At 54.4% G+C, this 283,692-nt stretch overlaps 1 protein-coding gene across 7 annotated transcripts; it reads left to right on the top strand.

Moving 5' to 3' along the window:
* The first annotated feature begins 117,248 nt into the window (after positions 1–117,248).
* On the top strand, positions 117,249–264,703 carry Myt1l (myelin transcription factor 1 like). 7 transcript variants are annotated; one of them, XM_076832546.2, is made up of 20 exons: positions 117,249–117,303; positions 117,466–117,499; positions 117,725–117,787; positions 144,728–145,134; positions 159,929–160,900; positions 165,214–165,348; positions 171,820–171,910; positions 173,440–173,547; positions 177,880–178,094; positions 185,754–186,004; positions 188,035–188,271; positions 189,804–189,925; positions 190,767–190,835; positions 220,376–220,438; positions 222,153–222,236; positions 222,947–223,168; positions 253,093–253,184; positions 256,254–256,357; positions 262,819–262,962; positions 263,966–264,703. In XM_076832546.2, exons 1-20 carry the CDS (start codon positions 117,249–117,251, stop codon positions 263,990–263,992), a joined length of 3,495 nt encoding a protein of 1,164 aa, XP_076688661.1. In that variant the 3' UTR covers positions 263,993–264,703. The 7 variants fall into 7 exon arrangements, with proteins under 7 accessions (XP_076688661.1, XP_076688662.1, XP_076688658.1 ...); XM_076832547.2 differs by having other exon boundaries at positions 256,254–256,363; XM_076832543.2 differs by having other exon boundaries at positions 159,932–160,900; positions 263,244–264,016.
* The last annotated feature ends 18,989 nt before the right edge of the window (positions 264,704–283,692 follow it).

Raw genomic sequence — 283,692 nt, 5'->3', positions numbered from 1 at the left:
AAGAGAGGGATCAGAAGCAAATAAAACTAAATAACAATGAACTCCCTTCAGGAGCCGGCACTATGTGTGCTATTTCATTGGTAAAGTGCATTGCTTGAAACCTGTGTATGACTTCACACTGTCTCCATCAAACCCTGGTGTGCAGAGAGGCAGAATTCGCTTTTGAAGGGAGCATTTCAATCTCCTTGGCCTTGGTATTTGGACATGAAGGAGCTGCCCCCAGGTGGGAGAAGTGTTCAGGATCACAAAGCAGAACAGTCAAAGCTCAGCAGGCATCCTCCAGATGCTTCAGCGGGAGGAGTGACAAGAACACCCACACCAACAACTCGTGAATGTGCTGGAATGCAGCTCTATGGGGCAGAGGGGTCCGCATGCTCAACCTCATTTCATACCAGGGCGTGGAGGAGGGTCAGGGCGGCTCACACTAATGCAGAAAGGAGACCAAGCTCCAGATCCCACTCAGAGAGACTGACATCAGGGACTGCAGGAAGCTGTCTGCAGATGGGGCCACTCCTTAGCTGTCTTCTTCCACTTTGCCATCCCCCAAGAATCGTGTCCAGCACCGTGAGCAGCAGGCACCCATTACAGATGCACCAGAGGTGTGGGCTCGCCGGGTCACTGTTGCAGATCTTATCCACCAATTTCTGCATGTCTGGTATTGTGCACACAGTGTGGCTTCCAAAGGTGGTGGAGAGCACAGCAGAGCACTGGACCTACAAGTAGGGGGCAGGGGAATCCGAAAGCCAGGTTGGCCCTCTGTCCATGGTCCTGACCAGACAAATGGATCAATGTGCGCACAGAACAATCAATGTATTGTGAATCACTCGGTTTTGAGTAGGGATATTAAACACAAGGAAGTAACATAGGCAGTGTAATGAATGGCTAGAATGTTTTAATTGTGGAATATGTAGCTGTTAACAGAATCAATGTGCTAAAGATGCCCCTGACCCACTGACCGTAGGGTCTTCTTGATATGCTCAAGGTTGGGTGTGCATTAGGGGTGTGGGGAGCATCAGGTGCTTATGAGCATACACTGGGCCCTGGTGGTGGGTGTCTGTGGATCTGGGCTGGTCGTGGCAAAGCCTGCAGTGGGCAGGGCCTCCGGAACACTCAGGTTGTGTCTGACCACCTTGGACAGTGGTCTCACTCCTTCTGAGCTCTGGGGCCAGGTTGTGCATCTCTTTACCTCCTGTCTTTCTAGCTTGTCTCGGTTCCTATCACTAGGCCAAGCTGGCATTGCCCTGTTCTTCAGCTGAGTTTTGGTGGGGAACCACTGTTCCCTCCCCAGACCCAAAGGGACAAGCAGTGGCCAAACAAAAGCAGAGTTGGCATCCCTAGCCTGCTGAAAACTGCTGAGAGTGCCACCACAGTGTCCTTTGGCAAGTCCAGGCCATGTATTACCCACACCCCATGCCTAGCCTTGTCACCATGAGGAAGGAGACTGATGCGGTCTGGCTCACCCTCTCCAGCCATCTTCCCAGCTGTGTGGACAACTGGTATCTTTAGAATCATTGGTGACTCACAACGTTGGCCATTCCAGGATGAAGGTCACTGTATGAAGCAAATTCCTTAGAATGTGATGCTCAGGGGTGGATCTCTGCTGCAGGGCCTCAGGGGTCTCTGTGGGTCCTGGTTTTAACCTTCTGGAGGGCAATTGTCCCTAAACACCTCCTAGGGATTCTACAGGAATGGGACCTTGGCTGTGGCTCCTGCGGCACAAGTAGAGTCAAGTCTGGGGTGCAGTGAGCTCTTGTCCTAGAGGCTGTTGCTCAGGGTGCCTGGGAGCTGGCTGCCAGGTGGAACTGTGGAAATACCCAGCCAGGTGTTTCAGACCCAGAGCACCCCAGATCTACTCCCAGCTCTAGGATCTTGGGAAATTACCTTCCTGAAAATCAGCGCTTTCTAAAATAGAGCTAATCTCTCTCTTGCCCTAGTCTCAGGATTGCTTGAAGATCAAATGAAGGAATTTCGCATGCAAATGCTATAACTCAGAAGTCCTTTGCCACTGGGGGAAGCTTCCAGGGGGACATATTTGTACAGAGGAGTCTCATTTCTGTGTGCAGCTCCTGCTATTTCTTTGTACAGAAAATGGCTAAGAGGTCAGAGAGCCACCCCATGCTCGGCCCTCATCTCAGGACGGAGCATTCCTGGGCAGCAGAGTTGTGGGAGACAAGCCTCTGTTGGCAGGACTTTTACTTGAAGGCACAACCTTCATTTAGGTTAGACTAGTAACACGTTTAAGCCACAGTTTCGATCATGGCCCTTGACAGAGTAATTTAATATTCTCAGAGAGGCCTTGCAGCTACAAGGCTTTTATACCAAAGGATTCCTTGAAATTCTGTGGAGTTCAGTAAGCAATTGATAACACCATCCCGCAAGCTGCCATGTCTCAGAAACAAAGCTAGCACCCTCTTGTGAGCACACACACACCGCACACTTGAGCATACATTCCTTCCCGCGTGCCCAGAGCCCACCTGCATCCAGGTATTTCACTGCATCCACATGCACACCCAGGACACCTGGCCAGTCCCAAGTCCTGGGTGACACCTCTGACTTTCCTGGTGCGGGTGGCTGACTTGTGTCTCTCCTGTTGGTCAGCCAACATCTACGAGAAGGCGCTGTGTGTGAGAGGCTGTGCTAGACAGCATGAGAAGCCCAGAGCAGTAACGTCCACAGTGTTACAGAACTCAGAGCCCACTGATCAACATTATTTCATTGAGTCACTTAACACAGCCCCCACCTCTGGTCCCTGGTGATGTGAAGACGGGCAGATGTGATTCCATCCTTGTCTCCAAGGACTGGCCGTGGCCATGGTTGATAACAATGGCAGTGGCAGAGATGTGACCCCTGGAGAAGCTGGTGGGCCCTCCCCTCTAGATGGGGAGACACTCCCTGGGTAGACCAACCAGCTCACAGTCCTGGGTGGGCAATGTGGTTGGAAGACAGCGCACTCTCCTAACTCAGAGGACCTGGCCCACTAGGCTGGAGAGATCTGGAAGCCTGGGGCAGACAGGCCGTGGGATGCCTTAAAAGTTGAAGCTCTCAGGGAAGCTGGTGAGGCCCCTGCTGAGAAAGGCTGGTCTGCTCTCCAGGGCCTGGGGAACATGCCTATCCTCACCCAAGGCAGCCACCAGCAAGACAGTGAAGGGGTGCCACACAGCCACATCAGCAGGCCGCGGAGCCCAGCAGCAGGGCCAGTTCCCCTTCTGGCTCCAACTCGCTCTAACCCTCCTCTGCCTGCTGGGCTTGTTTCTCAGCTGTGCTCTGGGCATGATCCTGCCGCTCCACAGTTTGCCCTTTACCTCTGATCCGTGATGCAGGGTAGGGGAGTGATGACAGTAGAGTCACCCTGACAGGGGAGCCGCAAGGCCGGGGACTCCTCACCATGGGCAGGAGGGACAGGCCTGGGGAAGCAGGGGGGAAGGGGCCCTGAGCTCAGCGAGGGCCCGAGGGGCTCCAAGCAGAGAGAGCCACGTACTGCAGGAAGCACTGGGGCAGTGACAGGCAGAGCCCCAGCTCTCCATGAGGAGTGGCACCCGCAATCCTGACAGCTCAGGGGCAGAGGAAGTGCCAGCTCCAGGCTGGGGGGTGGTTGAAGTCTCATTCCCAGTCCTCTAACTCATACCAGGGCTCCCACACCAGGAACTGCCGTCAGACATGAGCAGAGGAACCCAGAGTTCTGATCTGTGGCTGATGCCCATCTTCACGTGTTAAGCCACTCGAAGAGTCGCTCATATGGGCCCACTGCCGGGGCTGTGCCTCCACAGGGACAGGTTGCAGGACATGGCCCACCTGGCGTTTGGCACACCCCCCAGCCCTGCGCACCAAGTGCAGGACACATGCAGCCACCGGCATCTCTGTGCGTGGTCTTGATGCCAAAATGGCGCTGCCTTCCTGTGTCAGCTTGCTCAGGAGGGAGGCTGTTTCAGGGAGCTGGAGCGAGAATCTCTCATTGCACTGGGGTTGGTGGGGTTGGTGTGGCGGCCGCAAGAGGGTCCCAGCCTCACTCTTCACCTGCTGTGAGCCACTAGCCTCTCATTACCCCAAGATTTTGGAAGTGTAAAATTTTAACCTAAATGTATTAGTCATTCTGAACAGTGATTGATACATTACTTTTGAGCACAGTGATAGATGTGTTTAATTATCATTTTTCTTTTTATTTTGTTACATAACTGCTACGTGAATTTGCTTTGGTGATAAAATGTTAAACAACTGAAAGTATTAAGGAAAAAGGGAAAGCCCTCCTCAGTCCAGTGGCCTGCTCTTCCTCCAAGATGATCTGTGGTGGCCGGGGTCTGTACCCTCTGGGCCTACCCTTGCACCTGTGTAGACCCAGGAGTGCTCCCGGTTCATCTTCCTGCTCTACCTAAAGGGTCGTATGCTGGGAGTTGCTCTGCCCTGGCCTTTAACGATGCTGACATAGGTCTTGACTGTCTTGTCCTGATTCCCATTGGTGACTGAATGAGCGCAGCACGTCTGGGCTTTAGTTTTCTATTCTATATGATGCTATTGGAAGGGCCTCACAGCGTCTGTGTGTGACTGGGGCCGTTTGGAAGATGCCAGACCCAGAGCTCTCCGTGGCATGTGCACGCAACACTCCCCTCCACAGGCCAGATTCTTGACAAGGCTGCCCCAGGGACATCCACTATACCTCGGTGGGCGGTCACTTGCCTCACCATCACCAAACCAGCAGACAGCGCCCCCATCAGGGGGAGCACCACTCACCTGCCCAGGTGCCTTGCCCTGAGGACCCGAGTTTCCTTTCCAGTGTTGATTTTGAGAACCTGCAAACTGGTAGCTGCAGACACAGGTCTAAGCTTAGCAGCACCTCGTAAGTAGACGTCAGATAAAGCAAGTGCTGTTTTCAGCTACAAATAGCTCTGCACTGCAGACCACAGGTGCTCTGTTTCCTCACGCTGTCGGTTGACATGCTGAAATCCTCATCCTGGATTAGATCAGGTTCTATTCTGAGTACCAGTACTGCCACGTGGTCCAGGACTCCTGAGATCTGTCCCAGCATGGGAGGGACGCTCATCCCTTCTGGATTGCCCAAATCCATCCCCACACCCCAACAACAAAAGTCATGGGCAAAGACGTAACTGATTTCGACTTTAAACTCATTAAAGAGGTGAAGGAGCATTTAAACATGAACAGAAGGGTGATTTAAATATTTTCCTGCATTATTCTTTTGATTCCTGTTGTTTCATTTTTTATCCGTCCCTATAATAATAGTTATCATCCTTATGATTCCTTAAGCCCAAATTACAATTTAAAGTCAAAGTAGTTTCATACACAAACTTCAAAGCAGGTAGAATCATGTTCAATTCACAGGTGAGGAAACAAGTCAGGGGCAGAGGACGGGCTAGGAACAGGCAGAGCTGGAAGGAAAATGCCCTGAGCCAGGCTTCCGGGGCCTTCTGAAGCCTGCGCGTGACAGTCCTTCATTCACATTTACCTCTGCTCTAGTCGTCCTCTTCCTGGCCTGGGTGTCACCATTACTCTCTGAACATGATCATTCCTTCTTTCTTGAGAGCCTGGAAGGGGGTGCCTTGCTTTCTGTAGACCACTGGGAATGTGTGTCCTCCCAGGAGCAAGTCCTACCCAGGAATGACCCCGTGGAAGGGCGACTGCTGACATTACTAAGACTTGGCACCGAAGGAAACACAACCCTTCACTCAAGCAGGGAAGAGCAGCTCAGGTACCACAGACCCAAGGCCGCACCATGTGTCCCTCTCCACCACACCCTGAGCAACCTTCTTTGTCCATATATGAGTTAGAAGCAGCAGCCCCAGAGTTGGGGACTTGCGTGCCAGCCAGGAGGACATGTGGTGGCTGGCCGCCAGCACCCGCTGCTCAGACACTCTGCTCCCTCCTGACGTAAGGATCACAGGTTGAATCTCTTAGGTGTGCAGAAGATGTTTTAAAAAGCAGATTTCCTGTGCAGACTACAGGAGGCAAGAGTCTAGGAAAGCCATAGCAGGGCGTGGAGTCCTTGGGTAGGTTCCAGAGGTTCGTGGGGCTGCGTCTCTGCACTGACAAGCCCCCCTGCTCGCTGGGCCGCACAGGCCAGACTGCAGCAGTTGTCTGGCTCTTACTGTTCAGTGTTGCAAGCCTGAGGAAGAGGCACTGTCAAAACACATCCCTCATCTCTAACCAACCCCCTGCAGAACTTCTAGGGAGAAAACATAAAAGGCAAAACCATTTCCACTGGAGGTTAATCCTTCAGCATTGATTCACATCACCAAATGGGCACACGTATGTGTCATTTCAGCAAAACATCAAAGCAAAGGGTCTTTCTGCAACAAAAATGTCAGGAGAGCCAGATGGCAGGTTGGTGGGCACAAAGTGAGGTACTGCTTCCGCCCAGAGTCCTGGTAGCACCTCCTCTCTGCTCCAGGGCCATGGGGACACCTCCTCGCCAGTCTCTTTGTCCTGTGGCCAGCAGTGCCAGCTTTATAGGTGCTTTGGGGGTAGAAAAGTCCTGTGTACAGAATCCCTGATGCCACTTAGCCAGTTTTCAGGGCCACAAAGTGCCCGCACTGTGCAAACAGAGGCCATCTGCGTGGAACGAGAGTGACACTTCCTGTACAGATGGCCCCTGGCTAGAACTCTTGGCAGAGCACTCGTGCTAAAGGATGTGTCTTGCATTTAGCCCACTCATGTGGTTGTCGGGTGGATCTGTGGATTCAGAGTGCTTCTTCAGAGAGTGTCAGAGAGCCTGGCTGAGTGGGTCTCCCAGACCCAGGAGGAGCAGCCAGCCGTGAGTCAAGAGCAATTACTTGAAAGAGCCCTGGTATTATTCAAAATCAATAATGAATGTCAAGTTCCTATGCTAATTGCTTTCGTGTATTCTGAATGAGAAAGTGTGGGCCAGTTTCTGAAAGTCAAAGAGGCTGGACTGCAGTAGATGCCCACTGACTTCAGGCTGGTCCTCGTGGGGCTTGGTGCTGACACTCAGTAGCAGCCAGGGAAATGCACAGGTGCCTCCCTCATCACCTTCCCGCTCTAACCCGCAACTGAGGGGGGAAGTCATGGTTTGCCCTAGATAAATCCCCCAGGATCCAGGTGGCTGTTAGGGGGAATGACTTCATCAAGAAAAAGTTCAGTGCACAAGTCAACTGCAAATAAAGGACCAATTAGAGTTGAAAACATTGTAGAATTTCCTGCATTTATGCTGTGTGTGTGTGTGTGTGTGTATGTGTGTGTGTGTGGTTTATGTTTGTGTGTGTGGACATGTGGTTTATGTTTGTATGTGTAGACACGTGGTTTATAGTGTGTGTGTGTGTGTGTGGACATGTGGTTTGTGTGTGTGTGTGTGTGTGTGTGTAAACACATAGTATATATATGTATGTGTGTGAGTGGACACATGGTTTAGGTGTGTGTGTGGACACGTGGTTTATCGGTGTGTGTGTGTGCACATGTGGTTTATGTGTGTGGACACCTGGTATGTGTGTGTAAGTGTGTGAGTGGACATGTGTGGCTTATGTGTGAGTGTGGACACATGGTATATGTGAGTATGTGTGTGAATGAACACGTGGTTTGTGTGTCTGTATGTGTGAGAGAGAGAGAGAGAGATGACTGGGTACTGATAGACTAGAGAAGGCCACAAAACAGACGTTTTTCTGCAAAGATTTTCTCATGTAGATAGCTCTAAACTGCCATAAAGAAAACCCCAAATCATAATTTATATTAATACCTTAATAGATCTTAAAATGTTACAAAATAACCAATGCTTCTAGACTTCGACACAAGCTAGTACACTAACTCTCCCTGAGTTGTCAACCTTGGTTTTTCAGGATCTCTCACCCCTAGCTCCAGGCACATTTCTGGGTGTCTGCGCTTTACTTTGGTCTTGGCACATAGTCCTTAGGGAGAACAATAGGTCGCCTGGTGTGCGTCCCACTCCTGGGTATGGTCCTTGCTCCCTGCCTCAGCCCCTTGCCGGGCTCCCTGGATGTTGTGTCTGTTTCGGGGCCACCCATGGAAAGTGTTGCAGTGTCTTTTAGAGGGTTTATGGTAATGCCACTGCGTGGAGCAGGCAGCCAGCCCCAGGGTCTCCTCCTTCCCGACACACTTGGCTGCTGCCCATTAACACCTCGTCTCTCAGTGCCAGAGACTGGATTTAATGAGCAGCTCTGAATTTGGAGGTTTGCACCAGAAACAATGGCTTCTACTCTGACACACTGCACCCTCACTTTCTGATATTTTAGTTCATCTATTTTTTTGAATTCTTTCTTTGGCAGTATTCTTTGAAATAATATGGGTATTTTATTTTAGACATAATAACAGTCAATATCATCTAATACTGAGATGATATTGCAGAAAATCTTGACAGAGGGTTAATAAATAAATTTTAAATTTTCCCTAATGAAGATGATTCCTTTGGTTGTGGTTCTGCCGACATAAAGCTGAAGACATTCGGGAGTGCCCTTGGCAACAGCAGACTGCATTTTTTTATGAACAAAAGCACATTATTTCCAAAGAAAAGTTAATATCTAAAATATATCTCTTATTACAGTGTTTCCTAATTGCATCCAAGTTTTTAAAGAAGGTGATATGGCACAAATTGGCTGATAATTGGTCAATCTAAACATCAACTGTGTTCATTTTCTTCCAACTCAGACATGCATTTAAAGAGTTAAATATCTCAGATTTCAAAGTGAGTTAGGCGAGTGTTTAAGAGTGGTCTCTCCTTATCCAGTGTGAGTATCCTCCCTGCTGAGCAGCTGCCTCCCAGGGAATAGCTCAGTGCCCCAGCATGAGAGTGCGGAGGTGAGACTCGGTCCCCTGTTCAGCTAGTTATCATCCACTCTTCTTCTCTCCTTTAGAAATGAACGCGAAGGAGGACTGGTGAACCCCGTCGTCCTGCAGGCGTCTCCGCATTCTGTGGAGGAGGGAGAGCCCACACACTCAGGTATGCCCTGCCTTCGGCGCTCCGGGGCCCAGGCTGGCACTTTGAGGAGTGCTCCTGGCTGCATGGTGCTCCCTGGCCTCTGGGAGGCAGTCCACAGTCTGCTGCACACCCTCTCCCCAGGACAGTTCAGGCTAAGAAGGGCCATTCGCAGTTGAATTAGAGGATGCATACGTTGTTCTCGCTATTGAAGTTACATGGGGCAGGAATGATGGGTGCTTGCCTTGGGTTGCTCAGCAGAGTCCTTGGGGTGGCCAATGGCAAGGAAATGGGACCAGTAACCCCAAAAGAAGGGTCCCCTCAGAGTCATTGGAAAGAGACCCCACTCACAGCTGATGCTGAAGCTCACTAATTCCAACAGGAGGTGGGTGGGGTGCTGGTCAGCAGACCCCAGGGGACTGCTGCTGGTCATCCACGTGACTGCAACATGGCCCAGACTGCAGATCCTACTAGGCCTCCACATCTGAATGCATCCCTGGGGGTGACTTCCAAGGCTTGACTTTACCTCCCAGGGCCCACGTTCGGTGCATATTTTACACATGCTGGAGAAAAGTAAGAGAATCCTGGTAAAGGGGTGATTTTTTAGAATTCTGGCCTGTGCTCTAAGGTTTGCTGAACAATCTGACATGTCTGTCTGCTGAATCCCCATTCGCTTGTCTGACAGTAGAAATCCGTCCTCCCCGCAGAAAAGAGGCTTTACCCTCTCCCAGATGCTCAGCCTGGTGGGCGCCGCTGCTATAAGAGGTCCGGGGCCGCCGTAATGGATGGCAGTTGTTCTCATTTCCTGTCTGTGCCCTACTCCTTTCCTGGAAGACGCCCTGCACTCTGGTGCTGCCGGGGGAAGGCCTTGGGTTTACTTGTGCATTCCCAGGTGTCACAAAGCAGCACAACAGAAACAAAAGGAGCTGTTTGTGTCACCTTACACTCAGCTCTGAAATCTGTCCGTTTCTGATTGCAGCTGCTCCAGGCATGTGGGATATCTGTGTTTGGACTAATTTCTCCCAGTTTTAGTAATAAGAACATTTAATGGAATATTTCATGATTCTAATTTTTAAACATGGCTTGACAGAATTGACACTTCCAACATTGGGTTAAATGTTCATGTTTAAATGAGGGTTATCAGTGCAGTTCAATATAAAACATTTAAGCACAAATTAGGCAAAGTGATAACAAAGAAGAATAAGCTAGTTCTGAAAGAGAACTGTGTCCATGCTCAGTAGGCCGACCTGGACAGGCTCCGGGGGCTGCACGGAGCACAGAGGTGCACAGGTTCTAGGTGGAAGACACATGGATTTGTAAGGCAGGAGCACTTCCTCAAGGCTGCTGCAGGCTCTAGTCTTTCTTTGCCTTGAGCTCATGACCTCCAGACTGCCTGGCGCCCTCCGTGCATCTGTCCACCTCCTGTGATCATGCTGGCAGGTCAGGGTCAGGGTTTCTCCTGGGGGTGAGATGAGCGGGGTTACCTAGTCTCCGGGGGCCTGTGGGTCCAGTCTGAAGGCAGGAGCAGCAAGGAGAGCTCCACATGGTGGCTCTGTCCCAGGGACACTGGCCTCTGCTCCCCATCGGGCAATACTGAGTGCTCAAGGCCAACGCGAGGCCTGCACAAGCTGCAGAGGCACCTGGGCTCATCCTGTGACTTCTGTGACTGGCATCCTGTCTCTGGTGCCTTAAGGAGTAGCGTTGGGACATCAGGTTGTGGTAGGCACTTCTTTCCTGAATGTGTGCCATGAGTCTCATCCCTGGGTTCCCTCTCACCACTGGGAGCCAAGCAGAATCTTCCCATAATTGTCTATAAAGCTGCAGTTTTGAGCCACCCCAGCGCACGACTCAGGCTGGCCTTCATGGAGGCCCAGCGCTGTGGCTCAGGTCCCGAGCATCCCCAGGCCTGTGCCTTAGGGGCTTGGTCCCATGGTGGCGCTGTGGGGTGGGAGGGACCTTCAAGGGGCGGGGCCTCATGGGAGGTGTTTAGGCCACTGGGGGCGTGTCTTGGAAGGGGACAGTGGGACCCTAGCTACCTCTCCTTCCTCTTGCCTGTCCAGGCTGTAAGGTGGACGGGCTTTCTCTGGCACACCATCCTGCCATGACGGGCTGCCACAGACCCACAGCCAGGGGCCCAACACCCGACCACAGACTGACACTTCCAGAACGTGAGTCTCCATGGGCTGACGACTCAGACAGCTGCAGCCCTGGTGGGACTCTGAGGGCCATGAGCAGGTTGTATCTAGACCGTTGCACAGAGGGACTCTGTAGCAAGATTCCCCTGCCGGCATTGAGTGAGTGAGCCACCATTCAATCCAACTTTGTTCACAAAGTGGATAGAATGGACGTGGTCCACCTGCCTCTGCTGATACATGGTGGAGATGTGAATTCATAGTCCACCACAGCCACAGTGACTTCTTAAAGAAGGACTATCACTCTTCCCCGCTCTTAGAACTTTAGTACTTGCAGAGGCATGGGATACAGTCTGAGGTGACAGCGGGGACGTGGGATACAGTCTAAGGTGACAGCAGGGACATGGGATACATCTAAGGTGACAGAAGGGACATGGGATACAGTCTGAGGTGACAGCAGGGACATGGGATACATCTAAGGTGACAACAGGGACATGGGATACAGTCTGAGTTGAAGCAGGGACATGGGATACAGTCTGAGGTGACAGCAGGGACAGGCATGGTCTTGTGTGAGGCAGGGAATGAGGACCCAGCCCAGGCAGCGGCTGCTACAGAGCCTGTAGGGATAGAGAGACAGTTTTGTGATGTTGGAGGAAGTCCAGGAAACCCATAAGAGCAGAAGGCCCCAATGTTTCCATGGCCTTGTCACACTGGCCACCAAGGAGAACCTTCCCAACACCATCCTGCATGTTGAATGCAGTCAAAACCAGGTTGCAGACACTCCCCGGGGGCTGCCCTCCTGGACGTCCAGGGCGTGGGGGGCCCGGACAATACCTGCCCAAGGAGGACAGTGAGCACTGACCAGGCCCTTGACCCTACGACAGTGCAGGAGCCTGGCTACCTCACAGGGCCACGCAGCAGGTCTTGCCTACATGTGGCTCAGCCTGCTTTCCCAACACTGTGTAACAACAACACGAACATGCAAGAGCTCAGGGGATAAAGTACAAGGCACAAAGGAGAACTGCTTCAAATTGCCATAGCCAATGTCTCAGAAGCTGCATAAAGGGATGGATTTTGGAAAATTGATGCTGCGGATTTTCTTTCTTTCTTTGTACTGGGTGTGGAGCTGAAAGGCACTCTACCATGAGCCACATTCCCAGTTCTTACTTTTTGAGAAAGAACCTTGCTAAGTTGCTTAGGGCCTCACTAAGTTGCTGAGGCTTGCTTGGAACTGGCAACCCTCCTGCCTCTGCCTCTTGAGCCTCTGAGATTACAAGTATGTGTCATTCTGCCCGGTGTGGAGTGACTTCTTCCATGGAGATGGTTGGCCAAGATGCTTGTGAGTTTAAAGATTGCTCCACCTGATTGTAGGCAGAGCCAGAATCAGTCCCTTAGGAAGGTAGCTGGGAGAAAACCTTCAGGGGGCTCCAGCCAGTCCAGAGGGAAGAGGCTGGCCAGCCCCACCGCAGTGTGGTATCCAGCAGAAACCTGGGTGAAAGCTCCGAGCAGGCACCTAGGACCACTGCCTAGCTCTGTCGACCCTCCGTGGCCTTGGAGAAGTCACAGGGCTCCTCAGTCTGCATCCCATTGGCTGAATGGCTGTACAATAGCAGAACTTCTACAAGGAGTACATGCGTTAAATGCAGGAAGCACTAAGCCTGGTCCCTGACACGTGGGAGGAGTAGAATCTGGAGCTGTTGCCTTTAAAACAGGGAGCTGTGGCGGGGGGAGCCCCTTCCCTTTGGAGTTGCTGCTGCCCTCGTCACTCCCAGGGTCACGTCAGGCCCTCAGGGAGGACGGCCTTGAGGGAGCCAGCGGCACGGCCACCACAGCAGCAGTAGGTCCCCTCCATCTCTTGCACCCTCAGGTGGGTCATCTGTGGGGGTGGACATCCTCCAGGTCTCAGACCTACTGAGGACTCCATGAAGTGTCAGTTGATATGCCACTTAGTCTCCAGCACACAGGGTCAGCTCTTCCCACCCCTCACCCACTACCTGTCCCCTGGCACCTCCAGAAAGCCGAAGGGCGTCAGCGACACCCCTTAGTGGCTCTGCAGGAGGTCTGCTGCCTGGCCTCAGTCACAGGAAGCAAATACAAGGAAGACCAAAGTGGTTGCTGGGCCACTCGGAAAGGAGACGTGGCAGGCTCTGCCGTCAGCAGCCCCAGGCAGCCTGCGTGCTCAGTGACGGGAGGCGGCGATGCCCAGGTCTCGTTGCTGGAGTTCAAGCCACATTCACCCACAAGATGAGAAGGGCTGTGCTAAGAAAAGGAAACAGGGTCCTGAAAAATGACGGGTAGGGGGATGGTGAGAGCCAAGCCACAGGAGCAAGGAGAAAGGAGGGCCCAGGGGAAATGACCAGCCCCTGTGCAGCTGTGTGCACCAGCGCCTGAGGACCAGGGAGTGTCACCGCATGGCCGCCCAGGGTCACTGCTCAGTGTCAATATCCACAAGAGGATGGTCCTGTGTGTGTTTAGCCACAACAGCCTGTCCTGTGCAGGGGTGGCATTGAGAGCATGCTGCTACAGTGGATACCACCCCACCTGAGCAGTACAGGAGGGAAGCAATCTTACTTCTCTCCTCCGTGACGCCACAGACCTTCCAACCAAGCCCTGGTGGCCTGGGAGACGAACGGCTTTCATAGTTTAGGGGGAGTTTTTAACATTTTTTCTACTACAAACAAGTCATATAAATTCCATTTCGGTTGTAGATCTTTGACACAAATTCACTACTGATGATTTTCTCTTAGGGATGTGAATAAATGTCACGAGTAGATAGGATGAGCGCTGGCCTCAGCAGATGGGAAGGAGGTGCTCACTCCCAGCCCCACAAGCTCAGGAAGGTGCGAAAGCAAATTGCCCAAGCATCTGTGAAGGTAGAAGTGAGTGGGAAGGATCCCAATATGTAAAACTCACTGGCTTCTGAACTGGCCTGGAGAGAGCAGGCTCTTCAGAAATGAACTCAGAAAGCACCCATTTCGATGCACATGAGGTGAGCCCCACAGCCCAGGCGACTCTGCCCGTAGGTGCAGATTAGATTGGAGAGCTGTGACCTGGTCCATGTGACCGGTTTGAGGGTACAGAAGCTGAAAGCACTTCCGTGCCCGGTGCCAATGGCAGGCGGCGGGGCCTGGCTGCAGGAAGTCAGGCACTGGGCCTGCTGGGGCTCACACTGGCCTTTCCCTCTGCTTCCCGTTACCATGAGCTGAGCTCCTCTCCTCCACGATGTTCTGCCTCCCCTTAGGTCCGAGGAAGGGAGTCGGCCAACCAAGGAGTGAAACTCTGAAACTATGAGCCACAGTCAATGTCCCCTCAGTTGTCCTGGCCAGGTGTCTTGGTCACAGCGATGGACACCTGACCGACACGCGATGACGACATTATGTCTTGCTCATATTGCAGACTGAGGCCAGGAAGGCGACCTCTTTTATCTTGTGGCTCTGCCATCTAGAATCTATGGCCTTCTAGAAATAGAGGCCCTGTGGGCACTGTGCAGGGTGCCTGGGCTGGTGACAGCAGCCCTTCCTCACAGGATCTAGGGCAGATTCCAATCCCTCTGCAAGGCTGTAAGGACACAGGACTTCCATGTCCCCAGGAAGAGGCACCGTGAGACAGCATTACCTGATGCCCACCACAGCAACTTGGCCACGTGCCGTTCCCCGGGCCACAGCACCCTCTCCCACCAGCTTCCCTTCTGCTTCCCTTGGCTCCACATGGAGGTCACTGATACAACCTGGTGGCCCTGCTGACCTGCTCCCCTGAAGGACCTGGTGAGCCTGCCCATCAAGCTTCAGGTCCAAAGGTCACCAGTGTTTCCTTCAGAGGTGTGCAGACTACCTTCTGTCCCCTGGGTCCTGGTCAATGCTCATCTGTTCTGAGACTGAACTCATCTAGTGCCTGTTCTCCAAGGCGAGCAGGGGCAGCTGGCCCAGGGCACTTTCCAGAAAGGCTCTGGGCGCAGCGCAGGAGAATCTCCAGAGCCTACTGAGCAATAGGTTCCTCATCCCCCCGCCTAGGCCCAGGGCAAGGCACTGGGCCAAGCTTCTCAATAAGCACCTACACATTCTCCCACCTGTGAACAAAGAGCAACCCCGGGAGCCAGGCCAGGACCCCTCCGCCAGGACCCTGCCAGCTGCCCTGTCCTGTGCTGTCACTTGGCTGCTCAGCTCAATGGTTGAATTCCACCTACCCAGTCACTCACACAGAACTCCTCCTTCCCTTTTTAATACTTTTTACTTTTTATTTTTAAAATACTTTAAACATTTATTTTGAACAGATATTTGGAAATTTTTAAATTGTGCATATTACGGGTGCCCTGTGACTTTTGGATGTGCTCACGCTCTGTAAGGAACAAGCACAGGAAACAGCCCTGCAGACATTCTCAGTTTCCTTAGGTAAAACCCTCAGCTCCTCCTGCCAGCTCTGGGGACCTTTTGACTTTGTGCTCTCCTGTTATAGAAAGAGTTGACATTTGCCCCAGTGGACAGGAGTGTGGCTTGCTGTATCTACCCCAACTTTCCCCCAACACAGATCACTTCAAAACAAATCCAAGTTAGTATAAAATTTACCTAGAAATACTTCAGTGTAAGGTTTTGAAATTTAGTTCATTTTATTAAAAAAAACAGCCACATATCAAACCTTGAAAAGGTCTTAATTGTCATCCAGCTTCCGGCTGGCTGAGACCCCCATATTGCCTCTGGCACCTCTTTGTGAGTTGCTCTGGAAACGGATTCTCAGGTGCGACCGCAAGACTCTCCCTTCTGCTCCCTCCTGCCTCTGCGCCTGACCTGTGGGTAGCTGCCACCTTCCTGAAGAGGTCCCACCCTGCTCCTGCCTGGGTGCTCCTGTGTGTCACAGCGGACCTTGAGCTACCTTCCTGGTGCCTCACGACCAGAGGCAGTGGCTCGGGCAGGCTCACGCCCATCACCAGCCACCTGCCACTTCAGGGGATCCCCAGCAGCCTTCCCACCTGGCCAGGGCACAGGGCTACTCCTGGGTTTCACTGTTCTCTCCTCATTACTATCTGGAATGTTTTCCTTAATAATTTCCCTTATTAACTATTTGATCTGTAACTGAAGAAGCAAGGTGGAGCCTGTCTCACTTTCCCACTGTTTCAAATAGTAACATCCCTTCTCTTTCCCTGGAAATACAAACCCGCTGGGTGAAAGGGTGTTTGTCAGAAAAACATGGTGGTATCCTGAGGCTCTGCGTTCCTCTGCGGTCTTGGGTCGTCTTGGTGACCTGCGTGGGCTTGCGGTGGGGAAACGAGAGCTGACACTTGGAGGAGCACTGTGGCCTCAGAGACGGCACTGTGGCAGGGGCTGCACCAAGCTTGAGACTGGTGGACACTGAGGTTCCAGGCTTCCTCATGCCAGTGGCTTGCATATGGCGGACAACAGGTAGCCATTCATTGCTCCAAGGGAAACACAAGTCACCATCCCCTGGAGCGCAGATGCTCAGGGAGACAGCAGAGGCCTTGCACGGTCATCCCACCATTATCGAGTTGGAGGTTTCGGGATACCTTGCTGGCCAGAGGTTGCTAAGAGCATTTCTGTCCTCCCATCAGAAGATCCCTAGTGCCTCAGGGACATGGGGAATGAAGGCATCAATGGCTGCTATCTTGGTGCCTGGACACCAGCAGGAAGAAGGCAGGTGCTGGCCTCAGTGCTGACACCCCTCCTTCCTGTGGCTGGCTGACACTCCCAGAGGGTCCGTGAGCAGGCAGGGCAGCAGGAGGATCCCAGGCACAATCTTGTGTGATAATTAGGGGCTTCCATGGATACCTTTCCCCAGTGCTTGGCTCCCATCTGTGCACCTCATTAAACACGAGCTTGCAGCATGCAGAGCACCTACCGCCTGGAGCCTCTGGGCTCAGTGGCTCCTGTGGGAACCAGGATGACTGCATCTGAGCCTGTCTGTAAGCCTGCTGTCCCCAGGGAACTCCACAAGGCCTTCCTGCTCACCTCCCCCAGGGACCACTCCTCATCTCTGGCTCACCCAGCATCTCCCTGGCAGAACCACTGGCTCTGAGGGGCTTCTATTGCAGAAGTCTCAGGTCTGGCTCTAACCCTGCGCTGGTCAATTGCCACAGCGGTCTGTCAGGCAGTCTCAGCCGCCAGGTCAGCAGCCTTGACTCTAGTCCCAGGACAAGGGTTCACGGCAGAATGCCCTACAGGTAGGGGTAGAGATGGGGTTCGCCTGGAGTCCTTCAGCACTAACCACCAGATTCGCCTGGCCCCAGAGACCCCTCCCAGGGACAGAGCCCCTGCACCCACCTGCTGTGTCTGCCTCCCAGGAACACCTGCTCTCCTGGGCTGTTGCCACTATTGTTCTAACCCTCTGTGTTGCCACAGATGCTGTGTCGTCTCAGGTGTGCGTGTTGTTTCTGTGCATCCATATGTGACCATGTGTACCCATGAGCTCTTGTGTGTGTATTTGAGTGTGTGCACACATGTACATGTGTGTGTGGACAGTGGGATGAGATGGGAAAGCGGAGCGGATAGCAGTGGGCTGACACGAGCTCCACTTTGATCCAGGATGGGGACCTGAACCCGCTCAAGGCTCCTGCCTTTGACTGCTAAGCACGGAGAAGAAGGAGTGATCACGCGGTGCAGCTCCTGATAGGCCCGGCAGGTCTTGTCAGGCGCAGCCCAGCGATGACAGCCTGGAGCATGCACATTACTGCCAAGGTGACTTCATGCCAGACACGCGGCTCCACAGCTCCCTGTGAATCTGACAAACCTCTCCGTGCAGATTTTTTTATGCAGGAAACAACAGCAGGGAGTCAGGAGGATTTTTCCCTTTTCAGTTTGCCTGGCAGGGGCCAAGGCATATTTAAGGTGTTTTCTGCTGACGCCCAGAAGCCGCTCACCCTGGGCAGGGTGGTCTGGGTGCACCACCTACTGCCTCTGGCTGGCAGGGTGATAGGTTGGGGAGGGCAGTAGGTGAGGGGCGAGTGGCCCACCCAGAAAGAGCCGAGTCTGCAGTTTTGGGAGTGAGCAGACAGGAAGGGGGAGCCCTGGGGGAGAGGCGGGAGCCAGGCCAAGTGCTCTGGACAGCTGTGTGGGCCATGATGCCCTGTGATGGTCAGCCTCTGCAGAGTCTGGCCTGTGGACCCGTCGTCAGCTACGAAAATCTAGGGAAACCAACCCAGAACTACTGGTTAGCATGACTTTGGCTGCTGCTTACAAAACCCAAAGATCAGGCACATGATAGCAATGTCTACATAAGAAACATTTCTATAACAGTAGATGTTTCTTTTAAGTTAAGTGAGACAACAAAAGGTGCCCACATCCTGTGAGGGAGAAGACAGAGGTCTCCAGCGGGGCCCATGGCGTGTGGCTCCTGGGATTTCAGGAAGGTGTTTATATTCTCCCTTCTCCTCTGTCCTTACTCATGTGCTCAACACATGGATGGCCTGAATTTCTCATAGGCCTCTGATGTTGTCAATGACAAAATAGAATAAGATTTCTGTTCTCTGCGAACAGCAGAATGAAGTTAAAACAGTGACCACTGACCCAGTATTTGCTGTGGTTTCTCCCACATGGCTGGTCCCCTGCAAGGGAGAGCAAACCTCTTCAAAGCAATAAAGATATTATGCACTAAATGGCTGTTTTACTGAGATCTGATCTTTGGACATATGAAGTCTGCCTAATTACTAGGAAAAATTATGAAATGCCTGATATGTTCTTGTTAAACTAATGAAGCAGCATTAGAAGAACCATAATGCCTGATTATCTATGGATACCATTCTTCCTTTCTATGGCGCTTTCCCATACGTTATCTGATTTCATGATATATTTTTAAAGGCTGAGAGAAAACTTGAAAACAAAGTTAATAATTATTTTTGCAGCTTTAGGCAGTGGGTCCACTGATGTTCTTGGCTACTTTATAAAAATGCTTCTGTGTTCTGTGCTTCTCAATGAACAAGAAGCCAGTTATGTACATTGAACCGCTACCTCAGCAGAACACATATTTTGCCAAACCAATGTTAATTTGATCAAAATTCTATTGTGCTTAAGTGAAATCTCAGAATTTTGTCCCAAATTGATAGAAACAAATACGAAAGGAAAACAGTTCTGTTTTCTGTAGAAACCTCAACAAGACCCAATTAAAACACGTTGGTTCTCTCTCAGCGTCCTCAAGGTCTCTTGAGGGACCCCTGTCTCATCAGGGTCCTCCCAAGAGCCTTGCTGCCCAGGCCTGGGCTCTGTCCCTCTGGTGGCTCAGAGAAACTTAAGCAGTCCCAGCCCAGGGCCCAGGAGTTGTGCCTGGAGATGGCCTGGTCTGAGGCTGAGACTGCCGCCTCCTCTCTCCCCCAGATTTGCCCCTCCAAGGACGGTGGAAAAGAGGGAAAGCAGGCAGCACTTTAGTGGCTCCAGTGAGCTGAGCACAATGGGCTCTAATCTGCATTAACTTAACTAAAGTTGGACGCTGACTTCTCATTGCTCAGGAGAAAGGAGCAGGGCTGAGTTTCCCTAGAGACATTCTTGTGGTTTGGCAATCCAGGGTTCTGTGTCCCTTGCTGCCTGAGGCTCAGCAGGTATCTCACTGACATAAGCCTCACCATCCCTCACCACCCCAAGCCCCCAGGGGAGGGCCCGGCTGCTAAGTCAGTCCCTCTGGATCAGAGCTGGGAATATAGGAAGTCTCTAAAATATAAACAGGCCCCAGACCACCGTCCCTCAGTCCAGGAGCCCAGATGCATCCTTGGCCCCTAGGCCAGCATCCCTGGCTGTTCCAGAATGTTGCTACTTAACATCACTATGCATTTTCAAAAGTCCACTTTACACTAGGGAGGAGCCCACTTGAAGTAGTAATAGTGGCTGTTCACCACCTGCCCCACCTGCCCCAGACACTCCAGAGTGAGCACACTGTTGTGCTTCTTCCTTCACTGTGAGGACCCAGGAGACGGGTTCCAGGTCCCTTCCCATGTGAGCTGAGTGGGACAGAGCATAGGTACACAGGCAATAAGCAAAGGAACCAAGCGTCGGACACCATTTGCCTGAAGCCAGCCCCTGGCGGGAGAGAGAAGTGCCATCCAGGGCTCCATGGGAGAGGGCATGAGGAAGTAAGCAGTGCAGGTGGGTGCCAAGGGCCGGGGGACTCCATGCCACCAGTGCAAGTCACATTGTGCCAGCAGCACCTGCTCGTGTGTACTCAAGGTCAGCAGTGGAAGGCAGCCCAGTGTGGTGGTTTGGGATTCAGGCAGCCTGGTTCAAAGCCTGACCCTGGGCACACTAGTTTGGGTGAGTCTGACTTCAGGGATAGTGCAGGGGTTGTCCTGGGTATGAATGTGATACATACACAGTTCTCCTGCTTGGGGTCCGGCACAGAGTGGACCCCCGTGAGTGACGGGCATTTATACATAGAGCATGGGACGAGGCTCGCATCCCACACAGGGCTTTACAGGCTGATGTCCAAGGGCTTTCTCTGCTGATAATGGCTATGTCTAAGCTCTCCCAAGGCAGACTTCACCTTCACGGCCAACAGGTCCCTCGCACTGCCCAGGAGCTTGGGCCCGGCAGGCAGCAAGCTTCCTCCAGGAGAGACACAGGCTTCCCTAGATGCTGGAGATGTCTGTGGTTATAATGCTAATGGATTTTTAAAACTTTTTGATGATAGAAATGCACTTGATCCTCTCTGGAGAAACGCTACCCTGTGGTACAGCTCTGATTCGGCCAGTACTTCCTCTTTAGGTCTGTGATCGATGCCTCGTTAATTTCAGGTGCCACCACCAATTACTTTTAATTTTCTTAACTATTGAATTAGTAAATCTTGATTAATCTAAGTATTATTCAGCAAAGCAGTTCTCCCAACAGGTGGCAAATGGACTTCAAACCCCGGGGTTAGGAACCTAGGGATCAGGAAGAGCCCCCTTTCTCCTTTCTGCCAGGCGTAGTATCAGGACAAAAGTGAGCAGAGCCCTCAGGGTGTCCACGCCTCTGCTGAGGCCCTCACCAGAGCAGTGGGCCCTCTGCCTCCTGGCACTCGCCTCTTCCCTACCCACACCCCATCTGGCCTGTCCTTTCTCAGCATTTCCACAAGCCTCGCTCCCTTGTCTCTCTGGCTGCCTCCCTCGCCCCTTCTCCCTCCCGCCTTTTCTCCAGGCCCAAGTCTGATGTGGCTCTTTGCGGATCTGTCTCTCTTTGCCACCCAAATCCGTCCAGAACGTAGTCCAGAGCTCAGCCCTGGCTCTCCCACCCCCATGACCCATGGAGGACTGAGGCACTCCGTGAGTTTCTAGGGTCGAATCCTGTTGACAGTCGTCAGCTGGTCTCCAAGGGCCTCCAGACTGCACCGCCCGCTACTGGCCATGTTTCCACCTCCTCCTTTTCCATTTCCCTTCTTCCTCTGTCCACCTTTTGCTCCTTGGTGGCTGGGTGTGAGCATGCAGGTCCCCTCTGTATCCTGTCCACTCTGGCTGACTAGACCACTGCCCGGCACCCGGGACTCTGCCCTGAGTAGCAGCTCTGCCAGCTCCAGTCCCGGGCCACCCGTGCCCTCCACACCTTCCCCCCATCTTACTGACCCCTGGGACTCACTGAGCTTGGCCGTGGCCTGCCTCCACGGGCTGCTACAGCCTCAGCTCCCACATCTGGGCTCTGGGAGGGTCTGTCCCCCTTCAGTGGACCCCTGGACCTCCTGCTGTCAACTCCAAAATGCTTCTGCTCACCCAGCCTCACCCTTCCTGCCGCTTACACCTGGACGTCATCATCTCCCAGCAGCACCCCTCCAGGGGTCTCACAGCAGCTCCCCTGGATTTCAGCTCTCAGTGCCCTGGGGTCCAGATTTCCTCCCCCCAAAAATCCATTCTCTGCCCTTTTTTTATAATAGTCTGCATAACTCAAATGCACGCCATGCTTCTGCTCAGAACAGGTGGAGGCCCCCCTGCACCTGAGAGAAAGCTCTTCATGCACATCCACTAGGTCCCCCGCTGGGCTTGACCCAGGAGCCTGCACCTCAGGCCACTGCCTGCAAGGCCCCACAGACCCTGACCTGGTACCTGTGGCTGCTTTGCCTGCTGTCTCCAGCTGGGGTGGCCGCTCTCCCCGTGCTTTTCACTGTGTAACAGGTCACTCGCTGGTCCAGGCCCCACGCTCCTCTGTAGAGGAGTGAGCCATCTTCTGATTGGTATGTATCCCTCATTCCATACAGCACCCCAGTGGTACGGCCGCTTCTGTTTAGCACCAGTCTGTGGGCTTCTCTGGGACAGGAGTGCACCCAGTTTCAGCTTGGCCCTGTAGTCCACAGGGCCAGTCGTGGGTTCTCCTGGTATAGAAAGGACTCCAAGTATGGACCCACAGGGAACCTCCCCACCTGGCTCTTCTCTTCCAGAGCAGGTGTCCTCAGGCGGGTTGAGGTGGAGGGACTATTCTCCTGTGCTCCACCCAGGCACCATCTTTGGGGGTCCAACATGCATAACAGCAAAGCCCACTTGCTTACACTGGTCCACAACAGAAGCTCAGTACCACTCACCACGGCAGTTCAGGCGCTGGGCTTCATATAAGCTCCCAGTGGTAATTCCTACCCTTATGTCTGCAAGGGAGGTTTCCACGAGGTATCTTGGTGCAGACTAGAAGTTATTACTCTCAATTCATCTACCTTGTGAGCAAGTGCCCAGGGCCCCTACCCGTGCTTGCTTAGCATGCTCTTCCTCTAGAACCCCACCTTCCTGCATGAGGGTCCTCCTTTCTGGCTTCTTCCTTGAGTCCAGGGCAGTTTGTCCAGCCACAAGCCTTGCTGTGTCTGTGGAATCTTTGAAGAGCTTGGCCATCAGGATGATAATGTCCAACGTGTGAGGCAACACCTTGATGCTGTGTGTTAATATCCAAGGAAATTCTCATCCTCAGGACCTGCAATGTGACCTTAAAAAAAATGTTGGTTGTGTCAGAGCTGGCAGTACTGGAGGTTCTTTTGCAAAAGAGACCCATGAAGACATGTGTTCCTGCTAATGATAGTAGTGCCAGGAGGCTTGGAGGTACATCAGAAGGTTGAGATGGGGTGAGCTCTGCATGTGTGGAGGATGCAGGCCTCCCTCTTACTGGAGAGTTGACGGAGGGCTAGAGCAGGACACAGGTGTGCTGTGGGCCCTCTCCTGAGCTCCTTTGAGAACAGCTGAGTGGCCCCGTCCAGAAGGCATTCTTGGGGCCTCTGTTCATCTTCTGTGAGCAGGAACAGCAGCCTCTCCCCCAGGACTGGTAAAGGGATGGAGCTCCATGCTGTGTGAAGACCCCTCAGCGCCTGGCAGGGTGTGAGTGGTGGTGCAGTGAGGGGATGGGCCTGGGAATCCCAGGATGCCCGTGGCTCTACAGGGTACGTGGGCGTCTGAGCACCTGGCCTGGGCCTCAAGCAGGCCCTTCCCTCCACCATTCCTGGGGGCCTGGTTTCACTTTGCTGGCCACAGGGCGGTGCTCGGTAAACGCTAGGGCCCAACTCCGCCCCAGGTCTGGGCTTTGGGTAGCCATGGCAGTGCTGCAGTGGCACTCACTGTCCCTGGGCCTGTTTAGGAGACGCTTCCTCAAGCCCTTAGAGCCTACCAGCACCTCCAGAGGCCATGCTACCAGACTTTCTCTATTCAGGAACTTAATTGGGAAACAGGGAGAAAAAAAGAAGGAAATGAAGAAAGGATGGAGAAAAGGAGGGAAGGCGGCGGGAGGACGGAGGGAGAGGGTGGGGGGCGCCAGCTGGCACGAGGGACGTGAGAGAGCTGCCTTCTGTGGCCCTTTCCCTCCTGGCCTTGGTGACCCCAGGACCTGCTGCGTCACTGCCTGCTCTGCCTGCAAGTGGGTCTTGCCCTGCTGACCCCTCTCTCTGGACCCGGGGTGGGAGTGTCCTCCTCGGCAGGTTGTAATGTGGCAAGGTGGTTCTTGGAAGTCCCCACACGTGAGGGATTCACGGTGGAGTTCTCTGCTGTGAGAGACGGTGGGCAGCCGCGGGGGGCATTCCGCACCTCAGCTCTGAAGCTCCTCCAGACCCAGAAGCCTGCTCTGGGAAGCCTGCCTGGGCTTGCAGCCCCTGTGCTTCGCCCTGTCCACCAGAACGTTCTGTGGACTGCCTGGGGCCGTGCTCTGCGGATCCAGCCGCACTGCCCTAGAGGCTGTCCTGGCCTCTCATTCTGGGCCTCTCAGCCCTAGCGTCTCATGGGGGTGTCACCTGGGAACACAAGCAGGCCCCGACACACCCAAGCCTCTTCACCCCTCAGGGAGGAAACCCTCACTGGCTGTCTGTGCCACACTCCTTGCCATCCAGAAGACCTCTTCAGGCGCCAGGCAAGGTGGCTTTGTGGCCCTGGGTGGTCAGAGGTGTGTGTGTGCTCCTCCAGGCCCGCCGCCTGCCTCAGACAGCATTCTCTGTCTGGCTCTTGAAGCTGCAGATTCAGCTGGAGTTTAAGTCTGGGAAAGTGAAAGCAAAGTATTAACATTCAAAAATGGAAACCCTGGTACCCGGGAGACAGGAGCCAGATGGACCAGTATCTTGGAGTGACAGTTAGCTGCTGTCTGGTGTGGGGCCTCCCAGGTGGACGGAGCGCGCGCCATGCGCCCCAGCTGTCCTGGTCTGCAGCAGACGCCTGCCTTTCTGGCTTGGGCTGTCGCCTGGCGCTTCCAAAAGGTCGGCAGCTTGTGGGCACGCTGTCAGCCTCCGAGCCCGCCGCCCCGCCTGCAGCACAAGGACTCAGGCCTCGGAGTTGGAGTCACTCTTAAGGCCAGAGACTGACATTTCAACTGCAGACTCCATGGCTAGGACCCAAGCAGAGGGTCTGATTGAGGTTCCTGCGACACATTTGCCCCTTGGATCCCAGAAGGGCAAGCCAAGCTGGGGACACAGTGGCCTCTAACGTGAACCACAGCCCTCTTCCCAGTCCTCCATCCTCCTTGACTGCGCCGTGGACCCCCGACCCATCTGCCCAGGCTCTGGAGCCTGAGTCCGCCTCTGCGAGGGTAGCCGAGTGGGAGTGCCCCATGCAAGGAGCTTGTTCCTGACTGCATCCCCAGCCCTCCAGCGTCTGTGGGCCCAGCTTGAACGCGCCCAAGGGCCAGAGCACCAGCCTCATCACTGGAAGTGAGCTTCGTCCTGAGGGTGTTTGGCCATGGGGGGCTAGTCTCCAGAACACCTCTGTGAGGGCTGGACGGCAGGGGTCTCTCCAAGGCTGCCTGCAGCCCGGCCAAAGCTCGTGGTGGCTTGAATTCTGATAACCGCAGCAGCCCAGGCCTGGGAGCCTCAGTGCTGAGAAACGCCCTTCCCAAGTCACCACCAACGAGGGGGCAATTTTCAATGAGAAGCACCATCAGTTCCAGGCCTCTCCTTATGCTAAGTGACACAGTGACAGACCTAGATCCAGAGCTGGCGGCTGCAGAGGACATTCAAGGTCACGTTGGGCACTGTCCAGAGTGCTGCAGCACAAGGACCAAAGCCAGTGCATTATCAAGTGGCCGCAGGCCTGACCTGGTCCACCCCCAGGGGCACCTCACAGCAGTTAGCCCCGGGAGGGCATAGCAGGGACACCTGTGAACTCTGGAGTGACCATTTTTCTTCCTGAATCCCAGCAGTAGCCCCCAAACCACCAAATTTCCCGTGGACACAGAGGACAGCTCTCTGGCATTTTCTGTTTGTGGCCAGAGGTAGCTGAGAAGTAGACACAGGAACTAGGACGGGTGGTGTGTTCTAGCCAACACCACTCTGCCCAGCAGCACATCACAGGGGTCTGTGTGCCCACGTGAGAGGCCACGTGAGAGGCCACGTGTCCCACTCGGTGCCAACAAATCCCACACAGCTCTTGCCTTTGTTCTCAAAGGAGAAAGGTGCATTTATTCCTAAGCAAATTGTGTAACACCTCATAAAGGTATTTGGAAACAGAGGCCCCAACCTCATCTGCTCAGCTTGTGGTGTACTGAAGCACTTCCCATGAGCACACAGTGGTGTGGGGACCAGTCTTGGATGATGCCAAGTCCTAGACAATGGTGCCCAATCTAGTTCCATTAAGATGGGAAAACACACAGATGGTGCAGATCATCAGCATCTGCACAGGACCCCGCGTGCCACCTGGCTTCCTGCCTTCCAAAGGGAAAGAAGGGGACTCACCTGGTCCCATGCCATGGTGCCAAATCCTCGCATGGGCATTCTGTGCCTGTGTGAACTGCCCCCCCCAACGTAGAGCCACATGTACTCGTGTAACAACACGTTTGCCAAAACCCTGTATTAAGTTCTGTGTATTTGTAACAAATTACCTCATTTTAAACAAATCTGCCCGAAACTGCCATGTTAGGTCTGCCTTTCTAGAAGTGCATAAGCGTGTGTGTTTGAGTGTGTGAGAAAGTGTATGTCGATGTGTGTATGTGTGCTTGTGTGAGAACAGATGAGCATGTGTGTGTGAGAACATATGGGTGACAACACACGTGTCAGTGAGCGTGCATGTGAGCATGTGCGTGATGGTGCATGTGGGTGAGTGTGTGGGCCTGTGTGTGTGAGCATGCCTGTGAGTGTGTGCTTGTTTCTTTCCTCCTCTCCTAGTCACCTCTGCCCTTTGCATATTGATGCAGTGCCAAACTCCCTGCCCTGACTGGCCCCCTGGAGAACCTTCCCCTCCCTTCTCGTGTCAGGGCCAGCAGCTGCACAACCACAAGGTGGCGGCAGAGAGAACAGAGCTCTGTCCAGTGTCTGGGGCTGCCAGGTCTCTCTCTTGGACCTGGGAGGGCTGAGCAGCGTTGGGAGGGGCTGCTGAGAAGAGCTGGGAATGTGTGGCGCTGCCTCCGGGTCACAGACAGGCACTTCAATGGCCCACGTGGCCACTGGGTGCTGGTTTCATTTATATGTGATAATCTCCCCACAGGCCATTTGTGCAGGACGGGGCTGTGGGGCCACCTCCCGAGTCATGAGCATGGCAGTCCCAGGGAGGGAGTGGGGGAGCGTCCTGGTCAACAGCCTGGCCGACTCCACACAAACACGCTTGTACAGTGTGGCTGGAAACTCAGGGGTTTGAGGTGCAGGTCAGCCTCCCTTAGAGCTGGAACATGGGCTCTGGCTCCCCACCAACCTGCATTTCACTCTCCCCTGTGCTTCTGCTGGGGGACCACCCCACAGAGGCTCAGGGCCGTGTTTTCAGCTCGATCTCACTCGTGGATTCCATCTAATGACTGACCACAGAAGTGGTCACACAAGGACCAACAGCATGTGGTAAATGAGTTGACCCCTCTGGGGTTGTGCACAATGTGGAGATGCACCCCTGACCCCATGCAGATTTGCAAGCTTGCCCGGCCAACAGGTGGACAGCAAGACAGGAGGCAGACCAAAAAGCCAGCTGACAGCTGCTTCCACAGGACAGCCCCATGTGGGCAGTGGGAGCGAGGACCCAGGTGGCTGGGACTTTGGGTGAGGGAAGAAGAAGGACAAAGCCACTTCTCCATGATGTCTCTGTCTCAGGCCACAGCAGACCCACAAGCATGCGTGCCCTGGGTGGAGATCCAGCTGGCACAGAGTCAGACCCAACTGCCCAGAAAGGCTCTGGCTGGGCACCTCCCAGGCAGACGTGCTGCGCACACCAGGCCTACCTATCTGCTTGGGCTCCATGTCCTATGCCGTCCTAACAGTCCCACATGTGCTAGGAGGAGACAGTGTCTCAAAGGTGCCTGGTGGAGTGATGAGGCTGCCAGCCCTCTGAGAGGGCTCCAGATCTCCAGGAGAAGCATCGGGTCCAGGGAGCCCACCAAGGCTGAAGGGAGAGGGCAGGAGAAGGGACAGGCGAGGCAGAGGTGCTGGAAAAGAGCCCCTCGGCTGCTCCAGGGTGCTCCCCTGGCCTCACGGCCGTTCTGGAAGATGGCAGGGTTTCCTTCTGCTGGTTCATGTGTGCTGGCTCTCCTGGAGGGGGGCAGGCACCCTGGGTTTCTAAGTTCACTGCCCTCGAGGCAGTGCTGGACCTTTCGCATGCCCTACAAGGAGTGGGCTCCCCTTCGGTCCCTCGTGCTCCCCTGCGTGGCCTTCTGATGCCCTGCTCATGTTTGGAGACAGCCCTGAGTAGAGACTGCTAGAGTTTCCTGTGGTCCATGATCAAGTGGCCACTGTTGGAGCAAACGTGTCCTGTTGCGACATCTGCATAGTTTTAATGCTGCATGTGAGGTATGTGGAAAATTAGAAATTGTGAGAATGAAGTCACATTGAAAGATGGCAGGAAGTGCCATGTGCAGTGGCAGTCACCTGTCATCCCAGTGGCTCTGGAGGCTTAGGCAGGAGGATGGCAAGTTCCGGGTCAGCCTTGGCAACTTAGGCCCTGTCTCAATGTAGAAAATTAAAAGGGCTGGTGATGTGCTCAGTGGCAGAGTACCCCTAGGTTCAGTTCCAGTACCCCCAAAAGAGAAAGATGTCCTGGGAGGAATACGGGTGAGGCAGGCAGCCCTGTAGGTGGTCGCGTGTCAGTGACTCCTGAGGAGCTCAGGGCTGTGGTTCTTTAGGACAGCTGATCACAGCACTGGCAGAAGGCTATTCTAGGAAGGGCCCCTCTGCACTCCAAAATAACGTGCAAGTAGCCAGAAACAGGCTCAATGACGTCACTTTGTGTCGTGTGCAAAGAAAGCTTAAGCTTGATATTAATTTTGATCCTTCATAAAAAGTAGACCAAAATATCCTTTCTTAAAGGGAAAATGGTATTTTCTTAATTGACTAGAAAGAAAATGTGAAGCCGTGGGGAACATGGGCAGAATCTCAGAAGATCCAGTGAGATATGCCTGAGGCTGTCATTATCACCTTCTAAGTCCTCAAACTTGAGCCCTGAGGTAAACCTTCTTGCCTAGAACATCCTCGGAGTCTAGAGCTTCTCTGTCCTCAGGAGGAGGCCCTGGGGGACGTGCCTGGCTCACGGGCCCCTCCTCACCAGCTCCCCCAAATGACTTGGCCGCTCGAGTGTTCAACACACCTCACAGTACACATCTGTGACACGCCAGGGATTGTGATGGGCCAGGAGAGTGTTCAAAGAGGGTCTGGGGTGGGCTTAGTCTCCTCCTGAGGTGGAGTTTCACTGCACCCCTCTCCTGATGGGGAGCTTGGCAGGGCAGGCCGACAGGGAGGACAGGGAGGGAGGAGAACCCGGCAGGACACCCGACTTCTGAAATGATCCCTCTACCTGTGGCAATCAAAGACGGAAAACGTGTGTGCATCCTCCATGTTGGTTTGGAAAGGGAGGAACCAGGTTCCTAGAATCTTATAAAACAGTTCACTACAGCCACAGCAGCTACCAAGCAGACAATGACCGTTAATGAACAAAAATTCATACACACGAAAAATATCCACGATTTTGAGCAGAAAGACAAGGTATAGAGAGCTTATTTACATGTGTGATTCCATTTATACCCAAATATGTATTTTGATGTCTACGCATATGTCTCTGTGTGTGTGATATAGAGAGGAGTGAGAGGCTGTTTATGTTCCCCTGGCTTTTGTATCATTCCCTATTCTTCTCATGGTGTTTGAGTATCAGGAGAAAAGGTGTCATACTCACACTGGAAACAGGTGCTATTGGAATTAGCATAGGTTTTTCTGAGATATTTTGAAAGAAACCAAAAGTTCTATAAATATATAAATTTTTATTTTAAAAATTTATTTGTTAATCAATTCCAACATGAAATTGTCTAGTTCTGAACAATGAAAAAAAAAAATGGATCCATCACCTTTCTTTAAACTAAGCTAAAAAGAGCAATGTCCCCAAAGAATACCACGAGTGTATTGTTTAATGGCATTTTTGCAACCAAATTAATCTGCCTTTCAAAAATTCTTATAAGCTCCTGACTTTCAGCTTTCATTAAATTTTAAGATTTCTGATGGCACATTGTTGTACATTTATTTAACCTAAGTTTAAACATTTTACACTTAGCAGTACTGATCGTCAACCTGTGTGGAGCAGGTTTTTGGTTTTTGGTTTTTTTTTTTTTAAGTTTTACAGAATTCTCTTGAATTAGGAATTGCCAGCTCTGGATATGTATGCTCAACGTCAGGTGGCTGGAAACTAGGAAGACGCAAGGAATGGACTTCATCTCTGCAGTAAGAGGTCACTTCTTTATTTAGTTTGTAGCATATTTCATGTTGGACGTTACGATCTGTACTATGTGGAAAAAAGTTACTCTTAAAAATGGAACCAGCCAAAACAAAAATAAGCCAACAACTTGAAGAAATCCAAACACGTTTTTCTTTCTTAAGAATATAAGTGACTCTAACGGAGGAAAGACAGTGTCCTGTGCCAGACAATGGGCGGACGAGCAGCATCTTTCCTTCTGTTCTGCTCGGCCTTCAGCAGGGCGTTGGAGTGAGGGTCCTCTCCTGTGAGGACATGGGTCCTTCCCCTCAGACTGGCCTGTCCTCGCGGCTTGCCTGGAGTCCTGGCATCAGTAGGCTGCAGCTTCCATGCCAGGGTGGACTTCCAGGGTTGAGGCCAGGCCTCCGTCCCAGGGAGCAGTGCACACACGGTCACATGGCCAGGAGCTGCCCTGAGAAGAGTGTGCACCTCTGCATACCCTGCAGGGAGTCCCCAGAGCCCTGTGCCTCTGAAGACCACCACTCGGTGCCCACCTGGCTCTGGTGCCTCATGCGATTGCTGTCTCAAGGGAATCCCAACTGCTCCTGCTCCTCGGCATGAAGAAGAGGATTAGTTTGCATGTGCTCTTAAAGGTGCAGCGGCCGCACAGTGGGAAAGGAGCAAGTCCCCTGCTGCCCAGGTGCATCTGCAGGGGGCGCTGAAGAGGAGGCCCTAAGGCTAGCCACCCTCAAGTGGCCTGGTGACACATTAGTGATTCCCTTGGTTCCTGAAGAACATCTAAACAGGGAAAATTATATAGATTTACTGAAATTGAAGACTTTAAAATCAAAATGAATAGAGAAAGAGACGTATTGATTTTAAACCAAAAAAGAAATTGGGTTTCGCTAGCAGGCTGAGACTCTCCTGACTGATTTGCTGGGTCCTCTCGAGGGAGGGAAGGGAGAGAGTAATCCCTCGTCTCTGCATCTCAGCAACTGCTGCTTAGAGCTGGGAAATGCATCACCATCCAGAGGTGCTGAGCCTAGGCTGGGAGAACGTTCTGCAGTTTCCTGGGTATCAGCCGACCCTGGTGGGCAGAACTGAAAATCCTCACTCCAGCAACAGGGTCACTCTTCTAACCATGAGGGTCCTGCAGCCAGGAGCAGCTTCTGAAAGCGTCCCCACAGACACAGAGCAGGGAACCAGGAGACTCCTCCCTCTTGTTCAATAATCTCTTTCCCAGCAGAATTACAGGTTGGAGACCATGAAAAATGAGAGACAGCGACGAGCTCAGAGAGAGCTGGGCCTTCCTGCCTCCCTGTGGGAAGTGCCTCTGAGGGGCAGACTGGAGGAGACAGCAGCAGTGTGGGTGGCTGTGGGGTGCTGGCTGGGGTAGTAAGGATATGTTAGAGCGGCCCTCTAGTGGGTGGTCTGATGGGGGCTGGGGAGGAGTGAGCCAGCTGACCCAGAAGGCCAGCACAGGGTGGCCAGCACATCAGGGTGCTCTCGGCTGTGTGGAGGGAGCATTAGAGAGGGCACCAGGCAGACGGGGGAGGAAAGGGGCACTTTCTAAAGAAAACTGACGTTTCATTATAGAGCACACACGCAAATGTTGTGCTGTGAAATTTTAAGAGATTGTTCGTGTGAACTTTACTTATTTATTCTTGATTCTAAAGCATTGGCTCTGTTTGTAGGACCAGGGCCTTTGGATGTGTCCCTGAGGACCCTGCATAGTCAGAGTCAGGAGAGGCACTGGAAAACGAGGAAGCCTGTGCACGGGGCCTCCTCCAGCTGGCGATGACCAGCTGTCCCCGCGTCAGGGGCTTCAGTGGCTCTCAGGAAGTGGAAGCCTGTTGTGGTTTGCTGGCTGTGAAGAAGTCCGTCAGCTTGCTCCCTTTAAAGGTTGAATGTCGGGATGTGAATAAAAGGCCTCTGCCTCTGTCGGCTTGGAGCCTGCTCCTGTGTGCACGTGGGGCTGCTGGGAGCAGATTAACTTCTGTGGGATTTGACCCCCCGCCCCCCTCGACGATGCAAAATGACTAGAGCTGAGCCACATAGGAAAGCGCCCTGGGAAGCTGCGAAGGGGAGACTGGGGAGTCTCAGTTGCGTCTGTTTCCTCTCCATGCGGCTCACTGCCTGGCGATGTGCCTGATGCCCTGAGTCCCCTCCTGCCAGCTCTGGGTGCCCCTGGCTGGACGGCAAGACCCTGAGTGGGAGCATCCTGCCCTGGCTCAGTGCTCTCCCATAGTCGCCGCCTGCTCCACTGTGTGGAGGTCCACCTAAATGTCACAATCATGCGTAGAGACAAGGACAAGTCACTACAGTCCCTGACCATTCAAGACACACCATCCCCTGGGCGTGACTTCTGTCCCCAGAAAGGAGGACGCTGAGCACAGGGAGGGCTTCTGCTTGTTGTGTCATTTTTCAGAAATTAGCAATGGACAGTGAGCACAAAGAGAGGGAGTCCCCACTTAGAAGAGGGGTGGAGAAGAGGGGTGGGGCCTTGCTAAGCACAGGCAGGTGGGCTGGTCTGGACTGAGTTTCCAAGAAGCCCACTGGGTCTCCAGCAGGCAGCAGAGAGCCTCTCTGATCATGCAGGTGCCTGAGAGGCCTGCCCTTCGGTTCCCGTAGCTCTGGGGACTGGGCAGACCATGTCTCTGCCAACTCTCTGAAGAGCTGGCTGCACGGTGGGCACCTTCTGCGGAGTGTGTGGTGTCTGGAGGGTCTTCTCAGGGCAGGACTCCTGGGTACCTGGGGCGGTCCTTGTTCAGGAAGAGCTGTTGGAAGTGCCACCTTGCAGTTAGCTTTACAAGCTCTCCCATGGCCCCGTTAGGGGTGTGGCAGCCAGTGTTGCTGACACTGTCCGTCCTCCACCTCCCCCAGATACGAGCCAGACTTCTAGCTCCCATTAGTAATGAGTGTGCTATGTCATCTCTGTATCCAGGTGCCCAAAGGCCAGGGGTGGGCACCACATTTGTAAACCTAAACAGTGAGTGAGTGTCCATGTAGACCTGTCACCAATAAAAACCATCTTTCATAAAATCAGCTCTATAAAGATAAAAGAGCATCTGCCCTGAGCTGTGGCTGCCCGTGCTATTCTGCATGCCAGGAGCCAGGAGCCAGTCATGCTGTGGCTACCTCAACATGGGCTGCTCCATCTATAAGCCCCTGGGCACTGTGGCCATCTCCTCCTCCACTGGGTGGCCTTGGAGGACTGACCTCTGCAAGTCTCCCCTGGGCCACTGTGAAGTGCTGTGTGCAGGATGGACCATCGCTGTCTGGTTTTGGTGTCGGCCTTCCTGTGAGTTTCTAAAGCTTTTTGTTTGGGGGGAGAGGAGGACAGAGAGTAGCTGCACCCAGTAACCGGCTGTTAGTAACCCTCTCATCTCTGCCTACCTAAGGCCGCCACAGCACAATCAGACCTCTGGAAGCTTCAGAAAACACTTAGAGATAATGATTCCTTTTCACAAGTACTGACCACTCCCTTTCCACACGTCTGAGGTTGAAACTCCCGATTGGTACATAAGCACATTCATGAAAGAGATGTGAGTTTGAGCTCCATGCCTGGATTTCTTTCTGAAACTTCTGAAACAGAACTGTGAGCAGGCAAGCGAGCCCAGAGAGCTCACGTGACCCGCTCGTTCTGTCCAAAGGTTCCAGGCTGCTTTATCCGCCCACCAGGGCATCTATATGCCCGCAGAACATTTCTTCTTGTCAAAAGGAGACTGCGCTGTGCAGTTTTGCTCTGCAACTTCCTTCTCTCCTCGTGCACAGGGTGGGCTCTCCGGGTCACAGTGGATGATCTGCCTCATGTTGTAAGTAGCGGCAGGATGGTGCGTGGCGGCTCTAGGTGTGCTCTCTTCTTCCCCGTTAGACTTTAGGTTGATCCCAGGATGCTCTTTTCCACCAGCGGCTGTGGCAGACCTGTGAGCCTGGGGGCCTGGACCCCTGGGCCTTCCTTCTCCTGGGAGGGTCCCTGGGCCTCACGTGGGACACCATTCAGAGGCTCAGGCAGTAAGTCAGGTGTCTGAAAACAGCAGTTCAGTCTCTAGCAGCAGCTGTGCATGCGGTCAGTGCTTTAAACTTTTGCCACTTTTGTTGGTGATGTTGTTGTTTTTTTTAATATGAATTTCTCTGACTCCTAGTAACCCTGGGTCTCTTTTATGAGACTCCAACTGTTTTACCTCTACTTCCAGAACCTGCTGCTATTCTTGACCCCTGCTCTCCTGGGCTGTATTTTTATTGTCAGATTTCAGAATCTCTTTATATTTGGAGAATGTCGATTTTTTTCCTGTCGTATGTTTCAAATATTTTCTCTGCATCTATTCTTCTGCTGCTTTCTTGGGTATGAGCATCTCTAGTGCCTTCTAGCAACATGGAGATTTTTAATTTATGTTGTCAAACCCATCGACTCTGTGCTCTATTGATTTCTTGTGTTATATAAGAAGTTCTTTCCTGTCTTAATATAATAATTCAATAAAGTTTTTCTAGTATATTTGCAGTTCTCTAAGAAGTCGGGCTCTTACTCGACATGCTGTTCTGTTTTGGTGTGACCCTTCCCTGGGCCTCTGCCTCTGCAGCATCCCTGATGAGAAGAGCACGGATGCCCAGAGGACCAGGCCCTGTCACATGTCTGGGCGACGTCTGTGTCGGGTGCTGCTTCTGAGCTGTCTGTCCTCGGCCTGGTCCTGCCCTACCTTCCCTGTGCTATAGCCACACTGAGTGCTGACGTCACATTACAAGCCCCATGTCAGATTCACAGGACCTGTGTCCACCTCAGCACCAAGCACCCATAGTCCTTCCCAGGGGCCTTTGGGGTGAGTCCATCAGTCAGCCCAAGTTAACCTGCTTGGGACAGTGGGGGCTCACTGAGATGTGCTCAGGATTTGGGCATCTTCAGCCTCCTCCCAGATGAAGCCCGACTCTGCTCCTGCTCCGGTGGGCTCATGTCTGCCTTCGCCGGGAACTAGCCTTGGGCCATTTCTGTCGACCAGGCGATGGCTGATACCAAGAGGAAGAGTAATGTTGGAGTGTTTCCTCAACGCCACCTCCCTGCTGGGGACTTCAGTGTTCCTCAGAAGGCTCTCCTCGGTCTCCTTGGTAGGAATCATCCATGGGCACAAAGCACTCGCTCTTCTCCTAGCCGCGCAGACGTAGACGCTCCGAGGCTGTTTGCTCACCCTGCTCCCTGGCCTTGTGGGAGCCTTCCCTGGAAGTCGGGCTGAAGGGAGTTGATGAAGAGGCGTCTCTTGGTCCCAAGGGAATGCAGGAGTTGATCTTCTACCATTTGGTATGGCCATGCTGCTGGATTGTGGTGACGTAGGTCTACTCCACTTGCAATCGCTGTAGGACGTGGTCCTCTCTGCCTTGCCCATCTGCCCGCACTCTCTTAAGTCATCATGTGATGACTGAGGCTGGACAGGAGCCTGCTGTGGGGCGGCACTAGACCACGTCGCCACCCACAGCCTTCAAGGTGGGCCCTTGGCTCACGCCTGCCCTGACTCACAGCCAGTTACAACGTTGGGACGTGGGCATCACCTTCCCCTTGTGAGGTCACAGGTCTGAGAGCAGAGCAGCAGTCCTGGAGTGTCGTGAGCCTCAGATCTGGGGGTCTCTCTGGTTGCCTCACTCTCTTCTTAACATCAGGAAAAAAATTTATGGCACTTTTCAGAAAAATAATGTTACATACTTATTTCATTCTATCATCCAGGTGGATGGACGTGCCAGGTAGCATCACTAACACATTCGTTTTGCATAGACTTAGCCTGGATTAGGGATTTATTAATTTCATGGAGCTAGTGATTGACAAACTGAATTTAATTGTTTCTTGACTCGGAAGTCCATAACCTCCCCTTACACCTCTGAGCCAGCCTGAGCTGTCCTGCGGCTGCGAAGCAGGTAGCTCGTGATGGAGCTTCCGGCCAGGGACATCTGCAGGGGCGTGTCCCCAAGATGGCACCCACCTTGCCTTGGCTGGGTGGCCTATTTGTTCAGTGGACACCACATGAACAGAGTGGCCAGGACTCTCAGAAACCATGCGCAATGGGAGACACCAGACAGAGGTGTGCACATAGCACAACCCCGCACACACTGTCCCCGCACTCACCAGTGGGGGCGTGGAAGGTGGGGTCAGGGCTCCTCCATGGGGGAGGACCAGGACAGGGGGAAGCTTCTGGAGTCCGGGGTTGACCTTGAGCAGCAGTCTGTTGTACTAGCTGGCGACAGGATGTGGATGCGTAGGACTTTAGAGCTGTAAGGGACACCCTGTCTGTCTCTGCGCCTTGAGCTTGCCACTGTGCCTGGGCAGAAGCACATCCCAGTAGCTCTCTTTGTATGTAAATGGAGAGTTGTCCTCAGGACCTGCTGGGTCTAGCCGTGACCCGTGTGTCTGTGCGTGTGCACACTCCTGTGTAGCGAAGTCTAACCCTAGAATACAAAGCATTTAAAGGCAACTTACCAGTTAGGGTTTTTTTTATTTTCTTCATTTTTTTTGTGGGGGGAGTGGCATTGGGAATTGAACCCAGGGGCATTTTACCACTGAGTTACACCCCCAGCCTTTTTTATGTTTTATTTTTGAGACAGGATCTCACTAAGTTACTTAGGGCCTCGCTAAATTGCTGAGGCTGGTCTTGAACTTGCGATTCTCCTACCTCAATCTCCCCAGCTGCTGGGATTGCAGGTGTGTGCCACTGCCCCCAGCTCCAGGTTGGCTTCTGTTAAATGGCAACTTAGCTCTTCAGAAATGCTTCAGCCTAGAGAATTGTCAAGGTGGAGAAGCCTGGGAGGTTTCCATTTTGAATAGGTAGTGCTGGCCTAGAATACAGGTAGACATGTTTGGCTGCATGTCGTGAAGGGGACAGTGAGTTTGTTTGCAAGTCATGAAAAGGGCGGTGTGTCTGGTTCCCCTGAAACTCAAAGGCAGACAACTCTAGTAGAAAAAAGAGCAGTGTTCACCTGCAGGGCCACACTCTGAGAAACCTGCACAGGAATCAGTCTGTCCAAGGCCAAGAGAAGACTTGTCCCCAGGATGCTCACAGCAGCAGTGCAGCCCATGCCTTGCAGATGGCTCTATCTAGCAATGAGAGGGCCAGCTCCAGAGAGAAGCCCAGCAGACTGAGAAATCCCAGTACTGCTCTTTGTCCTTCCTGGGCTCAGAGGAGGTCAGGAACCTGCACCTCACTCAGACAACCACCCTGCTCCTCCTTCAGCCTACACACCCCTCGTCAGTCCAAGCTCAGGTGAGGTTGTCCTGCTGGGCACCATCCACTCAGGGAGTACTCCTGTGTTGGGACTCAGGCCCAAAGCTGCTGACCATGACCAGTAGGAAGGGGGTCTCTCTTAGGGGAAGCGAATGCCTACTCCAGAGGGCGACTCTTGACAGTGAACTACAGGGTCGCTTTAACTACAGGACAGATCTAGGGGGAACATTCAATGTGCTTTGTAGATAACAAGCGTCCCTGTTCATGGTACTCTGGCGTCCTAGTGCCCACTCTCAGAGCCACCCTCCACAGTGCATGGCCTTAGGGATCCCATCAGAACAGCAGGCTGGGCATCCCTCATGTGCATGGGGTGCATGGAGGCTGCTGGAGCCCATGGGGCTGGGCCCAGGGAGAGCGTGCTGGGAGCCCTTACTGCCCTCTCACCGGGGCCTCCCAGCCTGGGTCACCCAGCATCACGGGGTGCCCCCAGGTGGCAGGAGAAGTGGGCCATTCACTCCATCTGGAGGGACCCTGTGGCTGCCCACACTGTCATTCTAGAGTGATGGTGTTGCTGCTGAACACCGCCTCTCCTCATGTCTGGGAAAGTCCACGGCAACACCGCCAGACTCCTCCCTGGGCCTGCTGGAGGCTGTTTAGGAAAGTCTGCAATAGAGAAGGCTCTGAGAGCTCCTGCTCCTCCTCCTCCCTTCCAGTCTTCTCTTGTAGCCAATGCTGGCTCAATGATGTGCCAGAGGAGAACGTGTTTACAACACTCATGAGTGCTCATCCCAAACCTGGGGGCTCCGTTTCTCATGGTTTCCCAGCGCCTCCTCTTTGTTGAGCTTGGTGCTCATTCAGCAGGGCTTCAGACCCCTCAGCAGTCTGCGTTTTGGATGCTCAGTGTTTACCCATCCCACAGGTATTTGCCACATGCGTTTCAGGCGCTGGCCCAACACCTAACACCAGGACACACAGCTGGGCCAGCATGCCCGTTTCTTGCTCAGGGGAGCTCACAGTTCAGTACAGGTGGTATACTTAAATGATCATATGTTTTTTAGAAAGAATTACAAGAAACTCTTTGTTGAAGGTTTAAGAGATTTCAGAGAACTCGTCTTCTGCAGGGCAGTAACCTGGACGCAGGGTGGGAGGACAGTGGGAGTCTCAGGCCCTGGGAGGCTGCACTCTAGGCCTGGGCACTGCAGTGAGAGGCAGGTGAGCTGTCAGCATCGCTGACAGTGCAGAGGTGGCGAGTGGACGGCAGGAGGACCAGCCAGGGTGGCAAGATGAGTGAAAGGGTTATTTCAGATTGTTTCTTTGTATCTCTAATGATGTCAGTTTGATGATCCAGTTAAAAACTTCATGGAGTATGGATAAAGTTTGCTTCTTGGAATTTAAATTCTATGAAAATTCAGACAGAAAGAATGAGAAAAATCATCTGTATTTGTCAAGCAAAATACTGGAGGCCGTAGCAAGCAGTGTGGCCGTGTAGGGGTGTGGTCGGTGTGGGGGGATGCCTGAAACAGAACCCTCAGGTCCTGGGGGGCCAACAGGTGTGGCAAATCCAGAATTCTCCTGCATGGGGACAGGAAGAGGAACAGACTGAACTCTTGAGCACAGGAGAGTGTTGTCCACGTCCCAAGACAACACAAGATCAATGCTCAACTGATTTGCATTTGCTTTAAGCATTCCGTTTCCCTCAGTGGATTTGTGCTCTTCATGACCGAAGGCCCTGGGTGTGGGTGACTCTGTGAAGGGCAGTCATCTTTGCAGAGGCTGTGACTTGCTCCAGCGCCTACAGAGAGGGCTGTGGACTTTCTCAGTCCCTCTTCAGCAACATGCCAGATGCAGGCGCACATCCTGGGTTGACAGTGGCCCCCTGAGTGACCCCTCTGTGTGTGCTGGGGTCTGCTGGGGGAGCCTGTCTGTCGATGTCCGTGAAGGAGGACCTGAGCTCTCCCACACTGCAGGAGTAGGCCCTGGCAGGGAGGCCCCAGGGGCACAGGGAGGGGGAGAAAGAGCCCAGGTTCACTCCGGTGAGGCTGGGCCTGGGCCACCTCGCTGTCTGCAGAGGAGACTTGTGGCCTGACCACAAGAGTAGGAAAGCAACACGCTGACCAGAGGCAGGTCCAGAGAACCTGTGCCAGGGGAAGGCATCAGCCAAGGCCAGAGGACCCCGAGCACAGGGAAGACGTCTGGCTGGGCGGCCGCGGGGGCGGCTCCGCTGAGCAGACCTTCCCTCCCTGAGCTCTCTTGTGGACTAGGAAAGAGGCTGTGGAGGTGGCGGCCACCACCTTCCCCCCTTGGCCAGCATGGCCATGCAAGAAGGTGAGGGCTGAGTCTGCTGGGGGAAGAAGGACAGGAAGGAACAGGACAGACTCACCAGAGAGAAATGTTTCCATCTCTATGTGTCAAACAGGGAGAGCTGATAAAAAGGACCATTAGGCACAACTATCTCTATATGACATGATTTTAAGGAAGGAAGTTATAAAATAGTAAAACTTGATTCTTAAATTGGTCAGACAAGCTGGAAGGCCACACCCCTACTTCCCCAGGGAAGAGCCCCTGGGCGGGAGCTGGCCTGATGTGGGACTGTCGCCACCTGGTGGCCATGGAGCTGAGACTCGGTGGCCCAGAACCTGTCAGGCGGAAGCTTCCAGCAACAGGGCTAGTGCCCACATCACATTCAGCTCAGGCTCCAGGCAGAGGCCACTGTGGTGCACACCAGTGCTTTCCAGAGCTGGCCATTCACGTGTGTGTGTGTGTGTAAAAATGCACACTCCTACCCATGGCAGGACTGAGTAGCACAGTGTGACCTTTGGGAATTCACAACTGCTCTGTGTGAATGGGTAACACCACCTTCACACTTTGCAGTTAGGTGTTTAAGAGTCTATGGGTTTCTCCTGCACACTTGAAATAGTAATTCTGGATTGCACTAAAGAAGGTTTTGCTGCAGCACGGAAAGTGACCGTGTAAGCCTCGAAACATGTTTGAAAATTCAGAAGCTGATTCCAGCGCCCTGTATTGAGATGAAATTTTAATGTATTAATTACATGAAAATGGACTCTAGCTTCCTTGATTGCTTAGTGGTGATGACTCCAGGTGGAACGAGCCCTCTGTGGTTTTCACCTGGTCCGCTTCTTCTAAGATCACTGGGGCGGAGGTCACACAGATCCGAGGGCCTGCAGCCACTGTGTGCCTTCGCGCCAAAGGGACCAGCCGGGAAGGGAGCTCTGAGGAGCACAGAGGGGCTCTGGAGCTGGGAGGAGCTCTGGCGCTGGGGCACTGGCGCCTGGCAGTAGATGCCACATCTAAGGAGAGTAAGCTAAGGGGGGTGTTCAGGCAGGACGAGAGGAGAGACATGGGCTTCGCTGCGCCTGAGGACCCTGACCCTGAAAACCCTGCCCTGGCATTCCTGTGCAGCTCCTGGGCCTGGGTGCCATGTCCTGGACTCCTTCACCTGACCTGCCCTCCATTGTCCCTCACTCACTCGGTGGTCACTCATGAGGCTCTTTCAGTTTGGAGCCGAGGTGTGAGAGTGGGCTGCAGGCCTGGCTCTGCTCTTAGCACCAGGTACCCTCATGGGGCACAGCACCAGGTACCCTCCTGGGCACCCGTGGACACCTCACACCCCGGGGAGGGAAGGAGGGGGGCCCAGCAGAACCCCAGGACCCACTTCAAACCCTGGAGCATGAAGGGTCTCTGTTGCCTGTCATCTTAACCTGATGTCCAGGAAAGAGAACATCATTTCCACGTCTTGCAGTTGCCAATACAGGATGGACTTCCAAAGAAACTCTGACCCTAGCCTTCCTGGTGACCTTGGGACTTCTTCCTGGTCAGGGAGGTGGAGGGCCCTGTAGGGAAAGCACTTTCATTCCAAGTGGAATCATGGGTTTTCTATTTCTGATCTACATCAAGAAATAGCAACGAAATGGGAGGGTCCAGTGATCCTCTTCCCACCAGCCAGACCCAGGTGACAGAACAGAGCCCCTCCAAGCCCGCTTCCCTTTCTTGTCCTTGGTCCTGGCCTGGAGAGTCCCACATTTATGTCCCCCACCTGCATGAGGCACACAGTAGTGTCTTCCCCGCTCTGTGAAGGTCAGAAGGAGCAATGTCCGTGGGATGGCCAGAGCTGCAAGGGGCAGTTAGCGTAGAGCCCTGAGCATGCTTCCACATCAGCCTGGCCCTGCTGCCATGAGCACAGACAACCAAGGGTGGTGGGGTGTGGAGGCAAAGTCAGGGGACCTGTGTCCTCCTGCTGTGGCCAAGAGGGGCTTCCTTCCAGAACACCTCTCCAGGAGAGCCAGCCTGGCGGCCTGAGAAGCTGGGGGGGCGGGGGGGGGCAGTGCCCGGGCGACCTCCATGTTTGGACACCCCTGGTCCTGGGCAGATCTTGCTATCGACAGAGGCAGACGAGTGGGGGGCCAGGTTTTCATTCCTAGGGTCCTGGGAAGCCACGCTGAGAGGAGCCCTGGTCACCTCCAGCTCTACTTTAACAACGTGAGCCTCTGGCTGGTCTTCACCCCTTCACTGCATCTGCTTTCCCTTCAGCTCCACGCCTGGGGGGCAAGAGGTCAGGCTGCAGCACACATCACCTGGCCTCCGCATCCTCCTCAGCACCACCGAGGGGCAGTGGGAGCGTGTACTAATGGCTGATGTGAAGGTGGAAGGTCGGACCTCGCCCTCCAGGAGCAGCTGGGGTCAGTGCAGCCGAGCTGAGCTGTGGCTGCTGAGGCCTCCATTCAGCCCAGGGTGGGTTGGACCTTTGTTCAGATTTGCCTTCTTGGCTTCCTGGTGGACTTTCAACACGAGTGTTTTTATGTCCCCTTCCCCAGCTGTCCTCCTCAGGGTCAATTCAAAGGAGCTCAGTGTGAAGGTCAGAGAAATGTCGAGACGGGAATGGAGAGACAGAAGGGAGGAGCTGCTGAGGAGCCTGGAACACATGGATGGGAGTCAGAGCAAGGAAGAGAGGGAGGCCGGGACAGAGGAGGCTGGAGAGCAGAAAATGGAGGCTGGGACAGAGGAGGCTGGAGAGGAGAGAACGGAGGCGGGCGAGAACAGAGAGGAACCACAGTCTGCCGATGCTGGCCAGTGGGAGTTTGGCCCCGTGGATCTCATGGAAGTGGAAAGAACAGGAGCTGGCAGACTGAAGGGAGAGAGGGGCAGCCAGAGGACTGCAGGACCTCGTCCATGGTTCCAGGGTTTTCTGTCGAGGGGGACAGACAAACAGAGCTAGAGTCAATGATGAGCTCAAAGGAGGGTTTTCTTATGGTAAAGACACTGGAGCTGATTGCCTGCTTAGGGGGGTAAGCCACCGCCTGGGGTCACATGAAATCTGCTTCTCTGCTGACCAGCAGGTTCTGTTCACAGGTGGCCAGTCAGAGCAGGGCCGTAGGTGACCCCTGGACCAAAGACAGAAAGCTGACCTATAGATTCAGACCCCTGGACTTGGCACCACCAGGAGACGTGTAACCGGTGCGCACAGAGGCCATCCTCTGGGGCACCACAGCTAGGGAACCGGACAACACGTGTGACTTAGAACCCTTTGTCCGCATGTGTTCTGAAAGGTCACGAATATCAGCACTTTGGGAATCTTCCTTCCTGAAGCTGCATTTCTGCACATGCCTGGTTTGTTTCCTGTGTGTGCACATGTGTGTGTGACAGAGAGACAGGGCGAGGACATAACACCAAACTCGTCACTGACATCAAGTTCACCTAGTAAATCCTCAGTCAGAAACCTTGAATGAAGTCTCGACAGTTGTTCAAGCATCTCTCTAATGTCCTGGGCTCCCCCGCCCCATCCTCTGAAAAACTCCCAAGTACTGTGAGAGATTGTATTGACTGGGAATTGATTTTAAATCGCTTCATGTATTTTCTTTACTAGTTTTTCTTGGAAAGTTAGGAAAGCTAAAGGAAGGGTACCTTGGACGACCTTGCATGCCCTTCAGGTTTAAGGCTGCTCTAGCCAGACTCGTTGTAATGCCCCACCATTCCCCCTCCACCAAGCTCAGTCCTGCACCCCACCATGGACCCTGCCTGTGCCCAGCTCCTCTCCTCCTGGGAACCCCAGCAGGTCTCTGGGTCTCTGCAGGCAGCCATAGCACTCGGAGTCAAACTGAGTCTGAAATAGTTCACTTGTCAGGGAAGAAACTTCCCAGCAAGCACGGTAGAACTTTGTGGGCAATTCCTGGGACGTGTGTATGTACCTCTTGCAGTGTGCACTGGAGGAGTGTGAAACAGGACCATACCCATGGGACAGTGGGCAAAGACTGCCTCTGAAAGTCATCTGCAGCCACTGGGGACCAAATCCTCATGGTCAGGACTTCTACCACCAGGGCCATTGAGATCATCACAGGGGGCAGTTCAGCCTCAGCAAAGTGAAATCCACCAACGTTGAGTATTTGGGAAGCAACCACCTTGAGTTCTGTCCCTTTGCCCTTGTGATGACCACACTAATGTGTTGACAGGAACAACCAGGCTGCTGTCAGGACAGAGAGGAGGGAGCCGCAGGCCATAGGAGGAAAGCCAGTGCAGGCAGCAGGCGGAAGTCCCAGTGGCAGCAATCTGTCCAGGCAGTAGGAGATTGCAAGGAGAGTTGGTGAAGAAACACATTCCACAAATAATAAAATAGGTATTCAGCATCTAAAAAGAAAATTCAGAAAGGTTGAATGGTTTATCATTCTGCAAACAAGCAAAATAAAATAATGACAAGAGTAAGTGAGAATCAGGAAGAAACAATTCGCCTGGATTTCACCCTAGACCTCAGGGCTGCTTCCAGCAGGTGCTCAGCAAATGCCTCGCCTGGGCCACAGCGGCTTCTGCTGGCCTGGACATCAGCTACTGGGAAGGCAGCAGCGTTCAGAGGCACCTACAGGTCTGGACGCCCTGCCCTGGGACGCCTGCCCTTGGAGGGAGGGAGATGGTCCTGCTGAAGGGCACCAGAGTCAGCCGTCAGGAGGGCAGCAGGGGGTGAGGCCGAAGGAGGAGCTCAGGTGCTGGAGGCGTCTGGAGGGTGGCGGCTGTGGGAGCCTGGTGCTGAGGCTGCTCCTGAGAACCAGAGGTCCGGGAAAGGCTGCAGCAACCATAGGCACTGCCCTCCCCCGCCCTGTTTCCTGCCATGCGAGGGTATCAGAAAGGACTTGAGGGATGCTAGCGACTGGTCCCTTTCAAAGTCTACCCATCGGCAAGCCATTTATAGCACGAGGATCCTCTGAGTAGTGTAGCCTTGACCTGCTGCCACTCCTCCTGCTGAACATGGTCCAAACTCACTGCATCTACCCCACGTCAGAAAGACGAGCCAGTGTGTTCGCTCCCCTGGGTAGGAAGGAGTCGCGGTGTCACGCTGGGAAGCTCAGTGCCTTGCTGTAGCGGACACAGCCTGTGGGCAGTCTGAGCTCCCACCTGTTCCTGTGCTGTTCTCCGTCCAGGGCTGCTGCTTCCTGTGCCCTCCCCTCACAGCTGCCCAGGATGGCCAGTCTATTTGGAGAACCCCCTTCCCTCCAAACTAGCCACAGATTGCACACAGCCGTCTCCTCTCCACAGACTCTGCCACCGATCGTGAGGGCAAGCAGGGAGGTTCACAGCCAGGTGCCGGACCCCACAGGTCCTCTCCCTGAGCCTCGGCGGGCTCCCATTGCTGCCTTTCCTGGACGAGGACTCTGCAAGCTGGTCCTGAGTGACGGTAGCCACAGGCTGTGAGCTCTCTGCAGTGGCCCAGAGGGCACAGACTGGGGGCCTTGACAGCAGATGGTCTCTGGTGCGGTGGCTCAGCTCGGTGGCCCTGGCACTAGAGCAGTCACAGTCAGTCTGGGGATGGATAGGTGTGGCAGCGCCCCAGGAACACTGTTCTCACATGAGCAGACTGGGGGCTGGGTTTGAGCCCTGGCCATGATCAGTGGGACCCTGTGGGACCTCACATGAGGGGCTGCATCTGACGTCCCTGGTAGGCTTCTGGGCAGAGCCTGAATCCTGGCCTTAGGCTCCGTACATTTTACTATAAACTGTGTTCTTTGTTGCACTCTTATCGTTCCTTACCTGTGTGCCAGGCTACAAAGGTGGTTACACGTGACAGAGTTCTGGCATCGGTGTGTGAGGCAGGCAGATCTCTGCTTTCCAGATGCCGGACCCCACCCACAAAGATCACAGAGGGTGCAGGTGGGCTGAGCCTCAGGCCCATTGGTCTGCCAGCACAGCTGGGCACGGCAGCTTGAGGACACAGTCCAAGCCCCATGCATTGAACTCACAGCCTCTAATGTGTCTGATGCAGCCAATGCTGACATTTGTTTTGGCAATCTAGGGACTAAACCCAGGGCCCTGCACACACTGGGCAAGTTCTAACACTGAGCTACATCCCCAGTCCTTTTTATTCTTTACCTTGAGACTGCTTCACCACCTTGCTGAAACTGGCCTTTACCTTTCCATCCTCCTGTCTCAGCTTCCCAAGCAGCTGGGATGACAGGTGTGTACCACTGAACCCAGAAAATGCTTCCATGTTCTGGGTTTTGTTTTGTTTTTTAAGAAAAAGAGGGGCTGTGTCCTGGATGCTTGGGTGTTTCTGCTTAAGTCATGAAGTTATGAACGCGATAGGCATCGGTCATGGAGACCAGTCTCATTTTGGCCAGGGTCCTATTTATAGAGGTCTACTCTGAGCACAGACAAGTGTAAAGAGAAGGGTGCCACCACCGCAGCAGACACTGCTCCACCTGCTCCAGATCCTCCTCCCTGCTCAAGACAGCAGGTGCAGGGCCGCCCTCCGCGAGGCTGGTGCACGCCTGTCAGGGGCAGGCCTTCTTCCTCCCGGGCCGGCCCTGTGGTGCTCCACGCTGGCTGGGGGATTCCTCTAGCTGGTCAACTATGACACAAATCAGAGTTGGCTCCTAATTTGAAGGTGTTTAACTTTGGCTTCAAGCATGAATTACTTTAAAGAAATACTCAGTCTCTCGCTCTCCCAGAGAATCATCTGTCCTTGATGTGAAGATGCATCACACATAATTAGCCTACTATTTGTTTATTGGATTTATTAAAATTCATTAAGTTCCTTCTCTCCTAAATGAGCCCCGGAGGACGTGCACATGCATTCCAATTTTAGTCCATGTTATTTCATTTTCGGGGAGCTCAGATCCGGCAAGGACCTGGGGAAGATCTGCCTCCCCAGCACCTACTCACTTTGCAAACATGGAAAAGAACAAAAGTGGCCTGCGAGACACAATGTGAGTGTATCACACCTTCTTCTTAAAATGCTTGAAAAATCTGTGAGGAAAAGGCTGTCTCCAGTGTCCACCCAAGTCCACACTGAGGCACATTTGTTTAGAAAGTTGCATTTGTTATTTTAAATTTTCAAAATTAAGGACATTGAACGCAAAAAGAAAACAATTGCTCGGATGTCACGGGCAGAAACGAGAGCACAGGGCAGAGGGAGTTTTGTCACCCCCGTTACCGCTGCTGGGGGAGGGCGGGGAGGGCGGGGAGGGCAGGCCTCAGGACCGGGAGCTTTCTGGAGTCATCACTAGCCCTTCTCAGGTCTAAGGCAGCCACAGCAGTTCCTGGGATGGAAAGCAACTCCCCCTGCCCGGCCTGCAGTCTCCCAAAGTGCATCCCTATGGACCGCGGTGCAGAGAGGTGCCCCTGGTGCCACAAATCTGTCACACTCCAGGTCAAAATACTTACATACCTCAGCTGATAGTGCAGAGGAGCTTTTGTAAAACTGCTCTGCTGTATTACATTTTTAAAGATTGAGTCATTCTTGTCTTAGATGTGAAATAAAATCAGCAATAAATAAAAGTAGGTGGCATTACAGAATATGAGAAAATAAGTAGCTCATTTTCCAATAATAAAAAGGGTTACAACCGCCATCCGATCTATTATCTCCAACATAATGGTAATGTCTCCAGTGAAGTATTTTATAATTGGGCTGAATGACCCAGGATTCTACTCTGGGGTGGCAAGATTTCTCCTTCAGGAGAATAACGGCTGCTAATGAGCAGCGCTTTGGAGGACCAGCAAGGCCTCTGTGGCAAAGGCCTGGCACAGCGTTGGTGCCTTGCTGCGCCAACCACTCGTGCCCAGGAGGACCCTCGAAGGTCCAGGGCTTAGCTGCCTAGGAGGGAGCATGGCGGAAGGGTGGGGCCTGCGGCGAGTGCCTCTCCCATTAACCTTCGGGGTTTATGGCCATGGCTGCAGAAGGGTGCCCTGCACATGGGCGGAGGCCTTCCCATGAAGCTCCCAGCTGATCCAAAGGTGGCCACCTGGCCCTGCGCTCCCAGGGGCCACTCGGCCACGCAGCTGGCTCCCCTGCTCAGCAGCCCGCGCCGGCTTCCCTCCGAGCTGGGTCTGGAACCCGTGCCTCACTAGCTAACATTTAACTTTCTGATTCCGCCTTCGAGATAGTGGTTGAGTGTAGCTGATTGTCATCAGAAGGGAGTTCTTTCATCTTTGACGAATTCAAATAATCGTGTGAAGTCAAGACTCCACATTTCCCCTGGGAAACGCTTTGCAGCACCGTTGGGTGGATCTGGTTTGTTGAGCCTTTTTCCTGCTGTTTCCTGTGTTCGGAGCGAGTCAGTCATTTGTCCCAGCATTCGGTGCACCAGAGGGAGTCCTGTCCTCTCACTGGCTGATGACCACACCCTCACCCAGAGGCCTCTGCTCCGTGCGGCTGCCTGGCACCGGCCCTAACTTCTGCACCCGGGCAAGGCAGCGGGGGACGCAGAGCTGCTCCCCTTGTGCAGAATCTCACAGCAGCCCTGCCTCCGGATCCCAGGATGGGCGCCAGGGTTCGGGCTGACAGAGGCAGATGGCCTCCTCAGTGGTGAGGGGTGCTTCATTCTTCAAACGTGGTCCTTGTAGGGCCTCTGTGGCTCTATCTGTTATGTATGAGGAGTGTCGCAGTGCGGGTCGTTTTCACCCGCCCACACTCAGGGATTTCTTTGAGAACTGAGGGGAACCGTGCAGCTTCTGTGCTGTGCGTGCTCTGGAGGTGCCTGACCCTCAGGGCGGTGTCCATGGCAACGAGGCTGCTGTGAAGGCATCCTGAGCACCAGACACGTGGCAGCTTGCAGCGTGGTCTCTGCCCTTGTCACCTTCACAGAGATTCATGGTATTTCTCTGCTTCGTAACACTGTACGATATTAACATGATCTACTTTTAAACTGTTCACACTTGTCATGCAGAGGGCATTCACTCAGATCAGTATTCTGCTGGAGAACCACCTTGAGTATTGGGACCAGGAACAGCAGCAACTGGAGGCAGCGTGAGGATGAGGGACCTTGTGAGATGCAGGAGGCCTGGGTTCCATCATGACCCGCGACGTGGACTTCCCTGGTCGGGACTCAGTGATATAGGATGCATTGGCTAGGTCTCTGTGAAGTTGCTATGTGATAGAAAGAGCTGATTGACTGCACATGTGTATTCCAGAGACACAGAGCAGCTGAAGGGCACAGGTAGCAGAGCAGCTCCAGGTTGCCTTCCGGATCTGCCCATTCAGAAAGTCTCCAGAAAAATCTCTGAGAAACAAAGAGCAAGGCTTGCATGTTCATGAGGGCGGAGAGCTAGGAGATGAGGTCAGAAAGGAAAAAGACTCTGTCTAGATCTAAACCATGCCAACAACTAGTCTATAAAAACTTAATTTAGCAAAAAAAAATACACATGCTTTATCAATGCCTCTCAAAGTAATGATTAAATCGAAATTCCCACACAGCTTTAAAGTGTCATTCAAACATTGATTGAGCACCAACTTTGTACGTGACTCTTGGCCAGTGTCTTGCAAAAATGTGCAAATTACATTTGAGGGAGTCCTTTATACAACTAAACACACCAACAGAGTGTGTTCACACTATGGTGTGAGCACAGGGCTGTGGGCATTTGGACGAGGCCAGAGGCAGCTACTATGGGAGGAGGGCTTATAGATAATGTGACCCGAGAAAGGGCACACCAGCAGGATGAAAAGTGTGTGCTTAATTTGCTCAGCAATCAAGAACCACTGGAGTGTTTGGAATGGAGAAGCTTAATCTCAGATCCTGCCTTCAGGAAGGTCATGGCTAGTGATGCTTTTCTCCTAAGGCTCCACAGCAATAGCTGCCAGTTGGCAATCAACAGAGCAGATGCATGAGGTGCTTTAACTGTATTGTCGTTCCCTCATCCTTGGAACTCCCCAGTGGATGGGAGGAGGGATGCAAAGATGGATGGTGGATGATGATGGACGGGTGAACTTACTGCCAGCAGAGCTCAGGGATGTTGTATTATTAAAATCTTATTTTACATTTGTTCAAATGGGGCTTAGACAGGCTCGGTGACTGGCACACTATAGAGGAGGGATTGATCCGTGACCCCCAGCTTGCATGCTGACCCTTGATGATCGCAAGCTGGGGTACCTGCCAGTGGGTGAGGGCTGATATGAATGAAGAGTAGATTTTAAAAGACCATAGACCTGAAATTCTTTCAAAGACTACTGAGAAGAAGGTACACAATATACAAAATACCAAGCACTCTTAATCAGAAATTCTTCTTAAGATTGCCATGATTCCGTCAAATTCTGTCGAAGGGCACTGGGTAAGTTAACCAGGGCAGTGAGGGCTCTGCCCGGGTGGTGGCCCCTGAGTGCTGCTGGCTCTTCCTGGTGTCCCTGTGCTTTGTGTTCCCTTCTCGATCAGCCACCCTGTGGCAAGCACACTGCCGTAGGACTCCGCAAGCCGCCCAGGTTCCACAGGAGGTGAGCTAATACCTTATTGGTGCATCTCAGCCATGAGTCTGTTCTCATGGACTGGACTGGTGGCCAGAAAGCAAGAGCAACTTTAAAGGACAGAGAGTTCCAGTGAAGGTGTGGGCATCGGGAACGTTGGGCTGGGCCCTGGAGAGATAACCAAGGTGGGACTCACTGCTGTTTTAAGTGGGCAGGTTTTCTGACATTTTCCCCCTAAAACTTATCTCCATCGTTTTCAGGAGCGCCCACCCAGTGGTGCCCCTTCCCCCTGCAGACCCGCTAGGCTCCCGGGGCTCACACACTTCTGACATGTGGTGGCAGGCCAAGAGGGCTACGCTCCCTGAGTCCCGTGGAGCTGCCTGCTGCCGACAGTGTACCCTGTGGCCCCGGAGAGGCGGCTCCATGGGTACCCTGCTCTTCAGGGTTCTCCTCGTATTTGTCAGTGTGTAAACTCTCCCACATCCTCCTTAACGGCCTCCCCAAAGAACCCTTTCCTGCTTTCCTGAGGCGAGAGCCGCAGCCTGGTGTCCAGGGCCACAGTTAGGATGCCGGCTGACCTAGGTTACCCCAAGCCCACTCAGCACACCCCAGTCTCTTTGGTTTGCCGGGGCTCTCGGGTCCTCCTCAGACCTGCGCTGAGGCCTCTGGGCTGGCACTGCCTGGCGACCCGGGGCTGTGACAGATGGCAGCTGTGCTTCTTCTGCCCTGTGGTTGGATATTCTAACCCGAGGGGGTTTAGAGAGTAAGCAGCAGCATCTCCATTGTCTGACCGCGTGGAACAGCATCTGGTCACACCCAGGGTGCCTGCGGGGCTCCTTGACATTGCACAGACATGACCATGAAGGTGAGCACGGAGTCTTCCCAGCGGCCTGCTTTTCTGGGGGACCCTTCAGGAGTTTATAGGATTAGCCAGTTGTTCCCTGCGCTCTATCTCCCCCACTGTTTTCATTTATTTTTCACAATAAGCAAAGTGAGCGGGTTCAGTGGAAGCGTGGAGCCCTCTGGAATGCAGAGCTGCCCTGTCACTGTGGTGTAGATGGTGACCTAGAGAGTCTGAGTCCAGCCCTTGGGAAGGTCTTGAGAACCTGAGCTCACCTGCACATGTGTGCACCAGAAGTGGTCATTTCAGCCAAAGAAACCTGTCATAGAATGAAGTACCTGGGCACCGGTCTCCAGGAGCAACAGGGGCTGCCCCAGGGCTTGGTTTCCAGGTGGCTGATGCTTTCACCAGCCTCCTCCTGGAGCCTCCTGCCTCCTGCGCCCCCACTGGGCTGGGCTTGCTGTGTGCGCACCAGAGCTGCTAGACACCAGCAGGCTGACCAGGGAGAGTGGGAACCACAAAAGCCCTGGCCACTCGCGAGGCGCTCAACAAGCCACAGTGGAGTCATTTAGGAAGCGCCCAGCTGCAGTGTCAGCTGCCACACTTGATGGCAAAGCTGGTGGGCAGCACAGGAGTGTCACAGGGCAGGAGGAACCTTGGCTCTGCTGGTGTTGTCCCCTTGCTCCCCTGTAGATGGAGTTTCTCCTGCTCAGATTCCTATGGGCAGGTAGAGCTGGCCACTGTGCCAGGACAGGAGGGCAATGCCCTCCCATGAGCCTAGGTCCTGACCATGACTCTCACCCTGGTACTATAAATGTGTGTGACAGTGTCTTTTAAAATGGAGGACTCTATTATAGTGTTCTTGTTTCCTTGGTCCTGTGTGGAATGACTTTCTGGCTCATTTTGCCCTTCGTGGTACCGAGGCTGAAACAAACAAGTCTTCTCCTCACATGGTGATCCCTCCTGGCCATGCTGGGTGGAGTCCACTGCAGCATAGTGGCCTGTGGCACCCATCTGCTGCTTACTAGAGACTGACCACCCTGCCAGGTGGTCTTGGGTACACTATCTTGTTTACCCTTCCTATCGAGCGCACCGTTAGATGTTTATGCCTGTGTGTAGGAAGCTCAGAGATGTAGCCCTGCTCCCAGAGCTGGCCAGGGGTGTGGAGCTTAGGGCCAAGGTGGTCTTTGCACCCTGTGGTTTCAAGAGGAACAAGCTCTGGCAGATGCATTATGTGTTAAAAGCCATCAGGGAGCCTCGTGGCCTCCACAGCCTGCCCTGCCTCTGTCCCGTCACTTTGGGTCTGGGCTTCGGCTCCAGCAGTCCTGTACAAGTGTTTGCGTGACACGCTGGCTATCCACACGAAGACCAGAAAGCTAGCATCACATCACATCAACTTCTCAGTCCACACCGTCTTAGAAGTTGGTGGAAGCCCATACTATGTGCTTGCAAAGGCTTCTAGTTGAGGGAGCCTGTTGACTTGCCGCATGCTGTTGGAATACCCTCATCTGTTGGATTACCACCACATGGACTTGGCAGTCAGTCCTGGCATGTCCCTTACAGGTCTAGCCTCAGAAGCCTGAGCCAACCAGGGCTACCCTAGAACACTCACCTGTTCACCTTGGGCTCTCCGCTTCCTCCAGCAATGAGAGCGTCTTCCACAGAGAGTAGAAAGGAAAAGCAAGGGGCAGTGAGAGCTTTTCCAAATGCATCTGCCTGTGCTTTCTGCTCAGTGTGACATCACAGACCTGTCTTAAAAAAAAATAAATAAAGCCCCAGTTAGTATAGCAAGCTCTCTTGACAGCGGCTTCAGCTTGCAGGCAGGCAGAACTCAGGGTGTGAGAACAACCAGGAAGAGGTATCTGTGGGCATGGGAGCGCACAAGTGGGATCCCGGGTTGGCAGGCCAGCGGGGCCAACGTGTCCACCCCAAGCAGGAGGCCTTTGTGGCTGCCAAGGTCAGAGGTTGATTGTCCTAGAAACGCTGTTTGGATTCTTGTGAGCATGACCGATAAATGCATTTTCCATGGGCGTGCTGTGGACAGGGGCATTGTAGAACAAGACGGCCCCCAGAAATTAGAAATTAGGCCACAGAGTTAAGTTCCATCCCGGGACAAGCACACCTGTGTGGGCATGTGGGGCTGCTGGGACACCCTAACACACTCAGTGGAGACAGGAAGTGGGACTCGGGCAATGCCTGGAGGGAGAAGGACGGGCAGAGCCCTGCAGTGACAGCCCGGGTGTCGCTCAAGTGTCCTGTGGTCTTGGTGAGTCACTTTGACTTCTGCCCCAGGGGGCTTCTGCTGGGACATCTACAGCAGGCCCCAGCCACGGGGTTCAGCACTGCCCACACTTACAAGCATGTGTCCTGTTTGGGCTGCGAATGAGGTTCTAGGGACGTGTTGTGAATGAGACTGATTCCCTGAGACTCAGAGAACATGCAGTACTAAAGAACAGGAACACAAGTAAGCCCCACGAGAGATCGGGGGCAGGACGAGGTCTGAGAGAAGCGTGAGCCGAGTTTTAGAAGTCGAGGGAAGGAGGACTCCTCTTGAGTGTGAGGAAGGCTTGGCGTGGAGCTATGGGAGTGAGTCCTAGAGGTGAGCAGGTGCTCGCAACATGGGTCGCACTGGGCATCTCAAGTTGAGCAACACCCAGTGCTTGCGCAGGACACAGGAACCTGGCACCAAGTGAGGACAGGCCCTGGGTCCCTGGACAGTGGGCTAACTGAGGGGCTTGGTTCTGAGTGGGACAGTCAGAGCAGAGTCCCAGGCTTGGCGGGTCGCAGTGTGCAGGGTGAAGAGTGAGGCACACAGGGCTCTCCTGCCTCAGTTGACATGGTGCCCCTGGGAGGAGGTGGAGCCGTAAAGAAGAGACCCTGCAGAACACGGCCACCCGAGGAAGGGTGCGAGGCTTGGCAGAGAAGCCTCCTGACCACATGGGAGCTGCTGACCTCAGCACTGGGCGAGCCTCTTGGAGAGTGGGGGTGAGGAGCAGGCGCTGGCAAGCTGCAGGCCGTGCAGAGTTCACAGAGTGCGTGCCCACGGCTCAGGCATGACCCCCTTTGCTCCTCCAGCCTTGGCACCAGGCGCCACTGTGCTGCTGAGGTGTCTTTCCAGTTGCAGAGAATCACACTTCCCTTCAGTGGCTTAGCAACACGTGCATTTACTCCCAGGGTTTCTGCAGTTGGGAATCCAGGACGCTCTGCTGGGCCTTCTGTTTCAGGCTGCCTCGTGTCAGGGGACCAGAATCATCTCAGGCTTCTGCTGGGCAGGGCTTACCCCCAGCTCACTCGGCCAGGTTGGCAAAATTCAGCTCCTTGCTGGCTCTTGGCTCCTTGCTGCTCTTGGCTCCTTGCTGGCTCTTGGCTGGCTTCCTTCGGTTGCCAGTGGCCCCATCAGAGCACAGGAGTGGGAGAATTGCACCAGGCGCGCTCGTGTTCTGCAGCCTGAATGCGGCAGGCACCTGTCATTCTTCACCATGATCCGTTCTGTGTGAGCACATCAGTTGGCCCTGTCACACCCAATGGCAGGGACCCATGGGGAGTGAATGCAGGAGGCAGGGGCATCAGAAGCCATGGAGGGCACCTGGCTTCTCCTCTGGGAAAGAAACTGGCTGCTCTGTGCCTTGCTAGCCCAGTGCACCTCTCATCAACACCTTGTGTGGCGGGGGACTCCAGAGCCTGCTGTTAATGGCACTCCCCCCCACGAGCCCCTCTGTTCCCCTGTCCTGCCCAGGGGCCTGGCACTGATGCTGGTGGTTTCTCACTAATCCATTCCTTTCCCACTCCCTGTCCGTGCTGCTCACCCTGAGCAGTGCTAAGATTCTAGACTCTGGTTTCGTCCATTTGCTGCGCTGTCCAACCTCATGTTCTCAGACCACTCAGTATCAGACCCCTGAGCTGGGTCCTGGTGGGGGAGGGCTGGCCTAGGGGATGCCTTGAGCTGGTCCTGGGAGTAGGAGGGCTGCTCTAGGGGATGCCCTGAATTGGGTCCTGGTGGGGGAAGGCTGGCTTAGGAGATGCCCTAAACTGGTACTGGGAAGAAGGAGGCTGGTCTAGGGGCTGCCCTGAGCTGGATTCTGCTGGGGAGGAGCAGGGCTGGCTTAGGGGATGCCTACCTCATCTGCACCTTCCTCTGCCCTGGTCAGGGTCCAGGCTGAGTGATGAGAAGATACCTAGGAGCTGGAGTTGTGCTGAGCAGCACATCTGGAAGTCGTAGGCTTTATTCATAATCCTGACGTTGCCTCCCCTTCCATCTGGAAAAGCTCAGAGCGGTGGCTGTTTTTGCAGGCTTTCTGACCCCACGTGAACAGGGCCTGTGGGAGCAGCATCAGGGCAGACCTGCCGCAGGGCCTCCTGGGGCTCTGTCGGCGCTGAATGCCGAGCTGAGTTCCAAGGAAGCATGTTCACAGGGTGGCCTCTTAGGAAAAGTGTTCCCATATAGGCCACATGTTGTAAAAGTGTCCTTTCTTCATTAACTCAGAAATAATTATGAGCTTAAAAATAATTCTCAAGTGATGACTGTGGGTGATGTTCAGAAATTCTGACCTGTGGCCCCAGCTGGACAAGGTGGGTGATGGGTGACCTTGTTTCTACATCCTCATGTGCTGCAGAAAAACTTGAGAAAGTGGGAATATTTTAAATGACTCTGAAAAATGTTCACACATGAATGTGAACATGTCACTGCAATTCTCCATGATGTCAGATACCACGTGATTCCACCCAGCGTCCACACTCGCCACCAAAGCTCGGGCAACCTAGGTCAGCTGCAAGCCTCGGTTTCTTCACTTCTAGGGCAGCCCAGTGTTTACACAGTTTTATGTGCCATGCCCCACTCCATGACACACGTGTGCTCTCCATGTGCATGGCATGGCTCTGTGCATCCTGCTCCATCCCACTACGTGCATGTTCTGGACATGCACAGCTTTGCATGTAATGCCCCACTCCATGACACATGTGTGTTCTCTGTGTGCGTGGCATGGCTCTGTGTGCCATGCTCCATCCTACTATATGCATGTTCTGGACATGCATAGCTTTGTATGTAATGCTCCACTCCATGACACACGTGTGTTCTCTGTGTGCATGGCATGGCACCATGTGTCCTGCTCCATCCCACTACCCACAGGTTCTGGACATGCATAGCTTTGTGTGTAATGTCCCACTCTATGACACACATGTGTTCTCTGTGTGCGTGGCATGGCTCTGCCTGCCATGCTCCTTCCCACTACACATCTGAACGTGGTGTGGGGTGAGCCATGTTAGATCTGTTGATAGCCCTATGAAGACTTCTTTATGACCGTCATCCCAAGTATTCCTTTGAGGAACCAAGGTACGAAGAGGTGAAGAAACCTATCTTAGACTCCAGGCCTGGACTTGGTTTCTGAGCCTTTTTCAGAGATCTTTCCAAACATACAAGGACAATTCCTCAAAAAAAATGTGTATGAAGGATTGGCTCTCTGCAGGAAAGCGTGGGTATGTGGTGCGTAAGCATGCAGACGTGGCATGCAGACGTGGCATGCAGACGTGGCTGGCAGGGAGAGCAGTGCTGACTTCACTTGAATGCATCAGAGCCTCCAGGGGCAGCCACCGTGCCAAGGCCAATAGCCTGTGGGATGCATTTTAATCGGGCCACTTGGGCCCTCTTAGGGATTCCCTGTGAAGTGCAGCTGGCCCTGGGGAGACTGAGTCAGAAACCACAGCCCACTCTTCCCAGCTTCCTGATGAATATTAGAAATTAAAACTGGAGATGTGACTGAAGAAGAAACAGTTCACCTTTGCTCTTTTCCTCTTTTTGTACTAGAAACCCATATTTTATACCCTTATTGATGGTCATCCCATAGGTCATAAAAGTCACCCACAGTGAACCACATGGTCCACTGACTTGCAGAACATCCAGGGCTGAGCTACAATCATGATCTAACTTTAGAACACCTTCTGCACTCCAGGGAGAACACGGCAGCTGCTCGAGTCACTCCCTCCAGTAGGTTCTGTGCCTTGTCTCTGTGGATTTGCATGTCCTGGACATGTCACATGTGGAATCAAGCAGCAGAGGGGTTGGTGTGAGACTGGGTTCTTTCACTTAGTGCAGTTTCCCGGCTTCACCTGAGACCTGTTGCTCTTAGTGGCTGAATCATTGTCTGCATCTCTGATCTCAGGAGAGCATCACATTCCCTTAGCTACTGAGGTTCTATTTATTGATTTGATTACTTACTCATTTAGCTATCTAGTTCGTTATAACAGGTTTTTAAATCCAGAATGATGTTCCAACTTCATTCTTTTTCAGGATTGTCTTGCTCATGCTGGTTACTTTATCATATTATAGTATGAATTTCAGGTTGACTTAATAGTTTCACTGAACACACATCTGGCATTCTGGTAGAGAGTACTCTGAATTGGCAGACCAATTTGTAGAGTATTGCTATCGTCATAATGTTCAGTGTTTTGATCCATGAACATGAGATGCCTTTCTATTTGTTTACATCTTTAATTTCTTAAAACAATATTTTAGAACTTTCAGTGTACATATATTGGACCTCTTTTGAAAAATTTATTCTCAAGTACTTTATTCTTAATGCTACTCTCATGAATAGGTTTTTCATTATTTTCACTTTTTGATATTTTTATTTCTAGTTGTGTTACTCTATTCAGGGTGCTATCATAAAACACCACAAAATGGGTGTCTTACAAATAAGGGAAAATCACTTCTCCCAATTCCAGAGGCTAGGAAACCCAACAGCAAGGGTGGCCTGGTTAGTTGATAGTGAGACCACTTCCTTGGATGGAAGCTGACTTTCCCTTTTTTACATGGTGTAAGGAGGCAAGGGTCTCTCTGGGCCACGGTTATAGGGCGCCACCTCATGGCCCAGTCACCCTGCAGCGCCCCATCCTGACACCATCATATTGGATATTAGGGTTTTAACATGTAAATTTGGGAGGACACAAACATTCAGGACCTAGAATTAGCATATAAAGATACAGTCAACTTTGTCATATTGCTCTTACTCCACAGGCTTGCTGGCTGAGCTGATTTATTAGTTCTAATAAGTTTCCTATAGGTATAGTAGCATTAATGCCAATAAAGAGGATTTCAGCTCTTTATATCTAGATGCATTTACTTCTTTTGCCTGACTGGGGTGCAAGTACTGGCCACACTGTTGACTAGCAGTGAAGACAGCCAGTGTTCCTGTTTGAGAATGACATGGTAAGTTCAGTCTCCCACCGTTTAAAGGGCCATTGGTTGTGCCTCTTGACAAGTTGAGAAACTTGTCTTTAACTTCTCTGCTTTTATGGATCTAATTGTGTGTGTGTGACCTTCATTTTATTGGTATGGTGCTCTGTGTTAATTATATTTTCAGATGTGGAAATAGCTTTACGTTGTGAGATATATCCCAGGTGTACATTGGTGGGTTTGGTTTCTAGTATTCTGTTGGGGATGTTTATGGAATAGTCATATGTGTTATTGGCCTGCAGTATTTCCTTTCCTGTGATGTCTCTGTTAGGTTCTGACATCAGGGTAACCCGGGTGCTTAGAACAGACTGGGACGCATTCCCTCCCTCCACAAATGTAGGGAGTGTATGAAGGGCTGCTGTTCACTGCCTTTAATGAGGTCGTCTGGCCCAGGCTGTGGGCTGGGAGGCTACCAAGACGGAGCTGCTTGAGCTGCATCGTGTAATTTTTATATGTGGTATTTTCACTTCCATTCTTTACAACATTCTTTCTAATTTGTTTTGTGATTCTTTTCTTTGAACGATTTTTGTATTTGTTCTTTTTAGATACACAAGATATAGAATATATTTTGACATATTATCATACATGGAGTAGGACTTATCCTAATAGGATCCCACTCGTAGTTGAACATGATGTGAAGTGACCCTGGTCGGGTATTCATATGGGAACGCAGGACAGTTACGTCCGATTCATCTCCTGTCTTCATATTCCCATCCCATCTACCTTCCCTTCATTCCCCTTTGTTTACTCCAATGAACTTATATTCTCCCCACGCCCCTTTATAATGTGTCAGCATCCACCTATCAGAGAGAACATCTGGCCTTGGTTTGGGGGGATTGACTCATTTCATTAGCATGACAGTCTTCAGTTCCATCCAGTTTCCAGCAAATGCCATGATTCAGTCTTCTGTATGGCTGAGTAACTTTCCAAACAAAGCTTCTTCACAGCAAAGGGAGCAATCGGGAACATGAAGGGAGAGCCTGCAGAATGGGGGAACATCTTCACCCCCTGTTCCTCAGATAGAGCATTAATGTCTAGGATACACAAAGAACTCAAAAATCTTAACCAAAACCAAACAAACAAAAACCCAAATAACCCAATGAATAAATGGGCAAAAGAACTGAACAGGCACTTCACAGAAGAAGAACTATGTATGGTCTACAAATATTGAAAAAATGTTCAACATCTCTGGCAATTAACTTATATTGCAAATTAACACTGAGATTTCATCTCTCTCCAGTCAGAATGGCAATTATCAAGAACACAAGTAACAGTAAGTGTTGGCGAGGATGTGGGGGGAAAGGCACACTCATACATTACTGGGAGGACTGCAAATTGGTGCGACCACTCTGGAAAGCAGAATGAAGATTCCTCAGGAAACTTGGAATGAACCATTGTTATTTAGGGAAATTTTCTTTCACTTTACATATTCATACGTTTCCTTCTTTCTTGCTGTTGCTGATTTCTGATTTAATTTCATAGAGGTAATGGACACACCTTGTAGGATTTTAACACTTTAAAACTTCATAGAGTTTTACTTTCTTCCTTTTTTGTCCCTGTGGGGGCCTGAATCGTGGTCTGTCTTGCAGACTATTCCACACACACTTGGGAAGAATGCACATTCTGCTGTAGGGAGTGGATGGTTGCATAGACATCACGTGTCTAGTGGCTTTAAGGTGTGGTTCAAGTTTTCTACATGCATGTAGACCACCTTCTACACTGCTCTACCCATCCTTGAACATGGGATATTTTTTACTCTGTTGTTATCATTCAACTTTTCTCTTATCCCTTCAGTGTGGTCGGGGTAGTCACGTCACTGGGGCTCCTGTGACAGATCATTTGTTTTTATAATTGTCAAATATTCACGACTCATTGATCTTCTCATCTCTAAGGAAAATTCCACCATCAGTCTGCTTTGTCTAATTCTGGGACAGACTCCAGCTCCTTGCGCTCGCTGCCTGCACAGCAGACCTCTCTCCGCCTTTTACCTGGAAACTATCTATGGCTTTAAATACCAAGTGTGTTTTTAGACAGCGTTTAGTTGTAACCTGTTGGAATCCATTCTGCATGTCTCTGCCTATCAATTGGGACGTTGGATTCCTTTACATTTAATGTAATTATGGTGAGCCAGGATCTATGCACACAATGTGCAGAGTGCTGTCTGTGCGTCTGTCTTTTTGTTCCTTTATTTCTCTATTTATCCTTTTTGGGTTTACTCAGTAGACCTTTTCTTTTTATTTTTTTAGGTACTTTGTTATTTTATTGCTTTTAATTATTTGGTGTCATAAATTGTCACAATGATTGCTCTGGAAAACACAAATCCACAGTTAAATGAATCTATTTCAGATTAATACTAACTTAATTCAAGAGGCGCTAAAAACTTTGCTTCAAAACACTTTCATTCCCTGAACCCACTTTTGTACTATTATTGTCAAACAATCGCCTCTTTGTCCATTATAACTGGACTGTTTTAAAATTGTCCACAAGCACAATTGTGAAGCAGTTGATTTTTGCCATTATCTTTTAAAACCAAATTGGAACAAAAGTGATACAAGCAAGAGCAAGTGTACACCTTCTTCCACGGTATCTGTGCAGTTTCTTTTTTAAAATTATTTATTTGCTCTAATGAGTCATACATGACAGTAGAATGCAGTTATGCACTTGGTACATCATACTAGGTGCCTATAATCTCTCATTTTTCTGGGCAGTTTCTTAGCCACAGGCTTCTGTTTCTGCATGTGGTTCTCTGTGTGCTTTCAACTCAGCAGGAGAGGACCCCTTGGGTGTTTCTTACAGGGAAGGTCTTCTGGGAAGTTCCCCCTTGGATTGTATTTAGAGGGAATGGCTTCAATGCGTCTTCACGTTGGAGGGAGACCTTCGACTCTCTGAAGATCTCAGCCCACTGGCCTCGTGGTTTCTGGTGAAAAGTTAGCCACTGTTCGACCCAGTCTTCCTGTGTATGATAAACTGACTTCATCTTGCTCCTTTCAGGATTTTCTCTTTGTCTTTGTCTAATTGATCTGGATATGTCTATGTGTCAGCCCACTTGAGTTCCACTTTTAGTTTAAGTGTGTAGATTAATTTTGTTTATTGATTTGGAAAGCGTTCAGCCCTTGTTTCTGTAAGTCCTGTTTGTGGTCCTTTCTTATCACCGCCGACACCCCATACATATAAACTTCCTGCACTGAAGTTTACTGAGGTCCTTAGTGATTTCTGAGCCTCTTTTCATTTTTTCCTTAGTATTTCCTCTTTTTGGCTTCTGGATAGTCTGAATTAACCCATCTTCATGTTTCTGATTCATTCTTCCGCCTGCCCAAATCTGCTGTTAGGCCGTACTAATGGATTTCTTCATTTCAGTTATTATACTTTTCAATTTCAGAAACAGCATTTGGCTATTTTTGTATGGACATATATAATTTCTATCTCTGTATTGATATTCTGTTTGGTGAGGCATCATTTCCATATTTCCCTTAAAATTTTAGATAGTTTATTTTGTTTACTTGAGCATGCTTATAACAACAGATATAAAATCTTTGTCTACTTAGTCCAAAATGTGAGCCTCACTAGGGACATCTGCTGGCTGTTTTTCTCTTTGTGCATATACCATACTTCTCTGATTCTTTGTGTTTCTCATTTTTGCTTTGAAAGCTGAATGTTCTCAATATTCCTATCAACGGTCTGGTATTAGGTGCTTCATCCCCGGAGACGCGTGTGATTGCTGTAGTTTGTTTTGCTTTCCTTATTGCTACTCTTTTTATGATTCTCCAGGACTAGTTCTATGGATTTTCTATATGCTGTGTTGTATGATTGCTGAATTCTCAGCCCCCTTTTTTTCTTTAGTTCTAGAGTTTCTTAATTGTTCATTTTTCAAACCTGGCTTTCTAAATCTCACATTTGGGTCAGTTTAAATTGGTGGTGAGATTTTATCAAATACTTTGCCCACATGTCTTCATGCTTTGCCAAAGGGATCTGAGCCAGAAAGTGTGCCTTCTACCTTCAGGATGGGAATTCTGAGCCTCAAGGTCATGCAGAGGAGAATTCCTGGGCTCTCCCTGTCTTTCCAGGCAATCCCCAGGCATGCTTCAGAGTTTCTGAAGATCCCTTTGGTTGACTAGTTCTCGGGGATTTCTTTTTAAACTCTCAGCCAGGCTTCTGTTTATCCCACAAGAAATCCCAGCCTCAGTGAGATGCTGCCAGCAGTTGGCTTGGTTTCAGCAATGCCCTGGAGGTAGGGCTCCCACTGCTCCCTGCTAAGAACAGAGGTTCCCTGGGGAGCTGCGAGTTCAGAGAAATATGGACCGTAGTTGGGGATGGTGCTCCTGATGGCGCTCCCAGCCCACCAAGCCCTCTGTGGTCTTCAGCCTCAACAGTGCTAGACTGCTGGGTCGATGGACTGCTGGGCCGATGGACTGCTGGGCCCTGGGCTGCTGGGCCACTGGGATAAAGGGAGGATGGAATAGCCCCAGGTTCCACAGGCGCTCACCGTCTTACCCAAATCCAGTTGTTTCCCTGGTGGTTTCTTTGGGGTGGGTCATCCTCATTTAATTTGGAGGCCTTGGTTAATGGCCACTCCTGGTGGCCTAGAGGTCCTCTCCGCAGGGCTGGGCTCCTCCTCCTGGAGGTCCTGCCGGTGGAGCCAGGCTCAGTCCTGGAGCTCACAGTGGCCTGTTTTTCTCCAGGTGTGAGGGCTCAGGTCCCTCACCTCCCTGCCAGGATGACCCTCCCCAACACCCTGTGATCTCCTCTTGCTTCATCGCCTCCGAGGGGGACTCGGGCCCAGGAGGCGTCGCGGCCTGGAGTTCGCGGAGCCGTGTGCTCCTGCCGTGTTCAGCCCTGTTCCCCGAGCTTCCAGGCTGAAGAGGAGAGACTGGCCTCAGAGGTCAATCCCCCATGACAGCTGTCTGTCTTCTACTTGGCTCCTGCGTCCCCCACCCTTCCTGCACACGGCCGGGGTCTCCAGAAAGTCCTCCTCTACATGGTGGTGGGGGAGGTGGCCCTGGAGCCTTGTCACCGGATGGAGGCTCACTCTGCCACTGCTGCCCTGTGACCCTGGAAATGCCCCTTAAGTGGAGGTGCTACGGTTTACTCCTCTGTGAAGGTGAGGACCTAGGGAAGGGCGGCAGGCATGATCACCTCAGGCCTGAGCATGAAGAAGGTGAGTACTCGTGGAACATTCTAGAATGGCTGTAGGCATTCCAATTCCCAAACATGGAATCCACAGAGAGCTGAGAAGTGAGTCCAGGCCAAGGGAGAGTGAGCAGAAGAGACAACAAACCTCCGGGAACGGTCCATCAGGGCCATAAGAAAGGGGAGCTCACTCTCAGGACCGCTGCCACGGGCACTTTCAGAGGCCGCTGTGTTTGTGCTGTGAGGCTCCGAGAGGAGCTCAGACGCGCAGTCCTCCTGAGGGTGATGGGATCCCGAGGAACCCAGTGTGCAGATCGCTGTTCGTATCCGCATACCTACCCCCGCCACAGGCTCTGCTGGCAAGTCCAAGGCTTCTCTAAAAATCAGACTCAAGACACTGGGACCCTGTCCCTGCTGACCTGCATCTGTGGAGGTGCCTCTGCGTTCCCACCTCTGGGTTCTGGGGCTGGACGCTGCAGTGACCCCATGGGCCTCCAGGCTGCAGCCACAGGGAGCCTCAGAACTCAAGAGCTGCACTCCAGGGAGCCCCCGCCCCGCGGACCCTGGTCAGTTCCACGTCACAGCCCCCAGCCCATGTCTGTCTGACCTTGCGGATCTCAGTGCAGGGTGGTACTAGGTGCCACTGTTCAGGACCAGAATTCTGCCACCAGAAAGGAAATTCCCCGCACAGTGCCCTTGTGACGTGACCCCATGGCCTCTCACGCTCCCCGCGCTGTAGAGGCCATCATGGTGCCTGTGGTGAGGGCCCATCCCCACCGTCCCCACAGGTAGGCCTGTGGAGGGCAGGGTCAGCACACTCCTCAGAGAGGCCAGAGCTCAGCGCGGAGCCTCACACGCTGGACACTGAATGAGTTTATGGACTCATGGTGGCTGAGCGTCACCTCCTCTGACTGCCGACAGGTCTGCAGAGCAGGGCACTCCCACGTGCTCCCATCCCCTGTGCGTTTTAAAGTCACAGAAAGACTCTTCCTAATGCCCTTAGGAAATCCAAATTGGCTTTGCCCCAATTAGTCAGGATTGCGGGGTTTTACCCGATATTAACATTTTTACTTCTATGGCATAAGTCACAAAGCCACCAGAGGATCAGGGTCGATCTGGGCCTGTGTTTGGAAGCACACGCTCTCTCATGTTTTTCTAAAGCATCTTATTATTTTTGCCTCATTTCATTTTTAAAATAATTCATTGAGAATGCAGATCAAGTGTAATTACAGGCACCCACCACACATGAATATTCCAACAGACGTTGAATGACTATTCCAAGAGCACACACAGTAGTCATGGAGATGGAACAGACGCAGGCTCATTCCACACAGGGCTCATTCCATTCAGATTCCTCCACCCACCCACCCCCACCTTTTTTTTTTCTTAAAATGAATATCACTGATATCTTTGAATTTATTTTTTAAGAATAAGTGAATTATTATAATTGATTTTGCACTGTTTTAAGACAGTGTCACTCTGAAGGAGATATGCAAGGATTTCTTCAATGTGTGACATTTATGGTACAATAGATATTTGTCCAGCACAGAATTCACAGAACCTCATCTTGCTCTCTCGAGGAATGTGAATTAGGTCACATCAAATCTCAAAAAAATGGATTGCGTGAAAAGTGAAGTGTCTCAGTTTCTAGCTTGAAAGATTCCTTTAATATTTTCTGTGTTAAAGTGTCTGTTATTGCTTTAGACTATTAATTCCCAATAAAACTGTGACCTAATTGAGGGTCAAGGCTAAACTTATTCAACTCTGAGTACCCAACACATTAGGAAGGGTTCAAAAAATGTGGAAAAGTTAGAGAAATGGGTGGACGATGGATGGGTGGATGGACAACTAGATGTATGTATGAGTGGATAAACTAGTGGGTGGATGGATGGATAGAAAAATGAATGGATGGTAGGTAGGGGTATGAGTGGATGAACCAGTGGGTGGATGGACACATGGGTGGATGGATTAATAGATGTGTAAGTGAATGGATTAGTGAGTGGATGGAAAATGGGTGGATCTGTATAGATATGTGGTGGATGGACTAGTGTGTGGATGGATGGATGGATAATGGTTGGAAGGATAGGTAGGTTGGTGGATGAGTGGACATACAGATGAATGGTTGGATGGACAATGGACTGTGGGGAATGAAAAGAGATTATGTTGAAATGAAATATGAACTTCTTTCTGGGAAAAACATACAAGATTAAAAAATTTACTATTACAGTTAGTGTTGCCTATTCAATAGCATTTCCTTCTTTTCTGGAGAGATAGTAGAGAGGGAGCAGCAAAGAAGCATAAGGTGGATAGGTTAATGTCTCTCTTCCTGGTCACACAAAACTAATTATTCAATCTGGAATAATAATTTCCCATCCCTGATTTTCTTTTTCATTTCTATCTAAATGTCTTAGATATGCTCAGCCATTTACTGTCCTATATATTCGAATTCCTTACAAAACCCCTTGAGTATTTTGGTTGAACTATATCATCTGTTAATTTGTGGGAAGAATTGACATTGTCACAACCTCAAGCCTTCCTAATCCAGGTGTGACTCACCTCTCCACTGGTTTAGGACTTCCTTAGCATCTCTTAATAGGGTGGTGTGATTCCCTGTGAAGGGAGGTCTGTTAGCCATGGGTGTTCTCTGTGCAGTGGACGCTCTTCTCAGCACTGCTCCTGTAAGAGGTGCCACTAAACATGAGCACTGTCTTTAGCGCTAGTATCAGCTCTGATTATTTATCAATTATTTGAGGATAACAGGGAGGCAAATCAAGGGCAGAACTCCAGGGCTACTTTTCTGCTCTTTCCTTCCCTGCCGTGGGCTGTAGCGCCCAGAACACCCACGCCCTGTTCCAACTGTGTCTGCTCCCCTCACACCCAGCCTGCGAGCCCCTTGGTCCTCGGTGCTGAGCCCTGCCACTCTTCTAGGAGGTGGTCTCGCTGTGGAGTCAGTAGTCTTGCCAGTTCACCATTTTGGGTAAGAATGAGAACCAAACCAAATTCAAAGAACATAAATTCAAAATAAATAAATGAAGGACGTTTGTAGGCAGCGTTGTCCTAGAGAGGAGCAGAGGCTTTGAGCAGTCAAGCGGTGGCCGTGATCACATGTGGGCAGCAGCAGAGCCTTCCACCAGAGGCTGTTCACGCAGGGTGGGTGGCCCTGAGCACCAGTCAAGTCATGGTTGTGGCTTTCTGGAACCCAGCTGGTGCATTGGGTAAGCGTCACCCACTGGTGCATGCTGTGTGAGCTTGTCATTATCACCATTACTACTAGAAGCTGATTTTGACCACCGCTATCCAAGTTAATCAGAGAAATAGGACACAGATTGAATTCTAACACAAGGGGTGATTTTAGCACATTAAAATTTGTAAATGCTATGTTACTTTTTCTGGGAATTGAAAGAGGACATTTTTGAGAAAGTGGCATTTTTAAATGAGCAGGATTTGCACAGGTGAATCTAGTGGAAAGCACAAAGCTCACAGGGGAGCAGGTGCGAAAGACCTGGGGGGCCAGGAGACGGCTGGCAGGAGGGCTGTCCCGTAACTCAGAAGCTGCTGGCTGTGCACTTCTGCACAGTATCTGCTGTTCTCATAATTCTCATCTAGAGTCTTAGGGGTGAGTGTGTGTGTGTGTGTGTGTGTGTGTGTGTGTGTGTGTGTGAGTGTATGTGAGTGTGTGTGAGAGTGTGGTGTAAAAGAGAGAGATTAATAAACCTTAAAAATGATTAAGGTCTGTAGCTAGCAGCACTTGTATACATTTAGAAAATGGTGTCCCTGCACGGATGAGGTCAACAGGTAGATCAGAGAGGAACGGGGCAGGCGAGATGCCCTTCTGGGTGTCTCCAGCTCAGCGCAGGTAGACGGATGCCCTCTGCCAAGCCAAAGTAGGCCTTTCCCTCCAGGTGGGCTGGAGCAAGAAACCATGAGCCTTGACCAGTTCCTCACTGGGGAGGGAGCCACAGAGGGCTTTGGGCAGGCGTCACTGTGATCCTTGAAGGTGGGGAGGGGACTTTCCCTTTCAGCTCTTAATCTCGCTGTCCATTTTAACTTTGAACATATTTGGGGCTTTATAGGTTGCCCTGAATTTTGAGTTTCATGATTATTTAAGGATTTTTATTACTCTTTGATTTGAATATTCTAGCTATCACTAAAATGTCTTTAGAAATACACTCATTCCTTAGTTTAGATTTCACTGTATCCAACCAAAAGGTATCCCAGCACCATCTCATATTTCATATTTCATGAGAAAGCAAAGGGTGAAAATCATGCTTGGGAAGAGATGCGCTTCTCTGAAACATGTTCACCAGAAAGACCACCTGTGACTTTGGCAACATGACTCCTGTGAGATATTTCATATGCTCTGGAATGCCAGTAGACCCACCCCAAAACACTTAAGTATGACCAAGGATTGAGGCTGTCTGTAATTCTGAGCTCTGTGGATTCCTGGCTGACAAGGCGATGAAAAAGCATCCACAGCAGAGCTGACTCCCGGGCCCAGAGCGTTGGTCTTCCGGGAGTGGGCGAGGCCTGTTGGCACCGTGGTTCTCCCTGCAGTGAGCTTCAGGGCCCCTGCCTGTGTGGGAGACAGACACCTCTCAATGAGGCTGTATCAGCTGACCCGCCCTAAGAACGCTCTGGGTCAGGGACATCAGGGTCTTGTCATTGTGAGAATCATCAGCTCTCCCTCAGCAGACATCTCTCCATGGGCTAGCATCTGGTGCAGAGAAAGGCTGGGGACTTGCAAGGACAACAGGTGACAAGCACCCAGTTGATGTCACTTGACTCCAGAGGACAGTTTTTAACTGAGCATTCATCTGACGTGGGCAACTGCAGCCGTCCAGGGGCAAGAAGCCCCACCATGAGCAGGGCTCCTGGGGAACTTTCTCACGCTGCCCTGTTAAACTCAGGAGCAAATGCCCAGGACCCCCAGATGCCTGCGCAGGACCTGGTGTGTGGGACCAAACTCAAAATGAAGGAGAGGAGGGAGGGAAGAGGGAGGAAGGAGGACAGGAAGGGAGGAGAGGGAAGTAGGAGGGGGGAGAACAGGAGGGAAGGAGGGAGGAAGCCAGAGGGAGAGGAAAGAAAGGAGGGAGGGGAGGGAGGCAGACTGTCCAGGGCAGCCCCAGTGACCTGCCTCCTCCCTCCCTGCCCCGCGGCCTGCACTTCCCTCCACCACCCATCTGTCACTCAGCTGTGATGGACAGTGTCCATCTGCTGCTCAGAGTCCTTGGGATCCCCTCATTTCACCTCTGAACACTTCTGTTCTGCCTAACGTGAGATCTGGGGATGCTCCCGATCCAGCCTTAACAGGCATCAAGCCTCAACTACACCTCTGACACCCAGAAATCGTTTCAACCCTGTCTCCCGGCTCTCCTCTGGGGAAGCTGCAGGATGCTGTCTTCCCCCATAAGGAGGGCGGTGGGGCTCCGGACCCTCACACTATGTGTGAGCACAACGTTGACCTCAGGGGGAAGGTCTGTGCTTGACCTCACCTGGAGAAGGTCTGGGCTTGATCTCACCTGGGGAAGGTCTGTGCTTGGCCTCACCTGGGGAAGGTCTGGGCTTGGCCTCACCTGGGGAAGGTCTGGGCTTGGCCTCACCTGGGGAAGGTCTGGGCTTGGCCTCACCTGGGGAAGGTCTGGGCTTGGCCTCACCTGGGGAAGGTCTGGGCTTGGCCTCACCTGGGGAAGGTCTGGGCTTGGCCTCACCTGGAGAAGGTCTGGGCTTGGCCTCACCTGGGGAAGGTCTGGGCTTGGCCTCACCCGGGGAAGGTCTGGGCTTGGCCTCACCTGGGGAAGGTTTGGGCTTCCTTCCGCTGGCTGATGGCTCATGACAGTCTGGAGCCGGGTACTGTCCTCTCTGGGGTCCAGTACTCATCAGGAAGGCCCTCCTGGTCCCTGGGAGTGCTGGTGCTGTGAGGCGAGGGCAGCCTGGGCTGTGTCTCGGGAGGGGAGCTGCTGGGTGCCCAGCCTCCCTCCCTGCTCCAGCTCCATGTTTGGTAGCTGATGACTGTGGCCTCTGAGGGCAGGGGTCCAGCAGGAGCCTGAGCTCAGGTCCACCAGGTTGCTGCAAGGGGCAGCTGCTGACAACAAGAGCACAAAAACAGCTGTTTCTGCGTCTGCATTGAAAACTGGGTGAAATAAGCACACTTTTCATTCCAAGCAGCACTCACTCAAGCTTCACCTGGATGGTGTCAGCTGCTGGCTCTGAAGTCCTGGGGGGTCAGGCCCAGGTGCTGGGAGGTCACTTGGGCACGCCAGTCCACAGGACTGCAGTGCACCACGGGACTGTCTGCGGCTCAGGCCCCAGGCCCACCAGCCAGGCCCAAAGACACCAATGATAGCATACAAAGAAGCACGTTTGCCCCAGAAGAAGTGTGCCAGCATCCAGGTTACATTTGCATAATCAGGATTCATAGATCATTATTTCTTTGTTACTTTTTAAATGTCAGAAAGAAAACAATGCAGAGTGAAAATATGCAGAAGGCAGGCTTTGCTACACTGAGGATAAAGATGACCTGGTTGTATCACTGAAGGAGTGTACTTAGAAATATTGTCCTGGAGTGGCTCATTATGTAGACACAGCCTGGGAAGAACACCTGAGAGGGAAGGGATTGAGAGAGGAACAGAGGAAGGAGGAGGAGGGAGGGGGAGGGAGGGAGGGAGGGAGCCGTGAAGGAGGGAGGGAGGAGAGAGGGAGGAGGAGGAAAGAAGAGATAGGAAGAGGGGGGAGGGAGGAGGGAGAGAGGGGGAGGGAGGAGGGAGGGGGAGGAGGGAGAGAGGGGGGAGTGGGGAGGGAGGGAGGGAGAGAGGAACAGAGGAAGGAGGAGGAGGGAGGGAGGAGGGAGAGGGGAGAAGAATGAGGGAGGGAGGGAGAGAGGAACAGAGGAAGGAGGAGGAGGGAGGGAGGAGGGAGAGGGGAGAAGAATGAGGGAGGGAGGGAGAGAGGAACAGAGGAAGGAGGAGGAGGGAGGGAGGAGGGAGAGGGGAGAAGAATGAGGGAGGGAGGGAGAGAGGAACAGAGGAAGGAGGAGGAGGGAGGGAGGAGGGAGAGGGGAGAAGAATGAGGGAGGAGGGAGAGAGGAACAGAGGAAGGAGGAGGAGGGAGGGAGGAGGGAGAGGGGAGAAGAATGAGGGAGGGAGGGAGAGAGGAACAGAGGAAGGAGGAGGAGGGAGGGAGGAGGGAGAGGGGAGAAGAATGAGGGAGGGAGGGAGAGAGGAACAGAGGAAGGAGGAGGAGGGAGGGAGGAGGGAGAGGGGAGAAGAATGAGGGAGGGAGGGAGAGAGGAACAGAGGAAGGAGGAGGAGGGAGGGAGGAGGGAGAGAGAGAGGGAAGGAGGAGGGAGAGAGGGGAGGGAGGAGGGAGGGGGAGGAGAGGGGGATGGAGGGAGGGAGCAGGGAGAGAGAGGAGGAGAGACAGAGGGAGAGAGGGGGTGGAGCAATGAGAGAGAGAAGGAGAGAGTGGAAGGGAGGGAGGGAGGAGGGAGAGAGGAGAAGAGATGGAGGGAGAGAGGGGGTGGAGGGATGAGAGAGAGAAAGAGGGAGAGGGAGGGAGGAGGGAGGGAGGAGAGAGGGAGGAGGGGGAAAGAAGAGATGGGAGAGAGGGGAGGGAGGAGGGAGAGGGAGGGAGGAGGGAGAGAGGGGGAGGGAGGAGGAATGAGGGAGAGAGGGGGAGTAGGGATGAGAGAGAGGAAGGGAGAGGGGGAGGGAGACAGGAGGAGAGAGGGAAGAGAGAGGAGGAGAGAGGGAAGGAGAGAGGGAAGCAGGAATGAGGAAGAGAGGGAGGGAGAGGGATGAGGGAGGGAGGGAGGAGGGAGAGACAGAGAGGGAGGGAGGAGGGAGAGGAGGGAGGAGAAAGGGAGGGAGAGAAGGAGGAGGAGAGAAGAGGAGGAAAGAAGGAGGGAGGACAAGGAAGAAAAAGGAAGTAAACAAGTCTGGGTCAGTTCAGCCTCACATGCAGAAATGTCAAGCAGAGGTTATTTTGTGCCTGTTTCCATTACAAGACATATCATTAAATTTTAATGTCTCATATATGAGTGTAAAGAACCAAACTTGAAATAATTGACCATTCGTGAATTTTGAGCAAATAATGTGTGTTATTGACTGCATAGTTAATTTAACGTAGATTAAGCATATACCCTTGTTAAAGGGGGAGAGTAAATCTCTTTTCACACACCATGAATATTAACATAGATAAAGTTGAAATGAATCCTGTAGCACAACCATTAATCATTCATTGCTCTAAGCCCAGGTGTTCACCACTGGCCGTGTCACAGTGTCACAGTGTCACGGTGAACCCCTGAGGGCAGTCTTACAGTCCGTATAGGGCAGCAGGGCAACTGAGCCAGGGCTGGTGGCCACTCTGCCATGACACCAGTTGCTGGCAGATGGCCCAGGGATGAGGGGAACGGCTTGGTTTGTGTTTTGGGTTGTCTTAGGTTCTGGGGTGCAGAGTCCAGTTCTTGAAGACGCAGAGAGCCGTACAGATGAGGAAACAGCACTTCCACCCAACCCCAGATGAGGAGCCGCCCGCAGGGCTTTCTGGAAAACTCACCATGTTCCCAAAGAGTCCTCATCTGACAAGCTCGGCTGTGGAACAGCATGCTGTGACTTGTCTCTGATTTTTCAACTGCAGTGGTTCTGAAAGGAGAGGTGCCAAAGGAATTGAAATTACTGAGAACCTTGAGGAAGGAATTTCAGTTGAAATGGCACCAACCCATTGGGTGCCCTCTCCCCCTTTTTGGGTGTGGGCATTTGGGGAGCAACCAGTTGTGGTGCAGTCGGGAGGCCAGCTCGGGCCTCCCTGCCTCCCTGCCTCCCCTCTAGCTGTGCTCTGGGCTGGTTACTGTCCTGCTCGCTTCTGGAGCTCGGCTAGTGATCTTCACACCCCACGTGCAGGACTTTTGCTTAATTGTGAATGGCAGCCTCATTTTTCTGCCTTCTTGTTCTTCTCTAGAGTGGCCGCGTCTGGAGGAAGAGGGAAGATGTAGTTACTGAACCCGATCCAGTGTTTGTGAATCCTGCGGTACCCACGGCGGGTCAGGAGATGCCCCGCTGGCCCATGGACACATGGATATTCCAGGAGCCACATGAAGGTAACAAGTGAGCTTGTATTCTCTTCTTAAAATGTGCTACTTCGTAAAGGCGTGAGCGTGGCCGGAGAAGGGAGGGGTTTCTCCTTGCAAGGAGAACCACATCGCCTGACCTTGAGGACCACTCTTCAGGGCCACCGTGTCCTCTGTTGCTAGACGTGGACCTGAGCGGCTCTGATCCAGTCAGCAAGCCTGGTCCCCCTGGGGCCTGTCTGCGGCCTCTGCTGCGGGCGGAGCAGGCACACTGAGGAACTGAAGCAGGCGTTGGGACTGCACTTCTTTACCCAGGGTTCTGTGGGTGGCCATCAGTCACCGCACAGGCCTCCCCATGCCCTGCTGGGGTTGGGGGCCTGCTCCCTGCAGAGCTCAGGGGCGGCTGAGGGTGCTTGAATCAACAGTGCTCAGTGCCTAGGACAGAGGGTCCTGCTCAACAATTCTTAGAATGCAGTCGGTGGCACTGAGCTCATTCACGCATTGCCAGACCTTCTCTTGCAGAACTGCGACTCCCTCCCTCCTCTCAGCCTTTGCAGCCACCACCCAGTGTCCCCAGACACTGCAGGGACCACAGGAGTGCAGCCACCGCACCCTGTTTCTATTTGTTTCATGCTGTCTTGGAAGCTCCCCTCCCCACCTGAGGCTGAGGGGCTCCACTGCCCCTCAGAGCCCACATGTGCGTCTTCCTGCTGCTGGCTGAGTGGACGCTACTGCTCTCCCCCTGAGCGTTGCCATGTCCTTCAGCCTTCGGGGGGGAATGCTGTACCCACATGGCTTTGCTGGGTCATGTGGATCCCATGCCAGTTTGTTCTTTGAGTAGATGATGTGCTTTTTCTGTAGTGACTGTGCCCTTCCACACTCCCACCAACCGCGAACAGTGGTTCCAATTTCCACATCTGAACCAGAACTACTGATTTCTGTGTGTGTGTGTGTGTGTGTGTGTGTGTGTGAGTGTGTGTGTTGTGTTTGATTGTGGCCACTCTAATGACTGGAAATGGGTTCTCATTGTAATTTTATTGACATTTGCCTAAAGCTTAGTGATATTGAACATATATGCATGTGCTTATTGGCAATTTGCATATTTTATTGAGAAATGTGCATTTAAGTCCTTTGCTTTAACCAGGTAGTTTTTGCTATTTATTTACAGGAACTTTTTATATGTTATGGATATCAACCTTTTACAAGATATATGCTTTCAAATATTTTCTCCCATTTCATGGGTGGGTTTCACTCTGTTGTTGATGTCCTTTGATGCACAAAACGGCCAGTGTGGTTTTTATTAATATAATCTAATTATTTTTTATTTGTTGCCTATGCTTTTGCCAATAAGCACATAAAAATATATTCAGTATCACCAAAAAAAATCATCATCAAATCCAATGTCAGGAAGATTTTTTTTCTGTGTTTTCTTCCAAGAGTTTTGTATGTTTTGCATTTATGTCTAGGTCACTGATTGATCTGGAGTTAATTTTAGTATAGGTTAAGGTAAAAGTTGCACTTTATTCTTTTGCATGTGAATATGCAATTTTCCCAGTGTGGTTTGTTGGAAAGACTCTCTCCCCGCTGAATGGTAGTGGCACCCTTTGGAAAGTCCTTTGGCTATGTATGCAACTTCTGTCCATCTGATTCCCGTTGTCTTCATGTGTGTCCCTGACAATCCTGTGCTCCTTGGACCACTATAACTTTGCCGTAAGTTGGGAATCAGGATCCATGAAATCTTCACCTTGCTCTTTTATAATACTGTTTTGGCTATTCAGGGTCTCTTGAGATACCACATGAACTTTAGAATGGGCTTTTCAATTTCTGAAAAAAAATAACGGCCTTGAGGTATTGATCAGGATTGCTTTGCGTCTCTAGAGCATGAGGCTACATTTCCTAGTCAAATGAAAGCAGGCTTTAATTCTTTCTAGCAATGAATTTGCACATGCAATTAGAGCGTGACTTTAATTATTTTTGTTCAGTTTGAAAAACAACTTCAGATTTATCACCCCCTTTTTCTGAGCCTGGTTGTGATGATCAATAGGAAATGTTAAATAGAATAAGAATATGATAAAAGTCAAACATCAATTCTCTCAAACACTGCCCTTAGGATCAGAAGTTATTTCTGTTTGATTTTTCAAAACTCAGCATCTTGATGGCTCTCGATGTTGAGTCACATTTCCTCGGGTTCAGGGACTGTTCCGAGTGGTCTCTGCCATGGGCTCAGTGGTTCCCAGGGGACAAGAGACACTGTGTCTTAGATGCACAGGACTTGCGGGCACCATGGAGGCCCTGGCTGGAAGTGGTGCCTCCTGTGCCTGCCTGGGTGCCTGGGCTCCCACGCGTCAGGTTCCACGGCAGCCTGGACCCTGGGGGAGCCTTCTGCTGCCTTCCTGTGCTGGGCCGCCCGGCTCCCCCAGGAGGGCTGCCCACCGCTCCCACATAAGGGCACCATCCCCAGGGGCGAAAGGCACCTGTGCCAGGCCTGAGTGCCCTGGGAAGAGAGCTGGTGTTCCAGACCGAGAGGAAGCCCTGGGGATCCAAACCACTAATTCCAGTGTCCATTGCAAGAGCGAAGCTTCCTGCAGGAGAGGCCACTGTCACTACCACCAGCCTCGCCCAGCTGAGGGACAAGTGTTGACTGCCCTTCACGCCCTGCTCCTCCCAGCCATGCTGTGTGCCTCTCCTGTGCCGGGACCTCTTCCAGACCCTGGACGTATTAAAGAAACAAGAGAAGGCTTTTCCCTGGAGGAGTGGCCAGCTGGCCACAGGAGTCCCTGTGGGCTGCAGAGAGGCCAAGTGTGTTCCCTGCTCCAGGCCAGCAGGTCACCTGTCAGCACCTCACGCACATCTCATTGGTCAGGAGGACACAGGAACAGGAGGTCACGTGGCTTGATCTCTTTCCCTGTCAGTAGGAGCACAGAGTATAGGGCCCAGCATCAGGACCCATAGTCTTCCTGGGTCCCATAGACACATGGTGTCCTCTCCTGCTCCCACTCTTCCCACCTCCAGTGTCCAGCGTCACTGTCAGTGGGTAGCCGTGGTGCAGCGGCTCTTGTGCAGGTTGTCTCACTGTACGCGCAGCCCCTCTGCTCGTCCTGCCCTCCCCATCAGAGCCACGTGGAGGAGGGGGCTGGCACTGCCCTCAGGCCGGTGCCCCTGCCCAGCAGCTCTGGGCTCTCCCTACCTGTTTTCCCTGCCAGGTGTCCCCTTTCTGCCTACAGCGCTGACCTCGGGTAGCACCTCCATTGTAGAAGGACTTTGGGGCTTGCTCTGGCAGGAGAAGTAAAAGTGCCATGGAGCACGATTCAGACTGCGAGAGCTCCTTGTCCTCCGAGGCCTGAGAGCCACCAGCCCCACCGCTATTGCTCCTGCAGCTGCAAAGAGCAGAGCCACACCCGCAGCCCACTGCCACGCCAAAGACTTTACCCAGAGGGAAATCAGGGTCTTTTCCCTGAAAACCTTCACAAATCATGTTCTGAATGGTGACTATTTTAAAGAAAATGGGTCACATGTCTAGGATTGGGCATCTGCTGAAATAGCTCCAACTCCATCCATCTGTGTTCTTTAACCCTTTAGAGAGAATTTCTTAAAAACAGACTCTAGACTTAGCCCTGAGCTGCCAGCAACATTTGCCTTTGGGCAATCACTCAAAGCCTTAGTTTATTTTTCTGTAAAATAGGGATAGACAGGCAAAAAAAGGTCAAATAAGATGTAACATGAGTCCAATGCACACATCCACACAGAACCAATTAGGCGGCAGGACACTCACTGGTTGCTAAGAGTGGTCCTGTGCCGCAGTCTGGCTGGGCACAAAATAACTAAGCCACCACGAGGCACTTGTAGGTTCAAAACAGGAACTCCTTTATTATCCTACCTCCTGCACCACCAACTGGAAAGGCACTTCCCCAACCAACAAGAACTCTCCAGGAATCCCATCTCAGGGGTCTAATATACAATTGAATACACAGCTTAACATAACCATCATCATCTCAATGGCTCCCTGGTCACCTCTCAACCACTCCTTCTGGCAAAAATGCCATGTGTCATTCCAACAGGGCTACTAGGCTGTGGCTCTCAGCAGCCCTGAAAGTGCCCTTTACCTAATTTCCTCATTGAAACCCTATGAAGTCTGTGCTCTTCCAATTCACATCCATATCCATAATTGACATCTGAGCAATGAATGTGCAGAGAAGTTAGTGGGTCTGCTCTACACTTAGTAGTTGGCCCGCGTGCTCTATTCTAGGCAAGCAGTTTACTTTCCAGTCACCGTGAGCTGCCTCTTCCACTTCTGCAAAGCCATGGGCAGAGAGTGACTTTATTATTGCTGTGTCCCTTTCTGTGATATATAACATTTGTGTGCATACCTAAAGCACTGTGCAGACACACACAAAGCATTTGTAAACTGCTAAATCCAGTGACTTCACTTAATAATGCAAAAGCCATCAGTGTGGCTTTAAGATATCATCACATGCACATGTCTTTGCCCAAAAAACAGCCAAACAATTTAGAGCTGTGCTCTGTGGAGATCATCCCCACATCAAGAAAGACACGCTTCCCTCATTCTCAAGGTGACCCCCCTGGATTGCTTCCCTGATCATTTTCTGAATTTGTTGCTCTCTTTTATAACAATATTCATTACAACACGATGCTATAAAATATTCCGGTTAGTTGGAATGAATCAGATTGTTTGAGCTTTGACTTTTCTGGAGTTCAGCATAGGAAACAGTAGAAACTTGCACTTCTCCTGACGTCATCATCTAAGTCGTGGGACACCGGGCTTTTGGAAAGTAAGGTACCAATCACCCATATCTGCCCTTCTATCCTGGAATGTGGTAAAACTGCACACCATGAAATTTCTTTCCTCCCAACTGAGCACAATTTCCTGCAGCCAGTAGGTATCTGATTAAATCAAGGTGGGAAGTGGGTGCGGTTCTTTGAGACCTTGGATCACAGTGGGGACTCCGCTCCAGGGCAGTCATGGGCTGCAGAGGGTCCACCTGGGCCACGCCAGGCAGGGAGCCCCAGGGATGGCTGTCTCTGCAATGCCCATCTCCTCCTGCAGTGTGCATGGAGAACACAGCTCCTCTCAGGGCTGTGAGGTGGGCTCCTGCGGTGCCTCAGTACCCCCAGCCACAGGCACTCCCGGCAGACTTGGATTTCCAGCACTAACCTCAGAGCACAGAGGCCCCTTCTCCCAGGTCCCCAAAGACGGGCAACTAGGGAACCTTATAAACCCAAAGACGCTGAGAGGACCCCACATTTTGCGAAGGTGCACATTCAGATTTACAGCAGTAGCAGGCAGTGGTGTCCTTTCCTGAGCTGCTCAGACTCATTTGAAAGTCGCTCTTAGGGACAGGGAGAAGGGCAGTGGAGTGTGCCATGGCTGTGTCTGGGGTCACTGGCTTACAGTGGTTTTGAATGTCTCAGGACAAAAGCAGAAGCACACTGAGCACATGCTATGTGTACCTGCTCGGCAGGTGCTGGGTGTCAGGCCTCTGCAGGCTCAGCTCTAGCACACCCCACACCTGAAAATCCCCTGGGGCGTGTTTCCTGGTAAAATCTGTGGTGTGAAGAAACCTGCCTCCTGCGGCTTTCCTGAGCTGGCCTAGTCTGCTGTTTTCACAGCTGCTCCTTGGGAAGAGTCCCACCCTTCCTTGGTGTCTCAGTCAGCTTTTTCATTGCTGTGACAAGGATCTGACCAGAACAACTAGAAAGGAAATTTATTATTTGTAAATTTCAAATAAATAATAAATTTATTTGAGGGCTCACAGTTTCAGAGGTCTTAGTCCATAGAGGGCCAGCTCCATTTCTCAGAGCTAGAGATGAGGCTGAACAGTATGGATGAGTGTGTGGCAGAGGGAAACAGCTCGCGTCACAGTGATCAGGAGGCAGACTCCACTCTCCAGATGCCAATATGTACCCCAAGCCACGCCCTCATTCCCACCTCCTCCAGCCACACCCACCACTTCAACCCCCACTCAGCTAATCCCTTCAGGGAGTTGAGTCGCTGATTGGTCAAGACTCTTATAATCCAGTCATTTCTGCTCAATTGAACCTTCCTGCATTGTCTCCCATGTGAGCTAAGGGGGGAGACCTCCCATCCAGATCATGACACCGGGTCTCAGCTTTTGTGGGACGGAGAGGCAGTGCTGTCTGATCCATGAAGGATCATTGCCAGTCTCTTGGGAGGATGTCCTGCTTCCATCCCTAGTGACACCTTCCATGGCAGCAGCTATAGAAACCTCTGTGCTTATATCAACTCTTTTTATGGGTAGTTGACCAAATTCTATCACAAAAAGGTAATGTTTTCAACTTTCAAATTTTCTGCCCCTAAAAAGAAACTTCAATATTCTGAGCCTTGTACAAAGCGGTTTCTATAGATATCTGCCAAAGAACACCAACGTTCAGTGAAGCGTGACCCTCGTGGCACCTGGCAGGATCAGCACAAAGCCCCTGCCTTGGTGGTGCCTTTGGGGTGGGGCAGTTGTCCCCGGTGAACCATCTTCCTGGGCCTCCTGCACATATTCTAAGTGACCGCAGCACGGCCACACTGGCCTTGACCTCCCAGGGAGCTCTGTAGATGTGGAAACCCAGCCTAAGTACACTCAGAGATAGAAAGGAAAAGAACTTCCCAAAGCTGCCTGAGTGAGTGTCCAGGATCTGAGGTCCTCTGACTTCAATGTGATGCCATAGAAGAGGCAGGTGAGTCCTCTCCAACCACAGCGCTCTCAAGACAGCGTGGAAGACAGGAGTTTGGGTGCAGGTCTAGCTCCAACCGCCCTCGCGAGCCAACAAGAAACAGCCCCACTAGAACAGAGCGCATGGCGGATGTAGGGACTTAATAACAGGCCAAATGTAACAGCAGCAGAGCTGAAACCGGCAAAGGCACCGGAGACCCAGGGAAGGTGCACTGGGTCTTCCACTAGCAAGAGCTCCATATGTCCCCTTCACGACCCCAGCTGTGCTCCACTGCCCCAGCCCAGTTCCCCAGCCCAACACGGGTACTGGGAGACAGTGCTGAGGTGGGGATGACCGTCAGCAGTCCTCAGTACACTTGGGAAGGACATACCACCTGCAGGAACTCTGCCTGGACACGCTTCTGTGCAGAATGCATGCAGGGCCAGACGAGTGACGATGCTCTCTTCACATTGTCCAGACAGCCACCCCACTGACCCCAGACTTCCCCTGGGTCCCCACCTGGCTCACCCTGAGCAGTCGTGGTCTTGGGCCTGGATCTCTAGGGGCCTGCTTTCCTCCTCTGCATATCAGGGACTTTACCCTCCCAGGGCGGAGGTGAGCACTGGGGGATTTTCAATGGCACCTGTCTCAGGTGGGCCTTGAGAAATGTGGCTACTTTACTGAGTCTCATTTGTAAGAGCAGGTTCTGCAAACCGCGCAAACATTCATCCGAGAGACACTGGTCAGATAAATCATGCTGTGTTCAAGTCGTGAAACACTCTGACTTTTTAAGGGGGGATATTATACAAGCCCACCCTATCCCAAGGTATGTCATTGAACAAAACTCTACAGGGCACCAGACCACGTGTGTGTCCTGCTATCATGTGACAATGCTAGAGGCTTGTCTGTGGTCAGGCCAGTGGGCCAGCGGCAGGGGAAGTGCTTGGTCACCGGAGGAAGTGCTGAGCAAGGCTGCCTCAGAGGAAGTGCTTGGTCCCCAGAGGAAGTACTGCTTCTCATGGCCACCTCTCAGGGCCTAAGGATGCTGTGTCTACGCCTGTGTGACCCTCTGGGTGTGATGTGTGTATTCACGTTCCCACACTCGTGGAGAGCCCACCTGCAAGCCAGCATGCCAGATCTACAAGGCCCCAAGGCACAGCTCCACGGTGGTCGCAGGTGCTGAGGGCCCCACCCAGATGCTGGCTAAGACAGCAGAGGACGCCCAGGCGGCAGTGAGGTGGCACTCTTGGTGCCAGAACAGACAGTGGACACCAGAGGGAAGAAAGCTATGCTGGAGACCTCATCCCATATGCAAAGCCTGGGCCAGGGCCACGGCTCCTGCTCGGCCAGGCAGCCCTCTTCTGGTGCAGGCAGAGTGCGCTCTATGAGCAGGGGCAGGGCCAGGTCATTACTAGAGACGTCCTTACAGAGCTCTGCTCGGCCTCCCAAGAAAACTCCAGAGAAACATGAAGGGGGAAGAAGAGGACCCCGTCCACAGGACAGCAAGGTTTTCGAGTGCCGTGCTTCATAGCAGGAGCGGGGTTTCCACATAATCTCTAGTCACTGGATGTGCTCGCACCGGCGCCTCCCAGGCCTGGGCTCTGCGGGCACACCCTCCCCGGCCTCTCCCACCAGGCACTGCACCAGGTCCGGCTGCTTCCCCACCTCGAGGGGCAGGCGGAACCCATCCAGGCACAGCCACCTGCCTGTTGGAGCCTCCTCAGAAACCCTGGTGTCTGCACGGTGACGGAGGGGCCCCCTCCGGGAGTTAGGGGTGTGCAGACGTGACTCGCGTTATGCTGATGGGAGTCTCTTGCATATCTTACACACAGGAAGGAAAGAAAGAATAAAGCCAGACTTCTTCATCCTTCATGGGCTTCTCGTTAAGCCTCGTCGCGCCAGTCTGGGGACTGCTTCAGGGTGTTGCCAGGCACCTGGCACTTGGCCTGCTAGTCAGTTCCCTTCCTTGACGTGGAGATGGACCACCACCAGATTCTGATCCACTGTGGAGACACCTCCTACAGTGCATCTTCCCTGTGAGCTCAGAGAGCCAGTTAGTGCTACTGAAGCAACAAATGTCCATGTGTCGGTGGTGCTTGCTAGGAATGTCCTTCTGCTCACAGAAGACAGGGCTTGCACCCCCACACAGAGGTGGGGTACAGGACTGGGACACAGAGTCCTCTCTGTGAGCCGAATTGTTTTTAAAGTGACTATAGACACCCGTCCTTTTCAAAGTGAGAGGCTCCCTATGAAGCCAGAGCAGGCTCAGGAGAAAGAAGGCTGGAAATGAGATCATGGCTCAGCCACCACCACCACCCCCGCCAGGGACGTGGGTCCATCTACAATTTTGGAGCAAATACTCAGAGGAGTCTGGAATAGAACAGGAAGAGGTATCTGAGATGCCAGGCGTACATGATGCCCTCCATCTGAGACGGGAGGAGGCTGCGTGGCCAAGCCAACTGAGGAGGGTTTGGCTGGTTCTGATTGTATGTGCTGGCAGGGTGCCACCAAGCAGAAGCTTGGACTCTGCTTGGGAGTCACAGGAGGTGGGGATGGACATGATGTCAGTGTGTCAGTCAGCGTCCTCACTGCTGTGGACAAAGGACTTGTCAAGACAAGGGAGAGGAGGAAAGGTCTGTCTAGGCTCATGGTTTCCAAGTTCTCAGTTCACAGACAGCTACCCCATTGCTCTGGGCCCCAGGTAAGGCAAGACACCATGGCAGAGAGGGGGGCAGAGAGTGGAGGGGACAGCACCTCAGAGCCCAGCATCAGGAAGTAGAGAGACTCTGCTAGCAAGGGACATAGTATGAGCCCCAAAGGCACACCCCCAGTGATTCCCTCCAGCCTGCTCCCTCCTGCCTACCGTCACCACCTGGTTAATCCCTATGAGAGGGAAACTCAGGATCTAATCACTCACCTCTGGACATTCTTGCATTGCCTCACACAAGAGGTTTTGAGGGACTCCTCATATCTAAACTGTAACAGTAACCACACTGTATATGATGCAATGGGGGTCAGGGCAGTCATGCAGCCTAATCAGGAACCACCTGATGTTTGCACACTGTGCATGATGTGGTGGGGCTCGGGTGGTCTTGGAACCCCATGATGTTGGCACACTGTGCATGATGTGATGGCGGTTGGGTGGTCTTGGAACCCCATGATGTTGGCACACTGTGCATGATGTGGTGGGGGTTGGGTGGTCTTGGAACCCCATGATGTTGGCACACTGTGCATGATGTGGTGGGGGTTGGGTGGTCTTGGAACCCCATGATGTTGGCACACTGTGCATGATGTGATGGCGGTTGGGTGGTCTTGGAACCCCATGATGTTGGCACACTGTGCATGATGTGATGGGGCTCAGGTGGTCTTGGAACCCCATGGTGTTGGCACACTGTGCATGATGTGATGGCGGTTGGGTGGTCTTGGAACCCCATGATGTTGGCACACTGTGCATGATGTGATGGGGGTCGGGTGGTCTTGGAACCCCATGGTGTTGGCACATTGTGCATGATGTGGTGGGGGTCGGGTGGTCATGGAACCCCATGATGTTGGCACACTGTGCATGATGTGATGGGGGTCGGGTGGTCATGGAACCCCATGATGTTGGCACATTGTGCATGATGTGGTGGGGGTCGGGTGGTCTTGGAACCCCATGATGTTGGCACACTGTGCATGATGTGGTGGGGGTTGGGTGGTCTGGGAACCCCATGATGTTGGCACACTGTGCATGATGTGATGGCGGTTGGGTGGTCTTGGAACCCCATGATGTTGGCACACTGTGCATGATGTGGTTGGGGTCGGGTGGTCTTGGAACCCCATGATGTTGGCACACTGTGCATGATGTGGTGGGGGTTGGGTGTTCATGGAACCCCATGATGTTGGCACATTGTGCATGATGTGGTGGGGGTCAGGTGATCTTGGAACCCCATGATGTTGGCACGCTGTGCATGATGTGGTTGGGGTCGGGTGGTCATGGAACCCCATGATGTTGGCACACTGTGCATGATGTGGTTGGGGTCGGGTGGTCTTGGAACCCCATGATGTTGGCACACTGTGCATGATGTGATGGGGGTTGGGTGGTCATGGAACCCCATGATGTTGGCACATTGTGCATGATGTGGTGGGGGTCAGGTGATCTTGGAACCCCATGATGTTGGCACGCTGTGCATGATGTGGTTGGGGTCGGGTGGTCATGGAACCCCATGATGTTGGCACACTGTGCATGATGTGGTTGGGGTCGGGTGGTCTTGGAACCCCATGATGTTGGCACACTGTGCATGATGTGGTGGGGGTTGGGTGGTCATGGAACCCCATGATGTTGGCACATTGTGCATGATGTGGTGGGGGTTGGGTGGTCTTGGAACCCCATGATGTTGGCACACTGTGCATGATGTGATGGGGGTTGGGTGGTCATGGAACCCCATGATGTTGGCACACTGTGCATGATGTGGTTGGGGTCGGGTGGTCTTGGAACCCCATGATGTTGGCACACTGTGCATGATGTGGTGGGGGTTGGGTGTTCATGGAACCCCATGATGTTGGCACACTGTGCATGATGTGGTGGGGGTTGGGTGGTCATGGAACCCCATGATGTTGGCACACTGTGCATGATGTGGTGGGGGTTGGGTGGTCATGGAACGCCATGATGTTGGCACACTGTGCATGATGTGGTGGGACTCGGGTGGTCATGGAACCCCATGATGTTGGCACACTGTGCATGATGTGGTGGTTATCTGGGATGAGGGAAGACACACATGATATCAGCATGTTGTTCATCATGCATATGCAGAGACTGATAAAATTTACAAGGAGCACTTCTGGCATATCATAAAGTCAGCTCTGAGTGATAGACCTGGTGTGAAAGGTGGTGATTGTAATGTGAACTTGGTGATGCTACTAAGTTGTTCACCATGGACACAGTTCCCTGTGGTCCCCATCCATACATAAACAGGTGCCTTGGTAATGTATAAGAACTCATGTCTGAATGAAGCAACATACATTATCAGAAATACTGTACATTAATGTAAAAAAAATACAAAACACTTTAAGAATATAATCCAGGAAATTCTTAATAAGTTAAATTATAAATGGAACCATATTACCTTTTTGAGCCTTTTCCTTTTTTTAAATTTTTTTTGTAGTTGTAGATGGACAGAATGCCTTTATTTTATTTGTTTTATTTTTATGTGGTGCTGAGGATCGAACCCAGTGCCTCACGCATGCTAGGCAAGAGCTCTGCCACTGAGCTACAGCCCCAGCCCGAGCTTTTTCTTTATTAATCCTTTATATATACACAAACACACACACATAAACACACACACACACACAGAAGTCTGTTTTAATTGATCTCATCCACTAAAATGATAAGAATCGTGTCTTCCTTGGCAATCGGTCACCTGTTCCTTTGGTCAGACTTGGGCTCATCTCTGGCCAAGGATTCTTAAGCTAGCATTGTTCCTCCTGGGTGGACATTGGGGACAGTCATTCACTTGCTCACCAGCCTTCCTGGCACCTGCCAGGCGCAGGTCCTGTCTCCAGGTGGGGGCTGCAGAGGAAGACGCCCCTCACAAGGCTCCCTGCAGGGTACCACAAGAAGAAATGACGATGTGAAGGCAGAGTGGTCAGACAGAGAGGAGGGTGAGGAAGACCCGAGTGGAGGACAGCTCTGCAGAGAGGGAGAGGACAGTGGTGCTGGAGGCGGAGAGTCTGAGACTCTGTGCTGCCTATGACCTTGGAGCCACACGTGCTCTCACGTGAGCCCCATAGAAACACTGAGTGGTGGCAGCCACTGTCCCCTCCTTGAGCACCCTCCTCGAGGACACTGGTGGTGGCTGGGCTGGGCTTGCGATGGCACTTGGGCTCCAAAGACCAGGCTCTTCAGTGCACCATGTGACTTTCCAGAGGGACCCAGTAGACCAGGGACAGAATGATGGACAGAGTGAGGGCAGGATGGTCAGAGAGGTATCCCTGGGCCTGTCTTGCACACAGGAGGGTGGCCACTCACAGGGGCAGGACATTCACTTCAGCCAGAAGACAGAAGTGCCCAGCAGGGTTGGGGGAGAGGTACCCTGAGGTGTGCTCTTCTGATCCTTCCAGTTTTCCTGATGAAATAGCAGAGAGCCAGGAGGTGGGAGATGGAGCTGGCTTGTGGCTGAGAGAAGATGTGGAGGGCAGGGAGGAGGGCAGCAGTGTCCTGTTGCTGGGAGGCACCGCAGACCTGCTGGAGGCCTGGCCCTGTGTTGAGGTCAGCGGCAGCTGCATGCCGACTTCTGGGTCTGTGGCCAAAGGAGCAGTATGCCTTAGACTGAGGATTCGGCTCTCCCGGGCACAGGTGGACAGGAGAGACGGCCCTGGTGGCTCACAGAGCAGCAGAGCAGGGCAGAATCCCACCACCCAGAGGGTGGGATGAGGAAGGGAGTGAGGGCGTGGGGATGGGGGCCGGCCAGGGCTGCAGGGCCCTTGGAGGAGGTGCTGGCCTTGGCATGGTTACTCATAGGACTCAGTGGAGGCGTGGAAGGAGCAGCTGGGAGGCGGAGGCTGGAGCAGGGGGCTTTGAGTCTGCAGTGGGGAGAGCTCGCTCGTGACGGACAGTGCCGAGGGTGGACCAGGAGGCAGGAGGCAGTGGTGAGGAGCCTCTGACTTGGCGCACAGCCTGGGCTTCAGGGCAGTCATGGAGACAGTCTCTGAACCAGTTTCCAAGCTCTTCAGGAGGGAGATGGCTGCCTGGTTCTGGGGGCCACCAGGAGTGTCTGCTGGCCTCGGATGAGCTGCCGTTCAAAACTGCAGGGCTTTAGGGGCATGGGGAGAGGGGCCTGGGTCAAGATCAGGCATGGGCCTCCAGCTTGCCACCACAGGCACGGGCCAGCAGAGGGCTGCCAAGACAGCCCTGCAGTCCTGCTTCCCAGGAGGTGAGGGAGGCCATAGGAGGAACCGAGTTATAGGAGGCCCCAGAGTCCCAGGCAGGCGCTACTGTGCCTCCGAGATAGAGGAGCCAGCTGGCGAGAGGTGGTGGTCCCGTCACGGTCTGGGGCTCTGGATGCCCATAGCTGCCATGCGCACAGGGCCAGGAACAGAGCCAGGCAGTGCGGGCCAGTTCAGGTCTGTTCTGTATCAGAAGCCCTCTTTGAATTTCTGCCAGTGGGATAACCAATAAGAAAATGAGCAATTTCCTAGGATTTTCTGTAGTGATTAGAAACTAGGTTAGTGTGACTCAAGTTGATATCTGCAATTTTGAGACTTTGAGTACAGAGGTGACACCCAATCACAGTGTGTATCAGGCAGGTCATTTTCAAATGGCCTCTCTCAGAGTTCTTAGGAGGTTCACAGAGATGCAATGGCGCCAAGCATGTGAACAGCACACCCTGTGAGGAGGGAACTAGACACCGTAGTGGTGAGGCTGAGGCCCAGGCAGAGCCACGCTCAGCAGCTCCCTCATGAGAACAGAAACACAGTGGCGGCCCCGTCTCTCAGAGGGGAGTCCTCTAAGACAGAGAGTCTCTGTGTGGAAGGTCCTGTGTGGCGGTCAGCGGAGGAGGTTTTCCCTGAAGCTCAGGTGTTGGACGTCCAGCCTTGGTCAGGCAGGGAGACAGAGTCCCATGCCATCTCTTCTTTCAAGAATGTCCATAAGAAACCAGTGTGAGTCCCATCAGGACTAGAAATGACCACAGTATGACCCTGCTCCCGGTGGGTCCAGTGCAGCCCACACGGCCCTCGTCCTCCACAGCTACACACGGGAGGTGGTCCTTGAGGGAAGGCAGCCTCCTGCTCCCAGCATGGACTTTCCTGCTGGACTTCCCTGCCCCTCACATAGCCCTCACCAGTGTCTCAGTGAGTTTCTGCCACACAACCCGTGCCCACCTCTCTCCACAGCTTCAGTGTCAGTCCCATCACGTTGCGGTGTCACTGCACCAGGCACCTGTGTTTTGGTCATGGACTCTGTGGAACTCCAGGGAGTTTGCAATTTTACATAAATAATTGCATCAGCGCGAACTCAGCTTTCCAGAGCAGGTAGTGTGGTGGACGGTCACAGGACGTCCCGCTGGACAGCATCCTAAGCACATTGTCACTGTGCAGAGGACGTCAGCACAGTGACGCCACAAATGCAGATGCAGTCAGTGACTCGTGGACGGATGTGTGAATGACTGATGTCAGGAAGGGGTTGGACCTGGGAGGAAGTATTTCACTTCGGGTCCTCGGATCACAACTCCTGAGGAACAAGCCCGCCTCTGCGACTCACTCTTCAGGACGTCAGAAAATAAACCCAATACTTTTTTCAAAAATATTACGTTTCCTCTTTTCCCCAAAAAAGTAGAAAGTGACTGTTTATAGAAGCACATTTCAGTCTCATCCAGGAGATGTTGAATCCCAACTTGAAGATGTGGAGAAGGTGCCTGTGTGGTTGACAGTCCTGCATGATCAGCAGGTGGCTGCCACTGTGCCCACGCACGCTTGGTCCGCTCACTCACAGGCAGGATCTGTGACACCCAGGATCTATCCATGTCCCTCTGCAGCAGACAGGCCTCACGTGGCCCCTGGGAGGACCATTCTCAGAGGCTGGGGTTGAAGCCTCAGCCATGCAGCTCCATCGGTGTCCCCTCCTGGCCTGACTTCCCCCTGCAGCCTAGGAGACATTCTAGGGAGACACTGTCACGAAGCCTATCAGACACACATGGGTGCACCTGAGACCCTTGAGCACTCCAGGAATCCAGAGGGCTCCTCTCAGTGTCAGAGCTAAGGACAGACCCTGCTCCAGAACAGACTGTCCAGCGAGGGACACAGCAGGACAAGTAGTGCTGATTGTGGCCACAGGAGCCAGCAGGCACCTACTGGTGAAGACACGCAGCCCAGGAGCCCTCCCCGTGACCATCACGGCAGCACATGCACCCTTGCTCCTCCATCAGCTGTCCTCCCCGTCACTCACCTGCACTCTGAAGCCAGGTAGGAGTGACAGCCACTGCTTTCCTCCTTGTCACACTCCTTCATGAAACAGCCATCGCCCTGCCAGCCCTCCTGGCCCCTTCTCCTATCAGTGGACCCTGGTCATCCTCCACAGCATCCAGCAAGGTCCAGGGGCCACGGGCCAGTCCTAAGGGCCAAGGCGTCCAGGACTCAATGATGTTGATACACCACATTTCTAAAGTTATGGAGACATGAGCTTTAACTCCTGAAGGAAGGACTGTTTGTTGGTGGTCAGAACAGACATGCTCCCTGCTGGAACTAGAGGTGAAAAGCACGAGGCTTCAGTGAGGTGAGGTGCTCGGGGAGCAGGTGCTCGGGACCTGGGCCCTCGCAGCAGAGGCACCGTGCATGCTCTCAACAGACCCAAGGCAGACTTGACGCACGTGACTCTGTTAGAAATATGAAAAGCAATGAGATTGAGAATACATGAGCTCCAGCTTCGCAGTCATCCTGGTTAGGGGTGGAAGCAGAGACACAGCTTGGGGTGGACGCCTGCAGGACTGACCAGGGGGTGAGCAGTGTCAGCACAGACCACTCCCACAGCATGCTTGCGGCCAGGTTCCCCAAATTCATGAACCTGGTCTCTACGTTCAACTGAAGGAAGGCTTACACCTGTTGCTCCTTCAGGGTTCCTAAGGATGCACACACAGCATTCCTAACAAAGAGGAAACCCTTAAACTCACTAGCATCTATTTAAACACGAGTTAAGTCCATTGAGTTTTCTGTTTCGTGCTTTTGAGTCCTTAGCACCCAGAACAACAGTTGGCAGATAGGTATTTTGGGATTTGTATAAATAGAACAGACGGACACATGAAGAACATTGAGCTGAGACCCATCGAATCGGAGGCCGAGCAGTGCGCCAGTGACGTGTTTGAAACGTGCCCACTTGTGTCCGGCGGGGGCTGCTGTAGTGTGTTCCAGCAGAGACAAGCCTATCCTGGGCCCCTTTTCATGGGGAGAATATGTTGGACAGGTGGTGGGGGTGCCGTAGGCGTGGTAAACATCAGCCCAGCAGGGACTCAGAGCCAGGCTGCCTGGGTTTGCTTTAACTGTACACAAAAAGTGCACATCTGTCCACACAGGTGCACAAACGGCTGACCAATGCCGGCGATTCTCTCTATATGCAAACTCTTCCATTAGCAATTTTGAATCATTTGTTAAATCGATATTTAATGGAATAAACCTGGGTTATTTTACGCCCAGACACAATTCCTAATCCAAATCACTTCTGTAGGGTATCCCCCTGTGAGGAAGGATGCAGCCAGGAGCCACCTAGGTCCTCTGAGGCCGTGGTGTCAGCACTGGTGGCGCCTCCAGTACACAGAGGTTCTCTCCCTTCCAGGCTGCTGCAGTCACGCAGAGGCCTCGCTGCTGCCCCAGGTTGGGCTATCTGCAGCTGAGTGTTCCTGCTACAAGGCACTAGTGATGACTGAGGAATGGTCCCTCTGCAGGCTGAATGTTCCTGGTACAGGGCACTGGTGATGACTGAGGAATGGTCTCTCTGCAGGCTGAGTGTTCCTGGTACAGGGCACTGGTGATGACTGAGGAATGGTCCCTCTGCAGGCTGAGTGTTCCTGCTACAAGGCACTAGTGATGACTGAGGAATGGTCTCTCTGCAGGCTGAGTGTTCCTGCTACAAGGCACTAGTGATGACTGAGGAATGGTCTCTCTGCAGGCTGAGTGTTCTTGGTACAGGACAAAGATGATGACTGAGGAATGGTCCCTCTGCAGCTGAGTGTTCCTGCTACAAGGCACTAGTGATGACTGAGGAATGGTCCCTCTGCAGGCTGAGTGTTCCTGGTGCAGGGCACGGGTGATGACTGAGGAATGGTCTCTCTGCAGGCTGAGTGTTCCTGGTACAGGGCACTGGTGATGACTGAGGAATGGTCCCTCTGCAGGCTGAGTGTTCCTGGTACAGGGCACTGGTGATGACTGAGGAATGGTCCCTCTGCAGGCTGAGTGTTCCTGCTACAAGGCACTAGTGATGACTGAGGAATGGTCTCTCTGCAGGCTGAGTGTTCTTGGTACAGGACAAAGATGATGACTGAGGAATGGTCCCTCTGCAGCTGAGTGTTCCTGCTACAAGGCACTAGTGATGACTGAGGAATGGTCCCTCTGCAGGCTGAGTGTTCCTGGTGCAGGGCACTGGTGATGACTGAGGAATGGTCTCTCTGCAGGCTGAGTGTTCCTGGTACAGGACACTGGTGATGACTGAGGAATGGTCTCTCTGCAGGCTGAGTGTTCCTGGTGCAGGGCACTGGTGATGACTGAGGAATGGTCCCTCTGCAGGCTGAGTGTTCCTGGTACAGGGCACTGGTGATGACTGAGGAATGGTCCCTCTGCAGGCTGAGTGTTCCTGGTGCAGGGCACTGGTGATGACTGAGGAATGGTCCCTCTGCAGGCTGAGTGTTCCTGGTACAGGGCACTGGTGATGACTGAGGAATGGTCTCTCTGCAGGCTGAGTGTTCCTGGTGCAGGGCACTGGTGATGACTGAGGAATGGTCCCTCTGCAGGCTGAGTGTTCCTGGTGCAGGACACTGGTGATGACTGAGGAATGGTCTCTCTGCAGGCTGAGTGTTCCTGGTACAGGGCACTGGTGATGACTGAGGAATGGTCCCTCTGCAGGCTGAGTGTTCCTGGTACAGGGCACTGGTGATGACTGAGGAATGGTCTCTCTGCAGGCTGAGTGTTCTTGGTACAGGACAAAGATGATGACTGAGGAATGGTCCCTCTGCAGCTGAGTGTTCCTGCTACAAGGCACTAGTGATGACTGAGGAATGGTCCCTCTGCAGGCTGAGTGTTCCTGGTGCAGGGCACTGGTGATGACTGAGGAATGGTCTCTCTGCAGGCTGAGTGTTCCTGGTACAGGACACTGGTGATGACTGAGGAATGGTCTCTCTGCAGGCTGAGTGTTCCTGGTGCAGGGCACTGGTGATGACTGAGGAATGGTCCCTCTGCAGGCTGAGTGTTCCTGGTACAGGGCACTGGTGATGACTGAGGAATGGTCCCTCTGCAGGCTGAGTGTTCCTGGTGCAGGGCACTGGTGATGACTGAGGAATGGTCCCTCTGCAGGCTGAGTGTTCCTGGTACAGGGCACTGGTGATGACTGAGGAATGGTCTCTCTGCAGGCTGAGTGTTCCTGGTGCAGGGCACTGGTGATGACTGAGGAATGGTCCCTCTGCAGGCTGAGTGTTCCTGGTGCAGGACACTGGTGATGACTGAGGAATGGTCTCTCTGCAGGCTGAGTGTTCCTGGTGCAGGGCACTGGTGATGACTGAGGAATGGTCCCTCTGCAGGCTGAGTGTTCCTGGTACAGGGCACTGGTGATGACTGAGGAATGGTCCCTCTGCAGGCTGAGTGTTCCTGGTACAGGGCACTGGTGATGACTGAGGAATGGTCCCTCTGCAGGCTGAGTGTTCCTGGTACAGGGCACTGGTGATGACTGAGGAATGGTCCCTCTGCAGGCTGAGTGTTCCTGGTACAGGGCACTGGTGATGACTGAGGAATGGTCCCTCTGCAGGCTGAGTGTTCCTGGTACAGGGCACTGGTGATGACTGAGGAATGGTCCCTCTGCAGGCTGAATGTTCCTGGTACAGGGCACTGGTGATGACTGAGGAATGGTCTCTCTGCAGGCTGAGTGTTCCTGGTGCAGGGCACTGGTGATGACTGAGGAATGGTCCCTCTGCAGGCTGAATGTTCCTGGTATAAGGCACTGGTGATGACTGAGGAATGGTCTCTCTGCAGGCTGAGTGTTCCTGGTACAGGACACTGGTGATGACTGAGGAATGGTCTCTCTGCAGGCTGAGTGTTCCTGGTGCAGGGCACTGGTGATGACTGAGGAATGGTCCCTCTGCAGGCTAAGTGTTCCTGGTGCAGGGCACTGGTGATGACTGAGGAATGGTCTCTCTGCAGGCTGAGTGTTCCTGGTACAGGGCACTGGTGATGACTGAGGAATGGTCTCTCTGCAGGCTGAGTGTTCCTGGTACAGGACAAAGATGATGACTGAGGAATGGTCTCTCTGCAGGCTGAGTGTTCCTGGTACAGGACACTGGTGATGACTGAGGAATGGTCCCTCTGCAGGCTGAGTGTTCCTGGTACAGGGCACTGGTGATGACTGAGAAATGGTCCCTTTGCAGGCTGAATGTTCCTGGTACAGGGCACTGGTGATGACTGAGGAATGGTCTCTCTGCAGGCTGAGTGTTCCTGGTACAGGACACTGGTGATGACTGAGGAATGCTCCCTCGGCAGGCTGAGTGTTCCTGGTGCAGGGCACTGGTGATGACTGAGGAATGGTCCCTCTGCAGGCTGAGTGTTCTGGTACAGGGCACTGGTGATGACTGAGGAATGGTCCCTCTGCAGGCTGAGTGTTCCTGGTACAGGACACTGGTGATGACTGAGGAATGGTCTCTCTGCAGGCTGAGTGTTCCTGGTGCAGGGCACTGGTGATGACTGAGGAATGGTCCCTCTGCAGGCTAAGTGTTCCTGGTGCAGGGCACTGGTGATGACTGAGGAATGGTCTCTCTGCAGGCTGAGTGTTCCTGGTACAGGACACTGGTGATGACTGAGGAATGGTCTCTCTGCAGGCTGAGTGTTCCTGGTGCAGGGCACTGGTGATGACTGAGCAATGGTCCCTCTGCAGGCTGAGTGTTCCTGGTACAGGGCACTGGTGATGACTGAGGAATGGTCTCTCTGCAGGCTGAGTGTTCCTGGTGCAGGGCACTGGTGATGACTGAGGAATGGTCCCTCTGCAGGCTGAGTGTTCCTGGTACAGGGCACTGGTGATGACTGAGGAATGCTCCCTCTGCAGGCTGAGTGTTCCTGGTACAGGACACTGGTGATGACTGAGGAATGGTCTCTCTGCAGGCTGAGTGTTCCTGGTACAGGACAAAGATGATGACTGAGGAATGGTCTCTCTGCAGGCTGAGTGTTCCTGGTACAGGACACTGGTGATGACTGAGGAATGGTCCCTCTGCAGGCTGAGTGTTCCTGGTACAGGGCACTGGTGATGACTGAGGAATGGTCCCTTTGCAGGCTGAATGTTCCTGGTACAGGGCACTGGTGATGACTGAGGAATGGTCTCTCTGCAGGCTGAGTGTTCCTGGTACAGGACACTGGTGATGACTGAGGAATGGTCTCTCTGCAGGCTGAGTGTTCCTGGTACAGGACAAAGATGATGACTGAAGAATGGTCTCTCTGCAGCCTGAGTGTTCCTGGTACAGGACACTGGTGATGACTGAGGAATGGTCCCTCTGCAGGCTGAGTGTTCCTGGTACAGGGCACTGGTGATGACTGAGGAATGGTCCCTTTGCAGGCTGAATGTTCCTGGTACAGGGCACTGGTGATGACTGAGGAATGGTCTCTCTGCAGGCTGAGTGTTCCTGGTACAGGACACTGGTGATGACTGAGGAATGCTCCCTCTGCAGGCTGAGTGTTCCTGGTGCAGGGCACTGGTGATGACTGAGGAATGGTCCCTCTGCAGGCTGAGTGTTCTGGTACAGGGCACTGGTGATGACTGAGGAATGGTCCCTCTGCAGGCTGAGTGTTCCTGGTACAGGGCACTGGTGATGACTGAGGAATGGTCTCTCTGCAGGCTCAGTGTTCCTGGTACAGGGCACTGGTGATGACTGAGGATAGGTCCCTCTGCAGGTTGAGTGTTCCTGGTACAGGGCACTGGTGATGACTGAGGAGTGGTCCCTCTGCAGGCTGAGTGTTCCTGGTACAGGGCACTGGTGATGACTGAGTAATGGTCCCTCTGCAGCTGAGTGTTCCTGGGACAGGACACTGGTGATGACTGAGGAATGGTCCCTCTGCAGGCTGAGTGTTCCTGGTGCAGGGCACTGGTGATGACTGAGGAATGGTCTCTCTGCAGGCTGAGTGTTCCTGGTACAGGACACTGGTGATGACTGAGGAATGGTCTCTCTGCAGGCTGAGTGTTCCTGGTGCAGGGCACTGGTGATGACTGAGGAATGGTCCCTCTGCAGGCTGAGTGTTCCTGGTACAGGGCACTGGTGATGACTGAGGAATGGTCCCTCTGCAGGCTGAGTGTTCCTGGTGCAGGGCACTGGTGATGACTGAGGAATGGTCCCTCTGCAGGCTGAGTGTTCCTGGTACAGGGCACTGGTGATGACTGAGGAATGGTCTCTCTGCAGGCTGAGTGTTCCTGGTGCAGGGCACTGGTGATGACTGAGGAATGGTCCCTCTGCAGGCTGAGTGTTCCTGGTGCAGGACACTGGTGATGACTGAGGAATGGTCTCTCTGCAGGCTGAGTGTTCCTGGTGCAGGGCACTGGTGATGACTGAGGAATGGTCCCTCTGCAGGCTGAGTGTTCCTGGTACAGGGCACTGGTGATGACTGAGGAATGGTCCCTCTGCAGGCTGAGTGTTCCTGGTACAGGGCACTGGTGATGACTGAGGAATGGTCCCTCTGCAGGCTGAGTGTTCCTGGTACAGGGCACTGGTGATGACTGAGGAATGGTCCCTCTGCAGGCTGAGTGTTCCTGGTACAGGGCACTGGTGATGACTGAGGAATGGTCCCTCTGCAGGCTGAGTGTTCCTGGTACAGGGCACTGGTGATGACTGAGGAATGGTCCCTCTGCAGGCTGAATGTTCCTGGTACAGGGCACTGGTGATGACTGAGGAATGGTCTCTCTGCAGGCTGAGTGTTCCTGGTGCAGGGCACTGGTGATGACTGAGGAATGGTCCCTCTGCAGGCTGAATGTTCCTGGTATAAGGCACTGGTGATGACTGAGGAATGGTCTCTCTGCAGGCTGAGTGTTCCTGGTACAGGACACTGGTGATGACTGAGGAATGGTCTCTCTGCAGGCTGAGTGTTCCTGGTGCAGGGCACTGGTGATGACTGAGGAATGGTCCCTCTGCAGGCTAAGTGTTCCTGGTGCAGGGCACTGGTGATGACTGAGGAATGGTCTCTCTGCAGGCTGAGTGTTCCTGGTACAGGGCACTGGTGATGACTGAGGAATGGTCTCTCTGCAGGCTGAGTGTTCCTGGTACAGGACAAAGATGATGACTGAGGAATGGTCTCTCTGCAGGCTGAGTGTTCCTGGTACAGGACACTGGTGATGACTGAGGAATGGTCCCTCTGCAGGCTGAGTGTTCCTGGTACAGGGCACTGGTGATGACTGAGAAATGGTCCCTTTGCAGGCTGAATGTTCCTGGTACAGGGCACTGGTGATGACTGAGGAATGGTCTCTCTGCAGGCTGAGTGTTCCTGGTACAGGACACTGGTGATGACTGAGGAATGCTCCCTCGGCAGGCTGAGTGTTCCTGGTGCAGGGCACTGGTGATGACTGAGGAATGGTCCCTCTGCAGGCTGAGTGTTCTGGTACAGGGCACTGGTGATGACTGAGGAATGGTCCCTCTGCAGGCTGAGTGTTCCTGGTACAGGACACTGGTGATGACTGAGGAATGGTCTCTCTGCAGGCTGAGTGTTCCTGGTGCAGGGCACTGGTGATGACTGAGGAATGGTCCCTCTGCAGGCTAAGTGTTCCTGGTGCAGGGCACTGGTGATGACTGAGGAATGGTCTCTCTGCAGGCTGAGTGTTCCTGGTACAGGACACTGGTGATGACTGAGGAATGGTCTCTCTGCAGGCTGAGTGTTCCTGGTGCAGGGCACTGGTGATGACTGAGCAATGGTCCCTCTGCAGGCTGAGTGTTCCTGGTACAGGGCACTGGTGATGACTGAGGAATGGTCTCTCTGCAGGCTGAGTGTTCCTGGTGCAGGGCACTGGTGATGACTGAGGAATGGTCCCTCTGCAGGCTGAGTGTTCCTGGTACAGGGCACTGGTGATGACTGAGGAATGCTCCCTCTGCAGGCTGAGTGTTCCTGGTACAGGACACTGGTGATGACTGAGGAATGGTCTCTCTGCAGGCTGAGTGTTCCTGGTACAGGACAAAGATGATGACTGAGGAATGGTCTCTCTGCAGGCTGAGTGTTCCTGGTACAGGACACTGGTGATGACTGAGGAATGGTCCCTCTGCAGGCTGAGTGTTCCTGGTACAGGGCACTGGTGATGACTGAGGAATGGTCCCTTTGCAGGCTGAATGTTCCTGGTACAGGGCACTGGTGATGACTGAGGAATGGTCTCTCTGCAGGCTGAGTGTTCCTGGTACAGGACACTGGTGATGACTGAGGAATGGTCTCTCTGCAGGCTGAGTGTTCCTGGTACAGGACAAAGATGATGACTGAAGAATGGTCTCTCTGCAGCCTGAGTGTTCCTGGTACAGGACACTGGTGATGACTGAGGAATGGTCCCTCTGCAGGCTGAGTGTTCCTGGTACAGGGCACTGGTGATGACTGAGGAATGGTCCCTTTGCAGGCTGAATGTTCCTGGTACAGGGCACTGGTGATGACTGAGGAATGGTCTCTCTGCAGGCTGAGTGTTCCTGGTACAGGACACTGGTGATGACTGAGGAATGCTCCCTCTGCAGGCTGAGTGTTCCTGGTGCAGGGCACTGGTGATGACTGAGGAATGGTCCCTCTGCAGGCTGAGTGTTCTGGTACAGGGCACTGGTGATGACTGAGGAATGGTCCCTCTGCAGGCTGAGTGTTCCTGGTACAGGGCACTGGTGATGACTGAGGAATGGTCTCTCTGCAGGCTCAGTGTTCCTGGTACAGGGCACTGGTGATGACTGAGGATAGGTCCCTCTGCAGGTTGAGTGTTCCTGGTACAGGGCACTGGTGATGACTGAGGAGTGGTCCCTCTGCAGGCTGAGTGTTCCTGGTACAGGGCACTGGTGATGACTGAGTAATGGTCCCTCTGCAGCTGAGTGTTCCTGGGACAGGACACTGGTGATGACTGAGGAATGGTCCCTCTGCAGGCTGAGTGTTCCTGGTACAGGACACTGATGATGACTGAGGAATGGTCCCTCTGCAGGCTGAGTGTTCCTGGTACAGGACACTGGTGATGACTGAGGAATGGTCTCTCTGCAGGCTGAGTGTTCCTGGTGCAGGACACTGGTGATGACTGAGGAATGGTCTCTCTGCAGGCTGAGTGTTCCTGGTACAGGGCACTGGTGATGACTGAGGAATGGTCTCTCTGCAGGCTGAGTGTTCCTGGTACAGGGCACTGGTGATACTGAGGAATGGTCTCTCTGCAGGCTGAGTGTTCCTGGTACAGGACACTGGTGATGACTGAGGAATGGTCCCTCTGCAGGCTGAGTGTTCCTGGTACAGGACACTGGTGATGACTGAGGAATGGTCTCTCTGCAGGCTGAGTGTTCCTGGTACAGGGCACTGGTGATGAATGAGGAATGGTCTCTCTGCAGGCTGAGTGTTCCTGGTGCAGGACACTGGTGATGACTGAGGAATGGTCCCTCTGCAGCTGAGTGTTCCTGGTACACGACACTGGTGATGACTGAGGAATGGTCTCTCTGCAGGCTGAGTGTTCCTGGTACAGGGCACTGGTGATGACTGAGGAATGGTCCCTCTGTAAGGCTGAGTGTTCCTGGTACAGGGCACTGGTGATGACTGAGGAATGGTCCCTCTGCAGGCTGAGTGTTCCTGGTACAGGACACTGGTGATGCTGAGGAATGTTCTTACCAAGGCATCGAGATGCAGTGGGCAGAGAAGAAATGACCAGCCCATGGCCTTCGCTGCTGGGTTGAGATACCACTTCCTCTCTATGGGACAGCTGGGCCCTCCCCATCTGGCCAAGCCCACAGGAAGCCTGCCCAGGTTACTGCCCTCCCCCTGCCCTCCTGCCTCTGCCTGTTCGTGGGCAGGGCTTCTTGATACCACTGTCCTCTTATCTCTAGTGCAGGCAAAAGCAGGGCCTGGACACACAGACCCCCTAAAGGTCTCTCACGTGCCTATCATCAACTTGGTCAGCTTGGAGAAAACCAGGGGACATGTGCTCTCGAGTCCCACCAAAAGGACCCATGTTCACAATGTCTCAACAATGGGACAGCAATGTCCATGCCAAGGCTGCTTACAAAATGACAGTGACTTTATAAAACCACAGCCTTGAAGCCTGACCGGGAGTACAGCCCCCAGGCACACTCAGTCAGTGCCCTGAGCAGCCCCAGTGGCTGGGGTCGGGCTCCTGCTGACCCTGCTGTTGACGCGGGGCTGATGCCCTGGCTTTCGCTGTCTGGTCTCCTCCTTGCAGAAGCTCTGCCTGTCTTCATCCTAATCAGGCAGGTAATCTATTGGTTTAGATTTTTGTTTTGATTTATGTGTGTTCTAAACTTTGAGTTTGAATGTAATTGCAGTAGGTCATACTACCTTTTTAGAAAATTTACCCAACAGGCAGGTTTGGGAGTTGGATGAGATGATTGTTATATATAAATTTATGCAAATGTGCATGCTAATGTCCCACAGCATGGTGGTGCACTACTGTGAGCATGTAGGTTGTCACCTCGTCACAGGTCAGTCACCAGGGAACCAACACAGTGCTGCTGGTGTGCTCAGGGCTACTGAGGGACGTTCACCTCACCACTGACCACTCTTCCCAAAGAATCTCAGAACTCCCCTCGCCATTCCCACAAGAGGAATCACACTGTGTCTTCCAACCTGTGTGTTTTCCATGTGGAAGTCAGTTTACAGGTTCTTCGTGCATGCTGACTGGAAGTTAATTTCCACTGAGCACACGTCCTTGGGACCGTGTACCTGGGAAGCCCGAGGGCCACCGCGCAGGTGCAGCCTATCGCAGCACCAGAGTCAGGAGGGCCGTGGACTCGGGGAGACTGTGCCAGGATCCGGCAGACGCAGATGGAGCAGGGTTTGGGCTCTGCTTCAGAACCGCTCCACTAAGCCCAGTGTTGAGGAAGTGGCACGGTCAGCTTAGGGAGGAAGGAAAGTCCACGCTGATGGGACCTGCTTTGGGTTTCCATATGGTATGTGAAAACTGAAAACGTGGTGTGCAGTGAATGCCGTGCTCAGGGGACTCCGAGGACAGCGGAGGCAGTGAGAAGCTGCTGGGAGCCCGTGAGCTCCAGCAGGGGTGAGATGCTGAGGCCCAGTGGCTGAGGTGGACCAGGTGGCACCCACGGGAGAGTTGACAGGGCCCCTGTGCCTGAAGACAGAGAACAAGGTGTATCTTTTCAGAAGAGCATCAAAGCTTTTCTCATATAAAGAAAACAGGAAAGGAACTGACAAAATAATTCTGCCCTGAAGTCTCGTTTTAACTGAGGGACTCTGAAGTCAGTTCACACAGTGCTCGGGACAGTGTGCAGGCCGGTCACTGCTCAGGGCTTCTCAGAGGATGGCCACCTCAGGAAGCTCTTCTTTGTTAATTCTAGTGTCCTCTCCCTGGAACGGGAGAGCAGCATGCAGGTGGCACCAAGGAGAGGCCTCTGCTAGTCTTGCAAACATCAGGCTCATTTTGGTGAGCTGCTGTGAAATCCCCCTCTCCCAGCCCCATGGGACAATGATCAGTAACTGACTCAGGTCCCTTCATCCTCCATCCTTTTGTCCCTTCCCCTCTGCCACAGGGACAGCTAGCAGGGCAGTGAGACAGCACCAGCCTGCACCAGCCTCTGGTCAGGAAGTGGCCAACTACATTTTCTGCCATGAATTTAACTGGTATCTGAAAGAGAACAAAAGAAAAAGAAAGATTTTTTGTTTTTCCATGGCCCAAAATATTTGTGACAAAAGTCAAAGTTGCTCACTGTCACACAGGGGCGATATGTTTGGAGCTGGACTTGTCTACAGTGCTACCCTTCGAGTTCTGCACCGAGAATACATGGGGTGCCTGTGCCATCTTTATGTGCACCGTGAAGACATGAACCAGGAGCAGTGACCTGGGCTAAAGAATGGGAGCTCACAAACAAACACAAGTAACCCACAGCTGCCTCTGGGAGGCCAACACGCCCCACACCATCAGAAAAATAGGCACTTACAGAAAGCACACCCTGCATCCCCAGCTGTATAGGAAGTAGACCTGCAGGCTCCTCCAGGAACAGTCCTCCCGCAGCAGGGACAGGAAGCAGCAGCTCTCCCATGGTGATCGGGACCAGCTTCACTTACACCAGGGCATGCAGCAGGCAGGATCTGCCCCTCATAGAGAAGACCCCTCCATGAATCCCCAGATCAGCCCAGAGCAGGAGTGTGCCATCAGCACTTAGAGTGCCTGCCACCCACCCTCACTGCCTGTGCCCAAGAAGCGCCAGGCCTGCAGCAGGTGCCAAGATCTGGGAGCTCAACTGGGGTGTCGAGAGGCGCATCTGACACACGTCATGGTGACAGCTCCAGCTGTGCAGTGGTCGGCCAGCCCGACCCAGTGCTCAGCCACTTACCAACCACAAGCAAGCTGGGGACAGACCCTGAGCTAAGGTCTCCAGTCTCAGCAGCTCCCTCAGCACTTTTGAATGAGGCAGATTCTCCAACCAGCCAGCTGGGCCCCAGGGCTCCAGTGCCAGCAGAGAGAATCTGGGTAGCATTTATTTCATAAGACCCCACGTTCCCGCAAACACCCTCCCCAGACCCTCATCCCAAGGGAGGTTACGTGAGCGGGAAACGCAGTCTCTGTTATGCTCAGAAGGCTGCTGGCCGCGTTCATCACTGCCCTTGTTTCCAGCAGTGACTGTCCAGAGCCGTGAAGGCTCAGCCCATGTTGTGGATTCTAAAGAGTGAGTGTGTGGTCACGTGTGCTAGGCACAGAACCTGCTCTCCTGGGATTGTGCTGTGCACCAGCGTTCTGTGGCATGGTTTTGTAAAGTGTACATCCTGCATCCCCAGATGGGATTTGGGTTTTCTGACCTGTCCAGCAACTGACCCAGAACACAAGCTGGCTGCTGTGATGCTGGGTTGGAGTCCTGGGATCCTGCGTCCTCCTGGCATCCTGAACCACCAGAGCATTGGACATGTGCAGAGATGGATTTAGCCAAACCTTACAATAGCGCAGGAGGAAAACATGGCCGCATCAAAGAGGAAGGATGGCATTAACACAAAACCAGTGATAACAAAAGCACATGGTAATTATGGAAATAAGAGATGGCGGGAGATGGGGGAGGTGGGCAAAGGGGTCAGCCACATTCACAAAGAGGCTGCACTGTTCCTTTAGTGAGCACAGCGTGCAAAGGGACAGGACATACGAGGCTGCACCTTGATTTATGTCTCCTGCCACAACTGAGTCCTTACTGAATAGAGTTGAGTAGGACAACTCAGAAATCCCTGATGCCATTAAATCAGCATTGTTAGACAGGGAACATAGTTAGTGAGTCTCCTTTTATATGTAATGTTTGTGGTCACCTCAAAAACAGCAGCATTGTCAGCACCGCTGCTGGGTTTGGAGAAAGTCTGGAAGCCCACATCACAGGTGTTACCTACTTGCACGTTTGTTTCCCATCAATATCTGATACTGTCCATCGAGGCGCTGGCCACGGTCCCAGTGTGAGTATGGCTTCAAGCTCTCGTCGTGAGATTCTTGGTTGTTGCCGACTCTTCACAAGCACCTGCTCTACCTGAGGAGACACTCGCACTCAAGCGGCTCCACTGTGTGCTGGGTATTTTGTGTGTCACCTCATTTAGCTCACCTGACAGGGGAGTCATCACCCCCACAGCACGAATGGAACCCAAAGCAGTCACGGTACGGTCTGGGTGTCCTGCCAATCCCGTGTCCTGCCAAATCCACCCATCCTCCTCCAGCCTGGGCCATGGAATTGCCACATGACAGCCAGCCCCACATCTGGCTGGTCCATTCTCCGTTCCCCTGAGCAACACACCTCGCTGAAGGCCACTGCTGGGCCTCCACTCCGCAAGGCCAGGGGTGGGTAGAGCGCTGTGGGAGAAGGAGCTTGGTCTAAGGTTGGGTGGGGCAGGGACCGGGAGCTGCTGGTACCATGCTGGTGTCCGTTGGGTCTCTCTGGGGACTCAGTGCCAGGTCCTAGGAGCCCATGAATAAAATGATAACCAGCCTCTCTTGGTATGGCACTAGCTGCTGCAAAGCCGAGGATGCAGCGGCCTGCCCAGCTGCCGGTGGCTGCCGCTTCTTAGCAAGCCTTCGCCCTCAGTGCATTTAAATCATAACTTACACAGGTCGATGCTTTAGTTGCCATCTGCAAGGTGAAATCCACCCAAGACAGTTAGATCTGCTTGAGGGGGGGGGGGTGGCCTGGCTGTCAGTGTCAGACGCTGTGGCTGAGGTCACAGGGAGTCCAATGTCTCCGAGGCCTTTGATGGCTGGTCTCGCCTGGCACCTGTTCTCGCCTGGCTCCTGTTCTCATGTGATCCGAATGCAGATGAATGTGTGTGCATGTGTATGCATGCATGCTAGGTGCACACGTTCCTGCACCTTTCTGCTGCTCTTCCAGCAAACCACTTTCTCCCTGACACTCGGTTTAAACATCATTTGTGTCTTTCGTTATCTATTAAATTCTGCTTTCCCCAATTCCTATGAAAGCTGCTTCCCAGGTCACAGCCACAGTGAGCAGGGGAAACATCATCACTACAGAGTCCTGATCTCCATGGGGGTGTCGGGGTTGGCACCGTTTTGGGCCACTGCCCTGCTAGCCCTAGAGCCAGATGCCGGATGCTGCCCAGCTTAGTTCTGAGGTCCCAGAGTCAGGAGGGGGGATGTCAGCTCAGGCACCCCAGGTCCCAAGCTTCGGTTCCTAGGACTCCCTGTGCCTCCTCACTCACCTTCTGCTCCCCTGCCCTTCTCCCGCCACGTGTCTGGGCCTGTCTGTCTTCCCTGCCTGCTCTGCACTCCCAGCAGGTGAGGACTTGCTCAGCTTCATGACAACTGTGTCCCCAAACCCGAGCAGCACCCAGCAAAGAGCAGCTCACAACACCCAGCTGCCAGGTGAGCTAGGTGCTTTCTTCTTACTGGGTTTCAGCTGAACCAAAAATCAAGGCAAATTCCCTCTCATCAGAAAAGGGTGCAGGTGGGACCCTGCTCTGCTGCCAGCCTAGTGTTAAGTGACGACTTCCGACCTCAGTGAGCCCAGCCTCCAGCCACACCTGGGCTGTGGAGACCCACCCGCAGGTCAGGCAGGCTCTGGCCAGCCTGGATCCTGTACATCTCCAAAGCAGGCACAGGAGTGGATTCACAGGACCTCTGGGGCAGTGGACAAGGTGACCTGCAAAGCTAGGCTGACCTAGACAGGGCCATGTGGACACCAGCATGAGGGTCGCTGGCCCTGCCCTGCCTCACCACCCCACTGGCTCCACTTATATCCTTGGTTTTCCTGGGTGCCTTCCTCCCTCTAGAAATACTAAAGCCACGCAGCTCTGACTCCAGAGCTTACAGGGAACTGTGAGTGACAGGTACTGGACTCCCTGCTCCACCAGGGCTCAGCTGTGTCTTCCTACCGTGGCAGCAGGGGTCCACCCCTATGCCTTCAGGAAGATGCTGTCCCAGGGATGAAATAGTCCACTACACTGCCCTGTCCATTGGTTACTGCTCAGAAGGACCTCCCTCCTGCCCTGTCTCTAGGTCACTGATCATCAGGACCTCCCTCCCTGCCCTGTCCCCAGGTCACTGATCATCAGGACCTCCCTCCCTCCTACCCTGTCCCCAGGTCACTGCTCAGCAGGACCTCCCTCCCCCTGCCCTGTCCCCAGGTCACTGCTCAGCAGGACCTCCCTCCCCCTGCCCTGTCCCCAGGTCACTGCTCAGCAGGACCTCCCTCCCTCTGCCTGTCCCCAGGTCACTGCTCAGCAGGACCTCCTCCCCCTGCCCTGTCCCCAGGTCACTGATCATCAGGACCTCCCTCCCTCCTACCCTGTCCCCAGGTCACTGCTCAGCAGGACCTCCCTCCCCCTGCCCTGTCCCCAGGTCACTGCTCAGCAGGACCTCTCATGCTCTGGCCTGTCCCCAGGTCACTGCTCAGCAGGACCTCCCTCCCCCTGCCCTGTCCCCAGGTCACTGCTCAGCAACTCCCCCCTGTTTAGTGAGAACTCCTGGGGAATCTCTCTCCTCTCTGTGGCTCTCCATCCCTCAGCATCCGGGTTCTTGTCTCTGCTCATTTAGCATTTACTCTCACTGTCCATTCTCAGGGTCATTCTTTGACCTAAACGCATGTCATCTTCTCTCCTTTCTTGGCCTTTGTGGCCTGCAGGCCTGAGCCAAGGCCTTGGGTCATGACAGGGCTAAGGAGGGCTTATCTCTGGAGACACAGCTGCTGGTGCTTCTTTCTGAGAAAGGGGTGGGCTGGCATAGAGGGTGAAGGCCTCCTGGCACCCAGAGCCCAGCATCCCACCTTCTGTGGGGTGATTCTGGCCGCCCTGCCTGTTTGCTTCCTCCTGAGATGACAGCTTTCCTGGAGCCAGGGGCAGGGGAGGTGGATTATCATGTTTACGCAGAGCTCTGGGCTGCTGTGAGCATTAATTAAACTGCTGTTTGGAAGGAACGTGTAGCGTGCCTCTGAAAGGTGGCCCAGAAGCACAGGGCTGATTATTAAAGTACTAAATCCCCAGTCTGCCACTAGATAGGGGCAACTTGACTCAACCCTCCCAAACTGCTCAGAGACAAACAGGATTCCTGCACATCCCACCCCTGGGTGAAACGGAGATGCTAACAGGGAGCTCTCCACTTGCTCTCAGACACCTCCATTTCCACTTAGAAGGTGCAATGAGGCTGTGCCCCAGCCTCCCTAGCATATAGTTACTACTTCCAGGTAATCTGGAGCAGGGAAAAGAGGCACAGGAGCCCAGAGTTCTGGTAAAGGACAGAGTTCCAGCACAACCCAATGCCCCTGGGCATTTAACAGATACTTCTTGCCAAACCTGAGTCCTAAACAGTTCACGGGAGAATGATGCCACCACCACCTGCCACAGAACCTCGGGCACAGGTCTGTGTGCAGAAGCCGCAGGCGCCCACGCCCAGGTCCAACCTCCCTCCTGGGAGCCTCTGCAGGCAGACTCCCCCTTCCCTCTGAGAATTGTCCTCATTTTTGAGCATTTCTGTCAATCTAGCAGGAGTTGGTGGCAGGGGGCCAGTTTCCTCCAGCGTGTCACCAGCCATGTAGGACACGCACACAGCTGAACCTGGACTTCTCTGGAGAGACAGGATTGACAGCTGAGGTTACATCGACCGAGTTCTGGTGGAGGCAGCTTTTAAGTATAAGTGCCCCACCCCACGAAGGCCAGAGGCTCAGTTCCAGGCTGGCTCTGCCACCAAAGCTGTGGCCTGGGCACAGCAAGTCACTCCTCTGGGCTTTGATAGGCTGGCTTGTCCACCCCAGCAAGGCCGGGCAGGTCAGAACACCATTGGTGTGTTGGTCAGCAATCAGATGCCATTGCTGGTAAGCAGGGGCTTCAGCTGTGAGCAGAGCACAGTGAGCCGGCTCCCAAGAATCATTCCAGGGAGCTGAACATGAACGGGGGGAGATGAAGCCTGGATGCCCGTGCTATTTCACACAGAGGACTGAAGTCCGCAGAGGGCATGGCGCAGAGGGCGTGGCCAGAGAGCTCAGCTGAGGCATTAACAGCGCCCCCTGCTGAGCAGAGTTCTGCATTAGCTTTCGCCACTTGTTACATCCTCACAGTTATAACAGAGGCTGAAATCAGAGATAAGAGCATATCAACAAACTAGTATACAGTGACAGTATACCGTCACTACCGACTGCCACTTAGTGAGCACTTAACAATGAGTTAGGCCATTAGTGTGTTGTCTATTCAGAAATTGAAAACTGCAGAACATTGGTGCTCATGAAACAAGGTGCTCCCGCCAGCAGGTACCACGTGGTAGGACTGCAGTGACCCAACTCTGTCTGTAAGTCACTTGACCACTGTGCAGTTCATAACTGGTTGGTTGAGTCACTTAAAGCATTAGCCCATCAATGACATTAGAATCCCCTTCACAGCTCAGCGGGAAGGATCTCTTTCTTGTTTTGTTTTGTTCTCTTTCATTCCTTCCTTCCTTCTCCCTCCCTCCCTCCCTGACGCCCTGCCCCTTCTTTTCCTCCTTCCTTCTCCCCCTCTCTTCCTTCCCCACATCCACAGCCCACATCAGCCAACAGTCAGGCCTGGACACAGAAAACACAAAGACTGGGGGACTGTCCCTGCTTTGTGGTCATGCATGGTCCTTGAACTTCCTTCTGCAAGGAAGCTCAGGCATCAATCCAGGCAAAGGAGGGAGCAGAGAGACGTTCTTCGGTCAAAGAGAAAAGGCCACCATTTCCCTGCCAGGAAAGGCCTAGCTTCAGGTCTCCTGTGGTCCGGGTGGCAGTGTCCTTGGAAGACAAGGACACACCGCCTCACTCACTGTCTGTGTGGTGGACTATCTTCTGAGGAACACAGAGTTCTCAAGGGAGGGGTGTGGAGTTCAGTCCCCAGTGGTCAGCAGCACTTGGTGGGACTGCTGGCTTGTGGGCAGCAGGTTGCTGAGCCAGGGTGTGGAGGGAGACCACCAGGAGGTGGTGATCCCTGTGGCTCTATCTGACGAGCTCCAGAGCCTGCAGCTCAGCTGAGGCCTCCCGCGGCTGCCGGCATCACTGGCTGCTGTGATGAGCAGTGCAGCGGGAGTGGGATCCGGGTCCCAGGGGTTGGTGTCCGGCACCTGCAGGCTCTTCTTCCCCTTGATCTGTTGAGGTTTAAAACAACCCAGAGGTTTTCAGCCCCCGCAGACCACAAGAGCCAGAGACGCTGAGTTGTTCAAAAGGGGTGAAACAATGAACATGCTGGGAGTTGTTGGGGGCCAGCCACCCCTCCACTGCCCAGGGCTCCTCCAGGACTCAGAGGAGCTCTGTCCCTGCTTCACATCTCAGCCCTCTTGGCTCCACTGGGGGTGGAGGGAGCAGGCTTGTCACGTGAGCAGCGTGGGTTTGCAGAGAGGAGACATTGGTTCAGTCATGGTTTGCCCTCTGACTATCGGGGGACCTTTGAGCAAATACTGCACCCTGAGTATCAGATTTCTCATCCATAAAATCAGCATTACGTTTAATTGATGGCTAATGCAGAGTGTATGAGAGAAAGCCATTTAGACTCTTCTAGCCCCACGGTCTTGGAGGAGGGCAGCCCAGCTCTGCAGCCCCTGGGGAACCAGGGCTAAATGAGGAATTTCCCCCAGCCCACTGCATGAACCACTCCTGCCTCGGACCTGGGAGGGGACGTGCAGCATCTGGAGCCTGCTTCTCCCCGACCACCTTCTCAAAGCCCACAGGTTGCTACTTGGGCAGGGCTGGCCCTGGGGCTCCTCCCACTGCTGGGAGGGCAGGCCTCAGGCCAGGAAAGGTCTGGCTCCTGGGGGAGCCCCGTGCACGGCCCTGGTGCCCACACAGGCTGCTGCCTTGTGTGCTCCTAGAATCCTTAGGTGGTGTGCATTGTTCTTCCTGTGTTGCAGATGGAGAAGTCGGGGCCCAGAGATATTAAGTGACTTTGCCACTGTCCCAGGCTGGGGAGGACCAGGAGCAGCACCTAGAGAGAGCCCGGCCCTGGGCCGCGTCCTGCCCAAGGGGCCACGCTGCCTCCGTCCTCAGAGGACACCGCTTCCTGCAAGGTAGGGCTGCTCCTCAGGAGCACAGCTACCTTCTACACCTTGTTGGGGTCTGCTCCAGGCTGCTTCTGTGGGGAGCCACTTCCTCAGGCCTTCAAAGCAGCTGCTGGGCACCCCCACTCTTCCCAAGCCCTCTGTCCTCAGCACCCCGACCCTCTCGAGGGTAGCTGCACTCTGCCCGGCCAGGCCTTCATTCAGCCATGGCCCTCTCCGTGTTCTGCCCAGTGCCTCTTCCCCTCAGAGGTAGGTGGAGGGCCACAGTCTACAGGAAGGAAGAGGAGCCTGGCCTGCCCTCCCAGCTGGCCCCTGCTCGTCCCCTCAGGCCATCCTGCCCCTGGCTTACTGGCACACTCTGGGACCTCTGCACTTGTGAATGGCCCTGCCTTTCCTGGTGCTACCATGGAACCCTTTGTCCATGTCAGGACTCTGCCCTCCTTCCCAGCAGGACCTTCCCCTGGTCTCACTCCCTGGTGGCCAGAGGGACTCAGCTCCGCTGCCCAGTGCCCCACACTGGCCACAGCTCAGGCCTGCCCTGCCCTGCACCCTGCAGAACTCTCTGGCTCTGGCCCTGGGCTGCTGGCAGTTTCTTCAGGTCTCGTTCTGTGGGTTGGGAAGTGCTCCTGATGGGCATGTCCATCACCTGCCCTGAGGCCCTGCAGTGAGCTGAGTCCTCCGTGAGTGCTGTGAGCTCGGGCAGGGCAGCTATGCAGGAGAGCGTCCCTGAGTGACATCTTGGCCATGACCCAGGACAGATGCGACCACAGGGTGCACACGTGCTCTCTGTGCCAGGTGGGCACAGTGCTGCTAGCTGCACGCGGCTGGCCCTCCACAGTTAGCGAGTTCTTCTGCAGGCACCTGAGTGCCCACAGCTGTCTGGTGCTCATATCACGTGAGGGAAGCGTGATTCTCATTCTCTAGCTGTGTGCGGCCACCACAGGACCCAGAGGCACAGGGACTAAGAGTCAGGCAGAGGCACAGGGACTAAGCGCCCTGCCTTTGTTAAAGTCCCAGCTCACCCCTCCCCCAGATTCATCTCTGTGTCCCTGGACTGTCCCATTTCCTTCTTTCCTATAGGCCTGCTGTGGAACTGTGCGCCTCCCCTCCCGAACACCACCTGTGCCACAGACCACGTGACCTACCAGGCAGGCTCAAGCCTCTCTAACTCTTGTGCTCTCAGCATTTTTCTCCCTAAAAATTAATCAAATCAATTCTGGGGGAAAAAACTATTTAGGGAAACAATAGCCAGCTACAAGCACACACCTGTACTCCCAGCTACTCAAGAGCTGAGGCAGGAGGATCCCAAGTTTGAGGCCAACCTGGGCAACTTAGTGAGATTCTGTCCCAAGATGAAATAGCAAGGGCTGGCTGCAGCTCAGTGGTGGGGCACTTGCCTTCCATTCATGAGGACCTGGGTTCCATCTCCAATACCACAAAATTGGAAGGAAGGAAGGGAGGGAGGGAGGGAGGGAGGTAAGTTGAAGTTCCCATACAAATTTTTCTGTGTCAAAACATGAGAAAATGCTTGACCTCATTAGAAGTTAGGGAAAGACAAATGAGAAAATTGTTTTACTCAGAAAAAGGGAAAACAAAGCTATTCATTGAGATGGGCCAGGGACAGAAAGATGGACGGCACGACTTTAAAAATCAGACACAACCAGTATCACTAAAAAGCACACGGAGTTTACACCTACCTTCAGGACCAACTGACAGTGTGCTTCAGGAAACTTGTGAAGACACGTTAAACTGCATGTGGTATTTGTTGGAACGCACTTTTGGGGTGGAATAAAGCAAACAGATGAAATGAATCATCCGAAGGGTCCCTTGGGAGAGGACTCAGAGGAGGGCTGGCACGTCACAGCCTGTGCCCTGGGGGTAGGGGGTGAGAGTGGCAGCTTCAGCCACTGCAAGCGCACATTCAGACCTCGGGCACTGACTGCAGGGAGCGGGCTTTGGAAGGGAGAAGCGGCCAGTGACAGAAGCCAGTGTGCAACGGAGCCTGCTGAGCAAGGCCGCGCCCAGGGGACGCTGCTCTGTGTCTTTGTGGTGCATGAGCTGCTCCTGGTGGGTGAGGCAGGGGCTGTGCTGAGCAGGGGCTCCCTGTGCCCTCCACCTTCTCTGGCCCTGACGCTGCAGCAAGACTGGAAGCTGGGACCAGAAGTGGTCAGCAGAGGGGCCCCCGGAGCCTTCAGCCTGACACTGGGACGGGGCAGACTGCAGGTACCACAGCAGACAGAGTGACAGGGAGCCACAGAGGAGTGGGTCCTGAGGACCCCACTGTGTCCAGGCTTACAGGGAAGGCTTGAGTGAGGGCCACATCCAGGGAGGGGGTGAGAGCAAAGCCAGAATCTGCTAAGTGACTTAATAGGGAAGTAAGACCAATGTGAACTCAAGATTCCAAAAGAAAGGACAGAGCACATCAAATTAAGTAGCAACTGAGAAATAAGAGTCACCAGGGACCACATGTGGATAGAACCTGGGCCTGGCAGGAAGCAGGAGGCAGGCCAGAGAACGGGGCAGTGGGGACGTTCGAGAAGGGTGGGGATAGTGAGTCCTGAGACTGCACCATGCAGGGTGGTGGGTCTGCTCAAATTCTGGCCAGCGTCACAGGCTCGCTCCTCGCTCACCTGGAAAAGCTGCCCACCCCACACCCTCAAAGCCTCGTCCTCCTGTTTTTCCCAACATCCCTGGACACACATGGGTACCATTACACAGGCAGGACTGAGAGGACGGAGGTTCACAGAACTCAGGAAACTGCCTAGATGGTGCAGATAAGAATAGAGGAAGACTGTGGTCCTGTGGGGCCTGGCAGCTGGGCACATGGACAAGGCCCCTGCCCAGTCCTGCCGCAGGCGCAGTGGAGCAGCTACGGCCCCTGGGCTTGGTCCATGGGTCTTGTGTCACAGCTGGTGGCCAGGAGTCTTCTTCCCAGCTACTGACCACCAGTCCAAGGGTCTCTCCTTCATGCTGAAGAAACCGAGCATCACAGAGAGGAGCCGGGTGGTCAGAAAGGTGCCCGCCTGCAAGGAAACATGTTCCTCTCTGGCTCACCTCAGCAAATACCCACCAGCCAAGCCACGGCCTGCAGGGGCCGAGGGAGCAGTGCCCGGGCTGGGTCTGGACCACAGGCATTGTTCCCACACGCAGAGGTCCCAGAGCTGACCCTCCCAGGGCCTGATCCCCTCCCCGGCAACCAGCTGCCACTTCTGGGAAGACAAAATCAGCCACTCTCTCACCTGGTCAAGGGAACTTAGGCCTCTAACCCCCGGCGAAACCAGGGGGTGGATTAAGAGGGTTGTCTAGGGAGCAGAAGACTCAGCTAGAGAAGGAAGCTGGCTCCCCACACACACTTGTTAGATTCTGTAAAGATAACCAAGTCTCCATTCATGGGGTACTCCCTGGCATTTGCGGGGTACTCCCTACCTGAGTGTAGCCTCCATGAGCCAGCTGTCCTCTGAACAAGGCTGATGGGGCCAGGAGACAGCCACCCTTGGCGGGCATGGTTTGTGTGGGGTGCGCCATTCCCTCTGGGCTGCTGCCCCTCCGCTGCAGCAACGTGGGCATGAGGAATGGAGAGCAGCCTCCAGGTCACCACGTTTCCCAGCAGAATCAGAAATCAGATCTGGATTTGAGCCCCAGAGTTTAGATGCTAGCCCCTGGCTAAGCACCCTGCAGGACAGCCCCTTTCTCTCCTGGTCATGAGACTGGCCAGGCTGCTCCCAGCCCTGAAACTGACTCCACTGTTTCTGCCAGAACTTGTTGCTAAGAAAGCAGAGGAAATGTAGTGAGAAACATTCAATTCAGAAAATCAGATTTTAAAATGCAAATAGCAGCTTACTTTTTTACTTTTGCACTGGGGCTAAAACGGCAACCACTGTTTCACCACAAAAAAAAAAAAAAGAAGAAAAAGAAAAAACAACGTCTCACCTTGGAGGCACCTGATGTGGTGTCCCCTAAAGTCAAGTAGATGGCCCTGCCGGTCTGGACGCTGAGGGCAAACTCAGAGACTAAACAGAGGGCCTGCAGAGAGAGCGCTTCAGCTTGTGGGCGGTTACCTGCCAGCGTGGACCAACAGTCCACCAGGCTCTGCCTGGTCCCAGGTCCCTAGCTTTCCCTAGCCTCCCCTGGCCTCCCCTGGCCTCCCCTGGCCTCCCCTGGCCTCCCCTGGCCTCTGGGAGCGGGGCTGAAGCTCCAGGCCTAAGGATCCACTCTTGGAAAACTGAGGGGCTTTTGTTCTACTTCTGCCCGAATGTGCCTCATGGGGGCTTTGGGAGCCCCTCTGCCATTGCCAAGAGCACAGATGGGAAACTCATCTCCTGTGGCTTTGAAGCGCTACGTCATCCCTTACTGGAATAGAATCGAATGTCAACTGCTTTGTCCTGCACCACTCCTGCTGGAGCCCCCAGCCTCCCTCTCAGGCTCAGACACGGACCTGAGGACCCTCCCTGCACACAGATGCCCAGCCTTCCTCAAGTGAACCCGCTGGGGTCCTTCAGCAGCCATGAGAGACTCCTCAGCTTTCCTTCCCCTAGAGACCCAAGAGGAGCAATGGCTGCAGCCAGGTCCCAGCCGGGTCCCAGCCACGTCCCAGCCGAGTCCCAGCCAGGTCCGTGGACCTCGGTTCCCACACAGCTGCTGTGCCTGGAGATCTCTGTGCAGCTGTTTATTCACATTATGAAAGATCTTCAAAGAGGTCATAAAATTATTAATAGTACTCCACAGTGTGGCTGACCAAGAGCTGCAGCTCCTTCCAACTCTGTATCCATTCCCTCGTCTGCTGAAACGCCGACTCCTGCTCTGCCCAGCACCTTCCTGCACAGTGCCTGCCTGCCTACCAGACACGATCTTGTTTTATTTTAGCTTCATCTTTTTCCTGTAGTCAAAGGACTAAGGATGGAGTGAAGGCAGGATGGTGGTTCTGCATCCAGACCCCGGGCGGCCTCTCCACACAGACACACGTGCACACACACACAGATCCTGGTGAGTGGAAGGAGCCCAGGGCACACCCCAGAGTTGGTGCAGTCTCATTTTCTCTTATTAGCTTCTCACACTCCAGTTGACCACAGCAAGATGACCAGTCGTGGTTCTGCAGGTCACCTACTCCATAACATCTTTACTGCACCAAGCAACATGTTGGTTGCTATTTTCTTAGAATTTGTAACATTATTTTTAAAGTCCAAAGCAGGCTGTTGAGGGGATCTTTAGGGTTCTAGGATCATACATATGCTGAGTGCCACTCCCCAGTTCTGCACCTTTAGAGCAAGGTGCCTCCCACCATCATTCCGGACCTATCAGCCGTCCTACCCAGATTTGTGTGCACATTTCCCTAGTGGTCTAGTAATCTGTCTTTAAAGCGATACCTCGTGGACTTTGCAGTTGTGTGGGTGGGCATGCCCAGGGCTCTACAGGGGTGAGACGGAACTTCCAGGGCATCCTCAGGCCAGAGCAGGCGCACAAGCACTTGTAAGTTTTGATCCTAGCTGCACGTTTGTCCCACCCAGAGCTGAGCGTAGCGCCAAGCTGTTACCCTTCCAAAAGCCTGTCTGGGAGCAGTTAGCAGAGGCAGGTCATTGTGCCTGGAGCCTGGAGGAGGGACTCAGAAAGTCAGCTTCTAGCCTGACCTGTCCACAGACCCTCCTGCTATTCAGCACTGGATGGGTAGGAACCATGTTGAAAGGGAAGGATCAGGCTCCATCCCATGGAGGTGACGGTCATGAGAACACCATGAAATGGCCAGCTCCCGGGAGGCCAGGCATGTGGAACAGCTGCTCTGTTCTGTGTCTGCCAGTAGAGTGCGGAGGTCCGTCCCTGTGCCTTGCCGTTGCTGGCCCTGACCCCCAGACTTGCACACTGGCTGGCCAGAGAGGACTGAGTCATCCGCCTCACTGCTCCCCTTGAACAGGGACACGGAGGGAGGCCCGAGGGGCACGCCCAGGTGCTTCTGTACTTCATCTGCCTAATTCCCCCATTTCCACCCTAAGCAGTTGGATAAGTGGAATTGAACAATCACAGCTCACAATGCCACAAACTAGAAACCCATTTGTCTCTCCTAACTCCTCTGCAACCTCTTAATTATCATATTCACCTTTATTTACTGTGAATATTAGCACAGATGCTAAATATCACTGTGCCAGTCCTACACCAAAATCCCTGAAAAACAGAAAATCTTGCCGTATTTTGGAAAATAACTTTAAATAGTTGTAGCACTCTGTCTAAACACTTATCAAAGATGCCTAGATATATATATTTTGGATTCCTGACCTTCACAGATGGATTTTTATTAGTCAAAACTTGCTTGAGCCTGAGTTGAGATGTAGACACATTTTCTCTCTCTTTTTCCCTCTGAGGAAGGCTGGGGATGGAACCCAGGTCTCACACAGGCTAGACAAGCAGTCTGGCCCTGAGGTGCACCTCCACCCTTTTCAGTTTGTCTTTTGAGACAGTCTCTGTAAGCTGCCAGGCTGGCCTTGACCTTGAGCCACGTGCCTTACCTCCCAGGCTGCTGGGATCACGGGTGCTGGAGGACGTGCTTTGAATGGCATGAAGCTGGGAGGTCAGCGGTCGGGCTACCTGGACAGCAAGCCCAGGAGTGAGTGTTCCCGGGAGCATCTGTGTGCAGTTTATCAGAGTTGGGACTCTGTTTCAGTCAGCTTTGGTATCGCCGTGACTGAAAGACCTGACGAGAAGTATTTCAGAGAAGGAAGAGGTATTGGTGCTCACAGTTTCAGAGTCTCAGTCCACAGATGTCCGACTCCATTGCTCTGGGACTGAAGTGAGGAGGCAGACACCATGGCAGAAGGGTGTGGAGGAAAGCAGTTCAGTCAGGAAGCAGAGCTCCCCTTTCAGGGACAGAGTACAAACCCCAAGGACACACCCCAGTGGCCCACCCCTCCAGTCATGCAGTGCCTGCCTGCATCACCTCTAGCTGATCCACTCAGGAGGATTCGCACACTGTGAGCTTGGGCCCTCTGTCCAGTCCTTCCACCCAGAGTTCCTGCACTGCTTCACTGCAGGTCGGGGGTCACTCCCTCCTAACCCCAGGGGCTCCTGGCTCCCCTTTCCACTCCTTTCTGTGATTCTTACCTGTCACACAACTCAGTGAATTCAACCTTGGCTTCTGCCTGCCTCGAGCTACCCTCTTGACAGCACTAAGCAACAGAGAAACGGACCATTCTTTCCAGGATAATGGAGGAGCGATGGGGTGGGGTGCTGGAGCTCAGTTCTGGGGTCACAGCCTGAGGGCATTCAGCTCTGGTCCACAGGCTTCTTGCCTGGTCTGCTGGGAGGGGCCACATGGCAGGGAGAGAGCAGGTCCCAGTGTGTAGGCTCCCGCTGGACCCGGTTCTGTACGGGACCTCAGGACGCAGCCTCCAGAGCGCAAGGGGTCTCACTGGGTCTTTGTCAGCTTTGTGCCCCTGGCAAGAACAGCCGCAGGGAGACAAGGCCGTCTGGGCTCCTGGTTTCAGAGTTCCCCTCCCTGGTGGCCTGCAGGCTCCACTGCTCTAGGCCTGAGGTGAGATGAGTGTCATGGCTGGAGGGCGTGGTGGTCAGCAGCTCAGCTCATAGCTGACAGGAAGCAGGAAGAGAAGAACCAGGGGACAAGATATAAACCCAAAGGCACAGCAACAGTGACCCGCCTCCTCCAGCCTCCCCCACCTCCTGCAGCCCCACCCTGTGACTGCAAACTCACAATCCACAAATAGGCTGGTCCCCAGTACCTCACACTCCCCACCTAGCCACCTCTGCTCCCGTAGATGCCCAGGAGCTTTGGAGGGCCACGTTATAGTCAAACCTAACAACTGGATCTGTGAAATTCAGTGCATTTAAAACATTGTCTCTCTTCCCTGAGCCTCAGCCTGAGGAAATTGGGCCCTGTATTGGGAGAAAGGGGAAGACAAAGATTACAAATTAAACTCTGTTTCCAAAAGCCAAGTCTCACATTATAAAATGGTAAGCTTGCTCTCTTCAATGTATCCTTCCTGATGGCTTTTCTTGGCACAAAAAATAAATTTCTGAAGTTCAGTACAAAACCATATAAAGTTATTTACAGTAGCTATCATTATTTTTAAAGTAAACATGATCAAGCATAAAAGAATGAATGCTAAAGCGGCCCTTCAGGATGCTTTTTCTAAATGTGAATTACTGGAGAGGCCACCAGAGCTGGTAGGTGGGGTGAGCAGCCTCGGCCCATGGAGATCTAGCAGGAGTGTCGGAAATGCCTCGGCCATGCATGGCCCTGCTGATGCACTCCTGAGCTCAAGCCTAAAGCTGCACCGAGTGCACGGCTGGGATCCCTGCGACTCTAAGTGAGGGTGCCCCTCTGGTGTTAGCTGGCTTGTGGCTGCTCACATGCAGGTGTGAGCCTAGAGAATGAAGACCCTCCTGAACTAATAGACCAGGAATTCTATGCTTTCTGCTGAATTTCTTTCTGCTTACACTTCTTTAAACACCTATGTAAAAGTAAAACTCCAGACAATTTTGAAACTCTTTACATTTTAGTTTCTGGGGCTGAAAGAAAACAGAAAGGGAGCCACGATTTATTGATTCAGTGTCTACTATACATTGAGCGCGATGCTAGACGTTTTAGTAGTTATGGAATGCTCCCAGCAACAGAGCCACGTTGGCAGAGTAAAAGACATTCCAGAGCCACTGTAACTGAAGCAGGATTAGCACTGCATAGACTAGCACTGGCGTGGAGGAGAACAGAGTCCAAAAGCAGACCCAGCAGGAATCCAGCAGGCAGCACGAGGGCCGGGTGGGGAGTGGGCTGCTTGTTAGTCAGTGGTTAGTGGAAGAACCGTCATGCAGCTCCAGAAAGAAATAGCATCACCCTCTGAGTGCAAATAGATGCCTGGAAGAACAGAGAATTAAATGCAGGGAAGAAAACAACGCATGCAAGTCTCACCACAAATGGTGGAAATCCTGGTTTTCACCTTAGTGGGTGAAAACTTAGCTGGGACCTCAGCCGGGTTGAAAGCTGTCTCCTAAACCACTGTCAGTGCCATTAGTGCAGGGTTTTGGCCAGAGGTGGACAAGTGGAGCTAGCAAGGAGGCCACTGAGCGGGGCTGAGCCTGCCGTCTCAGGAACTACACGTGCCCACTGCAGGAAGTCCCACAAGCCTGGTCACCATCCCCAGGCACAGCTTGGGCTCCCAGGAGCCGGCTGCATGTTTCCAGATTTGGGGGTCTTTCACATCCTGCTCCTCTCCTAGAATCTCTGCCTCACAACTCCTGTTTTTATCCTGAGCTCCCAATTAACCTGTAAGACTCAGGTCGACGCCATCTCCTCCAGGCTCCCTGCTCCTCACCTGGCTCCATCACACCAGCTGGAGAGCATGACTCAACTCACTTCCCTCACAAAACATGGAGCTCCTTTCTGAATTCCTTAGGAGACTAGGGTTTCGTCCATATCTCTGTGTCCCCAGGCCTGTGACGACTGCCCTGGCCCCCAAGCGTCCTCAGTTTCGGCAGAACATAAAATGGCAAGCTTTCTGCCTCTGCAGGTGGCCTGAGACTCTGGTGGCTCTGCCCCCATCACTTTGCCCATGCTGCCCTGATGGACTCCATAGGGTGCACAGGACGCCCACCTCCACCCTCAGTGTGTCTGGATTCAAAAGCTCAGTGTCCCAGGTACATACCTGGCAGTGGAAGCACCCTGCTGAAGCGTCCCCTCTCCTCTTGACCCTCTGTCCTGGCAGACTCCCCTCACAGGGAGAAGGCACATCTTCTTTGGCCTATCTGTCATGTTCTTGGTACAAAGCACACCTCAGAATCACGCAGATATGTCTAATCAAAGCCCTGAGAAGAGAGTGAATAGTTCGCACTTCAGGGTTGATGGACATATACATACCCTGCTGCAGAGCATGGAGGCCTCCCAGTTAAATGTTCCCACCAGATCAGGGTCAGCTGACTATTCCTAAAATGATTTGCACGGATGGCCTGAACCTGGTCTGCCACGGCCCTGCGCAGCCTTGCTCCCTAGAGCCCGGGGACAGCATGCTGGGTGGGGGCAGCTCCATACCCTCTGGGCTGCACTGCAGGGCCAGGACTCTGATGCTGCTCGTCTGTCCCCAGATGGATGTGGACGCCGAGGAGAAGCGCCATCGCACACGGTCCAAAGGGGTTCGAGGTAGGCCCCCTGCATCCGCAGTCACTTGTGTCCTCTGGTCACTTTGGTGGTCCTGACCCCCAACACCCACTTTGGTGGTCCTGACCCCCAGGTCCTGGTGATTTCCTGGGGGGGCTGCCCATGATAGATGATATTGCTCACCTCTTCTCCATCTCTCTGCAGTTCCCGTGGAACCAGCCATACAGGAGCTGTTCAGGTCAGTGCTCTGTGGGTCAGGCCTGCCCCCACCAGCCCTGCAGACACCCCCACCTGCACTGGGCCCTGCACTCAGCTCCCCGCAGCCTGCCACACCCTGCTGCTCTGGTGACGTTGTCCTGGAGACTGGCTAGTGAGCGGCGACCCCGACATGTGGCTCTCTGGGCGCCTCCTCCTCTGAGCCGTGGCGTGTGGCTTCTGGGTAACCTCTTCTTTCCTGTTGCAGCTGTCCCACTCCTGGCTGTGACGGCAGTGGCCATGTCAGTGGCAAGTACGCCAGACACAGAAGGTAATGCCTGCCTTGCTTGCTGTGCTGTCTGTGGTGCCTGGCTGCCCGCCTGGCGGTGGAGATGCGGGTAGCTCTGGGAGGACTGCATGCCGTGCCCTCTGCTCCTCCCCTCGCCTCACCAAACTCTCATGAGGACAGCCTTCTGCCTCGGAGGAGGTTCTCACCATACAAGCCACCCCAGCTTTGGCAGATGATGATGTCCCCTGGGACCATGCACGTCGAGAACACCCACTCAGCATGCAGGCACCAGGGCTGCCCAGGGCTTCCTGGGGAGAGCGGGCTCCTCCTTCCCATTTGTTCCTCGCAGTAGCAGCAGCAAGACAGCAAACCTTAGCAGATAAATTGAAATGGGACCTACTGACCTGGGAAAGGCAGCCTGGACTTGGCACCTGGGCAGCCGCCAGGTGAGGTCAGTCTGGGGTGCCAGGTGTTTAGATTACACCAGCCAGATATGGCGCAAAGTGACAGTTATCATGGGTGTGCAGATGGTGAGGTGGCCAGTGGCCTAGTGGCTAGACACTCATCCCAGCAGGAGCCACTGCCTTCCCATGGCCTGTGGCTGGACGTGGCTGGCCTTTTGTGGAGATCCAGGGTTTCCTGGGGGTGCCTTGCTAACTGTCGGGATTTGGGTTGAGAACTGAGCTCACTCCATCCTGAAAAGCCCTCTGTGGCCAGGCCCACACCACCACTCCTGCGTGGGGCTGCAATGGCTCTCGGTGGCCTCTCCCCCTGCCTGTTCAGTGGAACAGTAAGTGGTGGGTGAAATCAAGCAATTATTTTGGCTCTCCATTAGTGAATTTAAAGGAAAAATTACAAACTACTCCCCAAGGCTGTGGTAGCCAAGCAGGTGGCCAGGTAGTGAGTGCCATGAAGAAAGGGCCGTCTGCCACCCCGTTACTTGCCAAAGGGTCACTAGACATTTCCCCCACCAGGAATTTTTTTATTTAATTTACTAAATTTGATTAATTTTGTTATTGTTCTTGTGACGTGAGATAGTAACTTGCTGGACAGCCTCACTGAGGTAGGCACAGCTTGGCGTGCTGGCCAGGATGTCCACCTGTGTGCTCCCAGCCTCCAGGCTCAGGACTGCTCTGTTTCCAGCAGAAGCAGATCAGCACATCATGAGCCAAAGGGCTGCATTCTGCTACAAAAAGAAGTTACTACATTTGGCTACAAAGTTTTAATTGAATTTACGCTAGGTATAATTTTATAGCTGCGGTTTTGGAAAAAAAAAATGAAGTTCCCCCAAAATTATTTCAAAAACACATTGGTTTCCGTGCCCTGCAGAGGATTGCGGGGGCATCGATGGGCACACTAGGCCTGGCAGCCCCTGGTGTATGCAGAGGGCATCTGCCTCTGCCCCTACTTCTCCCCAGACACCCATGTCCTCACCAAGGTGCACCCAGTTGGCACCAGATTGAGGTGCCCTTGCAGGAAGCACGTGTGCTGCTGCCCATGGGGCTGGACAGTGGGGCCTCGCCCTCCTCCCAGCTTGGTGCTCCCACGTGGCCACAGAGGCCCAGGAATCTCAGGGAGCTAATTGGGCGGGGTGTGGGAGGGCTCGTGGGGAGCCACGCTGGACTGCTGCCCACAGGTTCTGCCTGATCTCACACAGCACCGTCGTGTTTTTACCATGACTTCCCCGTCATTACTAGGGTTCCTAGCACCGCCGCAGAAACGCGCCATCAGGAGACTCGGTGTGGTGTAGTCGGGAATGAACTGCCCCCACTATCCAGATGCACAACTGAATCTGATTCCCCCATGCCACCAGGTGTCCACGGGGCCTGGAAGGAGGCCAACACCCAGGACCCTGTGTCCCTGGCTGCAAGGGGGATGCAGACTGCTGTGTAGGACCTAGCGCCGTTCAGAAGAGAGGCCACTGTCCAGACTTGCAGGGGGTCTCTCTGAGGTACACAGGGAGATTTCCTAGGATTTATTTATGTTTATGCCTGCACAGTATCGGTAATTTTTAGCTAAAGCATGACATTCCATTTCTAAACTGAAAAAAAAAAAATGCTGCCTATTGTAGCCAAAGGTGCATGTATGTTAACATCTTATAACTAGGGCTATTTCAAGAGATTCGGAAGGTTTTGTGTATACCTGGCTTTGTTTTCTTTGTTCTTTACAGTTTTAAAAGATTCTACAGTTGCAAAGCTTACTTTTGTGACAGCTACTTGTGCTGCGTCACCTGCTCAAGCTGCCTAGAGCAGCTGCAATGCTTGCCTGGGCTGGGGGTCCCTGGTGTGGCTTGGCACCTCGTGCCTTTCAGAAGACAAGCAGAAGCCTCAGCATTGGCCACAGCGAGATCATCTGTCCTTTTTAGTCATTTAAGAAGACACTGTCACCAATGTATCCCCTGAGGCCAGTTTCACCTTGCTCATGTGTCCCCTCACTTGTGGCCAAGTGGAAAGGGGCTCTTCTGGCACGGCCAAGTCCCACCAAAGAGGCAGGCAGTAGCGTGGGACAGAAGTGGGGGCCACCAGTGTGACGCATCCTGGGGGATGATAGCCACATGATGAGCCACCCACCTTTCACCCTTTGCTTTCACATAGGAGACCCCCAGGCATCACACGTCGCTCAGTGTGGCCACCTCGTGCTCTCCCCCCCACGTCCTGCTGCCTTGGGGGTCACTCTGAACTTCTGGTAGCAGCCTTGGGGGTGGACAGCTTGTTTTCTTTTCCTGTGTGAAGGACAGAGGGTTGTGGATTTGTAAGAAACTGGGAATCAAGAAGAATCAACCACCAAATGAAACCTGAGAGAGGAAACAATATTTTGAAAGAGGAATGCAGATTTTTTTAAATTTTTAAATTTGTTTTAATTAGTTGTACGGGACAGTAGAATGCATTTATACACTTTGATATGTCACACATACATGGGATATAACTTCTCATTTTTCTGAGTGCACATGTTGCAGAATCACATTTGTCATACAGTCACATCCATACATACAGAAATAATGTCTGCTTCATTCTACTATCTCTCCTATCCCACATCTCCTCCCCTCCCCTCCCTTCAATTCCCTCTACCTAATCTAAGGTAATGCTATTCTTCCCTAGTGCCCCCACCTTATTGTGAATTAGCATCCACGTATTAGAGAAAACACTCGGCTTTTGGTTTTGTGGGATTGGCTTATTTTTCTTAGCATGATATTTTCCAACTCCAACCATTTATTGGAAAATACCATAATTTCACTCTTCTTTAAAGCTGAGTAATATTCCATTGAGTATATATACCACATTTTCTTTATCCATTCATCTATTGAGGGACACCTAGTTTGGTTCCATAGTCTAGCTTTTGTGAATTGAGCTGCTATAAACATTGATGTAGCTCTGTTACTGTAGTATGCTGATTTTAAGTCCTTTGGGTATAACCCGAGGAGTGAGATAGCTGGGTCAAATGGTGGTTCCATTCCCAGTTTCCTGAGGAATCTCCATACTGCTTTCCATAGTGGTTGCACCAGTTTGCAGTCCCACCAGCAATGCATGAGTGAACCTTTTTCACCACATCCTCGCCAACATTTATTGTTGCCTGTGTTCTTGATGATTGCCATTCTGACAGGAGTGAGATGAAATCTTAGAGTAGTTTTGATTTGCATTTATCTAATTGCTAGAGGTATAGAGCACTCTTTCATATATTTGTTGATCAATTGTATTTCTTCTTCTGTGAAGTGTCTGTTCAGTTCCTTAGCCCATTTGTTGATTGGGATATTTGTTTTTTGGTGTTAAATTTTTTGAGTTTTTTATATATCCTAGAGATTAATGCTTTATTAGAGGTAGATGTGGTAAAGATTTTCTCCCAATCTGTAGACTCTCTCCTCACTTCATTGTTTCTTTTGCTGAGGAAAAAACTTTCTTAATTTTAATCCATGGAATGCAGAATTTAAGATCCTGATTAAAACTGGCAGGTAGGAGTAAGGTCATAATATTTGTTTCATGAATATTTTACATTGATTCCAAAGCTGTATCTTTGAACAAAAGATATTTGTAGATATTTATTTGTGTTAACAATTCATGAAGTATTTGCAGTAGCTGGTAAACCTTTGTTCAAGTGCAGTTAAATGTGGAAGTTCAACATCTATCAAGGTTTGTGTAGCATTACATTAGGCTGAGCCTCCTACAAAGTACAACTGTGACATATATTTATCTTCAGAAACATCATTAGTATCTGGACACAGGAATCTGCCATTTGTTTTTCCCAACTGAGATTTCATATTAGTAGCATATAAATATCACAAAACACCATGAAGTTTACAATCAGGGCGAGAAGTAATTCTTATATCACGAACCCAAATGCGACCTCTGTCTCTCCTGCGCACGGTAAGCCTGGCCTCTTACTTTTGGCTCTCATTACCATACCGCTGTGAGGTGGCTCAGTGTCCCACCACCCAGCCCTCGCGGCCTCCACCAGGTCATGCTCGGAGGTAGCTGGACACATTCATGCACCTCACACCTGGTCCCTCCACAGAGCTACCCCTTTCAGAGGCACACACTCTGCCTCAGTCACCCCAGGACTCTTAGGTTTAGGTCCTGGACCCGGGAAGGATATGCCCTGGTAGCCATGGCCTCCACACCTGCACTTCCTCCAGCCCCAGAAGGCTGGCTGTGTCCCGTGAGCTTTGAAATGCCAGAGACAAGAGCCCCATCCTGTGCCCAGAGTAACACCCGGGCCAGCGGGGTGCAGGGAAACGCTGGGCGCTGGGTACTTGGAAGCCACCAAACCAGGTCAGGGAGCCACTCTTCTCCTGACCTGCCCAGCAGGGAAGGCTCCAAGGTGGCTCCAGCCCAGGCGGGCAGCTGGCTGTGAGCAACTCAGCACTCAGTGCAGAGGCCAGCCTGGGCTCCTGCTGCCACTCAGCTCCCCACTCCCCACCAAACCCCAGCGGAAGGCACGCTCTGGGGTGGGACTCATCCCCGTGTTACCGTGGCATCCCACAGATGGAAGACTGGCACCTGTGGGCAGAGCAGGGCTCTGTCCAGAGAAATCTCTCCTCTCCCTACACTGTGGCTGCTCCAGCATGTGCCACCATCCGTCAGGAGGCACAGCCATTACCTCAGGGGCTGCGCGACCTGACGCCAAGTTGGCCCTGAAGAGCTGAGCGCCAATGCGCTTCCCAGAGGCTGCCCTTGGCCCCCAAGGGATGGTCAGTTTATTGTATTTGAAGGGTTTTTTTTCTATTTTCCCAAAGAAATTCCCACTAAAAATTAAAAATAAAAATTATCAAAATTTGTTAAAATTTACTATAATACAATGGTAAGCAATGGGCAGGATTGGAATTTTAGCCTCATCTGCAATAGTGATATGCAGACTGGATGGGATTTGCTACTTCTTTTAGATTTTTGGGTGAGCTTGCATTGCCAGAGGGGCGTGGATCTTGGATCAGAGCACGGATCCTGGATCTTTGCACATGTGTTTTGTGATCCTTCTGAATTGATTCTGACATTTAATAGGTTTCATTTATATTTACCGTTCACAGCTGCTTTTTAATGACTATTTGTTGAGCATAGGTATCTGACCAAGTATCTGACCCGAATTTAGCCTGCGAGGCTGCACGTGGACCAACCCCCTGAGGTGATAGTGCTGTTCAAACCGTCCCACTTTAGAGAACTCGGAGCTGAAACATTTAACTGTACACCTAATGCTTCAGGGGGTAGCTTGTCTTTGTCCCTGACATTCTGGATCACTCTGGCCTGTGGCCACGGTCCTCTGCGGGTTTGCTCCTCCCACACCTTCCCAGCCCGTGGGACTGCCAGGGCGGCAGTGGTGCCTGTCCTCCAGGGAGCTCGCCTGGAGCTGAGGGAGCCTGCTTCCTGATGTGTGTGGCCTCATTTGGATCCTGCCAACAGCCTCAGGCGATATCGTTCATGCCTGGACAGAGACCACCCACTAAAAGCTCTGGAACAGAGCCAGGAACCGGCTGAGAGAGACTGGAGCACAGCAACTGGCAAGGGAGAGGAGCGTCCCTAATCCAAAGCAGAAAAAGGAAGAAGAAACGGAGGAAGAGGGGGAACGGCTCACATGCCTCGTCTATTTCACTGGCTTCCGATAGATGGAATTCCATTTGCACTGAAATAAAATACCTCAAAAATAATTGCTTTTTTTCCTAGCCACACTTGAAAGTTCAACACAATTCTCCACATTTAATTGCGAAGCTGATTTTACTTAGTAAGGCCCCATGTGTGGGAATGAGGACCCACTTGGGTGCGTGCACGCATCGCGGTGTCTGCGGGTGCTCTCGTTAACAGACGCTGACACACGACAGGACGCAGTGGGCACTCACCAGGGAGCCTGTGCAGGAAGCCCCCTCCCAGTCTTGGTGTTGACTCAGGTCCACAGGAACAGACAGACCTGTGGTTCTCTGTGGGACACCGTTGTGCGGCCATCACCCACCAGGGAGCTTCATGGCATGCCCGTCCTGCTCTGGCCCCTCTTGCTGTACGCCAGAGGTCAGGACAGACCTTTCAGCATTGCTTAAGAGCATGGCACCGGGCACTTGGAACAGGACATTGCACTCTAGGGATTATTTGGGGTGCAGTGGATGCCCCAGGGCCACCTCTGCTCCAGTTGTGTGTGCAATCACAAAATTGGGCATCATTTTTGGAATGTGGTGGCAGTTAGCTGTTAATGTCACTACAAATCCTTTATTTACAAGAGTCTGGCCACTGTCCTGACAGCAGTCTGTCTTCTGCTGTCTCTGCTATCTGCCTGTCAGTTCCGTGTCTGGGCATGCTGTCACCTGTGGCACAGCACACTGGGACCCCACCATGGATCGGAGACCACACACCCAAGCAGGCTGTGCCCTTCAGGGGACATTTCTGATATTGGATAAACTGAATGTGTGTTTGAAGAACTCAATGTTCAAAGAAAGGATCGTGAGTGCTTCCAGTCAAGACACTGAAGACAGTGAGTGTCGTGATAGGAGCCCGTGCCGTGGAGCACCCTGTGGGCCAGGTCTGGACTGAGCACTCAGTCTGTCCTGACGTCCTGACTGACAGCTAAAAATATGAGAACAGCTTTGGGGCAAACTGTACACACAGGCCTGTGGTACAGCCACTGCCTGGCCTTACCCACCAAAAGGCCCAAGTGCCATCTTGCCACCATCTGGGCTGAGGCCCTTCCTGCCCTCAGCCTCTGGGCAGAGCCCCGTGGATGACAGAAGAAGCAGCCAAGTTGGAAATTACCCCCATGCCTGCTGGAGACGGTGCAGACCTCCTGGGCTCTCCCCGCCCTCTCTTTGGAAAGGACTGCCCTGCACCTGTGGGCCCTCCGGACTTCCATGGCCTCTCTGTGCACCACCCCTTCCTGTTCAGCGGTCTCTCAGCACACTCTGAGGGATGCGTTTGTCGTCACTGCTGGGCTGTTATGTTTGACATCCCAGAGAGATGCTTCCTACACCAAGGAGTCATGTCCCAAGACTCTGGAGAGAAGAGAGCGCAGGGAGAGGGAGCCTCGTGGAGGAAAGGCTCTTACAGAGTCATCTGGTGCAGCAGGCAGAAGGGCACCGCCACTCCCTCTCGCCTTTCCAATCAGGCCCCCCCCGAGCTTCCAGGAGCCCTCGGCTCAGGGAGCGGCAGGCGCAAAGAGGAGTGGAATCTGAGGTCACGTTCACCACCAGCAGACAGAGGCGTCAGGTGCTGGCAGACCTCACCAGGGACAAGAACTGGGGTGGAGAGGGCGGCTGGTCACACACAGTGCTGGGACTGCCTGTCCACAGCACGGGCCAGGAGCTGCCCTGCTGCGGCCCCTTCAGCTGTGGGACGAGGGTGCTTCCTCCCCACCCATCCCCTGCGGCAGGAATTAGTCCCAGGTGCCAGAGCCACTTCCTCCTTCCCCCTTTCTCCTCTCTGTCTGGCAGGGCAGCAGGATGGGAGCACAGGGCCTGGGAGGCAGAGGCAGCCACTCGGGGTGAATGGGTTCCTCCGTGCACAGAAGACTAGCAGGTGCCAGCTGGAGACAGACTATTTAGGAAACCCCAGGGGGAGGGGCCACCGCACCTGGGTCATGGGGCTGGGCTAGAGGTGGAGGCTGGCAGAGCTCAGTTTCAGGCAGGTCTCCTGCACTGGCCTGCTGGTGCTGGCCCTTGTGCTGAAGTTAGCTCTCGCACCCTGGAGCCAGTGCAGGGGTGACCAGAGCACAGGCTAAGGGTGGCTGCTAAGGCCTGTTTTGTAACTTCCGTGTTTCATGGGTACTTCCTGCTTCCCACAGCTCACAGGCACTTCTCTATTGAGATTCGGTGGTCTTCAGTGTCTCAGCCCACACCCAACCCAGATGGCCTTTTCTTCCCCTAGCTTCACCAGCCCTCCTACTCCCCGGCCCAGCCCACCTCAGAGAGTGACAGGTAGGCCTGTAAACAGGGAGGGCTAGGGCTCTGTGAAGCAGTGCACCACCTTCCCTGATGCTGGTGTGGTTCTGGCAGAGAAGCTTCCCAAATCAACCCCATGTGAATTCTAAGGAATGTGGAAGGGACATGGCCTGGAGTCCCTCCGCTGGATCAGCCAGCACAACCCGCCTGAGCCATCTCTGTACTCATCCCTGGGCCTTGCTCACCGCAGGGGTGGGGCAGGGGGCCTCAGGGCCAACAGGGATGAGCAGCGGCTCCAGGGACTGTCCAGTTTTGAAGCACTGGAGAATCTGAGAAGCAGGAGAGGAGTGGCTGTCTCAGTGTCCCCTGCTGGCCCTCCAAAGGGCTTGTTGGCAAGAGAAGCCAAAGACCACTCCTAGGGTGGCTCAGACAGGAACGCCGGAGGGACTTGCTCCTGTGCTTAGGGAAGAACTGACATGACCTTGGAGGTCATGGGACAGGGGGCTGGCCTCCATCACCCTCAAGGACATGGCAGCTCAGCTGGGCACCCTGCATCTGGGCCAGGGGTCAGTGTCCTCTGTCGATGTTAGTTCTCTGAATTTTAGGGTTTTTGTTGTTCTTTCCCGAGCTATTCTTCTGCTCTAGATGCAATTCTGCATTTGTTTGTTTGTTTCACCTAACGTGAGCCTTCCCATGTCATTAAATATTTTAATTTTTCCTGGCTTACTTCCATCTGATGCTTATGCTGTAATTTATTTTCTTATCACTAAAACTGACTTAGATTTCTTCTCAACTTTTTTGTGCTCTATTCAATGTGGTAGAATATTCTCTGCCAGTGTTTTTAGGGCCTTGATTTTTCCCTAGAGTAGAATGCTGTAGGGACAGTCACAGGGCCAAGGGCATGGGAGTTCGGCTGTTCCAAATGTGGACCTGCTTCTGTTCCCCTGAGTGAGAAAGTCAAATGTCCTGCTATCCTCTATAGATAGCATAAAGTATAATCGTTTTTAATGTACTTCCTTCTCATCAAGAAAAGAATTGTCCTGTGTTTAAAAATACCATTTTTAAGGATCGACATCTATATAGCCATGGCTTTGCCAGAACATTCTGGAAGATGGAATGGTTAGCCAGCAAGGGGCTGCTTCTCCTCTGTGAGCATGAGCTCAGCTCCTGACCCTCCCTCCTGGGCATGATTGTGGCTGACTCAAGGCTCAGGCCTGCAGGCAGAGAGGCCTCCACCCTTGATGAGAGCAGGGTCCCTGTCTAGACTGCAGACGCCCCATGGTGATGGAGGGCAGGCCCCTCAGCCCCTCCCCTGCCACCTTGAGTGCTGCATCCTGCTCAGACCTGCAGGTAGGCAGGTTCCTCCGCCCTCCTCCCCCAGCCCACCTGGCCTCCTCCAAGACCCTCAGCATCGTGGGACCCCTGGAGTGGACCCTGAAGACTCCCTCCATCTCCCAGGCCACCTGCAATGACCCTCAGCATCGTGGGACCCCTGGAGTGGACCCTGAAGACTCCCTCCATCTCCCAGGCCACCTGCAATGACCCTCAGCATCGTGGGACCCCTGGAGTGGACCCTGAAGACTCCCTCCATCTCCCAGGCCACCTGCAATGACCCTCAGCATCGTGGGACCCCTGGAGTGGACCCTGAAGACTCCCTCCATCTCCCAGGCCACCTGCAATGACCCTCAGCATCGTGGGACCCCTGGAGTGGACCCTGAAGACTCCCTTCATCTCCCAGGCCACCTGCAATGACCCTCAGCATCGTGGGACCCCTGGAGTGGACCCTGAAGACTCCCTCCATCTCCCAGGCCACCTGCAATGACCCTCAGCATCGTGGGACCCCTGGAGTGGACCCTGAAGACTCCCTCCATCTCCCAGGCCACCTGCAATGACCCTCAGCATCGTGGGACCCCTGGAGTGGACCCTGAAGACTCCCTCCATCTCCCAGGCCACCTGCAATGACCCTCAGCATCGTGGGACCCCTGGAGTGGACCCTGAAGACTCCCTCCATCTCCCAGGCCACCTGCAATGACCCTCAGCATCGTGGGACCCCTGGAGTGGACCCTGAAGACTCCCTTCATCTCCCAGGCCACCTGCAATGACCCTCAGCATCGTGGGACCCCTGGAGTGGACCCTGAAGACTCCCTCCATCTCCCAGGCCACCTGCAATGACCCTCAGCATCGTGGGACCCCTGGAGTGGACCCTGAAGACTCCCTCCATCTCCCAGGCCACCTGCAATGACCCTCAGCATCATGGGACCCCTGGAGTGGACCCTGAAGACTCCCTCCATCTCCCAGGCCACCTGCAATGACCCTCAGCATCATGGGACCCCTGGAGTGGACCCTGAAGACTCCCTTCATCTCCCAGGCCACCTGCAATGACCCTCAGCATCATGGGACCCCTGGAGTGGACCCTGAAGACTCCCTTCATCTCCCAGGCCACCTGCAATGAGGCACCCAGGCAGGGGCATGCATCCCATGGGAACCAAATCGTCCCTTCTGAGGTCACAGGTGGGAGGGACCGACATCCTGAGCAGCATGTGAAAACTGCCCCCTGGAGTGTCAGTAACTTCTGGGGACCAGCCTGGCAGAGCCAGAACTGAGAGAACGGTGGGAAGGACGTAGGAGCAGGGTGCATTCCTTCTGCAGACCCCACCCTGCCCAATCCCGCCCCAAACCTGAAGCCAGCAGGCAGTGAGCCCACTAAACACCGCCCCGGGCACCTACCATGCGGAGGTACTGCTGGTCTGACAGGGCTGCTTTAGAGTCCCTGCCTTCTGGAGATACATGGGTGGCCCAGGGACACGTGAGAAGGGCACACCCAGCACAGTGCTTACAGGTGACCTCAGACATATGGGCACATTGTGGTGAGACCATGAAGGCCTGAGCAGATGGCAGGGCTGCCTGAGCCAGGTGAATGTCAACTCAGCCAGTTCCTTCATGTCAGAAGTCACGATACTGGTCAAGAATCACATGGAGACAAGTTTGATCACAGGTAGATCATAGGAGAGTACAGGTAGTTAAGAAGTTGTTCTGTTACACCAATTATTAAGTGCTGACTGCACACATAGCTCTCTATCAGAATCTAATAGTTAGGGACAAGGAGATGGCCCTTCCCCAGAAGATGGTGTGCTGTCCAGCAATCATGTGACAGAGACAGGTGCACACAGGTACCCAGATGTGCAGGGGTGTGCAGAGATGGTGTGTCCAGAGATGAGCAGGAGGCTCAGACAAAGCACCGCGCAGAGCCCTCCTGGGCTGCAGGATCCCAAAGCCTCTGACCAGGAGACAGAGCCATGAGTCCAGGATGCTGACAGGTCATGGGAAGTTGTTTCTATTTCCATACTTGTGCCACTTGTGAATGCAGCACATCAAGCATGGCTGAGCTCAGTGCAGACAAAGAAGGCAACAGCCCAGGGAGGCAGGGGAGAACAGAGGCTGCTGGAGCAGGAGGCCACCTGGGGTGCTGCGGGCACAGGGGCAGAGGTCAGTGCTGGAGAAGGGGCCCTCCACCAAGGCCCACAACAAGACCGCCTGTATACACCTGTCCTTAGATGGCTGGGGATGAATGCACAAGTGAGCCAGGCCTGGAAGTGCTCTGTGCATATGAGCTGTTCAGATCTCACCTTGTCAGGAAAATAGAGATAAAGGAAGGGAGGGAGGGAGGGAGGGAGGATTGAAGAATATCCAGGTGGGGAACAGGGTGCTGCAGACTTCCTGTTTGCCTGTGGCTCCTCAACCCAAGGAGGCTGAGGTCAACAGAATCGCTGTACCACCCAGGTGAAACTATGCAGCCAGGGTGTGGTTGCTGGCCCAGAGACTGCCGGGAGAGGAGCAGCTCAGACACTTGGGAGAGGAACTAGGATGCAGAGGTTGAGCAGGCAGCCAGGAAGGAGAGGTACAGGCCCCCCAGGGCAGAAGTTCCAGCCAGCCCACGTGGCGCAGCCTCACAGATTCACTGGCGGCCTACGTCTTCAGACTCCAGAAGGACTGGGAATACCATGAGACTGATCTGGGTACCCACCCAACCTCAAGTCATTGATTTTGCAGCAGAATCAGTTTAGGAGAAACAAAGTCAATGCAGACTGTAGACCTGCACCTGGCAGGTGCCTCCCTGAACATGAGATGCAGGCTGGCATGCAGCCAGGGCCAATGCTCCTGAAGGCACCTCACCCCGGCAAGTCTGGGCCCGGCCTTCATGGGGACCTGTCTGCTCCTGAGACAGAAGAGGTAAGACGGCTGCACAGAGGCTGGCAGGAAGGTGCCTGGATCCCACAGAGGACAGGAAGGGGCAGCACTGGGGTGGTCTGGGCTTGGACTCCTTCAGAGACTGAGTTTCTCTGGGCAGTCTTTAGATGTGAGGCCCGGGAAGCCCAAGAGCTCACTGTAGGGAGGAGCATCTGAATGGCTGTGAATATTGCACCTGCCTTTTCATTTTAGGCTCTGGTTTGGGTGCTGCTGTTTGGGTTTTTCCCCTAAGATGATATCACGCCTGTGATTTTTTTATGTCACCCTGGTCTGACACTGAGAACCAACATATCCACAGCTCCAACTCTGCACACATAGCTCTGTTGACCCTCGGAAAGGGCTGTCAGGGTTCAACTTGGGAGACTGACCCACTTTAAGAAAATTCAAAGAACCCCATGGCAGTAGGAGCCACCAAGCTCCTAGCAGGCTCCCTGGGGACCTGAGTCCCTTCAACATCCCATGAGTCCAGAAAATGCAGCTGAAGGCCAGGAGTTCTGATCGGTCCTTTCTCCAGTGGATGAGAACTGAGGCCCGCAGAGGCAAAGTCCCTGAGAGGAGGCAGAGGCTGGAACCCTCTACAAGTGTTTCCTTAGTGCAGGTCTGGGAGCTGCCCCAGGGCTGAGGGTTGTCTTCCCATCTCAGGAAGATGAGGGCAGCCGTACCTGAGAACGCTGGTGGGAAGTGCCTGTTTAGCATTGTCAACGTGGAGATGATGAGGTGGCTTCAGGCACAGGGCAGCAGCACCATCGACAGCCAGCCTGCTGAGGAGCTGGAGTCGGTCAATGAGATTCAGGCTGAGAGAGCATCCACCACGGTTACTCAGCAAGTTTCCTGCAGAATGAAAGAAGAAGTGTGGCATTTCTCTGAAAAAGAAGTTTCCAGGGCTCAGGTCTCGCCCACAAGAACAATAGCTGTCCCAGGTTGGCTACGTTGAAGACTGTCCAGCAGAAGCACTGCCTCATCCACAGGGTTCTGGTCAGTGTTGGCCGTATCATATGGGCGTGAGGCCCTGGGTCCCCAGTGGTCAGTGCCCGTGGGGACTGTTGGAGACAGGCTGGAGCCTCCTCACCAGAGTGCTTCCTCGCATCCTCTAGAGGACGGATGCATTGATACATCACAAGCTCATAAGAGCCACACTGAGGGCCTCCTGTCTGCCAGGCCACACTGCAAGACCATGCTGCTTCCCGTGCTCCCAAAGGCCTGGCAGCTGCCAAGAGGCCTGGACCAGACAAATGCCCCATGGGCTTCCAGAGGTGTGCTGGGGAAAGAGGGTGGCTGCCCTGCCACTGCAGCTTGTCCCAGACAGAAGGGCAGATGGAAGAGAAGTAGGTGAGGTCGGCCGACAGATGGGTAGGCAGGTAGGTAGGACAGGTGACCAGAGATAGAGAGGTGGGTGGAGAGGTGAGAGAAGAATGATGGAGAGAGGGATGACAGAGACTGAGAAAGACACAGATGGTGACAGACAGCAGAGGGTGGTGACAGAGATGCCAGCAAAGAGACGATAAGTAGATGATGGATGGCTTGGTACATAGGAGCAACACAGGAATGTGTGTGTATACACAGAGATCACAGTCATGGGTAGGAATGATACAGGATACATAGAGAAATGATAGGTAGATGGTGGAGACTGGGATAGAAGATAGAAATTGGTTGAAACAAATAGATTGATAATAAATAATAGATGATAAAAAATATCAGCTGCCCCATGAATCAGACCTAAGCAAGGAAGCAGGCTCACCATGGCCATGTGCCCTCTGAGCAGGGATTGTCCAGGGCCTGGCCCCCTTGCAGCCAGACTGGGCAGCCCCAAGGCTAGGGGCTCCTCCCTGCTCTCAAGGCAAACATGCTGTGGACAGACAAATAGAGTTGCAGAGTTCAGAGAACAGAGACCCTGACAGGAGGAAGTTGTCCTCAGAGCACCTTTCCCATAAGATTCAACTCCACCCTGTTGGAAATAAAGAGGAATTTTCTGTTGCTTTCTCTTGGGTTACTTTGTGTAAGGGAAAATTGTCCATTCAAAACTGGTGCGCGTTGTCTCAAGAAAATAAAAGAGTTTTGTCAACCAAGCTCTGACAAAGGAGAAAGCTGTGCTGGGAGCAGTGGAGACCCACAATCTCCACCACAGCGTCCGTGACCAGGTATGCAGCCCCAGGTGCATTCCCGAGTGTGGCCAGAGGGGGCAGTGTGCACGATGAAGAAGCCCAGGGGACACCTGAAGAGCATGCAAGGACACCTGTGCCCAGGCGAGCAACAGCACAGACACGGCAGCTGGCATCTAAGCATGACAGACCCCAGGAACATAGAGGCCATCACAAAGCACTTGCGAATCCTCTTTACGATAACTAGATTTCAGGGCTCATTACCTGTAGCCTGGTGCTCAAAAAACACGGAGTCAGAGCCTCCGTTTCTCAGTGCTGCACTTCTGTGTATCCACGCTGTGCTGAGAGTTGTGAGTGTGTGTGAGTGTGTGCACACGCACATGCCCACACTGGCATATACTCATAAGTGAGGTCATCACTTTGTGACCTAGGGATGCTCAGTGGCATCTCTCCATCACCTTCCTTCCACTGCCAGGATTTTAGGTCATGGTAGAGTTTCTTGTCAACCCCTTCAAGACAAAGTACTCTGTCTTGGACCATCTGCAGCAGGACATTTAGTGTGCCTTTCAGGAAAAACGGGGAATATTGGCTTTTCTCTATTTTGCCTCTGCTCTGGGAAGGGATACGGTTCATTTCTCAGTTCCTCCTCTCTGTCTCGGTTCCTGTGACCCTGGATGTGGAGCCAGGTGGCTTCAGGAACCCTGAGCAGAGGCTGTGAGGTCATTGCCACGCTGGGAAACGGACCCACCTTTGCCAGGAAGCTGCCATGATGCACAGACAGGGTGTTTCTTCCTGCCTGTGTGAAACAGCTCCATGCCTTATGCTGCAGCACCTTTCCACAGGGGCACCTCCCATCAACCCGACACCTCAGACAGACGAGTGGACACTGCCGGGCAGCCTGGTTGCTCTCTGGTATCATTTCCAGCAATTTTCCGTCAGAGTCCCTTGAGCTGATGTAACCAGGAGGCTCACTGGAAGGAGTGTGTGATCTGTCCCCAACAAAAGAATCTTTTCTGACAAATGTGGATTCGGCTCTTATCTGACCTGGCAGAAGAGGTGCCGGGAGGCACAAGTTCAGTCCTGTGCAAGGGGTGCTTCCTCCTGTGTGGGCCACTCCACTGTCCAGGTGAAAAGTCGGTTAAGTGACTGGAAGTCTCCTGTCCACTACAGACTTCCACTGCTGTGGTGTGTTGGTCACTAGTCCCAAGGGACTGGATACTTCTGGAGGCCTCAAAACCCCTGGAGCTCTTGCTGACATAGGTCGTCACTGAGGAGCCCCTGGGAGCCTGAGCACTGCGCACAGCAGTCCAATCTGCTGGGGTCGCTGAAGAGAAGGATCATCAGTTGAAGTGAGTTTGTCCTAACACTCTCAACATTCTGAACTTACAAATGGAAGGACGGTCAGTGCTGTGTTATAGACTGACTTCGTTGAAGCCCACACACCGGTAGAACCCAGCCAGGCACCAGGGCTCACAGGCCAGTGCTCAATGTCAGCACCACCAGCCAACAAAAGCCACCTTCAACGCCTGTCCCTCTGCAGGGCACAGTGGGACCAAGGAAAGTGACACACGCAGGGTCCTGAAGTCAAGGGCAGAACAGTAACCTGAGGCACCACCACAGGCCCCCCAAGTCATCGGGGGAGACCCAGGTGGCTTACAGGAGATGCTAACTCTGGCGGCACTGTTTGTAGGATGAACCATCCTGGGCTCTGGGATGACTGGGAATGGCTGGAAGGAGAGGCAGAGCTCCAGAGGGGTCTTACAGGGTCTGTGGGACAGGAAGCTCCAGGCAAGAGGAGCCAGGCTGAGCAGGGGATGCAGGACAAGAACAGCAAACGTGGACCCTGATGAACATTAGCTGTGAGGTGCTGTGGCCATCGGATGGTGTGGGAAAGACGTGGATAAACTGGACAGTTCCTAAGAATCGAGGTGAAGGGCACACACTTACAGGCTTCTACTGCTATGCAGAGCTCACTCCACTGGTGGAAGGAGCCTCGATTCCAAAGGCAGAAGCACCTGGGTCAGAATAACACAAGAGGAGAATGTGGGGGCTAGGAAACAGTCAATGCTGGCAGAACCAGTGGCCCCCACCCCTAAAACAGCTGTCTCTTCTGCTGGCCTCGAAGACCCTGAGTCGCAGCCTGCTGTCCCTGGGCAACCCTTAGCATTGGACAGTCCTTGGTACAGGTGCTTCTAGAAGCTGAGGCAAAACTGGGTCTCAGAGCAGGCAAAGTCCTTAGGTTTATGTGAGGAACAGACACCTCTGCCACTCTCCTCCCCAAAGCCTGGTGAGCAGGAAGCAGATTTGAAATTGTTCTCCAGGGAGAATCCAGGAGGACTCCTGCCCGATGTCACTCAGACTGCCGAGGGCCAGCAGGAGGGCTGGATTTCTATGTGTGTCCCACCCCCATATTGAGACCCAGTGGTCTCCAGGTCTGGATTCCTGGTGTGACACCTGCCAGGATGTGCCCTCCAGGGGAACCTGAGAGACCTGCTCTGGGGAGTCCAGTAGCCTCTCAAGTCATTGTCAACTTTCCTTCCCTGAATGAGGATGGACAGCTAAAGACTAGACATGTGAGGAGAGCTCTAGAATGGAGAGAGCAGATTAGGCACAGAGAAGAAAATGCCAACAGAAATGAGAGTGTTCGCAAAGAAATGGAAAAATGGTCTATTTAGAAAACAGGAATTCTAAGAAACTCAGAAAATAAAAATAGCAAGACATAAAAGCTCAAGAGGACCAAAGACAGAGTCGAAGACATGGCCCAGTTGGCAGGAGGAATTGTGCTAAGAGCCAGGAAGAGGGACCAATGAAAGAGCCAGGCTGCAGGCCAGCCCTAGCTGCCCTTGTCCAATCAAGGCCAACACAGCCCTGGGCACTGCCAACCGCCGACCCGCCCATTCTGCTGAAGAGCTGGGAGAAGCAGGCTCCACACCGGACACCTGCCGGCCAGCCCAGGGCCACCTGGAGGGATATCAGGGGCAGCTGTCCAAGTTCTGAAGCCTCCCACCTGGAGCTTGCTTCCCTGCCAGCTCAGGAGTGGTGCTGCCTGGGAGGGAGGAAAGGGGAGCAGGAGCAAGGAGGAGAGGGCCACCTGGACCTGGGCAGGTGGGAGAAAGACCCTGCCCACCTTGTGTGCCCTGGTCCACCTCTCAGCTGACGGGACAGAGGAAGAGGAGGCGTGTGCCGTGGCCTTCAGGAGTGAAAGGTGCACGTGTAAGAACCTCGGCTGCCGGGAGCCGTGTCTTCTGGACAGCTGCTTGGAGAGGTGCACTTGAGTCTGCCCCGCGGGCTCCTGGGGACGTCCTGTGCGGGATGCACAGAAGCTCCAGAGCCTCCCCACTCTTTCTCCCCAGTTGGAAGAAACTGTTCTTGGGCTGAAGGAGATTAAAGTCACTGTTATTTTGACTTTGAATTATTTTGCTTAAGGCAACAAACATTTATAACAGGCTATGCATTTTAAAGAGACTTTTCTAAAGATATGAAGCAAGTCTCTGCCATCCAGAAACAGAGATTTGTTCAAATCTCCTCATGTTTAGTTGGTTAGAGAACCAACTAAACACTTTGAACAAATTTTTCTTGAATATTTTTAATGCATAGAAAATTTATATCAAATTTAAACTAAATATACATATATATACACATGTACAATTTTCTTTGTAAATAACCCACATAAACGATAAAAGGACAGAATGAAGGAAATACATTGATATAGAATTAAAACTGAATAGGTTTAATTAGTTGTGTGTCATTGTAAAGAGAGTTCAGGAGGAAGTTTGAAATCTTGGCCCTTTAATAATCAGTGATTCAAATCACTTGTAAGGTCCTCTAAGTGTTGTAGCTGTTCTGGAGATTTGTAAGAGCGACACACCGACTCTGTCCAGGACGAGAGCAGATGACAGCAGAACAGACCCAGGCTCGCCAGCCCCTGCCCATGAGCCTGTGGGACCTGGAGTCTCAGAGTGAGTCTGAGAGGAAGCACGGAGCTGCCCAAAGGTGGCCACCAGCTGGTGGCTTAGCGGCCACCTCTCGCGTTCCTGGGCCCTCAGCTACGTGATGTCCAAGTCTTCTCTCACGGGTGTGCACAGGACACTCCAGATCATCGGGCCCTCCTCATCATATCACTCTCTCCTCTACCCATAGAACCCCAGGCATCACGACTGGATCTACAGGGGCTGCCTGGATACAGGGCCCAGCCTCCTCCCAGACAAAAGCTGTTGTTGTTTTAAGGGATCCTCACAGGGACCAACAAGAAGGAAGGCGTGATGCCTACCACCTTAGCAACCAGGAAGCAAACCTTCACGGACAGGGACCTGCAGAGCCGGCCCAGTGCTGCTTGGCTGGGAGGCCTGAAGAAGGTGCTCCAGACATCTGTCCCTCCAAATGGGATTGGGTAGGGGGGGGATGTCCACCTAGGGTCATCCAGAGGTCTCCCAGGGGGTCTGGCAGACATAGTGTATAAAGGTTTAGGAGAACACAGCCCTGGGGTAACCCCTGTGGTCAGGCTGAGCTGTGGCTATGACTGGGCACTCCAGAATCATGTCAGACACCATTTCTATTATCGCCAAGAAACAGTCTCAACCTTGACTTAATGGATGCTTTTCAAGCTACGTGTCTGGCACCTCTGTGCCTCTGACCGGGAGGCAGAAGGTCCTTGACGTCACCCAGCCTCACCTGCTGCAGCTCTACCATGTACTTGGAGGCAGAGGACACGCGGCCAAACCTGGGGTTCTGTTTCAGCGATTGCATCCCCTGCCTCTATTAATGGATCATGCAGCCTCAAGTTCAGGGTCACAGAAATCAGGCTTGTGAGCATGTGACACCTGCAATTTCAGATGAGGGAGTTCACGGGGGAGCTCCAGATGGCCCTGTTTACACAGGTTAAGAACAAAGGGTCAGAAAGCCTCACCAACCAAAAGCTGTTTGGAAAAATCCAAAGCCACACTCAGGAGGGAGGAGCTGGGAGGACCTTGGAGAAAGCTGAGTGCAGCCCTTGACTTGTAACTTGAGTTAAAACATGGAGGCCCAGGTCTCTCGTCTAATGTAGCATGTATTTTCTTTCACTCCACTTACAGCACTCTGGACTGTCTCTTCCACCCATGTACTTGCACGGTACATAAAGCACAGGGGTAGGACCCTAATCTGTGATGTAAGTCGTGGCTGGGTCTCATGCCTGATGTCCAGGGTGGGAATCACTGTGGACACAATCTAGGCATGTTACTAGAGGCCCGTCTTGTCAACAGGAGGCTACTGAGCTGCCACACTCTTATGAGTAGTCCTATGTACTAACTCCTTGAAGTTTCGACTGTGTGTAAGACACAGAATTCCATCTTTTCTGTGTTGTATATCAGGTGATGAGAATGGAAGACAGGATGTGTGAGTGACGTTGAAATCTGTGACTTTGACTTAGTGTTCAGGGCTGCATTTAAGCCTGGGGTGTGCTCAAGCTCCTGGCCACAAGGGCACCCTCGGGGCCCATCTGACCCCAAATTCCACCATGTTCCTCAGGGGTGGGAGGGTCTGCCTGGGCTGTGGGCATGCAGGATACAGCCAGGGCCAGCTGGGGCCTCCTGGGCTCTAACTCCATTCAGGGGTCTTAAGCCGCTGCCCAAGTCCAGGCCCTTCCTCCCCTGGCCCCCAGACCCTTCCCCGCAATGCCCACTGCCCTCCCTGGCATTCTGCCTTCAGTGGGTGTTTATGGAACCACTATGATGCTCCAGAGGGTCTGCTGAGCTCTAGAAGAACGTCCAGGAAGCCTTGCCTGATGATGGACATGTCTGTCTGCTGTCCAGAATGGTGGCCACTTGGAATGTGACAAATCCAAGAGAGGTTTTGAATTATAATTTTCTTTAATTTCAATCAAATAGTTACATATGCCTGGTGACTACTGTATTGATCCTGCAGCTCCTAGACCAAGAACCAGTTCAAGGGGCGCTCTCCCACCCCCTGAAGGAGGAAGGCAGTGTGAGGCCCCAGGCCCGCCCAGAACAGCAAAGGCACTCCTTCCTAATCCACAGAGAAACCTGGTTTGTTCCATCGGGAAACCCTGCAGAGTGCCTGGCCTGGGCAAGGCTGGGTCGGCCAGTATGGAACCACAGCTGGTGGGGGCTTCGCCACACCTTGGAGAAGCAGAACTCAGAATGCGACAGTGACTTGAATCCCAAGGAGGAAGTTGAGCTTGGAACCTATGCACAGGGAAGAGGAGGGTGAAGGCCGAGCTCATCACCCGAGGGACTCCACCTGCTTCTCCCAGTCTGGGACGTTCCAGCACTGTGGCTTTGCACGTGTGAACAGACAGGAGCCCAGCTGGAGCTGGGTGTGACTGCAGAGTCAGGCAGGCTGCCCACATCACCTCCTGGTGCAGAGGACGAGGGCAAGACCCACCCTCCCTCCTTCCAGGCTCACAGAAGGTGGACTCCACAGAAGGCACACCCCAAGCCACGCCCCAGAGCAGCCTCCCAAGGCCTCCCCAGCATGCATTAGGTTGTGTTCTCAGAACCAAGAGCCTCTGCGGATCTGAGCAGCTCCCTGGTCACAGGCTCCTTCCCCCCAGGGCCCACTGCCCTGTGGTAGAGGAAGTGTGTCTTGGGTTTGAATTTGTTGTCACACTGAAACCAGATACCAGGAGCTGACAGTCAGTGAGAATGGCAAACAGAGAGGACAAAGGGATGTTGTAGGCTTTGTTTGCATTTCAGGTTAAGGGACATAGTGAAAGCCCTTAGCAACCAACCAGGTGAAGTGGCAGGAAACACTGGGCGTTTATAGCCAGCAAATGCCGGTGGTGGGAAAGTGAATCCAAATGATTTGCAAAAGTATAGTCAAGGAAAGACATCTGCTCAGGTGGAACACAGGCAGGAAGGAAGCAATTTAAGATTTTAGTATCCTCCTAGCACATGGCAAGCTGAGACCCAGGTCCAGCCCAGGTGTGTACCCCGTGTTAAGGAGGGAAGCCTTGCGCTTCCACATCACAACCCAGCTACCTCCCATGGCCTGTGACATGTTGCATGTACTCAGACCCAGCGACTGCTGGACTCCAGGCACTCCCAGAGTAGGAACTGTGGCTTTGGAGGCAGGTTAGCTCCCACCTGTGCCTTCCATGCCCACCTGGCTTCTATGATCACACCTGGGTTTTCTGTCTTGGTCAACAACTTATGCTGCTCCCTCCTCTCTTCTCTTTCCTCCCCGTTCTCGGCTTCTCCAAAGCACACTGATGGACTGGAAGCCCTTGGCGGGACAGTGCCATGGGGCACAGCCAAGGCAGGGGTTGTGCCTGCTGCCCCACAAGGAGGAGCAGGTGGCAGGAACCCTGCTCTGGGGACAGAGTGCCTCTATAACCTCAGGACCCAGACACCCACCTCTGTGGTGCTCTGCAGTTGGAGTCCATGCTCCCAAATGTCCTCACAGCCAGACCCACCATCTTCCAAAATCCCAGTCATTCTACTGCAGCCGCGAGTAAGAAGACCATTCTGTCCTGCTCTGCGCTCTGCAGCATGGCCGTCTCCAAGTCTGCACCAGTGCCGTCCTGAAAGGGTGGGTTCTGGGCATGCACGAGGAGGGAGGGGGAGAGGGGCCCTCCTGCCCCTGAAGAAGTCCCCACTGCCAACCTGAGGGAAGAAGCATCCCAGAAGACACATGGCCCTGTCTGCCGTCGTGCCTCAGGATCCTGGAACTGGGCTGACAGTGGGCCTGGTGACCGCTGGTTGAGAGCCCACGATGCAGAGCTCTGCACAGACCAGCAGGCATCTGACACTCACAGGAGAGCCATGAGCAGAAGGATGGCAAGACAGTGGCCACCGCAACCCTAAGCCTAGGGGACCTGAGGAGCGGCAGGCCTCCTGGGCTCCCACTGACACTGCCTGGGCACCTTCAGGGCGCACCTAAGCAGGTCCGCCAGAGAGACGGGCCACCATGGATCTCAAACTGACTCAGTGTCAGATGTGAACTAAACATGAGAAAGCTGCCCCAGAAAATCTCAGGATCTTTCACAGATTCCATATTCGAGCCAAGCATAGTGGCCACAGTTGTGGATGCCAGCAACTCTGGAGGCTGAGGCCACAGGATCTCACGTAAAGCTAGCCAAGGGTCTGCCTCTAAAACAATAAAAAGGGCTGTGGAGGCATCTCAGTGGTCCAGCACCTGGTAATCCCCTCCCCCAAAATCCATATCTGAAATATGCTGCAGACCACATCCTTCCCTACACTGCAGACCACGTCCTTCCTTACACTGCAGACCAATGTCCTTCTCTACACTGCAGACCACGTCCTTCCCTACACTGCAGACCACGTCCTTCCCTACACTGCAGAGCAATGTCCTTCTCTACACTGCAGACCAATGTCCTTCTCTACACTGCAGACCACGTCCTTCCCTACACTGCAGACCACGTCCTTCCTTACACTGCAGACCAATGTCCTTCTCTACACTGCAGACCACGTCCTTCCCTACACTGCAGACCACGTCCTTCCCTACACTGCAGACCAATGTCCTTCTCTACACTGCAGACCACGTTCTTCCCTACACTGCAGACCATGTCCTTCTCTACAATGCAGACCACGTCCTTCCCTACACTGAAGACCAACATCCTTCCCTACAATGCAGACCAACGTCCTTCCCTACACTGCAGACCACATCCTTCCCTACACTGCAGACCACGTCCTTCCCTACACTGCAGACCACGTCCTTCCTTACACTGCAGACCAATGTCCTCTACACTGCAGACCACGTCCTTCCCTACACTGCAGACCACGTCCTTCCCTACACTGCAGACCAATGTCCTTCTCTACACTGCAGACCACGTCCTTCCCTACACTGCAGACCACGTCCTTCCTTACACTGCAGACCAATGTCCTTCTCTACACTGCAGACCACATCCTTCCCTACACTGCAGACCACGTCCTTCCCTACACTGCAGACCAATGTCCTTCCCTACACTGCAGACCACGTCCTTCCCTACACTGCAGACCACGTCCTTCCTTACACTGCAGACCAATGTCCTTCTCTACACTGCAGACCACGTCCTTCCCTACACTGCAGACCACGTCCTTCCCTACACTGCAGACCACGTCCTTCCCTACACTGCAGAGCACGTCCTTCTCTACAATGCAGACCACGTCCTTCCCTACACTGAAGACCAACATCCTTCCCTACAATGCAGACCAACGTCCTTCCCTACACTGCAGACCACATCCTTCCCTACAATGCAGACCAACATCCTTCCCTACAATGCAGACCACATCCTTCCCTACACTGCAGACCACATCCTTCCCTACAATGCAGACCACATCCTTCCCTACAATGCAGACCAACGTCCTTCCCTACACTGCAGTCCAACATCCTTCCCTACACTGCAGACCACGTCCTTCCCTACACTGCAGACCACGTCCTTCCCTACACTGCAGACCAACATCCTTCCCTACAATGCAGACCAATGTCCTTCCCTACACTGCAGACCACGTCCTTCCCTACACTGCAGTCCAACATCCTTCCCTACAATGCAGACCACGTCCTTCCCTACACTGCAGACCACGTCCTTCCCTACACTGCAGACCACGTCCTTCCCTACACTGCAGTCCAACATCCTTCCCTACACTGCAGACCACGTCCTTCCCTACACTGCAGACCACGTCCTTCCCTACACTGCAGTCCAACATCCTTCCCTACACTGCAGACCACGTCCTTCCCTACACTGCAGACCACGTCCTTCCCTACACTGCAGACCAACATCCTTCCCTACAATGCAGACCAATGTCCTTCCCTACACTGCAGACCAACATCCTTCCCTACACTGCAGACCACGTCCTTCCCTACACTGCAGACCACGTCCTTCCCTACACTGAAGACCAACATCCTTCCCTACAATGCAGACCAACGTCCTTCCCTACAATGCAGAACATGTCCTTCCCTTCACTGCAGACCACGTCCTTCCCTACACTGCAGACCATGTCCTTTCCTTTGCTTTTCCTGGCTGTAGCAATTTCCATACTTGCTTTGCTCCTTTGTTTCTAAGGGATGCAGGCATTGAAAAGGCTGAGCCCAGGCGTCCTCTATTTTAAGGCCAACAGAGCCTGAGGAGTCAGCCAGCTGTCTTCAGAGCACAGTCAAACCCTGGCATCCAGGTGGAGGGACCTCTCCCAGGTGGGCAGCCTCCCCAGGGCACAAGGTCAATGACGTTCTCTCTGCTGGATCCTGAAGTGTATCCCAGGAACAGTAATGGATTTTTGCCACCAGTACTGTTGTTCTAAATGTCTTGACATGTTGGCCACTGGGACAGCTGGCTTCCCAAGCCCTGAGGAGCCCTGTGTCTGCTGCACAGCTAGAGGCCCGAACAATGACCAACAGCCCCAGCATTCCTCACGGTGGTTCTCAGCATTGCTCTCTCATCAAGCCCTGGCCTGACCTCTCAGTGCGTGACAGCTGAGTGGTCCTCACTCGGCCGATGGCTCAACCAAAGAGTCCTGACAAAGGCAGATCAAATCCACCATGCTCCAAGCGCAACACATGCTGCCCCTACCTCCTGAGTCCATGCCTGCCCACTGTGCTCCGCCCTTCACTGGCCACCATGGCCTACGCTGGGGCTGAGGGTGCAGTAGAGCCTCCCTAGGGTCCCGGCTGCTCCCCCACCCCTCCCACATCCAAAAGCACTTCTGGCAATGTGACCTCCTCCTCGGTGCACCTGCCACTCTGTCCACCACCAGGGCAGCCTGGCAGCTGCCCCCCACTCCTCTCCAGCCTCACACCAAGCTGGCTGTCCCCCTTCTCAAAAGCACATGTGACTCATTGCTAGGTCCCTGGGAGGACTCTAGCTCTGCGTGTTCTGCCTGGAGCTCTGAGGTGCCTTGGGGGGCCTCCATGGGTCTGTCCCCTGCTCCACACTGCCCCTGCTCTCTTGCCCACCCCTGTCTGCTCTCAGTTCTACACTGTGCAAGCTTCTGTTTCAGTTTTCTGAGCCTCATATGCTTTTCCTTTTGCTCACGTTTTTTTGCAAACTGTCTCCTTGGACTTGGTGGAAGGGTTTCTTTTCTCCAGGTGCCACTGACTTATCCTGGAGAGTTCATCTCCAGAGCCACCTCTTCCTAGAGAGCCTGCTGGCCCCTGACCACCTGCTCCTCTTCCATGACACAGTCCCTTCACGTGTTTTATCAGAGTGCTTCTTGCCCTTGGTCCACTCCCTCCGATTATTGTTTGGGTGTCATTATGGGCAGTATTGGGGTCCCCTGGTGAACGGCCATGAGTGCGTCTAAATAGTATTACTGACACGTCCAAGTCCCTGACAGACCTGAGGGTCCTGAACTGAGGATCTGTGCTCTCACCTCTGCTTGTCCTGTGCTGCACAGGATCCCACGCAGGGGAGTCACCCAGATGAATGGCACGGATGTCTCAGACCACATTAGCATCTGGCCATCCCCAGGTCCAGGACTGGGCCCAGCTAGGCCTGCAGGCATCCTCGGCAGCACCATCAGGAGGGAACTCCGTATCTCATTCAGGAGCAAGGACACATTTGCCTCTCCCTCTCCTCCCTAAATTTTTGTAGCACATATTGAATTTCCAGAAAGAAAAGAAAAACTGGGTTTGCAGTATAATAGAAAAAGTTTCCCCCTTCTCAAGGGAAGATTGAGAGCCCACTCTGTGAGGGTCTTCCCCAAGTTGGGCTGATTTCAGCCTAAGTGGTGACAGCTGACCACATTCTCTGGGGTGCTGGGTAGACTGAGCCCATGCACAGCCTATAACGTCCTGCATGATTCCAGACAATGCAGTCTCCTCAGCAGCACCAACAGGCCCATGGTCCATCATCCCCAGTGGGCTCCTCCCACCCATAAACTACACAAACCCACACACAGGTAGAGCTCTCCCAGTGTAATGTCTGCATATTTGAACTAAATTTGTATCTGCTAATAAAGTGTGCATAATGCAGTTTTAATTGTACTTCCCACGTGGTACGATGTCTGGTCCGATGCCTGGTGAAGTGAATGTGCATTGCCAACTGCATGACGTGCATGCCCAACAAGTGTCTCATAACCATCCCATGAGTTCTCAGAACCTCCATGCCATTTGGATCTGGGGTCACGAGGAGCTGGGAGGCTCAGACTGGGCGTTAGCGGCAGCTGGACAGGCGCCCGCTGCGCTCCTTGAGGTGCCATTTCATCCAAGGCTCGGGCATGTGTGTGCACGGTGCCCACGCACTCGGCACACAGCTGATGGCGGTCATGCTCACCTGGCGCCCTCCACCAGGCGCTCTTTGCTGTGATCGTCAGAGACAGTAACACAAATCTTCTCTTTCTCTCTCTCTCGATTTTTTATCAGTGTGTATGGTTGTCCCTTGGCTAAAAAAAGGAAAACACAAGACAAACAGCCTCAGGAACCTGCTCCCAAGCGGAAACCGTTTGCAGTGAAAGCCGACAGCTCCTCAGTGGATGAATGCTACGAAAGTGACGGGACAGAGGACATGGACGAGAAGGAGGAGGACGATGACGACGAGGATGAGGAGGACGAGGAGGAAGACGAGGAGTTCTCTGAGGACAATGACGAGCAAGGAGACGAGGACGAGGAGGACGAGGAGGTGGACCGGGAGGAAGAGGAGGATATCGAGGAAGAGGAAGATGATGAGGATGATGACGAAGACGGAGAGGATGTGGAGGAGGAGGAAGAGGAGGAGGAGGAAGAGGAGGAGGAGGAAGAGGAGGAGGAGGAGGAGGAAGAGGAGGAAAATGGTAATCTTTAAAACACTGGCAAAAGGGCCAGGCTCTGGTTTGGGTCAGCTTCTCAGTGTGAATGTTCTGGTGTTAATATCCAGGAAGCTTCCTGTGAAAAGTCGGCTTGCTCGATACCCGACAACGAGCCATCTGTGTGAATTCGCACCTCGGCTCTGAGGTTGTTCAGGTGGTGATTCAGATGATTGTCACAGCAGTTTGCTGAGATGTTTACGCTGTGCGTATCTGATCAACCAGGCAAAATTTAGCAAGAAAACTAATTGAGCATACCTGGTCTTTAATTTCACATTTTCTTTCATGGGTTATCAAGAAGTGCTATCCCTGTCCCATACCGTGCTACTGGAAGAGCCTGGGCCCTGGAGGACCCAAGGGAGGGGACTCGACCATCAGGGTGACTTGGCCACGTTCGACCACCATGTTTCTGGTCTGAGGCCTCCACTGGTGGGAAGCGTGGCAGACAGTGTGGGCAGGCCCAAGGTGTCCTGCAACACACAGGATGGCTCTCATTTCATGTCTAGCTTTCTGTTAGAAAAAGACTCAAACAGGTGACTTTGAAACAAAACATTTTCTAAAGGTCATTTTTATTCTAGAAAGATTGGGCACTCTCTCAAGAACCCAGGGTCACCATCAGCTTAGGGTTTACCTCCTGCAAATAAGGGAGCTCTTCTTTCTCAGCCTATCCCTGGGCTCGAGGCTCTTCAAGAACCTGGGCTCCAGCAGAGTTTCTGAGCACCTAGACACAATCAGCCATCAGGGAGAAGCCTCAGGTTGCCAGGTGGCCAGAGTGGCTAGACCCCACTAGAATCCTGGTGGGCACATCAGGAAGCCTGCATTTTATGGAATATTTCTCAACTCTTGGCTTAATCACATTTACATGTATAAGCCAACATGCACAGGCGTGCACAGACGTAAGTTGTTTAAATGTGTTCCCCCAAGTTTCTTCTTGATGTTTAGAGGCTCTGTGAAGACCCACCAAGGCACGGGGCACCTGTGCTGTTGGCTGACTGCTTAATCTGCCAAGTCTAGAGTGGCATCCCTGGTGAGATGCCAAGAACTAAACCCGCAGCTCTGTGTGAAAAGTCACATAGCTTTCCCCTGGGAGTAAGCCGCAGCTCTGTGCTGACATTGAGAGCTGGGGAGGGGTGCCGTCAGCTCACGCTGCTGGGGCACAGAGTGCTGGGTGTTGTCACCAGTTGTCTAGATGAGGGAAAGACTTGTGCCTTGGCCGGGGCCTGCTGTTGAGATGGAATCAAACACCGCTTTTCCCTTCCCGTCCTGCTGGGAAGGCCATGGACCCAGAGTTCACAGTCGTGAGGGTTTGTGCACAGTGGTCTGAGAGAGTAGGTCTGAAACTTGTGTCAGCTAACTAGGGTCTTAGCAACATGTAGGTCCTTCTCCACTTTCTAAACTCGAGCTTTCCACCTTAGTTTGTTTAGGGTCCTATTTTATGTAGTCTGTCTGCAGAAGTACAGGTGACTGGCTTTGGAAACACATTGGGAAGCTGGTGGAATCGCATTCTGTGGCTGCGTGGGTTTGTTCAAGGCCGTCACCTAGAATATGTTTGGTTTGAAACCAGACAACAAATCAAAATGAAAGGGGTTTTTCCAGACAGAAAAGCAGTGGTTGTGACACACAGATGCGTGGTCCTATGTCACACAGTCACAGTTAGGAAGTCAGCCCCAGTGCTCGGGCTCACCTGACCACACCTGGACCCCACGCAGGCACCTGGAACATGCTGGTGGGTGCACGTGGGAATGCAGGTGACACGGCAAAACCAGGAGGAGGGGGCCGCTGGTGGCCATACACGCATACAACACTGGTGCTGGTGCGCAAACTCAGGGCCGCACCGCGCCTGGCCAGTCACCTGTGATCATTAGCAGAACCAACAGGCTGCTCAGGAAGGGTGGCCAGGTTAGCTGGGGTGAGACAGACCATCTGCGTCTGAGGGGGCAAAGGTCCCTCAGTTGATGTTCTCGGCAGAAGGGGTGATAATTCCCTACCTTTCAGACAGCCCTCATGTGACCCCAGGCCTCAGGAGCCATCAGAGTCAACTCTAGTGGCCCCGTGGGGACCCTCCAGTGCGTCTTTGGCTGCTGCAGGTTCTCTGGAAGACACACCACAGCCTTTTGTTCTCTAAGCCACACAACAGCTCCCCTAGGAGTGAGCCACGTGGCAGCTGGCTCCTGGAGATCCTCGAGCCTGCCGTCCTGGAGGCCCCACTGGAGCAGCCCCTGGAGCAGCTGTGCCAGGCCTTCGCTCAGCCACTGCTGCTGGGATACTGGTCCCAGTGGGCTACACTCCAAGTGCTCATGACCCAGCAAGGCCAAGCAGCTCCAGAAAGATTGTCAACCAAAGGGACAGTGGAGCTGGGCCCACCTGGCAGTCACTTCTCACAACCAAACTCCTAGTTGTGTCTGATTTATTAGCATAAGCCCGGCACCTCCTGTCCTCACCCCCACTCACTGAGCACAGCGTAGTCATCTTGTGTAGAGCTGTGCCCACGTCCCTGTCAAGAGAGGCAGGCCCGTGCCATTGTCAGGGCACCTGCTACGGGAGAAGCACAGAGTGGGTGCAGCGGGCCCGACAGTGCTCAGGAGAGACACCTCTCCTGCTTCAGCACCTCAGGTGCTCTTCCTGCTCCTTGGTGGCAAGGAGCTCCCTCCTGCCCCAGGCCAGCAGCAGACTCCTCAGGGCTGCTGCACCTTGGCCCTGCGGTGGTGGTGCAGACCATGACCCCAAGGTGACAGGAAGACAGAACGCAGCAGGACAGTGCCAAGCATGACTCAGGCGTCCCCAGGGGAGACCAGGGCAGTGGGGTGGCACAGGAACGAAGCCTAAGCCGGCATCAGCCTCAGGAGCAGATGTGGAGTGCCAGGTGTCTATGCTGCGAGGCCGCTGATGTTTGCTCCTCGGGGACACATGTCCATCTTGACTGTGAATGGAGATGTGGAGCTTCTGAGAGGTTGTGATTGAGATAAAACAAGTTTCTATGAGTCACCCTGTGAGTGTGATAGGAGCCCACGGGTTCTAGAGGGAATGCCCTTTGGGACTTAGAGATTAAGTGCTTGCTTTAATTCCCAGGACCCTCCAGACTGCAGTCACACATGGACCAAAATCATACAGTGACACGCATTTCCTGCGAGCGCAATTGTGTGCAGGCTGTGCGTGACCTTCACATCAAGGCAGGGCGCGTGGCCAGAGAAACCTCTGGCTGTGCGCGTGAGAAGCTGAGGCTCATAGAGATCAGGGCTGAAAATGCTGGCTGTACAGTCGGCTGGGCTGTGGGCTGTTGGAGAGCTCAAGGCCGTTTCATCTCTTTCTGCAAAGAGCAGCTGAGCAACTTGTGATTGATCAGTCAGTGATTGTGAACTTGATCCACAGAAACTGGTCTTTGCATGAAGAATTTTATTGTCAAAATACATCGTAATGGTCAATTTCACATTTATTAATTTCTTTATTCTAAAGGTAGATAGGTGATTGATCGGTGGTGGAGGCAATTCTATTAGCAGATGAGGTGTCTGTGATGACAAATGTGATTTGGGGTTTCTGTTGAGGAAAAGAGATTAAACGGCCATCAGGGCCCAGTGAGTGATGTGCATGTGATGCTCCAGTCCCCCCAGAGCAGTCACTAAACAAAGACCTGGATGCACATGTGCATGTTCCTGCCTCCCTGTGCAGACACCTTGCCTCTCCAGGAGCAGGAGTGCGATCTGCAAGGAGGGGCTCGGCCTTCCAGACCAGCCCCCACAGACGGCTCCTCCCCTGTGCTCCTGCCAGGCTTTGTGAGGTCCCTTCTCCTGTTCCCTGAGGAGTCTCGGGCCTGCCCTGGATAGGCGCACTGAGGACAGGCCCCCATGGCTGGGATGACGCAGGTCTGGGCAGGGCCGTGCTGCCCGACGGCATCCGGCTTGCCTTCTGCGGTCCCTGTATGGAGGCCAGGATGCGCCATGGCAGCCTTGCGCGTGTGCCCCAGGGGAGAGGGGCTAGAGGAAGCTGAGCCCTGGTGACAACTGCTCCACCGAGCTGTGTGATTACAGAGGCCAGGCAAAGCCACAGCCCCAGCAGAGCAAATGCAGGTGGGGTCACAGCAGAGGGGCTTTTGTCAGGGGAGAGCACTGGACTCTCCTGCGGCCTGTTGAGGGGCTGGCGATCAGCTCCCACCAACTGATTTTGGATGTGTCCGTGGGGCCTCACCATGACAGTCCTGTGTCTGATTCGGTCTTCCTCTGTGCAGCTCCCTGTCTCTGAGGGAAGGCCAGGCAAATGGCCCTGCGAATTCTTCCCACAGACTCTGTGTTTGGTGGTACAACTTCCTGGGGCTTGCCTCCTTTCAAGCAACACACTGCGCTGGGCCGCAGCTTGCTGAAGCACCCTGACAGTCGGTGATGGACAGGCTCGAGTGTGTGAGGGGAAGACGGAGCCCTGTGCCGAGCGAGGGGCCTGTATCTGGCCCTGAATCCCTAGCTTCCCTTCAGGATGCTGCTCCCCATGTTGATTAGCCAATTATCCTCTCATGTCTTTCTCAGGGAAATGTCCCTGATTAGGGAAGCGAGTTGAAATGCAGACAAGCTGTGAAAATCAGAATTAGCCAACCCCATTTCTCCTGCAGTCAGCAGAAAAGGGAAGAGTTCTGAGACCAACGCAGAACAAAGACGACATGTTTAGTATGCACGGCTTCAGCGTGAGGACACTGTGGGCCCCGGGAGAAGGAATGCAGTGATCCTTCTTCCTCTTAAAGACTGGCCTTCCCTACATCCAGGATGGGTGTCAGGACGTCTGGAAGGCAGGCAGGTTGGCGTACGAGGCCCTGAGGCTTCAGAGCAAGTCTTCCTACAGCTAGACCTTTCTAGGGATCAGTCCATGGTAAAACCGCTCTCCATGCATAAATATAAAACATAATCATACCTTATAGTTCCCGAATGTTCAGGTACTTTGAAACAAACCAGAAAACGTGATAAAGATGTAAGCCATGCATGTTTAAATGCAAGTGGCATGCACAGTGTGCCGGGACCACCTTCTGCCTGGTGATGAGAGGAGAACTTGGGAGGCAGGGAGCTCCGTCTGCCCCGGGGGTCCTCTTTAAGAAGAGCAGCTTATTTCCTATGCCTCGTGAATTTGATTTTTGTCCCAAGTACTAGTCTGTCACCAAGCAGTCTGATGCCTGGAAGGATATCAGGCTCTTGGCTGTGACCATCCCTAAGAGCGGGTCACCAGGGGCACAGGGCTTCACTTGGGCCACAATTTGGCCATCATGACTCAGCCGTCTCGCACTCCCTGTCCTGCCCCAACGCTGGAGGAAAGTGTGGTACGTGCACAACCACTCAGACGGCAGTGCTGGGGTGGGGCCAGGCAAGGTCAGCACCCTCGGCCACTGTGCTGCGAGGCCAGGCCTGCACCCAGCAAGTGCACTCCATGTGCCACAGCTTCCGGAGCACAGCCATGGTTTGTTCCAGGCGCGTGTTTTCTAGGTTCCCAGAGGCCTCTGGGTTGAAAGGAGTTTTTATTTTTTTGTCTTGTTTTTTAAAACACTGAGTAAATTCACCAGAAAAAAAATGCATAATATAGTGTGGAAAGAGTGTGCCCTTAAAGAACGCAGCTGTTTTCAGAGGGCAGAGCGGGAAGGTGTGAGTGAGGAAGAGGCTTTAAAGGGTTGAGTTGGAAATCAGAGCTCGAGTTTTGGATACCAAGAGCCATTGAACTACTGTCTTTAAAAAAGTCATTAAAAAAATGGTGTCTCAAGCTGGGGTTGTGGCTCAGTCACAGAGCACTTGCCAGCACCTGTGAGGCCCTGGGTTTGGTCCTCAACACCGCATACAAATAGATAAGTAAAAATAAAGGTATTGTGCCCATCTACAACTAAAAAAAAGGAAAAAATAGTTGTCTCTGCAGGCTGCTTAGAAGGAGGTGGCACACCTCCCTCTGCCCGCGTGAAGCAGGGTGACAGACACGCAGATCAAGGGTGTGACCCCCGAGGAGGCTCCCAGTCCAGCTGATTGTGGAGGTGGCCACACACCCGCACCCTCTCAGAAAAAGAAAGTCGGGTCTTAGACTTTTCTAGTCCCTGGTTTACGACCGAAAGGTGGGACGTGCACTCTCCTCTGGGCCAAGCAAGCTCAAGGTTGTCCAGCTGGTTTGGAAGCTGACCTATTGTGAGAGAGAGAGACAGACAGACAGACAAGGGCAGAGGGACGGAGGCAGGACGGGACAGAACATGCCGTGACAGTGGCTCTCAGGCAGCTGTGGTAGCAGGACGCCACCCGCCGCTAGTCTCGAATCCCTGAACTTAAGTAAGCCAGAGACCTAAAGTGTCTTCTAAAAGCAAGGTCTCAAAACTTTATCAATGGCCGGGCACGGTGGTGCATGCCTATAATCCCAGCGGCTCTGGAGGCTGAGGAAGGAGGATCACGAGTTCAAAGCCAGCCTCAGCAAAAGCAAGGTGCTAAGCAACTCAGTGAGACTCTGTCTCTAAATAAAATACAAAATAGGGCTAGGGAGGTGGCTTAGTGGTCCAGTACCCAGAGTTCAATCCCCAGTACAAAAAAACCAAAATACTTTATGAATAAGTTAAATTTCTTCCATTCACATTCCATTAATTTAGATGCCTAATTAATAAAAGTTTTAAGAAATATAAGTTTCTAAGATTATATTTCTTAAAACTTTTATTTTTATATTTATTTCTATATTTTTATATTTCTAAGTCTATAGGCAACTTAGCTCCCTGGTGAAGATTGTTAGTTTTCCTTCAGTTTACCTCATTTAGTTTAGTGGAAATTTTAAATTGTGGTTTAGCCTATGGAATGGGCAATACAGCATCTCAAATCATCAGAGTCGAGCCCTTGGCCCAGTCAGAAGGCCCTGCCCCTCGGCCTCCTGGCCTGCAGCCTATTGTACAGCTGCAGGGCTAGCTCTGGACAACAGAAGTCAGCCAGGGCAGACTTCCCTGGTGAGGCAGAGCGGGCACAGGAGGACATGGGCAGGAGCGCTGCTCCCCTCTGCACTGCCCTAGGCAGCGGCTTCCTGTAGGACAAGGACTAGGACCCAGCCTCCTGCCTGCCGGTCCCCTTTCCTCCACCTACTCCATTCATAGATGTGGCTGATGTTGGCTGAGGAGCCCTTCCCTGTGCAGGCACCTTCCCTGGGCTGGGGGAGTGCTCGTGGGAAAGCCAGCACAGTCAGCCCCCCTCGAACCAGGCAGTTCAGAGAACCACTCCAAACCCAGGCCCCAGAGGCCATGGCAGGACATGGTGGTCAGCAGGCAGTCCGTTCCAGTAAAAGTTCTGTTCTATAAAACACATGTACAAACTATGCATGTGCCTGTGTTGCAGAAGTCACAGCAGGAGGCTCCTGTGAGCTTCCTCACCCCTGGCCAATGGGACAGGCCCTCACCAAACATGGTGACAGAAGTGACAAGCTTGGATCCACAGTGAAGAGGGTTGCACTTCAGAGCCATCTCCCCCTCACACAACCGCCTGGCACCGCTCACACCAGGGATGGGCTGATGCTCAGCCGACGCATGATGCATGTGACTCAAACAATCTCGCTCGCATGATAAGCCACTGCGTTCCTTTCCCCTGGGACTGAGACGCCGTCCCTGCAGCCGAGGAAGCCTCCCCTCTGCATGTCCTGGCCTGCGCTCCATTCCCCGTCCCAGCTATGTCAACCTTGTGCTGAGCTCTCCGTGGAAACAGATGCCAAGGGCTGGGCCCTGGGTGGGGCCTGGGCTCTGCCCTGGAGGACAGGCTGCCTGCTGCCCACTACTCCTGGGCTCTCTGGGGACGATCCTGTCGGCCAAGGGAGTGGTAGTGGTCTGCTCAGGTTGGGACCCAACCAGTGTTCCCGGTTCCATGACTTTGAACACTGGAGCAGAAGTTCTCCTTGGAGTCACTCTTCATCTGCAGTGAGGCAGTGATGTGGGCCTGCAGGGAGCTGTAGCATTAGAAGCCAAGGGTGGGACTGCTTGGGGACAGAGGCTGCTCAAGCAGGCCTGCAGGGGCTGTTCTCAGGCTCTGTGATGTGCTTCTCCTGCGACTTCGGGAGACGGCACCGAGGCCTGCCCCTCACCACGTCCATTCCTCATGCCCGCTCCCCGTTGCCAGGGCTCCAGGCTGAGCCTCACCTCCAGGTGTCACCCAGTGCTCTGTGCCTTCCTACAGAGCTGGCTCCAGGACCCCCAGGCCACTGATGCCCCTCACGGGGCCCGGCCTCCTCTCTGAAACCCACCCTCCCCAGCGGCCCGTCCCCTACCTTGTCCAGTTTTCCTTATAGCAGGAACCGCTCCGACACCATAGCAGGTCTTGTTTTCGCCTCTGTCACCGGCACGACTTCCAGGAGTCAAGCATGTTGCCTTTGGTTGTGTCCGGCTCTCAGTGTGACGCAGCAGATAGTGGTCAGTGCCCTTGGGCCCAGCAGGGCTGCTTGGGCAGAGTGATCTGATTAAAGGACTGTGAAAGGTCACCTCATGTTCAGTGTGAAGATGTCCAGCACTGAGCCCAGGTGGGTGGACAGCCAAGGGAAGGCCATGCAGGCCCTTCTCAGGTAGCCTCTGTTCCATGGGACCTTGTTCTTGTGAGAGACAAGTATCCCCCTGGCAGGGGTGTCCAGCTCCTCTTCCTTCCTGCGTCCTGGGAGGATTTGACGATGACAGGAGCAGGGACAGGGGCATCTCAGGAGGGAGTGACCTAGCGGGGAGTCTTCCAGGTGTGAAGGAGAGGAGCCAGCCAGTCTAGTCCCCTCGGTCCTGAACTGAGTTGGCAGGACCACAAGAGGATGCGTGGACCTACCAGATTGGAGGGGGACCCTGGCCACTGCTCCGCAGAGTACACGGATTTACAAAGGCAGATGGCAAAGACAGCAGCGAGGACTCAGGTGCAGGGCAGTGGATCCCAGCAGGCCCTCCGTGGCCCGCCAGGGGCCAACTCTCCAGAGCAACAAGACTGCAGCGCGGAGAGGACCCCAGAGGAGACTGCACAGCCGCCAGGACACCACTGCACAGTTTCAGCAATTCCACAGGACACACGGCGCCCAGACCACCGCTGCCTTGTGAAGCAGCACAGACTGCAGCCTGGGACAGGGGTTTGCCAGGCCGCACAGCTGCAGTGCCGGTCCCTCCTGCTGTCTTGCTTGTCCTGTGAGCAGCTCCTGTTTTCCTGCTGCTTCACAGCAGCACAACGGCGGGGACAGTGGGAGAGGCCTGGGCTGGGGTCCTAACCCAGTAAGCACTGGCCTGCCCTCTGTTAAGAAGGCCATGAGGTAGGGCCACAGCAGGACACGTCTCCCTCTCCAGGCAGAGCTTATGCAGACGTGGAACAGATTGCTGTAGAGATCTCACAAACACAGAGATGGCACCAACACAAGCCCATGCGACTCAGAGCCCTCCATGTGCACAGGGAGGATGATCCTCCAGAAAGGCAGAGCCCTGCTTTCCCTGGTTTAGAACATGAAAAGCCAGCTAACGCTAAACAACTTTTCACGAACTTTAGGAAATCATATGCCCAGTAGAAATCATTCACCTTAAATAACTTCTAAGAGCTTTGGATAATTTAAACATGAAGGAAACTCAAATACTTCTTCTTCTACCTTTATGGCCCTCAGCAGCTGGTGTCCCTGTGTCCCCCCAGCATCTGTGCCACTGCTGCCTGGGCCACCTGTCCAGCACAGGTGTATCACTGAAGGTAATGTTCAGATGTGTGACTAACACTTAAGGGTTTGGGGCTGCAGAGGACAGATTATATCAGAAAAACACACTGTAGTTTGGAAAAGTAAGGAAAAAAAAAAAGATCGAGGTAGGAGACACTGGCTACGTTGATTGAGCAAATGAGAAGCAAAGGAACCATCCGGGAAGAGGAGCCCAGTTTGAGCAGGAGCTCAAAAGTGGGTCCTGTGTGAGCTGGGGCTGTGGTACTGAGCAGCACTAGCTGGGCAGTTCCTGTCCTACCACCCAGGGAGGACGCCAAGGTTTTCACAGCAGTGGAGGAGACCTGCAGGGAGGTTCCAAAGCTGCTTCCCTGGTCTGAAGAAGAGGCAGATGTGTCTGTTGGGAAGAGGGTCAGCACAGCAGAGCCTCAAGGTGGCTGGGTCCTCCTGCCCCTCCCGAGCCCTTTCTGCATCCTCATCCTGGCTCTCGCCTGCCTTCCCTCGTCCTCCCTGCTCGGTTCTCCCTTCCTGTGCTGGCACCTGGAGCTGGCATCCAGGGCTCCTCTGGTCCTGGTCCAGGGTCCAGGGCTTTCCTGACTTCTAATTTCCCCTCCACACCACGGACCTCAGCTGCCTCCATCAGGGTCCTGGTAGGTGGTCCTGATAGGGTCCAGGGCTGAGTAACTGGGAATCCAGCACCTCCTCAATCCATGCCACACCAACAAGAAGCACCGAAGGGGGAAATCAGAAGATGAATCCAGAAACAGGAGGCTTCTGGGGCCGGTGGAGGGACCCTGAGTACTCGGAGGGGCAGACCACCTGCTGGCTGTGCTGCACGAGCCCCAGGCCCGGGTGGGGAGGGCGCTGCAGTCTGGTCACTGTGGAAACAGAATCCAGCGTGCCATCCCAGCTGTCTCTGGACAGCAGGTGACTTGAGAAGTCCCTCGCCCGGTGTAGCTTTGTGTTGTCCTCTGTCGGAAGGAGCAGCAGCTCGGGGCCTCTCAGAAGGTCCTCATGTGCCTCAGTGAGGACAGACAGGAGACCTGGTGAGCTGCGCTGAAGTCCAGCTTACAGATCTCACTTACTGAACACAGACACGTGCAGCCTGAGTGTCCCTCCCCATGTGACATGGTTATGTGACGTGTGTGACCTGTGCCACTGCAATAGCTATTGAAGCACCATCATCTGATCATCACTGAACAGGTCAGAAGCATGGCTGCCACTCTCCCCTCCCGTAGTTAAGTGGGCACCTCTCCAGTGCAGTGGAACAGCAGGCTTCCGTGGCTTGAAGCGCCGATAAGGCTCAGACCAGGCCTCCTGGGCCTGGCAGCCTGTGGTGGTGTCGGCCCTGATATGGTTAGTACCAGCTTGACGGTAGCCTATTGTAGTGACTAGAAGGAACAGCAGTGACTCGGTTGGACCAGATGTGTCTCCAAAGCCGTGTCAGGCATGTTTCCTAGAAACAAACTGCTCAAAAGCCACTGCTTGTGTCCATAAACTTGAGTCCACAGAGCTGTGGCCACAAACTCGTCCTGAGGATGGAGGGAAAACACCCAAAAGATCTTATACTTTCCTTAGGAAAATCTCCAGACTGCCTGACCATGTGTGTGTGTGGCAGGAATTGCACACAGCAAGCTGGCTCGGAAATAAGGTGGCCCCACAGCATGTCATACAACTCTGTGGGTTGAAAGCGCACATGTAACAGCAGTCACGGGTTTGTGGTCGCTGGGGAGGTGCAGGACAGGCTTTGTGCTTCATCACCGTCATCTCTGCTCTCTGGGCTTGTGGTCTGGAAGTGGCTGGACCGGCCATCTCCAATGGCCAGCCCAGGATGAAACTTCTGCAGTCCCCAGTGCCAATGCCTGGGCTGGTGCCCTGAGAGGTGACCACCCTTCACAGTCTGTTTTCTCTGGCCCTTTGGGGATGACAGATTAAAAAGGCACAACTCCACAAGGGAAGAAAGTGGCATGAGCTTCTCTGGACCCTTCCCAAGGGGTCATGTTCCTTTACCTAGAGCAGGAGTGTGCACTTTGACTCTCTGAAAACAGTGCTCTTCTCATCACAAGTGCGTTCTTTGGTAGAACATGAATTACTGGATAGAAACTAGTAGCTGCCTCAAGAAGTTCTCATGGCTAATATCCACTTTGTGGATGATTTGTACCACATTTTTAATCCTGAATGGCACAGGAAATTGTGGTCTATTTGCCAAAGCCCAGGTATGCATGTGACTCATTTCACGTTAGTTCAGCAAAAACCACTCCCCATGTAAATTGCCTGGATGCAGAAACCAGAGGTAGAGATCCAGCAGCTCCCAGTGAATGGTCCTGAATCTCACCACACCCAGGCACAGGCCCATCCTCTTGCTGATGAGCAACTGCCCCTCCCTTAGCCTACAGAGAAGACCTGCCTTTTTCTGAATGTGCTTCAGAGCAGTTAGATAGTGGTGATGGAGAGGCTCTGGTGACCTGCAAGGACTCCTGGCCATGGACAACCCTGAGCATTAGGAACTTGAAAAGCCACACCCCACAGCAGCAGTGTGCTCAGATGCACATCCTGTGGCCTGACTTCAGGCTCCTTCTGCAGTGTGCTGGTTTCCCCCTCCTGCTCAGGGGTCGGGTGCACTGGGACAAGGCAGTGTGACAAGGCCAGCAGCCATGTGTGCCAGGCTTCTGGGGGGCAGGAGGCCACACAATGCTTCCTAACAACACAACTCTCACAAGAGATGTCCTGGCAGTTTCTCGGTCCCCACCTACCAGAGGTCTGCCAAGGCTCCAGATGCCCATGTCCCCACTTCACACAGGCACAAGCAGCAGAGGACCTATGTGGACCGGGTCAGGTGACTCCTCCTTTCCTGCTCATTGTCACATGATTGCCAAGGCACAGTGCGCTGTGCTATGGAACCTCACGTGGGAGGCGGGCCACACTCTCCCTCTTCCCATAGGAAGTGCCCCAAACTCTCCCACTTCCCCATAGGAGGGCCCTGTCCCAGCTTGTCCAGCTTCACCCATCAGAGTGGCCGTGCGGCTGTGGGAGGAAGCTCATCCATTCATCTTTGAATTTTCTTGAGAGAAGGTGATGCGGCCTGAGTGGTGAGATTGACAGACACCTCATTATCAAAAGGTGAGCCGGACTCCTCAGCCCAGAGACGCTGTGGGAGGACAGGTAACTTGAAGTAACTAAGGTGAGGACAGGAGAGTGGCCGTCCCATCCCTACTGCACTGGTAGGAAGACGGACCTTCAAGTCTGGGCCACCGTCTGGTGACCAGTGTGGCTCTGCAAGGCTGTGGGGAGTGCACGGGGCAGATAGGTCTCCTTGTCTGTTATCCACTGTCAACACCTGCTGCTTTTCAAAGTTCTCCAAGACAGGAGGACTAGTCTCCCAGGGGAACTCATGGGGGTGATCAGGGAAACGCAGGTCTCACCTGGCTGCGGCTCCTTCTTTGACTCAGCTTCCAAAATGCTTCCACCTGCCATGTGTGCATTTGCAATTTCAAACCAGGACTTAGGAACTCATTGTGTGGTCCAGGGGTGCAGGACAGCCACAAGGGTCAGCGGGCAGAAGCCACCAACTTGGTATTCCCCAGGGCGCTTCTCTAGTCATAGTCCTGAGCGCGAGGATGTGGGTAAATTGAGAGAAGAATATAAAGCTGGTGTTCCCAAAGTCGTTAGAACAGGCTTGACTTGGCTCTGAAGCTTGAACCGAGGCTGACAGCATGCTTTGCATGAGGGTGGCACTGCCGCCATGTTTCCGATGGCTTCCCCTGGTCTGGTGTCCTTTCCTTCTGCTGCTCTTTGGGGATACATCATCTTGTAATAAGGGAGATGATGCATAGAGTGGTCCGGAAGAGAGACGGCATCTGCTCCATTTGACCTGGTGCATTTGGCTCTCAGTGTTGGGATGCAGATCTTAGCTATTTGTTGGCTCCAGGGGGTTAGTCTCTATTGAGCTCCAAATCTTTTTTCACTAAAACATACAATCCATAAACCAAGTACCAGAGTTCAGTATCTCAGCTTTAGTCACCTGGCATTTTCTATTGGTCAACATGCCTCATCCCCCAAACCATTACTAATGTTAAAAATTCTTCTCACTCTGGTGTTTTAGTCATAGAAACAAAGAAGAGACGTGGAAATGGGAAACAGTGGCCAAATCAACCCAAGGGGATGCACTCGAGAGCCACGTGCTATCTGTTTTGCAACCCACACAACATCATTTACGTGGAAAGGCGAATAGAGATACAAATCCCAAATGTTCTTTGAGTGTTAACAGAGTGTGATTCTCAGTAGAGGGTTGGATGGATGTTGGATGTGGCCTCTTTTGGAAATTCTCCCTAAACACGTTTTCAGGTTGAACACAACACCCATCTTCCCGTCATTCCTTCCAGCTGCCCCAGGTTTCCTGTGGCTGTGGTGGGAGACCTGGCAGCACTGTCTGCAGTGCGATGGCGAGTGCCAGCCACAGGGCACACAGTGCCCAGCTCCTCCCAGGCCCTTCCCTCTGCACAGGCCTGCGGAGAGTAGGGTGCAGTCCTGTGGGTTTCCCCTCACACTTGTGCTGTGGGGTTCCTGTGGCTTCACTATGTGGCATGTAAGTCCCTGGAAGGAATCGGACTCAGAATCGCTCTTAGTGCAGCCCCATCCTGGGTGTCTCCCCGTGGAGGTACCTGCGGGGTCCTCAGAACAGCAGGCTTCCCTCCCCGTCGCCTGAGTGGGACTGCAGAAACAGACCATTTAAAAGCAATTGCTGAGAACATCTGTTTAAGAGTTGGCAAAACAAGAGTTCATGAGCTCTTGAGAAGTGTGGCGAGAAGGTGGATACGGTCAGTACTCAGCTGCCGGGCTGCGCATAAATAAACCTGTGCAGACAACAGGCCAATCTTGAACCTCAGAAGTGGGAATGTCTGTTTCATGCTGTGCTTATCATGTGTGTTGGTTGGTCTCAGACTGACTCGGGGGACTAGCAGCCCACGGGGGATGCTCCAAGGGCCTCGCTCCACCTGGCCCCCTCACTTCCCTCCTGTGGACACATGACCAGAGCAGCCAGGGCCTGCTCTGGGCCACGCAAGGGCCTGCATGGCCATGCTGTGTCCTGCGGTTGCCTCTGAACTCCCAGTTCTAGCCACCTCTCTTTTCTTTCCCTTTGTCTTCTCTATTCCCTTTGCAGAAGACCGTCAGATGAGCTGCCACAGCACACGCATGCTGCAGGATGCGGAGAAGGACGACAACAATAACGAGGAGTACGACAACTACGACGAGCTGGTGGCCAAGTCGCTGCTGAACCTGGGCAAGATCGCCGAGGACGCGGCACACCGTGCCCGGACCGAGTCCGAGATGAACAGCAACACCTCCAACAGCCTGGAGGACGAGAGCGGCAAGAGCGAGAGCCTAAGTCGCAAGGGCGAGCTCAGCCTGGACCTGGACAGCGACGTGGTCAGGGAGACCGTGGACTCCCTGAAGCTGCTGGCGCAGGGCCACGGCGTTGTGCTCTCGGACGGCATCGGTGACCGCGGCCATGTGGAGGGGATGGCGCCGCAGGACAGCAGGAGCGTGAACTACGTGGTGCTGGGGAAGCCCGTGAGCAATGGGCTGGGTGAGAGGCTGGGCGAGGAGAGCGAGGAGGAGGTGTGCCTGAGCAGCCTCGAGTGCCTGCGCAACCAGTGCTTCGACCTGGCCCGCAAGCTCAGCGAGACCGACCCCCAGGACCGGGGTCCCCCGCCCAGCGCCAGCGCCCGGCAGCACGGCCGGCCAGAGGATGACTTCCCGGGCAGGACACCTGACCGGAGCTACTCGGACATGATGAACCTCATGCGGCTGGAGGAGCAGCTCAGCCCCAGGCCCAGAACGTTCTCTAGCTGCGCCAAGGAGGACGGGTGTCAGGAGAGGGACGATGACACCACCTCCATAAACTCGGACAGGTCCGAGGAGGTGTTTGACATGACCAAGGGCAACCTGACGCTCCTTGAGAAGGCCATCGCCCTGGAAACCGAGAGGGCCAAGGCCATGAGGGAGAAGATGGCCATGGACGCCGGGAGGAGGGACACTCTGAGGTCGTACGAGGACCAGTCTCCAAGACAGCTTCCCGGGGAGGACAGGAAACCCAGGTCCAGTGACAGCCATGTCAAAAAGCCATACTATGGTAAAGGTAATATTTCTACCTAACGTAAGTTGCCTCATGGAAACATGAGCTAAACAAAAGATGTTGGTGATGGTCCTCAATTACAGTCTGACTCTCACTAAGTCCCGTCTCTGAGGCCCCTTCCAGAGTTGGTGCCAGAATTATATTTTGTGATGATGTTTCTGAAGAGCAAATGGAATATTTGTCTGGGAAATGCATAAAGCTTGGTGTCCCGTTATTAGAGCAGATGAGTACCGAGGCATTCCTGGAGAGGCCAGGGCTGGTGCGTGAACACGCCCGAGGTAGAAGGCACTGGGAGCCCGTGCCGCTGCAGAGGAACAAGGACCTGGGAAAGGCCAGGGACTGAGTGCTGGTTAGTCCATCAGAACCAAGCACACTTCACAAATGGGACTGGGGAGGTGGCCCTACAGTACATAAGTTGCCGTCCGATGACACCCATTGGAGACACACCCCCAGAGCAGCACCCCGACAGACTGAGCAGCAGCAGGATGACCCAGGACCCAGGGTGAGGCCAGGGCTGCACATGAGCTCCCTGGGAGAGACAGGGTCAGAAGCTGCTGGCTGTGCAAGCCCTGGTGGCCTCGGCCGAGATCAACAGCACGTTCTTTAGTGCACCCCCACACACACTGACTCCATTTCACTAAGGAAGCAATTGCGGTGTTTTCTCAAATATAATTTATTATAAAATGCTCAAGACTATCCAGTATGATAGTTTTAGTTCAATTTCTCCTCATGAAAAATGCAGGCGCTTATGGCATATATCTATATATTTAACTATATATACCTACTTCCCATATATATAGTAAATATATAGATACTCGGCCTGAATGAATACTCGTGTTTGTAGAAGCAAGTGTCCACTTTGAGGCAGGTTATGACACAGCCTCACGCAGGGGTCTGGTGTTGTCTATTTGCTCATTTTCAAGTTTCTTTTAGAACAAAGCAAGAATCAATTTCAAGAATGAAATTGGTAACTCCTTAAAGCCTACTATATTAGCACCAAAAATGTATCTGTTCTGTTGGTTTTTCACTTTATGCTGTGCATTACAAATTCTGAGTTTCCTCACTGTGGATCTGATAATGACGTTTAAGAATATAGTTTGAAAGTCAGTTGCTGTGTAAACTTCAATTAGAAAAACTGAATTTTTTCTGCTGTGACATCGGTGTGTACTCTCCTCTCAATGTGTGCGTATGATTTCTGTGGCGAGTTGGGCACTGATTGAAGCAAATCCAAATTTGAGATGAGCCTTAGCCCGATCTGTGCACTCCTGGTTGGCAGGTGGTGGGCCAACAGCCCTTCCAGCTGCTGAAGCACAACGCTGGGCCATGGGGTGGGGAGGTGGCCAAGGGGCATGACCTGCCAAAGGAAGCAAGCCTGCATGTTTCAGGACAGGGCTGTCACTGTGGACAAGATGGGCCAGACCATCTCTTAGGATTGTGCGTTGAGTCTCTGAGAAGCTGAGGAGAACCCACACTCTAGCGAGGAGTGCCTCTGCTCCTGTGACCGCTCTGTGCCCACGCGGTCTGGGCTGTGCTTTCGCCCTGAGTCGGGGCTTTCGGGATGAGCTCTGACTCTGGGTAGCACAGTGGTCCTCTGCAGCCACAAGGCCATGAGGATGTGTCTCAGAGTCTGGGCTGCCGTGACTGCTCTGTGTCTGTGGCCTCCAAACTCGGCTGCTTTATGCCCATTTTGAGTCATTTAGTTTTGCTGTTGTTTTGCTTTGCTTTTTGAAAGAAATGAAATATAAAGCACTTGCTTCCCCTGTGTACATGGGGGCGGCTGGGAATGAACGGTGAAAACTGAGCTGTGCCTTTCCACAGACGGAGAAGGACTGGGGCTTGGGCTCTATAAGGTGGGAGGCATCAGTTTCTCCCTCTCCCAGTTTTTCCAATCTGCCCCTGACAAGACATTTCTATTTTCTACCAGCATTTTCTATATTGTTCCATGTAAACATTCAGAGCTAAATAAGTAAAGCCGATTAAGGCCAACGAAGGAGAACAAAGAGATTAAGGCTCTCTTTAAAAGAAAAAAATGTCATGGGATCAGATCTCACCAACACATTGATGACAATTGCCGCAACTGCCTAGCAGGTCTTCCGTCTGTCTTCAGGGGCTGTCACTGCAGTAAAGATGGGAGGATACTGTATCAATTTTCATTGTCCACAGTCCTCAAACTGATTTAATGTGTCAGTTTCCAAATCTTGAGCTAATACAAAAGAAGCAAACGATGACCCCCTCTGTCCTCTGCCCATCACCTGCTCTACCCCAGCAAGCTAAGTGCAGTCACAATTTGTTTCCTCTTGTTTGTTGCAAGGTTTCTGGTTGATTTTTGGTCTCTCTGCTTGCTCAGTTGTCTTGTGTTGGCTTCCACGTTTGCTTTTAAGATGAATTGCAATCGTACAAAGTAAGAAATCCAGGGGAGGTGACGGCAAAGGCAGGTAGCACATCCCACCTCAACTGGACCCCATGCATCGAGAGGAGATTATACGCTTGTTGTCTTCCAAAATGCAGATAATTTTGACATACCTTGTTTTTATAAAAACCTATACTTAATTTCAAAACGCTTTCCAAATCTTGAAATAATACAATTTGTGAGAAGTCTTAAGTGTCCTATGAAATAGACACTTGGTGATCAGTAATAGCCATCGAATTTTTATCTTCTGCAAGTCATCTGTATCTAGTTATCAATCTTTTATCTCTAGTTTATGATTTTTGATCAATTATCTTGTCTGAAACTCTTACTAGGCACTTGCTATTTTATACTTAGATTGACTAAATCATACCAATATTCTTGCGGAATCATTCCAAGGTAGGCAGATCGCCAGGCTCTCAGTCTGCAGGTGTGAGAGGCCTTGACCAGGTCAGGAGAAGCTAGACCACGGCACATACCACTGGGTGGTCCCGCTGCCTGCACAATGGCAGGACAGATCAAGGGGAGGGTCTCCCTTGGCACCTCTCTGGCTCAGGAGGCCCCAGCACCTGAGAACCCCGCTAGGAGATGGCGCACTCGAGCTGACCAAGAAAGGGAGTCAACTTGGGGACATTACTGGTCCTGTGACTCTCTTCTACTTCAGTTCACATAAATAGCTTAAAAAGAAAGTTCAGAAGCCTTCAATGTTTTAAAACAAAAGTTTTTTTCTTGATAGATGTGAATTCTTAACTAAAAGTAGAACGATTATGATTGGCCTGATTAATGAGATACCCATATAATAGAAGTAAACCCCTGAAGAAAAGTTAACTAGAGCCTTCTCTGGACCAGATCATAAGAGCCACATCTATTGATATTGATCTGTGCAACTGGTTTTCAAAATTGGACTAAAAAATAGTGTACCACTGGTTAGACTTACTGTTTGGTCTAAGTGTGGCCTCTGAAACACTGTGAACTTATTATGCTGCAAAGTTCTGTGCTGTGGTCAGTTCTGGGTGTAGAAAAGATTAAATTAGCAATGTCATTACATCTCTGGCATCTGCATCTGATTCTGGACCAGACTTCTGCTCTAGTTGGCCCTTGACTGTACTGCAGAGAAGCCCACAGGGCTCTAGAGAAGCATCCCCTCTTGGTTTTGTGTATGCATGCACGGCATCACACGAGCCTCCTTCTGGTTCCAAGCACACACGGAGAAATCAGAACAAAAGGTTGCTCCAGCGGCTTCTGAAGCATTTTGATTGCCCATCACCTCTGCAGGTGGGATCGCCACCGTTTGGTCATCTGCTTACAGTGCCTTCTGAGAGTTCAGTTTATTTTCCAAAACATGCTGAATTGCTATGCTAAGAAACAGAGTGATTAGCCTCAAGAGCAAAGTCCAGAGCAGCCGCGTTTTGCTGCCTGTGTGTGCCACCAGAGCTCCCAACAGGAAGAAATTCAGCTGAAGAGCTGGAGACTGAGTCACACTCTTGGCTGAATTTCACAGAGAGACTGCCAAATGAAAACGGTGTGGAGTCTTGTTCTCTAAGAAGGCCACTGTCTCATCACTGTTTACGTTGATTTATTTGAGCAACACAGCTTATCATGTAACACACGGGAAACCAATCAATCAAGAGTTAAGGTTAGGGTTGGGGAATGGGTGGGTTTTTTTCTTTCTTTCTTTCTTTAGGACAAAAACGAAAATACTTTCTGATTCGTTATCATGTTGCATAAGGTTGAACAATCACCTAAAACAGAAGCCTACCCTAGCCAAAGCATGGTGTTTGCAGCCTGTGCCCTGACACCTGCTGGCCTCTGATTTAGCAAAGGTCTCTTGGGATTGTTGAATGATCACATTTGTCTTCGGTTGGTGAACGTTCATTCTTTTGGAACCTGTTGTCGCTTTTAGATCCCTCAAGAACAGAAAAGAAAGAGAGCAAGTGTCCAACCCCCGGGTGTGATGGAACCGGCCATGTAACTGGGCTTTACCCGCATCACCGCAGTCTGTCTGGATGCCCGCACAAAGATAGGGTCCCTCCAGAAAGTAAGTGCACAGCTCACCGCTGCCCTTGGAGTGCTAGCACACGGCTCTGTCTCTACCATCCCTCTGACCTGACATCATTTCCATTCTACGGCTCAATGTGGCCACAGCTCACCAGGCTCCCACTGACCCTGACGGGCAGCCCCAGGAGGAGTGGGGGACAGGGAGCCTGCTCCCCCAACCCCCATGCTTCCTGGGTGCCAGCTCTTGCTAGACCAGCCCCGGAGTAGCCCTCTACAGCCCCCTTTCTGGAACCAGGTTTGGTCCCAATTCAGTCCTCCTTGGAGACCCCAGGCAAGTTGCCTCTGCGTCTCACAGTTAGAGAACCCAGATAGTGTCTGAGATACCCATCCACAGTGCTGGCCTGTTCTGCCTCCCCAAGAGAAGGGGCCTGGAGACTCCTCCTGCCCTGGACATGGATATATCATCCCATCATCATTTAGACAAGAGGTTGTGCCTCATTTTACTCCTCAGATGTACCAGCATTTCCACACTAGAAGACCTTAAATAAGGAGGTTTAAATTGGGTGGGTTTTGATCTTTTGCAGTTCTTAATAGTTAGGTTCTGATAATATGGACTCAATCTGTGAAAAGCTCTATTTCTTTTAGAACTGAAATGGTATACACCTCCTTATTGTGTATCTTTCATCAATTAAATATGCCAGCTATATAAAGCTTAGGAAATTAAATATGCCAGCTATATAAAGTTTAGGAAACAGGCACATTTTCTGAAAAGAGTAAGTTCAAGATCCTGACTCTAAGTCTCAGTCATATGGAGGGTCTCCTCTTACCTGAGACAGTTTCTGGCAGAAAAACTGCGATGGTTGAGACATGGCAGGATGACCAGTCAATGATCTGGAGGAATTCTGAGACCAGTCCAACTAAAATGGGTGACCTTGTGGTCCCTGAGTGGCGAGCCTGCAGGAGTGGCAGGGGACACACATGCCTGAGGCTCCAGGTGTTCAAATGGCTACTAAGGAAAGTCAGCTCAGCTTGCTGCAACTGTGTCCAGGTTAAAGCGGAGTCCTGGAAAAGCCAATTCGGTGTCTGGCTACAATCCCGTGTGTTACATGAGCAGGGAGACGGCATGGTCTACAACAGCGGCTTCCACGTGCTGAGCACACTGGGGGCGGGTGCTGGGCTCACACCCACAAACACTAATTCATTCAAGCCATGGACCCTGCAGGTAGTGTTGGCCCTGGTTTCCAATGAAGAAAATGAGAATCAGGGTGTCCATCATGCTTCTCTGTCCAGGGACTAGCAGTGGTTGGCAAACTGAGGGACTGCCATGTCTCTACAGTCAACCTGTAGACGGACACTAACTGGCCTACATGAAATACTAAGTGAGGCCATAGATCCTGTCCGGCCCACACCCTCTGTCTCCCAAACCGGGCTCAGTGGTCCATGGTCGTCCTCTCAAGCCCGACAGGCAGGCTGCATGTGCTGTCCTCTGCTTTCCTCATCTACAAGCAGGTGCTAGGACCAAGCTCTGGGGTTTTAAGCACAAAGCTGCTTCCGGCCGGCTCCCCTTAGGCCTCTGGCTTCCCTTCAGGGCAGGCCAGCTCCTCCTCCTCAGCCCACATCTCCCCAGAAGCCTCCAAATAGACAGAGCAGGGATATGGGCCTGTCCTGCCACCCTGCAGGTCGCAGTCCTGTCTCCACCTGTGTCAGAGAAGTGGGGTGCCTTAGCAGGAGGAGGGGCCTGGGGAGGTGTGCCCTGAACAGGAGGAGGAGGAGGAGGGGCCTGGGGAGGTGTCCCCTGAGCAGGAGGAGGAGGAGGAGGGGCCTGGGGAGGTGTCCCCTGAACAGGAGGAGGAGGAGGAGGGGCCTGGGGAGGTGTCCCCTGAACAGGAGGAGGAGGAGGAGGGGCCTGGGGAGGTGTCCCCTGAGCAGGAGGAGGAGGAGGAGGAGGAGGGGCCTGGGGAAGTGTCCCCTGAGCAGGAGGAGGAGGAGGAGGGGCCTGGGGAGGTGTGCCCTGAGCAGGAGGAGGAGGAGGAGGGGCCTGGGGAGGTGTCCCCTGAGCAGGAGGAGGAGGAGGCGGGGCCTGGGGTGGTGTCCCCTGAGCAGGAGGAGAAGGAGGAGGGGCCTGGGGAGGTGTCCCCTGAGCAGGAGGAGGAGGAGGAGGGTCCTGGGGAGGTGTCCCCTGAGCAGGAGGAGGAGGAGGAGGGTCCTGGGGAGGTGTCCCCTGAGCAGGAGGAGGAGGAGGAGGGGCCTGGGGAGGTGTCCCCTGAGCAGGAGGAGGAGGAGGGGCCTGGGGAGGTGTCCCCTGAGCAGGAGGAGGAGGAGGAGGGGCCTGGGGAGGTGTCCCCTGAACAGGAGGAGGAGGAGGAGGGGCCTGGGGAGGTGTCCCCTGAGCAGGAGGAGGAGGAGGAGGGGCCTGGGGAGGTGTCCCCTGAGCAGGAGGAGGAGGAGGAGGGGCCTGGGGTGGTGTCCCCTGAGCAGGAGGAGGAGGAGGAGGGGCCTGGGGAGGTGTCCCCTGAGCAGGAGGAGGAGGAGGAGGGGCCTGGGGAGGTGTCCCCTGAGCAGGAGGAGGAGGAGGAGGGGCCTGGGGAGGTGTCCCCTGAGCAGGAGGAGGAGGAGGAGGGGCCTGGGGTGGTGTCCCCTGAGCAGGAGGAGGAGGAGGAGGGGCCTGGGGAGGTGTCCCCTGAGCAGGAGGAGGAGGAGGAGGGGCCTGGGGAGGTGTCCCCTGAGCAGGAGGAGGAGGAGGGGCCTGGGGAGGTGTCCCCTGAGCAGGAGGAGGAGGAGGAGGGGCCTGGGGAGGTGTCCCCTGAGCAGGAGGAGGAGGAGGAGGGGCCTGGGGAGGTGTCCCCTGAACAGGAGGAGGAGGAGGAGGGGCCTGGGGAGGTGTCCCCTGAGCAGGAGGAGGAGGAGGAGGGGCCTGGGGAGGTGTCCCCGGAGCAGGAAGAGGAGGAGGAGGGGCCTGGGGAGGTGTCCCCTGAGCAGGAGGAGGAGGAGGAGGGGCCTGGGGAGGTGTCCCCTGAGCAGGAAGAGGAGGAGGAGGGGCCTCGGGAGGTGTCCCCTGAGCAGGAGGAGGAGGAGGAGGGGCCTGGGGAGGTGTCCCCTGAGCAGGAGGAGGAGGAGGAGGGGCCTGGGGTGGTGTCCCCTGAGCAGGAGGAGGAGGAGGAGGGGCCTGGGGTGTTGTCCCCTGAGCAGGAGGAGGAGGAGGAGGGGCCTGGGGTGGTGTCCCCTGAGCAGGAGGAGGAGGAGGAGGGGCCTGGGGTGTTGTTCCCTGAGCAGGAGGAGGAGGAGGAGGGGCCTGGGGTGGTGTCCCCTGAGCAGGAGGAGGAGGAGGGGCCTGGGGAGGTGTCCCCTGAGCAGGAGGAGGAGGAGGAGGGGCCTGGGGAGGTGTCCCCTGAGCAGGAGGAGGAGGAGGAGGGGCCTGGGGAGGTGTCCCCTGAGCAGGAGGAGGAGGAGGAGGGGCCTGGGGTGGTGTCCCCTGAGCAGGAGGAGGAGGAGGAGGGGCCTGGGGTGGTGTCCCCTGAGCAGGAGGAGGAGGAGGAGGGGCCTGGGGAGGTGTCCCCTGAACAGGAGGAGGAGGAGGAGGGGCCTGGGGAGGTGTCCCCTGAACAGGAGGAGGAGGAGGAGGGGCCTGGGGAGGTGTCCCCTGAGCAGGAGGAGGAGGAGGGGCCTCGGGAGGTGTCCCCTGAGCAGGAGGAGGAGGAGGTGGGGCCTGGGGAGGTGTCCCCTGAGCAGGAGGAGGAGGAGGTGGGGCCTGGGGAGGTGTCCCCTGAGCAGGAGGAGGAGGAGGAGCGGCCTGGGGAGGTGTCCCCTGAGCAGGAGGAGGAGGAGGAGGGTCCTGGGGTGGTGTCCCCTGAGCAGGAGGAGGAGGAGGGGCCTGGGGTGGTGTCCCCTGAGCAGGAGGAGGAGGAGGTGGGGCCTGGGGTGGTGTCCCCTGAGCAGGAGGAAGAGGAGGAGAGGCCTGGGGAGGTGTCCCTGGAGCAGGAGGAGGAGGAGGAGGGGCCTGAGGAGGTGACCCCTGAGCAGAAGGAAATGGGGGATGGAGTGATGTCACCTTCTCAGGGAAACTAGAGGCACCCAGGGTATTACCTTACCATGAAGAAGTGGGGGCTAGGGCAATGCCACCATACAGGAGGAAGTGGGGGCACATGGGGTGTCACCTTAGCAGGAGGAGGCTGACTCTGTCCAGGAATGTTCTCCAGCTCATGCACAGAAAAGCCTTGCTGTGGATTTGCTTGTAGACGGGTCTTTAAGAAGCCAGGAATGACGTGAGCCTGAGGAAGGGCAGGTCTGCGTGAGTCTTTGCTGAGCCTCTCCTGCTGGACTGGCTTCCCTTACACTGGCACAGCCCAGTTCAGCCCAGTTCTGCTCACCCTGGGAGGACCACAGAGACTGTGCCACGGGAGGAGAAGAGGTTCTGAGTCCTGGGAGCTCCCAGCCTGGCAGAGACATGGGCTTGGCCCAGATAGTGCTTCCCATGGCTGCCCGATGCCCACCAGCAGCCACACTGGGCACTGTGGGGACTGGGCATCTCCAGGCCTGGACCTGGGACCCCGGGTGATGCTCCAGGGTTGCATGGGCAGAGAAGAAGGCTTTGGGGTCACACATGACCAGGGCATGGAGGAGACAGTGGCAGTGGGAAGAGTGTGGGCAGGGACAGGCAGGCTGGGAGCAAGGCCGCTGAGTGCAAAGGAAGACAGGGGGAGGGTGCCTGGAGGAGGTGAGAACAGAGACAGGAGGGGAGAGCAGGTCACACTGAAGAGCAGGCCACTTGGAAGGTACCCATGGCCCGAGGGCAGGCTCAAAGGGACAACAGGACAGAGCTGGAGGACACCCTTCCTCCAACAGCAGTGGTGCGAAGGGAGAATGTGCTACTCAGGGAGAGGACGTGGGGTGAGGTGGGGGAGCCAGCAGGGGCGGTCCCAGCAGGGGAGCTGTGGCCTCTCTCCCATGGTCAGGTGAAGCAGAGGGAGGGCAGCAGGTGGAAGGGAGGTCCGAGGGATCAAAACCAGGAAAGCTGGCTCCTCTGAAGAGCCTCATATGTGGAGGGATGCCGAGGCCCAGGAAGCCCAGGAGGCAGGCCTGCCGAGGTTGCTGGCTTGCTGACCGAAGCCTCCTGTTGAGACCTCAGCGTTAGACGGGAGCAGAGCAGGGAGGACCCTTGTTCATGAACAAAGAGAGCCCCCAGATCTCGATACAGTGCAAATGTGCAAGGGGCCTGCACCTCCACTCAACAAGCGACTGACATGGTCAGGCCTGGGGGCGGGCACCACCCCAGCAAGGTTGGGCATCAGGTGGGGGAGAGGCAAGTGTTGGTGCAAAAGGGAAGTGGCATCAGGGAGCAATGATGACTGGTGACAGGGGCTGTCTGAGTCCTGGAGGGAAGGGCAGGGACAGGAAGTCTGCAGCCTGGGGAGCTGACTGAAGAGTAAGGAACCCTGAGAGGAGGCCTTGTGTCTAGATCTCCCCAGAAAGAAACCCGTGACCCCAGGCCAGTTCCCACCACCAAATCAACTGGAGGTGGCTTCGCTGTTCTGGTGTTGCACATTGAGCCTGGGCCACAGCTCTCACACTAAGGCCAGTGGACTCCATTTAAGAACGTGGCCAGTGGTGAGCACACCGGGGTTAAGGCCTATAGTAGCCACATCCCAGCCATGGGCTGCAGGGTCCAGGGACCTGCAGAGGTCAGGACAAAGCAGCTCCTACTAGAGGGGAAGGAAGTCACAGAAAACACAGTGATGCCGCCAGTGATTGGACCCAGCAGCCCTGGCACAGCCACCTACCTGGTGCATGGTGCTGGCCGGAAGAGTGCCATAGTGCAGTCTAGAGTTGGGCGGAGGGCCCCTCGGAGGAGCAAGGTGCCTGGCTCTGAGGCCGGTGTGGCCCCCAGCTCTTGAACCCCATGAGCTCCCCAGATGCAGAGTAGCCGAGTGGACACTGAGGGCTGGAGAAGAGGGACATAGGCAAGGCAGGGCGGGGCCCTGCTGGTCAGTCCACACAGCTCTGCCGCTCACGGCAGCCTCACCCCAGGCGCTGTCTCTCTGCCCCTCTCACTCTGCTGTTCCAGCTCATCCTGCTTAGAGAACAGGTCACTGCTTATTTCCTAAACGGAGAGACTTTGATTCAGTCCTTAAAACTGCAGCCCAGGGTTCTGCTCAGCTAGCCACTGCCCTCAGCACTGTCTCCAAGCCCAGGTGTGCTGTTGACATGCCAGGTCTACATGCTGTGACACTGCTACCTGGCGTCCAGCACTCACGTGGGGCTTCCCCGGCCCCTGGAGCTGCTCAGGGTCGTGCTCTCTGCCCCTGGCCAGCACACTCTGCTTCGCATGCCGATCAGTGCAGTGCAGACGACTTTCTCTCTCCTGACCTGTGTTTTCCTGATCATGCTCATCACGGACGTTCTTAGGCCTGTGTGTCTAGACTAGCCCAGCCTCTGTACAACGATTGCATGTTCTTGAATTCTGACATTTCCCTGTTTTAATGATGGGCTGTTTTCTTTGCCTCTCCTTGTCAAGTTCTTGCCATGCATGAAAATGTTCTCAAGTGTCCCACTCCAGGCTGCACAGGGCGAGGGCATGTGAATAGCAACAGGAACTCCCACAGAAGGTAAGCTGGACACCTGCTGGACCCCCACCCTGGGAGTACTCGCCCCACCAGCCCCTCGTGTCCTCACAGTTTGCTTCTAAAGGGCACAGAGTGGAGTCCACAGAGCATGGAGGGCCTAGGCTCGGCTGCCCTGCAGGGAGACGGATTTTTTAGTTGTCTACCCACCTTGTCATAATGGGGAACAGCCCTTCAGGGAACCCTGCAGAGTGTGAGGGACCCTTATGGTGACTAGAGGAGACCCAGGGTCCCTTATCCCCAGGTATGTGCGGGCTATCCGCTGCTCACCACACAGGAACATGGACTGGAATATGGTGACACTGTGCCATGTGAGACTCACCCTGGTTGCCCTTGACACTCTGCTGAGACCCCAGGTCAGCATGGACGTGGCTAAAGTCTGTGCAGTGGTCTAGTGCTGCTCAGGGCAGGGGAAGGGGTGCTCCCGTAGGTAGCTCTTGCAGGACGATTGCTCTGTGGACACGTCTTGAACGTGCAGCAGACCCCAGCTTCCTCCTGTTCTCTTGAGCTTGGTGATCCACCATCCTCACAATACTCAGCTCATACCAGATAGCCTCCTGTCCTCAGTGCAGGAAAGCGACTGCTGAGCCAGTTTCTGGCTGTGGTGTGAGCTTGAAGCTCACGTAGCACTGTCTTTGGAGAGGAAGCAGTAAGCCTCACCCCGACCCTTCCTGTGTGGCTGGCAAATTTATCCACTTCTGTTAAATTCACAATGAACGAAGCACCGCCCTGTGCCCGTCAGAGGTGTTCTGTGCTTCACGTGCAGGAGGACCTGGCGCAGGGTGAGCTGGCGCTGGGTGCTGTGCCAGGCTGCGCTCATGGAGCAGTTCCTCAGCCACCCTCAGTGCCTCTGTGTCAGAAAGCACAGGTGCCCACACCCGTGGACACATGTACTCTCTGGAGGAAGTGGTTCAAACAGGAAAGCCCGCTTCTTTTCCTTCCAGGTTGACCAGCCTGAGCAGTTTAGTCTAAAAAATGTTTTTGTACAGTCCTGGAGATTACTCCACTTCCTTTCCTCTCATTTTTCCCTCTTCAGAGAACATGATAGTGCAAAGGTCAGACTGACTGGCGAAAGCCCAGGTGGTATGTCTGCAGAGCAGGCTCGGTGCTCCTTTGTCTGGTGCCTGCCCACCCTTGCCATTCCTGGGCTGCTCAGGCTGCACCCTCCCAAGCCGTCAAGGCTCCTGTCCAGAAGGAGTGTGAGCCCCAGTGAAGCCATGTCTGAAACTCGCCTCGCTCCTCTTCTCCTGAATGCGCCTGGCGAGGCTGCTCTCTCCAGAAGGGTGGTGCAGGGTGCTGCCATCAGCACCGCAGCATGCACACCCAGAGGAAAGCACACAGGCCAAAACGTGGCACGACTGACTCACCCCTTCAGGACTCCCAGGGGCTTGGGAGGCTGCTGGGTTCTGCCCTGTCAGGTCTCAGTGCTCCACCCAGGGAGAGGAGATGGTGGTTGGACTGGGTGCTGTGAAGCTCTTTGTGACCAGACATTAACCCCCTTTTTGCACTTGCAGCCTCTCTGGATGCCCTATTGCTGCAGCAGAGAAACTGGCAAAGGCCCAAGAAAAACACCAGAGCTGCGATGTGTCCAAGTCCAACCAGGCCTCGGACCGAGTCCTCAGGTACCCAAACAGGAGTGTGTCATCCATGAGGTCCATCTACCATCACCCAGTGCACCTGAGCACCGACACTCCACAGGTGGATCGCTCACTGAGTGGCAGGATGCCAGGGTGGCTGTGCTGGGCTGAGTGGGAGCCAAGAGCAGCTCCGTCCCGGCCTCGGTGGCCCAGCGTGATCCGAGGGAGAGGACGGGGCACAGCACTGTTGGTTTTCTTTCTGGCTCTGACATCTCATAACTCTATGAATGCTAAATGCAAGGGAAGATTTGAAAATTAAGAAGATGCCCAAAGTAACCTTAATTTGGAGCCAGGGCATGACACCAGCCTACAGGGCGGTGTTGCTGCTGGAAATGTGAGGGTTATGGACACTTCCTCGACAAAGACAGGGGCTTAACGTTTGGAAAGCCGTCCAGGCAGTCAGTGTAGGTGGGTGTGGGTGCTATGACTGCCAATTGACATCATTAAATCACTGCATGTGAAGACCGGGAGGTTGGGGGAGTATCACGTTGAGCCTCTGCTGCTGTTCGGGGTTTGGGAAGGCCGGGACCCGTAGGAGGCAGGGGAGGGATCCGCATCCTAAGCTCTATGTACATCTCTCACTCCTGCATCTGCCTCCAAACCCTGTCCACATGAAAGCCACCACCGCTGGGCATTCCCATTCTCTGAATGTCATACCAGGTCCACACCCCTCCCTCTGCACACTGGCATGACTGCCATCTCAGGGCCATGCGCATCCTGCTGGGCAGACGCCCCCAGTGTAGCAGCCAGGTCCAGCCCAGGCACTCGGTTCACGTCCAACTTTACTATTAATGACAAACATTTTTCCATAGATACAGCATTTTGCTCCTGCTAAATTATTCTTTGGGATAAATCACATGGAGAAAATCACCATGCAAGGGAGGTGAATATCTTTTTTGGTTTTTGTGTATTATTTCACAGTTTCTTACATTAATTTACCACAGTAATTAAACTATCTCTCTCCTCCAACAGAAAAGTTTAAATATTTACAGATTAGGAATATTTAATTAAGCAAAAAAAAAAAAAAAACAGACATAAAAAGAATCCATGATCCCAACACTCAAAAAGAGACTTTCAATAAATTTTTATTTTTTATTCCTGGGTGCTAACCATCTACAGACTCAGTGTACCTGTCTCACATATCTGTGTCCCCAGAACCCTCAGCTTAAGGACATAAGACTGTCTGACAGACAATGGCAGCTCTGAACCCACAATTAGAACAAGAAATGTCCCCTAACAAAAGCTCCCGGCCACCTCAGGAAGGGATTGTTGATAACCCAGAAAATGTTGAAAAATGATGAAGAGAAATTTGTAACTGAAAGAATTTTCAGAATTTCAATTTTCTTTTGCCTACTGTGACCAGATCTGTGAAAGCTAGGAGTCCTGTGCATGGCCCCTTCCTGATGTCACCAGGTGGCTGTGCTGTCCACGCAGATGTGGCTCTACTTCCAATAGCGGGGTTGGTTCAGCCTCAGTGGAAACCCACAGATGGCTTGAGACAGATGAGACACAAACAATTGCAAATGTCAACTCACTTGGGCATGGTCTTCCACCTAGGCCAGCCAAAAGCAGCCACTGCCTGTGGTTTAGGTGGCCTTGTGTCTCAGTACCCCTTTGGGTTGGGTCAGGGACAGCTATGGTGATGCCAACTAACGAAGGCCAGGGACAAATAACTGTGCCCAGATGAACAGCTTCCTCATGCCTCTGACTGGTGTGACAAGCAGGTTGGACAGGCCCCTTGGCAGCAAGGGAAGACCCCACACCAGGAGCCACCAAGGGCCATGCAGACTGAGTGCAGCAGCCTGAACTCCTCTCCCTGGGCAGGCTACTGGCCCTGCCTCTAGAGTCTTGCATGCTCCGACATGCTCCAACACTAACGGGCTGACCTAGGGCCAGGTGTGAGCACTTGCAGGAGAGGTGTCTGTCCCAGCAGCCCTGTACACCAGTGTCTCCAGGTAGAAGTGCTCATTCAATGGAGCAACAAAAGAAAGGAATAAAAAGTGTTTCAGTACATGGGCCAACAAGAACCTGAGACTTCAGAGAGCTCCTAGCAAAACGTGGGACTGTTCAGTCCATCCCTGCACCCCAGCTCTCGGCTCCCCGGGCTCCCGGCCCTTCCCAACCTCTGCAGTGGCCCTCACCTGTGGCAGGTGAAGGAGCAGAGAGCCAGGCCCAACAAGTCCCCAGTCCATCCCGGGTGCACGTTCCTGAGTGCTCCCTCCCCACAGCCAAGGTCCCAGGCTGAACTCACCTGAAGGCAGCATCTCCCTCAAACACGGCTTTCTCCATCACAGCTCAGCTGATCCCCATAGCCAGAAGGGCCTCTCTTCTCCCAAACCCCACAAAAGCATTCCATACCCCCAAAGCCCTGCTCCAGGGCCTTATCCATATAGACAATCCCAGTATTACCTGGCAAAATGCCCCAGAATAGATGACCAATCACTGGTACATAATTTTCTTGCCTCAATCAGTATAAATTAGATAAATCAAGATAAATAAGTTGGTAATTTGGTAAATAAATTGGGTATTTTACCATATTATGTCATTAAAAGTGACATAGGTGCTATTTAGCAACATAGAAATTGGCTTGCTTTTCTTTTTTAAAAATCCAGCTATCAAAACTTTGTAATTGCTCTAAAAAATAATATAAATTCATGAAATGACCAGAGAAGAAACAGATTTGTACATGAAAGCATATTGAGTCAGAATTTATGATAACAAAAAATTTCTAAAAATTGGAAAATAGTTAATAGTATGTTATTGATTGATTTCAATATGCACTTAAGAACTCTTTTCAAAGCCTAAAAAAGTAAAAGTAAATTCCATGTAAGATAGAGTGTGAATTATGTATAAATTTTATGTCTTAACTGTTAGAGAACTACTAAATGCATCAACTCAACCAAAAATACACCAAAATTGTTACAGTTTTTCATCTCTCAAAGAATCATAGGTGATTTTTAAATAGTTCTTGTATTTTCTAAACATTTTTTCAATGAATCATGTGGTACTTTCACAATCATGAAAAGCAAAACAATAATTTGGAAGTTTCTATCCCAATGGCCAGTAGAGACCATGTGCATATTCACACACACAAGCTTCCAGAAGGGAGGCAGGCTGCAGAGGAGAGGTCCAGCCATGCCAGCAACCCCTGGGGAGACAGCTTGGGGAAGAGAGCAGACCCACCCTCAGGTCTCCACCCCAGGTAGCCAGCCGGGGTCCCCCACTGCAGACACCAGCCCGCACCCTCAGAGCTCCGTGCCAGTGCTGGAACCCAACCTTGCAGACCCAGCACCCTGTGCCAGACACGGTCTCTCTCAGGGCCGATGCATATATTCCCCCCATCTTCTTTATTCCTACTGAAGCATCAGCCTTTCTTGGGTCTTTATTTTTAAAAATGTTTTCACAAAATTCAGAAAGAGAATGAATCATCAGGAAAGTCCCTGTCCTTGGAATTCACTTTTTAACAAGAGTTACAGGGCACAAAAACAATGCTTATGTGGGAATGCATCCAAACATTTTATAAATATTCTGCCTTAGGGAAAAAGGCTGACTGGACTGTAGAACTCCATGTTTAAGGGTATGATCTTCTGCCCTCCACCCAAAGCAGAAGTTGGGGAGAGGGCAGAGGAGCCCTTGTACTTCACCACAAGGCTAAGAAGACATAGTCAAAGCCCAAGGCTTCCACATCTGAGAAGGACGCCTGCCAACAGACACACACAGAGCATGGGCAGAGGACCCATGAGTAGACAGACAGTAACCAAACGTTCTCCATTTAAATATTTTATCCCAAAGTCTAAAAGAAACGTCTACTGGCTGAGGTACTGAAAGAGTATACAGACAGTTGACAAAATGTCTGATCCCATTCAGTTTTATCGTCCAGCTTGAAAAATCTAGTTTTGTCCTGGTCTGTGTCTCTAAGAGTATTTCTTTATTTCCTCCTGTTTTTAAGGGAAGTTTTTCAGTGTCTCACGGTTGTGTAGCTCTACTCCTCTGTGACCACTGCCAAGACCAGACCTGGGTGTCCGATCCTGCCTCATCCTCATACCTCACATCTCCATTGCACCCCGGTCCTCTGCTGAGAGCACACAGGACATTTAGGGATCTGATCTCTTGTTCTGTCTTCTGCGTGGACTTTTAGGCAGGTGGCTTCTTTGGGGCTGTGTGATCAAAGCACACTTTGCCCTTGCATGGGAAAATGAACCTGTGATCTCGGTGCAAGGCCCCCACTCCCCGACACCTGTAGGAAATGCGATGTTGCTACCCACGTGCACGGCCGTGAGAAAGCAAGCTCTTGTCTGTTGTCTTGTTTACTTCCAGGCCAATGTGCTTTGTAAAGCAGCTCGAGATTCCTCAGTATGGCTACAGAAACAATGTCCCCACAACCACGCCGCGCTCCAACCTGGCCAAGGAGCTCGAGAAATATTCCAAGACTTCGTTTGAGTACAACAGTTACGACAACCATACTTATGGCAAGAGAGCCATAGCTCCCAAGGTGCAAACCAGGGACATATCCCCCAAAGGATATGACGATGGTAGGAGGTGCACATCTTATACATGAGAGACACGTTGCCATGCTGATGTTGTTGTTGTGTGTATCCATGTCCGCAGATCTGCCCAGCCTTGGTGGCCATGCAGGGTGCCAAGCATGATGTGCACAGCACGGCCCCATGCTGAGAGGCCCAGGTCCTCAGGATAGAGGGTCAAAACTGTGGGAAGAACGAGGACAAGTGTCCCCAGCAATTCCAAAGTAATAGGTTCTGTAGCTTGTGGGATGTGGAGAGAAGCTCCCTGATTTCACGGGGTGAGGGAGGACACCTCTTTTTAATAGATGCCCCCGACAGACCATGTGGGAGAGAGCAGTGGGGCTCCTGGAGAAGCCCTGCATTTCTTTAGCCCCCTCAACCCTGGGTGCACATTAGAGTCACGGAGGAGACGGCTTTCCTCAGTTCCTTATGCCCAGGCTGCACCCCAGACCAATTAATCTGGATCCCTGGTGTTCCCTGCACAGTGGTATTTCTAGAAGGTTCCCAATGGCTCTGATGTGCAGCCACGTCTGACAACCTCCACGTGGCCAGCTCTTGCTGGACCTGTGCCTCTTCTATCTGGGAGGACAGGTGGAGAAAAGGGCCAGCCTCCGGGTGCTGCCTGGTCTGACGTCCTGGGCACTTGCTGCTGTCCTAGCACTGGTGCAGCAAGACCCAGCAGCAATGCCCCCTGAGCACTATGCGGGGTGAGAGCTGGCTGTCCTCTGTCTCCCAGCTAGCTCACTGGTAAGTAGCTCACTCCTGAGGGCCAACTCTATTTCTTTTATTTTACCTACTTATCTGACCGCGTAGCTGGGTTTTTTTTAAGTATTTTTTTAATTGTGGGTGGACACAATGCCTTTATTTTTATTTATTTATTTTTATGTGGTGCTGAGGATAGAACCCCGTGCCTCACCCATGCTAGGTGAGCACTCCACCAGTGAGTCCCAACCCCAGCCTCCATGTAGCTGCTTTAAATTCTAGAATATATTCAGCAAATCTTACCCTCTGAACTCAGGGTATGAAGTTCTGATGATTTGGTGCTCATAGGCAGAGGAACAAAGGTAGTTTTTTAAGGTTTGGGGGTTTCTCTCTGAAAAAGGCATTTAATTAAAATCACAACATGTATGTGAAAAAATATTTAAATTGAATACTGAGGAAATTTAGAAACCTTTTTTAAATCCAGTAGAAGTTGCTTCCTGCTTTTCACTGTGCTACTTCTTACCTAAATGGCCATTTGTTTGTATAGTGGGTAGAATTTAACATTCCTGTGATGTGTCACACATTGATTATCCCTGCATATAATTCCTCAATATTCAGAAACCTAGATGTAAGTAGGAAAAGGGAATGGCTACAGTGGATATAAAGACAGTTACTTTGTTTTACTGTTTATTTGGTAATATTCACCAGTCATGGATTTGTTGTGATCTCATTCATTCAATTGCAAGTGAAGGGTCAAAACGAAATGTCATTCACATAATTGAAGATGCTCTGGGAATCCTTCCCAACCCGGCGGGCTCTCAGTGATTGAACTAGTCCTTTCCTGAGAGGCTCATTTTCACCATGTACTTTGTGGCTGCTCTATGTGGCCTGGTTTCTTTAACCCTGTCTCTGCAGCCAGGCTCTACCTTAGCATACAGGGGCTCCAGTGAAGTCGAAACAGGCAGCGTGTCCTCGAGGTGTGTACCCCTCCGGGAGCTGGAGGGCTCTCTGGGCCTGTGGTTCTAGCTGCGTAACACTGGAGCAGACTGGTGCAAGTCCCACAGTCTGCAGCTCCACTCACTCCTTGTCTGGAGAATGGAGTAGGGCTAGGTGTGGTTCTAGCCATGGGAGAGTCAGCAGAGAGAAGGCTGTGTCTGCCCACCCTCTGCCCATCAAAGAGAGGGATGAATACACAGTAATCACAGGTGCTCACTCACAAGCCAGGCAATGCCTATTGTTGGAAAATCAGGCTGATCCATTCTTTTCATGGCTCCACCAGAAAACAAGACCCTCTTGATCATGCAGGGTGGGACCTCAGGCCCAGGTCCTCCGGAAACCAAGAGAAAAGGAAACAGCACGTTAGCACAATTTACTGAGAACCAAGTAGACAGCTCAACCTTTGGTCTGCTGGGTTCACCTGAAGATCTCAGAAAGGTCAAGGAAGTGCCCACTGTGGCAAGAGTGCTGGGTGGAGCTGTGCAGGGCTAGAGCTGGGCATGGTCCTCACACCTGCACCAGGAGGTGACCCTCACCTGGGTGGATGCTGCAGTGCCACACAGTGTTCTCCCAGTCTGGCTACCTGGGCACAGAGCATGCAGACCCTGCTCCCTTAAGAAGCCTCAGAATCAGCCTGCTGTAGAAAAATGTGATTCTTAGGGAACAGAGCAGGGCCTGGTGGTGCAGAATGAACAGAGAGGAGTCCACCCTCCCCAGCCTCAGGGCACCCCCGCAAACCTGCCAGCTGTGGTTAAAGCAATCAGCAAACCTCCGTTTAAGCCCTGCCTCCCCAGACACTGCCAGTGGCTGGTGGCCTCTCAGCTGATGATCTTTCCTCTGGATAGAAGGCTTCAGAGAGGATGTGATAGATCAACACAAGGCTGTGCAAGGCCCCGACACACAGTGAGGCAAGGGCTCCCTTCTGTCTGGAAGGCTTGGGTGAGCTTCACCAAAGGGGCAGATTGCACACTGCGTCCTCGAGTTGTAGGAGAAATGGCATGAAGCTGGGGACACCTGTGGTTCACGAGGACAGTCAAGGGTCTGGGGATCCTGGAGGAAGACAGGGCTCAACTGGGGAGCTATACCAAACAGCTTCTTTATCTACCATGCTGGAGAGGTCAGTGCCATCCTGCAGGGAGCCCATGGGTGATGGAGGAGCGACAATGTGAAGGCCACACCACCCCACGCATGTCCACTCCAGGGCTCTAGGCCCATCCTCCCCACCTGTGTCCTATGGTGAGCTAAGAATGGTTTTAACATTTTTGAATAATTGGAGAAATAAAACAAAATAAGGGGAGTATCCTATGAAATGTAAAATCTATGTGAAATTTAAACCTCATTAAATCTGCCCAAGTGGCCTCCCACGCTTACCCATGACCTGGGCTGCTGGACAGGGGCAGAGCTGAGGAGCCAGGACAGCGATCACTTAGCCACCAGGAAATCCAATGGTCACTGCAGAGACCTCTGCAGGAAAAGCTGCTGACCTGGATCTAAGCCACCTCTGTGGCACCTCTGGACAGTATGTTACCACCCAAGATATCCTGAAATCTGTTAAGTCCCCAGCCTATGGGTTCCCCTCTGTGGCTGATCCTTTGGCTATTCCCAGCTTTTAAATTCTATAAGCCCAGATCTTGTAGTCATCTTGGAGCCTCCTCTTCCACTCCACAAACACCTCCTCACGTGCTGTCTTGACCTCTTCCCTAGTCCAGGCCTGTGGCCCCAGGAGTCCCAAGGTAGGGGCATCAGACATCTGACCCAGTGGCCCTGGTGGCCCCAGCCCCGCTGCTCCACAGTTCCTCTGGAGCTGGTTCTCCTCCTGCAACCTGGAAGGCTTCCCCTGGCCCTTTCCTGTCACCCACCCCCTGCCTTACTCCAGGGCACCTCCTTCGCTGCCTTCTCCGAGGACCTCCCAGCCTCTTGTGAGGCCCTCCCTATTCCTGGGCGGGATGGACTTCCGCTCTCTGCAGCCCACAGGGTAGCTCCATATCTCATCCCTGGGTCATTTCACCCCTGAATATCTTATCTTCCCACGAGGCTATAAGTTCCTGGTGTGCAAGAGGCCTTGTGCGTGGGTCTCCTGTGCAGTACAGGGCAGATAAGGCAGGGAGTAGCCACGTGAAGGGTGACCCATGGAGAGATGTCTCCAAGACCCTGTAAGCACACCATCTGCATTGCAGGCTTTATCGAACAGGCTATTTGACAAAAAGACTCCTTTTTCCCATATAAGATCCACATTTTAATGTGCTTGTGGTGAACTATGTGCTCACAGTAAAAGCTCAGGGTTGCAGATTACAATGTGGAAGGTCAGATGGACTAGGCAGGCCTCAAGGTCACCAGCTCCTGGTGAGGTCTGGTGGAAGTGAGACCTCATGATAGATATCCTTTGCTCACATTTTTTTTTTTTTTTGGTCTAGTTTTCATGGAAACTCGGGGTTATAAGGGCATATTTATCTATTCCCTGCACGCAAATGCTAATGCACAAAGAAACAGGCACTCCTAGGAGAATAAGCTGCGCATGTTCAGAAAGAAGCTACACACACAGAGTAGGCAGGAAGAAGCTCTGGTGGGAAGTCTGTGTTTGTTTCTTTGGGGTTTTTAATTTGCATATGCAGCCATAATTAATACTCGGCATGGTGATTGTGTAGTTCTTCCTGCACACAGGGACAGGATGCTAGGAGAAGTGGTGGTCAGGGCCATCAACACCTGCTGCCTTCTGGGGGGATGTGATAAGTTCCTCATGCCTTCCCGAAGTCAGCTGGGCACCCAGGATCTTAGCAAATGCTGTCTGCTCTTTGATGGAAAAGCAGCTGGATTTAAAATGTATCTGGGGACTGAGAGTGTAGCTCAATGTAGAGCAGTTGCCTAGCGTGGACAAGGCTCTGGGTTTGATCCCTGGTATCAAAAACAAAATCTGTTTGTTACTTGCCATGCATTTGATCTCTGTTAGGTCTCTCTCATCTGACAAAGCAGGGCGTGGTCAGTCCTGGGGGACTACCAGTGGCCAATGCCCCCTGCCCTGCCCTGCAGTGCACCAGAGTCAGAATCATGACTCAGAGCATGTTAAGTTCGGCCCAAATGTACTGATGCTAAGGGACTTGTGGACATTCACAAATAGGCAATATTAGGATCATTTCTTTCTTGAATGATCTAAAGTATAGATATTCTTATTTTTGTTTTGAATAAACACAAAAAATTGTTTATGTTCAGTAGAAGGATAGATATGAGGTGAATATTGTCATAATTATTTGAATGAAATGAGTTGATGGGTGAATCAAGAAATCATCGGCAGCTTACTTGCCCGATAGCATTATAAACTAGCTCTTGGTATGACCCAGATGTGGCGTCTGAGGTCTAGACACCTGGGTGGGAGGCGCTCCCTCCTGCTGACATCCATGACTTCAGGATGATCTCAAGCAATCCAAGTAAGGCAAGAGTAGAAGTGCAGTCACGGTAGACTCCCTTTAAAGGTTGCTGCCCTGTAGCTGTAGCACTGTTTAACAGACCAAAGGCTGATCAGACCAGGCAGCCTGCGCCCGGACTGTGGCCCAGGCTCTCCTCTGTGTGTCTGTCTTGCCCTTGGTCAGCCTTGGTTTCCACATCTCTGAGGTGGGCATGCAGCAGCATGTCACTAGGAGGTGGTGGGCTAGAGGAGTCACGTGAGAGAGTAGCCGGGAGTGGTACCCAGTGTGGCCACCACGACACAGGCAGACAGCAGGATGGAGCTGACACCCAGGAGGCAGCAACCGGCTCCCCTTACCCCGAACCACTCTCCTGCCTGAGGACCCTGGCCAGCGCTGAGCAGAGCCCCTCCCAAGCCTGCCACATCTGCCACAGCCCCCCAGCACTAGCTGCTGTTGAACTGTAGACCCAAGTTCGTCCTTGAGCATTTTATAGAAATTGACATTATCTAGTTTCAAAACAAAGCAATTGTTTTTCCTGTTTACCTGGACCACTTCTTCTCTCATTCCTGAACCAAGAGCTAGCCTTCATCAGATTATTAAAAGGGAAAAGATGTCCCTAGTATATATTATTTCATTTGCCCTAGTTTCCATAGCCCTATTTTTAACAAAATTCTAAATGATGAAAATCAAGAACTTTAGTCCACATCCAGAGCATCCCAAAGTACCCCAGGCAGCGACACTGAGGACTTTGGTGGCCACTGTCAGGCCCCTCTGGTAGCTCCCACATGTGCCCAGGGTGGCCTGCCCTCAGAGGCCTGGCCAGGCTGCTCTTAGACCTGTAGCAGGCCCACCCTGAGGTACAGTTCTGCTACTTAGTAAAGAGCATTCAGAAAGCAGAGGGAGGAGACCGCATGGGAGGCAACTGACCTCGGGCATGCTGAGCTACCCAAGTGGGAGCTGTTCCCAGGGCCATGCTGGGCAGAGCACACGACAGAGAGGACAGTCTGCCCTTCTGGGGTGTGTGACAGCTCGACCTCAGGCTCACAGCAGAGAGGCTGTGTGCGCAAGCCACTAACATATGCAATTTGCTTTGTGGTTTGGGGCAGGAGGCTGAGAAGAGTGAGGTGGCCAATTTGCCTTATGGGTTCTGGTCTCCACTGCCTCCTCCTGTCACCCAGGATGCACCTCATCCCCAGTGTCCTGAGTGTGCATTCTCTAGTCAGCCCTTAGTTAGCGGCCACGACCCCTCAGCCTATCCCTCCTGTGCCTCCCAGTTGGTGCCCTGGGGAGGGTCTTGGTATTGCTCGGAAGATGGCCCCGCTGTGTGAGAGGGTGTGTTGTGTGGGTTGTCTCTGGAGGAAGGCGCTGCACTTGAGTTCTAGACGGAGGGCTTTTGGAGGCCAACAACCAGAGAACAGTGTCCAGCTGCAAGGCTCCCTCGCAGCCACGGTCATGGTGGTGGCCTCTTTAGAGACACAGCCTTCTGCTCTGCCATGGAGGGCCAGGCACAACAGAACGCAGGCCACACTGCTCTGAGGGCAGCCTGCCTAGGGCTGACCACGGCAGCTGGAGAGAGGAGAAGCTCCTGAGGGAGGGTGAAGGCACCTGCAGAGTCTAGCTGCACGGGGGTCTGCAGACACCCTGCAGGGTCACTCCTCACTCCACGGGATATAAGGTGGATACATGCACCACACAAATGAACGCACTCTGACATCCTGGCAGTGATACTGTATTAGTAGGAAAAGGTCCCATCCTAATACATGATCGACTCAGACATTTTATCATCCTGGTACTAAAGGAGGTTTTAAGGAGCTCTAAAAATAACTCTCTTTCCTACTGCCTGCTGTTAGTGAAGACAGCTGTTCCTAAGGGACACTGAACAGTCCAGCTCCTTGCAGGCAGATGGAGAGGCTGCTGACATAAAGGGTTAGTGCCTGACTGCACACCCAGCAGCCAGTCAGGGGTGTCTTGACACTTACCCTGAGCAGGGCCACAGGTGTGTGTGATATTCTACCTTTCCCTCCACAGCCTGTGTGGGATGTATAGGATAAGGGCTATTTGGGTCACATGGTCCAGTCTGCATGCCCAGCCAAAAATCCATTTCCCAAAGCACAGGGTCTCCATAACCCCAACAGGTGATCCCCATATCGCCCTTGAATCTGAGTCACCTGCATGTGGGACACAGAGCCCAAGCTGACCACTGCAATATCCCCCACCCCAGCTGATGATCTGTGGAAGTCCCCACCCCCAGACAAGCTGGTTCCTCAAGCCTTGACCAGACTGGAACTGTCACTATCTGTAGCCAGATCCAAGCCAGGGGTGCTCCTTCACAGGGAGGGGTGCTGCCACGCATGTCTGTGCAGTCTGTTGAAGAAAAGGGTGCGTTCTTTCCCAGTTCACCCCAGTCCTCTGCTGACCCAACACATGCAATGTTAAAAAGGGAAAGAAGCCCCCACATCATGTTCCCCATCGCTGTGTGTTTAAATCCGGGGGCGGGGGCGGCGGGGGAGCTGTGTGTCCCCGCGTCCTGGGCTCGGGGCCTGAGTCGTCCTGTTCGCTGTCTCCGCAGCGAAGCGGTACTGCAAGACCGCCAGCCCCAGCAGCAGCACCACCAGCAGCTACGCGCCCAGCAGCAGCAGCAACCTGAGCTGCGGCGGCGGCAGCAGCGCCAGCAGCACGTGCAGCAAGAGCAGCTTCGACTACACGCACGACGTGGAGGCCGCGCACATGGCGGCCGCCGCTATCCTCAACCTGTCCACGCGCTGCCGCGAGATGCCACAGAACCTGTCCACCAAGCCACAGGACCTGTGTGCCGCGCGGGTACGCCCACCTGCGCCTGGCCGCGGGCGGGCCCGGGAGGCGGGGCTGCTGCTCGCGCCACCGCACAGAGCCAGCTGCGCTGCAGCCTGCGCGGGGGCGCCCTGCAGGTGCCGCACGTCCTTCACCTGAGCAGTGACGCCGCGCGGCTCCGGCTGCCCACTGCCCAGGAGACCCATGTGTTCTAGGTCAGGAGAAATCGCCAGGCCTCTCCCTCCTTAGGGTGGAAAATGGGTTCTGTAAACTCTGAGCTCACAGTGTTACTGAGTTACTCAAAAGTAACTCAACATCAAAAGTCTTCGTGGCGTTTCCAATGACCTCACAGAGAACTCAGACTTAAAGAGCAAAGCACCTAGACGTTAAATGGGAGGAAGGTTTGGCAGCACCCTTATCAAGTAGAGGCGGGCTGCCCCTCACCCACATTTCCAATAGATGGCCCGGGAGCAAGTCACATGGCGCTGCTAGTCCACACTGTCACAGATGCTGGAAGGGAGCGCAGGGGTCACCGGCTTTCCTATTGTTCATTTCCTCACCAAAGGGCTCCGACGTGTGCTCAGAGAGCAGAGGGAGCGCTCCCGACACGGCAGAATGGGAGCTGTCTCGCCCGGGCCGCTAGGGGGCCGGCGAGAGCCCGGCGGCCAGGGAGTGGCCCATTGTGTTCTGAGCGCAGGCTCGGGCTTGTGGATGTCAGCCACTCTCCAGACAGACAAAGGGCGCTCTCTCCATTATCTAAAGCCAATCGGCCATGCTGCATTCGCTCACAGCTCTGACAGTAGTCCTTATAAATGGGTATGATTTGTGTGGATGGAGAAAGGTCAGTGATGTTATGTGTTGCAAATGCTTTTTCTTTTTGATATTTTTATCCCTAGTAGTGGAGCAGCATTAGGGGCTGCAGTTTTCACGTGATCAGGGCTGATAAATGCAAGGCTACCATGAAAGATTCCGCCGGGGCAAGACAGGAACTTCTAGTTCAGTTTAGTTTAGTTTTCACTTTCTTAAACTAAGAGAGGGACTCAAACATCAGGTCAGCCGAAATGAGTATCAGAGCTTGAGATCAAGATGTCCTTTGGCAGCCAGACTTCAGGCAGGATGATGCTGGACACATACCAGGGACAGCCTCAGTCCAGGACTCCCAGTCGGTGGATCCTCCTTGGCAATGACATCCAGAGGGAAGTGCTGCTGGGTCCTTCCTGCAGGCAGCAGTTTCACTCCATCTCTGACATCACATTTTTGTCCAAAAAAGTGTAACTCTGCCAGAAAAGTGGAGAATTATTGGGGGCATTTCTGTCCTCCATGGGCCCCTCTCCCCTCCTCCTGCAGGTGGGAAGGAGCCTTATCTCCCTGAAGCATTCTTACCTTGAAACGCACCTCTCTGGTTTGTTCCTGGGCAGTTGGCTGCAGTGCAGGGCGCTGACGCGGAGAGCAGGTCAGACCCAGCCCCGTGCCAAGCTGGGCTGCATACCTCCTCTGCAGGCAGAGTCCTCAGCACTGCACAGGGTTCAGAAAGAAAACCAGTTCCTTTCCCCTCCTTCCTTCATCCTTGAGTCTTTCGTTTTCCTCCTAATTCTTGAAACATTGGCATCAATGAAACTAAAGGAAAGTTCATAAGCTGATATGTACACACACAGACATACACACGGAGAGACACACACATTTTTGATCTTGTAGGCATTTGAACTCTAATGACATCAAAAAGAAGAACTTCTTTGAATTTCTTATGGCCATGCTCATTTCTAAAAGCAGAGATGCACCGGAGGGAATGGGAAAAGAGAGGGAGGGGGAAAGATGGCAGAAAAATAGAGAAAAGGTCAAATGGAGGGACAGATCCATTTATCAGTCTCCACACAATTTTCCAGGTAAGCCCGGGGTAGCTGACATGGACATCAGACCAAGCTGGCCTGCCTTGGGAGTGACAGTAATGAGGAGTTTGGGGGTGAACATGACACTGCTGAGGGCAGGGCCTCAGTCTGGGCGCACAGGATGGGATGTCCCAAGTGCTCAGGCCCAGCTGTCACATGTCTCTCTGCCAACAGAACCCTGACATGGACGTGGATGAGAATGGCACCCTGGACCTCAGCATGAACAAACAGAGGCCTCGGGATAGCTGCTGTCCCGTCCTGACGCCCCTGGAGCCCATGTCCCCTCAGCAGCAGGCAGTGATGAGCAGCCGGTGCTTCCAGCTCAGCGAGGGCGACTGCTGGGACCTGCCAGTGGACTACACCAAGATGAAGCCCCGGCGGGTGGACGAGGATGACCCCAAAGAGATGGCCGTACGTCCTTTGTCCTTTCTCTTGGCTCTGGCTGTGATCTGTGAGAGGCTGGAGTAGGCCTGGCTGAGAGCAGAGGCCATTTGCACACCCTTCAAAAAAGCCCAGTTTTTCTTTAAATATGGCTTTCAGCTGCCTAGGATTTAGGTAGGGACACTTCTCCCTGACCTGGAAGAGATGGTGGCATACCGGTTTGGGGGAAACAAACTGTTGACTCTTACATTGTATTCCTGACAAGTGTGCTTTGCTGCAAACGTTCCTCTGGGGAAAGGCACAGGCAGCACTAGTTCCTTGTCAAAGCAGCAGATCGGGTTTGTCTGCTAGGAGAGGCTGACAATGAGCAGTGAGTGTGGGAAGCAGCCGATGGCTGCCAGCATGCTCTCTGAAGCGGAGGACAGGGCTCCTCTCCAAGACACACAGTCTCAGAGGAGTGTGCCTGGTCTTGAATGCCCAATCACCCAGCCTTGTTAGGACAATATGACACCCTTGTCAAGAACATACTGTTGAAGGAACTTGAATTTTCAAATTCAGGTTATTAAAATGGATATAATGTCCCTTGGGCTAAAAGAGGAAGGAAGGAAGGAAGGAAGGATGGATCATTTTTCTTTATTGGATTTTTTCATCCATATTTAGACTCTCCTTTATTTCCTACAAAATGAACCCCCACCAAGCAATCGTGTCTTACAGAAACAAGGAGGTGGGAAAAGAAACATTAGCTCCATGAAGGAATTGACAGGGAAGCCACATGCCTATAAGTCTATTGTGTTTATTCCTCAAATTGATTTAAGTATCTAGACATTGTGAAAAAAATCAAATCTGGTTGGCAAGCTAAATTCCAAAAAATTGTTGTTCTCTCCTGCAATGTTAAATCATTACTACCAAAAAATACACTGTATTTGAATCCCCAAATTTCTTATAATTAGAATTAAGCTCCCCATACAGGGACAAAAACTCTCCTCTTGTAGGTCCTATGAGGAACAGAGCTGTGCAGGGTGAATTGAGGGCACCAACTGCCGGCGCTGCCACCTATAGGGATTCATAGGTTACTGCAAGTGGACGCAACTAAACACAGGTACTCTCAGAAAATGCTGCCCAAAGGCAGTTTAAGATCATATGCACACAGTTGTCTTCCATCCACTGAGACTTAAAGGCACTATATGAAAACACTCACCAGTGACCCAGTGCTGAGCGGCAGTGCAGTGTCAGTGGTGGACAGCAGGCATCCCCTGGATACTGGATGAGAGAGACGCCAGCTGCCACACTGGCTGTGAGTCCCGTTGCAGTTCGGCCAGCAGGAGACTGAGTAAGGGCTCTGACCACTGGCAGTTTACCATGGACTTCGACATTTAGAGCAGCTGTACACAGGGCAGTCTGCTTTCTCAGAAGGAGCCTTGTCAGGGAAAAGAAGCGTTGGGTAGTGAGTTTGTGGGAGAAGAGGTGGGGAGGCAGAGCAGGAGCCCAGCAGGTGTGGGCCCTTCTTGGCCTTGCACTGAGTTCCGGCATTGGCTCTGAAGCTGTCTGTGTTCTGTCTACAGCCAGAAGACCTGGACCCATTCCAGGAGGCTCTGGAAGAAAGAAGGTACCCTGGGGAGGTGACCATCCCGAGCCCCAAGCCCAAGTACCCCCAGTGCAAGGAGAGCAAAAAGGACCTAATAACGTAAGCATGACGCGAGGTGGAACTCCGACTCTCCTCGGTCCTCCCTTCCTTTGGCTTATTTCTAAAGACCGGTCTGCACCCGCCTTGCCGTTTGAGCATGCGCGTTCGCGGCACCCGGCTCTCCAGCTGCCTGTCAGTAGGCGCGAGGCTGACCTGTGCCTGCTGGTTCTCAATGATGCTCTGTCGTTCGGAAGCGTCATCTCATTTGATCCTGTGCACTTCCCAGCTGTCCTTCAGGGTGCTTAATCCCCTTGCAGACATTGCAGCTAAACTGGAAACAATGAAACTCTTTGGAAGTTTTCTAAACGTACTTACTGTTCAGGCTGTTCTGTTTTTGTTTGGTGGCAGATGTCCAACTCCGGGGTGTGATGGGAGTGGTCATGTGACTGGCAATTACGCCTCACACAGAAGGTGTGGCTTCATTCTCTCATGGTGGATTCTGTCTTCAATTTATTGTTTTCAGCTTACCTCAACAATGCTGTCAAGTACCAACGTTGATTCTGTGTTGACCCCTAAGTGCTCTATGTTGACCTTCAAAAGCATGCTGACTTACGTGTTGTATAATGTCTTTTAATCTCAAACTGCCAAAATTTGCAAAATTCTTCTCAAACGTTTAAACCTAAAAGCACAATTTAAAAAAAAAATGCTTATTAACAGAAATGTTTTCTTAAATTTACATTTGTACATATTCAGAATTAATGATACAAAAAATTCAATATACAGCACTTGCCCCATTGCTCTTCTGCATTGAACTTTTTAATTTCGACTGTATGTTGTGTTCGTTCGGGCGATTCCACTGCCTAGAGGCTCACTCACCTGCCCCCCCTGGCCTGTCTTACAGTCTGTCCGGCTGCCCACTGGCTGACAAAAGCATTCGAAGTATGCTGGCCACCAGTTCACAAGAACTCAAGTAAGCTTTAATGAAAACAATTCTCTTTTAAAAACCTATTCATTCAGTAGTTCACAAAAAATGATGTGTCATTTGAAAAGAAAATGCTTTGAAGGAGCCACCCGTGCGTACCAGTGCCATATTTAGTGCACAGGATGGGGCTTCGGGCTCAGCACATTTCTGGAAGATCCCTCCGCCATGTTCCCTTAGATGCATCTCTAGTTCTTTCACATCACATCCTTCCCATCTAGAATTGTCTGAAGCACGGGTCTTATCTTCAGGTATGCATGCACCTGCAAGGAAAATTTTTCAGAGGTACTCAAACTTTTAGAAGTGATTGTAGTTTTAAAAAGAAAAGTTAAGGACCGGGGCTGTAGCTCAGTGGCAGAGTGCTTGCCACTGGAAGGTACTGGGTTCGAACCTCAGCACCACATAAAAATAAAATAAAGGCATTGTGTCCATATACAATTAAAAAAAAAAAAGAAAAGTTAAGCTTTTAAACTCAGAAATTCATATAATTACTCAAAGTATGCATACTTCAGTAGCCCAAAGGAGAAGTCTGCTGTACTAGTTCCGTAAGACACCGGTACTGTTGTGAGTTAGTACTGCTCAGGACGATGCTGCATGAATCTATGCAGTCATGCCGTCACGCTGCATATGCACACACACATAGATTTTACATTTCATAGGATACTCCCCTTATTTTGTTTTATTTCTCCAATTATTCAAAAATGTTAAAACCATTCTTAGCTCACCATAGGACACAGGTGGGGAGGATGGGCCTAGAGCCCTGGAGTGGACATGCGTGGGGTGGTGTGGCCTTCACATTGTCGCTCCTCCATCACCCATGGGCTCCCTGCAGGATGGCACTGACCTCTCCAGCATGGTAGATAAAGAAGCTGTTTGGTATAGCTCCCCAGTTGAGCCCTGTCTTCCTCCAGGATCCCCAGACCCTTGACTGTCCTCGTGAACCACAGGTGTCCCCAGCTTCATGCCATTTCTCCTACAACTCGAGGACGCAGTGTGCAATCTGCCCCTTTGGTGAAGCTCACCCAAGCCTTCCAGACAGAAGGGAGCCCTTGCCTCACTGTGTGTCGGGGCCTTGCACAGCCTTGTGTCCCCTAAGCCTGTGACTTTCAAGCATGAATCTTACAAAACTGCAACCACCAGCATCTGCACCAGCCACGGAGGCTTTCCTTCTCCGAGTCTCCCCAGGGCACGTTCCAGGCCCAGACAGGACATGGGAGGGGCAGGGGCGAGTCCTGAGGGTGTGTGAGACCGCCAGGCCTCTTGTGAGGCGGTCCTTGGTGCTTGTGAGGACAGAGGGGACAGTCCACACGTGACAAGAGCCAGGCGCCCCGGCAGTTGGGTGTCCCCTTTGATACCCCACCTCAGGACAGGTTCTTGATTTCCCTTCTGTTGGAAAGCTCTGCCCACGCCAGGAAAAGGCTGTTTTCCCCGTGTCCATCCTCCCAGCAGTCCTTCCCCTGCCCTCGCTGTGGCCACAGACCAGGCTCCACGGAGCGCAGGCCGTCATTTCACACCCTGTCATTTCTTGCAGGATCCCTGTCCAAGGCCCTAGTGCCATAGACCACCTGCTCATGTTCAGTGACTTCCTGAACTAGCCCTTGCGCCTCACGCCTCTCGGAGCTCTCTTCATGGACTGTGACCCCTGGAGGGCTTCCTCTTACCTTGCAGTCCATAGCCTGGTCCAGAGCAGTGCCTGGTGGACACTTAGCCGTAGCACCTCAGAGCGGACAGCCTTAGCAGGAGCCATTCACCACACCCTGCCCAGGCCTCTTCCTGTCCCGGTGGGGACCACACTGTCCTCGTGGCCCACAGTGGCTCACTGCACTTGGACCCGGCCTCACGTCAGAATGTGACAACAGTCCTTTGCATTTCTTGATGAGGAGTACTTTGCAAAACTTGGGCAGATCTCCATTTCCCACAGACCAGCTGTCGACCAGAAAGCAGCCTGGGTGCTGCTGCATCTGTGTTCTTCTGACTGCTCATGCTCAGCCCCGAGCCCAGAGCCGTCTCTGACCATACACTTGCACTGGCTTCTCTCCCTTAGTGCTGGGCTTGGAAGCTGATCCTAATCCCAAATTCCTGGCAGACCTCTGCTTCTGCAGTCGCCACCTTCCCTCTTCTTCCCCCGCCCCCTGCTGGGGAGGTACTGTGGTGGTCCTCCAGAGCCGCACAGGCCCTTCTTGCTGCCTGGGGAGAGACATGCAGTTCCAAACCTGTCTTTGCAAATGAGCTCCCCTTTGCTTGATCCTTGCTAGGAAATCTAAACTCAAATTATTTTCTGAAATGATCTGTTTCTATTAATGGATCTTCAGAACTAAGAGTTTCCATTCAGTGCCTTCTGTAAGGAGTCCATGCTTGAGTGGCCCATCTTCACATGCTGGTGTCTTTTCAAACTGAGGAAACCGTGGATCAGAATATGATCTTTGCCTTTGACGTTTTAGCCAGTGAGCTCATCTCTTCTGTGTTAGGAGTCAGAAAGCTCGGCTGGGGCTTTCCTGAGCAGAGGACGTATGACTGTTTCCTGGAGAGGAATTCACACTCAAGCCCTTCCCAATGAACCTCTCTTCATATGCATGTTTTAAAGATTGATCATTTCCTACAGCAGCCTCCCACCTGAGCAGACCAGCAGAGTCCCTACTCAGTGTACGAGGCAGCCCTGTAGTGGTTCATGGAGACCTGTCAGGCAGCGGGTCCCCTTCCCTCAAAAAGTCCTCTCTTTGCATCAGATGACACGTGGAGTTTTCTGGGAGTTTTCCTCTTGTCATTTCCATCACTGAATTTTTTTAGTTGGCCATTAACAGGAGACTCTTTACTACACAAGATGAATCTCACCAGGTGTGCCCTAGGTCTTGGACCCTCGAAGCTCTTTGACTTCCTGAGTTAACACTGTGCTTAGCTCTTATCTGTAGCAACGGATGTGCAATAGTTTAATAAGAAATCAATGATTTTGTGTCTGATTGTGTACGGTATGTAAACTGAAAACATATTAAAATGTAATGTGTGCATGAATCTCATTCAAACATGAGAACGCTACTTTCTCTGGTCCCTCATTCAACTGATGTAGAGCCGGTGCAGTTGTGGGGAATGAGGAGGGTGCAGGGGAGACCACAGGTGCTCAGAGGCAAGGTCCGGGACAGCTCCACACCTTCCCCAACCCGCCTCCCAGGGCCATGGGAGGAGTCCCTGGCTGTGACGCTGAGGCCACAAGTCAAAAGACAGCAAAACTGTGCAAATTAAAGTGGATTTTTGGCAAGAAGTCTGCTTTATATGGTTCCAAAGGGTAGTTTCTTCTCTTTAAGTTTCATTCTCTAAGACTTCCTAAAAGAAGCCACAGGAAAGCACTTGCAAATCCCCCCCGAGGTTGGCCGCTGCTCTTTCTAGGGACCATGCCTCCCAACAGAGATCCCTTTCCTACTCCAGACGTATGTCCAGGGTAGACACCAGGATGTAGGTGTTTCAGCGTCTCAAGGACAATTTAAGCAAAGTCAAAGTTGATTTCAGGCAGTGGCAATGAGTTCTTCAAACAGGGCTCCAAACTAGATTCCACTGACAGCTTGTTTGCCCAGATTCAGATCCTCATCCTTACCCATGTCTTCAGCTCACAGACGAGTGCCGTCGTTAGCACGAAGCCTGGTGGGGAGAGGGACTCGAGGCTGCAGGGGTCTTGGCTTCTCCATCTGCCCTTGGACTTACTCGTCGCAGGCATGGGGATCCTGCCTGTGCTCTCACCGCTCACTGGCTCTATGGTCCCCGGCCGTGACGGGGGGCTTAGGCTTAGGCAAACAGCAAGTTTAGCCACACATGACATAACCCTGCTTTTGTAGCCTGCTTATAGTTATTTTAAATAAAGTGTAAATCAAAGAATTAAAATCTTGAACTTGGGTCAAAACCTAAAGGCTACTTATTTCTGGGCTGTCCTTGGGCTTGTGTGTTGGGCTGTAAACCTAAGGCAGGTGCAGAGTAGTCATTTGCAGGGCTCTGCCAGAGGACACGCGTCCCGCAGCACCAGATTCAGAGAGCAGAAGGTTCCTGCACACTTGGCCTCCTGGGGAGCAGTCCTCATTCTGTAAACTTCTGCCTCCTCCATTTACCACAGTGAACCTGTAGGACTTTGTAAGTTTTTGCTGCTATCCACTCGGGCCTGGTTTCAACAAATAGCCATATTTCCTTCTTGAGTGTTGGCCTCTGAATAAGCTCAGCTCATTATGACAGTTGTGAGATCCCGGTCTCTCCATAGAGCAGGGGTGTCTTGCACTTTGAAGTTACCCCAGGACCCTCGATTCAGTTAGATGTCCCCTAGTTCAGCAGCACTCTTCCCCGAGCCCTGGCGCTGCACGGCACCTCTGCAGGAGCACACATCTTGGTGAGATGGGGTGTCCCAGGGAGGTATCCGGCACACCATCAGTGGGGACCAGGTGAGCCCTTCCCTGGCCCTGAGATTTTGCCTCCTGCCCTGAGCCACCCCTAGAACAGAGAAACCTGTTGGCAAGACATACTTTACCTGTCTCCAGGGCATGGCAGTTGGCAGAGTCAACCAAGCTTCCACACACGTCGTCGGATCTGTAAGCCAAGGTGGCAAGGGGCTCAGGTCCGCTTTACAGAGGAGGGAACTGAGGCCTGGAGTGGCCTCTCAGTCCAGAGGCAGCAATGGATTTGGAGCCATATGTCACGCTTCCCTGAGTCACATCTATGTGTTGGGCCCCCTGAGAGGCTGTGTGCAGCTATGGCTGTAACAGCACGCTTACACAAGCTTGCTCTTGAGTGGATTTCTTATAAGCCACGCAGGGCTGTCAGGAAATCACTGGGGCCAGCCAGCAGCTGCCGGGCTTCCAGGGACCCCTCATGCACCCACCATGGGAAGCCCTGTTCTCAGTCCCTCTCACAAGCAGCTAAATGCATTTTGTTCTTGGTCCAGCAAGTGCTTAGACCATTTCTATTTCGATGTCTATAAAAGGTTTATAAGGCTTGCACAAGAGCAAATTTAAAACTACCAAATATAATTGTAGATAGGCTCATGTTTTACCACAAGTAAGGCCAGCTCCAGCTCAACGTGTGGGCAAGCACAATATGGTAAATTCTAAAATAAGAATGTTTGGGGTTTGCGTCAATCACGGGCATGCACACGGGAGCACACAGATCCATGACTGGAAAAAGGAGGATCCCATGAGTGGTGGCTCACTGGTTCCCACAAGGTGGGAAGCAGAACAGCCTCTGGCTCCTCTCCATCCCTCATGAGTTCCTGCCCCTCAGCGAGCACGCCACGGTATGAACCCCAGGTGGGGACAGCCTGGACCCTGCAGGACATGCCTCCTTGGAACGTTTGCTGGTCCAGCAAGATCCCTGCCCTGAGTCCCCTCCAGAGCCACAGGTGAGAGGCTGGCCCATCCTCACCACCATCAACTAATCACATTTGCAGGCGCACTGAGACCAACCCAAGCCAGCAGCAGAAGGTCCGCACTGCAAAAACCTCTGCAGAGGCCTCGCAGCACTTGGGACCCGGGCTTCTGTGCAGGGCACCCTCAGGCTCCCAGTGTGGAAGTTGGACTAAGTAATGAGGGGCAGCAGGAGGCAGGGCCACCACATGCTCCTTACAGAGAGAGCCCTCTGGCAGAGCCAGTGCACAGCCCGAGGAGCACAACCTTATCTACCCCTGGAGTGGCCATGGGGACACTGGGGAGTGTCCGTACTGGAAGGCTCTTCCAGTCCTGTGCCCCGTGGACACATCAGACACCGAGGTGGGAAGCCAGAGTGCCTGGGGCGTTCCCAAGGACGGTGCCATCTTCCACTGTCTCACTGAAATACAGGACTGTCGGTCCACTCAAACCTGAGTCTCTAACTCCGAAGACTCCACACGAGTCTGTGGTTACAAAAGAGAGAGGCTACTGCGCACTCCCACCCCTGGGCGCCTGTGGCCATCGCGAGTGACATCCTCACCTGTGCCCATACGTGTGCCTCACCGCAGCGTCTCCGGTGGTCTTGGTTGGCTGCCTCCTGACCGGCGTGTGATCTTCCTGTAGCTACACCCACGTCCAGAGCTCTTCGTCCCCAGCCAGTGCGTTCCTCTGTGCTCCCACTGCTCCTCCAGGAATGAGGACCAGCAGGTGGACCCCCAAGCGCTGATTTCCACGTGGAAACACAGACTGTGAGCACACCTGCAGAGGCACCACGGCCGGGCAAACGCCATTCACTGGTGTTTTGAAAACATCTGATCAGTACCCAGAGACAAGGCCATGCCTGCCCTCCAGAAGCTCATGGCACGCATTCAGGACATCAGGCTTCCAGGAGGTGCACCGGACACAACTGAGATCAGGCCAGGGAGGCACTCGGCCATCTGGACTGAATCTGGGAGTGGCCAGTGCTGGCCTAGCGGTGAGCGGAAGTGCAAAGAGGGTCACAGTGGGCAGAGCGCCTCATGGACACAGCAGGTGCCACTGTCACAAATGGCTCAGTCACCCTGGGCAGAGGACACAGCCACAGAGGACCACAAGGATGCGACTCACAGAGTGCTGGTGAGCCCAGCGGATACTATTCTGGATTCAGCGGCAGTAGCAGGCCACCAACAGAGCCAGGGCGTGGACTGTGGAGAGAGGGAGGGAGGACAGGTGCCCTGTGGCGGAGGAGGAGGGTGTGGACCTAGGGAAGGCCGGGGAGCAGACCCAGGGCTGGCCCTGCTCTCTGCCACCCAGGAGGGAGGGCGAACCTGCCTGGGGAGAGACACAGAAGGTCCTCCAGCAAGGCCAGCTCCGTGGCCACAGAGCCGTGGGGGCCATGTCAGCAAGAGTGGCCTCTCCTGGAAAGGCAGGGGGCAACTCCCTCAGGATCCTGGTTTTCAAAACAGGATGCACTGGACCAACGGTGAGAGAACACGCCCAGCACCTTCTCTGCTGGACTCACTGGTGGCCTGCCGCCATTGGGTTTTCATCTGGCAGGTAGAAAGCAAAATTCCCAGGTTTGGGGTTGATATTCCATCACCCAGTTTCATAGAAAATATAAAATGTGATGAATGCAAACAGTTCCTCCAGTCACGTACAATGAGGGGTCCCCTAGGAGGCTCCCCAAGGACCTGCCACTCCCAGAGCCCCACGTCAGGACCCTCACTGTCCGCACTCAGGCCTGCCTCCCCTCTTCCTTGTCTTGTCTGGACACATCTTGTGCGCCTGGTGGGGAACAGGATACTGAGATCAAACTGGGAATGACCCAAACTGAGAACAGGCTACAAAGCCACGTCTCCTGTGAAATGAGTCTTGGCATTTCGTCCTCTCCCTTTGAAATCATGAAACCTGAACCACAGGCATCAAGACGTCCTTAAGGATATTGCCTACTTTCAGAACATAAGAAATTGTCATTGACTCAAATATAAAATAATCCTCTTACAGAAACCATCTGAAATTATTCTTTGAGCAAATCAACTTCTTAACTTCTGGATTACTTTTCTTTGTAAAACATACACAGCACACCAGCAAGAAGGAGAATTTACATGTCTTACAATTTTATGCACTGCAGTTTAAAGTTACTTTAAATATATATGCATATTTTCAAATCATAAATTTTGAATTCATCTTATAAATTCTCTCTCTTTCTCTCTCTCTCTCTCTCTCTCACACACACACACACACACACACAACTTTGTTGTAAACCTAGAATTCAAACCAGACATGTTTCCTTTCACAAACATTTAACTGATCTCTGAGCTGTCTCCATGGCTCACGTCTGGCTGGGTTTGGCCTCTCCTGGTTACTGGGAATGGCCCCCTCTCCATCCCATCCTTGCATACTGCGGGAGTCTGAAGAGGCAGCCCTGGGTCATGGTGGGCTGCAGGTCTGTGCCCAACACCAGGTCCTGGGTAGAGGAGGAGAGAGACCAAGTGGGAAGGCCCAGCTGGGAACACCAAGCTACATCGGCCTTTCACTGTGGGGTCAAGGTTTTAAGGCTTTGTTGATTTATAATACCCTAGAGCAAAATGAATGAAATTGGAAATAAAATAGATGTTCCCTTTGGGAAATTATTGATAAGGCTCTTGGAAGGCTTTTTTTCCCTGGCAATTTCGGGAGAGAATCACTCTCTTCCAGCTCTTTCTTGATTGGAAAGACTGGATGAGATTAGGCTGCTTCTGCAAAGGAGAGCTGGGGAAGCGCCTCCCCACTGCTGCAGACCTGACCCTGGTGACTCCGCCTGTTTATGGACTTACTCCTCCACGGCCCATGATCTCCAGGCAGTGGCAATCCAAGGAAAGGGGCAAATCCTCAGTCCTGCTCTTCTGCATTCTTACAGAAAGAGCTTTGTCCCTGACACCACTGAAGTCCGTCCATTTTTTTGACAATCATCTGGGTCCTCTGTGGCTTGTTTTCTCTATTTGGAGTTGGGAGGTGAGACATCTGGTCTCCCTAAAAGGAAGGCAGAGAGCACCCTAACAGCTGAGGCTCCGGGCCTCTTGTTCTCCTGGCTCCTCCTGAGCCAGAGCATGCTGCAGACACATCCTGACAGCCAGGGCAGAATGCTCAGGGCTGTGACACAAGTCTCCAAAAAGACTGACCCACGCTGTCCATTTGCCCTGAGCTGCCCAGGCGCCACGGCCACTGTGCCTGAGGACTTGAACTCCTGGTTGTATTGAATTTGTCCTGATTGAAATTTAAATGCTGCATATATCGAGAGGATGCACAGATTGGGCAATGCCAAAGAGGGCCATCGACTCCGTTGACATCATCTTTCACGTCCATAACCACATTCTAGAACGTGGAGGAAAGTCGGCTCCTGCACTGAGCAGTCTTCCTTTGGCATCTTGGTCCTCCGTGACATTGTGAGCTAGGAGGGCACTGACGGACAGATGCATGCTCTTTATAGATGCACAGTTCTCTCATCACGTGACCAGTGTAGATGGACAAAAGCTGAGTGTGACTGAATCCCAGTGCTGCTGCTGTTGGAGCGTCTGCTTGCTGTGGCATGGGAAGGGCAGGGAGGCCCATTCCACAGCCAGAGGAAGGCTGACATTTATGTTTATTTTTAAAACACATTCTACTTCATTACATCCAGGCAGGTGCAGGAATTCAGCCTTGGAAGGGGAGGAGTGGCCGGAGTTCCAGAGGACTTAACTGGCAGCCACATCTGCAGCCATGGGGACTCTGGAGTTGCCAGAACCTCTTCCCACACGAACCCCACCTGCAGGGAAGCACTCCAGGCCGGCTGCAGGGCCTCCCTGACCCACTCTCCTGGTGTCTAAATTGTGACAATGGCTTGATCGTGCATTGTTTACAATTTAGGATACAAATCAGTGACCTTTCTTAGCTTATTCTCAATCTCATGGCCAGTAGGGGCAACTCAGGTTGGCCAGCCTGCTCAGACACTACACTGGAGCCTTCAGGGGCTGTGCCCACCGGCTCCAGGGCTGCCGCTTGATTCCTGGTACTTACTCTCTATTTTTCTTTATAAGGCCAAATACTGAAGGCACTGTATTCTGATCATGCTGTTTAATTTGATTGGGATAAAGAATATACACAACACATGGAATCACCTAATACTAGCACAAATATTCCTCAGTTCAGAGGAAAGAAGCATACTATTAATTAAGCAAGAATATTTATAAATGACTTCTTGGGCACAAAATAAATTCAAAAAATTGAAAAAACAGAGAAAAGAGAATTACATATATCCCCACCACTCTATGGTTATGTTAATGTTTTGATTAATCATGAAGTTATCTATCATCTTAAAGCCTTTCTTCTGGCTTAGTATGTAGATAATATAATCTTATTTTTAATACCCTCATAATATTTCTGGGGCAGAATGTTTCTGTAGTTTCCATCATAACAGATCAACCCCCTGGGCAGTGTTTTAAGGCAGGGGTCCCAGGGAGGCGGCTCCTGCTGGGTCCAGCTGTGACACTGTGCCTCTCCAGGGCTAGACTCTCACGGTCAGATCAAGCTGTGTCTGCGTGGGTCCCATGGTCAGCCCCATAGTTAAAAGCGTCAGCCACAGTACAGCAGCCAGGTCTGCTTCCTCCAGGCTCCGGACATCTGGGGAAACAGTGGGCATCTGATCCCTGTGTCCTTGTAGCCCACCTGCAAGGGAGGGGCCCGGAGAAAGTTCTAGAATGTGCAGCAGGGTGCTGGCTGGAGGTCTTGATCAGACTTGGGGCTCTGTTGGGATGAGCTTTTAGCCAGGTGTAGTTTACAGATTTCTTTGGTGGCAGTGTCACTGCAGGGAGAGAGGCAGGGACGAGTTCCTGGTGAAGGGGCAATGCCGGCTGCAGCTGTCACCCTGACCCTGCAGGGCCTCGAAGTCCGGTGGCTCTCAGAGGCTCAGTGGGTGGCAGGCAGTGAGCATGGACCAGGAAGGACACCCAGACTGACCCTCCTCGTCCTCTACTGCTGGACAGAAAGAAGCATAGGCCCTCTGCAGCTTTCTGCTTCCATGCTAGTGGGAAGGTCCAGAAAAGCTGGTCACTGTGGAAAGGAAGGTCATCACAAAGTTGTGAACCTTCCACTCGAGTGTCTCGCTGTCCCAGAGTGCAGGGTTCCTCCTACACACTGCTAAATATGCCCTGAAACAAGGCGTAGAGCCTCTGTGCTGACCACACAGCCAGCCCTCACACCTCTGTGTGGACACAGAATTGCATTTCAGACAAAGCTGTGCATCTGACTGGCTCAGGAAGCAGCGCCATGGGTTATTTACAGACAATTTAAATGCTGTTGCTCACCCACGCCTCGACAAGGAGTCAGGACCGGACATGCAGGGGGCAAACACCCTGTACATGACGTGGTGAGGCGGCTGCCAGGCAGCAGGGCGCTGCAGTTCATTCTCAATGGAGACCCAGCACACACAGACGGAGGCTTAGGCATCACACTTGCAGGTCCAGAGAGAACTGAAACCAGTGTCTTGGAGGGGGAGAACTCTTGAGGAGTCACCCAGCCTAATGAGGCAACTGTGGACACTAGGAGGGCAGGGAGAGGAGGAAACACGGGCCTCTCGTGAAGTGCTGTGGTCTCACCTTTGGCAAGAGGGACGTCCACAGTCCTGGACACATAGGAACAGTGCAAGGACTCAAACATATTCCTTAACCCTTACCATTGCCCCTTCAGATGCACCAGGCACCTCCTGGTCCACAGTGATATGGTGCCCTCCTGCTTGGCGCCCAGCAATGCAGGCATAGGCATTGAAATGACCCTTCTGGACCCCTTTGTCATTCAAGCTCCCAGCCAGAGCTTAGCCAGACCCGGCCAGCCTATGCCAGACCAGTGAGCACACCATTCCAGCCAGCAGCTCAGTGCTGTGCCGCCCTGAACAGGACACTGCATCTCCCGCTTGCACGTCCCAGGGGACTTGGCTTCTTTCTGTGTTGACCGTGTGCCATCTTGCTCTGCAGTTGTCTGGTGGCCTATGTCATGTGCCAGGACTTCAGTGCCTAAATGTCTGCCATCTCTAAAGCACTATGCAAATTGCAGCAAATGGTGAATCCAAGTCACCAACTAAACTAGTTAACACAGAAGAGAAAGCACTCATTTGCACCACAGAAACGCAAGAAACCCAAGTCCTCCAGGTGGGACAGCTGAGGGGAGCTGATGGGGCAGTGCACAGCCCCACGGTGCCCTTTGGGATCTGAGTTTGCCCCTTGGCTTCTTGAGCACCAAGCTCCTCCTTGTGAAGACAAGAGTGCACAAATTTTCCAGAAGTTTCACAAGAGCTTGAGAATCTTATCGTCCTGGCTGGAAATGGGCTATAATGAGGAGTGAGCTTTATAAAGTCACCTTCTTAAAGGGCAGACAGCCTGGGTGGTGGCCACAGTGGCGTGTTAGTGGGAGCCAGGTGCACTACCACAGGGAGGTGACCACACTGCAGCATGTGCAGAGACAGCCCCACCTCCTGGCCACGTGCAGTTCTTACCCTCTGAACCAGGGGCCCTCCAGCTACTGAGCAGACAGGGAAGAAGTCAGATTTCCTGGGCTACTGGACCAAAGTCGGGGTGGAAGCTGTGTCCCTGCCCATCAGCAAGGCCTAGCTGCCCCTCACCTGCCCTGCACGCGGGTGGCCAAGTCCGCAGTGCGTCTTCATGGCAAGCAGAGGAGCACTGGGCACACAGCCGAGGGCTGGCCAGTGCGGCAGAGTCTGAGTGTGAAGACGTGTTCCCCTTCATGCTGCTCAGACGCCACCAGGGAGGAGTCCTGAGCCCTGCTGAGCACATCGCCACCCATGGCCTGTGTTCGCCACCAGCTAGGCCTTTTCTCCTATTACTTTCCAGATTTAAAACTGGTTTTGGGAGAATCTGAATTTTGCCTGTTTTTAAGACCTGCGTTGTTCGTAGACAGAACTGACATGAGTGTTTGGTTATGTTGAATGGCACCTGCTCCCACTCCGGCCAGAAGGCTTCACCCAGAGGCCTCTCTCTGCAAGTCCTTGCTCCTGGTTTAGCATCCTGTCACCTCTGCTCTTCCCATAGGACAGGTGCCTTCCTCCCGTCCCTCACCGTCCCTTGCCACACCTTGCCACACTCATGAGGCTGAGCTTAGTGGGAAGCTAGGAGCTCTCTGTCGCTGAGTCCTCAGGCCCAGAGCTTCACGTGAGCGCTGCCCTCGGGGGCACGCTGTGACAGCGACCAAGTGATGGAGACGGGAGGCGGGAAGCCACCTCGGATCAGCAAGCTGTCCTTGAGTCTGCAGGGAAGTCCATCTGTCAGTGTTTTCTGGGTATGGGAAATGGCTCCCGGTTACAAGAGGTGCCTGGGTTTTACAGTTTACTGTAAGCGTGACTTAATCATTGGAGACTGCAGACATGCAGTTTGGACAGGCTGGGACCTAGTTGTTCAGGTTACAGTTGTAACTCAGGAAAGCAGTCGTAAACATTTTGAACCACTTGTCACTGGGAAAAGCTCAGAACTCGAGGTTCACTGCTTCATACCAGAGCCTCACTATTTGCTTTCCTCCTTCCACGACTCATCGCAGTGGGAAAGGGTAGAAGTCCAGGGTCCAGCGTTTCAGTATTCGCCTCTTTCAGGACCCACTGGGGTTGGGAGGGGGTGAAGGTTTGCTTTCGGTGGAGATGCTGGGGATGAGCCCGGGAAGGGATGAAAGTTTGCTTTTTCCTTCGGGGCCCGTTGTTAATGTTTGGCTGATTTCCCTCCCTCCTCCCAAGCCACACTATCCCTCCGTTTTTCTTGGGGAGCTGTCTTGTCGGAATATTATTTTCCATGACTCTTCACCTGACCCTCCTGGTGGCACTTGTCCACCTGTTGGGCATCATATTTTGTCGGTGAGCCAGCTTGCTTTAAATTAAACATGCAGCGTTTTCCGCTTGGTTGTCCTGATGCCGGCAGGGCTCAGTCCTGGGGGCCAGGGCTCTGTCAGAGCTCACAGGAGGGCATGCTCCGCGGCCTAAGGACTTGGACGCTTTTGCCAGGACAGTATGCCCAGAGCCCAGAATGGTACCTGGCCGCATTGAACACTGGATGGACATTCATGGATCATTGAATCAGAACTTCTAGTCACTCCTGACCTACAACAGAGGGTGGGGAGAGTCTTCACATATCACAGTGCCATGGGCCCAGCCGAGCTGTGATTCCAGCACATCTCACCCTCAGAATCAGCTGACAGTGGTGAGGGCCTCTGCCAGAGGCAGCTCTCTACCTCTCTGGATGCTTCTCTGCTCTTGATATGATGACCAGAATTTTCACCACTGAAAATGCCCATCTCTAGTGCTAAACTCCCCAGGGATATACGGAATGAGTGTTGAGGCTAAAAAGAAACAGTCTAATTTTTGCTTTTATTTCAAGTACTTGATATCTATTATTTATTTATTTTTCTGCAAATGTGGTCAGTGTGTTCAAATTGCGTTACTGAAGAGCCCTCAGGTGCATGGAGAGAACTTGGGCTCTCAGCTTGGGCCATGAGCAGCAAGGCACAGGGTGCACACCTGCCCGCCGGGCCCAGCACTTCATGGCTTCCCTGGCCCTCTGTAAAGGCCAAGGCAGGAGCCCCCAGCACAGGTCACACACAGACCCAGAGGCAGACCTCCCGAGGTCAGACCTGGCTTGGCCACCCTGCAGTCCTGGTGACGTGCCCCACCTTTCCTGCCTCCCCTCTTGGAGCAGGGACAGTGCGGGCGCCTTCTCACAGGTGAGTCATGTCTGTAAAGTGCTCCCAATAGTGCTGACGACCAGAACAGCTGAACAGTGCCTTTGTTCAATGAGCGACTGAGACCAGAGACCATGCAGAGAGGCCAGGCCAGCTGGGGCACCTCAGTAGGCCAGGCCAAAGGAGCTCTGAGGCTGCTGGGGTGGAGGCGAGGGTGTCAGGAAGGAAAGAATTTAAATTTAACCCAATTCTAACAACAAATGAAATAGAACTTTTTGTCTTTGAAGCTCCCAAAACCAAGATCAAAATATTTCAAAGATAAAAGAATTCCATTTTCCTAATGTGTTTTTCTCACTCTTGTCTAACATGGTATAATTTTAAAACACTTACATCGGACTTGCAAACAAGGTTTAAAATCATCAAGTAAAAATGCCCATCCACCCGTCAGCTTCCCCCGTCCGTCCACACTTGGATTTCCCTCTCCTCTCCCTCTGAATCCCGATGTGTTTTCACAAATGGCAGGTTTGGGTCATCTTCTTTCTCCGTCATTTCCTTATTTTTCAAATGATCTTGAATTCATGCTTCATCTCTCTGGCCTTTCTGAATGACAGTGCTTCATGGTAGATGCTGCTGCCACGGAGGTGTCTGTGCCTCTGTGGCCCTGGGCATCAGGGCCTGCTCCCCTGGACCCCCCCGGGGGCCACAAACCCTCTCTCTTGCTTTCCCTTACCAGCTTCCAAACCAGGCAGGCTCTGGCGACGTGGGGTGCTCTGTTGTAAAACTTCCCATTGGGTGCCCCTCCAGGAGGTCACCGTCATCCCCGATGGTGACCAGCCCTGCACGTCAGGTTCCGGGTGGCTTCTGGAAGTGACATCTCGACTGAGGTCAGAGGTCAGTGCAATTCCTCCTGACCCAGTCTCTCAGCAATGACCTGTGATGCAGCTCCAGGTGCTTTTGATGTGTCTCATCTCAGAAGCATTGACGCGGTGCAGACCAGAGTGCTCCGGTGCATGGCGGGTGCGTCTCACACTGGCCGGCCCGTCGGTCCTCTGACCCACACACCAACACATTCAGCACGTTCCTGCTCCAGCTCTCGCTTCACACCGGCCCAGGATGCTGAAGACAGAGGGACTCAGGCAGGATGTGGCCTTTGGGGTAGCTAGCCGGGTTTTCTCCTGCCTGGGACGGAGGAGGGCCACACAGAACTGAACTCCTCCCTCTTCCTCGCCAATTATGTGGGTTTCAGCAGATCAGTTAGATGAACTGCAGTTCTCTTACCTAGAAAAAGCAGCAAAAATATCTGCCCCCAGCTTCACACTTCCTTGTGGGAACAAAATCAGGCCTCATCTGATTCACACTCTGGGAAATGTGCTTGCAGCTCTGGAAGCAGGAAGGGCTCTGGGCCTGACAAGCAGTGGAGTGGAGACTCAGTCTGTAGCTGCAGGTTCTGCTACCTGAGCAGAGGCTGAGGGTGCAGTCGAGAATACCAGTGTGCCTGGGTGTGGGGGCACACCTGTCATCCCAGAGGCTTAGGAGGCTGAGGCAGGAGGATCGTGAGCTCAAAGTCAGCTTCAGCAACTTAGGGAGGCCCTAAGCAACTTAGTGATACCCTGTCTCAAAATAAAAAGGGCTGGGAATGTGGCTCAGTGGTTGAGTGCCCCGGGCTCAATCCCTGGTAACCACCTCCCCCAAAAGAAAAAAGAATACGAGGGTGCCTCTTTCACCAAAAATTAGCCGAGGTGGAGGAAACATGGGTGAGGCAGTGAGGCTGGAGAGGGAGAACCAGAACATGGAGCTCTGGCCAGAAGGGGCCCCACAGGCAGAACTCTCCCAGAGAGCTCCTACACGGCAAGTGTCAATCAGAGCTGCCTTTCACGAGCCGAGCTTCCTCCTGTCCTCCAGCACGGAGGGGAGGAGATATTGAGCAGCTTTTCTGACGTGTAGAAGTCTCTGATAGTCACTTAAATAAAAATGAAGTCTGCCTTTCCCATTCCCCTAGTGCAGAAGGACTCAGAGCTCGTGTTGGGCCTGCTGGGGCTGGTCTGGTCTGCACCGGAGGCAGAGTGGTGCCTTCTACAGCAGAACAATGCCTCCCTGCTCCCTTCCACATTGAGTCTTAGGTGGTTGAAGAGTGAGGGCCGTCACTGGCGGGGACCCCAGCTTAGTGCCTCCTCTCACCTCAGCCTACAGTGCGTCATGGCCCCTGTGAGGCTTCCCCTGTCCCCGGGGAGCTGCTCCCATCAGGGCAGCTCAAATGTGAGCTTCCTGTGGCCCAGGGGAATGGAGAGGGGTCCAGAGAGGAGGCTTGCAGAGCAGCCCCTGGCAGCAAGCAGGCCACAGGACTGCTCCTCCCACCAGCACGACCTGACAGAGCCTGCCGTGGCTCCCAGGACCCCGCAGCTCAGGTGCGTTTCTGCCACAGTGGCCAATCTTCCTGCACACCAAGCAACCTCAAAGAGTGGCCTCAGTGTGAAGGCCACCCGTGGGAGAGCTGCTGCGGGGAGTCGAAGGCAGCAGCTCTAGCCATGCCTCCTCAGCCCTGGAGGGCAGTGGCCGAGGCGCCTCACCCTGCAGGTGTATGGCCTCCACCAGGAGGTGAAGTCTGCGTATTCCTAATGCACTTTACATTTGAGGAGCTCAAGGAGGCAGACCCCAGCTCCTGTTCAAACAGTCGAGGCTGCTCACTGTCTGGGTGGCTTCTGCTAGTCCTGGACTTGGTGAACCAGTCTTCTTCACTCTAAGACTGGAGTGAGAGCAGTTACATCTCCCAAGTCTAAGACAAGGGCTGATAATGAGTTAGCATCTCATGGCCAGGTGCTGCACCCAGCAAACCGCAGGTGGCCACTGTCAAAACAGACCAGTGTCAGAGAGAAAGGAGGGTGGGTTCCAAGTGCCACCACACAGAAAACACTCCCTTAAGAGAAAGCTCTCACCTTCCCTGAGCTGGGAATGAAGAAAGGGACGTTGCCGTGTTCTGGGTGGAAACCACACACACACGTCTCATACAATATGCACACAAGTAGACACACCACACAGGTGTACAAACACAACCTACAAACATGCACACATCCGCACATAGCCATGTGCATGCATGCACATAGCATGTACAATGCACTCCCATGTGCCTGCACAGACCTCACATACACCCACATAGCACACTCTTGTACACATACACAGCACACACCTACACACATACACACCCAAGCAGGTGCACACATACATACACATTCTGTTGCACATGCACACAGAGAACACAATGCAGCATGTGGGCACACACACATGTGTATCCCAGCCCAAAAGGGCAGCCCACAGAGCACAGCTGGCTACTGAGAGGCCAGGGCTCCCACACCAGCCTCAGAAAGCTGGGAACTCTTCCCTTTCCAGCAGAGTAAAGCCTCGTCCCCTGAACCTATTTCTAAGATGAAATATGCAAGGAAGTCCTGTGGTCCCTTCACAGCACAAAACCCCGGGGCCATATGCTTCAAATCTGGTGAAGGTCCAGTGGCACGCAGACAAGAGAATCTCAGCAAACACATTTTGGTCTGTTTTTTGGACACAAAGATGTAAGCTGAGCTCTGAAGGAGTGTGACTTGGACTCTCCCTGGTGGCCTGGGCCATCATGGTTCTGGCTGGCTTTATCTATTTTTTCCTATTCACTATAGAACCAGCCTGTCCCACAAAGATGACTGAAAGGAGAGGGAGCCAGGCAACACTGTCTCCATAGCAACCCTCTCCCTCTTCCCGCCTCACTTCCCAGCCTCAGGGCAGGTCCTAGATGGCTGCAGGGCACAGAGGGAAGGCCAGGTGCACAGCACCCCACCCCAAACCTTCAACGAGCCTCCTCCCAGGAGGGCAGTGCCTTCCCTGCCTTCTGAGCAGCCAGGAGGGCCCCCTGGATGCCCTGGATGCTGGCAGGACCAGGAGAGCAATCTGCAGGCTTCTCCCAGGGCCTCCCAGCCCACAGGTTGCCTTCCTCCCGCCCTCCTTCCCCAGAAGGGGCTCTTCCTGTTCTTTCTCCATAGTGATAGCAACTGGGTTCTAAAGCAGAACTATTTTCCTAAGAAACACATTTTGCTATTAGACAACTGAAGTTTCTATCATCATTTTGAGACAGCCAGGTCTTTAAATAATTTTCTTAGAAATCAGAGCCAAGCCATGAAAGAGTCAGTGAAGAAAAGATGGATAGGTGAGCACTGCACCGCCCTGCACAGACCCACGGCACACTCTTCACCTGGACTGCTTCCCGCCCCGTATTCATGGAGAGCAGCTGAGGCAGTGAAACAGGGTGGTAGCCACAGTGCAGTCTACGCAGCGGAGTTTATAAGCACATCTATATTTAATCACGCAGACCCTGCGGTGAGCAGGCGCTGCCGACGAAGGCCAGTGTGGATCAAGCCCTGTTCTCCAGCAGAGCCAGCGGGCCCCAGACCCCCACTGGGCCACAGACACGGTTGCCAAGCCACCCTCGGGCACCTGCCACTCACCGACTCTGACTTGCTGCTGCATGGGCTTCCTCTCCTCATGACATCACCCTGCAGGCGGGGCACTGTGTCTTGGTGTGGCCATTAGTGGTCAAGGAAACCCTGCAGCTGCTGAGCTAGCCCCAGCCTAGATCTCGCCACAGGGGACTCTCAGGAACACCCAAGCAGGTCTCAGGGACATTGAGAGACGAGGCCTCCGTCCCTTGAGTGTGGTGTGTGGAGAGTGCCAGCTTTCCTCCACAGCTCTGCCACCTGCACGGAAGTCGGGACCCTCCATCCTCAGGCTGCACAGAAGTCAGGACCCTCCGTTCTCATCCCTGCACCTGCACTCCACACCCACGTCTCGCCTTGGGCCGGAGGCTCAGGTCACCGCGCCTGTTTAGTCTGAAACATGGAGGATGCACCATGAGCACGCAGCTGTCAGGACAAGGTGCCTCTGCAGCAAGTATTCACTGGCTCTTCTGATTCGTCCTGTGGACACACCCACTTTCTTCTGCCCGGGAAATCTCTAGAAGATCACCTAAGCCTAGGAGTGAAAGTCGACGGCCTCCAGGAAAGAGAGGGCCTCTATATCCAGCCCAGGCCTTTAGAAAGCAACGAATGGCACAGCCAGAGCGTCATGGTCCTGGCAAGAGCCCCAGTGCGCCGAGGGCATTATTCTTCCTATTCCACAGACACAAATCTGAGGCTCACAAAGGTCAAGGAACCCATGGAAATCGCAGGGAGCTTCGGGATGCCAGGATGGCCAGCATCCCCACAGCAGGACGCCCAGCAGGCCCGGGGTGGGCACTCTGTGGGGTTGTGGTGCTGTGCTGGGAGCAGTCTCCGTCCACCAGCCCTCGGTGGGCAGATTCTGTCTTTGCCTACGCCCTCCTCAAAGCTGAGGCTGCCAGGCACCAGGTACTCCCCGGGGCCCATGCAGCAGCCGCACTGGTAGAGGCTGGCCCCAGGAAAGACTTTCATTCCTGCCTCCCTGTGCAGAGCTGGGGTGAGCCCACTGGGCCACAGGTCAGCCAGAAGAAATCCAATGACAGCTCATGCAGGGCAGAAGTCTGGAGCGCAAGGGCACTGGACAAACCAAGGACACTGGACAAGCTCGGCTACAGAGGGCACGACCAAGCAATGACTGCAGTGGCCTGGACCAGTCAGCACACCTGGAGTGTGCAGTCCACCCGGACTTCAGGCCAGGGCTGCTGCAACCTCAGTGCCTCGCTGCTGGTCAGAAACCTGAGGAGCACAGCCTTCAGGTGGCAACTGATGGGAAGAAGCCCAGACCCTCTGCCTCTGCTTGCTCCAGGAGAGCTGGGCATTGCACAGCCTGATGAGTGGGCAGACCTGAGCCCACCTGCCCCCGACACTCCCAGGCGGAGGCAGGCAGAGCAGGTGGGACAGCAGGACGACACAGACTCTCCGGGTGGGCACTCCCGCAGGGCACTCCCTCGGGCTCAGGACGCTGAGTGGAAGGTCAGGTTTGTCACAGCCCCTGCACAGAGGCTCTCCTGGCCTGCTGCGCCTCCCCGCCCAGAGGCTCAGGAGAGGCTCCCGTGTGTACCCATCCTGAGAGGCAAGAGCCTCCTGGAATCCAGCAACAGGCATTGCCGTCCCCGAGGATGAAAGGACACTTGCCCTCCATTGCGGTCATTAGGCAGCATCACTCTGACCTCCCACAAGGGTCCCCACACCTCTTGGTGACCACTGGTGTCCTCAAACACCCCAGGGGACAGCACGCAGCTCCACAGGACAGGCTCCATGTTAGTCCACCAGATGGTCAGAAGGCTCTTCTGGCAGGGTCCCTGCCACTGTGGGAAGGAGACCCTCCTCTTCCCAAGACGCTGCCTTTCAGACAGACAGTCGCTCTGTCTCCTAGGGGCTTCTTCTCTGAGCTCCGTATCCCCAGCGCTTCCTTTCCTCATGGGACGTGACTCGGGTCCTTGCATCTCGCTGGCACTCTTGGAGCGTGGACACCTCTACGTGTCTGTGGCAGGTGCCCTGACCGCAGCACTGACACGCTGCTCCTCTTCCAGGGCGCCTCCTGTACTCCAGTCGGGAGGGTGACGGGCAGGGTCGCCCTCTTGGGATCGGAGCTCACTTCCCTTTCTCTTTGCTCCTTGTCCATCCGTCCCCATCCCCAGTGCCTTCCAGCAGATTCCAGATGGGAGAGAGCCAGGCTTCCCTGGAGGAGGCCCAGGGTGGACCGGACTCACTTGCATTCTGTGCTGCTCATCTAGGAAGGGTGCAGGCAGCACGTCCCATTCAGCTCTCCAGCCGCAGTCGGCTCTACGGAGCCGTTCAGGGAAAGATGGCTGGTCTTCTCCCCAGGAAGGCAGACCAGGCTCTGAGGCCAGGGTGCGCATGGCTGTGGCGAGGTCTGCCCTCAGGACACTTCTGCACCAGCTCCCATTCCGCTGGGCCACGTGTGCTGCTCCGCCTCTAGGGAGCGTGACCTGAGTGTCACGGGCCCCGCAGGCACCATGTGGGTACAGGAGATTCCAGGAATCATGGGGTGCTTGCAGCAAGTCCTTCCTCCTCCCTTCCTGTCTCAGCTCCCTCGTTCCCAACTTCCTCCCTCCCCCGAATGCCCAGTCACTCCCAGCAGTTTGGGTTCAGAGTGGACGGATACCTCTGACAGCTTCTGTGGCAGGTGCCCTCATCACCAGCTGCCACTCTCTTGCCTGCCCCCTCGGAGGCATGAGCCAGGGCAGCTGGGTCTTCAGAGCCCCCTGTGGTGTGTCCTGGACACAGAGCCACACCCAGCTCTGTAGGAATCCGTCCCTGGAAGCACAAACAGGAGCACTTGAACCTGGCTGGAGATGACAGATAGGCCAGGGATGGCCGGGGAATGGAGAGCACAGGGGCTCCAGTGTCCCCTCATGAGAAGTGCCAGCAGGCACCATCGCTGCCTCACTCCTGTGTGACCTTTCCTAAGAGGCTCACCCTGTTTGGGCCAGTTTCCTGGCTTTTAAAACAAGTTTATTTAATTAATCAATTTCTAAAACCTCTTACAAAACTAAGTATGTGAAATCCTTGTCACTTTGACCAAAAACCCCACATTTGAAACGAGATGGAGGCAGATTTCTGTGGAAAGGAGGGGGACTTGCCTCCTAGAGTATAATCAGGGAGCTGAAAAGAAGGAGGAGGCAGGAACATACGCTGTAAGACCAGACAGTCACAGATAGAAGGAGGGGGCATGAGGCAAATTGGGGAAGAGAAGAGGGACGTGGGGTAACCCACAGCATGAGAAAGCAGAGAATCCCAGGGCTGCCCGCAGCAGGAGGCGCGTTTCTTCCTGATGATCGGGTCAGAAGTTTTCTCTAGGAGACGAGGCAGGGGCTTCAAGAACCAGCAGGTCCTCAAACCTGACAGCCAGCAAAGCAGTGGGACATGCAGAGGCCCGAGAGCCTCAGATCAGGGTAGCCTCTCAGCTGAGAGGAGAGACCCCGGCCTCTGGTTGGGTCCAGTCTTCCCACCCAGATGTGGGCCAAGTCTGAAGCTTTCAAAAGCCGAATGATAGAAGCTCCTTCCTCATTCAAGTAGAAAGGAGTGCTATGCCCACACACAGGCAGAGACAGGGAGATGAGGTCCGGTGCCACCGTGGGCTCTGATAGCTACACAGCTGCCAGGCACATCAACCCCAAAGCTGTGTCCAGCCCAACAGGACCAGTCTGTCCAGCACTCTGGGCCTCCATGTCCTTGGATTTGGAAGCACTGGGTCTGGGGTGTGCTGTGGCGTTTTCAACCTGCACCTCGGAGCTGGTGTGTGAGCTGCGTGTGCATGCCTGTGAGGGGAGTGGTCACCGGGCTCCCGGTAGGTGGTTCTTCTCTGTCTTGAACGCAGTGCATTGTTCATGGTGTTGAGGAGATGGACCTGTCTAGACAGCAGCCCTTACAGGAAGCCCTGCCCCTCCCTGTCCCATGCCAATCAATATGTTCCAAGGATTCCATTCCAAGTTCAATAACTCAGCACTTGAAGGCCAACTGGGAATGGTCACAAACATCTTTCCACCCTGCCATTTGTGAAAGCATTCCAGGACCCTCTAGTCATGTGTTGGGTAAAGTAGGCACAGTGAATCCCGCACATCTCCTTCCTGCGCCCAGGGCCAGGAAGGAACCCCCACAGCCGCGGCAAACAAGTCTAAATTCTGCTTGTTGCTGCATAAAGCTGGTGCCATCTGTCCTAGAGCTCAGTCTGACAGCTGAAGGTGAGTGCTTCTCCCCAGGCCCTGCCCCTGCTTCCTGCCCGGGATGAGGTTCCTTTGCATGTCCCACGTGGAGCCCACCTGCATCATGAGTGCTGTGTGAATGCTGCAGGCCCCGAATGCACTGCGGACCAGGTGAGGGCTGAGGCTAGGAAGGGTGGTTTCTGTGGCCTTGAGCCAGCTGCACCAAGTCACCTTGTGTATTTTTTTTTTTTTTTTTTTGCATGGGTCCTCCGAGTCCAATTCCAATTCTGACTGCAGCTGCCCCGCCTCTTGTTTAGCTGGTCCACTGCTGCTGGACGTGCATGTGCTCTGGCAGCAGTTTCCCATGGACACATCCCGTTAAGTGAAGGGGACATCAGGATGTGCTAGGTATGTTCTGCCACACTGGACAGGAGCTTATTGCTGGATGTACCTGGGACGCCATTCAGCCCTGCAGCAGTTCAGTGTCGGCACCGAGGGGTCCACATTAGGCGTCCACCCCTGGATTACAAGGGCAGCATGGTCCACACAGATGGCCCACGAGCTGAGACGTGTAGGTTGCATGATGGGAAAGATCAGGACACAGACCTGCATGTAGCATGTCAACAAAGCTGAGACAGCAGCGCCCGGCACCCCTGAGCAGCCAGCCTGCTCCCCGCAGAGACGCGGGTGCAAGGCCAATCCTGTCGTGGTTCCTGGTGGGTCCCATATCCCTTCTCATCCTGTGCTGAAACCGAGCCCCCACCCCCACACACTGTGGTCCTCCATAGTTGGGGAGGGCAGAGGCAGGACTTAACTCAGTACCTGCTAGAGGCTGGCCCGAAGCCAATGGCAGGCAGGTGATCCTCTGAGACAAGACCAAGCCTGCCAGCAGCAATCCCATCTTCAAGGGGCTGCAGCAAGCACCTGGGATGAACTTCACAGGCCGCCACACACCTTCCATTCTGCCTGTGCGCGCAGCAGGCGCTGCACCTGGGCTTGTTCAGTCGTACTCCATGATGCTGGTACGATGGCAGGCCACCTGCACCCCACAGACCTGTCCCAGTGTTGGGCAGTAGCACTGTGTTGGGCATCACGGGCCACTCAGCTTCTCCACCCTCCACATGGCTACCCTCTCTCCCGTCATGGCCGCACAGTCCCTGGGCATCCCTCTCCCAGCCTTGAAGGTCCTGCATGTCCTATCAGGAGTCCCTAAAACCAGAACATCTGAGTTTAATCTGCATAATGATGCCTCCATTTTCTTGATACCCAGAGGCCTAACTCACTCTAGCACACTCTCTAAGTCATCAAAAAGTTATGTATTTTAAAATTGTGTTAAGAGTATTTTAAGAATTATTCTGCAATCCTTTCTTTGTCCTGTAATTTAAAAGGCATTGCTTGAACCCAGAAAGGGGCCGTGAGCTCACTCATTCCCAGGGCCAGCATTGCAGAACGGCCTGCCCCGTGTGCTGCTGACACCTCTGCTTTAACTGAGTCAGTGTGTCCTGAGCATCACACAGGAGTGCCCTTGGCTGACTCAGAGCAAAACAGAAGTCCTGCAGAGGTCCAGGGCTCCTCCCCGGCCTCTGCACCTCTGAAAGGCAGGCCCTGGCCCGCCCCACCCTTCCCTAGAGAGGTCCCCCCCCCCCAGGCCCGGGAAAGAAGGCCTGCAGGGGCAGGGCAGTGAGGGGCTGCGATTCCTGGGGAGGCCTGGAGGGGGCAGCAGGAGGCCTTGGGAACACCTGCCAGCGTGGCCCTGGGTGACCCCAGGGTAGCGATCCAGGTGTGCACACCTAAGACTGAACTCCAAAAAGGGGAGAGTGCTGAATATCATGCAATTTGAAAAGTGACCCTTAAGCTTCCGTCTTCCCTTGAGTTTCAGGTAGAATATTTTAGAAATTGGTCAGAGCCATGTATTCTGCTCTCAGTGGCCTGGTTTCTTTCTGTTGGGGAAGAAATAGCCAAGCCTTAGCATAGGAAGGAGTGGGTCTCATTTTCCATATAAAATGTCTTTATTTCGCCCCTTTCTACACTTCTTTGTTTCTCATTTCTATGAAAAAAAAAAAGAATGAAAATAAACAAACTCACTTTTAGAACAAGATCTGTTCAAGAAAACATAACATTTAACTAAAACTTCTATTCAAAGGCTGATCCATAAGGGCCCGAATGGTTCCAATGTACAAATGTATTCAACTACTGTAAACGAGGGCTCAGTCTGCATCGTTGTGATTATTTTAACATTGAAACAAGGTTATTTTAACTATGAAACAAGATTTTTTTCATATTTTGTGTTTTACTAATTAAGATAGAGTTTCCATGAACAAAGGAAACAAACCAACACTTTCAAAGGTCTCCTCATGAAACTCTGCAAAGTGCTCGAGTACGTCATTGTGATATTTGATGCTATTATTCCAAATAGTCAGTGTGCTCTGTGCACATTAGCCACCAAGCTCAAAATCAGAGCCTTAGAGCAGACTCAGCCAGAGGGGTCAGCATAGAGGTCCTAACCCAGGCAGAGGGGGTTGGCCCAGTGGTCCCAGTCCAGCCAGAGCTCCATCCCATGGACAGTACCTAGGCCTTTGTGGACGACGCTGTAAGATCAGCAGTTGTCTCTGTCTCGATAAGAGGCGGTGGGGCCTGGACGGGCGACTGAGGGCTCCTTCTCACCCAGCAGGAGAATGTGGAGCACTCCTGGCACTGAGAGGGTCCTGCTGCCTGCAGTCAGTGCCAGTGTGACCTGATTCCCCAAGTACTTGGAGACAAGTGGCCTTGGTTGGCCCTGGGTGTCCACCCATACTGCATCCCACCCTTCAGTACAAATGTGGGGGATGCTGGCAGTGTCCTGGACTTGTGGGGAGCTGCTGACCATGCTGCTTGCAGGATTGGCGTGAAGTGGGCTCCTCTTCCGTCCACCTTGAGCAGCAAGACATACTTCTCTGTGCACACTCAGGTGAAAAGCACCACGCTGTCCTGCCTTGACTTAGATTCTTCTGTTTGGGAAGACAGGTAGGATGACAGAATGTAGAGGAAGCCTTTTCAAACTTCCTTATGAATGATCAGCCATTGATGCAATTCCAGTCAGTCGCAGGACTGCTTCCTTTCCTGCTTCCCCATCTCAGGCAGGGTCCTACAGAGGAGAATCCCACAGTGCTCTGATGCATTTGCTCCTGCCTGGGTCCAATCGGAGGCACACGTGCCATGTGCTGGCCACTGACCTGTCTGAGCTCTGTGTGCAAACCCTGGGTCTTTATGATCATACGTTGCAGTGCACAGATATCAAATTGATTTTTGATGTTGCAGAATGTGCCTGATCATGTTGAAGGATATATCTGATGACCACCAAGTAGATGTGGCTGGTGACAATTTCTATAAAGGTCCTGGGCCTATTGTTTTAGATAGGTATTTCTATGTTGCACACTGGTCTTGAACTCCTGGCTTCAAGTGATCCTCCCGCCTCAGCCTCCCAAGTAGTTGGGATGACAGGTGCCACCACTGTGCCAGGGTGTCCAAAGTTTCTCGAGTAGTGAAAAGCAAAGAGAAGCCCAGCAGCAGGAGGGTCAGGGGCTCAGACCTGCAGGTCTCACTGTGGCTCAGGTCTGCCACTCCTCCAGGGAAAGGTCACTGCAGTGAGGTCAGAATGCACATGTCTGTGAGCACAACTCAGTGCTGCCTGAACCTCATGTCACCTTAACTGAGCACTATTTAAAACGCATTACTGGGCTGGGGCTGTAGCTCTGTGGGGGAGCACTCGCCTAGCACATGTGAGGCACTGGGTTAGATCCTCAGCACCACATAAAAATAAATAAGTAAAATAAAGGTATTGTGTGGTCTACACCTTAAAAATTTTTTAAACACATTATTATGATTTTTCCATCAGCATTCTTAAATGTCTATACAAGACCAAATTTCCCTACTGAAAATTATTTTCTCTTTGTATTGTTTACTCTCAAGGCAGACACAGGACCCAGACAGGAGGGAGGATCAGGGGCCTCCCATCCAGCACATCGCCTGCCTGCACGTGCAGACCTGAGGTGGCCCATCCATTGCTCTTTCTTCTCTGAGTGTTTCTACCCAGAGTACCTTTGAAGTAGGGAAAAAAACGATGGATGAAGCCAAGCTCTTTGTCTAGGGCAACTTCCTATTCACAGGAACTTAAAATAGCCCAGGTGCTGCTGTTCCTGGTGACCATCAGGGCGCGAGGCCCAGCCCCTTTTGCATTAAGAACTGCTCAGAGTGGCTCACGCTTCAGGCCCAGCCCCCCTGCCAGCAGCCTGGGCCGTTTCCATGGAAACCCTTTCAGAGCCCAGGCTGTGAGGCACAGACTGCCTCCAATTCTGCCCGTGGGGACTTTGCCCACGTGGGCCTCCCTTCACAGGGAAGATGTGCTCTTGGATGCACAGGTGCCAATCAAACGTGCTAAATCCATCCTACACCACCCCCACCCTCCAGATCCTGGAGCCCACAGCTTCTAGGAGCAGAGGTTCCCTTTGTGAGATGAATAATCACTCCCGCACTCACAATTGCGGAAAATTGGTTTTGAATGTTGAGATTTCTTAAAGCTAGAAAATTTGCCTGTAAATCCAAGAGTTTAAATAATGCCCTAAAGTCTCTGAACTTTGGATGCCCAAAACGGCTGGGGAGAGGTGGTGGCTTCTGCCAAGCCGCCTTGTGTAGCCTGGGCACCACCTAGGGAAGAGCCACTGAAGACCCCAGGGCCACTACACCCAGCGCCTGGGCGTCCCCTGGGCGTCCCCTGGGCAGCGGTGCTGAGGCAGGGCTGGAGTCTGCCTGCCCAGCTCCATCCAGGCCTTCCTGCCCCACTGGGCTTAGTCCTGGCAGGGAAAGGCCCCCGTCCACAGGGCCAGCCGAGGCAGAGTGGGGATCCGGTCAGCCGCCATGCTTGGACCAGTGATAGTCAAAGCAGACCTTTCAAGAGACGGGCCTCTTTGCTGCCATCTTTTTTTCTTTGCCAACACTATGAAAACTCTGGAAATTAGCACAATCAATATTTTTTTTTTTCATGGAGGAAAGAGGACACTTCTTTTCTTACCAGATGATGAGGGGGACATTTGTAAAAGGCAGCTACATGCACAAAACAGCAGCAAAGGTGATTCTCATAGGTATGAAAATTTGATTTTAGTGGCATTTTTTGGTTATAATATTGCTCCTTGAGCAAAATATGACAACTTCCTTGACTCTCACCAAAAAGAAAAAAGACATGTGAAAAAAATTTACTGGCATCAAAATGAGTAAATTTTAAATTAACTTGTATTAAATACTTAAATTAGGAAAAGTTTAAAAAATCATTTTTTTTCCTTGAGCAAAAAACAAGATCAAGTGTTTGCTGGCTGGTGAGAAGCCCATGTCTGGCTCAGGTTAGCCTCCCTTGACAGAGCCTCAGTGCTGCCCAGCTTTCCCCTGCATGAGTGCCAGGTCAGGCTGGGCCCCGTGGGTGCTACTGGAAAGTCAGCCAGCTCACCCCAGCAGTGCTGTTACTGCCATTGCTGGTTGGCCTCGGGATCAGCCTTAAGAACATGTCAATACCCATTGTTCCTCCAAAGGCAGTTCCGCAGCCAGATCTGCAGCTGCTGCTTTTAATATATATTTTTTGAAATATCCCATCCCTTTCTTAGGACTGAAGCAAAATTAGAAATTGTCTGAATCCTTCTGAATGTCACGATAAGGCATCCATGCCCTGGAAATCCATCCCGACTCCTGTGTTTCAACTTGGCTCCCTGACACTCTGAGCCCCCAGAGGAGCCATCCTCCCGTGAGAGAGACTGGACAGTGCTCACACCAGTCCCCAGAGCACCTCCCCGGAGGAAAGGAAGATGGACTCTTAGTATGCACCTGTGAGCTCTGTGGGTCATGAGGTTTGTCCTTGGCCAGATGCCAGGCACTCTGAAACAGAATGGCACTCAGGGCTCCACCCGAGTCTCACTACAAAGTGACCAGGCTCACTGAAGCGCTTTATCTTCGTAACCTTTGGAGGCCTTCAAATTTAATGAAAAAAGAAATTTGTCTTGATTTTTGTGCCCTAATGTGCACCTTTGTGATGGTGCAAAGCAGTACTACAACCACCCCCCCCCCCCAATGCTTCTGCTTGTCCTCAGGTAGCACTTCAAATAAGTTGCATGGAGAGGGTTAAAACTCTTCAAGAGAAATCCTCTCCCCATCAAGCCATGGCTGTGTGTACTCAGCAGGCCAGTGAACCACACTCAGCAGGTTTACACAGACGCTGTGTGGGTGCCCAGAGACCTTGTCGAGATCCCCACGGATGAGGCCTAGGGTAGAGATGTCCTCCCATGCTGCACTAGGTGGCTAGGTCTAACCAAGGTTTTGGGGGAATCAGGTCACCTGAGTGCCCAGGTGCAGGCTGGGCTCGCTGGACCGTGAGGTGCCCACAGGGTGAGGGAGCCCTGTGTGGTGCCAGCTCAGGCTTACACCACACAGTTGGCCTGGGGCGAGTCTGACTTCAGGCCTGGCCTGGTGTGAGAGCAAGCCCTGCCCTACTGCCCTGCTCCAGACTTAGAGCAGGAGGAAGGAGGGAGCGCGGCCCTCAGGAGGAAGCAGGAGCCTGGCAGTGCCGTCCTGGATGCCACCAGACCCGCGTCGCTTCTGGACATGTCCTTGTGCTTGCAGGAAGGAGGGAGCCACAGGCCTGTTGGTGGCTGTGGATGAATGCGCGAGGGAGCTCAGCGCAGGTCCGTCCAGCCTCTTCCAACCTCGAGGTTGAGCAAAGAAGAGTTTGCTTTTTGTCTAAGTAAGAAAGCTCATGGTCAGGGGACGCTCGTTCCTTCCAGTAAATCAACCAGTTCGCGTTTTGCTTGTAGGTGCCCCACCCCTGGCTGTGACGGTTCTGGACACATCACCGGCAACTATGCTTCCCACAGGAGGTACGTGAAGACTCTTCCTCCCGCCAGCCCTGCTCTCTCCTGGAGCCACAGGGAGCCTCCATCTCTGTGGCTCCGGAGCAGGTCGGCTGGCTCCCTGGTAAGATGAAGGCTCCAGAGAGCAGAGCTGTCCTCCCCCGCCTTCCCTGGAGAGCCCGGAGGCTCTCTCCACACCTCACTGCAGAGCAGGCGGCTCGGCTGCCAGGTTGCCAGGCTTCCCCGGCTGCTCTCCACCCTGAACGCGTAACACGGGAGGGTACCTCTCTAGCGTGCTGTCCCCCAGGTCTCCGAGCACTGGCTGTGAGCATTCTCTTGCCTGGACAGTGATCTCTTCCAGGGTCAGATGGGAGCCACAGTGCCCCACAGGTCTCATAAGCAGGGCTCAGTGCACCTGAATGCCAGAGAGAGGAACTTCACAAATTCTAGGCCCTGCCACTCCCCAAAGAGTGTGCAGTCTAGAATATGGCCTAGCAACCAGTCACGTGAGATGATCCGTGCCGTCTGCCCCTCAGGGAGCCTGTGGGACCTATTGGACACCAGGCCCTGTGTTCTAGTGCTCAGCTGGCAGGAGGGAAGAGCTCTCGCTTCCCTCAAGCATGAAAACTAGTAAGAAGAGAGTCACACGCAACTTTCTTCCCATGACCCATGCGAACTCAGCCCCATGGTCCTGGAGCCATGTTAGCGCAGGGGCCAGGGCAGGCACATGCCTAGGGCCCAAGAGAGGACACAGCCGCCTGCCATGGCTCCTCCTCCTGGGTGCACTCTGCAGTCCCAGACAGCCCCGCCCCATGGGGAACACGGCAGCTAACCTGCCCCGAACAAGCCTCCTAGAGGGGTCTGATGAGGGCGGGGCGGGGGGTGCCAGCAGAGGGCACCAGGGAGTCTTGGGAGCACTCCCAGGTGGCAGGATGAGGTCACAGCACTCCTGAAGGACTGATCTCGCGCCAAGGTAGCTGAGGCCAAGCACATGGGAATGGAGTCCTGTGAACCAGTCCACAGGAGGACAGAGGGACTTGGGGGCAAGGTGGCAGGCCTGCAGGCAGGGCCAAGGGGCAGATGGACTGGGAAACAGGTCACCATGTGGCAATGGAGAACCTCAAAGGTTGTGAACAGGGACAGCTCTGCTGTGGTTCAGAGTGGACCCTAGCCTGCCTAACAGGTGTTGCTGGACATGGAGTCACACTTCAGGACAGACCCAGGAGGTCCAATTCCAAGGTCTCTGTATCCAAAACTAGAGAGTTAAATAGACATGCTCAGCCCCCACAGTCCCTTCTACAGAGACAGCCACAGTGTGGGCCTCAGGTGCAGTGGGACAGGGCTCAGCACGACACTCCCCCATGCAGACCGAGGGAGGGCCTGGAAGCAGCAGGAGCAGGGCCTGGGGAGCTGGGCCTGCCTGTCCCGCAGCAGTCGCCCTGGCAGGTGGCTCCTGCCTCCGCCAGCTCTCTCCTCCACATCCCCTGCATTTCTCCTGCAGAGCCGCTGCTCCCTAGGAGGCCGACTCCTCCGGCCCACAGCATCCTCACCACCCCAGTCTCTTACAGCCTTGGGAAGGACTGAAGGGAGAGGCTTTGAGAGAGGGCAGGGCAACCTCCTCCCCTCTGGTCTCGTCCCCAGAAGCCCAAGCTGGGGAGAAGGGAGTCACAGCCTGCACCCTAGTCAGGAAAGCCTGCCAGAGTCAGGTGTGCACCGATTCTGAGAGGTGTTTCTCTTTTAGCCTTTCAGGGTGTCCAAGAGCAAAAAAAAGTGGCATCCGGATAGCACAAAGCAAAGAAGATAAAGAAGACCAGGAGCCCATCAGGTATGAGGGTCAGGAGGCCAGGACTATTAGGGAAGCCAGTGAGCATCCATAGGAAAAAGAGCCCTCAGGTCACAGTGAACATCTGCTGAGATTTCAATAAACTGGGAAGTCAGGCAGACCAGACCACGTGTGGGAATTGGCCAGGCAGCAACCAGTGCTGTTCTGCAATAAGCTTGTATGGCTGATATTGTGAGTAATACCAAAATGAAAACCAAGAAACTCCCTCTCCCCAGCAGAACTGACAGGAGAGCAGACTTGTGAAGGTTTATGAAGGGATTAAATAGAAAATGGAAGTGAATATTTCACTGATATCCTCGTTGATCCTGGCCCTCAGTGAAGCACTGAGCTCCCTAGCTTGGCCCTAGATCCGGCTGCGAGGGGGTCGGCCCCACATCAGGGCCACTGTGCCCCATGTCAAAAGTCTGCAGAATGACCTGGCGATCTTTCTGAATTTCCAATCTCAGTATTTTTGGAGAAAAAAAATCCGTTGAAACAAAATAAAACCAAGGCCTTGGTCCAGAAGGCTTTGGCTGGCCGCAGCCTGCCCAGGGCCACCCTGGAGGGCTCCACCAGGTGGCGCCCTTGGCCCATGTTTGGTCTCCACCAGCTCCAGGCCCTGCCCGGTCAGCTGACTGCACAAGCTCCCTTTCCTTTTCCTGTAGGTCCTCGAGCAATGACAGTGAAATTTGTCCCCTCTGTCTGCTGTCCAGGTGTCCTGTCCCAGGCTGTGACGGTCAGGGCCACATCACTGGGAAGTATGCGTCCCACCGCAGCGCCTCAGGGTGCCCCTTGGCGGCCAAGAGGCAGAAAGATGGGTACCTCAACGGCTCCCAGTTCTCCTGGAAGTCGGTCAAGACGGAGGGAATGTCCTGCCCCACGCCGGGGTGTGACGGATCCGGGCACGTCAGCGGCAGCTTCCTCACACACCGCAGGTGAGTGCCTGGCTGGCCGCGGTGGGTCACCCCGCTGCAGCTGCCGAGCTGCCCACAGGCTTTGTCACCTCTGAAAAAGAAAAGTGATGACCATCAGGCCAACTAGGGGAACCTGGAGGTTGGGGAGCAATGAACGGGACTTTAAATCTGCTTGGAAAGCACAACCGTGTGGTCACATCTGTTCCTGGGGACAGGGAGTTCCAATGCTGCTCACCAGGACCCACGGTAGAGGTGGCTCTAACTGCACACGCTGTCTGTAGGCCACCCCCTTGATCTCCGCTGGAACTTTCAGGAGGCCCTGCTGGAACAGAGACCCACTGTCCTAGCAGGTTTATGTCAAAACACACGAAAAAATCACCCAGGACCCAATAGCCCGCCTTAATTTTTCTTTGCTTAATTTAAAAAGAAATACATGAAATTAGACTGTCTTGGGAGAGCTCTGTTTTGAGGCATGCAGCTTGTCGGGCTCCTGGGGAGGTGACAGGCCTGAGCAGAGAGAGACTTCAAAGACCAGCAGGACGCGTTCCACTGTGGCTCAGGAGCTGGGAGCCCAGGCCCCTCTGTGCAACGCAGACAGTTGCCCTGGGGAGACTCGCGAGCTCTCCTTGCTGCTGCTCCCCACGCATTCCCCACAGAGACCAGTCCTGTGCACCCTGCATCCCTCTGTAGAGCCACCTAGAATACAAGATGAACAGCAGAGACCGCAGAACAGGGAGAGTTCAGGACTCACACCGCGCCCCCCAACACTTAAGGAGGGTGTTTTTAAGTATTAATGGAGTCTCTGCTTAGGTGGAAACTGCAGATGCTATAAATACACTCAAAAAAAAAGACCGAATGCCATTCTTGTCCCTTCCCCATGGCAGGTGGACCCTTGAAAGAAGGGCTCACACACAGGACACACTTGCCCCTGAGCCATTTGCCCCCTTTCACACCAATAGGTCACTTTGTCCCTTAGGTCTGTGCACAAGGTCAGGGGCTTCTGTCCACAGTACAGCAAGGCCAGCAGGATGACCCTTCCTGGTTTCTTCCTGACTGACCCCACCAGTGTCTCCAAAGAGCCAGGGTGCAGGTTCCTCTGCACACGCTGCATGTACGCAGGCGGCCAGCTCTCACACAGTGCACAGGAGCGATTCCAGGCTCTCCAAGACTGGGCCACGCCTCTGAGCAAGGCTGAGGCTCGCCAGGGTCACTCCTAGGGAAAGTGCTCCTCTTGCTGAGGGGCTGAAGGGGTGGTGCCCACTCCTGTCTCCAAACCTTCCATTGACAGGATGAGAGCCCCGAGTCGGGGGGGCAGAGAGTGGGATCTCTGCCCGTGGAAGTCAGGGGCTAGGGGCCACCCCTGCCCCAGCCTCCCCAAATGCCAGCTGCTCTGCTATGGGCCCCCCCACCACTGGCTCCCCCACGACCTTCCCCAAGGGCCACTCCAACAGGGGCTCTGAGGGGAGTGTGCCTGGCAGCCTGCCCCACTACAGACGGGATCTCGGGGCGAGGTGCACCTCACGAGGAAATGCCTCCAGTGGCCCCCGCCCCCACCCCAGGGCTCAGCAGACACTACCCTCAGCGTCCCCAATCCTTGGAGGCCACAGAGGCCCAGGGCATGAGTGAGATGACCCCACCCAGGGCCAGCCACTGCCAGGCCGGGGGCCACAGCAGGTGAGGGGCCAGGCTGATGGCAACAGCATCTCAGTCATCTCGGGGGCTCCTGTGGGGGCTGCATGTGGAGAGCTGAGGCTTGACCAGGCTGGACGGCGTCCTGCACTTCCCTGCAGGGGATGGAAACTGGCACACTGCAGAGGCTGGCCTACCGTCCTCCAGGAGCGTCTGGACATGGTAGATGGGAAGATGGGCGTGAGGGTGGACAGGAGGCCCATGGTGCAGCCAGAGCAGGACAGAGCCACCTTTGATTTGGCTTTGGTGTTAAATGCTGGTGACCCCCACGTCGCACACCGTCTTAGCCGAGTTTAGACGCAGGGCTAGATGGTGTCGCGGATGTCCACCTGGCCGCCAAACATCTCCAGGACTGCTTCAGTCCCCCAAGCAGAAGCAGGTGCCCTCTAGCAACAGCTACCCACCCTCGCCCCCCACCCCATGTCACCTCCATGTCTCTAGTATGATGGTGCTAGGGACCTCATGTGAGTGGGCTCTGCTGCATTTGTCCCTCTGTGACTGGCTTATCCCCCTCAGTAGAATGTCCTCATGTCCATCCACACTGTAGCCTGTGTTGGTATCCCTGTCCTTTTGTAGGCTGGATAATGAATGCTCATTGTGCACTGACCAGTATTTTTATCTGTTGAGCAAGTCTCCATTTGTTTTGTTAGGTAGGCTTGGTGTCATTTTCTGAAAATACTGTGAAATCAATATTGGCTATGAGCACAGCTAAACATGGACAACTGGACTTACTGGAGAGGTGGTCCCTGCGGCCTCCAGTGTCCCCGGGGCCATGGCTTCTCCAGGCTTCCTGGGCTGCCTGGAAGCTTTCCCAAGCCTGCATACCTTGGCCATGTCCCTCTGGTGCATGGAGACGTGTGGACACTCACCTCTGCCATGACCACAAACTGCCCGGGCTTCAGCAGCTAGCACAGGTTGAACAGAAGGTACAGGTCTTACTTCTCCTGTCCCCAGTCACGGCAATCCGTGTAAGGGATGAAGAATCACCCGTCAGCAGAGGCCAGAGTTAAAGAGTAGATGAAGCAGGGCAAAGGTCATGGCTTCTGGGCCCTGATGCTCAATAAACCAGGTACCTGGAAGCCATGCCCAGGGCCAGCTGTGAGCTGTGCAGTGTGGCCTCACCTCCTGGCTCCTCCTGCAGGGAGCTCACTCTTTGCAACCTGGAGGCCAGGTGGGAGGTCTTCTCTCCCATCCTTTTGTCCCAAGCAAAGTCTTATCTGAATGAAGACAGAGCTCAGTTAAAGAAAATGGAAACATTTCATCTTCAGGACTGCTGGGTATTTCTAAAAAAGAAGTTCTTGATCGGCAAATCGGCCCTTCCAAATCAGATGCGTCTTCAAGTACTCAGACAAATGTGTCTGCTGGCTTGGGAGCCAGGGTGGATGCCTTTGCACATGGTGGGTTCAGACCCACCCAGCTAGCATGGCCATAACAAGGCCCACTGGCCGGGTGGCAGCACGTGAACTTCAGGGGACACAAGCATTCAGACCATCGCAGAGGGAAGTCATGATGGTGTCATTTTAAATATGTCCATTTGAGATTTTGTGGCACTTTGAAGTAGAAATATGTCCATCTGACAGCTGGGCAGGGGTGGCCCAGAAAGAGCAACAACTAGTCACTCCTGACCCCAGGGCTCACAGGAACCAGGAACAGGATGGGACAAGTCACGGCCAAGCCAGCTCTGGGGGTCACTGGTGCCTGCTGGCAGGTAGACGACGGAGGCCACCAGAACGGTGGAGATGCTGTGGGCAGGAGACCAGGTGCAGCCACGTGGCAGGGCCACCAAGAGGAGGCTGTCCACCTGCAAGGGTCATGTGGCAGAGGGCCAGCCAGGTGAGGCATCGAAACAACTGTTTACCCCCAAAATGGGGACCATGTTGGCCCGGGCACTCAATGGGGTCATGCTTAGGAAAGGGTCTGAGGTGGCTCAAGGCCACACCATGGACGTGATGGACAGCTCAAGAGGTCTGTGGGAGAGGAAGCAAGGAGGTGAGACCTGATCCTGTCGTCTGAGGAGAAGAAACCAGGAGAAGGAACAAAATCAGACATGGGAACGGCCAGGGACCGACGGAGCCGCTCAGCGTAAGTCTGCACACCAAGGAGGACCAGTGCGGCTGCACACGCCTGGGCAGGGAGGCCAGTGGAGGAGGCCGCCCTGGAGGACCTCCAGTAGCCAGTGGCAGTGGCACTGAGTCAGGCGGGGACAGTGCTTCCTGTGCCCATCTGTCCCTAGGAACGTGCACGACAGAGGCTTCCAAGTGGGCAGGGCTGGCGGCTGAGGACACAGTGTCAAGGCAGGGGGGACGTCCCTGCCAGGCAGAGGTGGTGTGCGAGGTGGCCCAGCAGGGAGGACCGAGCTGCAGAGGCAGACCCCTGGGGAGGCCTCCCTGTGTACCCAGAGACCCTGGACACAGTGCTGCTGTCCCAGGACGCCTGCCCTCAGCCTCGTCAGGGCCTCCTCGCCCTTCCAAACAATGGCAGTGATGCGCGGGGCTGACCTCATGCCAAGGAGGGTGTCCAGCCCCTTCGTCTTCCGAGCATCCAAGGAATGAGACCGACATTTAACCAGCTAAGGAGTAGGTGGGTCACTGAGGCAGGTTCGAGCCAAGGTCTGGCCAGCCACCTTCTCCTGCAGGCAGAGCCCGCTCCTCCGTGTTCCCGGGTCTTCCTGGCTCTGATCACTGATCCACTTGGTGAGACCCCGGGCTCCTGTCTCCTGTGGAGAGCTGCGTTTCCACCTGACCCAACCACCACAGCTGTCGGGCTCCTCTAGCACTCTGTGCATGCACAGGACAGCTGCCATCCCCGGAACAGCACAGTCCTCTCTCACCAAGGACTTTGTGCATCTTTAGGAAGGGGTTCGAGTGTGTCTGAGACAGGAAGCAGCTGTGAGTTCCTGGGGTGCAGATTAGACGTCCTGGGGTCTAACAGCAACCAGATGCACATCATCAGGTGTGTGCAGAAGTTAGGAGGGAGAAGCAGAAGTGGGAAGGCTCCATCAGGTCTGAACCATCACTGGGGCCCTGGGCTGCACACCCACCTTCATGGGAAGAGCCTCACCAGACCTGGGCAGAGCCTGGGGTGAGCCGGAAGGTATGCCCTGGTGACCATGAAGGCAGGAGAGAAACGTGGGCTACGGGGAGGGGACTTCCTAACACAGAGCTTACTCTCGTGCAGGTGAGCAGAGCTGGCCTCTATCAGGTTCTCCACCGAGGATTCCACCCATGGTAGCATGAAAATATTCAAAGAAAACGTTGTACCCAAACTGAACATGCGTACCCTTTTCTCATCATTGTCCCCAAACAATACAGCGTAACAGCTGTTCACCCAACAGCTGCATCGTGTTGGGTGTCGCAGAGAGTCTGGGGATGGTCTCAAGTGCGTGGCAGATGTGGGAAGGCCACCTGCACACACTGTGGCATTTTCTCTGAAAGCTGTGAGCTGTGCGTGTGTCTGCCGCAGGTCTCAGAACCAGCCACTGACACCAGGGCACAGCTGTGTGTCAGCCTCACCTCGATTCTTGTTCCTCCCAAGTGCACTTGGAGAGTTTCTCCAAACTTGAATTCGTTGCTTCTGATTCTAAACACCAAATGCTGCGGGAAGTATGCCTTGCCTTTCAGAGGCCTTGGCCAGCGCCCGTGTCCTCTTCAGCCACCTCTGAGACCCTCTCAGGGCTTTTGCCCAGACCGTGCGAGTGAATCCGTTCATTCCTTCAGAGCTCATCACAAGGCAGATAGACTCTTCTAGAAGCTTGTTTTGCTTGACAGTTCCCAGGAGAACTGTGGAGAACTGTCGCCACACTGAGCACTTTCTTTCTCGTCGCTGCCATCACCTGCTTTGCCTGAGATCAGTCAGGAAAGGCTGGCCCAGCAGGACAGGTGGACAGGCACAGGAGGGAAGGCCTCTGGCACACGGTCTCCCAGGGCAACAGAGAGAGGGTGCTTAGGAGAGGATCAGGGTCCCTCTGGAGGCAGCACATGGCACCGGGGGACACTTTCCTTCAGCCCAGGTGTAGCCTGGGCCAGGGACTCGGCTGCAGTGCACGGAGAGCCCAGGAGAGGGAGCCTCGCGATGCCGAGCACCACAGAGCTTACCCTGAGGCCCGTGTGAGGAGACTCTTTGGGTCCAGTCCCTTCCCCTGAGTGCACAGTTCACGTTCGGTGAGGACAAAAGCCAGGACTCGCACGGGCAGCGGTGCAGGGCCCCACAGCATAGGCACTGGAAAAGCACCAGCCACGCGTGAGCGCCTGCCTCGGGCCCTGCTTTCAGCCCTAGGAGGCAGACCAGCAGCTGGCCTCTGGGGAAGAGGAGCTCTCTGGGACACTGCTGGCCTGTGGACAGCACGGCGGGTCTTTCTTCTCTCTGCCACGGTAAAGGATGCAGCCCCCGTCTAGACCACAGGGCAGACAGAGGAGACTCCACCGGGACAGAGTTGAGATTCACATGACTAGCAGCTCTGATCCCTGCTGCCACAAACCCCTGGGGCCTGCCACCTTAGAAGGCCCTCGGGGGCTTTCCTGCGCACCCACGCGGCTTCTCTCAAGGGAAGGACCCATGCTCCCTCTCTGGCTTTGGCTGTGGGCTGGAGAGGAAAGAGGAGGGCATCACCCCCGCGGCCTTTGTGCTACCTGAGCCTGCTTCACAGCAGGTCTCCCACGCTCTGCCCTTCTCTGGCCTGCAGGAGTCCGGGGAGGAAGACTGGGCCTCTCCAGGAGTACGGTGCCACGAGGCAGAGGAGAACATTTCCATCCAGCCAAACCCTCTGAAGCCTCAGGGTCTTGCTGGGTCCTGCTCTGGGGAGACTGCCTGGCCACACCGCAGGCCCCAGGCATTCACCATCTGGCCAGACTGCCACGTCTGGGGCAAAGGCAGAAACCACACCGGTGCTAGATCCAAGCCCTCGAATCTGGTTCCACGTCTGTCTGACTGCTCAGGGGGGCTGGGTAGGCAGTGTCCACGCTGAACCTGGCAGAACCACTGCCTGCGCCCAGGCTGAAATGCCCCAGGGGCAGGGCCTTGTCAGGGCGGACTGAGGCCCAGCCAGTCCACTGAGTGGCGAGCACTGAGAAGCAAGTTCCCTCCAGCCCCTCCCTTTGCCCCCAGGACTGGTGCCTGTGTGGAGATCGTCCGTGGGTCTGTCCTGGGGAGGAAGCCTGCCAGCTCTGCTCACCGCCCTCTGGAACAGGCACCTGCTCGATCCCGGGCCAATCCCTCGGCACTACCTCGGAGAGCACCCAGCTGCTGACCTCCATAGGTTGGCACTGGGAGGCAAGAGCTCAGATGCGGCATCTGTCCTGTGCAGTGTGCCCAGCAGGCCTGTGGGAGTTGACACCTGCAGGTCACCTCTGCCAGGCCTCCTCAGCAAGGCCACCCTGCCAGGCCACCCCTCTAGGCCTCCTCCACCTGGCACGGCGTGTCTGGCCCGGGGTCCTCCACGGGCGGAACCCAGCCCACTTTGCTTTTGCAGGAGTGTTTCCTCTGAGATGCGTTCCCGTTTGCTACCCACCATCCTGACACCCCAGGGCCTATGAGCATGCCACAGACACCCAGTGACCACAGGCTTGCTGCAGCAGAACCTCTAGCTCAGCCTCAGAGGGAACCAGCCACCCTCGGGGCACAAGGAGTGTTTTGGTTCGTTTTCTGATTAGTGCTCTGAGGGCCACAAATGTAGCAGCCTACCCCCAGCTCCACGTCTGCAGCTGGAAGTCCAGCCTAGCCTGGTACGGCTCGCCAGGCTGCAGGCCAGGTGCCTTCAGGAACGGCCTCACTGTTCTCTGATTTTCACCTCTAACTCTCCTTGAGGCAACAGTCCATTTCGGTGTCCAGTCCTCAGCAGTACCTCTGGGCACCCTGTCCTCCCAGGAGGCCTCACCAGGCCCGTGCGCTTCGAACCCCTTATCACGTCCAGCCAACAGGCCCAGGGTGCCCAGGCCGGCACACTGGAAAAAGCATCCCCAACGCCCGAGGCTTCTAGTGCTTCAGTTTGGCCTGAGGGACAGAGGGGTGAGTTTCTCAGGTTGCTCAGTTTCAGCTGACAGATTTAAATGTGAACGACCACCTGAGGCCGGGCTACCATGGATCAGGTCTGCCAGGCATGCCAGCCACAGCGCCGGCCTTTCTGCAGCTGAGATCCCCTTCCCAGCTCCTCCCAGAAGGCCAGAGGAGATGTTCCAAGTGCACAGCCCCAGCTCCCCTCCCAGTGGTCATTATCTGTACCCAGTGGAACCCCTGGTCCCTCCTGCAGCACTCAGAGCCAAAGGCCCCAGAGGGACAGGGTGCAGTGGCCAAGTTCCCATCCTCTGGCCCCCACACCTTGTCTGGGGCCACCTTGGCCAGGTGCCCATGGCACAGGTGTCTCTCCTTACAGCTGACTCCTCCCACACTGGGCCATTTGAGCCAACTCTGGGCCACAGCCCAAACCCTCAGAACAGTTACTGTTCACGCATTAAAAAGAGAACAGAGACCCTCTGGGTCCTGGGAAGGTATTTGGGCTAAGAACCCAAACGGCACCACCAGACGTGAGGGCATGGATTTCCTAAGACCACCACACAGATCAGCCCAACCAGGCAGGGGAGCTGGAGGCCAGAAGCCCGAACTCGGGTGCCTGCCCTCCCACCCCGGCAGCAGGACTGCTCTCTTACTGTCCTGGTGGCGCATGGCAGGCACACAGCACCCAGTCCCTGCCTGCCTCCACCCCACTTGCCCATCTTCCCCGAGTCTGCGTCCAAGTCTCCCTCCTCCTATGAAGACAGTGGTCATATTGAACTAGGAATCTAGATTTGACCACATCCTAAGACCTAAGTAGGTTTCCAAATAAGGCCATGCTCACAGGTGCAGGCATGAGGACCCCTGTCCCTTGGGAGACAGCCAAGGAGAAACGAGAAAAAACACTCTTCTTACTGCCTGTCAGGGTTAGTTCAGCTGTCAGCCACACAACTCTAATGGCACAGCAGGTGCCGGAGAGGGTCCTCCAGGGTCCTGTGCCACTGGGTTGGGAAGGAGGAGGGTGCAGGTGTGCAGGGCAGAGCCCTCAGGCCCCACCTGAGTGTGGGGGACAGAAAGGAGGAGGGTGCAGGTGTGCAGGGCAGAGCCTCCAGGTCCCACCTGAGTGTGGGGGACAGAAAGGAGGAGGGTGCAGGTGTGCAGGGCAGAGCCTCCAGGTCCCACCTGAGTGTGGGGCACAGGAAGGAGGAGGGTGCAGGGTGCAGGGCAGAGCCCCCAGGTCCCACCTGAGTGTGGGGCACAGGAAGGAGGAGGGTGCAGATGTGCAGGGCAGAGCCTCCAGGTCCCACCTGAGTGTGGGGGACAGGAAGGAGGAGGGTGCAGGTGTGCAGGGCAGAGCCTCCAGTTCCCACCTGAGTGTGGGGCACAGGAAGGAGGAGGGTGCAGGTGTGCAGGGCAGAGCCCCCAGGTCCCACCTGAGTGTGGGGCACAGGAAGGAGGAGGGTGCAGGTGTGCAGGGCAGAGCCTCCAGTTCCCACCTGAGTGTGGGGGACAGAAAGGAGGAGGGTGCAGGTGTGCAGGGCAGAGCCTCCAGTTCCCACCTGAGTGTGGGGCACAGGAAGGAGGAGGGTGGAGGTGTGCAGGGCAGAGCCCCCAGGTCCCACCTGAGTGTGGGGCACAGGAAGGAGGAGGGTGCAGGTGTGCAGGGCAGAGCCTCCAGTTCCCACCTGAGTGTGGGGGACAGAAAGGAGGAGGGTGCAGGTGTGCAGGGCAGAGCCCCCAGGTCCCACCTGAGTGTGGGGGACAGGAAGGAGGAGGGTGCAGGTGTGCAGGGCAGAGCCCCCAGTTCCCACCTGAGTGTGGGGGACAGGAAGGAGGAGGGTGCAGGTGTGCAGGGCAGAGCCCCCAGGTCCCACCTGAGTGTGGGGGACAGGAAGGCGGAGGGTGCAGGTGTGCAGGGAAGAGCCTCCAGTTCCACCCTGAGTGTGGGGCACAGGAAGGAGGAGGGTGCAGGTGTGCAGGGCAGAGCCTCCAGTTCCCACCTCAGTTTGGGGGACAGGAAGGAGGAGGGTGCAGGTGTGCAGGGCAGAGCCTCCAGTTCCCACCTGAGTGTGGGGACAGGAAGGAGGAGGGTGCAGGTGTGCAGGGCAGAGCCAACAGGTCCCACCTGAGTGTGGGGGACAGGAAGGAGGAGGGTGCAGGTGTGCAGGGAAGAGCCTCCAGTTCCACCCTGAGTGTGGGGCACAGGAAGGAGGAGGGTGCAGGTGTGCAGGGCAGAGCCTCTAGTTCCCACCTGAGTGTGGGGGACAGGAAGGAGGAGGGTGCAGGTGTGCAGGGCAGAGCCTCTAGTTCCGACCTGAGTGTGGGGGACAGGAAGGAGGAGGGTGCAGGTGTGCAGGGCAGAGCCCCCAGGTCCCACCTGAGTGTGGGGGACAGGAAGGAGGAGGGTGCAGGTGTGCAGGGCAGAGCCCCCAGGTCCCACCTGAGTGTGGGGCACAGGAAGGAGGAGGGTGCAGGTGTGCAGGGCAGAGCCTCCAGTTCCCACCTGAGTGTGGGGCACAGGAAGGAGGAGGGTGCAGGTGTGCAGGGCAGAGCCTCCAGTTCCCACCTGATGTGGGGGACAGGAAGGAGGAGGGTGCAGGTGTGCAGGGCAGAGCCCCCAGGTCCCACCTGAGTGTGGGGGACAGGAAGGCGGAGGGTGCAGGTGTGCAGGGCAGAGCCTCCAGTTCCCACCTCAGTTTGGGGGACAGGAAGGAGGAGGGTGCAGGTGTGCAGGGCAGAGCCTCCAGTTCCCACCTGAGTGTGGGGCACAGGAAGGAGGAGGGTGCAGGTGTGCAGGGCAGAGCCTCTAGTTCCCACCCGAGTGTGGGGCACAGGAAGGAGGAGGGTGTAGGTGTGCAGGGCAGAGCCTCCAGGCCCCACCTGAGTGTGGGGGACAGGAAGGAGGAGGGTGCAGGTGTGCAGGGCAGAGCCTCCAGTTCCCACCTGATGTGGGGGACAGGAAGGAGGAGGGTGCAGGTGTGCAGGGCAGAGCCTCCAGTTCCCACCTGATGTGGGGGACAGGAAGGAGGAGGGTGCAGGTGTGCAGGGCAGAGCCTCTAGTTCCCACCCGAGTGTGGGGCACAGGAAGGAGGAGGGTGCAGGTGTGCAGGGCAGAGCCTCCAGGTCCCACCTGATGTGGGGGACAGGAAGGAGGAGGGTGCAGGTGTGCAGGGAAGAGCCTCCAGTTCCCACCTGATGTGGGGGACAGGAAGGAGGAGGGTGCAGGTGTGCAGGGCAGAGCCTCCAGTTCCCACCTGAGTTTGGGGCACAGGAAGGAGGAGGGTGCAGGTGTGCAGGGCAGAGCCTCTAGTTCCCACCTGAGTGTGGGGGACAGGAAGGAGGAGGGTGCAGGTGTGCAGGGAAGAGCCTCCAGTTCCCACCTGAGTGTGGGGCACAGGAAGGAAGAGGGTGCAGGTGTGCAGGGCAGAGCCTCCAGGCCCCACCTGAGTGTGGGGCACAGGAAGGAGGAGGGTGCAGGTGTGCAGGGCAGAGCCTCCAGTTCCCACCTGAGTGTGGGGCACAGGAAGGAGGAGGGTGCAGGTGTGCAGGGCAGAGCCTCCAGGCCCCACCTGAGTGTGGGGCACAGGAAGGAGGAGGGTGCAGGTGTGCAGGGCAGAGCCTCCAGTTCCCACCTGAGTGTGGGGCACAGAAAGGAGGAGGGTGCAGGTGTGCAGGGCAGAGCCTCCAGTTCCCACCTGAGTGTGGGGCACAGGAAGGAGGAGGGTGCAGGTGTGCAGGGCAGAGCCTCCAGTTCCCACCCGAGTGTGGGGCACAGGAAGGAGGAGGGTGCAGGTGTGCAGGGCAGAGCCCCCAGTTCCCACCGGAGTGTGGGGGACAGGACGGAGGAGGGTGCAGGTGTGCAGGGCAGAGCCTCCAGGCCCCACCTGAGTGTGGGGGACAGGAAGGAGGAGGGTGCAGGTGTGCAGGGCAGAGCCTCCAGTTCCCACCTGATGTGGGGGACAGGAAGGAGAGGGTGCAGGTGTGCAGGGCAGAGCCTCCAGGCCCCACCTGAGTGTGGGGGATAGGAAGGAGGAGGGTGCAGGTGTGCAGGGCAGAGCCCCCAGGTCCCACCTGAGTGTGGGGCACAGGAAGGAGGAGGGTGCAGGTGTGCAGGGCAGAGCCTCCAGTTCCCACCTGAGTGTGGGGCACAGGAAGGAGGAGGGTGCAGGTGTGCAGGGCAGAGCCTCCAGGCCCCACCTGAGTGTGGGGGACAGGAAGGAGGAGGGTGCAGGTGTGCAGGGCAGAGCCTCCAGTTCCCACCTGAGTGTGGGGCACAGGAAGGAGGAGGGTGCAGGTGTGCAGGGCAGAGCCTCCAGGCCCCACCTGAGTGTGGGGGATAGGAAGGAGGAGGGTGCAGGTGTGCAGGGCAGAGCCTCCAGGCCCCACCCGAGTGTGGGGGACAGGAAGGAGGAGGGTGCAGGTGTGCAGGGCAGAGCCTCCAGTTCCCACCTGATGTGGGGGACAGGAAGGAGGAGGGTGCAGGTGTGCAGGGCAGAGCCTCCAGTTCCCACCTGATGTGGGGGACAGGAAGGAGGAGGGTGCAGGTGTGCAGGGCAGAGCCTCTAGTTCCCACCCGAGTGTGGGGCACAGGAAGGAGGAGGGTGCAGGTGTGCAGGGCAGAGCCTCTAGTTCCCACCCGAGTGTGGGGCACAGGAAGGAGGAGGGTGCAGGTGTGCAGGGCAGAGCCTCCAGGTCCCACCTGATGTGGGGGACAGGAAGGAGGAGGGTGCAGGTGTGCAGGGAAGAGCCTCCAGTTCCCACCTGATGTGGGGGACAGGAAGGAGGAGGGTGCAGGTGTGCAGGGAAGAGCCTCTAGTTCCCACCTGTTGTGGGGGACAGGAAGGAGGAGGGTGCAGGTGTGCAGGGCAGAGCCTCCAGTTCCCACCTGATGTGGGGGACAGGAAGGAGGAGGGTGCAGGTGTGCAGGGCAGAGCCTCCAGTTCCCACCTGATGTGGGGGACAGGAAGGAGGAGGGTGCAGGTGTGCAGGGCAGAGCCTCTAGTTCCCACCCGAGTGTGGGGCACAGGAAGGAGGAGGGTGCAGGTGTGCAGGGCAGAGCCTCCAGTTCCCACCTGAGTGTGGGGCACAGGAAGGAGGAGGGTGCAGGTGTGCAGGGCAGAGCCTCCAGGTCCCACCTGAGTGTGGGGGACAGAAAGGAGGAGGGTGCAGGTGTGCAGGGCAGAGCCTCCAGTTCCCACCTGAGTGTGGGGCACAGGAAGGAGGAGGGTGCAGGTGTGCAGGGAAGAGCCTCCAGTTCCCACCTGAGTGTGGGGGACAGGACGGAGGAGGGTGCAGGTGTGCAGGGCAGAGCCTCCAGTTCCCACCTGAGTGTGGGGATAGGAAGGAGGAGGGTGCAGGTGTGCAGGGCAGAGCCCCCAGGTCCCACCTGAGTGTGGGGCACAGGAAGGAGGAGGGTGCAGGTGTGCAGGGCAGAGCCTCCAGTTCCCACCTGAGTGTGGGGGACAGAAAGGAGGAGGGTGCAGGTGTGCAGGGCAGAGCCTCCAGTTCCCACCTGATGTGGGGGACAGGAAGGAGGAGGGTGCAGGTGTGCAGGGCAGAGCCTCCAGTTCCCACCTGATGTGGGGGACAGGAAGGAGGAGGGTGCAGGTGTGCAGGGAAGAGCCTCCAGTTCCCACCTGATGTGGGGGACAGGAAGGAGGAGGGTGCAGGTGTGCAGGGCAGAGCCTCCAGTTCCCACCTGAGTGTGGGGGACAGGAAGGAGGAGGGTGCAGGTGTGCAGGGCAGAGCCTCCAGGTCCCACCTGAGTGTGGGGGACAGAAAGGAGGAGGGTGCAGGTGTGCAGGGCAGAGCCTCCAGTTCCCACCTGAGTGTGGGGGACAGGAAGGAGGAGGGTGCAGGTGTGCAGGGCAGAGCCTCCAGGTCCCACCTGAGTGTGGGGGACAGGAAGGAGAAGGGTGCAGGTGTGCAGGGAAGAGCCTCTAGTTCCCACCTGAGTGTGGGGCACAGGAAGGAGGAGGGTGCAGGTGTGCAGGGCAGAGCCTCCAGTTCCCACCTGAGTGTGGGGGACAGGAAGGAGGAGGGTGCAGGTGTGCAGGGCAGAGCCTCCAGGTCCCACCTGAGTGTGGGGGACAGAAAGGAGGAGGGTGCAGGTGTGCAGGGCAGAGCCTCCAGTTCCCACCTGAGTGTGGGGGACAGGAAGGAGGAGGGTGCAGGTGTGCAGGGCAGAGCCTCCAGGTCCCACCTGAGTGTGGGGGACAGGAAGGAGAAGGGTGCAGGTGTGCAGGGAAGAGCCTCTAGTTCCCACCTGAGTGTGGGGCACAGGAAGGAGGAGGGTGCAGGTGTGCAGGGCAGAGCCTCTAGTTCCCACCCGAGTGTGGGGGACAGGAAGGAGGAGGGTGCAGGTGTGCAGGGCAGAGCCTCCAGTTCCCACCTGAGTGTGGGGGACAGGAAGGAGGAGGGATCAGGTGTGCAGGGCAGAGCCTCCAGTTCCCACCTGATGTGGGGGACAGGAAGGAGGAGGGTGCAGGTGTGCAGGGAAGAGCCTCCAGTTCCCACCTGATGTGGGGGACAGGAAGGAGGAGGGTGCAGGTGTGCAGGGAAGAGCCTCTAGTTCCCACCTGAGTGTGGGGGACAGGAAGGAGGAGGGTGCAGGTGTGCAGGGCAGAGCCTCCAGTTCCCACCTGATGTGGGGGACAGGAAGGAGGAGGGTGCAGCTGTGCAGGGAAGAGCCTCCAGTTCCCACCTGATGTGGGGGACAGGAAGGAGGAGGGTGCAGGTGTGCAGGGAAGAGCCTCTAGTTCCCACCTGAGTGTGGGGGACAGGAAGGAGATGGGTGCAGGTGTGCAGGGCAGAGCCTCCAGTTCCCACCTGATGTGGGGGACAGGAAGGAGGAGGGTGCAGGTGTGCAGGGAAGAGCCTCTAGTTCCCACCTGAGTGTGGGGCACAGGAAGGAGGAGGGTGCAGGTGTGCAGGGCAGAGCCTCTAGTTCCCACCTGAGTGTGGGGCACAGGAAGGAGGAGGGTGCAGGTGTGCAGGGCAGAGCCTCTAGTTCCCACCCGAGTGTGGGGGACAGGAAGGAGGAGGGTGCAGGTGTGCAGGGCAGAGCCTCTAGTTCCCACCTGAGTGTGGGGGACAGGAAGGAGGAGGGTGCATGTGTGCAGGGCAGAGCCCCCAGGTCCCACCTGAGTGTGGGGGACAGGAAGGAGGAGGGTGCAGGTGTGCAGGGCAGAGCCTCTAGTTCCCACCTGAGTGTGGGGGACAGGAAGGAGGAGGGTGCAGGTGTGCAGGGCAGAGCCCCCAGGTCCCACCTGAGTGTGGGGGACAGGAAGGAGGAGGGTGCAGGTGTGCAGGGCAGAGCCTCTAGTTCCCACCCGAGTGTGGGGGACAGGAAGGAGGAGGGTGCAGGTGTGCAGGGCAGAGCCTCCAGGTCCCACCTGAGTGTGGGGGACAGGAAGGAGGAGGGTGCAGGTGTGCAGGGAAGAGCCTCCAGTTCCCACCTGAGTGTGGGGGACAGGAAGGAGGAGGGTGCAGGTGTGCAGGGCAGAGCCCCCAGGTCCCACCTGAGTGTGGGGGACAGGAAGGAGGAGGGTGCAGGTGTGCAGGGCAGAGCCTCCAGTTCCCACCTGAGTGTGGGGGACAGGAAGGAGGAGGGTGCAGGTGTGCAGGGCAGAGCCTCCAGGTCCCACCTGAGTGTGGGGGAGAGGAAGGAGGAGGGTGCAGGTGTGCAGGGCAGAGCCTCCAGTTCCCACCTGAGTGTGGGGGACAGGAAGGAGGAGGGTGCAGGTGTGCAGGGCAGAGCCTCTAGTTCCCACCTGAGTGTGGGGCACAGGAAGGAGGAGGGTGCAGGTGTGCAGGGCAGAGCCTCCAGGTCCCACCTGAGTGTGGGGGAGAGGAAGGAGGAGGGTGCAGGTGTGCAGGGCAGAGCCTCCAGTTCCCACCTGAGTGTGGGGGACAGGAAGGAGGAGGGTGCAGGTGTGCAGGGCAGAGCCCCCAGGTCCCACCTGAGTGTGGGGACAGGAAGGAGAGGGTGCAGGTGTGCAGGGCAGAGCCCCCAGGTCCCACCTGAGTGTGGGGGACAGGAAGGAGGAGGGTGCAGGTGTGCAGGGCAGAGCCCCCAGGTCCCACCTGAGTGTGGGGCACAGGAAGGAGGAGGGTGCAGGTGTGCAGGGCAGAGCCTCCAGTTCCCACCTGAGTGTGGGGCACAGGAAGGAGGAGGGTGCAGGTGTGCAGGGCAGAGCCCCCAGGTCCCACCTGAGTGTGGGGCACAGGAAGGAGGAGGGTGCAGGTGTGCAGGGCAGAGCCTCCAGTTCCCACCTGAGTGTGGGGACAGGAAGGAGGAGGGTGCAGGTGTGCAGGGCAGAGCCTCCAGTTCCCACCTGAGTGTGGGGGACAGGAAGGAGGAGGGTGCAGGTGTGCAGGGCAGAGCCTCCAGTTCCCACCTGAGTGTGGGGGACAGGAAGGAGGAGGGTGCAGGTGTGCAGGGCAGAGCCTCCAGGTCCCACCTGAGTGTGGGGGACAGGAAGGAGAAGGGTGCAGGTGTGCAGGGAAGAGCCTCTAGTTCCCACCTGAGTGTGGGGCACAGGAAGGAGGAGGGTGCAGGTGTGCAGGGCAGAGCCTCCAGTTCCCACCTGAGTGTGGGGGACAGGAAGGAGGAGGGTGCAGGTGTGCAGGGCAGAGCCTCCAGGTCCCACCTGAGTGTGGGGGACAGAAAGGAGGAGGGTGCAGGTGTGCAGGGCAGAGCCTCCAGTTCCCACCTGAGTGTGGGGGACAGGAAGGAGGAGGGTGCAGGTGTGCAGGGCAGAGCCTCCAGGTCCCACCTGAGTGTGGGGGACAGGAAGGAGAAGGGTGCAGGTGTGCAGGGAAGAGCCTCTAGTTCCCACCTGAGTGTGGGGCACAGGAAGGAGGAGGGTGCAGGTGTGCAGGGCAGAGCCTCTAGTTCCCACCCGAGTGTGGGGGACAGGAAGGAGGAGGGTGCAGGTGTGCAGGGCAGAGCCTCCAGTTCCCACCTGAGTGTGGGGGACAGGAAGGAGGAGGGATCAGGTGTGCAGGGCAGAGCCTCCAGTTCCCACCTGATGTGGGGGACAGGAAGGAGGAGGGTGCAGGTGTGCAGGGAAGAGCCTCCAGTTCCCACCTGATGTGGGGGACAGGAAGGAGGAGGGTGCAGGTGTGCAGGGAAGAGCCTCTAGTTCCCACCTGAGTGTGGGGGACAGGAAGGAGGAGGGTGCAGGTGTGCAGGGCAGAGCCTCCAGTTCCCACCTGATGTGGGGGACAGGAAGGAGGAGGGTGCAGGTGTGCAGGGAAGAGCCTCCAGTTCCCACCTGATGTGGGGGACAGGAAGGAGGAGGGTGCAGGTGTGCAGGGAAGAGCCTCTAGTTCCCACCTGAGTGTGGGGGACAGGAAGGAGATGGGTGCAGGTGTGCAGGGCAGAGCCTCCAGTTCCCACCTGATGTGGGGGACAGGAAGGAGGAGGGTGCAGGTGTGCAGGGAAGAGCCTCTAGTTCCCACCTGAGTGTGGGGCACAGGAAGGAGGAGGGTGCAGGTGTGCAGGGCAGAGCCTCTAGTTCCCACCTGAGTGTGGGGCACAGGAAGGAGGAGGGTGCAGGTGTGCAGGGCAGAGCCTCTAGTTCCCACCCGAGTGTGGGGGACAGGAAGGAGGAGGGTGCAGGTGTGCAGGGCAGAGCCTCTAGTTCCCACCTGAGTGTGGGGGACAGGAAGGAGGAGGGTGCATGTGTGCAGGGCAGAGCCCCCAGGTCCCACCTGAGTGTGGGGGACAGGAAGGAGGAGGGTGCAGGTGTGCAGGGCAGAGCCTCTAGTTCCCACCTGAGTGTGGGGGACAGGAAGGAGGAGGGTGCAGGTGTGCAGGGCAGAGCCCCCAGGTCCCACCTGAGTGTGGGGGACAGGAAGGAGGAGGGTGCAGGTGTGCAGGGCAGAGCCTCTAGTTCCCACCCGAGTGTGGGGGACAGGAAGGAGGAGGGTGCAGGTGTGCAGGGCAGAGCCTCCAGGTCCCACCTGAGTGTGGGGGACAGGAAGGAGGAGGGTGCAGGTGTGCAGGGAAGAGCCTCCAGTTCCCACCTTAGTGTGGGGGACAGGAAGGAGGAGGGTGCAGGTGTGCAGGGCAGAGCCCCCAGGTCCCACCTGAGTGTGGGGGACAGGAAGGAGGAGGGTGCAGGTGTGCAGGGCAGAGCCTCCAGTTCCCACCTGAGTGTGGGGGACAGGAAGGAGGAGGGTGCAGGTGTGCAGGGCAGAGCCTCCAGGTCCCACCTGAGTGTGGGGGAGAGGAAGGAGGAGGGTGCAGGTGTGCAGGGCAGAGCCTCCAGTTCCCACCTGAGTGTGGGGGACAGGAAGGAGGAGGGTGCAGGTGTGCAGGGCAGAGCCTCTAGTTCCCACCTGAGTGTGGGGCACAGGAAGGAGGAGGGTGCAGGTGTGCAGGGCAGAGCCTCCAGGTCCCACCTGAGTGTGGGGGAGAGGAAGGAGGAGGGTGCAGGTGTGCAGGGCAGAGCCTCCAGTTCCCACCTGAGTGTGGGGGACAGGAAGGAGGAGGGTGCAGGTGTGCAGGGCAGAGCCCCCAGGTCCCACCTGAGTGTGGGGGACAGGAAGGAGAGGGTGCAGGTGTGCAGGGCAGAGCCCCCAGGTCCCACCTGAGTGTGGGGGACAGGAAGGAGGAGGGTGCAGGTGTGCAGGGCAGAGCCCCCAGGTCCCACCTGAGTGTGGGGCACAGGAAGGAGGAGGGTGCAGGTGTGCAGGGCAGAGCCTCCAGTTCCCACCTGAGTGTGGGGCACAGGAAGGAGGAGGGTGCAGGTGTGCAGGGCAGAGCCCCCAGGTCCCACCTGAGTGTGGGGCACAGGAAGGAGGAGGGTGCAGGTGTGCAGGGCAGAGCCTCCAGTTCCCACCTGAGTGTGGGGCACAGGAAGGAGGAGGGTGCAGGTGTGCAGGGCAGAGCCTCCAGTTCCCACCTGAGTGTGGGGGACAGGAAGGAGGAGGGTGCAGGTGTGCAGGGCAGAGCCTCTAGTTCCCACCTGAGTGTGGGGGACAGGAAGGAGGAGGGTGCAGGTGTGCAGGGCAGAGCCTCTAGTTCCCACCTGAGTGTGGGGGACAGAAAGGAGGAGGGTGCAGGTGTGCAGGGCAGAGCCCCCAGGTCCCACCTGAGTGTGGGGCACAGGAAGGAGGAGGGTGCAGGTGTGCAGGACAGAGCCCCCAGGTCCCACCTGAGTGTGGGGCACAGGAAGGAGGAGGGTGCAGGTGTGCAGGGCAGAGCCTCCAGTTCCCACCTGAGTGTGGGGCACAGGAAGGAGGAGGGTGCAGGTGTGCAGGGAAGAGCCTCCAGGTCCCACCCGAGTGTGGGGGACAGGAAGGAGGAGGGTGCAGGTGTGCAGGGCAGAGCCTCCAGTTCCCACCTGAGTGTGGGGGACAGGAAGGAGGAGGGTGCAGGTGTGCAGGGCAGAGCCTCCAGTTCCCACCTGATGTGGGGGACAGGAAGGAGGAGGGTGCAGGTGTGCAGGGCAGAGCCCCCAGGTCCCACCTGAGTGTGGGGGACAGGAAGGCGGAGGGTGCAGGTGTGCAGGGCAGAGCCTCCAGTTCCCACCTCAGTTTGGGGGACAGGAAGGAGGAGGGTGCAGGTGTGCAGGGCAGAGCCTCCAGTTCCCACCTGAGTGTGGGGCACAGGAAGGAGGAGGGTGCAGGTGTGCAGGGCAGAGCCTCCAGTTCCCACCTGAGTGTGGGGGACAGGGAGGAGGAGGGTGCAGGTGTGCAGGGAAGAGCCTCCAGTTCCCACCTGAGTGTGGGGCACAGGAAGGAGGAGGGTGCAGGTGTGCAGGGCAGAGCCTCCAGTTCCCACCTGAGTGTGGGGCACAGGAAGGAGGAGGGTGCAGGTGTGCAGGGAAGAGCCTCCAGTTCCCACCTGAGTGTGGGGCACAGGAAGGAGGAGGGTGCAGGTGTGCAGGGCAGAGCCTCCAGTTCCCACCTGAGTGTGGGGCACAGGAAGGAGGAGGGTGCAGGTGTGCAGGGCAGAGCCTCCAGGCCCCACCTGAGTGTGGGGCACAGGAAGGAGGAGGGTGCAGGTGTGCAGGGCAGAGCCTCCAGTTCCCACCTGAGTGTGGGGCACAGGAAGGAGGAGGGTGCAGGTGTGCAGGGCAGAGCCTCCAGGCCCCACCTGAGTGTGGGGGACAGGAAGGCGGAGGGTGCAGGTGTGCAGGGCAGAGCCTCCAGTTCCCACCTCAGTTTGGGGGAAGGGAAGGAGGAGGGTGCAGGTGTGCAGGGCAGAGCCTCCAGTTCCCACCTGAGTGTGGGGCACAGGAAGGAGGAGGGTGCAGGTGTGTAGGGCAGAGCCCCCAGGTCCCACCTGAGTGTGGGGGACAGGAAGGCGGAGGGTGCAGGTGTGCAGGGCAGAGCCTCCAGTTCCCACCTCAGTTTGGGGGACAGGAAGGAGGAGGGTGCAGGTGTGCAGGGCAGAGCCTCCAGTTCCCACCTGAGTGTGGGGCACAGGAAGGAGGAGGGTGCAGGTGTGCAGGGCAGAGCCTCTAGTTCCCACCTGAGTGTGGGGCACAGGAAGGAGGAGGGTGCAGGTGTGCAGGGCAGAGCCTCCAGTTCCCACCTGAGTTTGGGGCACAGGAAGGAGGAGGGTGCAGGTGTGCAGGGCAGAGCCTCTAGTTCCCACCTGAGTGTGGGGGACAGGAAGGAGGAGGGTGCAGGTGTGCAGGGAAGAGCCTCCAGTTCCCACCTGAGTGTGGGGCACAGGAAGGAAGAGGGTGCAGGTGTGCAGGGCAGAGCCTCCAGGCCCCACCTGAGTGTGGGGCACAGGAAGGAGGAGGGTGCAGGTGTGCAGGGCAGAGCCTCCAGTTCCCACCTGAGTGTGGGGCACAGGAAGGAGGAGGGTGCAGGTGTGCAGGGCAGAGCCTCCAGGCCCCACCTGAGTGTGGGGCACAGGAAGGAGGAGGGTGCAGGTGTGCAGGGCAGAGCCTCCAGTTCCCACCTGAGTGTGGGGCACAGAAAGGAGGAGGGTGCAGGTGTGCAGGGCAGAGCCTCCAGTTCCCACCTGAGTGTGGGGCACAGGAAGGAGGAGGGTGCAGGTGTGCAGGGCAGAGCCTCCAGTTCCCACCCGAGTGTGGGGCACAGGAAGGAGGAGGGTGCAGGTGTGCAGGGCAGAGCCCCCAGTTCCCACCCGAGTGTGGGGGACAGGACGGAGGAGGGTGCAGGTGTGCAGGGCAGAGCCTCCAGGCCCCACCTGAGTGTGGGGGACAGGAAGGAGGAGGGTGCAGGTGTGCAGGGCAGAGCCTCCAGTTCCCACCTGATGTGGGGGACAGGAAGGAGAGGGTGCAGGTGTGCAGGGCAGAGCCTCCAGGCCCCACCTGAGTGTGGGGGATAGGAAGGAGGAGGGTGCAGGTGTGCAGGGCAGAGCCCCCAGGTCCCACCTGAGTGTGGGGCACAGGAAGGAGGAGGGTGCAGGTGTGCAGGGCAGAGCCTCCAGTTCCCACCTGAGTGTGGGGCACAGGAAGGAGGAGGGTGCAGGTGTGCAGGGCAGAGCCTCCAGGCCCCACCTGAGTGTGGGGGACAGGAATGAGGAGGGTGCAGGTGTGCAGGGCAGAGCCTCCAGTTCCCACCTGAGTGTGGGGCACAGGAAGGAGGAGGGTGCAGGTGTGCAGGGCAGAGCCTCCAGGCCCCACCTGAGTGTGGGGGATAGGAAGGAGGAGGGTGCAGGTGTGCAGGGCAGAGCCTCCAGGCCCCACCTGAGTGTGGGGGACAGGAAGGAGGAGGGTGCAGGTGTGCAGGGCAGAGCCTCCAGTTCCCACCCGAGTGTGGGGCACAGGAAGGAGGAGGGTGCAGGTGTGCAGGGAAGAGCCTCCAGTTCCCACCCGAGTGTGGGGGACAGGAAGGAGGAGGGTGCAGGTGTGCAGGGCAGAGCCTCCAGGCCCCACCTGAGTGTGGGGCACAGGAAGGAGGAGGGTGCAGGTGTGCAGGGCAGAGCCTCCAGTTCCCACCTGAGTGTGGGGCACAGGAAGGAGGAGGGTGCAGGTGTGCAGGGAAGAGCCTCCAGTTCCCACCTGAGTGTGGGGGACAGGACGGAGGAGGGTGCAGGTGTGCAGGGCAGAGCCTCCAGGCCCCACCTGAGTGTGGGGGAGAGGAAGGAGGAGGGTGCAGGTGTGCAGGGCAGAGTCTCCAGGCCCCACCTGAGTGTGGGGGACAGGAAGGAGGAGGGTGCAGGTGTGCAGGGCAGAGCCCCCAGTTCCCACCTGAGTGTGGGGGAGAGGAAGGAGGAGGGTGCAGGTGTGCAGGGAAGAGCCTCCAGTTCCCACCTGAGTGTGGGGGACAGAAAGGAGGAGGGTGCAGGTGTGCAGAGCAGAGCCCCCAGTTCCCACCTGAGTGTGGGGGAGAGGAAGGAGGAGGGTGCAGGTGTGCAGGGAATAGCCTCCAGTTCCCACCTGAGTGTGGGGCACAGGAAGGAGGAGGGTGCAGGTGTGCAGGGCAGAGCCTCCAGGTCCCACCTGAGTGTGGGGCACAGGAAGGAGGAGGGTGCAGGTGTGCAGGGCAGAGCCTCCAGGTCCCACCTGAGTGTGGGGCACAGGAAGGAGGAGGGTGCAGGTGTGCAGGGCAGAGCCTCCAGTTCCCACCTGAGTGTGGGGGACAGGAAGGAGGAGGGTGCAGGTGTGCAGGGCAGAGCCTCTAGTTCCCACCTGAGTGTGGGGCACAGGAAGGAGGAGGGTGCAGGTGTGCAGGGAAGAGCCTCCAGTTCCCATCTGAGTGTGGGGGACAGGAAGGAGGTGGGTGCAGGGTGCAGGGTGCAGGGCAGAGCCTCCAGTTCCTACCTGAGTGTGGGGCACAGGAAGGAGGAGGGTGCAGGTGTGCAGGGCAGAGCCTCCAGTTCCCACCTGAGTGTGGGGCACAGGAAGGAGGAGGGTGCAGGTGTGCAGGGAAGAGCCTCCAGTTCCCACCTGAGTGTGGGGCACAGGAAGGAGGAGGGTGCAGGTGTGCAGGGCAGAGCCTCCAGGTCCCACCTGAGTGTGGGGCACAGGAAGGAGGAGGGTGCAGGGTGCAGGGTGCAGGGCAAAGCCCCCAGCCACACCCCTGACAGACATTGGAAACCTCCATGGTAGGAGGATCTAGAAGGCCTTACCTCCCCACCAGTCACCCAGCAGAGAACAGTGCAGACTCCCTCCACTCACAGGAGCAGAGGTGCGGTGCAGAGCCCACCCTCAGGACCCCTGAGCCAAGAGGAGGTGCCAGTCTCCAGGAGCCCAGCCCTTGCAGAGCCATCAGGTCCAGGGCAAAGGTTAGGCCACTGGTGCCTGAATAGGCTGAATGGGCTTCAGGGACTGTGACCATTTGGGACAAGCCCCTCGTGAAGTGCCCAAGAGCAGAAGTAGGGAGCATACCCAAAGGAGGGGACCATGAGCAAAGAAGCCCCAGGGAACACAAGGACACCTTTCAGAGCCACGGTCCCTCTGGGCCAGAAGAGGAGGCAGGAGAGCACGGCAGGGAACCCGCTCCTGATCCAAGAAGCACACCCTTAAAGAGTAAGTGGGAGGAGAGGGCCAACTAGAAATCTAGAACTTGAAGTTGAGGGAGTCTCCCAAAAACTACACAGAGATGGGAAGAGGATCAAATGTATCTGTAAACAAAAGTCAAGTAATCCAGGAGGTTTAATAAGCAACTAACAAGAGCTTCTCAAAATGTTGAAGAAACAGAGAAAATACAAGAAGGACTGTTACCAAAGAGGGAGAAAAAGAAAAAGAGACCCTCAGGGCCAGACTCCAGAGGACCCCCTCCCATGTGGAGTCCTCCCAGGGCCACCAGGAGAACGAGGAGAGGCTCTGTCTAGGCGGCTCCCGAGAAGCAGAGCCCATAGGAGGAGTGGCAGGGGTCACGGCAAGGACCTGCACCCTCCACCCAGGCCAGGCCAGGCCAGACCGAATCCTTTGGGGCCACCAGCGGGCCAGACTCTTGGGCAGGTGCGGACTCTGCCGTCAGGGGCAGCAGTTCTTTCTGGGCAAACCTCTTTCAAACTGTCTTTCAACTAACCAGGCCAGAGCCATGGGGGGTCGACAACAATCCAGCTGACCGTAGAAGCCCACAGCCCTAAGGAAGGCCACGCAGCAACGATGGGGCTCAGAGCTGTCCAGGTCTACCTGACTCTTTCTGGAGCCCTGGGTGGACAGGTGCTGGCCAGTTCTTCCTGGGCCACAGCAAAAGCCTTAAGAAGGTGCCCGTGGGGAGCCTGTCCAACCCCTCCCTCTCAGCCTCTCCAGGGCACATGTTATACACAGCAGCCGGACCCCAGAGAGCACACAGAAGCTGGTCCCATGAAGCAGTGAGGCTGTGCGGGGCTTGGGGCTCAAGCACACACAGGCTGTGAGGCTGTGGCGGTACCTGCTGCTCTCCCAGCCCCTGACCTGGCCACGCCACAGATGCACCTACTGGCCAGTGGGTGGGAGAGGCCACCTCTGCCCCGTGGCATGGCCGAGCTGTCTTCTCCATGGCTTGAGGGCTCCCTGTCTGGCCCAGAATTTTGGAGGGGAAAACCCTGCAAGTTTTGGATCCTGGGAGGAGAAGGATTGCAGGGCACCCTCCACACGGAGGCAGGGTTGGAATTTCACCAGCTCAGGAGTTTCCCTTCCGCCTGCTCCTGAACATTCCCCTGCAGGGAAGCAAATTCTAGTGAGAACCTGGATGCCAAGCACAGGTGAGGTTGGCTAGCTGTGCAGCGATGTTTGTTGATTGACAAAACACTCCTGGTCATCTCCAGGAAGTTACAGATTAAGATAGATCTACAGCCCAGGTAAGAGGGTGCTACCCTAACCCTGCTCTCTTTCTGGCATGGTGGTGGTGTGTGCAGAGCGTCTCATAGATGGAGTGGTTTCAGGAAAGAATGCTGCATTATCACTGGTGAAACATTGACCATCAGAGAAACAGCATTATCACGGTGCACTGGGCACAAAGGGGCTGCCTGCCTCCAGGGTGTTTGGCTGTGTCCACAGTGGGCTTGTGCAGGCTTGGCCTCCAACCAAATCTGTCCTCATCCTCAGGCACCTCCTCTGTGTTCAGTGAACCCAAATTTCCAGAGCGACTTGGCTGCTCTCTGGGGTCACAGCACCTCCTGTCTTGCTAAGCACACCCCTCAACGCTCTTCTTGCTTAGCAAATGTCAACTAAAGCTCTCAAAGCCCCCTTTGAGCAATGTCCTGATAGGGCCTGGGGCCCCCCAGACCTCCCTGTGAGCCCTAAAGCGCTGGCTGGAGCTGCACTTGAATTCCTGCCCTGGGCGCCTCCGACCAGACGTCTGGGCTGGGCCGCGGAGCAGCGTGTTAACCAGACCTCCCGGCTCTGAGATTCCAGGTCCAAGATCCCAGGCCGCCGGTCTAGAGGGAGAGGCCCGGACGGTGGGAGCGGGGGGCTCCTCAGCGCTGGGGACCTGGCCCCTTCCCGGCAGGATGCCTATGAGGACTCCTGGACACGGCCGGCCGGGCGCCCCACCCGCCGGCTGCGAGGCAGAGTGCAGGGAAGGCGAGTCGCCACCAGGTGGCAGTGCGTCCGCGCGGAGCCCGCCACGCCCCGGGTCCGCCAGGCCCCCGCCGGGGACTCACTTCCAAATCCGACCCACGGGGCGGTGAGCTCACTGGATCGGAATGGAGGCCCGCGGAGCGTGTTTCAGCGCGGCGCCTCGCTCTGCGCGCTGTCTTCCTGATTTAGCTTCCCGTACTCTGGCCGCAGCTGCTTGCAGGACGCCTCGTGGCCACTCCCCCTGGCGGACTGTCGCCTGGAAGCCGAGAGCAGCCCCTGCTCACCGGGTGTGGACTGGGAACAGCCCCCGGGTCTCGCGGGCAGCAGCGGCACCTGCGGGAAGCTGGGCTCCACCCCCGCGCCCGCTGGACTGCGCGCCCCTCCCCTGGCGTGGTCAGCGAGCTCATTCACCACACGGCCAGCCGAGTCCGGGGGAGGAGAGCCCAGTGTGCATCACTATTTAAATGCACTTCACCAGGACTTTTAAAGTCATCAGGCAGAAGCGTGCCTTTGGGGTGGGGAGAGAGAGGCACCCCCCGAGCAGCTCTGCAGCAGCCTCACCGCGCTCCAGGGGCTGAAGACCACAGCCCGAGGCAGGGACAGTGAGGCACAATCCTCTCTCTAGCGAGTAGACCCTGGGATGACAGGGGTGCTGCTGCTGCGGAGGCACCCAGAGTGGGAGGCCCCGAGGAGGAGGCCCCAAGCACCTGGTCTGCCTCCCACTGAGCACCCAGGACCTGAGGCTCAGACTCTCTGGGTGATGCCCAGGCCCTGCTCACTTGGGTCACGGGGGGAGGAGGCCATGGTGAGAGGCGGGGCAACAGGCTTTCCTGAGCCAAGTTCAGAAAGGGCAGCCTGGCCGCTGTCCTCATTCCAGGGCCTCTCCGCAGCTGCCCTCTCTGCCGCACTTCCTCCCGAAAGACCTTGGGGGAAACTTGCTGGGTCCCTGAGCAGGCCGCCCTCCCCCAGCCTGTTTGCCACGGCTACTCCACGGGACCTAATAGAAGGAGAGTAGGACTGGGTGCTCAGGAAGGGTCCTCTCTCCACCTCTGGGGAAAGCTTTTGGAGACCCAAGGGTTACGTTCCTGGTCTGAGAAGTGCCAACTCAGGGTCTGTACGACTTGATCAAGTGCCCTGTCCCTGGTGGGTAGCCCGGAATGCATGGCACACATTGTTCCTTAGGTCCACCTCTTCCCTCACCGTCACCATCGAGGCCTCCAGACCTCAGTCCATCTGTCATCTGTCCATGGTGATCCACACATTGCCCCAACCCGGGCTTTTCTCCACACAACCTGTTGGGTCTCACTGTGTCCCGGCGTCAGCCAGGACAATGTACATGGAGGGTGAGGAGGACAGAGCTGGCCCTGCTTGGAGCTCCACAAGGAGATCCCTGAGGAAGCAAACACTCCATCCAGTGCCAAGAGATAGCAGGAAGGACAGCAAGACGTGGACAGCAAGAGGTGGACATCAGGCTGTTGGAGAGAGCAGTTGGGAGGACAAGGCGTGAGAGTCGCCCACACTGGGCCCAGCCAGGCTCTGAGAGCCACAGCCACGTCATCCAGCCAGCAGAGGGGCTTCAGCTCCAACATGTGACATCCCCCCGAAGCCGGGCTGCGGCTGCCAGGCTCACAGAGCTGTGACCCTCCAGAGCTGCACCCACACTGTTCTCTGCAGGCCCCTCACCTGACGCCTGCCTTGGCTATTATTCAGTGTCCTTTCTCTGTGCTCAGTCTTTGAAATAACCCCATGAGGTGGGGGTTTGATTACTTTTTCATTCTCATTTGACAAATGAAAACACCAAATCTCCGAGAGGCCATGTAATGGGCGGGTGAATGTAGAATTTCAGCACAAAGTCTGGCCCCAGGGCCCATCTCAGCTTAATCTGAAGGTTCCAGGTTCTAAATAATGAGACTCCCCAAGAGTACAGAACTGACCAGAGGGGGCCTGGCTGTGGGCCCTCCTGTGAACAGGGTGCTGACGGGGTGGACAGTCTGCTGAGACTGAAACTGCAGTGTGGACGCCATACAGGTCTGCCCTAAAGGGCTCACCTGGGCAGGCTTTTAGCAGTTCCACAGCAGGACTCCTGTGAAGAAGAGGAAGGGCAGAGAAGGCTTCCACGGAGGCGGGGCTCCAGAAAGATTCTCACAAAAACTTGAAGAAAAAAATAGGTCATGTGGTTTCCATTGTGTGACCTGCAGCTGTACTAAGACCCGTGCTGCAGGCACTCCTGCCCCTCCAGTCCTGCAGGTACAGCAAGGCATGGGCTGCTGCCCAAGTCAGGAGGCTGCAGGGGCCTGGACTGGGGAGAAGACAGGATGCTGGCTGCCGGGACGCTCCCTTGTGCAGGACAAGCAAAGGAAGACAGATGCGTGATAAGAGCTGAGGAAGCTGGACAGGCCAGGGCTGGATGGTCATGGGCACTCACCAACACACACCAATGTGGAGAACGACGGACCAACAGAGTCCTGGGAAGGACCCAGAGAGGTCTCTGGGCAGCACCCCAGATACTGGACGCCATCTTCAGGGGGGCCTCCGAAACAGCTTAGCTCCACAGGGCCCTTTTCAGGGGGCAGGGCTAAGCTGGACAAGGTCCCACAGCCCAGCTAAGGAATACCCGCAGGCCTCAGGGTGGTGACAGGATGCACAACCTACAGAGAAGGTCAGTTCTACAACCCTGGGCCTGCTCAGCTGGGCTCTAGACCCGTCCCTGTCTTCACACTCTGTACCTCCCTGTCCTGCTCAGGGCCACCCATAGACAGGCTGCATGGGAGCTGAGCGAGGCTGGCGAGGCCCACAGCTAGAGTAGGACCATCTGAGCCTTCAGTGGAGCTCCCTGGCGCCATTCAGGCAGGTTGCTGGCTCTCCCCTCCAGCCCTGGGGCTGCCGTGTCTCCCCACGGCAATGCAGAGTCAGCCTTGAACTTCTGAGTGCAGGTGCAGTCCTCTGGAGGAACTGGTCCTTGGGCAGCCTGCACCTGCCCCAGCTCAGGGCCTCTGAGCACTAACCCAGCACAACACGGATCCAGAGGCACACATTCTTCTGACACTGTGATGAGAGCCCCTGTTCCCGGCGCTGGCCTGGCCTGCAGAGACGGAGCAGAGCAGTGAACAGAGCCTGTCCTGCTCCTCACACCTCCCACGGCCGCTTCTGTTCTACCTTGTTTTCTTTACAGTGAGTGGAAATATTAGCTAGTGTCACACCCATGGTGGGACTTGGGGAAGGCTGTCCCGTCAGACCCTGGGGTCGCACACCCTGGAGTCTGGCAACTTGGTCTGTGGCCTAGGTCCTTTGGAGCCGTGGCACCAGCCAGGTGCTCAGGAGTAACAGAAAAGAAAAGCCTTCCTCGTGGTTCTGGGCACTGGAAGCTCAAGGTCAGGGCACTGGCAGTCTCCCTGTCTGGTGAGTCCCCATTTCTGGTTCACAGATGGTGGCTTCTGCGTCCTCACAGGGTTGGAAGGGTGAGGGAGCTCTCTGGGCCCCTTTCCTGAGGACACTCATCCCAATGGAGGCTCCACCCTCATATCCTGGTCACCCCTGAAGGCTCCACCTGATGACACCTTTCCAGGGAACACAAGCATCCAGCCCACAGCAGTGATCAGTCCGAATTTTATGGATATGTTGATATCGTTGTAAGGTTCAAGTGTCCCACCAAAAAGACAATGTAGGCCTTCACAGGGAAGGGATAGTGAAAATGTGGCCAAGATATATGTCCTTCCAAACAAGGCTGAGGTCTCCCTGGAAAATATATCAGAAAAATCCGAGTGAGGAGGTGTTTAGAAATCCTCATCATATTCATGCAGGCATTGAGAGAGATTTCTACTAGTGATCCAGTCTTCTGAGACTCCACCGAGTGCTAGGTGGATGGAGACCCAGAGCTGCCACCACACACCATCGCCACACTGACCAGCAGGACCACCTGACGTGGCAGACAGGCAAAAATTTCAAAATCATATATGCAGAGGTACTGCTACGGATGTATGTGGACGTTACATATAAAGTATTGCACTATGAAATGCTTCACCTCGCTCGTATATTAAATGCCAAGTGGACCCTGACCAGGAAGCCCATGGAGGAGGGGAGACAGATGGAGGCAGGTGGGAGGAGGCCAGGCCTGAGATGCCCTGCAAGAAGGCTCCACCCAGAGGGCACGTTTCCCCAGCAAACACACAGCCAGCAAGGAGCAAGCCCAGGACCCGTGCCTGCCGATTCCAGGGAGACGGGCTGCCAGTGCCCAGGGCAAGCTGGCAGGCCACCGGATACAAGCAGATCAGCTGGTGGAAAGTCAGCAGTGGGGCAGGTTGGGGCTGCCCAGCGCAGATCAGAGGGTGGCACTGCTGTTCTGCAGCTGGGCTCTGCCCAGGTGGGCTGCTGGGAAGCAAGAGGGTGGGGCTGAAGTGGGGCTGGCCCCTGGAGGCTGAGGGCAGGTGCAGAGGTGACGCAGCTGCTGGTCTGCCTCTGTGTGTTTGAGTAGAGGCGACATTTAACCTGGGTATGAGTCTGGTGCTTTCTATAATAAAGACTTTTTTTAGACAAGTTACTCAATTCTTAAAGTTTCTCTAAAAGGTACTCTGTGAGGAGCACGGGTCTCCTCAGAGGCCACAGTGACCATGTTTCACAACCACCTAACAGTGGGCACGAGCCGACCCGGCCAGGACCCTCCCTCGTCCCTGGTTGTACTGGGTCATCATCCTCCACAGTGGTCATTTTGTTCTTGAAGACTTGCGGGCAGCCAGCAACACTTCCATGTGCCTGCCTGCCTCTCTGCACGGCTCGGGCTCTGTGGAGCCCGTGGCTAACGGCCGTCTCTTGTCTTGTCCACAGCCTGTCAGGATGCCCGCGGGCTACATCAGCCATGAAGAAGGCCAAGCTGTCTGGAGATCAAATGCTGACCATCAAGCAGCGTGCCAGCAATGGTAACCACACCCCGTCCCTCCCTCTCTCGGCAAAAGCCGGCTTCATGTCTTGCAGCTTTGTGTGCCCTGACTTCACTGATTTGGACCACTGACCCCAGACAGCGGGAGCAGAGGTGGTGCCAGCCCCCGGGTCTCTCGCACTGGGCTGCCTGCCTCCTGGGTCCCAGGCTCTGGCTTCCCTGCCTCTACCCCCAGGCCCTCCACCCTGAGCCTCCCACCAGAGCAGGCCTGGGGACACTCAGGGCCTGACACCAGTGACACAGCTCTGCCGACACTTCCCCTTCCTCAGCATGCTCATGCCTGATTTCCTTGACTCCATCTGCAAAATCCATTTCCTTTCAAGTGTTTCTGTAGCTGCTGACCCGCCTCAGTGCACACAGGTTTGCCCAGGAAATCAGAGTTCTCAGGAGTGTGGGGGCGAGAACAGAGCCACACAGCCTGGAGCCCTGGGAAACTCAGATCCCGCCTTGCGCACTTGCCTGCATACAAAATTCATCTCTGTCTCCATCTCAGTGCTCCTGCAGCCTCCAGGTCTTGTGGGCACCACAGACCAGAGCAGCAGCCCAAGGAAGCAGGACATCCATCCTCCTGTCTCGCCCACCCACTGAGAACAGGGCTCCTCTTGTGGCCTCCTCAGTGCCACACTTCTGTGCCAGGCTTCTCATTGGTGATACTGCTGGGTCAGCTGGCCCCAGATGTTGAGGGGATGAGCTGCCAAGAGCCAGGGGTGGAGCGACCCCCGAGGTGCCACAAGGGGCAGAAGTTCTAGGACTGTGGCCTCAGCCTCAGCCAGTAGCTGACCATGAACAACATGCCCTAGCCAAGGTGTCTTTAAAAGAGACACACAAACCAGAAACAAGGTGAGCCAGGGCTGGCGGGCCCTCCCGGGATGCCCTGGACAGTCCATCAGGGCTCACACCGTGTCTCCTGCTAATGATGGGGTCAGAGGAATGGAGTAAGCACCTCCCAGGGGAAGCTCAGCCTCCCCTCTCAGCCTAGGGAAGGTGTGGAGAAGGGCTCAGGCAGAGCCGATGGCCTCACTCTGGGTTCTCAAATGGAGCCCACAGAGCTGACAAGCACCACAGAAGCCAGGGATCTGCCGAGGCCCCACCGCACCTGGAAACCCGTGCCCCGGAGCCTGCCTCGCCTGGGGCTGCCGTGACCTCCCACACAGCTCCAGTGGAGGCCACCAACACGGGCCCAACCCCAACCTGGGGTCCAGATGGCAGCCACCCACGTGCACACCACAGCCCACTATCGCTCACAGCAGCACCCCACCCTGCGGGCACAGGCACAGAACATCCCTGATGCATGGCCTGTCACTTACAGAGGCACACCTGGAGGTGGCACACTCATCCTCGAGCTGTGAGCTCCTCTAGGTGCATCCAGCCTCACAGGTCCACTCTGCCCAACGCTGGGCCAGGCGTCCACAAGATGGAGGCTGGTCATTCTCTGTCTCCTAGAAGTCCTTAGGTCCACCTGCACATCTCTCCCGGGGGGCCTGGGGACAGCCTCAGCTTTCCTCTCAGTTCTTCCAGAAGGAACATCCTAGCTCCATCCTGTGCCTGCACCTTGCAGACATGAGCATGCACCTTACCCCAACAACCCAGTGCAGGGCAGACCTGAGGCAGGTCCATCTGATCTGTGTCAGTCGTCAGCCGTTGATGAAGGAAGAGGTAGCAGATGGGGTGAGACACTCAGAACAGAAGAGCAAGACAACTGAGGGACAGATTTGCAGGGATACTCACACTGGGGGCAGCTCTTGCCTGGGCAGACAGTGGGCAGCCAGCTGCCTGGTGGCCGTCTCTCAGAGCGCCTGCCTGCGGGCTCCTTCTCAGCAGACCCTGGGCTGCCAGTCAGGCTGCGCTTGCATTTCACAGCAGGACTTCTCTGCACTGGGCATTCTTATCTGACAACATTTTTTTCATTCACTGAACACGACACCCAAGGCCACCCAATGGCCCACCTCCTTCTCCCCTCCATGAAGGGCAGCAGTCTCTGCAGTGTGCTGGGTGGCTTCAGGCCTGCCCTGGGCGGAGTGCACTCTTCTGTCCACAGAACTTCCACACAATCATCCGTGAGGAGCTTGCCTTGAGAAAGTCCCTCCGCGGGACGGAGGACTGACCAGTGGCAGCTGAACCCAGGCACTGGGTTCTGAGTGACTGCGCCTGTGGCATTTCTGCCCTCCCTCTGCGATGTGTTCTCAGTCATGAGACCCAATGCCAGAAGCAGAAGAGATCCCCTTCCTTTTGACCTTGGCACCAAGGGTGCCTGCAGCAGAAGCCACCTGGGAGGGAAGCGGCCCTGAAATCCCTGTCTGTTTGCTTGGTTGGTCTGGGTCCTGGGGATTGGACCCAGGGGCACTGGACTACTGAGTCCCTCCTCGGGCCTTTTTACTTTCTATTTTGAGAAGGGTGTCTCTGAGATGCTGGGGCTGGCCTAGAACTTGCCATCCTCTTGCCTCAGCCTTGGAGTTGCTGGGATTGCAGGCGTGGCCGCCCGACCAGCCATTGCCTGGATACACCAGGCCTGAAATGCTCAGCCGGCTGGGGTCTCACACACGGCTGTCCTCTGCCAGGAGGACTCTGACTCAAGGGTCAGGCATAGCCTTGCCTGGACTCTGGGCATGGTGAGGGAGGGCTCTCTCCATTCCTTCCTGTGCGTGTGCCCCTGAGGACTGGGAGTGGCTGCCTCCCTGGTGACTGAGGAGGCAGGAAGCAGGAGCCCACAGGTGCCTGAGATGATGGAGCCGGGGAGCCAGCAGCAGCGCAGGTGACCTGGGCAGGTGAAAGGCTCTGGCCAGTGCTTCCGGGCCTAGGGGTTTCTGCACCCTCAGGCAGTGTTCCCCTCTTCTGCTCAGGTGTCCTGTTGGGGGAGAGGTGGGGGCAGGGGCAGGAAGACGTGTGGGTGGTGACATTTCCCCTTTATAGGAGTATAGACATCACCAGGCCAGGCGCCCCTGCACATTTCCCAAGAGAATTCAAGTCCTAATATAAAAAAAGAACAAAGGAAAGTCCTGACTAGGGTCTCTGGTGTGGCGGCCTGAACACTCTGCTCTTGCCGTTTCAGGGATAGAGAACGACGAGGAGATCAAGCAGCTGGACGAGGAGATCAAGGAGCTGAGCGAGTCCAATTCACAGATGGAGGCAGACATGCTCAAGCTCAGGACTCAGGTAACGGTCTCTGGGGCCCCCGCCCTCTCCAAGGAGTGACTGGGCAGGCCCTCTCCAGGGGCAGCTGGCCTCTCTGCTTTTCTCCCTGCACCCTTCTCGTCCACCTTGTGTCCTGGTCTCCTGCTGGACTCCTCTCCTAGCGCTGTTGGCTGTGCCCCAGTGGCCATGACGGTCCCTTTCTGTGTGTGTGTGTGGTAGGATGCCCTCCTGAAGGCCACCTACGACAGCAGAGGCCAGGGTTTCTTCCAGGTGCTCCAAGCCCCAGACTTAGGTCACACCTGCGGTGGCAGGGTGACAGCAGGACTCCAGGACTGCAGAGGAGCCTACTTCTCACTTGGTGCCCTGGTGGAAGCCGCCTGTGCGTGCAGATCCCGGCCATCTACTGGGCAGGGGTGGGTGGGTCTGAGCACCTGCGAGTGCAGCTGGTGAGGAGACTGCCCGTCCCTCCTGACACTGGCCAGCCTGGTGGTCTTCCCCCTGTGGACACACTGCCCACTTCTCATCACTCCTCACCAGACGCTGCTCCCCTGGGGCCCTCCATACACTCTTGAGCCACATGATGGCACCGAGTTGCAGCAAGCCAGACCAGGTGTGCGATCCGCAAGACAGTGGAGACGTCACTCCTTGACGCTCCTGCTGCAACCAGGAGTGGACAGGGGTCATGACCCTGTGCTGGGGCTCCTCCCAAGTCACTGGGGTCCTGCTCAGGGAGGGCTGAGATTTAAATCAGTCAGAGAATAGAGCAGGGAGGGAAAGGGAACTAGACATCATTTCTGAATTTCAGACGACTGCCCAGGGTGAGAAGAAGCTCTCCAGAGAGGTGCAGGGGGCGTGTTTAACATCCAGCAATGCCAGGCCACAGGTTGGCTGAGTTTTAAAGAAAAGAGGCTTATTCTAGCTTGCCAGGAACAGGGACTGCCTCTGGGGATGGCTTCTTGCTGGCAGAGTCCAAGGAAGGGGCAAGGTATCACACAGGAGGGACAGGGAGCAGGCATGTGTATGGGTGTGTAAGCGTGTGCATGTGTAGGTCTGTGTCTGTGTGGTGTGCGGGCACACGTGAGCTCCTTCTGGCCTCTCTCCTTATAAAATCACCAAGACTCAATCATGGGGCCATACCCTGGGGACCTTCTAATCCTGCTCAGATCCCAAAGGCCACCCCTCTAGACCGGCAAGCTGGATTCTGTCTACACCTCATCTTGCCTCGAGATGGGGATGAAGTTTCCACTAGTGAAGCCTGAGTCACCGGGGCCACTTCCAAACCATGGCACACCCGTGCCCAAGAGGGTTCTTATAGACTGCCACAGCTGTTTGCTGTCCAGCTGGAGAATTCAGACTCGGGCAGCACACCTTGGTGTGTTGAGTAGATGTGCACACCACTTTGGAATGTGTTTGAGCAGTGTTTGGGTCAAGTGCAGCCCAGACAGTTCCCCAAACCTGAACCTTCTTAGGCTCTGCACTTCAGTGAGAAGGGGCTGCTTCTGGGTCTTTGAGTCCCCATCAGATCACAAGTGCTAAAAGCCATCCTACCACCTAGGCCCACAACTGCCCAGCTGCCCGAGGCCAGCCCGCCCCTGCTGGGTTTCTACTCTCATGACTAAAAGGCTCAGGGGTCACTCCAGGAAAACTGGGCTGACTGGGCTGCGCAAAGTAACCCCACAAGAGACACAGATACCTTTTTCTTTGGGGTTGCTGTGTCGGCTCTTCTGACCTTAAGGGTTCGCAGGAAGAGAGCGCGAGAGCCCGCGCTGACCCCCTTTATTGAGGAGAAGCTATTCAAATGAGGCAAGGGGTCAGGTTTCAGGGGGCTGAGTCTATCTTCATGATGTCCACTGTCAGCAGCTGACTGACACCTGGGTAGGCCACACCCAAGGGCACAGTAGGAGAAGGGGACACACACAAGGCACTTCCCTGGAAGATTCTATCCTAAACTGGGCAAGGGGTTAGATTACAAAGGAACAGGTGAGCGTAGCTTCACTCATGGGGCTGTAGCAAGACACACCCTGCACGAGTCCGACCCTCGAACCCAAGAAGGGTGGGGAAAGCTCTGCCACATTTCTGTGACTGAGCGCCTCAGCACCCAGCCAGGGAGAGTGACTCAGTCAGGTGCAAGGTTGGTCTCCCACACCTCCCAGCTGAGCTGGGCCAAGGCAGCACACATTCAGTGCTGGAGATGTGATGGGCCTAGGGCTCTGGACTCCACAGACCACTAGTGCATACCTCACCAGTGCAGCCAAGTCACCACCAGTCACAAGGGCTTGGGTGCACGCCCACAGAGAGTACAGAGACAGGGTGACTCAGCCTCCGTAGCAGGGGGATTTCCCTGTACACAGAAATTGTTTCTTATCAGAGTCTAGAAAAATGTGTACCCGAAGGCACAGGAAGGAGGAGATGTGGGAGCAGGGAGCAGGCGCAGCTCCAGGCAGCAGGAGGGGCTGGAGGTCGAGGGGCTGCACCGGGGGGTTGTAGAGGAGGGGTAGGATTCCAGGACCTGAGTGACCGGGAAGAGAAGAAAGTTCTGGGCTGGGGAAGCTCGAGCAAGAGGAGGGCAGGTGGGAAGCGGTGAAGCTGTCCCCTGGGGTTCCCTTCCTCACAAGTCAAGTGCACAGCTCGTCGGGAAGTCAGAGTGAGAACTGGGGAGGATCTGGCAGGCCAGAGTCTTGGCAGTCGGCCTCTGCAGAGCACGGTGGCTCTGCACATGCCCACAGCTGTGCTTCCGCAGGTCAGCAGCACAGGCACCTGGGCTGGCCACCCTCCACTGTGCCCCACCCAACCCCCACGGATAGCTCCCTGCCACCTGAAGTCCTGGTGCCACCCAGCCCACCTACTCTGGAGTGCCCGTCCCACCCCATGGCAGAGAGCGGTGCTCCCCTCCGCAGGGCCTTCCCTAGAGTCCGTCTCCTGACCCTGATGGGTGCCATGGCAGGCTTCCTGTGCCGTCTGTGAGGCTCACACCATCCTGGCCAGGAGTCAGACAGCAGGTGTCTCAGCCTTGGCTCACACGGGCTTCGTCCCCTAGCTCCAGGCCACCTGAAACCAATACCCTGTGTCCATGGCAGGTGGCCATGGGCCTGCGCGGCCGACATGGCCCTGAAGTGTGCTTCACAGTCTCAGGGTACCACAGGTGCTGTTAACCATCACAAGAAGCAAAGACCAGTCCCAGCCCACGGGCCTGTGGGTGAATCAGACCTGTCATGACCCTGGTCTCAAGAGATGTCCATCTTAGGAAAACTGTAGGTCCGGGGGAGACCGTGAGGAGCAGGCTGTGAAAACCCAGGATCTGGCCAAGTCCCGTGGCCTTTCTGAGGCTGTGGGTGCTCTCTGAGGACCCAGAGCACCTGCTGTGTACAGCAGCCTCAGACTGCGGCACCACCTACAGACTCCCCGTCCTCGGGCACTCCACCCTTATCCCAGGGGAATGGGTGGTCCTCAAACTCAGATCCACCCAGGGGACCTGCTGCCCGGGTGTGGCCAGTGCTCTCACCCCTGAAGGTGAGGACAGGGAATTTCTAGTGGCCACCAGGCCCGGAGCAGGGCAGTGCAGGACCCCCTGCGGGAGGGCCTGAGTCAGGACTTCTGAAGTCCTGAGGGCCACTCCAGGAGGGCGGGCCCGAAGGTCTCTGCCTATGTCCCCTGTTTCTTTTCCCTCCTCAAGTGTGGTCAGCACATCCTGGGGAGGCTGGGGTGGGAGGCCCTGCAGCCCTCCCCTGCACCCTGCACTCTCTGCCCTTTGTGCTGCCACACTGTGCAGCCAGCTCCAAGGTGTTCCTGAGCGTTTCTCTGCAGCTTGAGTCCCCCGGGCTGGATCTGGCCCCTGGAGCGGCAGACGTCCTCTGCCTGAGGTGGGCTTCCTACCCCCAGGGAAGAGCCCAGGTTGGCCTGGCCAGTGCAGGAATCCAGGCCTGCAGCCCTGTTGACCTCAGGGTCGGAGCACTTGAGAAGGCCTCAGGCACGTGGGCGGGATCCACAGGAGGACCTGCAGTCTAGTTCCCACGGGGAGCTGGAGGCTCGCTGTGCACCAGGCAGCCTGTCTGTTCTTCCTGGTGTCCCTCAGCACCGCACAGGCTGGTCCCATTGCAGAGAAGGAAAGGTCCCAGGCATAGTTCAGGGCATGTGTGCCCACGGTCACAGGGTTGGAGTTTGTGTCGTGGCAGAGTGGACGCACCCGTGAGAATTGTGCCACTTTGAGAAGAAGACACAGCGTCAGCTCCTCGGGTCCCCCACAGAGGACCTGGCCTGGGGGCTTGGCAGGATGGCTGGATTTGCAGGCTCCCTTGTCCCAGGAGAACACTACACTCGGAGGGTCCAGACTCTTGAGTAGGGAGCTTAGGTTGAAAGGGAAATTGATCTTTTTTTATTATTTATTTTTTAAATTTTAATTTGTTAGACATGACAGCAGAATGCATTTCACTTCATGGTACACATACAGAGCACAGATTCTCAAGACCCTGGTTGTACACAGCATATTCACAACATTTGTGTCTCCACATGTACTTGGGGTAATGATGTCCATCTCATGCCACCATCTTCCTGCTCCCACGTCCCCTCCCTTCCCCTCCCTCCCTTTTACCCTGTGAAGTTCCTTCATTCCTCCCCATCCCATTATAGATCAGCACCCTCATCTCAGAGAAAACATCCAGCGTTTGGTTTTGGGGATTGGCTTAATTCACGTAGCATTATAGTCTCCAGCTCCATCCATTTACCTGCAAATGCCATGATTTTATTATCTTTTATTTCCAAGTACTATTCCATTGTGTCTATAGGCCACAGTTTCGTTATCCATTCACCCACTGACGGGCATCTAGGTTGGCTCCACAGTTTGGCTATCGTGAATTGTGCTGCTATAAACATTGATGGCTGTGTCACTGTAGTGTGCTGTTTTTAAGTCTTTGGGTATAAACTGAGGAGTGGGACAGCTGGGTTAAAGAGAAATTGATCTTAAATGTGTCCCCACAAATGCTGGTGAGAGGCAGACAAGGGGTGTGGTGCGTAATGCAGACCCTGGGAGCCTCAGGTGTGGCTGCCTAGGCCCCTACTTTGTGTGTCAGTCCTCGTGGAAGAGAAATGGCTGGGGAGTCGGTCAGAGCAACAGGAACCTGGGGGAGCAGGGCTGGCGTCACACGGGGACCTGCTGAGGGCGAGGGTGGTGGGCGCCTCGGGGTGCTGAGCCCAGGGAACCAGGCCAGTGCCCTGGGCGGCCCTGCAGGAGCAGGCTCAGGGCCGCTGCTCAGGGAGTGTGGTGCTTCCTGCACTCCGCCTGCTCTCCCCTGCCTGGCGACCCCGCGGAGAGGAGCTCACGCTGCACGTGGGGGCTTTCTCCGCAGTGACCTCCGGGGGCACACAGGCCTGGAGAGGGAGGCTCAGGCTGCCAGGGCCTGGGGAAGGCTCCCCCAGGGAAGTGGCCACTCGCCCACTGTGGCCGGCACGGGTTCCCTGAGATGGGGCTTTAACAAGAGAGAGTCACCCAGGGGGGCAGGAAAGGAGGCCTGGAGCAGTGTCCCCGGGGGACAGTGGGGCTGGAGAACCCCTTTCACCCACTGCTGAGGGGCGTCACCACGAGGGGCGCCAGCAGGGTCACCCTTGGCTTCCACACAAGCCCCGGCCCCCAGCTGCCGTGAAGAGGAGAGGTACCCAGGATGTACACCCCATATCAAGACGAGGGCACAGCAGTGGGGAGAGGTGGGGATGGGAGCCCAGAGTGGCCGGCGGGAAGAAGATGCCAGAGAGCCAGGTTCCTCGGTCAGTTGCCCAGGGAGAGGCCCAGGTCACGGCTGAGAATCCAGGGCTGTGAGGAGAGGACAGCAGAGACTCAGAGCACGGGAGACTGTCTCTGTGTGAGCTGGGGAGGCCCAAGGGTCCAGTCAGGTCCTGACCTGGTCCTTAGAGGAAGAAGCCTGGTGGACAGACCAGCCCAGGCCCCAGCTGAGCAGGAAGAGGAATGGGGGTCACTAGGACTTAGCCGGGGCCAGATGGAAAGAGGAAGCTTTAGCACTCAGTCAGTAGCTGCCAACTCAGGTCCCAGCACTGTCCAGTGAGCCTCCAGGGGACAGCACCAGGCTGCGGACCATCATTGGGATACCTCCACCTGCAGCAACTCTCAAAACATCCAAAGCTGAAAAGTAGAAGCCACCCGGAATCTTCAGGGACTTCCCATGCTAGTCCAGCTAGACCAGCTAGTCCAGCTAGTCCAGCTAGTCCCGTTGCCACATTTTCTTTCTTTCTTTTTTCCTCTTGTGAGTTGCGGGGGATTGAACCCAAGGCTTGGGCATGCAAGGCCCAAGTGTGATCTGCCAACTGGGCTATGTCCCCAGCCCCCAGTTCACACGTTTTCTAGTGTAATGGACCAGAAGCCTGAGAACCAGCCCTTCGGGTGGCCAGTCCTCTGCGTACGCTGCTGTGCACCGGGCAGTCTGGGCGCACACCCAGGCGACGTGTGTTACATGTCACACGCGTGTGTGTTCCAGATCACCACAATGGAAAGCAACCTGAAGACCATCGAGGAGGAGAACAAGGTCATCGAGCAGCAGAACGAGTCCCTGCTGCACGAGCTGGCCAACCTGAGCCAGTCCCTGATCCACAGCCTGGCCAACATCCAGCTGCCTCACATGGTAAGTGAATGAGCGCCCGGAGGGCGGCCTCCCTTCTCACTTGGATAGATGTCCTGTGCCATCACTCCATGGTCCTCCGCCTTCGGGCACCTTGGTCACCATCCCAAAGCCATGTCGTTGCCCGCTAGCCACCGTGGTGGGCGGATCCATGAAGCCGAGGTGCTGACAGGCTGTCTAGTTGATGACGCAGGGGCAGGGTGCTATGCTCTGTTTTATGCTGTTGTGAATATACTATGAAGAAAATAAAAGTTGTGTATGAACTACTATTTAATATCTCGTAGGATCCAATCAATGAACAAAATTTTGATGCTTACGTGACTACTTTGACGGAAATGTATACAAATCAAGACCGTTATCAGAGTCCAGAAAATAAGGCCCTACTGGAAAATATAAAGCAGGCTGTGAGAGGAATTCAGGTCTGAACAGCTGCTCTAGTGGCGAGACTCATGCTAAGAAAGGACGCCTCTTGGTTTCGGCTGCTGTGACTTGTTACCAGAAAGCGTTCTATTTATTTCTGTCGGAACAGTGTTATGCTTACGAGACTCCACACGGTTTTGTGTCTTGCTTTAAGATAGCACCTGCAGAATAGTTTTTGAACACATTCACATTTTGTACGTTTTCCTAAGAGCTGACGTAGTGTGATCTGCCGTGTAATGTTTATAGCTGCTACTGTATGCACACTGGGGGTATATATATTTCTGAAGAGGTAAGCTGATCAAAATAAATAGAGTGTAAATTCTTTTTAATGCTTTAGTGATTAAATGTTTTAGTATTTTGAACTGAAATGGACAAAAAAGAAAAAAAAACAGCTTTGAATGACCATGCTGTGGCCCCACGGCCACTTTTTAGACATTATCATTTTGCCTCGTGTTGGAGGACTTTATGGAATTTAAGAAATACATTTTGTGTGCATATTGTTTCATAGCGAGAATTGGTTGCAAAATGCTTTATTTTTGAACAATGCTTGGAGATATTATGTGATTTTTTTGTTTGTCTGTTTTAGGAGGATGGTGTATGGTGGGGGCAATAAATGAGGTTTTTGCATTCCAAGGAAATGGCATATGGATTAACTGTAAGAAATGAAATAAGTAATTTATTGTAAGACAACATCAAGCCATGGAAACTTGGCAGAAGATTCAAAGCAGCTTAAGCAGCACTTTTAAATTAACTCCTAAACATTACATGGTGTGGCTCTGGAGACTTCCGTTAAGACAGGACCTTGTCAGAGGTGGACAGCACGAAGATTTCCTTTTGCGTTCTCAGTACCCTCTGGAACAGCCTTCTCTTATCTCTCCTAGAGTCCCGTGCCCCTTGAACTGTTCCCGCAACATAGTTTACCTAACAGAAGTCGTGTGCTTTCAATTTGAGCAAAAAGATAATTTAAGAGCATTTATTTCCCCTTTTCACTTTTAAAAAATCATTATCGTTGCTATTCTCATTTCACGTTTGAGGGACAAAAGCTAACGGCTGTGAGCACTCTGGTTTCTGGACTGAATTTCCTGCTGGACGGTGGGAAAGCAGCTCTGTAAAGTTTCCCACCCCTCGCCCCACCCGACCCTGACTCTGAATCGGCTTTGGTCCTATTCAGAGCGCTCTGAGAACGACGGACGCTTACGCTCTGCCCTCGCGGGTCCAGGTGACCACACAGAGCATTGCATAGCCTTGTTGGTTATTGTGCCCTATGCTGAGAATGAATGCAATCAGAGTTTAACCTGACTAATATACTGCAGCACTTTTTGCTTTGAACTAGGTCATCTTAGACTTCTTACACCTTCAGGATTGGATTGTTTGACTCCAATGACTGCACTATCTGTATGCATAAGACCACTTTTGACGGCTGCGTTTCCCTTCTAAGTAGTCTTTTGACGATGTGTTGTGTTTCCTGATGTTGATTTCTTTTAGTAGCATCTCTCCTTCCATGTCTTGATGTTATGCAGGAAGTACAAAAGTACTTTAAAATTTTGTTATGAAAAAAAAGATGGGTTTTGTAAAAATTAAAAAAAAATATTTTTAGCAGAACAGGACTTACAGGGTCATTGTCCCCACAATGTGCCAGTCGACTATTTGCACTTACCTTGTCCTATTATCCGTACGGAGGTGTGCAATTCCTGTGTCGGTCGCCTCGCGACATGAAGCTGGACGGATGAGAGCGGAGGCCCCACGGCTGACCCACCGCGTAGCCCAGGGAGACTACAGGGATCTCACGACGAACATTCTGATACAATACTCGACCTCGGTATATATATGTGTATAGATGTGTGTACATCCCAGCGGCACTTTATACTGTTCACTGTACAGACGCCTACAGTTCTCCAGGACGGTCATTCCTAGCTGGGAGAAGACAACGTCACTGCTCGGGGCCCTGGCGCGCCCCTTCTGTTGTGCGACTAGTCCTAGCTGCCATGCTCAGAAATGCCTTTTGAGAGCAGAAGCAAGGTGCTCACTGTCACCTGATGCCATACACGGTCCGGGCCTCGCCTCGGAGGGCCCCTGTTCATAGCGGCACACGCATTCCCCCGCGTCTCGTCTGCAGCTTCTTGGCCAATGTAGTATGCTTTTAGTAGAGTAATAGGTAGTATCGGTTTGGATTCTCATTGTCATCCCCCATGTACAATGGAAAGGGACACTAAGCACAAACCTGCTGCTCATGTAACGTTGGTACATAATCAATCAGAGTCATCTGTGACTGTTGTATAGGGATCACAGTGCCACCTGTTAGAATGCTGACCTTCCATATGGGCTATTGTGAGTTACCAGAGCTTATTTATTATAACTTATTGTTCATATTCATTTGAGTTAATTTAAGCAATCATTTATCAAGACAGAATTTTGTATAAACTATTTATTGTGCTCTCTGTGGAACTGAAGTTTGATTTATTTTTGTACTACACGGCATGGGTTTGTTGACACTTTAATTTTGCTATAAATGTGTGGAATCACAAGTTGCTGTGATACTTCATTTTTGAATTGTGAACTTTGTACAAACTTTGTCATGCTGGATGTGAACACATCTTATCTGAATAAAGAGGCGTTGCCACGTTTGTAGCACGAAGGGTCTCTGCCCGGGCCTGCGTCTTCCCTGGGCCCCTGGCCCCACACCAGAGCGACTCTCTGCCGCACTATTGAGGGCTGGTCCTCAGCTCCGGGGCGGGTCAGGGGAACAGCTGTGTGAGTGCTTTCCTAGTCTGCCCACAGTGTCCTTTTTGAAAACTCGATTTTGTCACATTCCCTGCAGCACCTCCCAGCTCAGAGTGTGCATGGAGGTGAGGACACTGCCCCTGTCACTCAGGCGTCCCCAGGGACAGGACATCTGCTGGGAACAAAGGTGCAGTCCTCCTGCTCTACGTGACCATGTTGTCACTGAGCAGCTCCCACACCGACGGCTCCCGTTGGAAGCAGTGATGTCCGTCCTGGCTTTCACCTGCCTGTGACCCAGTGCAGAGTCACAGGCTGCAGCTGGTGTCTGGCTTTGCCATTTCCCCTCCTTATTCTTGGCCTGGGTCGTCTCCCAGGCCCGGAGCAGCTGCTCTGCAAAGTGTCTAAGTCGTTTGTGTGGCTGCCACCCCTCCTCTGCCTTAGATCCCTGGGGGAGGCGCCCTTCTCGATCTCACACCAGGTCCAGTCCTGCCTGAGTCTCCATGGCGGGCGCCTGGGTGTGAGGGGACGACACATTGCTGCTTCAGTACTTGCAGCAGGATCTGAGCACCCTTCAATGTGCAGCCTCCAAATGTGGCTTCACAGTGGATAACCAACCCTCTCTCACATCTCCTCAATTGAAAAGGAACCTCATGGTTTAAAATTCCAAAATATCCCCACTGCAGTCACACAAGTCCCCTTAACACACAATTTAAGGAAAAGACCTTATAAGTTTTGTTAAATTCCAGAATCTCTGCGCAGTGGTGCCTCCCATTGCCTTGAGCTCAGGTCAAGAGCACCCCTTGGATGCTGGCGCCTGGTGTCACTCCCAGCAGCACCGCTTTCCAGAGAGTCGCCACCCACCTGCAGCCAGCCCAGTGGCGCCCTGGTGAAGGGGCAGGGGCTCTGCCTCAGGATGCCTCCACGTCACTCTCCAGAACCTGCAGCGGGAAACCTCTGTCAACCCTCAAAGGCCATCTGTAGGAACAAAGGATGGTCATGCAGACGGTGACCGCCATGCCCCAGGTCTGTCACCTGATGATTAAAAGCCATTTTCCCCACGAGCAGTGTGTGCCCAAGAAGTGATAGCACTTTCAAACAGTCACTTAACTAATGTCAAAAATCTTTGAAAACTCAAGATTTTGACCCCAAATTACCCAACTTTATCCTAAAACTATTGAAAGAGTTGCAAAAAGCATCAAAATAACTTAAAACAGCCTTAAAATTCTATTATAGAGGAATAAGTAAGGGATTCGTGAAAACTGCCCCTGTTGGAGCTGTTGAAGGGTCCTTAGAGGGGCAGGTGCAGCTCAGAGGCGAGTGCTTGCCAGGTGCTCGGGAAGCCCTGGGTTCCAGCCCCAAGGTGTGCACCCACGCCATCCTTAAACTCGGGGAGATGACTGGGATGAAACCAGGGAACTGTGAACACGTGAGGCCGGGTGGCCAGCATGGAGGCCGGTCCTGTGACTGCAGAACACAGGCTGCAGTCCATGCCCAAGGAGGAGGAGTGCCAGGCGGGCAGCACCCCTGTGTTTCAGGTAAGAGCAGGAAGACAGCGCAGGCCAGAAGGGCACACAGAGTGCACCTCGCGTGGCCCCAGGCTGGCCTGCTGCATGCCTGTGGCTTTGTGGAACCCAACAAGGAGGCTGCATCAGTGTTGTCTCCCTGGGCAGAGGCCAAGCGTGGTCGGGGCACTGGGGGGCGGAGGCTGAAACAGGTGTGAGTCCATCCAAAGGACACCCCCGTCGGCAGCCCACCTGTGGGTGCCAGTGCAACCACAGGGACACAGCCAGGGGCCTGCAAGGGCATAGACACCAACGGGAAATGGTGCGGCCGCCAGACTCTGGACGGCGGCCTCTGGCCAGTCAGTCCTCGTCATCCCCCAGGGGACCCAAGGGTTCCAAAAGCCCGGTGTCTCTGCATCCCCTGATGATCCCACAGGATCATCACACAGGAGCCGTCTGCAGCCTCTGCCAGCTGTGAGTGGCTTCTCTGTGTCACCAAGCACACCTTCCCGTGGAGTTAGCTGGAGGCCAGTCCTGCTGGAGGAGGACACGGCAGCTCTTCTTCCTGGGCAGCGCCCATGTGGCTTGGTGCCGTGGCATTCAGGGCAGCAGACAACGCAGAGGAGCCAGGACCTCAGACAGAGTGCAATCTGAATCCACATCAAGGAGAAACCTGAGCGTCCAGCAAGGCCTGGCTGCCTGGCCACGAGTGGGAGGTGGCCAATGTCCCTGTTCTTTCCTGTCCGTCTCTCCACACCAGACGCCTTTCCCTTCTGTGCTGCAGTCCGTGCCCTTGAGTGGCCTCCAGTCATCTTTTGAGCAAGAGAAACATAAGGAAGGAAAGACAAGCACAAGGAGAGGGGGTGGGCAGGCCAGGGAGCAGGGCCCGGCCGCAGGACCAGCCAGAGCTAAGCAGTCTCAGTTGGCGTGACAGCAGGACTCCTGGAGCGGCCCCAGGCTCAGGTACAGGTGGGTGGGCTGCAGGTGGCCGCGGCCCTGTTGTTCCCGAGGCTCAGCTTCCCTTCCCTGGAACGGGGCAGCCTGGCCAGGACGACTGCACAGCCCTCAGGGAGGGGCCCTGGGCCCTCACCGAGATGCGCACTGCTCATCTGGGGCAGAACCACGGCGGTCAGAGCTGCTCCTCTGCTCAGTCAGCCACAGGGTTTTCTATCCCGTGTGTAAGGAGAAAAGGTAAGTATTAAGACCATTTTCTTCATCTAATCTGTGGGGGCAAAACCTGCCCAAGACCAGCTGAGAGTGGGCTAGAAAAGCGAACTTCTTGGCCTCTGTGTGCACCAAGCTGGACGCCCACACCATCATCTCCACACAGACCCCCCTGAACACCACCTCGGCTCTGCCGAGACCAGCTGAGGGCAGACATTCCCTGGGAAGTGTCTTGCCCGACTGGAAGACTCAGAGGAGCCCTTTGGTGGGGACCCTGTTCCTCTCCTGCTCTCCTAGGGGACACAGGATTCACACTCCGTATCCAGGAGTGGACAGAACTGGGGCGAGAAGGATGCTACTTCCTTCCTCTGCTGGGAATGGCCTCTTTACACAGCCCCAGATCCTGGGATCCGGGCAGGTCATCGTGAGCATCTGTAGAGACGATGCCGCCGGGAAGAGAGGGCCAAGGAGAAGCACAACTCTCAGCTCATGGTCTTCAGGACCCAGACGGTCAAGGAAGCCACTGGCTCCATAAGCCAACTGAAAGATCCCATCAGGGTCCCCCTTCACCCCTGGGCTTCTGGGTCCCCCGAGTCAGACACTATCTCTCTCCAGCCCCCACCAGCAAGTCTCAGGTGGTTTCAAAACCCAACAGTTTGAAGACAGCCCCCCAAATAACTTGGAAACCCCAAAATTGTGTCTTCAGTTGTATGGAAACGAAAGCAGACCCTCAGCTGAGAGCAGACGGAGGCCGCTGGGTGGGAGCTGCTGGGACCAGGATTTGGCCGAGACTCCAAAGCAGGCAGGGGAGGAGGCAGGGTCTCAGGGCAATGCCCGGGGGGCCACTGGCCTGGGCAGGCAGACGGCTGCTGGGGAGCTTCCTTCAGAACTGGTACAGTGCCGCAGTCTGGCTGGGCACAGACCACGAGCCACTCAAGCAGGAACAAACTTTATTTCCAAACTCCCGGGAACGCACACACAAGGCCTTCTCCGGGGACCCACCACACACCAACCGGAAATCCCCCCTCCGGAAATCCCCCCTCCGGAAATCCCCCCTCCGGCACTTCCCCAACCAACTCGAACTCCCCAGGAATCCCAGGAGAACTCCAAAGTGGCGTAGACAGCAGGGGTCTAACATACAATTGAATACACAGCTTAACACAACCCTCATCATCTCAAAGGCTTGCTGGCATCACCTCTCAACCACTCTGTTCTGGCAAAAATGCCATGCGTCATCCGACTCGGCTATGGCCCTCAACAGTACAGGGGGCAGCTGGCTCCTGCGACATCCAAAGTTGGAAGCAAGGACCATTACAGGAGCCATGAGTCAGTGTGCTGACCACTCAGTGCTGGTCATCACGGGCTGCTGTTTAGCTCTAGGAGAACCACTGGCTTCCTGCAGCAGACTGGTATCCCAGCCTGTTTATCACAAATAAGAGGCTGGTTTCCTGGGTGGATGGCTGCAGGCTAGTCGTGTGGGACCTGCCCTTCTCTATGCATTTATTCTTGTTAGCAGGCACCTTTCAACCTGTGAGAATTAAGGACTAAAACACTGTTGTGTTAAATTTGGGCTCAGCAGGTGTGAGTTGAAATGCCCAGGGCATCATGCTGAATAGGGTCCCCATTTGGAAACTGCCAAGTTCTACCTGTCCATCTCTGTTTCTATGACAGGGTACCTGAGACTTGATCTGCTCACGTCCTGGGGGCTGAGGGTCATGGCCGGCCCCAGCCGGGTGAGGGCCCCATACTTCCTCAACTTCTGGCAGAGAAGAGCAACAGGTTGTTGGAAAAGACAAACACAAGGTCAACTTGCTTCGCAACAGTGGGCTCTGGAGGCAACTGGCAGCCCAAGAGAAAGAACTCAGCCCCACAGGACTCACTCTGTCACCTCATACAGGCCAGAGTTTCCACGTGAGCTTGGAGGGACACAGGCCGTCCACACATACAGCACCCTAGTTCTGACTAACCTGTGACCCCTCTACCTGCGCAACGAGTCCTTAAGAGAAAAGTCCTCCTCTGTTTCAAAGAGTATCCTTTTTATTTATTTACAGTATGTGTAGGAAAAGGGAAACTGGCCCTTTCTTTCCCTTATTTACAATTTTTTAATATTTATTTATTTTTTATGTAGTGCTAAGGATCAAACCCAGTGCCTCACATGAGCTAGGCAAGTGCTAGCAACCTCAGCCCTAAGAGTATTCTCATATTATAAAACTAACATGAGGTGTCTAATAGACAGCAGAGTTCTTGAAAAAATCAATGTCTTCATCATCAATTTTTTAACTTAGTTTTAATGATGTGCAATTCACCAAATTTTTTGACAAGACCAGATATCAGTCAAGGGTTACTCAATACTGATTGTTCAAGGCCTCATATTTATGTAAAAGGCAGCAGCATTTATGAGTTAAACTTTAAAGTGCCTACAAAAGAACCAAGATTTTGTTATGGTTCGGATGTGGTGTCCCTCAAAAGCTACGTGTGCAAGAAGAGCTGGAGGAGAAGTTAACGGGTCCTCCGAGCCTTACCCAATCAGTGGATTAACCCCTGCAGGATTAACTGAGTGGTAACTGGAGACAGGAGGGATGTGGCAGAGGGGGACGGCACTGGGGCGTGGCTTTGGGGTGTGCATGTGTGTCTGGTGAGTGGACACCTCTCCCTCTCCCTGCCCCCCCGCCCTGCTTCCTGATCTCCGTGGGAGCTGCTTCCCTCTGCCACACTCTTCTGCCACGATGTTCTGCCCACCTTGAGCCCCGAGGCATGGAGCCGGCCTTCTGTGGACTAAGACCTCTGAAACTGTGAGCCTCAAGCAACTTCCTCCTCCACAATGGCTCTGGCTGGGTCCGTTTAGTCACAGCAGTGAAAAAAAAGCTGACCAAAGCAGATTTTAAATGTTTAGTTGTGTCAATGTAAAGCAATAGTCACTTCTATGTTGCATTGTTAACAATGAGCCAAGATTCAGAGAAGCCAACGGCCATCGATGCACTGCCTGTGCCTGGGTCCTGTCAGGGACAGCCTCCACCCAGCTTGCTAGAGCCCTGGGTGCTCTGGGCCCTGGCAGTGCCCAGCTGCAGCAGGTGTCTTGCAGGGAGAACCCCTTCAGACCTCGCCACTCCCCACACCCAAGGCTCTTGCCTGTGGCCACCCTGCAGGGATCCGGTCACCCAAGACTTCTTGCAGTGGGAGTCCTATTAGGTTGACTGAGACAGAATCTCCCTGTTCTCTTGTCTGGGTCCACTCGGGATATTTTAACAAAACACCATGGACAGGTGGCTGAACCACAGACTGTCCTTCCTCACACTCCGGGGGCTGAATAGCCAGGCCAGGAGCTCCAGCATGGTGCGGACCTGTGTGCTGGCTCTCAGACAGCAGCTGCTGGCTGTGCACTTGGTGGAGAGATGGGACAGCGCCATTCTCCAGGCCCTCTCCTAAAGCTAGCTCCTCGGTGCTAAGGCATCAGCCTGTGGGTCTGGGGGACACAGACATGCAGACCAGACCCCCCAGGCCACTTCTGAGCTGCAGATCCCCACATGTGCCTGGCTCAGTCTCCCTCCCTGGCAGCAAGAACCCTTGGGGGGGTCCCTTTTATACACTTGACAGTATCAGGGTGATTTTTTTCTTTAAGTTACCTTCTAAAAAGAAGACCTCATCCAGTCAGTAGCTGACAAACTGATGCCCCCACAACTGTGTGCATGGACGACGTTGACCATGACCTGCTTTGTTCTGAGGCTGTACAAATTCACGCTGTTGGCAGGAGTGACCAACAACAGGAGAGACCTCAGAATGAGGGTGAATTAATCCCTGGAAACTGAGGCAGAATGTGTCCGTTGGGCAGTTAGGAAAAAAGTCGTGGAAAGTCTGGAACTTATGGTCACTGGGAAGGGATGAAAGCTCAGAACCCGGCCGGAGCTCACTGGGCACCCTCTTCCCAGAGCTGCACAGAGCTGCTCTCCTTTCAGGATCGTGGGCAAGGGTGGAAGTCCATGGCTCAGGCTCAGTCTCTTCAGGACGCACTGCTGCTGGGAAGGGTCAAGGCTTCCTTCTTTTTTCTCCTCCTCCTGGCCACACTGCCCTCCTGTTTTCCCTGGAGGCTGGCTTGGGGGAAGTCATCTTCCATGATCTTCACAGGTCACCTCATCGCCACAGAACTGTCATCAGGGTGACTTGAATTCAGCTCCCAGGCCACGTCACTTGTATTCAGCTGAGAATCAACCCCTTTTCATTTATTCTAAAGCAGAGGTGTCATTTCACCTTGACAATGTTCTCCACCTTCCAAAGCATGCAAAACTCAGACCCTGGTAACTTCTACACAGGAACTGCCCGAGGCCACACGCCTTTGTTCCAGCCCCACAGTGGAGAGCAGCCGAGCCAGCCAGGCTTGAGGCCTGGGACCATCAGCACTGCCTCAGCACAGGTCCTGCAGACTCTCAGAGCCCACTCCACAGCACCACTTCCTTCTGCAGAGAGGAGGAGGGAAGTAGGACGCTGCAGGTGGCCCCCTGAGGAACACGCAGCCCATGGAGCTCACAGCTCTCAGAAAGTGAAAGGGAGAGTCGAGTTGTAGGAGGAGCTGGGAGGAAACATCAGAGACTTGAGGCCCAGTGCGGCCACGGCCCGGGCTGGAGGGCACCTCCATGGGAAATGGGCCACAGTCGGCCATCTGCTCAAGCCTTGCGGATAATGTCCATTACCCCAAGTCCCCACACACCTTAGAGGTGCTCTGGAACAAGCCGTCACCCCACAAAGTTGACCAGTGTGCAGAGGAGGTCCAGCCACTTCTCTCCTTGCCCCCTGGACTACTGAAGGCCAAAGACTCTGAGGCCCAGGAGGGGCAGGGAGAGGCCCAAGCCTAGGGCACACTGGGGACTCTTTCATCACCTACATCTATTTCATTTATTGACTATTGAAAATACAGTTGTCTGTCTTATTTTTTCTTACAGTGTCCTTCAAATACATTGTTAGATTAAGGCGGTTCCAAACCCTGGCCTTAGAAATGGGGAGGGACTAGAGTAGCTGCAGCCTGGGAGTTGCTGCAGGTGCCCCGTGTGGGGGCCCAAGGGTGGCTCACACCTTGAGTGTCAGCCTTTCCAGTGATGCAGCTTTTCCCACCAAGAGCTGATCCGTGGGCACACGAGGACAATTCTATAAACTGGGCCCACTGTGCTGACCACCACGCTTAAAAAGCAACTTCCCTTCAGTCCTGCCTGCCTTAAGTCAACAGATGTCACACTCCTCAGCAAACTACCTGTCACCTGCAGGAGAAATGCAGGCCTGAAAAGCCAATGAGCAGACCACAGGTCACCCGCAGGGGTGGGAGCTTGTGACCCTACACAGACCAGATCCCGGAATTCGGAGAGATAAGGATCATTCCCTGAAATCTGTAAGAACAGGTTCCAGTGAGAACCCGTCAACCTGGGCCAAGGTGACCCAGGATTACCATGGCGGGGGACTCCAGAGTCTGATGTCATCTGCTGTCATTCAAAGGTGAAGAGGTGCCCCTGGAAGCTCCCCTAGGACCCCAGTAGAACAGGAGGGCAGGAGGGACGCTGTCCCCTCCTCTCTGGCAGGACCCAGTTTCCCCCGGGAGAGTCCCCTTTCCCTTTTCCTGTCCCTTCAATAAACCCACGCTGCTCTTCTGAGGGACAAGTGTGACAGGTTTCTGGCATGAGCGCAGTCTTTGTGGTGAGGAAGGACAGCTGTGCTGCCTAAGCTCAGTGAGGCTCACGCCTGGGACAGAACTTTATAGACAGTGACAACAGCTGTCGTGCCCGGCTGGAGGGGGTCACTCCTCCCAAGCCAGGCTGAGCGTCCTCTCATTTGTTCCAAAGGAAGTTCCTAGCAGGAGTGAGAGAGCACGTGCAGGCAGCGCCGCTCCCTCAGCTACGTGCCTGTGGGAGGAGGGGTCCCCCTCGGGCAGAGTGGCCACGCTGTGCATCCCACATTAGACACCTTCCGAAGGTCGGCATGACAGGCAGAGTGGGGGCAGGCCCTGGCTGCATGGGCCCTGGCTGCACCCCCCGACCCTCCCAGAGTGGTCCAGGTCAGGCCTTCTCTCAGACCTTGAAAGGTCTGTTAGGGAGGCAGCAGCTCCTGTGCCCCAGGGTGCCGTCTGTGCTCGCCGTGCCCTGCCACCTGGCAGGCGCCAAGCAGCAGAGGTGGGCCATCACCCCGCACAGGTAGGCATGGGAGACTCCTGCTGACCACAGAGCACAGGGCCTGACAGAAAGAGGGCATGCTGGGCAGGGCAAGAGGGCTCTCGGGGCAAGTGCAGACTCTTCAGAGGACACCAACTCAAGGAGGTGGGCCATCAAAGCCCCCAAATGCTGAGCCACGCACAGTTGGAGGAACGGCTGTGAGTGTCTCAGCATCTGCCTCATTTTAAAACAAAAGGGATCTCATCTACTCTAAAGCAAGGCTAGTGGCCTGAGCTTCCAGGGGACCTGCAGGAGGGAGGCGGGGAAGAAGAGGCTCAGGACTGGACACTGGATGCTGGGGACGGGTCAAAACGAGCACTTCAACCTGGCCCGGGTCTTCAGCCCCTGGCTCGATGAGGCACCTTCCGGGGCCTGAGAACAGAATGAGAGCAGCTGCCTTCTGCAGGGCTGGATCAGGCTTTCCTGCCCCACTGGGGCTGGGTGACCTGCAGGAATTGGGCAGGTCCTCCAAAGGGGGAGGAGGGACACACACCTGCTTATACCTGGCACAAGAACCGGAACCCAAGAACCCGCTGTGCGTCTGGAAGTGCCACTTCAGGTAACAGACTCCACGTGGCTCTGGTCACAGAGCAATGGCCAGCAGAGAGCAGGCCCACTGCAGCCCATCCTGAAGCGGGCCCAGCAGCACAGGGGGTGGCTGGTGGTGGTCTCCAGAGTGCCACAGTAAAGCACAGCAGGTGGGACCACAGAGGTGTGTTCTCCAAGGGAGGCTTGTGGTCCTGGAGGCCCCAAGTCACAGGGACCTGTCCCTCTGCACCTGCAGGGAGTGATTTCCTGCCTCTGCCAGCTCCTAGTGGTCCCATATGCTCTTTGGCTTGTGGTTGGATCACTCCGGTCTCTGCTCCGTGGTCACATGACATCCCTGATCCTGTGTCTGTATCCTGGCACCTCTTCTTAGGAGGACTCCAGTCTCCTTGGACTGGGGCTGCCCTTGCAGCTGTGAGTTCACCTGATTACTGCGTTTCCCGAGAAGGGCAGGCTCACAGGCCTGGAGGGGACTGCAGCCTGTCCTTCACGGCACAGACCGTCACAGAGCAGGCAGAGTGACAGCCCCCAGGCGTGCACAGCCGTCCTGCACGTCTGAGCCCAATTCCTGCAGGTCACCCAGCCTGAGTGGGGCCGGAGAGCCTGATCGATGAAAGGATCTAAGCCACAAAGAATCAGCCTTTAAAAGACCCAGTGGGTTAGAACCCGGCCCGGCCCGGCCAGGCCCTGAGAGAAGGGCAATATTGGTAAGGATGAAGCCCACCCTTGACTTTGGAGTTCGGAGGTTGCATGCAGCCAGGCCCATGGTGTCCTCCTGGTCGGCATCCTTGCAGCCCTCTGAAAATGTCTGCCTGGACACTGCCCTGTTGGCTCTGCCTTGCTGTTCTGGGGAGGAGGCCACAGGCAGGGGACGGGTCCTGCTGCATTCCATACTCTCACACTCCAAGAAAAGGCATGACATTCCCCAGGGGTGCCACACCCACTTCCAGGCCTGTATGCCCCAGGCTGAGGGGTGGCTGTGGGGACAGTGTGCTGAGAGCTGGGCTTTGAGCTGGAAGACACGTCCACTCACTTCCCAGATGGACAGGAAAAGCTGCAAGCCCGAAGTAGGGCTTTTTTTTTTTTTCCATCGGTGCCCTTGCTCTGGACCCAAGAAAAGCGGGGCCAGGACTCAGAGCTCAGGAAAGCACTGCTTGGACGGTAAAGGTCGGTCACAGTGGAAGGGCACCAGTCAAGGCTGGCAATAGGAGAGGGACGCAGTCCTGGGAGCCTGGGCAGAGTTCCTAGCACTAAGAAACCCCAGCGACACAGTGGGCAAGACGCACGGGGCCTGCGGCAGGGCAGCTCCCTGGGCTGCTTCTCCAGGGAGTGCACTGGGCTGACCACCATGGCCTGGCTGATCCCAGCCTGCCGCCCTCCAGCACAGACCACTGTTGGCATCAAACAGTAGTGGGCCAGGCCCAGGCAAAGAAGATGCTCACAAGGAGAGAGCGGGGTGCGGGCCCAGCCTCTTGGCAGGCACAGGCCCTTGGAACCAGCGGTTTTGACTCTGTATTTCCAAACAGCACTGAGGAAAATAGATTGTCAGAATGTCTCCAGGGCCTGGGATATGGCTCAGCATATTGTCTAGCAAGCATAAGTCCCTGGGTTCAACCCCCAGCAGCACCACCTAATAATAATAATAACAACAACAACAACAACAATAATAATAACATCTCCAAACCACAGAGCTCTGCAGTCAAAGCACCCAGAAAGGAGAACAAAGCCTCCTGCACCACTAGTCCGTGCACTGCCCTTCACGCTCCAGAGCTGAATTTGCTGACATGGCCTGGGCTCTCGTGGACTATGAGGGCAGGAGTCTGGCCATGTCCCAGGTGGGATGCTGGTCTTAGGGCGGGCTCCTGCTGGGCGTGTCGATGGAACCAGGGCTTCCCAGGGGACAGGAGGGCACCTGCCTTCCCAGTTCACCTCAACTACCCAGGATTTTATCATCTGCGGCATAACTTGAGCAGAGCCCAGATGAGGGGTATTTTGAACCAAAGAAGGTAATGCCACTCAAACCCCAATGCTACTTGTGGTCACCCAGGATGGTTTGGCAGAGGTCAAGAGTCCAGGAATGCCAAGTAAAGCCACTTGGTACACATGAGGCCTAAAGTCTGTGGTGAAAAGGAGCCTGGGTCTCTTGGTGCTATGCTTGATGAGGAAAGTTTGGTTTCCTAGAACAGCGCAGCCTGGTGCTGACCTTCACTGTAGTTCAACCCATGGACACAGGGGATCATTTTTAGCTCTCCTGTCTGTCCTGAGGTATATTCATTTCACAAATGAGGATTCTGAGGTATTCAGTGGTCAAACTGCCTATAGTTGAGTGGGACCAGGATCTTGAGGCTGCCCTGTCTGGCTCTACACCCTATGACCTTCCATCCGCAGCAGCAGCTCCACACACTGAGGCACATCAGAAGCCGGCAGGGGTTGTGTGCACCTTCACAGGCAGCAGACCCTGAGGGACGTCAGGCAATGTCTTTCCACACTGTGCTGGGGCCACAGGACTCCAGGGCGGAGCAGAGCCTCAAGAATAGTCAGCCACTTTGCACCAGTGGACCCTGAAGAGACTCTTGTGACGCTGTATTGACCCGAGAGGAAGGTCCTGGAGTTTCCCGTGAAACAGACTCACTGGTTCTCTGGTTGGGCTGAAGTTGCTGTGGTGGAGGGCCCTGCTGCCAGGGGAGTGCTGCTGGAGAGGTCTGCTGCCCAAGCCCCGGTGGAAGGGAAGGTGCTCCTGCGGGCCGGGCAGGAGCTGCAGAGCCACGCGGCCTGGCAGTGCTGGAGGGCCGGCAGGCACTGTGCCGTTCCTCAGGCCACCATGCTGTGGGCAGGCCTGCAGGACACTCCAAGTCAGAGAAGAGCCTATGGCAGGACTGGCTGTGCTTTCCCCGTGAGCCCCAGGAGCACTCAGCCTCCTACCCAGAACTCTGGCTGCAGCAAAGGAGGCTTCCAGTGGAGGGTGGCGTTTGAGCACTCCAACTCTCCTGAGCACTGTGACCTGGTGGTACTGAGCGGCTCAGCACCGTCTGACCCAGGCAGATCTGAACTCTGTAACAATCCGCTCTTTGGCACACCTCAGGCCCAGGTTACCCATGCGATCCACTCTGACATGAGGGTGATGCTTTTTCCAGCGGCCCCTGTTCGTCCTTCTGCTGCATCCCTCCTACCAGGTAGCACCTTCCCCACGATGTCGTCCTGTTTGACCTGCTCTGCTGGGCTTCTCTGCAGGTGTGCCAAAGTAGGAAAGGGCTGGAAGGCCCTCGGCCTTGGTGCCTTCTGCTGTTTCCCTGGAGCCCACTCGGAACCTGTGCAGTGGTGTCTTTGCTGAACCGAGGAACCTGGCAATTCTGTGACCTGGTGGTCCTGAGCGGCTCGGCACCTTCTGGTTGCTATAAAGCAACCCAATTCTGCATTTGAATTCCGTGTGTTCACCTCCTGTGCGGGGGAGGCCTGCGCTGGCAGCTCAGGGTTTCACTTTTAAGTTCCACTGCCTGGTTCCAGTTTGTCCCTCAGTCTGTCCAAGAGTGTGCTGAGTGGGGGCTGCAGAAGGAATCAGACCCCTGGCCCAACAAGGTGCTCTGTTCAGAGAGGAGGCCCTCGCCATCGGGGGAGGGCAGCGAGCTCGCTCTCTGTTGGTCCTCGGTGGTGTCTGGTGGGCACAAGCACCCATACTGAGGAGTGAGTGGATTCACAGCTCAGGTGAACGCGCAGTGGGTGCTCAGGCTGAGCTGGGGCAGAGAAGTGCTCTTCGGACCTAAGCACAGGCATCACGATTCACAGGTGGTGGGAACGGGGCTTTCCACCGCAGTGATTCAGGGTGGAGTTAGTCTCTGGGCTGAGGGCACGTCCTGTGGCCTGGCAGGAGCATCCTGAGGAGGGCTGGGGATAGGGGTGGCAAGGGAAGGGGACGGGGTAGGCTCTGGGCTCAAAGAGCAGGCCTCTGAGGGAGCCAAGGCTGGGACTGAGCTCCTGGTCCGTCTCATTCCAACTTTGTCATCACGGAGGGCCCCTCTGTGTGCATGTTTGCCTTCTACTGTTTCTATGGTTCAAGATTGTCAAGATGGAGACAACGCTTTCCATCAATTTCCTTTACAATTTTTAAAGTTCAGTGTCTTTCTTTTGAAAGAACAGTGAGCCCACAGAAAGTTGTGAGCCCAGGGCTGAGTCCCCTGGCTGTCCTAATTTCCTCCGACCAAGGGCCTCCCAAGCCCCATGCAGACTGGGGCTGACCCCTCTCCGATCGCCTTGAACGGAAGTGTGTTTGTTTGTTTGTCTTGTATTCTTTTATGGTGCTGGGCATTGAACTCGGGGCCTCCACATGCTAGACCAGTGCTCTACCACAGAGCTACATCCCCAGCCCCTATCTTTTTGAAATGGAGTCTTGCTCTGTCACCTGGCTCGTCTTGAACTCCTAGGTTCCCGCGGTCCTCCGGCCTCAGCCTCCTCAGCAGCTGGAGATGCGGAGGGGCACACCTCCACCAGCCGGATGGAGGGGCTAACCTGGAAGGCTGTCTCCACTGGACTGTTTCTCAGGGCTGGCCTGCTGACCTCGTCCTCTTGGGTTCTCTTCCTCACTCGCGTCTCGGGAGCTGAGGGCACGTGAGCTCTCCGCTGTCTCCCCCTTGCCGTTGTTCAGTGCCCCGACCCCCTTCTGCCTGGGAACTGACAGTGAATCAACAGTGTCCCGATCCGTTGTCTTCCTGTTGGAGTGGCCAGTGGAGTGACCCCCGCCCTATGTCCTCCCATTCCCAGTTACACTTTGCTGGGGTCTACTTACACCTCCTTTCCCTGCCTTCCCAGGCACCCCTGCCTTCGCTCCACCTTCTCAGGGTGGAACTCTCTTCAGTTACACCCCTGCCTGTGCCTCCAGTCCCGGGGGGTCCCCAAAAACTATGGTCACATGGGAAACTGGGGCACAGCCCAACCCCAGGTGGCAGTCACTGTGCTCCAACACAGAGGCCTGGGCAGGTGCCGATGTCAGGCCCCTGTTGGGTTGAGACTGTTGAGCCTGACGCTCGTACCCCAGGAGAGACCAGGGTGGTCTGACTCCATCCTCCAGACAGGTGGAAGGCCTGATGAGTGCCCCCGTGAGAAGCCGCCACAGGCAGAGAAGATGGACGGGACTAACCCGGGCAGGGTTCTGGGCTCCCCTTCTGGTTGCTGCCCTGGAAGCGTTCGGATGCCTGACCTGCCCTGGGCAGGGAGGAGATGAGGTAAAGGAGAGACAGGTCCACAGTATCCCTCAGATCCTGAAAGGCCACTGTTGCAGCTGGAATGAAGACGGCCCATCTTCCGGAAAGTTCAGACACTGCCACCCGACAGTGACCTCAGTAGGACCTTCCTCAGAGTCAGGCTCACTGGCTCTGGGGTCTTGAACCTCCTGGCCTCCTCTGAGGTCAGAGCCTTCGCAGCCCATCCCATTCACCCCTGCCTCTCCAGGGACTGGGTCAGTGCTGATGCTTCACCTCCCTGCCTTGCTGCAGCGAGTCGGGCCTTCTCAGGAGGGCCCTGCAGATGGGACTGGTCAAGTTAGGGCCAGGTCCTCAGGGTGAGTGCTGATCTTGCATGGCCCTGGCCCATCAGAAGGCAGAGCCGCAGGGCACAGAGTGACCAGGAAGAGGGCTGGAGTGCCTGATCCAGGAGAGGGGCCCAGGGCGTGCTGTCCCCAGAGGCGGGAGAGGCAGATCTCCGCAGCCTCCTGAGAAGCTGCCCTAGCACACTGTGGGGGCCTGTGGCTCAGGGCTGCGTGAGTGGCCTAAGCTCTGGTGCAGACGGACTCTGGGCCTGAGTGACTCCCTGCTGCTCCTGGGTTGAGGGGCTGTGCTCAGTGGGTCTGAGGCAGACTGGCCTTGGGCCAGTCAGCAAGCCCTTGGCGAGTCGGTGCAGGCCCGTTCTGGGGACTGACCAACTGTCTGGGCATGGCCTTGACCTTCCCCAGGCCAGGTCCAGCTGACCCTGAAGGCTCAGGTCACGAAGGGTGTTCAGCCCTCACCGCCTGGCTCCATGGCCCAGGCTGATGGAGGGTGACGCGGGCAGCTGCCATCCCTGTGTTTTTTTAACCCTTTGCCTGTGGGTGACAGGTCTCAGGACACAGGGTAGGGGTCACTCCCACTGGCCACGCCAACAGGAAGACAACGGATCGGGGCACTGTTGATGCACGGTTCGAGTTCAGTTCCCAGGACAGTGAGGAAGCAGGCCCAGAGACGAAGCAGCCTGCACTGCGGCTGAGGAGATGGTGCTGGACTGAGAGGAGAGCTGGTGGCTTGTGATGCCCAGGTGCCAGGTGGCTGCCGTGTCAGGACCTGAGTGTGGGGCCAGCCACCAGCCACCTGGGGAGCCGGGAGACCTGCCCCCTCCACCCCGAGGTAGCCTCAGGATATCCAGCTGGTCACCTGAGACCTGCAGTCTCAGGGCCTCCTCTCAGGTGAGGCCCAAGGGCTTCCTGGAGCCCCGGGGAGACCTGGCACAGCCAGCACAGTGCCCCGGGTTCTTCTGGTGCTGCACGTCTTGACCAACAAAGCAGCCAGCCCAGCTCCACAGGTGGGGAGTCTCGTCTGTCGTGTCCAAGCTGCTCCCTGCCCTGGTTGGTGCCAGGAACATTCAGAACTGCCGGCTCCTGGGCTGCTCCGGCCCTCCGGGTGGGCAGGGCCACGTGGGGCAGGCTGGCTGTGCTCATTCTTGATGCATATGCCTTGTCCCTGCCTGCACAGCCAAGGCCAGGACCTGGGTGGAGAAACACTAGCCTGTGCTTGGGACAAGTGGGAGGTGGCACTAGACAGGAATTAATGTCGAAAGGGGTGGAAGCAGGGGCCCATGGAACAGAGTAGGGTCTGGGAGGCTGCCCAGAAGTTTTCCAGTAGATGTTGAGGTCACTTGGCATCTGGTGCATGGGAGAGGTGGGCACACAGACAGAGCACTGCAGAGCTGAATGGAGGCCCAGCCAAAGGACTGCTGACCCACCAGGCTGAACTGAGCCCAGGCCCAAGGGGGCGGGTGTTGGCGGTGCAGAGCTCAGTTATGGAGTGAGTGGCGCTGAGCACAGGAGACTCACAGGATTTGGTGTTCTCGGTTGTGGGGCAAGGACCCAGCTGAGCACAACTTCCTGCTGCTGGCTGGCTGTGGGACAGCACCGTGGGCGACTAGCAGGGAAGGCACCTTTTTTAAGGAAGGGGCTATTTTGGCTTCTGACAAGATAACCTTGGGACTCTTGTAGGGCATGCAGAGAGAGGTATCAAGAAGGCATTGGAAATGCAAATAGCACCCTGGAGTAGGTCAAAGAGGAGATGTAGGACACCTGCCTGGCTCATTGTGAGTCTACAGGTAGGGAAGGCCATTACAAGTCTTTAAGGGTGTACTCACCTCCAGACATGTATGGCAGCCTGGAGCACGTTGCCCAAATATGAACAACCTTTAAAACTTTTGTGCTGTGTAAGAAAGAATGTGTTCTTTTACCTGGGCTAGCATTTCCCCCAGTGGCAGGAGTGTCATTCATTGTGATTCCTCACTGCATCTGAGTTGGTGCTAATGAGGATGGGGCTGGTCACCAGAAGGACTGGTCATAGGATAAGAATGTTGGGACTTTGAGGACTGATGTCTGTCTGACTTCCGGTAGTGGAGGGGTGCTGGAGGCTGAGTTCAGCACGTGGCCAGAGACTCACTCAACACGCTGTGGAGCCGATACCCGGCCCACACTCTGGACTGCGTTGCTCAGAGCTTCCTGGCTGGTGAACGGTGAGCATTCGGGTTCCACAGTGAGGACACAGGGGCTCTGCGTCTGGAACCTTCCCTGACCTTGCCCCATGCCTCTGAATTTCATAGGTACCAATTTGTACCCTGCATGATGACTTGGTGACAGTGACTCCACTCTTCCCTGTGTCTTGTGAGTACTTCCAGTGAGTTGTCCAGCTGGAGGGGGAGTGTGGGGCATGGAATTCCCAAGCAGCTGGTGAGATGTGAGGGGCTGAGGACTCTGAGCTTCCAGCTGATGTTGCAGGAGGCAGTCCTGCTGGGATACACTGTGCCCTCCATGCGGGGTCTGCGGGAGCTGCAGGAGGCCATCATCAGGGTCCCATCACAGTCTGCTGGCTAAATGGGCCTGCTGGTCTGACTCCACAATGCCCTGACTTTCTGACCATGTGCAACCGAGGAACACTATTCCACAAGCAGCCCTGGTTCCATTCTCAGGCATC

The sequence above is a fragment of the Callospermophilus lateralis genome, chromosome 14, assembly GCF_048772815.1.
Source record: "Callospermophilus lateralis isolate mCalLat2 chromosome 14, mCalLat2.hap1, whole genome shotgun sequence".
Lineage (NCBI taxonomy): Eukaryota > Metazoa > Chordata > Mammalia > Rodentia > Sciuridae > Callospermophilus > Callospermophilus lateralis.
The sequence above is the reverse complement of the archived record's forward strand: the minus strand, read 5'-3'. Positions and strand labels throughout refer to the sequence as shown.

Coding starts and splice junctions, on each gene's coding strand:
- Myt1l (XM_076832544.2), top strand. CDS start 117,249: ATGGATGTGGACGCCGAGGAGAAGCGCCATCGCACACGGTCCAAAGGG. Junction 117,788..144,727: donor AAGTACGCCAGACACAGAAG/GTAATGCCTGCC, acceptor ATTTTTTATCAG/TGTGTATGGTTGTCCCTTGG. Junction 160,907..165,213: donor AAAGCCATACTATGGTAAAG/GTAATATTTCTA, acceptor TGTCGCTTTTAG/ATCCCTCAAGAACAGAAAAG.